At 39.0% G+C, this 248935-nt stretch overlaps 9 protein-coding genes, 6 long non-coding RNA genes and 1 pseudogene across 27 annotated transcripts; 9 read left to right on the top strand and 7 right to left on the bottom strand.

Moving 5' to 3' along the window:
* The first annotated feature begins 13487 nt into the window (after positions 1-13487).
* On the top strand, positions 13488-15207 carry LOC143902776 (uncharacterized). Its single transcript, XM_077415956.1, has one exon. It carries the CDS (start codon positions 13583-13585, stop codon positions 14870-14872), a length of 1290 nt encoding a protein of 429 aa, XP_077272082.1. The 5' UTR covers positions 13488-13582; the 3' UTR covers positions 14873-15207.
* A 47-nt stretch (positions 15208-15254) lies between these two features.
* LOC143902845 (uncharacterized) lies at positions 15255-17857 on the top strand. The gene is made up of 2 exons (XM_077416026.1): positions 15255-16994; positions 17059-17857. The coding sequence occupies exon 1, from the start codon at positions 15298-15300 to the stop codon at positions 16753-16755; it is 1458 nt and encodes a 485-aa protein (XP_077272152.1). The 5' UTR covers positions 15255-15297; the 3' UTR covers positions 16756-16994; positions 17059-17857.
* Positions 17858-20943: 3086 nt separating this feature from the next.
* On the top strand, positions 20944-61159 carry LOC143902856 (uncharacterized). 3 transcript variants are annotated; one of them, XR_013258516.1, is made up of 4 exons: positions 52423-56752; positions 57558-57992; positions 59115-59376; positions 59666-61159. It is a non-coding gene; the product is annotated as an uncharacterized LOC143902856 (long non-coding RNA). The 3 variants fall into 3 exon arrangements; XR_013258515.1 differs by lacking the exon at positions 52423-56752 and adding an exon at positions 20944-21204 and having other exon boundaries at positions 57558-59376; positions 59666-61158; XR_013258514.1 differs by having other exon boundaries at positions 52419-56752; positions 57558-59376; positions 59666-61157.
* On the bottom strand, positions 22193-28332 carry LOC143902843 (uncharacterized). 2 transcript variants are annotated; one of them, XR_013258505.1, is made up of 5 exons: positions 27029-28332; positions 26744-26918; positions 26562-26666; positions 23020-23114; positions 22193-22948 (listed from the first exon to the last, which is right to left on the bottom strand). It is a non-coding gene; the product is annotated as an uncharacterized LOC143902843 (long non-coding RNA). The 2 variants fall into 2 exon arrangements; XR_013258506.1 differs by having other exon boundaries at positions 26562-26662.
* A 10443-nt stretch (positions 61160-71602) lies between the features above and the next one.
* LOC143902849 (UDP-glucosyltransferase 2-like) lies at positions 71603-224648 on the top strand. Of its 4 annotated transcripts, none has more exons than XM_077416030.1 (6): positions 71603-71902; positions 72113-72349; positions 141664-142080; positions 159391-159613; positions 177485-177704; positions 224154-224648. In XM_077416030.1, exons 1-6 carry the CDS (start codon positions 71675-71677, stop codon positions 224446-224448), a joined length of 1620 nt encoding a protein of 539 aa, XP_077272156.1. In that variant the 5' UTR covers positions 71603-71674; the 3' UTR covers positions 224449-224648. The 4 variants fall into 4 exon arrangements, with proteins under 4 accessions (XP_077272156.1, XP_077272158.1, XP_077272157.1 ...); XM_077416032.1 differs by having other exon boundaries at positions 213494-224245; XM_077416031.1 differs by lacking the exon at positions 224154-224648 and adding an exon at positions 184889-185445.
* LOC143902855 (uncharacterized) lies at positions 72356-77457 on the top strand. Of its 2 annotated transcripts, none has more exons than XR_013258513.1 (3): positions 72356-74550; positions 74633-74950; positions 75171-77457. It is a non-coding gene; the product is annotated as an uncharacterized LOC143902855 (long non-coding RNA). The 2 variants fall into 2 exon arrangements; XR_013258512.1 differs by having other exon boundaries at positions 74633-75101.
* LOC143902803 (uncharacterized) lies at positions 95724-99642 on the bottom strand. The gene is made up of 3 exons (XR_013258478.1): positions 98603-99642; positions 96852-96941; positions 95724-96745 (listed from the first exon to the last, which is right to left on the bottom strand). It is a non-coding gene; the product is annotated as an uncharacterized LOC143902803 (long non-coding RNA).
* On the bottom strand, positions 105721-108130 carry LOC143902802 (uncharacterized; annotated as a pseudogene).
* Positions 115420-117432, top strand: LOC143902819 (uncharacterized). Its single transcript, XM_077415999.1, has 2 exons — positions 115420-117217; positions 117295-117432. Exon 1 carries the CDS (start codon positions 116139-116141, stop codon positions 117144-117146), a length of 1008 nt encoding a protein of 335 aa, XP_077272125.1. The 5' UTR covers positions 115420-116138; the 3' UTR covers positions 117147-117217; positions 117295-117432.
* Positions 121310-123547, bottom strand: LOC143902818 (uncharacterized). The gene has a single exon (XM_077415998.1). It carries the CDS (start codon positions 122501-122503, stop codon positions 121310-121312), a length of 1194 nt encoding a protein of 397 aa, XP_077272124.1. The 5' UTR covers positions 122504-123547.
* Positions 123556-124197, top strand: LOC143902820 (uncharacterized). The gene has a single exon (XM_077416000.1). The coding sequence runs from the start codon at positions 123571-123573 to the stop codon at positions 124183-124185; it is 615 nt and encodes a 204-aa protein (XP_077272126.1). The 5' UTR covers positions 123556-123570; the 3' UTR covers positions 124186-124197.
* LOC143902850 (uncharacterized) lies at positions 163160-177475 on the bottom strand. Of its 4 annotated transcripts, XR_013258509.1 has the most exons (6): positions 175935-177450; positions 175641-175838; positions 175248-175418; positions 174562-174769; positions 173084-173414; positions 171033-172722 (listed from the first exon to the last, which is right to left on the bottom strand). XR_013258509.1 is itself a non-coding variant. In XM_077416035.1 (5 exons), exons 1-5 carry the CDS (start codon positions 176033-176035, stop codon positions 163453-163455), a joined length of 726 nt encoding a protein of 241 aa, XP_077272161.1. In that variant the 5' UTR covers positions 176036-177475; the 3' UTR covers positions 163160-163452. The 4 variants fall into 4 exon arrangements, 2 of the variants coding, with proteins under 2 accessions (XP_077272161.1, XP_077272160.1); XM_077416035.1 differs by lacking the exons at positions 171033-172722; positions 173084-173414 and adding an exon at positions 163160-163500 and having other exon boundaries at positions 175935-177475; XR_013258508.1 differs by having other exon boundaries at positions 173084-174769.
* On the bottom strand, positions 186335-187977 carry LOC143902853 (uncharacterized). 2 transcript variants are annotated; one of them, XM_077416038.1, is made up of 4 exons: positions 187546-187977; positions 186693-186939; positions 186525-186601; positions 186335-186451 (listed from the first exon to the last, which is right to left on the bottom strand). In XM_077416038.1, the coding sequence occupies exons 1-2, from the start codon at positions 187781-187783 to the stop codon at positions 186869-186871; spliced, it is 309 nt and encodes a 102-aa protein (XP_077272164.1). In that variant the 5' UTR covers positions 187784-187977; the 3' UTR covers positions 186335-186451; positions 186525-186601; positions 186693-186868. The 2 variants fall into 2 exon arrangements, with proteins under 2 accessions (XP_077272164.1, XP_077272163.1); XM_077416037.1 differs by having other exon boundaries at positions 186335-186601.
* Positions 188965-194875, top strand: LOC143902852 (uncharacterized). 2 transcript variants are annotated; one of them, XR_013258510.1, is made up of 5 exons: positions 188965-189462; positions 191103-191308; positions 191917-192161; positions 192253-192329; positions 192403-194875. XR_013258510.1 is itself a non-coding variant. In XM_077416036.1 (4 exons), the coding sequence occupies exons 1-3, from the start codon at positions 189425-189427 to the stop codon at positions 192141-192143; spliced, it is 471 nt and encodes a 156-aa protein (XP_077272162.1). In that variant the 5' UTR covers positions 188972-189424; the 3' UTR covers positions 192144-192161; positions 192253-194875. The 2 variants fall into 2 exon arrangements, 1 of the variants encoding a protein (XP_077272162.1); XM_077416036.1 differs by having other exon boundaries at positions 188972-189462; positions 192253-194875.
* On the bottom strand, positions 196098-197826 carry LOC143902857 (uncharacterized). Its single transcript, XR_013258517.1, has 2 exons — positions 196462-197826; positions 196098-196375 (listed from the first exon to the last, which is right to left on the bottom strand). It is a non-coding gene; the product is annotated as an uncharacterized LOC143902857 (long non-coding RNA).
* Positions 206645-207858, top strand: LOC143902854 (uncharacterized). The gene is made up of 3 exons (XR_013258511.1): positions 206645-206788; positions 207261-207347; positions 207560-207858. It is a non-coding gene; the product is annotated as an uncharacterized LOC143902854 (long non-coding RNA).
* Positions 224649-248935: the final 24287 nt, after the last annotated feature.

Genomic DNA, 248935 nt, shown 5'->3' with positions numbered 1-248935 from the left:
ANTNTGNTTTTNTTNTNTTGCAGATNTTTACATTATTTTCATTCGAGNGAGAAATTGTAAGNNCACGGATTANACTGCCGAGAGATAAACAACTGTGCCATCCGACTACCGAGCGAGGACGACAAGTGGCTGAGATTCAAGAATCACAGCAGGAAGGAACGAGTTCCATATGTCGTATACGCCGACCTGGAATGTACCCTCGAGAAAACGGATGCGGATCCGACAACGTCCACATACACGTCTCAACATCATCGGGTATTTAGCATAGGATATTACGTGCGGTGCTCGTACGACGACTCGTTATCCGCGTATCGGTTTCGTCGCGATAAGGATTGCGTCGCGTGGTTCGCCGAGGAACTAAGACGTTTAGCACACGACGTAAAGAACATCTTGTCCGATAATATACCCATGGCGGATTTTACGCGAGACGAGTGGAAAAAATTTAACAGCGCAACGCACTGTCACGTGTGCGAAAAACCGTTCGAGCCAGACGACGTGCGCGTACGCGATCACTGTCATTTGACCGGTCGTTATAGAGGTCCCGCGCATTTGAATTGTAACTTAAATTATAAAAATTCTCACTTCATTCTCATAGTATTTCATAATTTATCGGGTTACGACGCGCATTTTATTATCAAGGAAATAGCTACAGCCTACGAAGGACGCGTAGACTTACTTCCAATCACGAAGGAAAAATACATTTAATTTACGAAAAACGTCAAAAGCACTGAGGATAAAAACTGCCAAAATTGCATCAAATTAAGATTCATCGACTCGTACAAATTTCTTAGCACGAGTCTCGAAAAATTAGCATCCTTCCTCGATAAAGATAAGTTAAAAATTATACGTTCAAAATTTTCCGCGTTATCCGACCAAGATTTCGAATTATTGACGCGAAAAGGTGTCTTTCCGTACGAGTACATTGACTGCGTCGAAAAGTTGGAGGATGCGTGTTTACCATCGCGCGACTCGTTTTACAGTTCATTGACAGGCGACACCGTATCCGAGAGCGATTACGCGCACGCCGTCAACGTCTGGCAGCGGTTCTCCATTCGAACGCTCGGTGACTACAGCGATCTGTATCTAAAGATCGATGTCTTGCTGTTGGCCGATATCTTTGAAAATTTTCGCGATAGCTGCGTCGCGAGTTATGGACTCGATCCGGCGTATTATTACACTCTACCGGGGTTTACGTGGGACGCTATGTTGAAGCATACGGGTATCAATTTCGAACTGCTCACGGACATTGACATGGTCATGTTCATCGAACGCGGTATACGCGGTGGTCTGAGTCAATGTTCCGGCAGATACGCGTTGGCCAATAACAGGTACATGCAATCTTACGATACATTGAAACCATCGTCATACCTGATGAATTTTGACGTAAACAACTTGCCTTATGCAGACTTTCGATGGGTCGAAGACGTCTCGAATTTTGAGTTTAGCGCGATCGCTTTGGATTCGCCCACGGGTTACATTCTCGAAGTCGATCTAGAGTATCCGCAGAATAAACACGACGCGCACGCTGACCTACCGTTCTGTCCGACGCGCGATAAACCACCCGGCAAACGGCAGGACAAACTTCTCGCCACGCTGTACGATAAGAAACGTTATGTCATACACTACCGCAACCTACAGCAATGCACGCGCCACGGTCTTCGCGTCACAAAAATTCATCGCGTATTGCAATTCGCTCAATCTCCATGGCTTTACAATTACATCAAACTCAATACAAAATTTAGAACACTGGCCAAAAACGATTTCGAGAAAAATCTGTATAAATTGATGAACAACGCGGTTTTCGGGAAAACGATGGAGAACGATGGAGTCGTCGTACGAGCACCGCACGTAATATCCTATGCTAAATACCCGATGATGTTGAGACGTGTATGTGGACGTTGTCGGATCCGCATCCGTTTTCTCGAGGGTACATTCCAGGTCGGCGTATACGACATATGGAACTCGTTCCTTCCTGCTGTGATTCTTGAATCTCAGCCACTTGTCGTCCTCGCTCGGTAGTCGGATGGCACAGTTGTTTATCTCTCGGCAGTCTACTCCGTGGGCTTCCAATTTCTCGCTCGAATGAAAATAATGTAAACATCTGCAAAAAAGAAAAAACACAATTTTGAAAATTATTAAATAAAAAATAAAATATTTTATAATTTTATTAAAAGGAGTATAAGTACTCACCGATCGCAAATGTATTTTCGACCATTGTACCTGCTCAATTGCGAGCTCACGAGGCGGGATAGATTTTTTATCCACGCAAAATGTCCCACGTCGTCTCGCGGGTCCTGCACGTACAACAGATTTACGTGCTTTTCTTTCTTACGGTCGGTGAACCGTATCGGGAGAACGGTTGACGTCTTCTCTCCTTCGATGGCATACACATTGATGGATATATTGTTGTGATTTTCAAAATTTTTAATCTGTTTCAAAGTCATTGGAAACTCAATGCCTTGTAAATTTAATATATTTTTGTAATCAGGGTACGAGGATTCCCGTTCTGAATGTCTTTCGGCTGAATGTAAAGCAGCCACCACTGACCACGCGAAGCACGCATTGTCCATCGATTGCACGTTGATCACCGCTTTTTTCGATTTAATTTTTTGCGGTAAATTGATGTAACATCCCGCGCGCAAAAGATTGTACTTGTTCACGTTCACTGTCAAATTGAGTATACGCGACAACGCCTATCTGCTATCGCGTTCCTGAAACTCTTCAAGACGCGATAAAGTAGGCTCGATAACGTGTCGCTCGTACCACTCGCAGATCGGACGCATGAAAGAGTTCACGGTTTCCCGTGCTGACACTTTTGTTCGCACGTTTGTCACCCGACACAAACTCGCCGTCGAACACGGTGTTTATCTTTACACTTGCGTGTCTTTGCACGACGTTCCGCACACGATCGAGCACGATGACTTCGGCGTCTTCGAGAAATTTTCGCGGTTCGATGTAATTGATATTTATCACCGCACCGGTCAATACACGCCATTCGAACGCGGCATCGATCTCTCGCCAAACGAGTCTTTCCGCGTTTTCGTTACCGCTACTACTGCCCGCCGCGTGCTCACCACCGATATGTACGAACCGTCTCTGTAATAGAGTCTTCGCACCATCGAGTCGCGCGATTCTTGCCACTAAAGATGACCTGTTTCCGACAGTCTGAGAGCCGTCTGAGACCCGCGGACGTTTGGAACGACAGTCTTCTTCGAGCTGCTCAATAAACTTCTCACATCGCTGTTCCCATGCGAGATATTCGTCCAAGGTAGCGATTTGGTTGGATCCTTCCACCAGGTCGCGTTCCGTTTTATCGAGATGTTCCATGTTTTTGTTATTTAATACTGTCTTTTTTTTTTAAATCACGTCACATTCTTCGATGGAGCACTTGCCCATCTCCTTTATCGTGAAAAATATTCTTCTGTATTGAATACTTGACACAAAAAACTTCACCCTCGAATATGAACGTTCGCGTCGCGAAAACTAGCCGAAGACTGATCCACAAGATGTGGATCCATAATCATCCTGGCGACAAAGGATGCTATGCGTTCGTATAAATATCGTTAGACATATTTTGTTTATACATTCCAGCAGCCGGATATCGGCGCTCGCATTTTGTAATATGTCGCGCCATAACCGAATACCGCCGCGACGGTTAAATCGTAATCGGCAGCGGCTCTTCCTAGAAAAAAACATGAAGAGGACTCCGCAACGGTTAAATCGTCATCGGTGACAAATTTTATCAATTGTTTACCTCGGCTATTTTATCTTCAAACCGTCGTCGGGCCATCGACGCTCGCTTTTGTAGTGAGACGCCGTAACCGAATGGTGGCTCGCATGTTCTAGAAGGGTGAGATCATTGCGGAGTCAAGTGTCTAACTCGCTGTTTTGTTTATATTCGCCGATAAAATTCCAGCAGCCGAACGGCGCCTTTGTAATACCCCCGCGCCGATAAAGTGACGACCCCCCCCCCGCGGACCACCCTCCGCGGTACCTCTTGTCAATACGAGATATGTTTATTAATATTTAATAAACATGTCCCGACACGCTCGCCGAACCCCCCAGCTCTCCCGCACCTACGAGTCGTCGTCTCCCTCTCGCTCCCCCTCGCCAACGAGTCGTCATCCCCCCGCTCCCCCTCCCCCTCGCCAACGAGTCGTCCCTCTTTCCCCCCGCTCCCCCTCGCCAACGAGTGGCTCCCCCCCTCCCGCCCCACTCCCCCCTCGCCATCGAGCCCTCTTCCCCCCGCCCCGCTCCCCCCTCGGAGCTCCCGGGGTAGATCTCTTATTGATATATCTACTAAGATATTTAAATACAAAGTTTACATGTGTATTTTTTAATGGTCACAAAGAATTACAGAGGTGTAACAGTACAAAATACAAATAATTTATTAAAATATTTAATCCAACGAGAGAATACAATTTGTATTTAAATATAAAGTTTATATATGTATTTTTCAATAGAGTAAAATATTTAATCACAAAGAATTACAGAGGTAACAGTACAAAATAAAAATATTTTATTAAAATACATAAATTTTTCTTGTAAAAAACTTGGCGCTGTTAGACCTCGAAATTTTAAATAAGTAAATAAACTTATTCTATACTTAATTATAAGCTGCATTATCCGCCGTCCGCGTCGTCACGCACACCCATATCATTCACTCCCACATCCACGCTGATAATCATTTAATATTACTCTCATCGCATTCTTCTCTGAATTATTTTTATTTATTGTTGTCCTTATTTATTTAAAATTTTGTGGTCTAACAGCGCCAAGTTTTTTTACAAGAAAAATTTATGTATTTTAATAAAATATTTTTATTTTGTACTGTTACCTCTGTAATTCTTTGTGACCATTAAAAAATACACATGTAAACTTTGTATTTAAATATCTTGTATTCCCTTGTTAAATTTAAATAAAATTTTTTAATCTTATAAAATTGTTATCATACATTCTTTTCTAATTGACACAATGTAAAGATTTTTCAAAGTATGGCAACAATTATTTTTTGAGGCAATATACATGTTCTCTCTGTAAATGGCGCTCTAATTTAAAGAGATATCATTTCTTTTTTGTAATGGTAATAGATCACTTGAAGCGCGACTCTTCTTTTTGATAAAGTAACATAATTTTGTGACGTGTATCACTTGGGTTATAATTTTTCGGAAATAAAGAAACTACTGCTTAGATTTTTTCGAGATTTTTCGAGTTATAAAGATCTACCACTTGTTACTTAGGTTTTTTTGAGGTATAATACTACCACTTTCTTTTTTTTTTAGGTAACATTAAATTAACGACGTTAAATAGTGAGCAATACCTATATCATCTATTGACTCGTCACATAATTAATACACATTCCTGAGTTCACGAGCATGTTCCCGCATGGCCATAAAGGTCAGCTGTGGACCAATCTTAATTTGTAGCAACAATGATATGAGGAGAGAAAACGACGATCAAGAAAACTTACGAATTCCGTGATAACTTTTCGCGTATGACAGATTCTTCGTTGCGACATGTTACATGCGGGAACATGCTCGTGAACTCAGGAATCTGTATTAATTATGTGACGAGTCAATAGATGATATAGGTATTGCTCACTATTTAACGTCGTTAATTTAATATTTATCTCGATTCATTTATATTGTTTGTTTTTTCTCGCTGTTCCTGTTTCAGTTCGCACTTGAAAAGGGCTCGAATCTTGAGCCGAAACGTCGTGCATTTTTGTACATATTGCGCCAGTTAATCGAGAAATAAATTGAATTTACTGAATGCTAAAATACTATTTTCTAGTACATACATTGACTGAAGAGCAATATAAGCATTTAATCAATCTATCATGCATGTTGACAATACAGAATCATCGTTTCTTCAATAAACACATTAATTTTACTAATGGATGTTGATGATACTATTCCATAAAGTTCAACATTATTGTCTGCACTATTAAAATCATGTATGACAATGATGTATGACAATATCATCGTCGCTCTATTAAAAATTTCCGTGCTTATTCAAGAAGCAATAATTCTGTACTATCAATATGTCTAATAAAAAATTGATTAAATGTTTATGTTGCTATTAAGTTTATATATGTGTCAGAGAAAATAGTATTTTATTACATATAAATACTGCATTACATGCGTCACAAATATTTTACTTAAAAAGCTTAATAATATACAATTCCTATCTGCAATACCATATTTACGAATGCATTTATATGTATAATAAAGCAAACTATGGATTTTTTGGCCCTTTAAATTCATATTTTATATGTAATTAGATACATCACAATTTAAGTAAGTGTTATTTAGTGCATCTAAATTTATTAATATAACATTATGCATCGGTGCTTTCAGAGAGATGTGATTAGAACACTGATTTTTAATTTTAAGATTATTTGCTATTTACTGGATTTTAATAGGATATTGTACAATTCTAGCGCAATGCTTTGAATTAAGATTGTTAAATATCTATTTTATACTTGAAGAAGCTGAAGACATATCCTATGCGTCCGTAGTAATTTGTAGGGTAAGCTATCAAATGTTTTTAGGTATCAAAAGAAAATTCACTTACAATGTACGAGAGTCTGTTAGGCGGGAGTTTATGATTATCAAGAGACACGGTAGTGTCTCGCGCCAAGTACACGCGGAGCGAGACCGACCGTGACTCTTTTACGCGACGCGACCAGTTGCGAGTACTCGAGATGTTGAGATCTCGATAACGAGTGAACGGATCAAGTTCTAAGTAGGCTTGATCGATAGCTTGGCGTCCAATTAGGGGGGGGTTTCTCTTATAATATTCCGCTCCGTGCCCTACGAGCGGAGATATTGCGACGCAAAGTCCAAATGTGAAAATTTTTTATTAAGATACTTCTTCTTCTTCTTCTTCTACTTCTAACGCCGACGTTTTATATGATGACGTCATAATCAGAAACGTTACTTTCACTTTTTCGACACTGGCGGCTAGCGGCGTTAGTATCGCAGTGCAGTGCAGTGCAGACAGTGCGTTCGTTTAGAGCGCTGTCAGTCAGTTCATCTGATCAGTTAACTTACCTCGATCGATCGAGAGACACGGTAATACGCGCGGAGCGAGACCAACCGTGTGACTCTTTATTACGCGACGCGACGATTAATTCAAGGTAATTGTTTTATGTAATTATCTTATATATTGAGTCAACGGAAAAGAAGATTCTCTACACTTGGCAGAAAGTGCCGCTAAAGAATTTTTAAGTCGATTTTTATGAATCAAGCACAGTATATACAGTAGCGCAACTCTCTGTCGGCGCCTTTGATGTTAGTGTTGTCCAAAATGGAGTGAGCATGCGCGAAATAAGTAAGCGCCCACTAGCACCAACTGAACGGCCACGTTCAGGCAGACACAACTGTTAAGTGTCGTCTTATCGACACGCTACGCTGATTCGTTGGATCTAAAAGTATAAGAGCCAATCACGTGCCAATCACAACGTCTTTCTCTAAATTTCTTTCTCAATTGCTCTTCCTTTCTCCGCTCTCACTCCACTTTTACATGAAATTAATCTGAATTTAATAAAAATAATGAAGATAAATATTTATTATGTAAGTGTTTATTGTGTTTCCCCGCAGGGCTTACAAGGCGTTTTTTACTGAGGAACGTACCCAAACCTCTTACATAGTTTTATCCCCTCTTGATCATTTACGACCTCACAAAACTTTTACTCCCCTCCCCGTATTCCCTTTCTCTCCTCTTCCTCTTCTTCCGCTTCCTCTGCGACTCGTCTTTCCGCCTTCCTTCTTCCCGTCCTGCTCCTCCCTATTTGGTCCATTTTCTGTACCTCCCCTCCTTCTTTTCGTCGGATTCCATGAGCAGCTTCTCCTCCATCTCTTTTGAAATTTCTTCCTCCTCCGACCTTCCTACTTTCCTACGCACGTCTCTCTTCCCTTCTACTCTCTTCTCTCTCTCTACTCTCTCTCTATCTCTCCTTTCCACCAACTTATCTTCGTGGATCTTTACCCCAACCCTATTACCCACCTTTTTCTTTGCTTCCAACACCCGCCACTTCTCCTCCTCATCTCCCAGTTTGACCAAGATCGTCAACCACGCACCTCTCTGCCCCAGAACTACCACATCCCTTGTCGTCACCTTCACCTTCAGTCCTTCTGTGAAGAGCTCCTTCACCTTGTCCCAGTTTGATTTCTTCCCTCCCCACTTCTTCTTCTCAACCCTTATGATGACGTTCTTTCTTCTTAGTCTCTCCTCGCTCCCTTCGTCCACCCCCACCCACCATTTCTTCTCTCTCTCTCCTCACTCTCCTCGCTGTCCGCCCTCTTCTTTTTGCCTCTACCTTGCTCCAATCTCTCAACTTTTCTCTCCAATCTCCTTATTTTCTTCTCCATCTTCTCCATTCTCTCGTCCTTTTTTCTATCGTCCTCCTTCTTCTCCTTCACCAACTTTCTTACCTTCTCCTCCACCATCCTTTCCACTGCCTCTGCTATTACTCTCCCCTCTCGCTCCATCCTGGATCTGAAAGCGTGAGCCTATTACTTACTTCTCCCTTCCTCTATCCTCCTCTCTCCCTGCTCCTTCTCTCCTTCCCTCTCTCCTCTTTCCTCCTTGCCTTTTCCTTCTTCCAGTTCCTCTACCTTCTCTTTCTTTCTCCTTCTATCCTCCTCTAGCTCTATCATCCATTCCTCCCCTCCCCCTTTTTCATCCAATACCCATCCCACCGCTTCCTGCCAGCTACCGTTTCCTGATTTCCAACTCCTACATTCTTCCCATATATGCTTCCATGATTCCTCCCCATACTCACACACCCTACATTTCTTCTTCTCCTCCCCTTCCCAATATCTGTTCTCTTTCACCTCATTCTTTAATCTAAACCTTGCTACCCTTCTCCATCTACTCTCTCCCCATTCCTTCTTCAAATATTCCGGAATACCCCCTCTTTTTATCCACTTGTACTATTTATTATTCTTTGACTTCTCGATCTTCTCCCATCTCTCTCTCCTCTGCCTCTCCTTATCTCCCCCAACCAGCTTACAAAACCAATCATCTCCGTCTTCTCTCAACCTTTCCAATTCTTCGAACTCCACTCCTCTTTCTTCGAAGAACTTCCCTCTCTCTCTCTTTCCCAACTCGAGCCTGCTTTCCCTTCCCTTTCCCTTCGTTTCATCTCTTCCCAACACCGCCTCGCCAATTTGCTTCTTCTACCCTCCTCTAACTTTTTCTCAAATATCCATGCTCTCATCCTTGCTCTCCCTCTTATCTTCTCCCTTTGCAACTCTTTCCTAACAAGGTACCACGGTGTTCTCCCGTCCACTCCTAAGACCCATCTAATATACCTTTCTTCCATCCTTTCCATCTCTTCTCTTTCTCTCCATTCCAATATTTCTGCTCCATATCCCATCACCGTCTACACCAGCCTATCAAACAACCACAGTCTTTTTCCCCAGTTTTTCCCAAACCGTCTCTCCCCCATACCTTTCCCATCACCGCCGCCGCTTTCCTAATCCTTTCCTTTACCTGCGCTTCCTGTCCTCCGTTCTTTTGAAACACATAACCCAGGTATCTAAATTCCTTTACCTCTCCTAATTCCTTCCTTTCCCATCTCTATCTTTTTTTACTGTCCCTCCCTCCTCCATTCCTAAACCTCATTATTTTCGTTTTCTCCACATATAACTCCAGCCTCTTCTTCCGTAAGTACTCCTCTAATCTTTCCAACATACTCCTCAATTGCTCCTCGTTCTCTGCGATTAGCACTACATCGTCAGCATATGCCAGCGTATATACCCTCTTACCTCCTAACATTATTTTTCCCTATTTTACCCTGCCCATTTCCTTCTCCATATCCGCTAGTAACACGTTAAACAATAACGGGCTTAGCGGGCACCCCTGTCTTACCCCCTCCCCGTCCAGAATGCCTCTCCTATATCGTTACCTACCCTTACTCTACTTCTCGTCTCCCTCAGCAACTCCTCCGTCCTTTTCACCAGCCCTTCCCTTATTCCTCTTTCCCTCATTGCTTTTACTAGCACCCCCCTGTCTACCGAGTCAAATGCCGCCATAAGGTCTACGAAACATGCTATTAACTTTCCCCCTTTCTTCTCCAGCCTTCTATTCACGAAGTAGTTTAAAACATAGATATTATCCACAATTCCCATTCCCCTTCTGAAGCCCGTCTGATTATGTGGTATAATTCCCTTCTCCTCGAGCTTCTCTCTCAACCTTTCCGCAATAATGGCCGTGTACACCTTGTACAGCGACGACATTATTGTCACCCCTCTGTACTCCTCCACCTTTTTTCCTTCCCCTTTCTTTACGATTGGGACGATTAATCCCTTTCTCCAATTCTCCGGCCAACCTCCCCCTTCCATATTCTGTTTATATATCTCCATGCCCAAGTCTCCAACTCCTTCCCCCCATATTTTTACACCTCACCTGGTATCCCATCCCTTCCCATTGCTTTTCCATCCTTTAACTTTCTTATTGTCTTCCTCATTTCTTCTATGCTTATCTCCTCTTCCTCCTCTCCTTCCTTTTTTTCCCTCCTCCCGTCCTCTCCCATTCTCACCCTCCCCTCTACTCCACCTAACAGCTGCATGAAGTATTACTTCCATTCTTCCTCCTCAATCCCTTCCTGGATTCCTCTCCACTTTCTTCTCTCCCTATTTACTATCTCCCATACCTCCGACTCTCTCCTTGCTTCCATCGCCCTTCTCTCCCATCTCAGATTCTCCTCCTCCTTCCTCTTACACAGCTCCTTAAACTCCTTCCTCCTTTCTCTATATGTATTGCCCTCTACCCTACCTTTCCACCATTTCCTCAGTTTTTTTCTCGTTTCCTTCTTTGCTTTTCTGCATTCTTCGTCCCACCACCCCACCTTCTTATTCCTGCTTCCCTTCACCTCCTTTTCCACTCCTATTATTGCCTCTACTATTCTTGTTTCCATTTCGTCCCACTCCTTATTTATCTCTTCCTCTTTCTCTTCTATTTCCCCTATTCTTTCTTCGAACATTTTTACTCCTTCTTCATTCCACACTCCCTTGTTTCTTTTCTTCCACTTTCCCCCTTTGTCCTCCTCCATGCTCCCCCATACCGCCATTTCCAAGGGATGATGGTCTGAGTCCACTCTATCTCCCACCGTCATGCTCTCGATTTTCTCCCTTTTCTCTCCATCCCTTATCACATAGTCTATCACTGTCTCCCCTCTTCCTCCCGTAAATGTAAATTCCCCCTCCTCATCCCCTCTCACATTCCCATTGAATATCTCCCACCCTCTCTCCTCTACACATTTCACCAGCAACCTCCCCTCTCTATCCATTTTTTTATCTTTTGATTTTCTTCCTCCTTTCCTCAGCCCTCTCCCCTCCTCCTCCTCTACTCTCCCTCCTTCCTGCCCTGTCCTTGCATTAAAATCTCCTCCAATTATCGTAAATCTTCCTTCCTTTTTCTCTTCCATAAAATGCCCTAGTTCCTGTAAGGTCTCCTCCATTCTCTCCTTCTTTGCATACACCCCTATAATCTTCCAGTTCTCGCCAACTATCCTAACCTTTCCCACTATCATTCCCTCCTTGTCAATTTCCATTTCCGTTCCCTTCTCTTTTAACCCCTTTGTTATTCCCAACACACACACACACACGCACGCACGCACGCACGCACGCACGCACGCACGCACGCACGCACGCACGCACGCACGCACGCACGCACGCACGCACGCACGCACGCACGCACGCACGCACGCACGCACGCACGCACGCACGCACGCACGCACGCACGCACGCACGCACGCACGCACGCACGCACGCACGCACGCACGCACGCACGCACGCACGCACGCACGCACGCACGCACGCACGCACGCACGCACGCACGCACGCACGCACGCACGCACGCACGCACGCACGCACGCACGCACGCACGCACGCACGCACGCACGCACGCACGCACGCACGCACGCACGCACGCACGCACGCACGCACGCACGCACGCACGCACGCACGCACGCACGCACGCACGCACGCACGCACGCACGCACGCACGCACGCACGCACGCACGCACGCACGCACGCACGCACGCACGCACGCACGCACGCACGCACGCACGCACGCACGCACGCACGCACGCACGCACGCACGCACGCACGCACGCACGCACGCACGCACGCACGCACGCACGCACGCACGCACGCACGCACGCACGCACGCACGCACGCACGCACGCACGCACGCACGCACGCACGCACGCACGCACGCACGCACGCACGCACGCACGCACGCACGCACGCACGCACGCACGCACGCACGCACGCACGCACGCACGCACGCACGCACGCACGCACGCACGCACGCACGCACGCACGCACGCACGCACGCACGCACGCACGCACGCACGCACGCACGCACGCACGCACGCACGCACGCACGCACGCACGCACGCACGCACGCACGCACGCACGCACGCACGCACGCACGCACGCACGCACGCACGCACGCACGCACGCACGCACGCACGCACGCACGCACGCACGCACGCACGCACGCACGCACGCACGCACGCACGCACGCACGCACGCACGCACGCACGCACGCACGCACGCACGCACGCACGCACGCACGCACGCACGCACGCACGCACGCACGCACGCACGCACGCACGCACGCACGCACGCACGCACGCACGCACGCACGCACGCACGCACGCACGCACGCACGCACGCACGCACGCACGCACGCACGCACGCACGCACGCACGCACGCACGCACGCACGCACGCACGCACGCACGCACGCACGCACGCACGCACGCACGCACGCACGCACGCACGCACGCACGCACGCACGCACGCACGCACGCACGCACGCACGCACGCACGCACGCACGCACGCACGCACGCACGCACGCACGCACGCACGCACGCACGCACGCACGCACGCACGCACGCACGCACGCACGCACGCACGCACGCACACACAATGTATAATATATTTAATATATAATATATTGTAAAATGTGACATATTTTATAAAAATAAATAAATGTATACATTTAATCTAAAAAGTGTTATATATTAATTTAAAATGTTTACATAATTTCTTTGTGTGTATACTATGTGTGTATACTTTTATGTGAGAAAATTAATCTATATATATTATATGTGTGTTATATATATATATATATATATACTTATTTTACATTTATTCCTGACTTATTTTATATAATATATATTTATATATAACATATATATACTATTATTATTAGTATAATATTTCATATATTATTATTTATATTCTTATGCTTATATTCTTCAGCAGAAGCAGACGTGTGAAACATCGCTCCGTAAAAGTGTTAATTTTTGGGTGGTTTAGAAGTGAGGGAGAGTGTTAAAAAGTTGTGTAACGAAGATCTTCATAGACCAGGGGTAGCCATGAGTGTTATCTAGGCGGAATATGTTGATACATAGACACGAGAACTGCATTTCGTACAGAGGTCATCGAAGCCTGCTCGTACGACAGGTAGACATCGGCGACGAACACAAAACGCTGACGTGTGAAAGTGACGTGTTATAGTGACGAGTCAAATAACTGTCTCTGCCGATATTAGCAGAATGAACGAGGAATACGCCGAGTATCGATGCTCGGCATGTAAGAAGGCGATTAAGAGCAGAGCCGTTAAATGTAAAATTTGCCCAAAGCTTTTTTACCATCCGGGATGTGTAAATAAGCATAAAATTATCGATAGAAACCAAGAGTACGTGCCGTGTAAAGGCCCATATGAGGAATTCGTAATTGATAGTGAGAAGGTGCCGGCGGCAGGGAGAGACAGGACATCATCTACAGGATCTACAGGATCTACAGGATCTACAGGAGCGTTCACAACATCGAGCAGTGGAAGTAAAGGATCAAGCATGGATATAAAAGTAGACTGGATTATAAGAACTGTCAAAGAAATAAAAGATGAAACGCTGCGTAAAAATGAAATTAAAATAATGATTAAGGAGGTAGTTCATGAAGAATTAAGTAATGTTAAACAAGAGCTGGAAAACTTGAAGAAAATAATACAGGGAATAGAGTATGGATCGAAGGCAGGAACGCAAAGAAGCTACAGTGAAGCGGTTAAAGAAAAGAAGAAAGAAAGTCTTATAATTGTTAAGCCAAAAGTGCAACAGGAGAGTGAAGACACAAAAAAAGTGATTAAGGAAAAGGTAGATATAAAGAATATGGCAATGAGAATAACGAAGTTAAAAAAAGGAAGCAAAGGAGTAGTAATCATGGGATGTGAAACTGGAGAGGAGGCAAAAAAGCTGAAAGAGACAGTTCAGGCTAAACTGGGAGAGAATTATAAAGTAACGGAGTCATCTAAGTCAAAACCAAAGGTGAAAGTTATTAATATAAATATAGAAGAGATGAACTTAGATGATAATAAACTTATAAGTACGATAAAGAAGCAAAATAAAATAGATACAGTAAATATGCGAATTGTGAAGAGAATGGTCAAAGTAAAGAATGATCAAAGAAGAGGAAATGAAGAAGGATCAATAATAGTGGAAGTAGATGAAGAAACACATGAGATGATATTGCAGAAAGCAAAATTAAATGTAGGATGGAAAAAATGTCCTGCATTTGATCACATCAGTGTCAAAAGATGTTTCAAGTGCTGGGGATATTTTCATATCGCGAAAAATTGTAAGAGAGAAGAAACATGCTACAAATGCGCGGGGAATCATAACTCGCGTGTTTGTACAGCGACGGAGAAAAAGTGTGTGAACTGTATGTTCAAAAATCGAACATACAATTTGAAGATAAATGACGACCATGAAGCTATTAGCCGGGAATGTCCGACCTTTATAAGGGCGTTACAGGAAGAGAAGAGGAGAGCAGGCTGGGAAGAAGAATAGCAACGACAGAAGAAAGAAGAAATTTTACTGTATACAAATGCGCAGAGCTTGACAGCGCATAAGGATGAGATTCAACATCGGATTATGAAGAAAATATATCCTGCGTTCTTAGCATTTTCGGAGACCAGATTGACCGAGGATATTGAAGACAGTGAAGTGAACGTTTCTGGTTATAGTATAACTAGATGTAATGCTGAGAATAGAAATACAGGAGGCGTTGTTCTATATGTAAGGAATGATATTGTTTACGAGACAGTGTTAGTAAGAAAATTAGAATCGAATTGTTGGTGTGTCGCGGTAGAAGTAAAAGATAAATTATATAAAGGAGTGATGGTGGTAATATATCACTCACCTAGCGCATCGCACGCGGATTTATAAGATTTTTCGAGGATATAGTAGAGGAGTTAATAATAAAGGGAGAATGCATGGTAATAGGAGATTTTAATATAGATCTTAGGACGGACTCGTTTTATGCGAAGAAACTGCAAACGACAATGTTAAGTCTGGGTATGAAGCAGTATGTAAATGAACCGACGAGAATCACGAAAGACAGTCAAACAATTATAGATCTAATCTTTGCTAATAATAATAAAACAGTGCAAGTAATTCATGAGCCTAAAATTACGGACCATGCGTGGCTGGAAGTTGAGTTGAGTGTGAATAAAAGTGAAAGTAAATATAGAGAATTTAGCGCTAGGAATTACAAAGAGTTTGATGAAGAAAAATTTGTTATGTTAGTAAAAAATAAATTACAGGAAAGTCAGGGTTGGCAGTGTGTATGTATGGGTGTGAGTGAGAGAGCAGAAAAATTTGTCAATAGTATAGTAGACGCGTTAGATATAATGGCACCGAAGAGAAAATCTAGAATTCCGAAAGTGTGGGAAGGGAAAAAATGGTTCTCAGATGAAATAAGAGAAGCTGCGGATAGGAGGGATGAGGCATTTAGGCAAGCAATGTATGCCAATACAGAACAAAGCTGGTTGCAATTTAAAGTTAATAGAAATGCAGTAGTAAAATTAATTAGGATGAAAAAGAAAGAATATTATGAAAATATGATAGATTTTAATAAGGAAAATCCTACGACTATGTGGAAAACTTTAAAAGAAATTATTAGAGGCGAGCCAGTATATGCAAAAAAAATAGAAGATATAGATTTTGAAATATTAGATAACATAGATTATAGTACAACAAGGTGCAATATAGCGGATAAATTTAACTTATATTATATACAGAGTATTAATAGTATAATAAAATCTATAATCGAGGATAAGCCTACAGGCGCAGGTAAAAGAATTATTTATGCTATAGAAAATATGGAAACTATGGAAAATTTTGAGAATATCACGATAGAACAGCTAGAGAAAATTGTTAAGGGACTGCCACAAAAGAAAGGTACGGAAGAGGGAATAACTAGCGATATATTAAAAGCAACGTTTTGCGTAATAAAAGAGGAATTTGTTGATATAATAAATAACTCTCTGAGAGATGGTTGCTGTCCAGAAAGTTGGAAAACGTCTACAATAATACCGATTCCAAAAGTAGATAAAGCCAAGAAGGCGAGTGAATTTAGGCCTATTAATGTGTTACCTATATTTGAGAAAGTGCTAGAATTAGTAGTAAAAGAGCAAATTGAATTATATTTAGAAAATAATAGTATTATAACTGAACATCAATCGGGCTTTAGAAAACACTATTCATGTGAAACAGCGATACAAACTGTTATAGACGAATGGAAACTGATAGTTAGTGAAGGGAGAATGGTGGGGGTAATTTTCATGGATCTGAAGCGAGCGTTTGAAACAGTAGATAGGGAAAGATTACTAGGAAATTATATCAATATGGAATCAGAGGTAAAGTTCTTGAATGGTTTAATTCATATCTAACGAATAGAACTCAGAAGGTGAGATTTAATAATAAATGGTCAAAATTAATGGCAACGGAATATGGAGTTCCACAGGGATCTGTATTGGGACCTTTGTTATTTATACTTTACATAAATGATATAATCAAAGTCTGTCCAGAAGAGTGTAAGATAAAAATGTTTGCCGATGATACTTTAATATATGTAGAGGGAGAAAGTAGCGCAGAACTAGAAAGGAAAATGAATTCGATGTTTGTTATAGTAGAGAGAGAGAGAGAGAGAGAGAAAGAGAGAGAGAGAGAGAGAGAGAGAGAGAGAGAGAGAGAGAGAAAAGTGGATGAATATAAATAAGTTAAAAATGAATGCAGGGAAAACGAAATATATGATAATTAGAAGTGTAAGAAAAGAGCTAAGAGGTAATATTATGTTGACATGCTTAGATGGAACTGAGATAGAGCGTGTCGAAATGATGAAATACCTAGGTATAATGATTGACGATAGGCTTAGATTTAGAGATCACTGTGATTATATGCTAAAGAAAATAGGAAAAAAAAACGAGTTTTCTTAATAGAATAGGTAGTTATATATCGGCTTATACCAGATGCACGATATATAAGACAATCATAGCTCCTCATTTTGAGTATTGTGCAACGTTACTAATTGACATGAGTGAAACGGAGCTAACCAGGCTGCAAAAAGCGCAAAATCGAGCTATGAGAGTCATACTGCAATGCAATAGATATACCAAAGTGGAGCATATGCTGCAAGCGCTGCAGTTTATGTCCATAAGACAGAGGCTATATTATAATGTGTGTACATTTATCTTTAAAGCGGTGAACAACATGTTACCGGAACAATTAAAAGACCGTCTAGAATTAGTGGGAAAGAACACTGATAGGCAAACCAGACAAACCGGCGATATAGCAATAGTGTTTCGTAGGACGAGAAATGCGCAAAAAAAAATTTTCTATGAAGGAGTAAAAATGTATAACGCACTACCAGCCGAAATTAAAAGATGCGAAGAACTAAAAATGTTCAAACGTGTGCTAAAAGAGTACGTTCTGTTATATGTATAAATATGTAGTATGTAAAAATAGCTGAGAAAGCTAATAAAGGTCATTCATTCATTCCCCTATTCTTTCTTTGAACATCATTACTCCTTCCTCATTCCACACTCCCCTGTTTTTTTTCTTCCACTTTCCCCCTCTGTCCTCCTCCATGCTCCCCCATACCGTCATTTCCAAGGGATGATGGTCTGAGTCTACTCTATCCCCCACCGTCATGCTCTCGATTTTCTCCCTTTCTCTCCATCCCCTATCACATAGTCTATCACTGTCTTCCCTCTTTCTCCCGTAAATGTAAATTTCCCCTCCTCATCCCCTCTCACATTCCCATTGAATATCTCCCACCCTCTCTTCCTCTACACATTTCACCAGCAACCTCCCCTCTCTATCCATCTTTTATCTTTTGATTTTCTTCCTCCCTCCTTAGCCCTCTCCCCCTCCTCCTCCTCTACTCTCCCCCCTTCCTGCCCCGTCCTTGCATTTGAAATCTTCTCCAATTATCGTAAATCTTCTTTCCTCTTTCTCTTCCATAAAATGCCCTAGTTCCTGTAAGTCTCCTCCATTCCCTCCTTCTTTGCATTACACCCCTATAATCTTCCCAGTTCTCGTCATTTATCCTAACCGTTCCCATATCATTCCCTCCTTGTCAAATTCCATTTCCGTTCCCTTCTCTTTTAACCCCCTTTCTTATTCCCATTATCATCCCTTCTATTGCTCTTCCTTTTTGTTCTTCTTCCCGCCATTTGCACTCCCCATTTCATATCCTGTGGCATCCTCCCTTTTATTCTTTCCCAGCCCTTTTCTTCTATCCAGGTCTCTACCAAGACTATCACATCTTCTTTCTTTAGCCCCTCCCAAACCTCCTATCTTTGTTTTCCAAACCAGCTACGTTCCAGAATACTATCCTCCACACTGACCTCCTTCTTCCCTCCACCTTTCTTCTGACCTCCTTCTTTGCCTTCTCTGCTATCATTCCTTTCTCCTCTTCCCCTATTATCTCCCCCATCCCCATTCCTTCTTCTCTCTCTCCTGCCTTGCCTCCCTCCTCTTCCTTCTCTCCTCCGCTCTCCTTTCTTACCTTTTCCCTTTCATACTTTAGCACCTCCTCCTCATATCCCATCTTCACCATATATTTTCCAACCTTATTCTGCCTGCTTTTATCCACGCCCTCCTTTCCTCTCTTTCCTCTCTTCTCGCTATCTCTCTCAGTTTCCAATTCATCCTTCTTTCCTCCCACGACAGGTCCTCCGTTATTCTCTCTTTTCTGCCCACCAGTCTCCTCTTTTTTTCCATCACTTCCCATTTTTGCTCTTAATTCTCTAACTTCAGCAACACCATTTCCCTTCCTTATCCACATCCCCCCCTATTTTTCTTTACTTCTAATGCTTTTACTTTGGCTCCTATTCCCTCCAATAGCTTTTCAACCTCTTGTCTTCTCCCTCCTTCTTTTACTTCTAATCCCCTTATCACTACATTCCTTCTTCACTCTTCCTTCTCCTTCCTTATCAACCTTCTCTCCAACTCTTTCATCCTCCCCACCATCTCCTCCTCTCCTTTTCCTACCTCTCCTTTCTCTCCTCCTTTCTCTCACTTGCTTTTTCCTCCAAACTTTTTAACCTTTCCTCTACCTTTTCCTCTAGTTTTCTTACTCTTTCCTCTAGCTTTTTCTTTTGTTTCTTCACATTTCTTCTCTTCTCTTCAATTCCTCCTTTAGTCCCCTAATTTCGTCTTTTATACCATTCCTTATCTCCTCTTTATCTATTTTTCTTTCCTCCTCTTTGCACCTCCATTTTCCTTAAAATCTTCTTCAACAGCTCCTTTGTCTCCATGCTTTCTTTACACTTCTCACCTTTTTTAATCTTCGCTGGTGGTGACCTATTCACTTTCCTTGTTTCGTTAAACCTATCCAACAGTTCCTTTTCTGCTCTAGCCGTCGCTTCTTCCTCTATATCTTTCCTTTTCCTTTTCTGTATGAGATCCAGGACAGACCCTAAGCTATCCGTTCTTTCTCTCTGTCTTGCAAGCCCCTCCGCCTTTGTTGGCCTGCCTCTCGCTTTTTTCTCCCCTTCGCCTTCTCTCTCTTTCCTTTATTTCCCTGCTGTTCACTTTCTATTCCTATTTCCTCCCCTAACTCCATTTGCCGCTCTTACCTATGCCTATCCCTCTTACTCTTTATTCTATCTAATTCACTTCTCCCTATATCCTATACTCTATGCCCTGCCTCGCTTGTCCTACCTTGTCTCTAATCTCCCGTTGAGTCGTCCCTCTACTCCCACCAACGTTCATGCCCCACCGCGCGTTGAGCACGCGGCTCCAGTCGCCTACTGCGTCACCCCTCTACTCCCGCTATCTTTGTGCCCAACCCGCCTATGTGAAGGCCTTCACACATAAAAACGCGTAAGAACGTAAAACGTAAGCGTAAGAAAATCGACCAATCCCAATCAAGTATTGTGCTGTCCGTAACCACAGTAGGGGAAAATACTTGATTGGGATTGATCAATTTTTTTATGCTTACGTTTTACGTCCTTACGGCATTTTATGTGTGAAAGCCTTGACTCTCCACTTTTCTACCCTTCGTTCCTTTCTACCCGCTACTCCACCACTCACCCCTCCTCCTCCTTGCTCCCTTACCTCCACACCTCCTCGCTCTGTCCCTCTCTCCCTCCTTTGCCTCCTTCAACTCTCACTTTTCTATCCTTTCCTTACGCACACCCTCACACCTGTCACCTCTGATGTTCCGGAAACGGAAGTCCCCGATAAATATTTATTATGTATCTATTAAAAATAAGGAAAAAATTCAAAAATGAGAAAAAATAAAATTATATAAATGTGATTGCAGATTGAATAATATAAATGTGTTTGGCGCACCGCCGTGTATCATAGTGTAAATAGTAGCTAATTATAGGATCGATTTCGTGTTGTCGCTTCACATTATTAATTGTACGGTTCTTGTATTGATTAGTTATACCGGGTTTAATTATCGCGCCTATTAGCGAAACGTCGGTGGATCGCGATTAGTACACTTGTCGATATTCGCGCGACTCACCCGACTCGTGCTGCCCGCCCACGGGTGGCATCCCCAATTATGAGAAGAATTCGGTACTCGCTCGCGCCGTACTTCACAAGTGCGCGAGCCGGAGAACGCCGAAAAGAGGGACTCATCAGTCGAACGTCGTGAAGCTCACACGTTACCATTTTGCATGTGCAAACTTGGAGTGCTCGGTCGCCCATCGCAGACTACGAAGGCCTAATCGCTTGATACCCTGCCTATCTGTGCCTGCTTGCTATACCTGCCTGTCCGTGCCCGCTTGCTATACCGGACTGTTGCATGCTTTCGCCTTGCACGCCAGAGATCTCGCCAACAGGAGGACGACGTCGACACCCAGGAGGCGCCGGGCAACGACACGGTGAGTCGCTTCGCATTTTTTTTATATTCGCTTGCTTGCTTCGCTTTATTCACTTTCGCGAGGGCACGGGCCTTCTGGTCCTTCGAGAAAATTTGTTGACCAATCGCAAATCCGGGGAGCGCCTCATACCCCCCGTGCAAAATGTATTGAGGTAAATTATTAGAAAATATAATGTTATATAACATATATTGAACAACCGAAAAGCAAAATATAATATTTTATACATTATTTTTATAAGAAAACAATTATAATTATAACATATTTAATTTAAGATAGTTTTATTACATTAAATGAAATAAACGAATGATTTTTAATTATGCATCCAAAATAAAAATAAGATACACTATATTAATGCTTAATTTAAAATGCAATAAATGAAATTTTAATTTTTAATACGACGATATGTTTCCGGATAGCACGGAGGATTGAAAAGAAATTCTTTTTAAATTTTTAATTTAAAAAATTTTTAAAGTACTTTTTCTGTATATCATTTCTGTCCCAAAAGAACTCTTAAAAGTTCAAAAGAAATTCTTTTTTATGTCACCAATTCTGAGTTCTTCTTCAGATACAAAAAAATCACTTTTCTACTCCATAAAAATTCGTAATATATTCGAAATTATGTTAGGTAGTATTCTAATAAAGCTCTATCTAAGCGCTATTTCGAATGCATTGCAATTTCTTATAGAATATAAAAATAATTCCTTTGTATTTGAAGGATAAGAAATGTATATACTAATCCATTTTATGTTCTCTCTGATGCAGAAACTGTTTTCGGATAGATTATGAAAGATTCTTTCTTATCCGATGTTACAGACAGAATATTAGGATTATAAACACTGAAATTAGAAATATAAATATAGGAAAATATAAAATAGAAGTATCCATGACTCCTATATCGATTAATGCTTATATTACTAAATTGGTATACAGATTTAAAATATTGTATCATTAATTGTTATAACAAACAATTCGTATAATATAAAGCGACATATTTATCGTACATATACAGACATGCAAAATAAAATTTTATATGCAAAATAATCAATGTATACCTAATATGATATATTATAAAAATATATAAGTGTCCCCGAAAGAGTGGTCGAGTATTGTTACTTCGGAGAAGCAGCGACGATCGTTGTATTTCGGAATTCGGACGCGCTTCCGCGCGTTCCGTTAATGCTTCATCGAATGAGAGTCTATATGTACTTCGATAGATATGCATCAATCAATTGGCAGTAAATGGCTTATATAAAATGTGTCTGGATAGAATAATGGACATATGTATTATATTATCTCGATGATTCCCATACGCCGGATTGAGCATTGCGTTTATAAATTTATAAAATTTCTCCTAAGAGCCGTTCTGATCCGAGTAAGCAAAAGTCCACATACAAAAATCCACATACGAAATTGCAACACCATGGATTTAATAGCACTTTGATATTCTTATTTAAGATAGCAGATACAATGAAAGAATCTATGGATAGATTTGAATATATTCTGTCTAGTCTTAGAAGCTAGTGTCGATAGGTTTCCGTTTAACGATGCTAAACTGGTAATAATTTCTGCTCCGGTGTCAGTCTTTAAGGATAATACAATCAACCTGTCTTGTATTTAAATGTAAATAAGGTACACTGAATTTTCTCGATTTCGTCGGCACTGCTATATTTTGCGAATCCATATCCGTAGTTTCATTCTTCTCTGTAGGTACTTGCACGTCGTCATCAATAAAACACGATAATACCTAGAACATTGATATAATTTAGAACTGTTGAAAATATATACGAATATGTTATACATTCTTTGTTGAGTTACCTTATTCCGTATGTTATAAAGTTGATTGAGCCGGGATAAAGAGAAATATACTTCCGTCGGTCGTCCTATTTCAATGAAAAACTGGCGGTTTTTGCCTAGAATCATTTCAGATTTTATTGTCGCAAAAGAAGGTGGAATACCCGTGTCTAAATGTGGATCTCCATACTTTGTTTCTATCATATAAATTTTAAAATCCTTTTTGCTCGGTATTGCGTTTAGATTTTGTGCATCGCCGAGCACTAGCTGTTATTGTTATATCGAAACGAGATATCTATAAATTCCGCAACAATATATTATTTAAAGAGAATAATAAATTTCTTTCGCCAGTATATAGAATAACAATTAAAGTAATTTAAATCGACCTGACTGGCAATATATATAACGTCTTTCCGATATGAACATTGAAAAACTGTGAGCCAACTTGGTTTGTCGGATTCACACAGCACTTTTTTCAGATCGATATCGAGACATTATTAATTTCGACCATAGTTTTGGTCCGTTGATGTAATTTCTAAATTAAATAGTTTTTAATTTTATTGCGAAAAATATTACCCCAGCCAGGGTTTGAACCTGGAACCTCCCGTATACCGTGCGGGTGTCGTGCCAATTCGACCACTGGGGCTGTGGTAATATTTATCGCAATAACAACTGTAAGATGGAGCACCGATTACTAGGTCGACGGTGTATAATAAACAGAATAATAAATTTCTTTCGCCAGTATATAGAATAACAATTAAAGTAATTTAAATCGACCTGACTGGCAATATATATAACGTCTTTCCGATATGAACATTGAAAAACTGTGAGCCAACTTGGTTTGTCGGATTCACACAGCACTTTTTCAGATCGATATCGAGACATTATTAATTTCGACCATAGTTTTGGTCCGTTGATGTAATTTCTAAATTAAATAGTTTTTAATTTTATTGCGAAAAATATTACCCCAGCCAGGGTTTGAAACTGGAACCTGCCGTATACCGTGCGGGTGTCGTGCCAATTCGACCACTGGGGCTGTGGTAATATTTATCGCAATAACAACTGTAAGATGGAGCACCGATTACTAGGTCGACGGTGTATAATAAACAGAATAATAAATTTCTTTCGCCAGTATATAGAATAACAATTAAAGTAATTTAAATCGACCTGACTGGCAATATATATAACGTCTTTCCGATATGAACATTGAAAAACTGTGAGCCAACTTGGTTTGTCGGATTCACACAGCACTTTTTTCAGATCGATATCGAGACATTATTAATTTCGACCATAGTTTTGGTCCGTTGATGTAATTTCTAAATTAAATAGTTTTTAATTTTATTGCGAAAAATATTACCCCAGCCAGGGTTTGAAACTGGAACCTCCCGTATACCGTGCGGGTGTCGTGCCAATTCGACCACTGGGGCTGTGGTAATATTTATCGCAATAACAACTGTAAGATGGAGCACCGATTACTAGGTCGACGGTGTATAATAAACAGAATAATAAATTTCTTTCGCCAGTATATAGAATAACAATTAAAGTAATTTAAATCGACCTGACTGGCAATATATATAACGTCTTTCCGATATGAACATTGAAAAACTGTGAGCCAACTTGGTTTGTCGGATTCACACAGCACTTTTTTCAGATCGATATCGAGACATTATTAATTTCGACCATAGTTTTGGTCCGTTGATGTAATTTCTAAATTAAATAGTTTTTAATTTTATTGCGAAAAAATATTACCCCAGCCAGGGTTTGAACCTGGAACCTCCCGTATACCGTGCGGGTGTCGTGCCAATTTGACCACTGGGGCTGTGGTAATATTTATCGCAATAACAACTGTAAGATGGAGCACCGATTACTAGGTATCATATCGGAAAGACGTTATATATATTGCCAGTCAGGTCGATTTAAATTACTTTAATTGTTATTCTATATACTGGCGAAAGAAATTTATTATTCTGTTTATTATACACCGTCGACCTAGTAATCGGTGCTCCATCTTACAGTTGTTATTGCGATAAATATTACCACAGCCCCAGTGGTCGAATTGGCACGACACCCGCACGGTATACGGGAGGTTCCAGGTTCAAACCCTGGCTGGGGTAATATTTTTCGCAATAAAATTAAAAACTATTTAATTTAGAAATTACATCAACGGACCAAAACTATGGTCGAAATTAATAATGTCTCGATATCGATCTGAAAAAAGTGCTGTGTGAATCCGACAAACCAAGTTGGCTCACAGTTTTTCAATGTTCATATCGGAAAGACGTTATATATATTGCCAGTCAGGTCGATTTAAATTACTTTAATTGTTATTCTATATACTGGCGAAAGAAATTTATTATTCTGTTTATTATACACCGTCGACCTAGTAATCGGTGCTCCATCTTACAGTTGTTATTGCGATAAATATTACCACAGCCCCAGTGGTCGAATTGGCACGACACCCGCACGGTATACGGGAGGTTCCAGGTTCAAACCCTGGCTGGGGTAATATTTTTCGCAATAAAATTAAAAACTATTTAATTTAGAAATAACATCAACGGACCAAAACTATGGTCGAAATTAATAATGTCTCGATATCGATCTGAAAAAAGTGCTGTGTGAATCCGACAAACCAAGTTGGCTCACAGTTTTTCAATGTTCATATCGGAAAGACGTTATATATATTGCCAGTCAGGTCGATTTAAATTATATTAATTAAAATAAAATATTTGATAATATGCCACATTAAGGTAGGCGTCTCACTACGTGCTAGTCATGTGACTGTTTGTAGGTTTTCACGTTCAGAAATATATTTCAGGCAATTTTTGCTAAGGGAAAAATAATTTTATGAATTATGGTGTAAAATTTCATACGTGCCAAAGTATGTTACTTTTTCCAAATTATGTGATTTTTCTCATTTGACTCCGTTTTGATCGGCTGATCATGCGAGTCGTCGAGAAAGGTTACAAGTGAGGTTACATCTCCTTTTCGATTGAATTTTGACAATTACTGAGAAAGGGTTTCAAAACGCATGACAGGGGTGTCAATTACTGTCCAATTCCGCTAAGAAAGACGAGCCTCATAACCTGCAACTACAGTGATTAGCCAGCGGCTTGCCAAGTCTTCCCAACCTTACCTCGACCAAAAAATGTCTGCTCGATTACCGCATTTTCACTAAAATAAACTAAAAAATTAGCAGCGAAATCTCCGGTAAACTATATATTTTATGGTTGCATCGGATTCTTTGGAATCTAATGTACAAAAAGCAATGTTTCTTTCTCACTTCATCTAATCGAAAAATGCGAAAAATATGTGATTGAAACCGTGATAGAGCCTCCTTTTTCTGGCCGTCTGTATGAAGTAATGCAAACGTTGTGATTTTCGAGATCGATTTTCTAGAGTAAATAGTCGGTAAGGAGCCACAGAAAAAATCGACTGCAAAGCTGATCATATAATTTGATATAAAATCCAAAATCGAAAACTTTATCTAATACATGCCCTGACGAGACGACTACCTTAATATTAAATGACGTATTAATTTTTTGTAAGTAAGATGATATAATACGTACTTGTATCTTTTTAGATAAATATGTTGCTGAGAGAATATGTTATCTTTCCGCAATTTACTAAAAAGTCAAACGGTGGAAGTATTATAGTTTCAACCATGAGCCTTCCTTACAAGAAAAAAAAATCATTACTTTTAATATAAATTCTGAATTAACTCATAAAACGCTGTTATATGATAACTTACAATCTGTATTGTATTGTGGAATGCATGCTGGACATTTCAAAATCGACACCACTATCTTTTGTGAAGTCGATATCTGAATTATCTGACGTCTGTTTCAGCCAGAAATTTGCATTTTAATAAGTATTTCAGAAATGTAACCGTTCTTAGACAACGTAGAATCAAGCAGCAATTTTTTCTAGATATTAGAGTATCACAGAGTTAGTTTCACAAGATAAATAGATAAACGATATTCTTAATTTAAGTTTGACTGATTTTAAGTACAATGATTATGAATAATTATCCTACCTTCTGAGGTTTGTAACCACTTTATACTCCTAAACTTTTTTCACTTTCATCACAAACGTAGTTATTCAGAGTTTTTCAAACACTTCGAACAGCTCTCAATAGCATTCAGTGGGTAATTGAGCTAATTCTCTCCAAATTTTTGTTCCAATACAGATAGGCATTTACTTAACTGACCATTTAAATTCTGAGAGGGAGCAGAGCAGAACGAAGAAAGGAAGAGCAATTGAGAAAGAAGTTCAGAGAACGACATTCAGATAGTGTTAGTGGGCGCTTACTTATTTCGCGCACGCGCACTCCATTTTAGACAACAAGAAATCAGGAGAGTTGCGCTACTGTATATACTGTGCTTGAAGTTTGTACACGATATTACAGTGGGTGCGTTCCTTTTGGGCGCTTACGCGCTGTAAGCATCGTTCTATTTTCGTTTGATATTCGATGTTCAACGAATGTTGAATGATGCTTACAGCAGCTTACAGCGCGTGAGCGCCCAAAAGGAACGCAGCCAGTATAATACGTATTTTTATATAGATGTGTAGCTCTGACTACCGCTTAATGTGCTACCCGTAAATAATTTATCTCAACATCTTGAGTACTCGCAACTTCTAAAGAGTCACGATTGGTCTCGCTCCGCGCATACTCTTGATATAAATACATAATACGATGATAGATTTTTAACCTTGCGTAATGCTGTAGTTTTTTAGTGTATTATTGTTTTAACAATCTCGAACATATACATAAACTTTCGTATTTTATTTCCAAACGTGACCGAGTCCAAACGGCACCGTGTCCGATCGATACCGTGCCCGATCGGCACCGTATCCGAACGGCACCGTGTTCGATCGCCACCGTGTCCGATCGGCACCGTGTGCAATCGCCACTGTGTGCAATCGGCACCGTGTGCAATCGACACCGTGTGCAATCAACACCGTGTGCAATCGCCACCGTGTGCAATCGGCACCGTATGCAATCGGCACCGTGTGCAATCGGGACCGTGTGCAATCGGCACCGTGTGCAATCGACACCGTGTCCAAATGCAACTAAATGTGTCCGATAGTAACCATGTCCCATTGACACCGTGTCCGAATGCAACTAAATGTGTCCGATAGTAATTGTGTCCGATCGGGATTGTGTCCAATCGGCAACGTGTCCAAACGGCACCGTGTTCGTACGGCACCGTGTCCGATCGGCACCGTGTCTTAATGCAACTAAATGTGTCCGATAGTAACTGTGTCCGATCGGGATTGTGTCCGATCGGCACCGTGTCCGAACGGCACCGTGTCCGATCGGCACCGTGTTTGAACGGCACCGTGTCCAATCGACACCGTGTCTGATAGTAACTGTGTCCAATCGGAACCGTGTCCGATCGGGAATGTGTCCGATCGGGAAATATTGTCGTGTCCGATTTGAAATGTGCGCAATCGGGACTCACTCTTGCCGGTGAGGTAGTCGTAACGTATTCTGAGGTAAGAGAAATAATTATATTTCTTATTTGAGAAACACAATTTAACAAAAATTGTAATAAGAATATTAGCAAAGAAGTTGTGTATACTGAAGTGTAATTTGAATGAAACTGGTCAAATTATTATCTAGATTTTATCTGTATTTGATGATTCTCGAACTAGGATTTATCATTTCTTTTTGTGCTGCATGGATATTTCCATTCTATTCAGAATAATGTAACAAATACTGTTCTAAATAACAAAACTTTGTTAGATCAAGGATTAAATTGTTAGATCAAGGAAAATCTGTAATTTTGTTTTTATTAAATACTAGCTGGTTACCCGGAGGACATATGTAGTAAAACACACAAATAGTTTCTCTCTCTCTCTCTTTTCCTTCTCTTCTTATCTCCCTCTATTCCTCTACTCCTCTCTCCCTCTCCCTCCCTTTTTCTCTCTTTTTCTCTCTCTCCCTCTTTCCTTCCCTCCCTGTTTTTATATACAATTCTTTGAGATTCGGTCACTTGGAACCGGTTTCCAAAAAGATCGGCAACAAAAAATAGTACACTTTATAGCATTCCTCGGGAAATTTTGTCCTTACTTCATGAATAATTCTTTGAGATTCAATCAACAATTATTTTCCAAAAAATTGAAAAAATTAAAAAAACTGGTTTCCAAAACAATCGGTAACAAAAACTGTACACATCATGGCGCTCCACGTAAAATTTTACCCTTACTTCATATATAATTCTTTGCGATTTGGTCAATTAATTCCCAAAAAATTGGAAAAATTTCTGATACCGATTTCCAAAAAAAATTGGTAACAAATAATTATACACATCATGGCAATCCCCGAAAAATTCTACCCTTACTTCATATACAATTCTTTGAGATTCGGTCAATTATTTCCCGAAACATTGAAAGAATTAAAAAAACCGGTTTCCAGAAAATCAGTAACGAAAAATTATACACTTTAAGGCACTCCCGGGAAATTCTACCCCTATTTTATATACTTTTGGTAAAAATTTGGTCGAATAGTTCAAGAGTGTATAAAAGACATACATACATACATACATACATACATACATACATACATACATACATTCATTTTTATATATATAGATAATACTAGCATGCCCCGCCGGGCTTCGCCCCGGAGAACTGTGCATTAAGACACGCAAATAGTCTCTCTCTCTCTCTCTCTCTCTCTCTCTCTCTCTCTCTCTCTCTCTCGTCAGAATCATCGCACTCTCATTCGCTTACCGACTCGGCTAAGCTATGGAGAAAACTCGCGCGACTGGGTCTGGTAAAGCAGACACAAGTTTCTCTACTACACTTTTTTACACCTGATCAGCTAAATGTATACTTTGCGTAAGTCTCTAGGGCTCAACTGCCATGCTCACGGGCTAAATGTGTCGCCGCCATGGCCCAGATTCCTCGACCAACATTACGACCGCAATTTAAATTCTCTGCCGTGCTTCCGTGTGATGTGTATAGGCTTCTGATAACTGCACCTCTGCACTCGTATGCGTCAAATTTGGACGGCATTCCGTTGTTTATTCTACGTATTGCTTGGCCAGTGATTTCTTGAGTGCTTACGGCGCTGCTCAACCGATCGTTGGAGACTTCCACGTTCCCGTTAAAATAGAAGCGGGCACTAGTTCGCCCACATTCAAAAATTCGAAACTTACAATCTCCGTCTGACACGAGACCAATAGCAAATTTGCCTGAATTGTCGAAGATTTTCGAGAAAATTGTTGCCCTGCAGATCACAGTATTTAGACGAATTCGATCTGTTAAATCCCAGACAGTCTTCTTACCGTTTGGGTCACAACACTCAGTCTGCTCTCCTGAGGGTCTGTGACGATATCAGGCGCGCGATTGATAATGGACATATAACCATAATGATACTCTTCGATTTCAGCAAGGCATTCGACACTGTCCAACATCCTCTGCTTTACATAAAGCTGAAAGAGGTTGGGTTCTCTGACGAGGCTATAATGTGGTTCTTTTCTTACCTTACTGGCCAATCTCAGGCTGTGGTGGATGATGTTGGAAACATGTCAGAGTGGCTGTTCACATCATCTGGAGTACCACAGGGCTCAGTACTCGGTCCTCCGTTGTTTTCCTTATATATCAACGATATAGCGCGTGCTTTGCTATACACCTGTCATATGTTTTTGCTGATAACGTTCAGGCTTATCTCTTATGTCCACCGACCGACATAAATCGTAGTCTCGAATTGATTACTAGGGATGCCAGGGCCATTTTTGACTATGCTGGTGTAAACGGTCTAAAGCTCAATCCGAACAAATTTAAGATCATTATATTTGGTAGTCGAGCTCACATTTGAACCAACGATCTAAACCTCTTACAGCCTGTGGTCGTAGACAACACGCCGATAGCTCTGCTGCGTGAAGTCAGGGACCTTGGTGTCATACTAACGTCAGATTTTTCCTGGAAGAAGCATGTCATCCACGTCTCTCAAAAGGTCTATCACGCACTGTATAGTCTCAAATTCAACAAAAATTATCTCTTGATCGCGTTTAAGATAAAATTAGTTGTTACCCTAATATTGCCTCACATTGATTATTGCTGTCTAGTTTATCATAGCATGACCGATGAGTTAAATATTAAATTACAAAGAATAGTAAATTGCAGTGTTCGATTCATATATAATCTCAGGCGTGATGAGCACATAACACCGTACAGGCGTAAATTGGGATGGCTTCGTGTCGAAAATAGGAGACTCTACTTCATGGGCTGCCAGATGTATCGGATCCTCCATATGCGATCACTTTCTTACCTTCGTGAGCTTTTCACCGTACCTGACCCACTGCTGAGGAGATCCAAGCGTCTGGCCGCCTCTACTCAGGCCTTCCACATTCCTGCCCATCAAACAGTAACATACAAGAACTCATTTCATATCTCCGCAATTTATTTCTGGCACTCGCTCCCTGACAGCATAACATCTGCATCGTCGTTAGTATCATTTAAGAGTCTTCTTCGATCATATTTGCTGACATCTGAATCTGACTGAACGTATCTACTTGCTGTTCTCTTCTTATCTTTATATCGAGGTCAGTCTAGATGTTAAGTAGTCGGTTGGTGGACTGACTCTGAGTACGTTAGCCGTAAGTAGTTTGCTGTAATATTGGGTCAGTTATATAAGTGCGTTAGTCTTAAGTTGTTTATTTGTACAGTTGTACAGCTGTAAGTAGTTTACTGTTATAGTGCGTTAGTTATACAAGGGCGTTAGTCTTAAGTTGTTTATTTGTACAGTTGTACAGCTGTAAGTAGTTTACTGTTATAATGCGTTAGTTATATAAGTGCGTTAGTCTTAAGTTGTTTATTTGTACAGTTCTACACATTTTGGTTGCTTTATATCGTATTGGGAAATGTTATCTCAATCGATTTATTAATTTCTTTTATGTTATACCATGTTGAGCAAATCTTATGTTACTTTGGCTTCCTACGTTATAAGCTTGTGGCGGTCTAATTCAATATTGAGTGAGAGCACTTGTATCTCATCTTGTTATATCTTTATTGTATATGTATATTACTTTATGTATATTATTTTTTGCCCTTTAACCTTCGCTTGGGCATAATAAATCTCATCTATCTATCTATCTCTCTCTCCCTCTCCCTCTCCCTCTTCCTCTCACTCTTCCTCTCCCTCTTCCTCTCCCTCTTCCTCTCTCTCTCTCTCTCTCTCTCTCTCTCTCTCTCTCTCTCTCTCTCTCTCTCTCTCTCTCTTTCTCTTTCTCTCCCGCTCTGGAAAATTTCGTAACCAATTTCCAAAAAGATACCAATTCTCAAAAAGATCGGTAACGAAAAACTATACAGTTTATAGCAATTCCCCGGAAAATTCTACCCTTACTTCATATATAATTTTTTGCGATTCGGTCAATTAATTCTCGAAAAATTTGAAAAATTTCTGATACCGGCTTCCAAAAAAATCGGTAACGAAAAATTATACATTTTATAACATTCCCCGGAAAATTCTACCTTCGTTTCATATACAATTCTTTGAGATTCGGTCAATTATTTTCCAAAAATTAAAAAAAATTAGAAAAACCGGTTTCCAGAAAATCGGTAACAAAAAACTATACACATTATGACACTTCCCGGGAAATCCTACTCCTGTTTTACATATATTTTTTTGAAATTCGGTCAATTATTTTCCGAAAAAATGAAAAAATGTCGAATACCGGTTCCCAAAAAAATCGGTAATAAAAAATTATACATTCTATAACACTCCCTGGAAAATTCTACCCCTACTTCATATACAATACTTTCAAAACCAGTCGAATAGTTTAAGAGTGTTTTTTGTAACCAATTTCCAAAAAGATACCGATTCCCAAAAAGATCGGTAACAAAAAACTATACAGTTTATAACACTCCCGGGAAAATTCTACCCCTACTTCATATATAATTTTTTGCGATTTGGTCAATTAATTCCCGAAAAATTTGAAAAATTTCTGATACCGGCTTCCAAAAAAATCGGTAACGAAAAATTATACCCTTTATAACATTCCCCGGAAAATTCTACCCTCGTTTCATATACAATTCTTTAAGATTCGGTCAATTATTTTCCAAAAATTAAAAAAAATTAGAAAAACCGGTTTCCAGAAAATCGGTAACAAAAAATTATACACATTATGACACTCCCCGGGAAATTCTACTCCTGTTTCATATATATTTCTTTGAAATTCGGTTAATTATTTTCCGAAAAAATGAAAAAATGTCGAATACCGGTTTCTAAAAAAATCGGTAACGAAAAATTATACATTCTATCTCCCCGGAAAATTCTACCCTTATTTTATATACTTTTGATAAAAATTTGGTCGAATAGTTCAAGAGTGTATAAAGGACATACATACATACATACATACATTCATTTTTATATATATAGATTAATATAATATAATTTCTTGTATATTTTCAAAATTATTAAAGTTTTTGCATATACGTTTATTTCTCATACAATACGCATATATACATATGATTAACCCAGACTGCATGCGTGTGTAAAGGACATGCTAAAGACGTTTTTTAGATGTAGGTGCTGGTATAGGAATTAATATAAAAAATATATTCAAAATATGCTATATTTTCAACATCTTTTTATATTTGAATAAAGATCGATCACATATGTGATATAATGTAATTTCTATTTATAAATAAATTAATAATTAATTTCTATAAGAATTAGTTGAAACAGAGTATAAAATTATATTCTATTTATAACAATGTTTAATACTAAGAAAAATGTCGTATGAATCTTATTATTTGAATACAATAGGTAACTTCGGTATTTACGCCGCGCGAGGATTTATGCCGCAAAAGTCAGAAAAAATAAAAGAATAAAGATACTTGCTCGAAATCACACTGTTATGTGCCTCTATGCCATATTAGCATTGTATTGTAATTTCAGTTCTTTACTGTTAATATTAACGAACCGTCGTAAGAGAGAGAGTTAAATCGATTTCTCACCGTAGTAAGTAACGCGATCATATATTACGACTACGTAAAATGATTGTTGTAAGGAATGTAAAAGGTTTAATGGTTATCTTATGATACATAAGTGCGTAGAGGGATAGTAAAGGGTGGAATACAGTAAAATACAAGTGCATAGCTCTTGTGTTCTTTGTTTAGCTTGATATCCTGTATATTTCTCCTGTTTGGGATATACGGCATTTTTAGCATGCGAGATTTATGCCACAGTACAGACACTTTATAAAAATCGAAATCTCCTATGTGTTCTTTTTCTTGGATCGTATACCAATAACCTTTAATGCATCTATTGTTTTTCTATTTTTTTTTAAATTTTTTAGTTTTTTTTAGTTTATCATTTTTACATCTTAATAAACTTTTTACACACATTTTATAACTTATTATGACATTTTATTGTCTTATTTATAAACATTATTTGTAATTTTTTATAAAGCGTATATTTTACCCATGAATGTTATATATCCCATCCCTATAGGATATATGGCAAAATGCAAAGGTTTCTAAAAGTTTTTTTTGTTAAAACCGAATAAGTAACATTTTCTTCACCAGTCAATAATTAATACAATTAAGAATTTAGATGACTATAATCTGGCAATGATTATAATCGTGGTAACCGCTTTAAAAATAAATAGGGTATATTATATAAGATAATATAAGATAATTAGAGGATATGCCGTTAGCTCTCGGCGGGTGAACAGGTGGGAAAGTTGGAGGAGGCGGAAAGGGTGCTGTAGACGTGGGTGTGTGAAGGGGTGGAGAGCAGGAGTAAAGGAAAAGGTGAAGAAGGTAGAGAAAAAGCGGAGGCATTGGAAGTGAGGGCGGATTCGAGGAAATGCGGTCGGAAATCGAGAAGGAAGAAGAGTGCTGAGAGTGAGGTTAGGATGACGTTGAGGAAGTGGGGGAGGACACCAGAGACGGAAGAGGTGAGAGGCGGCGGAAGGAAGAGGATACGTGGGACCCGCTGGTTGGCTGTCGGCGAGAAGGAAGTGCGGGGGAGGCATCAATCAGAGCCGGCGCGAGGAGTCGACGGCTCCGAAAGAGTACGTTGGCACCACCGCGGGGCGGTAGGACGCGATACGCTGGAGTGCGCTGCGGGCAGAGCAGGCCGGTAAGGAAGAGAGAGGTGATATCGGCAACGGAGGAGATGGCGCAAGAGACGAACGGTTTAAGGAGATGCTAAAGCACCGGAAATAAGTTGGCGCTGCAAGTTCATATTTTTTAATTTACTATAGCTCAAACGATTGCTCCCTAATTGCTCCCTCAGAATCAAAGATTGCTCCCCTTTTAAGATTATTATTTTTTGAGATATTTAATAAAAACGAAAAATTTTTTATTTTTATTGAAAAGCATATTTATAATAACTCTATGCAACTTTATAGGGCATAGAACGATTGCTCCTTCATTGCTCCTTATTGCTCCATCATAATTTTAATGATTTATTGCATTTTTATTGAAAAAATAACAAATTAATCATTTTAGTATCGGCCGCTTATTGTAACTATGGCTCGGCAGCGCATGCGCATGCTACCATAACTATGCGCATGCGCGATGGTATCTGTTAGAGCTTTTACGGATACCATAGCGCATGCGCGTATGGCTTCTGCTTTCTGCTCATGGCTCCTGCAATTTTATGTGCTTCCATCTTAACTATTTCTCGCTTCGCTCTATTGGGATTTTTAATCGCTCCATTCGTATAATTAATTTTGTATGATATTTTAGCAGAGAACTGTTTATTTTCTTGGAAAAATACATTTCTCACAGTCTTCTGCAAGTATATCCAACATAAAACGATTGCTCCTTAATTGCCCACCTGTCAGCATTGTGCATGAGCCCTTATTGACGTTAGGCTTAGTTTCCACGCGTCGCGTCATCTGTCGTTAAAGCCTCTTGCACAATGCCAGGCAACAGGCAATAGGAACAGGGAATAGAAATCAGAAATCATGTATAAATGCAAAATAAACAGTGACACAATCAATAGACACAGAGTTTCAGTCACGTTGGAAATTCTGTGCCTATTGCCTGTTGCCAACCAATCATAGCATTCGAACTTTTTAGGTTGTAATTAACGATTTTTTTAGTTATTTCCTGTTCCTATTGCCTGTTGTCTGGCATTGTGCAAGTGGCTTAACCAATCTAAACATCCCATTACAAATAATGTAATAAAATAAGATGTTTTGATTGGTCGCGTTAGGCCCGGTCTACAATGGATGTCGAAAGTCGGAGTCGTAAAAAATTGACCAATCACAATCTATTATTCTCCTTGCGGTCGAAAAATAATGAATGGTCAATTGATTGGTCAATTTCTTACGACTCTGACTTCCGACATCCATTGTAGACCGGGCCTTATCCGTTGCGACCAATCAAAACATCTCATTTTGATCCCGTCACAAGTAATGTAATAAAATGGGATGTGTTGATTGGTTAACTTGTGATGACGCGACGCGTGACGCGCTCAGTGAAAACTCGGCCTTAGTGCCCATCTACAATGACTACGACTACAATAGGTGTTTTAAGCCCTAAGGGTGCCTCCCCATGCAAGACAGAATCGCGGAAAACGGAATCTCGGAATCATTCTGATTGGTTAATCCCATAAGACTATTGGTTAGTCGCGTCATCACAAGTTAACCAATCAACACATCCCATATTATTACATTACTTGTGACGGGATCAAAATGGGATGTTTTGATTGGTCGCGACGAATAAGGCCCGGTCTACAATGGATGTCGGAAGTCGGAGTCGTAAGAAATTGACCAATCAATTGACCATTCATTATTTTTCGACCGCAAGGAGAATAATAGATTGTGATTGGTCAATTTCTTACAACTCCGACTTCCGACATTCATTGTAGACCGGGCCTAACGCGACCAATCAAAACATCTTATTTTATTACATTATTTGTAATGGGATGTTTAGATTGGTTAAGCCCCTTGCACAATGCCAGACAACAGGCAATAGGAACAGGAAATAACTAAAAAAAATCGTTATTTACAACCTAAAAAGTTCGAATGCTATGATTGGTTGGCAACAGGCAATAGGCACAAAATTTCCAACGTGACTGAAACTCTGTGTCTATTGTGTCACTGTTTATTTTGCATTTATACATGATTTCTGATTTCTATTCCCTGTTCCTATTGCCTGTTGCCTGGCATTGTGCAAGAGGCTTTAACGACAGATGACGCGACGCGTGGAAACTAAGCCTAACGTCAATAAGGGCTCATGCACAATGCTGACAGGTGGGCAATTAAGAAGCAATCGTTTTATGTTGGATATACTTGCAGAAGACTGTGAGAAATGTATTTTTCCAAGAAAATAAACAGTTCTCTGCTAAAATATCATACAAAATTAATTATACGAATGGAGCGATTAAAAATCCCAATAGAGCGAAGCGAGAAATAGTTAAGATGGAAGCACATAAAATTGTAGGAGCCATGAGCAGAAAGCAGAAGCCATATGCGCATGCGCTATGGTATCCGTAAAAGCTCTAACAGATACCATCGCGCATGCGCATAGTTATGGTAGCATGCGCATGCGCTGTCGAGCCATAGTTACAATAAGCGGCCAATACTGAAATGATTAATTTGTTATTTTTTCAATAAACATGCAATAAATCATTAAAATTATGATGGAGCAATAAGGAGCAATAAAGGAGCAATCGTTCTATGCCCTATAAAGTTGCATATAGTTATTATAAATATGTTTTTCAATAAAAATTAAAAATTTTTCGTTTTTATTAAATATCTCAAAAAATAATAATCTTAAAAGGGGAGCAATCGTCGATTCTGAGGGAGCAATTAGGGAGCAATCGTTTGAGCTATAGTAAATTAAAAAATATGAACTTGCAGCGCCAACTTATTTCCGGTTGCTAAAGCTAAGGCCGAACTTCCTCGACGTCGGTAATGTCAACTCTGTCAACTAAAAGCAAAGGCCGAACTGATATTGGAGACCTCGCGTGGTGACAACGCGAAACTCCGGTTTCAGTGTTACCAACTAATTTCAGGTTCTATGAAGTGGTGTATGTCCGTACACGTACACACACCACTGAATTGCTCACACGGATGCACGGTGGAGAGACATATGCTATAGACGCGGCAACGCCGCGCGGCGTTGCCGCGTCTTGGATTCTTTAGCAATACGGCCTGAACCTGAAAATGCTTTCTGGCCGTCCGCGTAGCAGAAGGCAGTAACGTATCAAGGCTGATAAGCACCCGCTTTTTATAAATTACATATATTCTTATGCACACATGCGTATATATATATAATATCTATCTAATTATTATGTGTATGTTTATAATTGTCTGATGACAAATAATAACAGTAGCACAATTGAGAATGTGAATTAGTATACATAGTATATATTGACGCGGGTACTTATTAGACTTGGCAATTTACTGCATCTCTTGCACCTCAAATAATTTTTTTCTTGTAATGTAAATGAATGATGTAAAACTATTTCAAAGGATCTATCGATCCATTCTTGATGGGGTAAAACAATAACTTCTATAACACAACCCGCGAAAAACGATTGTATTAAAACCGTATTAAAAGCTTATATGAATTTATTAAGAATCTTATTAGAATCGAATATGCAAATCAATTATAATTTAAATATGTCATATTTAAATCAAATTAAAGTACCCCATCTTATTTAATCTATATATGGATTAAACTGGACCTTGCTTTGTTAAAATATGCAAAATCAGCCGCACAGACCAAAAAAAAATGCAGAGTTAATATGGTTTTAATTTGCCAAATGTGGATTAAATATGGTAATAAATTCAAAATTAATTTGTTAAATATAATCATATATAAGTCAAATATAATCATATAAGTCAAATATAATTATATAAGTCAAATATAATCATATAAGTCAAATATAATCATATAAGTCATATAAGTCAAATTTGTCATATATAAATGTTATTTGATCTTATTAGAATTTTATATAATTTTGTTTTAAATTTAAAGTTATACCAATTTAAACTTAAACAAGATTATATAAAATTTTATTTTTTAAGCGTGCTACTTTATTATAAGAGTACACGATATAACTGATACAAAAATTGTGTCGTTCCGAGACAGTGTCGTGTCTTCTTGATACCGTTATCTTATAACACTCTTTGTCAAATTTTAATTACGAGAAACAGATCACATTGAATGCCATCTATCGGATACTTTGAGATGCAATATTCTGATCTGATCATATATAATCTTATATGACTATATTTTTTTTTTTTAATTTGAATCAAATATTTTACATGTTAAGTTCGACAAATAAAGAAACAAATTTTACCGCAAATATTATTTAAACATTATTTAAACAAAATTACGTTTTAATAAGAATCAAATTAAAACCAAAAGGCCTAGCGGAATAAGCATGTGAAATTGGCCCTTGATCATACAGAGCTGACATTAATGTCACAAGTTAGTACCAATATGACAAAACTTTCCACCAAATATTATTTTAAAAAATCCACTTTTTTATAAGTTATGCAGGGAGAAAGTAAAATAAAGAAATGTATTTTTCTCGAAAACCACTTGACCGATCTTGATGAAAAAAATATATGTTATGTAGACTAATAAAACTAATTAACAAAAAAATGTCCAAAATGTTTGTCAAAAAAAAGACCAAAAAAAATATTTGAACTTTTTAATATTCTTTTAGGGTGATATTTTTGAGGTATTTCTTTGAAATTTTTACGAAAATTTCTCTTAAAGTGTCCACTATAACATATATTTTTTTCAATTTTTTTTAAATGGTGGAACATAGTTAAAAATACGAACATTGTAAGCGTCGCGTCACTCCGGCGCACCAGTGCAGTGCCATTCCGCGTTGCGGGTGTTCGATGTAACTTATTTACTAGCACATATGTACGTCTGCAATTAGCTTATAATATGTATGCTTTTTAATTTTTATAGTTTCCAGAGTTTACTACGTGGAGGTTGCAGTACGGTTTTAAACTTCTTATTGGGGGCATTTTAACGTGAGTTCCCTCGCCTCTCACTATATTTCCGTAAAATCGGGGTGCTTTTTTAACGTGAGTCCTCTCGCCTTTCACTACGTTTCCGTAAAATCAGGGTGCTTTTTTATCGTGAGTCCCTTCGCCTCTCACTACGTTTCCGTAAAATCGGGGTGCTTTTTGAATGTAAGACCTCTCGCTTCTCATTACGCCTTACACCTACGATTTTATTTAATCTTCTTCACTATCACTGTCTATTACTGGAATGTTATTTGTTTTTTTAAACAGATCGCTCAGTATTTCTGCTGGTTTCAAAATTTTCGCTAAATATCTTGCATGAAATAGATAATATATAATTGCAGCAATATGACAGCAGCATCCAATTGTTCGTAGCCCATTAGCGATCTGTTTAAGAAAACAAATAACATTCCAGTAATAGACAGTGATAGTGAAGAAGATTAAATAAATCGTAGGTGTAGGGTGTAATGAGAGACGAGGGGTCTTACATTCAAAAAGCACCCCGATTTTACGGAAACATAGTGAGAGGCAAAGAGACTCACGTTAAAAAAGCACCCTGATTTTACGGAAACGTAGTGAAAAGCGAGGGGACTCACGTTAAAAAAACACCCCGATTTTACGGAAACGTAGTGAGAGGCGAAGGGACTCACGTTAAAAAAGCACCCTGATTTTACGGAAACGTAGTGAAAGGCGAGGGGACTCCGTTAAAAAAGCACCCCAATAAGGAGTTTAAAACCGTGTGCAACCTCCACGTGATAAACTCTAAAAACTATAAAAATTAAAAAGTATACATATTATAGGCTAATTGCAGACGTACATATGTGCTAGTAAAGTTACATCGAACACCCGCAACGCGGAATGGCACTGCACTGTGCGCCGGAGTGACGCGACGCTTACGATTTTCGTATTTTTAACTATGTTCCACCATTTAAAAAAAATTGAAAAAAATATATGTTATAGTGGACATTTTAAGAGAAATTTTCGTAAAAATAATTTCAAAGGAGTACCTCGAAAATATCACCCTAAAAAAAAATATTTAAAAATTCAAATATTTTTTTTTGGTCTTTTTTTTGGCAAACATTTTAGACATTTTTTTTGTTAATTAGTTTTATTAGTTTACATAACATATATTTTTTTCATCAAGATCGGTCAAGTGGTTTTCGAGAAAAATATATTTCTTTATTTTACTTTCTCCCTGCATAACTTCTAAAAAAATGAATTTTTTTAAATAATATTTGGTGGAAAGTTTTATCATATTGGTACTAACTTGTGACATTAATGTCAGCTTTGTATAATCAAGGGCCGATTTCACATGCTTACTCCGCTAGGCCCTTCGGGTTAAAGTCGCAATTGAATCGAGTAAAAGTCGCATACAGAACACATTAACTTTTTATTAAAGTCTTATATATAAATATTCTGCATCATGTATGGTTCTGGATCATATATAATCCACATAAGTTACCTTATTAAATACAAATTAAAACCATATTTGATTCGAAGTGTTATATGATCCACATAAGTGATCTAATTAAATTTTAATTAAAGCCCTATTTTATTGTGGATCATATTTAATCTACATAACTGATTTTAATAAGTGCAAATTAAAACTGTATTTAAACAAATATAATTTTAATATAAAATCTGGAATTAATTTGAATTTTACCCAAATTTAATATGATTTAATATGATTTTAGTTATATTCATATTAGATCGTTTTTCGCGGGAAATGCAATAAATATTAAATTTATATAGTATTGATTTATTACACTCAGTCTCTTAGCATCAGAGTAGAGGGTAACGCAGCTGATGAACAGTATAGATAACAAACTGAATAAAAATCTTAATTATTATAACATAATGATATTAAGAATTAAGATTTTTATTCAGTTTGTTAATTATCTATAACTGCATAACGTGTGCAGTTTACGCCGAAGCGGCTGTTTTAACGCGAGCGATATGTTTCGTCGACGGATGATTAGCTAATTATGATTGTATACAGAATACTGGATATTTGCGTAAAGTATCGTTGCCTCGCGAATAAAGTCGAAGGACCGTCGAGAAGAGGAAACTCGCGGTGCTTTCATTTCCCTTCCGAGTGCGCTTTTCAATCTTTTATCCGTTTTCGCCCTCGTCTTCGTTTCCATTGTTAGTATGCGACAGCCGTTACTGCACTCCATGAAGAGTATCATTGCTTTGTCGAATAATACATAAGCAAAAGAGATGTTTTTCCTTGTGCTTAGAAATCCAAACAGATTTGATTTCGAGAATCATAAAGAAATTGTATTGTGTTACTTTCTTTCCATCGCGGCGAGTACCTAATCGTTTTTATACATTTATAGTTTACAAGTATACAGAGTACTTGAAAAGAAAGAAAAAAGGTGATCGTCGCGTTTTTTTTTCACAGAGACGGGCAAACGTGTAACTGTGTTCACGTTGCCCGACTAAATCAAACTCGGATGCTACTAAGTATTTAGTTTTTATCCATCGGGACTTTAGGGTGCCGCGAATGCTGATATCAAGAATAATTATAATTTATCTTAGTGGAATACGTACATCTTTTCGGCTTAGAAACGAAGACGATGACGATCAAACGAACGCTTCCGTTCTTGTCCCAAAATTGTTTTCGTTTTCTTTTGTAGCGAACGTTTCGAGGAATTTGCTTACGACGGTTCGTTAGCGGTAATTAACGATTATACGGAGCCGTCATATTTTCCACAACGCGTCGGGAAAAAATTGAATGATTTCTATATGTATTCAGAGAATGTTGATTCATCATATTATTCTTCCAAACTTGCTTTCTCCTTTTAAAAATTTACACCAAGAGAAACTTTTGTTACATATTACTTTATTTTGATTTTTTTTAACATCTTTATTTTTTAAAAAAGAAACGAAAACCGTAGAAGAAAATTATTAAACTTATCTTTATCGTGTTGGAAATTCATTCAATTTTATCGCTACGTGTCTCAACTTCTCTTGTTAAAAACAAAAACTAATTTATAGCTTTATGATTTTACATATAATTGTTAAATTTCAGTTTTGTCAGATGCGATTTGTGCGAGCTTATTTCGTGGAGCAAATATTTTGTTGCGTTTTTTAGAAAATGTTCATCCGATCATTAGCGAAGCGACGCGATCCATTTATATTCGATCACGAGGGACTGCGCAAATTTTCGCATTATTTGCGGATTTTATAACTTTATTGACAAGTATAAGATCTAAGATCTTTCGCATAACTGATTTACGATTAAACTTGCGCTTTATTGAGGCTCAGATGTACACCCGTCTGTATCACGTCAATAAAAATCTGGCTGCAAAACGTGTATGAATTCATTCGTTTAGCAAAGGATGCGCGTTGACCTTAGAAGTGCACGTTGGAATTTCATCCGGAGGGAAAAAACTTTGTCGCATTTTTTTAATCTTTCTGATTCTTAAAATACATTCTTCGAGTATATTTTTTTTGTGCAATGCTCATAATATTATTTGATTTTTGTAGATTAATTTTCTTTTCATGTAATATATTTTGGCAACTATGCCGTCTATAGAAAGAAATCTGTCGGACCTGTGCTAACTCGGACCACGTGCGTTTCTGACGTTTAAATATTAGTGAAATTCGGTTAGAGAGAGTGATTAAATTCTCTTAGAAAACAAAAAAATGACCTGTCTCGTTTTTTGATAGAAATTCGATAGAGATGCTAAATATTAATTTATTAGGTGCGTTCGGGAAGACGCTATTAGTGCTATTTGCTTATTTTATCCTTGTTTTACACCTGATGAAGCGATAAAGATAGAATGATGCAATAGCGCTAATAGCGCGCTTCCCGAACACAGCCATTGTGTTTTAAATTCGACGTTCGCTTTTCGCGTGAGACTAGCTGGCATCGGCTTCCTATTTCGCTAAACGGGCCTTTTTCAGTAGGATACGTTTCTTTCATTATAATATAGAGAGGAGAAGAAGCTATAGGGATAGATACACATACATTTTGTACGACAATATCGGGGGTCTATCGTTTGTATAATACGATTATTTTTTCTCTGGGCCCGGAGCCTCGTCCACGATGACGATATCGCGGACACGGGATGTCTCCAGGATCGTGCTCCGATTACTTTGTACTAAGAATAATTTTGCATAAATTTATTTTGTGCCTTTTATATCACATGTATTTTTCAAGCAAAGTTTATTTGTAGAATTTACGCGATGGAAGATATATAATATAAGGCGTACCGCGCCAAATCGGACACCATTTGGGTTTTGCATCTCCGATTTTTTTGAAAATTTTTTATGTTATAGTATTAGTTGAAAAAAACCTTCATGATTTTTTTCAAATTTTTTGTCGAACCGTTTTCAAAATATCGATTTTTGAAAAATTACGTTACTTTTTTTTTAAACGCCCATAATTTTACGAAAAATGGGCCCGAAAAATGGGACGTTTTTTTCAAATTTTTTTTTTAACACACTTAATAAAAAATATCAAAAAATATTTTCAAACTGTGTTTCTATAAGATTTTCAAAGGACCCCGCACAAAAACCTATGGAAATAGGTTCTCGGCGAATTTGTCTGAAACTTTGGGAAAATGTTGTTCATGTCATCTTGATCAAAAGTTCTCAAGGCAACAACTCTCTTTAAAGCAGAATTTTTGCTCCAAGAGACCTCAAAGATATGGATATTTTATCACGCGATCACAGATGATTTCACCCATTCAGCTTTCAGAATAATGATTGTGTGTGTTTGTGTGTGTATTGCATAACCCATAAAACCTAATAACCTAATGTATTGATGAATAACAGTAATAACAGTATGAACCGTCGGGATTAGCGTTATCCAATGTGCACCGTAAGAAGGTTGCGCGATCGGATTTTGCACATTATTATGGCCCTGAAAAGGACCGATTTTGTTCTCAGGTTTCATGGGTTATGCAATACACACACACAATCATTATTCTAAAAGCTGAATGATAAAATATGCGCAATTCTTCTCTAACAAAGATTATATTCAGAGCAAAGAATCATTAGACAAGCGATATATTAGAGCTAAGACAATAACAGGAACGCAGAAATATCATTGTGTAATTCCAGACGGAGAAGGCACTTTAAGATTTAAACAATTTTCATCATCTGTTGAATCTCGAATTTTTAAAATATTTAAACGTGTAAAAAAATAAACGCTACTTAATAAAAAAAAATTTATCAAGCATAAATAATAAACGCTTTAATTTCACTGTATTTTTTTCTGAAATCAATTTGTAAACTATTTAGTAAGTAATCACTATGTCTTAGATAATTATTAATAGTAGTTCCTGTGTAAATTATTTTTTCTTTTCAGATATTTTTCAGCACGGATAAATAAAAGATGGAAATTTAAAAAATCGAAAAAAAAAATAGATCCCGTTATTATCTCATTATAAATTTAGGCTTAAAAGTTGTGAAATCGATGATAGTTTTTTACAAAAAATTTTGGAGAAAATCGATCAGTACGTGTTTTTGGTAAATCAAAAATTTGTGTCAAAAATTTCAAAATCTTATAGAAATACAGTTAAAAAAAATTAACAAAAAATTTTTTGGGAAAAAAAAAAACGTTTCATTTGGCCCATGTTTTGTAAATTTATGGGCGTTTAAAAAAAAATAACGTAATTTTTCAAAAATCGATATTTTGAAAACGGTTTGACAAAAAAATTTGAAAAAAATCATGGAGGCCTCTTTCAACCAATACTATAACATAAAAAATTTTCAGGGCGGCGGTGTGGTCTAGTGGTAGAGCGCCAGACTCGTAATCTGAGGAACCAGGTTCGAGTCCACTAGAGCCATGTAACATGGAAAAGTTTTTTTCCGAAAAAACCGCGCCTCTCCGTGCAAGATGCAGAAAAAACTGGGCTCCGTCTTTCGGAAGAGACGTTAAACCGTTGGTCCAAAGGAGGAAACAGTAAGGTAGTGGATGAATTGGAGGTTAGGGTTGGGTACGTCCCATCAAAACGCCCTTTAAGGCCCCTTGGGGTATATAAAGTAAAATTCTTTATCCTTTTTTTTTTAACATAAAAAATTTTCAAAAAAATCGAAGATGCAAAACCCAAATGGTGTCCGATTTGGCGTGGAACGCCCCATATAAACACATGGTGTGTGTGAGTCTGTTACTATGTTTACGCGACCGTTACTTCTACTGTAGTAATTTACGATAATTCCTTTGCGTAAACGGGATTTTGTAGTAACTTACGATAATTTACTCCGCGTAAACGAGTGATATATCGTAAGTTACTACAGAAGTAACGCTCGCGTTAACGTAGTGTGTGTGTGTGTGTGCGTGCGTGCGTGCGTGCGTGCGTGCGTGCGTGCGTGCGTGCGTGCGTGCGTGCGTGCGTGCGTGCGTGCGTGCGTGCGTGCGTGCGTGCGTGCGTGCGTGCGTGCGTGCGTGCGTGCGTGCGTGCGTGCGTGCGTGCGTGCGTGCGTGCGTGCGTGCGTGCGTGCGTGCGTGCGTGCGTGCGTGCGTGCGTGCGTGCGTGCGTGCGTGCGTGCGTGCGTGCGTGCGTGCGTGCGTGCGTGCGTGCGTGCGTGCGTGCGTGCGTGCGTGCGTGCGTGCGTGCGTGCGTGCGTGCGTGCGTGCGTGCGTGCGTGCGTGCGTGCGTGCGTGCGTGCGTGCGTGCGTGCGTGCGTGCGTGCGTGCGTGCGTGCGTGCGTGCGTGCGTGCGTGCGTGCGTGCGTGTGTGCGTGCGTGCGTGCGTGCGTGCGTGCGTGCGTGCGTGCGTGCGTGCGTGCGTGCGTGCGTGCGTGCGTGCGTGCGTGCGTGCGTGCGTGCGTGCGTGCGTGCGTGCGTGCGTGCGTGCGTGCGTGCGTGCGTGCGTGCGTGCGTGCGTGCGTGCGTGCGTGCGTGCGTGCGTGCGTGCGTGCGTGCGTGGGTGCGTGCGTGCGTGCGTGCGTGCGTGCGTGCGTGCGTGCGTGCGTGCGTGCGTGGGTGGGTGTGGGTGGGTGTGGGTGGGTGTGGGTGGGTGTGTGTGAGTGTGTGTGAGTGTGTGTGAGTGTGTGTGAGTGTGTGTGAGTGTGTGTGTGTGTGTGTGTGTGTGTGTGTGTGTGTGTGTGTGTGTGTGTGTGTGTGTGTGCATCTTCCATCGCATAAATTCTGCAAATGCACTTTACTTGAAAAATACATATGATATAAAGGCACAAAATAAAAATTTATGCAGAATTATTCTTATTGTTAGTACAAAGTAATAGGAGCATGATCCTGGAGAAGTCCCATGTCCGTGACATCGTCATCGTGGACGGGGCCTGGGGCCCACAAAAAAAAATAAAAATAATATATTTATGTGCGTATGCGTATCGTGCTCGTGCGATTGCGTGTGCGTGTGTATGAATATATATGTTCAATTGCATTACGGTTTTATATGTAATATTATTTACTTTCGAGACAGTAACAATAAAAAAAAAACATATATTTCATTTATATATGTATTTTCGTTTACATTTCTCCACATTTTATCAACGAAATAATAAACAAAGTTTTTTGTCCTAAATAACATTACCGTTTTTCTTTCTTCAAATATACCCTAGAATTCCAAAAAATCCTGATTTTACCATACTAAGTGTATACGCTACCCAGTGTACTAAGAGAGAGAGGGACAGCAATGAGAGAGGGAAAGAGGGAGAGGGAGATAGATAGATAGATAGATATAGTTTAATATGCCCGAGCTACTGCTAAAGGGCAAAAAGTAAAATACAAAAATCGAAATACAGAACAATAATAATAACAATAATAATAATAATGCCAAGGATACACAGGCTCACTCTCAGCCTACATGCAACGCAAACATTCAACAAGAACTTATAACTAGCGCAACTTAAAAACTAATTTAAGACTAAATGTAACGAAGACAAAAATATAGAGGGAACATGGCATGGGTTACCCGTAAGCGAAGTGATCACTCGAATTCGGATGAAAATAAGAATAGACGCAGAAGACCTTTGAATGATGCTAAGGAAGATGCTGATGTAATACTGCTAGGAAGTGAGTGCCAAAAATATATGGCGGAAAGCTGGAATGAATTTCTGTATGTGACAGTTCTATGAGCAGGAATATGGAAAGATGAAGTGAAGGAAGCAGCCAAGCGATCGGACCTTCTAAGAGAAGGATCAGGAGAAGTAAACAGTTCACGTAAATATGTAGGAGAAGACAAATGCAAAATACGATACATCTGGCATCCCAGAAAATATAAGCGTCTATTCCTAACAGAAAGCCAACCTAACTGACGCCTGTAAGGCGTAATATGTTCGTCACGTTTTAAATTAAAAATGAAACGAACACAGCAGTTAGTTAGTCGCTGCAATTTAGTATCCAACCCATCGCTCAGGCCATGATACACTAGGCAACAGTAGTCTATGTGGGGCATAATCAGAGTAGAGACAAGTTTGATTCTAAGATTGGTGGAAAGAGAACCCTTGTTAAACTTGAGATTATGCAACACATGATGGACCCTTTGTGAAATCAATGAGATATGTCGCGCCCAAGAGAGATCGGAAGTAAACACAACCCCAAGATTTCTCACCTCATGCACAAATGGAAGAGGCGTATTGTTAACAAGGATAGGTGGTAAATTACTAAGATTAATTGCATTGACATACGCTTGACTTCCAAATATAATGACTTTGGATTTAGCCGGGTTGAGTTTAAGTCCATTCTTATTAACATAGTTAAAAAGAGCTTGGGCATCCTTAGAAATTAATTCTAGAGCGCTGAGGATATCAGCAGGTGAGCAAAGGCGATAGATTTGTATATCATCTGCAAAAATCATATGAGATGCATAACGCAAAACTTTGTATATGTCGTTGATGAACAAAGAAAAAAGCAGAGGACCAAGAACGGAGCCTTGAGGGACTCCAGACGAAGTAAATAACCATTCAGAGAGATTACCCGCATCGTCAATAACAGCTTGAGAACGGCCAGTTAAGTAGGAGAAAATCCAGTTAAGAACAGCATCAGAAAAGCCTATCTCTTTAAGTTTAACAAGCAATAGAAGATGGGGAACCATGTCAAATGCCTTACTGAAATCGAACAGTATCATGATGGTTATGAATCCATCATCAATCCCCCGCTTGATATCATTACAAACGCGCAAAAGTACCGACTGAGTGTTAAACCCTAAGCGGTATGCAGACTGTCTTGGATTGAGTATGTCATGTTTATTAAGGCAGCCTAATATTTGCATAGCAACAATCTTCTCCATAAGTTTAGACAGTTCGGGTAGATTCGCAATGGGTCTTGTGTCTGACGGGGATAGTGGTGTACGAACCTTAGAAAGCGGACGTATATATGCCTTCTTCCACTCAGATGGAAACAACGAAGTATCAAGCGAGCGATTAAATATGGACAGGAAGAGGTCTCTCAGACATAAGTTTAAGGACTTCACAAGGTGAGATAGACGAGAAAACAAATTCAGGACGATCAGAAGGACGAGAGATTGAAGCAATGGCTGAGATAAAGTTAAAATGAGTGCAAACAGGCTGAACATTTGTAACAGACACGTAGTATGAGCCCAACTGGTCGGGCGAGAAGAAATGTAGAGGAGAAGTGAGAGTCGGTTTTGCAAGTCCCAGCCGAGCAAGCTCCCTCCAAAGTTTAGCAGGGTCTGTAATGCCAATGAGAGAACTGTAGTAAAATTTACTCTTAGCACGCCTAATGTCTATATTAAGTTGGTTACGGAAAAGTCTATATGTGGCATAGCCTAAGAGACTTTTGGCACGTTTAGCTCGCCTATACAACCGATCACGAATTTGTAACCGAGCAGTCAATTCCGGAGTGAGCCAAAGTACAGGGGGCCTCTTAATTGATAGGACGCAAGCGGGGGCAAAGATATCAAGAGCTCCCAACAAGTTGCTGGACAAGACTCCACACATTCCATCCACATCAGCATCCCCAGACAACCCGTCCAATTGAGCCCGTACCGTGCCGTCGATAGAACGAAGATGATCACAGAACTCAGAGCCATCAATGCCCCCTGAGAGAGAGAGAGAGAGAGAGAGAGAGAGAGAGAGAGAGAGAGATTGATTGATTGATTTGTTTAATATGCCCAAACACAGTTATAGGGCAAAATTACAGAATAGCAAAACTTAGAATTCGACATAATATTAGAAGTTACAGTCTGTAGATAATACAAAGACAAGATGGCAATTATGTCGCAATTCCACTATATATCTTAAATGTAGCTAACTAAATAGAAACACCAGAGTAAAAGCAAAAACTAACTATGTACATCTTAAAACTAAATGGAAACGCATAGACAAAAGTATAAGCATAATTATGTATAACTTAAAACTAAATAAACGTACACAATACATAACAAATGATAATTTGTGTAACGCAACAAACTAGAAGCATTTGACTAGATAATACGAACATTGCACTGAGCGATTCATACAGAAGGATAAAAGTATCAGACAAATTCTGATGTAAATAAAAACAAACGGAGAAGGCTCTTGAAGGATGCAAGAGACGATGCTGAAGTAATGTTATCAGGAAGAGTATGCCAAAACCGTATTGAGGACAGGCGAAAGGAGTGCATGTACGTCGTAGTTCTGCAAGACGGGACGTGAAATACTTGTGATGACGTTGCTAGGCGCTCGGATCGTCTCAGCGCTGGATCAGAAGGCACGAAAAGCTCATTTAGGTAAGATGGAGAATTTAAGAAAAGGATACGATACGTTAGACACCCAAGAAAAAACAACCGTCTATTCTCAACTGAGAGCCAACCCAGTCTACGTCTATACGGCGTGATATGATTGTCCCATTTAAGATCGAAAATAAAACGAATGCAGCAGTTTACCAATCTCTGCAGTTTGGCATTCAGCTCATTGCTCAGGCCATGATAGACGAGACAACAGTAGTCGATGTGAGGGATTATCAGGGTAGTAACTAATTTGGCTCTCAATTCAGTTGAAAGGGAGTTTCTATTAAATTTTAGTTTGTGCAGCGCATAATGGACCTTTTGCAAAACATGTAACACATGCTTTTTCCAAGACATAGTCGATGTAAAATTAACGCCTAAATTCCTGACTTCACTCACAAAAGGAAGAGGTACTTGGTTTACTGTAATAGGCGGTAACAGACTGAGATCGATATTTCTAATGTGAGCTTGACTTCCAAAGATAAGCACTTTTGATTTGGCAGGATTTAGTTTGAGTCCGTTAGTTTGAGCATAGTTAAAAATAGCATTCGCATCTCTAGAGATTAGTTCTAATCCTTGACAAATATTGGCGGGTGAGCACTTAAGATAAATTTGAATGTCATCAGCAAACAACATATAAAGTGCATACAGCAAGACACTTCCAATGTCGTTGATGAAGAGAGAGAACAAAAGCGGGCCCAGAACAGAGCCTTGAGGAACACCTGATGACGTAGCTAGCCACTCTGAGAAGTTACCAGCATCGTCAACCACAGCTTGAAAACGGCCAGTTAAATAAGAAAATATCCAGGTCAGAACGGCATCAGAAAAACCGATCTCCTTAAGCTTAATGAGTAAGCGAAAATGGGAGACAGTATCAAACGCCTTGCTAAAATCGAAAAGGATCATGATTGTAATAAGCCCATTCTCGATTCCCTCCTTAATGTCATCACATACCCGTAATAATGCTGACTGAGTGTTGTAACCAGGTCGATATGCAGACTGTCTGGGATTGATGAGATCATGTTCTATAAGGTAATCTGTAATTTGCAAAGCCACAATCCTTTCAAGTAATTTTGACAGTTCGGGTAGATTGGCTATTGGTCTCGTATCAGACGGGGACAGAGGTATACGAATCTTCGAAAGTGGGCGAATGAGCGCACGCTTCCACTGAGACGGAAAGGAAGAAGATCTAAGCGAGTGATTGAATAAAACAGTGAGACACTACGAAATCATGGGCCATGCAATGCGCAAAATAAAAAGCGGTATACCATCCGAGCCCGACGCATATGAATGGAGTGGTTAATGAGCCTAAGAATCGTACATGGCGATATGGTGGAGAAAACAAATTCAGGACGTAGAGATGTGCGAGTAACTAGAGCAATGGCAGAAGTGAAATCGGCATACAAGCAAGGCGACTGAGCATTTGAAATCGACACATAAAAAGAATTGAGTTGATCAGGTGTAAAATACTGTAGAGGTGAAACTGAGGCTGATTTTACAAGACCCAGTCGAGCAAGTTTTTTCCAAAGTTTTGCTGGATCGTTGATGTTTTTGATAGAGTTGAGTTGATACTCACTTTTGGCCCGTTTAATATCTGTGTTAAGCTGATTACGAAAAAGCCTGTAGGTGGCGTAGCCAAGCAAGCTCTTGGAACGTTTTGCTTGCTTATATAGCCGATTTCTAATGCGGATCCGAGCCTTAAGTTCATCTGTGAGCCACCGTAAGGGAGGCTTCCTGATAGTAAATGTACGCTCGGGAGCAAATACATCAAGTGTTCCAAGTAAGGCTTCGGATAGCATTGAACAAAGCTTATCAACTCCAGAGACTCTAGTCGGGTCATCGAGGCCAACAGAACTACGATTAGCTATAGTCTGCATGCATGTTTGTACCTCAGCACTATCCATGCAGGATTGAAGATGATCTCGGAACTCATCACCATCAATGGTCCGGTAACTGCGTCTTGATATTGTACGCTCAAAAGTTAAGTTCGTGCTAAGTGAAAGCGACAATTCTAATAGATCGTGACAGGCTATAAACGGATACTCGGATTTAGTAAACGCCAGGATTTTTTCATTGTCGTCTACTGCAAGAACATCTAGCCAAGAGTCAGCAGTAGCTGTGTGATACGTTGCATCAGAATGTATGATATGCATAGAAAGGCTTGACATTAGTTCCCGCAAGTAGGTTGCTTCAAAGCTGTTCGTCAAAAGATTGCAGTTTAAATCGCCGCCTACGACAATATTTTTATACAAATGAGAGACTTTTGTAAGGGAATGAGTAAAGTCATGAAACAGAGCTCCCTTAGGTCTCCTGTAGACCGACGCGAACAACACCGTTTCATCACTAAGCAAACGAATCTCAATTATAATATATTCCGGATCGTTGATATCAACTCCCTTAGAGGTCGCAATGAGCTTAACCTTAAGTGATTTATGTATGTAACAAGCAATACCTCCACCCATTCGCCCAACTCGATCATGTCGAATCAAAAAATAGTCATTCAAGGCAACAAGCTCATCCGAAATACCCTCGTGAAGCCATGTTTCGGATACCGAAATGACATGACATAGATTGGAACTGAAGTGAAGTCTGACAAGCTCAATGTGACCACGAAGAGAGTTTGCATTGAACTGGGCAATGCAGAATTTAGATGTATCCCGATTAAAGCTATTCTGAGGACGAGGCAGGCATGGTCAGTTAAGCTTACTAAGATCAGCATAAGAATTTATATGGACAACAGGCATACCGTCCGAGTGTCGTACGCAAATCCGACCATCCCTGACCCATACATATTTACATGACCGCTCTTTAGCAACCCGCTTTGTTTGTTGCAACAATTCATAAATCTCTTTGGAGAGTAGTTCATTTACATTGATTACACGATCAGAATCGTTACCGCAAACCTCCCTCTGCCTAAGAATACCCTTAGCACGTTTTTTCGAGATAATGACTTCACGAACAGCGCTAGAGGTGACAGTGATAATAAGAGAGCTGTTAGCGGCAGCAGTTTTCGGTTGATCCCGAGCAGATTCAGGGAGAGGCTTGCGAACGGTTCTAACATTAAGAACATGTGGCAGAGCTACGGAAGCATCAAGAGCAACGAGCACGTTTTGAGCAAGCTCAGACGGAGGGACAGAAGGCACCTCCGGCAGACCCGACACAATAAGTTCGTTCGCTTCATTGGTTTGTTGGACTGACCGAGCAGTTTGTAGGTTCAGCAATTCATTTCTAAGAACAGTATTCTCCTGTTCTAGGCTAGCAATACGCAGAGAATTGCTAGCAACCATCTCTGAAATTGCATTCAGTTGATCAAGTTTACCCGTTATTTCATCGTTAGTCCTCTGCTGACTTTCAATAAAGGCAGGAAGCCTTGAATCAGACTTTTTTAACTGTTCGATCAATCCACGTAAAAGCTCGTTAGTATTCGCTTGCGCATTGCTCTGAGTACCAGGGAGCGAGACATTATCGACTGCAGGCGATGAAGAAGCCGGAAAATTAAAGGCATGTGCACCTTGTTCCTCCCTCGGCGTGATAGGCATAGCAAGTCGAGATTTACAACAGGCGCCCGCGGCTTTAGTTACAATATACGCCTTAACGCAACCCGGATGAAATGCCTTACCGCACTCACCACACGAGACCAATTGACCAACAACCGACTTGCTGCACCTAGCACACGCACGCTGCATGAGTAATTGCAGCAAATTCACTCACTGTATAATAGTCAAATGTCCCTTGCAAAGTACAGCAAATATCACTGTATAATAGTCGAATGTCTCTTGCAAAGTACAGCAAATATCACTCAGCAGTTTCAGGTGTAAATTGAACACGGAAATAAGCAGATTGGCACGACTGCGTCGGCACGGCTGAGGTTGGCACATAAAATCCAGCCAATGGGCAGACAGAAGTGGGTATCACACGCCCGCCAACCGAAAGCACATCAACGGAAAAGAGTAGATTGGCACGACTGCATCTGCACGGCTAAGATTGGTACATAAGATCAGCCAATGAGCAGACAGAAGTGGGTATCACACGCACGCCAACCAAAAGCAGACGAACGGAAACGGCGCGACAGCCAGCGCATGCGCATCAGATCCACGACGTCCGACAAGCACGATGAACTCAGCAATCCATGAAATAGGTTAGAAAAACCATAGAACTTGTCACATAAAATATAAGCATCTAGGTGTCAAGTTGGCAAAAAATTGAATGATAGCTCACGAAATGAAGCAAAGCTCATCAATGCCTGCAACAAAAATTGCCCGAAGGCAGCCAGCAGCAGAGATATGCTGTATCTTGGTGAGAACGACAAACAGACGTGCACCTTATACTCACCGAGAGAGAGAGAGAGAGAGAGAGAGAGAGAGAGAGAGAGAGAGAGAGAGAGAGAGAGAGAGAGAGAGAGAGAGAGAGAGAGAGAGAGAGAGAAAGAGGAATAAATGGGTGCATGCAAATTACATACATAGAGAAAGAAATAATAATACGAGAGATATCTGTCCTTGTCTAACGAGGCATCTGTACGACATATCTGTCAAAGCTCGTTCTTTGAAACGACTTCATAGATCGCAAAATCCTTTTACAGGAGTAAAGTTTAGGTACTAATAAAGGGTGGGATTGTAAAATAATTAGTAATAATTAAAAAAAATGTAAAATTGCCTAACGAGATATCTGTACCACATGGGCCCGATTCTCTAACGAGAAACATATGCGCAAACACTGCTCTAACAGAAAGGCTGCAAATTGATTTGCTCTCTGTCGCACAGTTTTTAGCCAATAAGCTTGCAGTTTTTCTGTTAGAGCAGATTTACGCATACGTTTGTAGATAGAAAATCGGGCCCCATATCTTTCAAAGCTCGTTCTTTGAAACGGCTTCATAGATCGCAAAATCCTTTTACAGGAGTAAAGTTTAGGTACTAATGAAGGGTGGGATTGTAAAATAATTAGTAATAATTGAAAAAAATGTAAAAATGCCTAACGCGATATCTGTACCACATATCTTTCAAAGCTCGTTCTCTGAAACGGCTTCATAGATCGCAAAATCCTTTTACAGGAGTGAAGTTTAGGTACTAATGAAGGGTGGGATTGTAAAATAATTAGTAATAATTGAAAAAAATGTAAAAATGTCTGACGCGATATCTGTACCACATATCTTTCAAAGCTCGTTCTTTGAAACGGCTTCATAGATCGCAAAATCCTTTTACAGGAGTAAAGTTTAGGTACTAATGAAGGGTGGGATTGTAAAATAATTAGTAATAATTGAAAAAAAATGTAAAAATGCCTAACGAGATATCTGTATCATATATCTGTCCTGGTTCGATTGCTGTGTAGTAGAAACCAGACAATGTAGCCAACCCCGAAACTGCCCACAGCTGCGTGCGCCATCTCGCCATCTCTCGCAAGATCCGTGAACTACTGCTGTGACATAATTGCTGCTCTGCGTAAATATTTTTGTGAAAAATATACACGATCGTTTCAAAGCTCTCATTTTTATTCCAGGCTTTCAATCTCAATTTCAAAGGTACGTTATTGTTTGTGCACGTCTTCTGAAGGGTGGGAAAGTTTAATTTCGTACATATTACGTATACAACTGTTTATATCAGAATATAAGGTTTTGAGGTGACAGCATTTTAAAATTTTTTTCAATTATTACTAATTATTTGACAATCCCACCCTTCATTAGTACCTCTACTTTACTCCTGTAAAAGGATTTTGCGATCTGTAAAGCCGTTTCAAAATGAGAGCTTTGAAATGAATTGTCGGTAATTTGGACGGCTTTAGCATCCCCTTAAGGCGAGCGCACAAGAGCTCAGCACGACGGCCAATGAAATGGAGCGGGTGAAATCGATGAATCAAGAGGATGAGTCGATCGAGGAGGTGAACGGCCAACGTCCGTAGAACGCATGCAGGTAGTGCAGGTAGCAGTATGGCCGATGGCGAAGAGAACGTATGACGGAGAAAGGTATCGACGGCGGAGGAGATGGAGTAAGAGGCGACCGACGAAGGTAGAGGCGGGTGCACAATATGGATCGATAAATCGATAAGTCGAGCAGGTCGATGTGGTCGATGCGGGAAGGTGAAAGGACAGCACGTGGCAGATGGTTATGGCGGATGGAAGGGCAAAGGTGACAAAGGCGAGAGTGGACAGGAAAAAGAGTAAAGGCTATTCTACAATTGCGTAAGCGTAAGGTTGTAGGAGTAGGAGTAGTAGTAGTCGTGAATGTTGTACAACGGTTCAGTCTACAATAAAGTAACGATACGTTGTAAACTTGATTACAGCAACCAATCAGAGTGCAGTGGAAAGTACAGAGGTCAAGGCACTTCCGATACTCGTCCAGCACAAACTTTTCATTTGTTGATCTTTGTGTGAAATGCATCGTTTTTTCCATAATAACTCGTTGCTTCTCACCAGCCCAATCAATTCTCTACACGATAATAAGTTTAAAAAAGTTTCATCTTCCTCGTACTGAGCACTTTCCTCGTATTCCATGATGAACACGTACTAAAAACACTACAATAGAAAAAAAGAATACTTTCGGATGCCGAGAAAGAATGTTATAACTTGACTCTTGAAATCTTTATAGCGGTCTTCGGTTCGGATCACGTGTATTTACTGTTTCGACAAAAACAATTATAGCAGCGCGCGGCGTGATGACGCGTAACAGCACTCTGATTGGTTGGCTCTTACGTTCACATCTGGCGTAGTCGTGAAAGATGAAGTTCAACCATCTTCCACAACACGCTTTACAACCGCAGTACCGCTCTACAACCACGCCGTACAACACTCTTACAACCATTTACGACCACGCTTACGCAATTGTAGAATAGCCTTAAGAGAGCGACAAGGGTAGCGAGGAAAAGAGCGGACGCACACACGCACACACACACACGCAAGCACGAGGGGCGAGAGGAGAGGGAGAAAGAGGTTGGAAAGCAAGTTTTAAGGAGATTTTGTTTGCAGGGAGAGGAGGAATCGAGTGGAGGGAGCCGGGTGTGTGAACGGAGAGCGAAGGGAAAAAAGGAGGAGCAGGGAGGAGGGCAGAGGAGGAGAGCCAGGGAGGTGCAGAGAGAGGAGGCGAGAGAGGAAGAGACAAAGAGAGAGAGGGGCGAGGAGAGGGGACGTAGAGAGGGAGGAGAAGGGAAGCGCGAAGAAGGGGGGACGGAGGACGGAGAGAAAAGATGGAGGAGTCCCAGGGGATGTTGAGGGTGTGGGGCAGAATAGCGGACGAGTTAGAGAGGATAAGAAGAGAGCCGGAGAGAAGGGAAGGGAAGGTGGAAAGAGGGGAGAGCACAGTGGTGAGAGGGCAAATGAAAAGGAGGGAAGGAGACGAGGAGAGAAGCGAGACGGAAGAGAACAGGAGCGGCGAAGAGGGACAGTGGATGGAGGTGATGGGAGGTGAGACTGCAGGGGGGGATTGGGGTGGACGAGGTCCTTTTGATGGAAGAGAGGAGGGCAAGGGGGAGGATGCTGGAGAAGGCGAAGGAAGAGAGGGACAAAGAAAGAAGAACGAGGGTGGAAAACAGGAGATTGTAGGTGGATGGAAGGGAGATAGAATGGAAGGAGGATGAGGAAAATGGGAGGAGGTCTAAGTGGGATTGGATAACGTGGATGGCTAGGCTGGGGAATGAAGAGGAGAAGGGGAGGGTTCTAGAGGCAAGAAGGAAAGCGAGAAATAGGGTAAGGGTAAAGATAGTTGAGGACAGATCGGTGGAGGCGAGAATAAGAGAGAGAGCGGAGTGGGAAGGGAGATTAGGAGAGAGAGTGGAGGAGAGGAGGAGGGCAGGAGTGAGAGGAGGGCGGAGGAGGAGGAGATCACGAGAGAGTTGGAGGAAAAACTCCGCAGGAGCGTGAAAGAGGATCAACAGACCCAGGGCAGAAAGTAGACAGGAAGGAAGAACTGAGACAGGACGAGGTGGAGGGAGACGAACGAAGACGTGAAAGAAGAGGAGAGGGTTAAGGGAAGGGAAAAAGATTAAATGTGAGGTCGCACATGGCCAGGGAATGAACGAAGGGAAATTCTTGTATAAGAGGTTTGGGTACGTTCCTCAGAAAAAAACGCCTTGTACCCTACGGGGACATGCAATAAACTGATACATACATACATACATATAAGATAATTAGTTTTTGTTTCATTAAATTCATCTGATTATCTCACTGTAATGTCTGAATAATTTTTTTTCTCTTTAATTGTTTTCTCAATCCTAAGGCAATTTTAGTTTTTAATTATTACAATTATAATCTCTTTATAATAAGACAGCAATTTTTATTAAAATAAGAAATTTGCCTTTTGTTTAAAAATGATGTAGGCGACAGAACTGTTGACTGAAAATGTTCATCACATTAGTTCCATAGAGACATGTTCAGCTAATGAAATGTTTGTATCAATGTGAGGTTTCCATCATAATAGTTGAGATTTATCATTTATTCTATAACACATTTGATATATATATATATATTTATTATAATATATTTATTATAATATATTATAATGTATTTATTACATTTTTTTATGTTTAGTTCATAAAAATGTAAGAGCAGTCTGGACACATGGTGGTCTTCTGAGTACGCAGGAAGCCATTTGGAAAGATGTACCAATGATTGTAATGCCTTTCTTCATGGATCAAAAATCCAATGCAAGAATATTAGTAACTAAAGGCGTTGGCATATATATATATATATATATATATATATATATATATATATATATATACTTGGAAATTGAAACTTTGTCCACGCAGTCTATATTACACGCAGTTGAAGAAGTACTTTACAATGAAAGGTATCATATTTCGATCATGTTTTAATACTTATTATTTAAGCAGTAAATTAGCAATATTAGTTACATTTTAAATAATATCTGAACTCTAATGCTTAATACAGTATAATCGATTTACTAATTTCTGTAAATACTGTTGCTTATAAAATAATAAATTATATAAAGTTTAGCTTTTGTGCTGTTTACGTGTTCTGTCATATTTTAGCTTTTCTTTTAATTAAGATGCGTTCTTTAATTCAGATAAAATTTTTGTATTTATTACATTATTAACAGTAAACATTTTTTGGTACAGTTATACGAAAAACATGAAACAATTATCCAGCGAATTCCGAGGTCGGCCAATACCGCCATTAGATTTAGCTGTTTGAAGTATTGAATACACAGCCCGCTATCCAAATGGAACTTTAGCAACGCCGCTGAGGTCTCAGAGCTGGGTAGAACAAAATCTGATTGATGTCTACGCATTTTTGTTCCTTAATTTCTTTATAATATTGTTAAGTATATTCTTTGTAATGAAGCTATTGATTAGTTTATATTGTAATTATATATACACTGCATCTAACTTAAGCAAAAATAAATAAGCGTAAGTCGTATTAAAAAGTATTAACCCGAATAAGTAACATTTGCTTCGCCAGTGAGAATAATAAATACAATTAAGCATTGTTATTGACTGTAACTGGCAATGATTTACACCGTTGACTGAAAAATCGGCGTTCCATCTTACATTGTTATTGCGATGAATATTGCCACATGCTTCGGTGGTCGAATTGGTACGACGCTCGCACGGAATGAGGGAGGTTCCAGGTTCGAACCCTGGCTGAGGTAATATTTTTCGCAATAAATTTTATTATTTAATCAAGACGCTTATATTATAAGCATCTAAAATTACATCAATTTAAAAATGACCAAGAATCGTTGGTCGAAAAATGGGGTGACGATTCGTCACGACGAGTATAATCGCTGCTACGATTATAATCATTGCCAGTTACAGTCAATAACAATGCTTAAAAAGTATTAACTTTGCGTGCTGTATATAATGTTAATGTAAAGAAATGAATATAACACGTAAATATCGAAAATGTTGTATTAATTACATTGATATTGTAATTAATAATAAATTTTGTTATAATAAGAAAATTTTTCGCTCGTTTGAAGCAAGGCTATAATGAGAAGTAAGACCATTATACGAGCATTAATAGACGTTACAGAAAATTTATATCTAATTCTTATATGTATTATTGTAACACACAACTATTCACTGTGTTCTGATCACAGCCGGACTTAATACACAGTTATCATTAGAACGTTAAAAAACCTTTCCATCCCCCCCCCCCACAATTAAATCGACACAATTTAATTATTAAAAAACTGTAAAGAATTTATTGCGAAAAATATCACCTTAGCTAGGGTTCGAACCTGGAACTTCCATCATTCCGTGTAGGGCGTCGTACCAATTCGACCACCGAAATTTTGTTATACTAAATTATAAAATAAATGAAGATCATGGTAAATATTAAAAACTATTTAATAAAATATTTTTGATGTATAAAAGCTCTTTTCTGACAGTAAATAGTAAACAAGCGCAAGTCGTAGAAGTATTAACAGACTTTGCGTGCGACATTGATATTGTAATTAACAATCAAGTGACGCGGTAGCGTCGCGACACCAAGTATTATACATAAAAAGAGATCTAGCAGACGACTAACAGAACGCGGCCAAGCTTATTCGGAGTTTTTTGAGCCAATCAATTTTTCGAATCAAATATCTCAAGAAAAAAAAACTTCGATTAAAAATCTGATGACACAGTGATCGTTTTTACGACAGTAAAGAGCACATGATTTATAACTAGACAGAACTTTAATACAGTGCATATGAATACAAAAATGTTCATAAATGTCTATAAATGTGTAGGTATAATAAATTGGCTAACATATAAGAGATCATACTTCTCGGAAAGACTGCTTGCGCTCTTTTGACCTACTCGTTATTTCGTACCTGTATACATGTGTTTGTTTTCTACCCCCCTTTTTCACGCTCTACATTCGTGACTTGACAACGGGAATATCATAACGCCTGCTTTCAAATTGAGATTACTTTATCTAACACACAGTTTTCTAATATAACGTTGATACAAGCTTTCGATTTCGACCAGTCTGATTAAGATTGGTGCAGTCAATACTGAGATTTCGAAATTTTACATGTTAAAAATGTGAATTTTTCTCGAGATCTCAGTATTCTCAGCAAGAAGTTCAGATTACAGTCACACGGACACGTATAGAACGCCGTTTTACTTTTTAATAGCATAAATAATATTCTACATAATATAAAAGTTTCAAAAAATAATGTCTTGAGAAAAATAGCTATTCGTACTAATGAATTAAATTTATGTCAAACATAATAAAAATTGGATAAATTAAAATTATGTCAGAACATAATAAAAATTCGGAATTATTTTTATGTCCTGACATAATTTTAATTTCACGAATTAAAATTATGTCTGGACATATATAAAATATAATTTAATTTCAAATTTTTATCACGTTCCGACATAATTTTAATACATCCAATTTTTATTATGTTTGACATAATTTTAATTTGATGAATTAAAATTATGTCGAGACATAATAAAAATTGAATGAATTAAAATTATGTCGATGCGTAAAAATAATTCCGAATTTTTATGATGTGTCGACATAATTTTAATTCATTCAATTTTTATAATGTCTCGACATAATTTTAATTCATTCAATTTTTATGATGTTTCTCAATTTTTATGACATCTCAACATAATTTTAATTCATTCAATTTTTATGATGTCTCGACATAATTTTAATTCATTCAATTTTTATGATGTTGACATCATTTTAATTCATATAATTTTTATGATGGCGACATAATTTTAATTCATACAATTTTTATGATGTCTCGACAAAATTTTAATTCATTCAATTTTTATGATGTCTAAATTTTTATAATGTCCAAATTTTTATGATGTCTGAATTTTTATGATGTCTGAATTTTTATGATGTCTCAATTTTTATGATGTCTGAATTTTTATGATGTCTGAATTTTTATGATGTCTGAACTTTTATGATGTCTCAATTTTTATGATGTCTCAATTTTTATGATGTCGCGACATAATTTTAATTCCGGAGCTGGTGATTTTCATCCCACAATATTGGCAACATTGTGTAAGTAGCGTCAACAGTTCTCACAGCTTGAATTCGATGTCTACGTGTCCCAGGTTGCCGATGACGACGTCTAGATAATGCGCTTCGTAGTTTTCGGTGTCTAGGTGTATTAATACCTTGAATTCGATGTCCACGTGTCCCAGGTTGCCGATGACGAGATCCACATAGTGCGCTCCGTAGTTTTTGGTGTCTACGTGTATTAATACCTTGAATTCGATGTCCACGTGTCCCAGGTTGCCGATGACGAGGTCCAGATAGCGCGCTCCGTAGTTTTCGGTGTCCAGGTGTATTCATACTTTGAATTCGATGTCTACGTGTCCCAGGTTGCCGATGACGACGTTTAGATAATGCGCTTCGTTGTTTTCGGTGTCTAGGTGTATTAATACCTTGAATTCGATGTCTACGTGTCCCAGGTTGCCGATGACGACGTCTAGATAATGCGCTTTGTAGTTTTCGGTGTCTAGGTGTATTAATACCTTGAATTCGATGTCTACGTGTCCCAGGTTGTCGACGACGAGGTCCAGATAGTGCGCTCCGTAGTTTTCGGTGTTTAGGTGTATTAATACCTTTAATTTGATGTTTACGTGTCCCAGGTTGCCGACGACGAGGTCCAGATAGTGCGCTCCGTAGTTTTCGGTGTTTAGGTGTATTAATACTTTGAATTCGATGTCTACATGTCCCAGATTGCCGATGACGACGTCCAGATAATGCGGTCCGTAGTTTTCGGTGTCTAAGTGTATTAATACCTTGAATTCGATGTCTACGTGTCCCAGGTTGCCGACGACGAGGTCCAGATAGTGCCACATAGACACCAAAAACTACGGAGCGCACTATCTGAATCTCGTCGTCGGGAACTTGGGACACATAGACATCAAATTCAAGGTATCAATACACCTAGACACCGAAAACTACGAAGCGCATTATCTGGACGTTGTCATCGGCAACCTGGAACACGTAGACATCGAATTCAAGGTATTAATACACCTAGACACCGAAAACTACGGAGCGCACTATCTGGACCTCGTCGTCGGCAACCTGGGACACGTAGACATCAAATTAAAGATATTAATACACCTAGACACCGAAAACTACGGAGCTCATTATCTGGACGCCGTCATCGGCAACCTGGGACACGTAGACATCGAATTCAAGGTATTAATACACCTAGACACCGAAAACTACGAAGCGCATTATCTAGACGTCGTCATCGGCAACCTGGGACACGTAGACATCGAATTCAAGCTGTGAGAACTGTCGACGCTACTTACACAATGCTGCCAATATTGTGGGATGAAAATCACCAGCTCCGAAATTAAAATTATGTCGCGACATCATAAAAATTAAGACATCATAAAAATTCAGACATCATAAAAATTGAGACATCATAAAAATTGAGACATCATAAAAATTCAGACATCATAAAAATTCAGACATCATAAAAATTGAGACATCATAAAAATTGAGACATCATAAAAATTGAGACATCATAAAAATTGAGACATCATAAAAATTCAGACATCATAAAAATTTGGACATCATAAAAATTGAGACATCATAAAAATTGAATGAATTAAAATTTTGTCGAGACATCATAAAAATTATATGAATTAAAATGATGTCGACATCATAAAAATTGAATGAATTAAAATTATGTCGAGACATCATAAAAATTGAATGAATTAAAATTATGTCGAGATGTCATAAAAATTGAAACATCATAAAAATTGAATGAATTAAAATTATGTCGAGATGTCATAAAAATTGAAACATCATAAAAATTGAATGAATTAAAATTATGTCGAGACATCATAAAAATTGAATGAATTAAAATTATGTCGACACATCATAAAAATTCGGAATTATTTTTACGTATCGACATAATTTTAATTCATACAATTCTTATGATGTCGACATAATTTTAATTCATACAATTTTTATTATGTCTCGACATAATTTTAATTCATTCAATTTTTATTATGTCTCGACATAATTTTAATTCATTCAATTTTTATGATGTCGACATCATTTTAATTCATCTAATTTTTATGATGTCCAGACATAATTTTAATTCGTGAAATTAAAATTATGTTAGGACATAAAAATAATTCCGAATTTTTATTATGTCCCGACATAATTTTAATTTATGCAATTTTTATTATGTTTGACATAAATTTAATTCATTAGTAAAAATCGCTATTTTTCTCAAGACAATTATTTTTTGAAACTTTTATATTGTATAGATTATTATTTATGCTATTGAAAAGTAAAACGGTGTGCCATGCAATTTTTATTATGTATATCAAATTTTAATTCGATGAATTAAAATTATGTCGTGACATCATAAAAATTGGTTGAATTAAAATGATATCGACACGTAAAAATAATTCCGAATTTTTATGATGTCTTGACATAATTTTAATTCATTGTAATTTTTCATAAAACTATTATTTTTTGATCTTTTATATTGAATGGAATATTTATTATGCTATTAAAAAGTAAAACGGCTTGCATTAAAAAGTAAAACGGCTTGCCGTACAATTTTTATTATGTTCCGATATAATTTTAATTGGATGAATTACTATGATGTCGGAACATAATAAAAATTCGGAATTATTTTTATGTCCCGACATAATTTTAATTCGTCCAATTTTTATTATGTTCGACATAATTTAAAATCATTAGTAAGAATCGCTATTTTTCTTAGAACAATTATTTTTGGACACTTCTATATTGTGTAGAATATTATTGATGCCATTAAAAAGTAAAACGGCGTGCCATAGACACGCGTTTACACTCACACAAAGTCAGTTTGTCCCTCAAAATCAGTGCACTCAGTGCAACCTCAGTGCGACGCTGAGTAGTTATCTCGTTTGTGCGTTATATGCATAATTTAATTGTGTCGCGTACGCATATACAGTGCGTACCAAAAGTTCTGGAACGGCCAATTATATCTTAGAAAGTGTTGATTTATTGGAAAAATGTTTGAGATAAAAGTTGGAGAGTTTAAAAGGGGCCAACAGATGATTTTATTGTTATTAGATTTTGGCTTCAGGGTCTGTGTTGGGCCCAAGTTAAATTTTTTAAATAGATACTCCCATTTTGTATTGTATTACCTTTTTCTAATTAATTTAAACAAATACACGCCAAAAAATTGGTGAATTTAAACGAAAATATAAAGAGAATAAAAAAAAGAGGCCGAATCAGTCTAAAAAAATCCAATAATGACGAAAAAAAGACTGAGAAAAGATTCATTTTCAACTACAATTTTTTTTAACGTTTTTTAAGAATAATTTTTTAAGTTACTAACCTTTTTTTTATTAAACTTATAAACTTAAAAAACAAGTAAAAGTGTGCAAGTAGAAACCTGCACATTGCTTCCGCATAGTTTTTAAGTGTGCAAGTAGAAACCTTTGCTCACAAAGCTTCCTCTATTTGTTTTGGCTTCCTCATAGAGAAAACTTTGTGAGCAAAGGTTTCTACTTGCAAAAACCCCTTTACCGATCATCGCCAAATTCAATACCGATCTTCCTTGAATGATGCTCTATTGATTAAAAAAAAAAAAAAAAAAAAAAAAAAACAGCCCGATATCTCAATATTTGCGGAAGTTAGAGCAACTAGTACTTGCATCTCGTCTTTAACTTAAATATAAGACCCGACTATGAATACCGGCATTAAAGAACTATATAAAATAGAAATAGAGAAGACTGAAAAATATAACAAAATTAAAAATAAACCGATATCTTGAAATTTACAGAAGTTAAAGCTATTACAAACATTTTTCTAAAAATTAGGGACCTTTGATCACGTATAAAGCTGAGTCTAATCAACCAAATCTTAAAGAATTATATATGAAATATAGGGGTAAAAAAGACTGAAAAATATAATAAAATTAGAAATAGATCGATATCTCCAAATTTGCGGAAATTAAAGCATAAACAAACATTTCTGCAAAAATTCAAAATTTTATTAAAAAACAACCCCTTGATTATTAGCAATTTTTATTAATTCTATTATATTCTTCAGTCTTTTCTACCCCTATTTCATATACAATTCGTTAAGATTTGGTTGATCAGTTCTGGGGTTATAGAAATTTTGGTAAATTTGGCACAGACATACACACATACACACATACACACATACATACACACATACCGACATTTTTTAAAACAGATAACAATCAAAGAAAAAGGTGCAAATTATAAACTTGCACATTGCTTCCTCATTATTACAGGAAGCTTATTTTATTTAATGTATAAATTTAATGTATATGAGGAAGCTTTTATTTTATTTAATGTATAATTATTAGTATTTATTTTTTTTGGCTTCCTCATAGAAGAAGCTTTGTGAGCAAAGGGTTCTACTTGCACACTTAAAAACTATAAAATGCTGTATGTGTGTATGTGTGTACATATGTGCCAAATTTACCAAAATGTCTATAACTCTGGAACTAATTAACCGAATTTAAGTTTTAAATATATGAAATAGGGGTAGAAAAAAGACTGAAAAATATAATAAAATTAGAAATAGATCGATATCTCCAAATTTGCGGAAGTTAGAGCAACCACGGACATTTCTAAAAAAATTCAAAATTTTTTTTAAAAATAACCCCTTTACCGATCATCACTAAATTCAATACCAACCTTCCTTGAATGATATTCTATCGATTAAAAAAAAAAACAGCCCGATATCTCAATATTTGCGAAAGTTAGAGCAACCACGGACATAAATCTGTACATACACACATACATACATACGGACATTTTTTTTAATGCGATATTTTGACCTTTTACAACAATATGAACATATTGGCATAAAAAACTCCAAAACCGATCTCTTCTTTGGTTTCTTCTACCCTTATTTCATATATAAATAATTTAAAGACCATCGGCAAAAAATGCCCGTTTTCGGTACCTCGATTTTTGAAACTTTTTTTATGCCAAATGGTTACTTATGATGACCCAATAATCCCTGCAAAATTTTAAGAGGAGCATACGCCCCGTTTAAGAAATATAGGGGGTCAAAGTTGACCATTTCCAATCAAAAAATATAGCAGCTTCACATTTATACTCCAATAATAATGTCCAAAAAATTCAGCCGAAATGATTCTTTTAAGATTTTTGGCTGCTGATTACGAATCTGAAGTCAGATTTTAAAAATTCAAAATGGCGGATCCAATATGGCGGACTGATTTTTCTTAAATTCATCGGATTCACTTGAAACTCGTTACTCGGGGGTTTTGGGAGTCGCTGATTGCGAATCTGAAGTCAGATTTTAAAAATTCAAAATGGCGGATCTAATATGGCGGACTGATTTTTCTTAAATTCATCGGATTCACTTGAAACTCGTTACTCGGGGGTTTTGGGGGTCGCTGATTACGAATCTGAAGTCAGATTTTAAAAATTCAAAATGGCGGATCCAATATATCCAACAAAGGCAAGATGTAATAATCCAACCAACGAAGGCAAGATGTAATGCATAATCCAGCCAGCAAAGGCAAGATGTAATCGACAATCCAGCCAGCAAAGGCAAGTTGTAATAATCCAACCAACGAAGGCAAGATGTAATGCATAATCCAGCCAGCAAAGGCAAGATGTAATCGACAATCCAGCCAGCAAAGGCAAGTTGTAATAATCCAACCAACGAAGGCAAGATGTAATGCATAATCCAGCCAGCAAAGGCAAGATGTAATGGACTGATGCAATGGACTGATATAAAAAATGTAATAGCGGATCGTAACAAGGCACGCGTGCACGCGGGACGTCTCTCTCTCTCTTTCTGAGGGCGAATAGAACGGAACCGGATCTAATGAAATTAGATGGCGTATGCGTTGCCGTCTCGAGCGCTGTCGTTCCGAGCGCTGCTATCGTGCAGACCGTCCAGGGCGGCCACCTCAACACAATGGAATGTTAATGAAATGATGATCTGCTGATCGTCTTTTGTTTTCAGGGTTTCGTAACTCTAGGCCGAACTGTTTAAAACGAGACTCAGTCCGCTCGATGCTCACCGCTCCTAGGTAGAATATAGGTCCAATGTAAGGAAAAATAGGTCCATTGTAGGACAAAATAAGTTTTATGTAGATTTAATGTAGTGACAAAGAAGATTTAGTGTTGGTTAAAAGTTAGTTCACCGTTAGATTCGTGATCAGCGACCCCAAAAACCCCCGAGTAACGAGTTTCAAGTAAATCCGATGAATTTTGAAAAAATCAGTCCGCCATATTGGATCCGCCATTTTGAATTTCTCTAAACTGACTTCAATTTCGTAATCAGCGACCCCAAAAACCCTCGAGTAACGAGTTTCAAGTAAATCCGATGAATTTAAGAAAAATTCGTCCGCCATATTGAATCCGCCATTTTGAATTTTTAAAATCTGACTTCAGATTTGTAATCAGCAGCCAAAAATCTTAAAAGAACCATTTCGGCTGAATTTTTTGGACATTATTATTGGAGTATAAATGTGAAGCTGCTATATTTTTTGATTGGAAATGATCAACTTTGACCCCCTATATTTCTTAAACGGGGCGTATGCTCCTCTTAAAATTTTGCAGGGATTATTGGGTCATCATAAGTAACCATTTGGCATAAAAAAAGTTTCAAAAATCAAGGTACCGAAAACGGGCATTTTTTGCAGGGGGCTTACCGATGCTCGGATGACTAGATCCAACTTTATACGCAAACAAAAATCCGTAAACGATTTCACGAAAACAAAGCTTCCTCTATGAGGAAGCAATAACGATTTTTCGACGTTTTAGAACATTCTGAACACATTGGCAAAAGCAACTAAACAAAAATTTTTTTTACGAAAACAAAGCTTTTTTTATGAGGAAGCAATATATATTTTTTTATATTAATATAACTTTAATATAACTTTTTTTATAATACGTACTACATACTTTATACTTTATACTTATAATTACTTTATAATATACTTTATATAACAGTAATACTTTCAGTGCAGTATAAAAAACCAAATATTAGAGAGAAGATAAGCTTTAATTTCAACTACAATTTCAACGTTTTTTACAAATAATTTTTTTAATTACTTTAAACTTTTTTTTATTAAACTTATAAACTTAAAAAAGTATATATTATTTTTTTGTGATATATTAATATAACTTTATGATACGCACTACTTTATACTTATATATAATAACTTTATAATATATTTTATATAACTGTAATACTTTCAGTGCAGTATAAAAAACCAAATATTACTTTAAGTAAATGTATTAATTAATATCTAATAATATATTACAAATAATAAAGTAATATTTATAAAAATATTTTTGCATATTTAATATATTCTATCATACTCTATACATAATTATATACACAATCATATATATTTATGTATGATTAAACATAATTATATATATATGATTATATCTACTCGTTACAATGCGTGACACATATATGAATAAATGTGATAATATTTTAATGGTCACATATGAATAGATATGACCGTCTATATGACTTTGTATGAGTATGCATGGTCAGACCTGGTCAATTTTCGGATCTGATCATATAAACAATAATATATGATCATATATAATTAGTCAAAATTATTTTTTCTCGGGATGTTTTAGACAAAAGTTGGAGGGTTTAAAGAAGACCAAATGATAAAAATATACTACACTTATCCTGAATGACTTTTTTAAGGCCAGGTCAATGTGATCGATGTTTTTTTAAATGGAACACCCCCATATTGTACTAGTACATTGTTTGAAAGGGCATAAAATGAGAAAAATTTTGGTGCAAGCTAGAGGTCAATACGTTGACCTGTTCGGGTGTTATTTAGAGTCAAAAATTGGCTTTTTCAAAATATGACTATAAATAACTTCCGAACAGTTCAACGTATCAACCTCTGATTTGCGTCAAAAATTTTTCTTTTTGTATGCCCTTTTAAATACTACATTATATACTACAATATTCCATTTGAAGTTTTTGAGTTAAAGTACTCTGGGGCACTGTAAAATTTTAAACTGTGACGTAATAAAACAGTTTGGATATCATATTTGGTTTTAGAGCGCCTCAAAATACACAAGAATACTATATGGTCTAATCTTCGGTTCAAACATGACAATTTTTTTTGTATGCCTGTGTACCCAAGGAGTGCCAATGCGCGTATAATGAGCTTTGAATGTACATTAAATTTTGCATTAAAGGCGGGTATTTGTTCCGCATTATATGCGCATTTGATGCATATATATATTATGGAAGCGCATATCAAAAAGTGCACGTAGGCTCCATTGATCGAGTAACCCAATCGGACAACTAGTAAACTCTGTATTATATGTTGGAATTTATCTTCGTGCTCAACTTTTAAGCATTGCTGTGAGCATATTCCAGTACAGCTATCACAAAAGAAAAGAATATTCTTATTTAGAGAGAATATCTTTATTTTTGACATGATAAATGTCATTTACTTAAAATACAATTTATTTAAAATTCAATTTATATAAAATTTAAAAACTTAAATAAAATGTTTTATAATGAGTCAGAAGCTACTTATTTCAATATTTTATAAAACCTGTCATTTATAAATTAAATACTCAATTTGCATTGATTACGATTTCAGTGCGCGCATTTTGAACACACAATTAATGTGGTTTTGAAGCCAATGCAATTGTACGCGCATTAAAAGCACGTTATACGCGCTTTGGCACTCCTTGGGTACTGTATTACGTAATGACCAATCATGTATCACGTAACCAACTAATTGAATGATTATTCTGCATGCGAGTGTCGTCATTCAATTTCAACGATGATAGTAGTAGAGAGTAAATAGATACTCTGTACTATCTACAATACCTACGTATACATTTACATATATATTTTATTAACGATTTATTTATGCATCTTTTTCTCTTCTTATTTTTATGATTGTACAGCTAAGTTGTCGAGAAAATCACAATATTACCTAAAGTAATGTTAAGAGACACGGTAGTGTCAAGCCAAGTATATGCGAAGCAAAATCGCACCACGGCGTGGATCATTTACGCGACGATAATAATATCTCGAAGCGAGGAGAGGGGGAATACTACACTAGGCATTGCAGTCACATTCAGTCTCAGGATCTGATTGAGAGACCACGCGAGAAGATTTGCGCAACAATGTTAAGTCGTGTCATTTTTCTTGTTTGTTGTATTTTAATGGGTGATCTCGTGACAGAGTCGAAACCATTGTCGATTTTATTGATAGAGACTCTTCCATCGACTAGCCACCACGTCTGGACGGAGCATTTGGTTAAAGGACTGCTTCGCAAAGGCCATCATGTACATGTAGTGAGCATACATGAAACTAAGGTCAAAGGAAAACTCGCGCAGAATTTAACATACGCCGTAAGTAGATATTAAATGAGACTCGAAGACATTCTGAGAGATATAAATTGATTATTTGCAAATCATAAAACAAATGAGAAAAACACAACTTTTCTATTTTAAAATGTTTTTTTCTATTTTACCTAAGATCAATGTGCATTCGGAGATGTTAATTTGTCACATTTTCATATGTCTTCTTCTGTATAGCGTAAGGGTACTTATTATTTTCAGGTTTTTGATGGTCTAATGGATACTTATGATGAATCTAATAATTATGACCCAGTTGAATGGGAGAAGTATAGCGTATTTTATACGGCATATTTTGTATATCAGTGGGGTATTCACGCATGTGACACAATGATAAAAACTAAAACAGCGAGAGATCTTTTGAAAGCAACTAAAACAATCGAGTTTGACGTAATAGTGCAAGACATTACTTTAACTCAATGTTTCTACGGATTATGGGAGGTAAAGCAGCAATCAACTTTAGTATTGTTAAGGCTATTTTGAAACTGCATGCGACTTAGCGAAGTTGCCTTTTAAATCAAGTGCGTTTGCGTAGTAAATTGAAAGTGTCTATATAGTTATTGCTCGTATTAAGTGCTAACGTTCACAATCGCTTCTTATTATTTGTTTAAAACGATGTTGAAATGTGATTTTATTAGAACTCTTCTGATACAGAAAATGTGAAAAAATACGTGAAATATTTCGTGGAATTCTCTGTACAGATAGGGTAATAATCGGGAATTATTAAAACTACTTATATAACTGTTATTTATATGAGTAGACAGACCGAAATGACTAAAACATTAAGGGAGACCGGGGCTATTCGTGACACATTTTTGTATCGAATTTTTTTTCTCGCTTTGTATAAATGTTAAAAAAATTTTATTAGTGCAATGTAATCGTCCATCTCTCTAGTTTAAAAGAAAAAAAATATAGGTTTTTCTCTCACGAGTCTCGAAATAAATCAAGAAATGTATCGCTGTGTCATGTGTCACGAATTGCCCCAGGGCCGCACAGTGGGGAATTTCGGCTAAAACGTGGTCATGAGTCGGGAAATCATCAGAATTGCATAAAAATCGGTAAGTATATGTTTTCGAGGTCGCTGATTATGAATATGGTATATGTAATTTTTCAAAAACAAAATAGCGGCCTTAATATTTTAGATTATATTAATAGTTTACCCTTATGCAAAAAATACACTCAACTTTTGGTGTTAACCGTTAAAAAAACATTAAAAAACCCTTAAAGTTGGGTGTGATTTCGGACCGCCAATTGAAGGTTAACCATCATTTGAAGGTTAACTTTCAATTGGCGGTCCGAAATCACACCTAACTTTTAAGGGTTTTTCTTTGGATGATGGTTAACCTTCAAGTGATGGTTAACCTTCAAGTGATAGTTAACCTTCAATTACTTATATAGCACAGGAGCCTTTCAGAGATATTTAAAAAATGTTTCATCTGATGGAGTTGAAACATGTCATAAATATTTCAAAATGTTTCTGCAACATCTCTGAGACAACTCTGGAATAGCAAAATGTCCGCGATTCTTATACTTGAAACTTTTCTGAAAGTGTGTCGAAAGATTTCCGAAATATATTGTCGTATTTTTTTTATTCGGGCGGTCACTCATCCAATAAGTAGTAACCGCACTCAACGTTGCTTGACTTCCATGATCGAACGGGCTAGTGACAATCTTCTGATTCTGATGCTTAATTCCTTTTAGCTCGTACTGTATACAACAACAATTGATATATTATAAATATTAATATAAAAGATTCATATATTATTACATAATATAATATAATATTAATAATTAATATCTGAGAAAAGCAAAAAGTCCTACATATATGAAGGGTGTGGTTACATCCCTTAGAACCGTTTTAGGGCTGCAATTAAAAATGTCTAAATTCGTTTATTTACTTCTATACGTGTATAAAGTTTCATTGAAAATTCAATTGAAAGGTTTGCAAAATTATATTTTATGAAATGTTTCCGAAATAACTTAATTAAAAGTTTTTAACTTTATTGCGTGAGAAAGGTTTTAGAAACAGCTCAACTGCGAAAGTGTTGATCTGTTGATATTTCGAATGAGGTTAATAATATGAGACTTAACTGTCTGTTAGCGTGTCACTTAGACGATCGCTCGAGAGTCACTTACTGTAAGGCGGAGGACCCACCTACACGCACACGAAGTACCACGTGCACAAGAAGTAGGACGAATAGGGCCCCTTAAGGAGGCTCTTACCCGGCTGCTCTAATCAATGTAGCAACCGAAAAATTATCATTAATAATTGGTTATAAAATTATCGGAAAATTAAATAAAAAAATAAATAATGATTTTTACATAGTGTAAGAGTAAGTTATATGTTCTATTAGTGGAAATATTAAAATTTATACAATAAGTCAGTTGACTACGTCAGTGCTAAAGAGCAGAACATGCGCGTGTCACAACGTCGTCTGTAGCAGTCTGCAGCTAAGTGAGGTGTAGCCGTGTAGCGTTGTAGCGAATGATGCGATGAAGAGATGGAGCCAAAAGAAAGATATAACGTGAGAATGCTGAGAGGGAAAATGAAAGGAAAATTCGCGAAAATAAAGGTTGTCAATGCGCGAGAGAATAATTATGCCGCTACCATACAGCGCAGAGAAAAGACATGTGCAAGTGAGGTTAGAAAGAATAATTAACATTGTTTACTTTTTGATTTTCAAGGTTTGATTGGCAAATAATTGAAACTTATTGTTTATATAGGTACAAAACAATTCTCCGGAATGTTTGCATGCAGAGGATTCATTAGGGTAATTGACAAAATATGTGATATATTTACTCTGCAAGAAAGCTGTGAAAAATAATATTTTTCTAAGAAATTATGATAAGTATAGTTGATGTGTTTATGTATAACTATATATATTTCTAAATAAATATATATATAATATTTACTTGTTTACTCTTAATTAATAAAATGAATAAAAGATGTTTAAAAAACGCATTTTACTTATTTACGTGTAATACAACATTTGAAACTTCGCGCGATTTTGACACTCGGAAGATCATTCGTCCTAACCTCTCGTACGTCATATTAAAACTACAATATCTTTTATAACTAATCGTCAACACCAAGTTTTCTTCTTATCATTAGAAAGATTATTATTTTAACTACAATTCCTTAGTTTTTTGTTTACCTGGCTCGCAAACTTGCCAAGAAAATACATCACTTCCGGTAAAAATTTTAGTGTTTACCATATGCCCTGTGTGAAAAATGCGAATTTCAATACTGATATTTTTACAGTTTTTATCGTCAACCTATGCTCAAGTTTTGGGCATCGGTCCGTTGTGGTTCACTTTACAACATATATTAATTTCATAAAGATCTGTCATATTATGATCGAGGTAAGAGCCTCCTTAAGGTGGTCCTTTCGCGGACCCAGTTTGTCAAGTAACAGTCCGTCATGAGGTAATTGAAAACAAACATAGTGACAAACATTACACAACATCCCAATAATTATAATAATATAACATGATTTTACACGCACGATTTAATCGTATTGAATTATTTATTAATTAAAAAAATATCACAATAATAGTGGGGTTGGACTCGATTTAGGTTAGGTCAGGCATGACAGTACAAGTAAAGCAATATGCGATTGGATCCACTACTTATTTAACCTCATATATCAGAGCAAAACATTCGGCAAGCCCTTATTTTCAAGGTATGTACGAAATTCGGAAACTTCAGGGAATATTTTAAGACATGAATAATGTATTCATCTGATCGCTAAATACATGTATTATACGTTGAAAACCTCGGCCATGGCGATTTGCATCATTCTATCTTTCTCGTTCATTAGATGTAAACAAGGATAGAATGACAATGGCACGCTCCGCGAACGCACATTTAGAATGACTTATTTCTTGTAAAGTGTCGGTAACCTCACTTGATTTTGCGTACACATGTCTTTTATTACTGTATATTTAACATATATCAAATTTAGGTACTTATCTAATACTTGTTCTCACGAAAGGACCACCTTAATATTACTCTATGTGACATACAGATGTCGCCACGATACCGTCCTGAATATTTCTTGACAGAAAGATTCATAATTATTTTATGCGAAACGATTCAGAGATAACTCAACTAAAAGTTTTGAAAAATTATCTTCATGTGAAAGGTTTCGAAAACATTTCTATTGCAACATTTTATATGGCATATTGCAGAATTCTTTCAAAGATGTTGCACATGAAATGTGAAAGGTTGAAATGTTTTTGAAACCTTTCTGGAAGCTTTCTGCAACAATCTGTGCTGTATGGGTAATGGTTAACCTTCAATTAATGGTTAATCCTTAAAAATAACGGTATAAACCCTAAAAATATGAAACCTCAAATGCAAGTGACAAAGAAAATAAACCCCATATTTAAATGTTCTTAATTTGCTTTCGCCGATAATACAACCCGCAAAAGAGAACATCACCACACACTATGCAAAGTTTATATATATCTATATATATAAAGGAAGATGTCTTGACTGACTGACTGACTGGTTCATCAACTGACTGACTGACTCATCAACGCCCAGTCCAAACCCCTGAATCGAATTTTTACCAAAATTATATGAAATAGGGGTAGAATTTTTCGGGGAGTGCCATTATGTGTATAGTTTTTTGTTACCGATTTTCTGGAAACCGGTTTTTTTAATTTTTTTAATTTTTTGGGAAATACTTCACCAAATCTTAAAAAAATTTATATAAAATAGGGGTAGAGTTTCCCGGGGAGTGCCATAAAGTGTATAATATTTCGTTACCGATTTTTTTGGAAACCAAAATCAAAGTTTTTTGAATTTTTCGGGAATTAATTGATCGAATTTTAAAGAATTGTATATAAAACAGGGGTAGAATTTCTCGGCGAGTGTTATAAACTGTATAGTTTTTGGTTACCGATCTTTTTGGAAACTGGTATTTTTTTGGAAATCGGTTACGAAATTTTTTCAATTTTTTAGGATATAATTGAGTGAATCTTAAAAAATTGTATATAAAACAAGGATAGAATTTTTCGGAGAGTGCTATAAACTGTATAGTTTTTCGTTACCAATTTTGTGAAAACCGGTTTTTTAAAATTTTTTAATTTTTAGAGAAATAATTGATCGAATCTTAAAGAATTGTATATAAAACAGGGGGTAGAATTTCCCGGGGAGTTCTATAAAATTTTTTGTTACCGATCTTATTGGAAACTGGTATCAGAAGTTTTTCAAATTTTTCGGGAAATTAAATATATATATAGATAGATTGCAAACTTAGGATAAGAGCAAGCCAAAAATTTTGAAATGGAGCAAGCCAAAAATATTCTGAAAACCAACGAAAAAAGCCTTGAAAAGTGATTGCGGTAATAAAAATACAGGATGTATATTTGTTGTCTTTTTAAAAATAATATTTTAAAAATTATTGAGTTGATAGAAAGCGAAAACATAAGGAAAAAGATCAAGATGTCCAACATTAATTCCAGAAAAAAATATTTCAAAAAATTTAATATTTACACCAGAGTTAAGAAGAAAAAAATTTAATGTTAAAATGTACGATATTTAAAATTTATCAAAAATTGAATAAATAAAATTTTATTTTATAAATATATCTTTTCTTAAAAGACTTTTTAATTCAATGTCTCGAATTTAATGAAGCAATGTATTCACTTAATATAAATGGAAAGAATTGATAACTCATTCTTCTGTTTTATGCGTGGCAGGCTTCAAATATATTTATCATCTTGCAAGGTTTGCCTCAAACACAGAAAATTTCAAAAACTTAACGTAGTCATTGCTAAAGAAAGAGAAAGAGAAAGAGAGAGAGAGAAAGAGAGAGAGAGAGAGATAAATGTCGTTTATTAGCTGCAGTAGCTACATCAAAAACATTACAAAAAAAATATATATATGTACATAATACAAATACAATTAACTACATACTATCACTAACATATCTATAATTTCATTCCTACTACATATTTGTTTCTCTCTCTTTCGCTATAATATACCTTGTCAACTTCTTTCTAAAACTTTGAATTTTTTTCATCACTCTTTATCTCTGTGGGTAACGCATTATACATTTTTAACCCTTCATACATTAACATTTTTTGCTCCTCACTAGTCTTACATCTACCTATATATATATTACCCACTTGTCTAGTACCAACTCCTCCTTCGTGTTGCACTACTTCTATTTTTCTCCGCAAATATTTCGGACACAAACCTTTCATAATTTTATACACAATTACACAAACATTATATTTTATTCTTTCCTTAATTGACATGAAATGCAACGCTTCCAACATATCAACAATTTTTACTCTTCTATTACACCTCAGAATAATTCTCATACCTTGATTCTGCAAATGTTGCACATTTGTTTTACTAATGCCCACCAAGATTGACCCACAATAATCAAACAACGGAGCAATTATTGCTTTATATACCACACATCTCATATACGCTGATATATCCACACTAATTCTTTGCATAACGCCTAACCTCGCTCCTACTTTTCTACTTATATAATCAACATGCTTCGAGAAATTTAGGTTCTTATCAATTATTATTCCTAAATATTTAATTTCCGTCACTACTTCTAGCTCCTTACCTTTTAGATTAACTTTTAAATTTTCCTCATTAACTTTCTTTCTAACTCCTCTTATACTAACATAACCTTGGTTTTCTCCACATTTACACATAATTTATTTAATTTTACCCATTCGTCAATTTTTTTCATTTGTTCATTTAACTTATCATTAATTTCCTCAATTGAATATTCTGTTGTGTATATTATTGCATCATCCGCAAACAATCTTATTACACAATTATCACCAACAATCTTCACAATATCATTAATATATATATTAAAAACAATAACGGTCCCAAAACTGACCCCTGCGGAACCCCTAAATCTACGTTAATAGCATCCGATAATATCCCATTAAACTTCACTCTTTGACTTCTATTTTCCAAATAACTTTTAAACCATTTCAACACTACTCCATTTATCCCATACCGTTTTAATTTCTTAATCAAAATTTTCCTATCAACTACTTCAAAAGCTCTTTTTAAGTCCAAAAACATTACACCTATTATTTTTCCTTCCCCTATATTTCTTTTTCATTCCGATAGAACCCATTGTAATGCAGTTTCACACGATTGCATTATTCTAAAACCCGATGTACATTCTGTAAACAACTCATTTTTTTTCAAAATATTCTATTAATTTTCTCTGCACTATTATCTCCAAAACTTTCTCATATACCGGCAATTTATTTATAGGTTTAAATTCTTCAATTTTATTCGTTCCTCGTACCTTAGGTATTGGAACCACACACACACACACACACACACACACACACAATCGCTTCTTTCCATTCATTTAGAAACACTCCTGTCTCTAATGATCTATTAAATACGTAACAGCCCAAGCAGCATTTTTTTGGACGTTGTCTAAACGTTAAAATTACGACGTGCTTTTTTTATCACTTTCCCAACGTCAAATTCGAAACAGTTTAAGTCCTATTACCCGACGTTAAGATATTTAACGTTCGCCTGACGTTATACTCTGCACTACACTTTTCGAGCGACTTCAATACGTAATTCCCAACGTAAACCAACGTTTTGTTATCAAACGTTGTAAAACGCTAACGTTGTGAAACGTCGCCTGTGGTCATTTCTGACTGACGTTAAGAAATCGCGAGAAATGGTAACAAATTCTGCCTAAAAAAATGTAGAGCAGATTACTGCTGCGTCAAGCGGGCATCGTCGACGGCAATTCGCGGCGTCGTGCGTGAACTATGAGGACTATGCGACGAATGTTGACGATCCACGGCCGAACCGGTCCATTTCATCTCACGCGGTTATCGTCGCGTCGTCGGGAAACAACGCGCGCGCGTCGCGCGGTTCACAGCTCGAGAGCGCGTTTGCTCGGCTGCACGGCTGCCATAACCATGCTCTAGATCACCATATAGATGATATTGCATAGGTCGGATTTGGTTAAGATATACGACTCATTCGCAAATCTAGTATATAATTTTCAACTAATTAATACTTTATCGACATGTTAAGTTAGTTTGGCGACCTTGTTAAGACTTTTAGTCAATATAGGTACAATTTTGCCTACAGTGGTATACTACTTAGTTTGGAAAAGTCGGAAAAAGTTAATTATTTTATACGAAAAGACAAATTTTAGTAGAATTTATCGCACCTTTTACTACGTAAAGTTTGATATAGTGTGGAACGCTGACTTCGCCATTTTCATTCCTCAAAGAGGAAGGCAAATAATCCGCCATTTTTAAGTATATTTAGATTTAAATTTTTTAACGCACTTTATTAACAATTTAAAGCATTTATATAATATCTGTTGTTAAAGTTTTGACAACATATTTATCTTAAAAGTAATTTTAATGAAAAAAAATTAAAATCTACACTTTGGAAAATTTTAGTTATTTATTAGAATATTTAGTAAATTGGAATATTTTAGAAAGGATTCGTCTAATTTTGACCTATCATTTCCACATTTATCAATAAAGTGGGTTTTGTTATACAATTTCAGTGCTGGGTTCGTGTATTTATGGCAAAATTACAATAGTATCAAAGACTGCGCAAACTATATTTTTCCTATAAAGCCATTTTATTTGTGCCAAATTGATAAGTACGTATTATGATACATTTATTACACCAATGCCGTCATATGGTTTGAATGGAAGCACGAAAACTACACCTAAAATGTACGTTGTGAAAAAATAACCTCAGGTCTAGCAGAGTGTACAAAATCAAAGTTTACATACCAACGTTAAAACTGGTGGAAAAAATGTAACCTCAATTTAACTTATATAAGTCGGATTCCAACGTTGGTACAACCTAAATTTGATTCCCCAAATTAGTGCAAAACAGGGTTGAAACGACGTAGCAAAAACGTTGGATACCAACGTTAAGTGTGTTTATCTTAACGTCGGGCGGACGTCAAAATGCTGCTTGGGAGATTTTTTCAGCTGCTACTTCAACTACACTTTTCATTACCTCTACATTTATACCTTCTTCTGTACCTGCTTTATTCACCAATTTCCTGTCACTATATCTTTTGTTCTCTATATCATCTTCCACCAGATCCGTACTACCTAATCTCCTAATACTATCGACCAAATATCTATTAAATATATCCGCCATTTCCCCACAACTTTATAAATTATTCTATTTTCAAATTGTATTTCTTTATATATATTCTATATTATTTCTTTTACCCCTTTTATCATTTCCTTTAACACACTCCACATACTCTTAGGACTCTTCTTATTCTTATCAAGATGTTCTTCTAAATAACCTCTTTTTGCCTTCCTACACATATCAACAGTTTTGTTCCTCAACTGTCTAAATACTTTCCAATCCTCCTCATTTTTACTTGTACGTGCTACTTTATATGCCTCATCCCTTTGCTTTATCATCAGTTGTATATCCTCACAAAACCAACTCTTTCCTTGCCATTTCTGTCTTAATACTACTGTCTTCAATGGTGCCAATGAATCAAGACATCTAATAATCTTTTTAACCATCAAATTTGCCAATATATTAACATTATCGCCTTCAATCACATCCAAACCAATCCTTATCATTTATTTAAATTTCTCCCTATCCATTCGTTTATAGTCTCTATATATAATCACTTTATTTTCGTCCACACACACACACACACACACACACACACACACACTGGCTCTTTTAAGTTCCAATATATTATTATTGCAGAATGATCCGTTATTTTGGGTTCATGCCATACATCAACTTCCATTTCCACATTACTAAAAACCAAATCAATGTTTCAGAATTCTGTACAATTCTTGTTGCCTCTTTTACCAATTGTCTTAATCCTAACAAATTCATTACACACTCTAACTAATCTATTTTTAATATAATTATTTACACTCATATCTATATTAAAATCACCCAACATCATAACATTATCATTCTGCATTACATTTATACCTATTTCCTCCAAAAAATTTATAAAATTACCATCTTTACTGTTCGGTGAATGATATATTAGCATAATTACTCCTGTATAATCTTTATCTTTAATTTTTACTAATATTGACCACCAATTTCCTTCACACCTTTCAATCGCTGTTACATCAAATCTAATTTCTTCCCTAATATATAACAACACTCCGCCTGTTCTACTCGATTCGGAATCACCTCGCACACATACATATCATCCATTAATGTGTAATTCCTGTTCCTCTATCTGTTGTGTTACATGAGTTTCCGTAAATCCTATCACGCTAGGTTTATACTTTCTTATCAATTCATTTTCTATTTCATCTTTATGTTTCAAAAATCCCTGCGCATTCAAACAAATTATTTTACTTCTACTCTTATTTACATTAGTCGCTTGCTATATACTATTACATTGAATTCTTTCTCGTTGCTTCTCCACTTCTTTTTTAAAACATGGACAATTACTATCATACGCCAAATGGTCAGAATTTAAATTTTTAATCTTGTGACTCTTAAAACAACCTGACTTCGAAGCGCGGATCTAGCTCGCGGCGGGTCGGGGTTCGAAGGAGGTGCGGAGAAGCAGACGGGTGGCGAGGTTAGCGAAATGAAGTCGTGCCTCGGTTAATTGACAGTAGTAACGTTTATTATTTTACAATATACCCTCGCTACATTTGCAAGGAGTCGGCACGCGTGTACCGCTCAGGCGGGGTTCGCTCGCGTGTGTCCGCGCGGTTTTCGACGGTTGGGCGTGCGCGTGAGACGTCGTTGGTTCGGCCGCGGGTGGCGCGGGAAAGCCCGCGGTATGTGTGGGGCGGAGCCGGCGCTTTTCGTTTGTCGCGTGGGCCTGATCGCGTGGTGGTAGGTATCGGTCCGGGTGGTGCCGATTTCCCGGTCGGCGTGGCCCGGAGCGCGGAAAAATGGCGCGAGGCGCGGCGGCGATACGAATCGAGAAGCGTGGGTAACGCGGTTGAAGCGGGTCGTCGGCCGAGACACATTCGGCGAAGACAGAGAATGCCGGAGGCGCTCTATCCTCTTGTCCGGACAGGTTTCGGGTGATTCGGATGACTGCGCAAAGCTGGTCGTTTAGCCGAGACACTCTCGGCGAAGACGGAGAATGCCAGAGGCGCTCCACCTTACGTTCGGACTGGCTTAGTGCAGGAATCCAGGAAGCTTTGGCTAACAGAAAGGAGCTGGTCCTTTGCCGAGACTCACTCGGCGAAGACAGAGAATGCCAGAGGCGCTCTACCTTCTGTTCGGACTGGCTTGGTGCGGGAATTCAGGATCGGTGTTGTCGGAACGACGGGTGATCGGGAATCGCGCTTTGTGCCAGCGTCGCTGCGTGGTGGGGGTAGCGACGGCGATCGAGAGCGCCGGGACGGTGCGGCGGAACGATCGGTGGCTACGGCGTCCCGACGCGGCGATCGCGTTCGGCGGTGTTCGGCCACCTTCGGCACCGCTCGGCGCGGTGAGGCGGTTGCCGCGTTCAGCCCGTTCGCGGACTTCCTAATATTACTTATAAAAAATATGGGCACACTGTGCCCGGTCTTCACCCCGCGGGTGGTCGGCGGGGTGGCTTCGGCGAGGTGTTTGCGCCGGAACGATGCATTTTTGGGGGTGCATTGTTACACTCTTAATTTTTTCTTCACAATTTACACATTTCTTAGTTCCACTTTTACATTCCTTAGTCGCATGCTGATTAGCACAATTTCCGCACGTTTCTTTTTTTGTACAATCCTTCGCAAAATGATAATAACCACAACATTTATAACACCTTAGAATCCTTATATAATCTTGTACTTTACACATGCTCCATCCTATTTTTAACTTCTCCATTCGCAAAAATTTCTCTCTTGTTTCAGTATTTACCTCCGCTATTATCATCATCTTTTTGAACTTTGTTTTCGCCACTTTCCGTATTATCTTTCTCTCAATGGTGTTCTTTTGCATTCCGTTTTGTTCTTCTATCTTCTCCCAAAAACTCTTCTCATTTTCACAATCTTCGTTGTCAACGTCGAATATCTTCACCTTCGGCTTCCTTTCTTTGGTATTTGTATTTCATATTCTTTTCCCAAGTCCTTCACAACTTCTTGCTTCAGCTTTTCCGCTTGTACTCTATTTTCACATCCAACTACAACTGCTCCTCTTGTTACTTTTTTCATTTTTGTAATTCCAACTCCTAATTTCGTGATATCAATTTTTCTAACATCTCTTTTTGTATCCTTACTTGATTTGATCTCTTCTCCATCCTTAGGTTTAATGACCAGTACTGATTCTCTCTGATTTCCTTTCACAGCTCCACTATAACTCTTTTTTATCTCTCCTACTTCCATACCTGTATTCACCACTTTATGTAATTCATCTTTCACTGCGTTATTAAGGTTTCCTAACATCTTCCTCATTTCCTCCATCTCTCTCCTCCAACTATCTGTCTCCTCTCTAACTATTTTTTCCATTTCCTTCTTCAAAATGCCTACCTCAAATTTGACTATATCTGTTATCATCTTTCTCATTTCATTTTTGCTGACTATTTCATCCCTGATTTTGTGCACCAACCAATCTATCATCTTCTCCATACTGGATCCTCCTTGTTGCTTTTCTTCCGTCTGCGATACTGATTTCATCGCCAAACTAGATTCACCGCTATTATTATCTTTTACAGTAAATACTTCGTACTTTCCAGTACAATTAACAAGTTCATTATCCGCATTATATAACTTATGCAGTTTGTGACAACTTGGATGAAATTTTTTGTCACAAGGTATACATTTAAACAACTGCGTTTTTATTTCCTTTCTACATTGCCTACATATACAGTAACTCGCCGACTCACTCATTACTCATTACCATATAATAACAGCTCTTCCTTATCTACCTTTAAAGTTTTATCTGTCGCCACTGTTATATTGTCACAGTGTCGCCAATCACTTTTGCTGAAAGCAGATCGGCAAGACAGGCACATGCGCAGCAAAGGTTAGCATATGAAAACCAACCAATAGGCAGTCAGTCCATATACACATGCGCACCGGCTCTAAGGCAGATCGTCAGAGATAGCACGGACGACAAGCGCATGCGCACTAAAAATCTGCTCCGTCCAACAGGCACGATGATACAGCAGCCCAAAAGTTAGGTTAGATTTACCAAAAAACTTGCCACCAGTATATCAGCAAAAAAGTGAACACCAGGCAGGAAATTAAATTATCATTCATAAATTACAATCAAAATCCATATATACCTGTAACAAAATTTTCCCGGATGCAGCTTGCGGCAGAGATATGCTAAACAAGAGCAGGAACGACAAACAGACGTGCACGCTGTACTTACTCAAGAGAAAGAGAGAGAGAGAGAGAGATTGATTGATTGATTGATTGATTGATTGATTGATTGATTGATTAGTTTAATATGCCCAAACATCGGCTATAGGGCAAAATACAGAAAATCGAAAAACATAAAATGCAACATAATATTAGAAGCTGCAGCCGGTAGATAATAGAAAGAAAAGCTGGCAATCATATTGCAATTCCACTGTATAACTATATAACTTAAACATAACTAAATGCTAACAATGTACATCTAAAAACTAAAAAGAAACGCATAGACAAAAGCATAATGCTAACTTGTGTACAACTTAAAACTAGATGAAAGTACGCAATGAAAGCAAGAGAGAGAGAGAGAGAGAGAGAGAGAGAGAGAGAGAGAGAGAGAGAGAGCATATGCTATGGGGCAAATTTATAACATAGCCATAAAACATTCATTGTGGGTAACCATAAGTAACAAGCTACTTATGATTTTGCGCAAGAATACAAATAAAAGCAAAATTAAGCGAAAGTTGATATGACTCGATGGTTTTAGTATTCAAGCCCATCTATTTATTACTTAACTATTAGACGCATGTATTGCAAAGTAACGGTAATATAATATTTTACACTATTTACATAATACTTAAAACTACGATATGCTCTCAATCAAATTATGTCGGTACAGGCTCAGATTCAGATTCAAAAAGAAATGATTGAAGAAGGCTCTTGAAGGATGTAAACGAAGGTGCCGTTGTAATACTAGATGGTAATGACTGCCAGAAATATATGGACAAGATATGGAAAGAATTCTTATAAGTGACAGTTCTATGAGCCGGCAGGTAAAATGCTTGTGAAGAGGTGGCATGTCTTTCCGATCTCCTGAGCGATAGATCAAGCGGGGTAAAGAGCTCACGCAGATATAATGGAGAACGCATGTGGATGATTCTATACATCATGCAGCCGAGGAAGTAAAGCCTTCTATTTTCAACTAGGAGCCAGCCTAGTTTCCGCCTATACGGACTAATATGCACGTTACGCCTGAGATTAAAGCTAAATCGTATACTGCAATTTACAAGTCTTTGAAGTCTAGTGTTTTGCTCTTTGGTTAAACCATGATATACTAAACAGCAGTAATCAATATGAGGCAAGACCAAGGTGACTACAAGCTTTACTCTCAATGCAGTAGAAAGACTATTCTTATTAAACTTAATTTTATATAACGCATTGTGAGCTTTGCGCGAGACAAGCGAAATATGCCTCTTCCAAGAGAGATCAGATGTGACGATCACCCCCAAATTCTTCACTTCATTCACGAATGGCAAGGGCACATTGTCGACAATGACAGGCGGTAGATTATCAAGGTTTATATTGCTGACATGTGCTCTGCTACCAAATATCATGACGTTGGATTTTGACGGATTAAGTTTAAGACCATTTGATCGAGCATAATCGAAGATAGCGTTGGCATCTTTGGAGATAAGTTCGATACCTTGAAGAATGCAAGCCGGTGGACATCTGTAATAAATCTGAATGTCGTCTGCAAATATCATATGATCCGAGAAAGAGAGAGAGAGAGAGAGAGAGAGAGAGAGAGAGAGAGAGAGAGAGAGAGAGAGAGAGAGAGAGAGAAAGGGGGGGAGAGAGAGAGACAAAGAGAGAGAAGGAGAAAACTGTAAAGTATCTTTTACGTTAATTTTGTGTTTGCAGTTAATCAGGTAATTAGTTAGTTTCTAATAAAGAAGGAGAGTCAATAGTATCGGTTAAGATTTATTGACCTTTTTCCTGCAGTTAAATGTAGTTGATAGCTAAATTTAAGAAAAAAATAATTTAATTTTTAAAAATGCTTTGTCACTTTTAATTAAGTCGGGATGGCAATCAATTTTTTAAATGTTAATGAGAAGATGATGATTTTCAATTATGCCCCACGATAGCTTAGGGAACAATTACAATAGCTCCAGCGAGATCTCGATAAAATGTCGAAACCCTTTACTTATGGTGGTTTATGCGAGTTGGTGGCGGCTGGGCAACTTTTCGGGTTTGTTTTTGAGGTTTACCGTAATGGTGAGCTCTATGAGAGTTTTGGTGAAGAAAGTAACCCTGTTTATTAGGAAAATACGTGTCATACAAGATATTTCTAAGGGACATTTTGATGCGTACGAGCAACGTGAACTTGAGGAAGAGAACAACAAACCGTCCTTCTCTCAGCCTGACTCCAACTCAGATCTCTCAAAGCCTACATTTATACCAGTTTCTAATAAGGCTCATGGAAAACGTCGTACAAGATATACCAATGCGAAAAGGAGGAAGCAACTAAAAAATGCGTCAAGAAAATAAGCACAGAATAATTCTGAGGTGCATAAAGCAGCAGTGGCTAGGTACCAAAGAACTAACGTCGAGGTGCATAGGACAGCGATGGCCAGGTACCAACAAAATAGTCCTGAGGTGCACAGAAAGGCAGAGTCTCGATATGAAAAAAGTAATCCTGGAAGAAGAGTAGAAAGGCGAGTACTTCCGTGGATGGTTAAAGCTCACTCAGGTATGGCATATGATCCAGACGTGGCTTATGAGACAGAGAGCACTATAGCTTTGGGAACCATGAGTCTCAAGTGCAAATATTGCAATGCTCTTAAATGGGAGGAAGAGTCTCCTGGGATGTGTTGCAGTGCTGGAAAGCTGCAGCTTGCACCCTTAGAACCTCTGCCCGAGCCTCTATATAGTTTGGTAATGGGCAGATACCCCAGAGCACGTTCACTTTATGAACAATATTAGAAAGTACAATGGCTGCTTTAGTATGACATCATTTGGCGGTAAACAGGTCAGGTTCTACAAGATGGCTTTATACCGACCTTTAAAGTTCAGGGGCAGGTATATCACTTGGTAGGAAGTCTGCTGCCATTACCTGAACAGGAAGCTTAATTTCTTCAAATTTATTTTGTGGGAGAGGATGACAGGGAAATGCGTTTAAAATGCAGCAATTTTTCAGATGTCAAACAGGGATTAGTCAAAGAATTTCAGAGAATGCTACATGACGTCAACAGCTACATAAAGGACCTGAAAACCACTTTAGATAAGGTATCTCCAAATTGCAAAAAGTTTGAAGTTGTATGCATGCAGACAAAAAACCAGATGACGCTCATAGAGGTCGCTTTAACGCACCAATAGCAAATGAGGTAGCTCTGGTGATTGTGGGTCAGCAATTCAACAAGCGAGACATCGTGCTGCAGAGCCACGATAACAAACTGTGGCGCATCAGCGAGGTCCACCGGTCGTACGACGCCTTGCAGTACTCGCTCATGTTTTGCCATGGCGAGGATGGATACTCGATTGCTATTCCTCAGCGAGACCCTCAGACCAAGTTGCAACTTAAGAATTTAGTTTCCGCAGCGAGCTTCTACTCATATCGAATTATGATCAGGGAAGGGGAAGTCAACCACTTGGTGTATTTCCGTTCTCTTTTTAGTCAGTTTCTGGTTGACATGTACGCCAAAATAGAGACAGAAAGGTTGAACTATATTAGGAACAATCAGGCGCAGCTTAGAGCAGAAAGCTACATTCACCTGAGGGATGCCTTGGGAAGGCAGGATGCTGACGTTTCTCAGCTGGGTAAAATGGTGGTGCTTCCGTCATTTTTCACTGGAGGACATCGCTACATGCATGAGCGGACACAAAACGCAATAACATACGTCCGCTACCACGGCTGTCCTGATCTGTTTGTCACTTTTACCAGTAATCCAAAGTGGAAGGATATAACAGATGCATTATTGCCTGGGCAAAAAACTCACGATTGACACGACATTATAGCTAGGGTATTTTATCTTAAGGTGAAGAAAATGATGGCTCTACTGATTAAGGGTAGTTTGTTTGGAAAAGTGTGTTGCTACATGTACTCTGTTAAGTGGCAAAAGCAAGGTCTGCCTCACATACACATATTGCTGTGGCTAGAGCAGCGCATCTTCTCTGATATGATCGACAAAGTTATCTGTGCGGAAATACCTGATCCTTTAAAAGACTCTCTTCTACACAATATTGTTAAAGCCAACATAATTCATGGTCCATGCGGGGGCTTAAACCACAATTTGCCTTGCATGAAAAAAGGCAGCTGCAGCAAGAGGTATCCGCGAATATTTCAAAATGACACTCAGACAGGAGGCGATGGATACCCACAGTATCGGAGGTCTCCAGCTGATGGTGGCTACACCGTAGAAATCAATGGAATAGAAGTGGACAATCGTTGGGTGGTGCCATACAACCCTATATTGTTACGTATTTTCAATGCTCATATCAATGTGGAATTATGCAATTCTGTAAAGTCTATTAAGTACATTTGCAAGTACGTGAACAAGGGAAGTAACCAGGCGGTATTTGCCCTGAAGAGTGAGAAGAATGAGGTGAAGATGTACGAGAGTGGGCGGTACATAAGTAGCTCAGAGGCGGTTTGGAGAATCTTGGCGTTTCCAATACATGAGAAGTACCCCTCTGTCTTCCATCTCAATGTTTACCTTGAAAATGGTCAGCGTGTGTACTTCAACTCTATAAATTTAATTGAGAGGATTAATAACCCACCTCAGACAACACTATTGACTTTTTTTGAACTTTGCAAAACTGACAAATTTGCAAAAACTCTCCTGTACTATGAGGTTTCTTCATACTATGTGTGGAAAAATAATAAGTTCGAGAGAAGAAAGAGGGAAAAATATGTGGATGGCTGGTCAGGAATAAAGAAGGACCACGCATTGGGAAGAGTGTATACCATTCATCCAAACAACACTGAGTGTTATTATCTGCGTTTGTTGCTACATGAGATTCGAGGTCTAACGTCTTTTTTAGATCTGAGGACTGTGAATGGTGTCCTCTGTCCCACATTCCAGTCTACATGCAAAGCATTAGATTTATTGGAAGATGATAAGCAATGGGACAATACCTTAGAGGAAGCTGCATTATGTGATTCACCTTTAAAGCTGAGAGAGCTTTTTACAGTGATGTTGGCATTCTGCCAATTTCCCGAACCTCTGAGTCTTTGGGAAAAGTACAAAGACAGCTTCTCAAAGGATATTATGCGACAGGTAGAGAGAGAGTTGAAAGGTAGTGCGTAGAACATGATAGATGAGGTGTACAACAGATGCCTGGTAATGATTGAGGACGCAGTGACGGTTTTGGGAGGACAGGAGTTGGAACAGTATGGCCTGCCTCAGCCAAAAAGGTTTGGAAGGGTATTGGGGAACAGAGACTATTTGAGGGAGACAAACTACGATGTAAATGCCTTGGAAGAAGTGGTATCAAATAATGAGGGTTTATTGACAGATGAGCAACTCGCTGTCTATCGGCAGGTTCTTAATAGCGTAGAGTCAGGAAATGGTCAGGTATTTTTTTTAGATACTCCAGGTGGTACTGGGAAAACCGTCCTCATCAACTTACTTCTGGCGAGGGTAAGGAGAGAACGTGGAATTGCCTTGGCTGTTGCATCGTCAGGTATCGCTTCTACGTTGTTGGAGGGAGGGAGGACCGCTCACGCTGCTTTTAAGCTTCCTCTGAATTTAATTCAAACAGAAACACCACTGTGCAATATTTTAAAACAAAGTAACATGGCTAAAGTACTACGGGATTGTAAGCTCATTGTTTGGGATGAAAGCACCATGGCACATAAAGGGGATTTTGAGACATTGAGCACAACCTCAAAGATATTAGGGGTAACGATGGAGTAATGGGGGGAGTGACCGTGCTGCTTGCTGGAGATTTCAGATAGACTTTGCCAGTAGTGCCAAGGGGAACTCGAGCAGACAAAGTCAAGGCGTGTGTAAAAAAATCACATTTGTGGTCCCTTGTCCCTTATTAGGAAAATCTCTATTAGGAAGAACATGAGGGTACACTTGAAAGGTGATGTTTTTGCAGGACAATTTTCAAAACTACTATTAAAAATTGGTGATGGAGAGTATCCTGAGACGGAAGGAAAGGTAATTATACCTGCAAGTCTAGGTTTAGTAGTAAAAACCCTAGAGAGCCTTATTAATAAGATATACTCTGATATTGCGGATATCAAAGAAAAATCTATGGATTGGCTTTGTGAGCGTGCCATTCTGACCCCTAGAAATGATAAAGCTGGTGTCATTAATGACATTCTTCTTAAATCATTCGAGGAAGGAGAAATAAATTACAGATCTGTGGACTTGGTGGTAGATACGGATGACGCAGTCAACTACGCAGTAGAGTTCCTTAACACAATGAACCCTCCTGGTTTACTAGCCCATAAGCTTTTCCTTAAAGTGGGGGCACCAGTGATGTTGTTGAGAAATTTGAATCCGCCAAAACTGCAATGGCACAAGGCTTCAAGTGAAGGCTCTACACAGAAATGTCATCGAGGCCACAGTATTCACCGGCTGTGCACGGGAAGAGACAGTGTTTATACCACGCATACCACTAATATTATCAGAGTATCTTTTTGAGTTCAAGAGGTTGCAGTTCCCTATCAAAGTTTGTTTTGCGATGACTATCAACAAGTCCCAGGGGCAGTCGTTAAAAGTAGCAGGAATTGATTTAAGTGAGGACTGTTTCTCACATGGGCAGTTCTATGTGGCTTGTTCAAGAGTGAGCTCACCAAACAGTTTTGTGATACTAGCGCCTGAGGGGAGAACCACTAATGTGGTATACAAAGAAGTTCTAAAATAGAAAAAAAGGTCGTAGATATTTTTGGAGAAAATTTTTAAAAAGAAATTATGATAAAAAATATAATGTTCGCAGGAGAGAGAAAAACATGTATGTGAAAAACATTATGCCTGTTTGAGAAAACAAATAAGGAGAAAAACATGTGTGAAAAAGGTTTATATAATTTTGCTCATTTTGATGGAAAAAAAATGACATAATCTCAAAAAATTAAACAAAAAGAATGATATTTTGTCGTACTAAGTGATTTATCAACGTAAAGGACAAACAATTGAACCAAATTTTTTAAAATATTGCGACGCTTTTTTCCCCGGTCTCGCAATCCGGTGGAGGGCTATCGTGGATTGGCAGCACGCGCAACTAATTCTGACACCAAATGATTGGGCGCCAGGTGCGACGGATCGCACCACCGTACACTATTATATCTAACGCGATATTTCCGACAATACCTCAGGGCGTAGTTCTCTTTCAGGGAATTCGGAGAGAGGCGTCACGCAATCAATTACACAAAATAATAATAATAGAATAACATATGATATATTTAGTTAGATATAAGGCACTTGCAACAGAATCTCAATCAAAGTAGGTGTTGGTATAATTGGTCTGAGCATCTCGCATTCAGAATCAGACCGCGCGGTAACGAGACATTATTGGCGGCGCAGTGTCGAAAGGAATCTTCGATAATATGTACTTCAGAGTGCGCGATGATGGTAGTTGAGCAGATATTTGTAAACACGGAGACTTTGTTTATAAATAAATAAAGCCAAAGCTTTATCTTGCTCTGTCCACCGTCTTCCCGCAGGATGACGACCTGCATTACGTAGTTGCGATTGAATGAAATCTGTGGTAACTTTGTTTTCAGTTTTGTTTCTATGCAGTAAAATATATTGTTATCTGACATCTTTTTTAATTGTTTTAAAGCATTCCTTTCGTCACTTAATTTCTTTTTTATTTTACACAGTTCTACCAAAGTTTTACGATGAATCGAGTACATGATTCTTTCTCGTAGTGTCATCGTCTTTGACGTAACTCCTGCTTGCGTTAAAAATCCGCATTTTTTTTGTAGGTTTTGTAGAAACACTAGGTGATTGCAACTCATTTGAAGAAATGGTTTGTCCATGTGTACAATCTTCATTGTCACAGGTGCAAATAGGCCTGTTTTTGCAATTGTCTGTATTACCTAAATTTGATTCTAAACTATTTCTAAATTGACTATCGTTACCATCATGAACATTTTGAAACATGCCATTGTCATAAAAATTAGCAGTAGTTTCATCAAAAACAGTATCAGTATTCACCAAAGTACCACACATATTTATGTTAACCTCATTGTGATGTAAATCGTTATTTAAATTGTTATTTATAAATCGATATTTAAATCTTTATTTAAATTTGTATTTAAATCGTTATTTGAATCAATATTTAAATCTTTATTTAAATCTGTATTTAAATCGTTATTTGAATCGATATTGAAATCTTTATTTAAATCGTTATTTACATCGATATTTAAATCTTTATTTAAATCGTTATTTAAATCAGAATTTGAATCGTTATTCAAATCGTTATTTAAATCAGAATTTAAATTGTTATTCAAATTGATACAAACGGCAGAAGATGTTTCAGTCATTATTGACTTGCAGTCAAAAGCAGCAACTTCTGTTGTGACTAAATTGTTTGACATATCAATGTGTTTCGGTATGGCATTTGGGTTCAACAGGTGTTTTGTACAGTTAACAAAATCTTCTTTCTAAAAATGATCTTCGCAAATGCGCATATTCCGGCAATTAATAGTGATATCGATGCCACAAATCATTTTCCATTTTGTAGAGATGTCAGAATTTTTTGGAAAGCTATAAAAATGTTTATTTATGACTGTATTGGCTTCACCTTTCGACCAATAATAGCTGTTGGCACAATTGGGAAATTTGCAAGAATATTTCTTTCGCGAAGGCATCGTATACAACAGTTTATCAATTGATATTAACCCCAAAAGAAAGTGCAAAGTAAATGAAATTAGAACTAAAAGAAGTTGATTACAAATGAAATCACATACATTTATAAGTTATGTATAACATGTAATAATACATGTAATAATACATTGTGTATAATGAAACATTTATTATACACAATGTATCATTACATGTATTATTACATGTTATACATGTAATAGATAGATTTATTTAATTTCAGCTATACAAAGCCATGAAATGGACTTGGTTTACAAATATACCTTAAACACACTCATACCAACTTTTTTAACTTAACGCGTGACACTGTTAATTCCTTATTCCATACTTTTTTAATTTCTTCTAGAAAAACCACCCCTTAAACCCTACACGCCTAAACCCATTATTTGCATGTTAAACTCACAACCTAAACTCATGCAGTAATACTTGATCTAGTCCGCTTCGGCAGTATCAAGCCAAGAAACGAACATTATTCACCTATACACACACACATACCTTCTTACCGCCACGCGCAACAACTAATATTCCCTATATTTCTTTTATTTCTAAATTCTTCCCAAATCTCCTTTAGACTCATATCTCGCTTTGTCTCTAAAATAACATTCCTTACATCCTAAAACTTATAAAACTTGAATTCTAAATCAATGCATATTTTCTATAAACTTTATAATCCAAAACCAGATCATATCGGTAAAGACGTTATATTGCCAGTTACGGTCGATTTAAATTCCTTTAATTGTTATTCTATCCACTGGCAAAATAAAATTTATTATTCTGTTATTATACACCGTCGACCTGAAGTATCGGTGCTCCATCTTATAGTTGTTATTGCGATAAATATTACCACAGCCCCAGTGGTCAAATTGGCACGACACCTGCACGGTATACGGGAGGTTCCAGGTTCAAACCCTGGCTGGGGTAATATTTTTTGCAATAAAATTAAAAAAAAAAAAAAAAAAAAAAAAAAAAAAAAAAACTATTTAATTTAAAAATTACATCAACTGACCAAAACCATGGTCAAAATTAATAATGTCTCGATATTGATCTGAAAAAAGTACTGTGTGAATCCGACAAACCAAGTTGGCTCACAGTTTTTCAATGTTCATATCGGTAAAGACGTTATATATTGCCAGTTACGGTCGATTTAAATTCCTTTAACATATAATAAACTTGACTAATAATAAATCTCTTGCTACTTAACTAATGCTATCCTATGTCCCCAGCTTTTCCAAACTCATCACTTCTCCCTATATGCACTTACCCCTCCTCTTCTTTTTCTTCCAATATATTATCTTCTTAATCTTCCTGATCTTTTGAATTCATTCCTAATTTAACTCGAATCACTTCTGTATCCTCGGATCGCTCCATTCCTCTTCCTTATTTGCCAAATTCCTCGACACTGCTCCTCCTTCACTCCTAGTAAATTGCCTCCCAGCTCTTCTTCTCTCGTTCCCACCGAAGCAACATTTATTTCCTCCTCGCATGCGCGTTCTCTAGTTATCTTCCCATGCCTCCTATCTACCGTTGCATAATTAATATACCTGGATTCGCCTCCGTGTCATCCAAAGATTCTAATATTTCCAGAAAACTGCTGCGTCCTTTAAACTGTAACGTTCATACCTCCTAATTTTTTTTCCTTCCGCATTTCCTCTTCTTCTTCTTCTTCTTCCTTTCCATATCTCACCAAGCCTTGCGTGTCTTTTTAACTAATTTTTTTATTTCCATCTTTTTTTACCTTTCCTTTCCTACAACGCAGACAAGTTTCGCCAATCCTTGTTCCAGGAATATGACAATAGCTTTCCTATACTTTTCTTCTTTTCATCTCATCTCTTCTTCATCGTTGGCTTAACCTTTCCTCAGCTATGCTTATCTTCTTTTACTTTCCATTTCCTAGAACACCTCTAGGCCAGCCCATCCTTGTGTCCTAGCTTTATTTCACCTTTCTTCTTTCCATCTTCATTGACCCGGAACTCGAGATTTTCGACTGCTTTTTCTTCTTCCTTCTTCGATAATCCTCTTCACATTTAATCCTCCCTTGTTTCGTATAGCCTCTTCTATAACAGCGCTTTTTTCACCTACCTCTTGTCCTCTCCTCTGTTTTCTATCCTTTATCTCTTCTACCTTTTATTTTTATTCTTGATCCTATATTTCCTAGTCTAAAATTTGTTTCAATTTTAGATTTACACGTGTTCTGAGTTCAACCTGTCATCTTTTCAACTATTTTAATTCTTAACCTATACTTAATTTACGGCCGAAGGTTCCTTAGCTAATCATTTATCATACAATTTTCTTTACAATCATCGATCGAAACCTTCCCTATTTTACCTACATTACCTTTAACGCCTTTTCCGCCTAACTGATTCGTCACCATAACCTCTTCCTACCACGTTCGCTAAACACTTTTATACTACTTTTCTCTACTTGCATCCTACTATCTTTTTTCATTCTTATCGCATCCCCTACTTACACCCTATCTTTCCATTATCCCTACTTGCCACATACTAATCGCACAACGCACTTTCACCGCTACCATTCACACACGCGCCATCTAACCAAGTCCGTTATACATGTAATAATACATGTAACATAGCAGTATTATTACATGCTAACATAGCCACTGGCTAATGTTAGACAAACTGCACCGGTACGGACTCCGCCACCAGCATACATAATGTATAACATGTAATAATGCACAAGGTAAAATTATCTTGCAAATAACCTAAATTGTCCACGCATCACGCATAAGGAACCATATAATCGTCGAATCCTACCTACGCGAGTATATTACATATCACATACTTTTCTTTACGACTAGATTGCACATTTTGTCTTCTCGCTTATCTGTGCATTACTGGTGAGCCTCCCGTTATTTCCTCTTGTTCCTCAAATTCCTCCGAGCAAATGTATCGCCTTTAGTACCAACAGCAGTCTGTAACGATACAATTACATGCACACGTTAAATATTGTCAATTTAAAAAATTATAGATTAAATTAAAAAAGTAAAAAATTAGGCAAATTTAACAAAAAAAATTTACCTTCGACATCACACTGTTGTGCCACTGTACGGATGAGGCAAAAGTGTCCTCCCTTCCTGTGACAGTTGGTACTTTCACCTTTTCGTTCATCTGAAATATATGCATTTCATTAATTGATACAGTTTCAGATTGTATATAAAACAAATGTGAACAGTAAACAAGTCAGTATATGGTTATATATATATATATATATATATATATAACCATATACTGACTTCTTTACTGTTCACATTTGTTATATATATATATATGTAGGTCCAAAGGTATGTTCCGGGACTGTTTACGTTTTTTGAAATGTACAGTCCTGGAATATAACGCATATATATGTAATCAGATTCAAAAAACTGTCCCGAAAATTGCCGTAGGACATCAATTTTTTCCAGGACAGTCCTGGAAACTGCCAAATGTCCCGGAATATACCGATATCAAAAATAAAAGTCCCGGAACATACTTCCGGACCTATATATATTATATATATATAACAAAGTCGGGTTAGTTACATCATTTATAATTAAAAAACGGCTGGACAAATTTTGAAAGTAGTGTATATAAAGTAGGGGTAGAATTTCCCGGGGAGTGCTATAGGCTGTATAGTTTTTCGTTACCGATATTCTGGAAACCGGTTTTTCTAATTTCTTCAATTTTTCGGGAAATAGGGAGGGAGAGGGGGGGAGAGAAAGAGGGAGAAAGAGACAAAATTTTCCAGAGAGGGAGAGATGGAGAGAAAGAAAGAGAAAGAGAGAGAGAGAGAGAGAGAGAGAAAGGAGGAGAGGGAGAGGGAGAGTGAGAGGGAGAGGGAGAGGGAGAGGGAGAGGGAGAGGGAGAGGGAGAGGGAGAGGGAGAGGAAGAGGGAGCAGAAGAAAGAGAGTGGGAGGAAGGGAGGGAGGGAGGTTAGGCGGTACGAAGTTCGCCGGGTCTGCTATCATATATGTATAGAAAGGAATGTACGGCCATCAAGACCCACTCGCCGATCAATAACCGTTCGTGCTCAGTTTGCTTATCTTACCTCAAATGATTAATAGGAATTTCCTATTATAGAATCTTAAGTGCTTAATAGGAATTTCCGCGAGAAAGGGAAATCGTGGAGTTCGCATGACGTAACACAATCATCAAGATATTACAAGCTTTTTTTTTTACGGGAAGAAAATCCGCACCGATACCCCCTCCCCCGGGGCGGGGAGGGCAGTTATGTGGGACTCCAACCCATTATAAACTCCCCGGTTGTCCCTCTCGGCATGTTTTACCTGACGGTGGGGGGGGGGGCAGCGGGAAACGCACTGATTCGTCCGCCACTCCCCCCCCCGTGCATTGAAGATATCACAAGCTAAATATTGAAAAAGTTACCAAGTTTTCCTTGAAAAAATATCTCAAAAAGTATTAAGCAAATAAAACAATTTTCGAAACAAAAGTTGTTCAAATTAATTAATAGAGAAAGATGGTACAATAAAAAATAGGGGTTTTCATTTAAAATATTTGACTTAGGCTCTATTGGGCTCAATACAGGCCCTGGATCCCAAATCCAATAAGATCGTCTATTGGCCCCCTTCGAACCTTTTAACTTTTATCTGAAACACTTTTCCAATAAACCAAGTCGTCAATTGACACTTAACGAAGATTAACACAACATTTAAACGACACCCAACCATAAAAGGATTATGACGACACTGATTAAATCGACATAGAACATAAAAGGTTAACACCCTGTTAACACCAAACCAACATCCAACGATGAGGATCAATTCCCAACCTACACTAAACATTAAGGATTGTTCGCGAAATCGCTGATTAATCCCGACGATGGAAGCGGGATGAGAAGGACGCGCGTGGAAGGTGTTCACTAATTATTCACTTTATTTCTTGTGTAACTCAGACCACAGTCTGAGCCGTCTTTAATATGAGAAGAGATATATACAGTCTGACCTGAGAGTGGTGGGCAGTCTTTCGGATTTCACTAAGCATAAGAAGTCTTTGTATAAGAAGTCTTTGTGTATCGTTCGTGAGTGGGCGAGGCAGTTATATTAATTGCCGTCCTCTTCGATGAATCGCCCGTGAGCCGGTGAGACACGTGGCGGTCGGCACTCGCGCACATGTGAGCCTGAGTCGTCGTGTTGATGTATCCTGAGTAGAGCTGGATGTGTGGTCGCTTTACATGTTAATGCAGTATCTCAGCAGCTGTAATCACTGCGGTGAGCACTTCAATGTGTATAGTCACAATCAAGATGCACAGAGCACACATCGTGCGTCTGATCACTGCGCGGCCATTTGCACAAATGCCTCGATCGCGAGGAAGACGGTGGCGATGAGCGCGCCCGTGCGGGCGCAAGCTGCTGCGGTGATCGAGCGTCGTTACCCGATCGATGCTGCCATCTGATCGGACGGCGCAACGTTAAGGGAATCTCGAACAAGGATTAATATCCCCAACCTACACTTATCATTGAGAATAAACTCCTAATATACACTCATTATTGAGGATTAAACCCACAACTTACCTAAACCTTAATGGTCAACACTCAATCTACACCTAGTGTTGACAGTTAACTTTGATGACAAACACTAAACTTAACTCTCAAACAGTTAACAAACAAACAGTTAACTCTCAAATTTGGGCGTAAGATTAGTGTTAACACTCAAATTTGGGTGTTAACCATCAAAGTTGAGTGTACTTTTTCATAAAGAGCGCGACAAAATTTCAGCAGTGTCACAGCCCCGGTCTCCCCTACTCTATAGAAGAAATCAATCATTTTTATTAGCACTTAGTACGAAAAGGATACATATTAAAATACATACCAGGGAAAGAAACCTCTTATTTGTTGTTATTGTTCATATTTGTTCATATTAGTTTATATTAGTAGATATATGATTATATATGATCATATAAAAAATGAAAAATATAATCTTAAACAATATTATGTGGTCAAATATATGAGAGTATATAATTATATATAGATATATGAGCATATATGATTATATACCCGGGGAAAAAAGACCTCTTATTTATTCATATAGATATATGTTATGGGCAAAGTCCGTATGCTAGCATTGCACAACGCGACTGGGCAAAGTAGTTTATTAGCGGACATTGCGCATGCCTGGCAATTGATGTGGGCAAAGTTAACACTGTCCATCTAGCGATGGCAATGTCAGCAACTATTATACTAATATAAGCTCTTATCAGGACAAAATTCATGATCGTTTCTTATATGAGCATATAAGACATTATAAGAGATTTTTCTTTCCCGGGTATTAAAATAAATATTGTTAAAAGGATCCAAGAAAATGGCTGTAGTATTTTGGATATAGTATTTTAATTAAGGCTTAATAAAGGCAATAAGAGCCAGGCGAGTCGTTAGTCGCTAAAATTTCTTATCCGATACATAAAAATTAATTAACGAGAGCGAACGTTTCGACCCTATTTTGGGGTCCTCCTCAGCGCATTATAAAGTGATTCAACATACAATTTCGTCGTAACAATACGTAAAACCTCTACGCCGTAAGCATAAAGTCATCGTTAGGGCAGACATGCACTCCAACACCTTCCTAAGCATCTTCGCACAGATTCTTGGTTCGGACGCCAGAAATTTCGACCTGGTGTACTGTTTTTTATCATTGTGGTTCGTTACCGATATCTGTGTGCATTCGGAGTAACATCCACCTTCAAGATGTGCATACAGAAAGCATAAAATTATAGAATAAACATTACTTACAATTAAAGTCAAAATAGTCAGCTCGCAATACTCGTCAATCGGTTAAAACGTATGATGGGCGGAGAGGTACAAGTTTCTCCGTAGGACGTTTTTGCAGACAATGACTCGTTAATACGTACATTTTATCAACATAGAGAGAGAAACGGTAGGTCGCGCGTACCAACTATCTGTTGTTAAATTTTTACGAGTCCCTCGATAACATTTATGTATGTGAAGCGACAAGTTTTCAAACACGCTCACGCTTCGCACAAACAGCAGAGCTTTCACGACGTAAACGAAAACGAATACAAATATTTTTTTTAATGGATTACACGACGAGACGCTAATATACATAAGTAAAGAGACGCGAATATATTTAACTTAAAATAACGATCGAGACACGAAAGTTCTAGAAGAATCAAGACGCGATACTTAAATCGACTAAACGCTAACGCATGCGAGACGAGACTGACGACGTGGCGCCAACGTACATATTAAGCACGAAACAAAAATAACGTAGAGCCGAAAAATACAGAACGCACTCTACAGCGCGCCCATCGCGACATCTGAACCGATGCGCTCAGTGCGAAACCATATATACGTAACACTCCCACTGGTTGAGGACTTCTGCGCTTCGAGTTCCAGTTGCAGTCCCTTTCGGTTAAGTAGAAATGACTGCTTCGGTAACGCCTTGGTTAGGATATCCGCTAACTGCTCAGACGATGGCACGTATACGATGTCGATCTCGCCGCTCTCGTGAACTTCTCGAATGAAGTGAAAGCGAACAGCGATATGCTTCGTTCGCTTATGGAACTCTGGGTTCCGAATCAACTTAATACTGCCTTGATTATCAAGGTACATCTTGGTCGCGCTGCTGAGCCTGACTCCCACTGATTTGAGAAGCCGTCGTAGCCAAATTGCCTCCTTTGATGCCCCACATGCAGCCACGTACTCGGCCTCGGTTGTTGACAGAGCGACCATGGGTTGCATCTCGCTCGACCACGACACAGCGCCCCCGGCCAGTGTCGCCACGTAACCACTTCTTGACCGTCGCATATCCGGATCGGCAGCATAGTCAGAATCCGAGTAAATTTTAAGGCCTTCTGTGTTCGATCCATTGTAGACAATATTATATTCTGCTGTGTCCCTCAGGTAGCAGATTATCTTCTTAACAGCAGTCCAATGCGCCTGACCTGGATCTGCTGAGTAGCGGCTAACCACTGACACCGCATACATGACGTCCGGACGGCTAACACATGCAGCGAACATCAACATACCAACCGCCTCGCGATACGGCACTTTTAACATCTTCTGTCGTTCATCTTCGGTCCCTGGTGCCATTGAGTGATCGAGCTGCAGCCCATGTTGTGCCGGTGTTGACGCCCCCCTTGCATTGAGCAGTCTAAATTTCTCGGCCACACGAGTTATATAACCGCGCTGACCGACGCGGATCTCCCGTTTTTCACGATTACGGCGGATCTCAAGACCGACGAAATAATCGACTTTTTCTAATGTCACCTCAAACTCTAACCTGAGCACCCGAATTACTTTGTCCAATGCAACCTGCGAGCTCGACAGCAACAATCCGTCGTCGACGTACAACCCGAGTATGACTAACTGTCCGTCCACAATGCCAATGAAAACGCAGCGATCAGCGTCACTTGCCACAAACCCGTACGAATCTAGAAACCTTTTGAATCGTTTGTTCCACTGTCGCGGGCTTTGTTTCAGGCCATAAAGCGATTTCACGAGTTTGACCACTTGACCACTTCCAGGGACTCCCTCAGGCAATGTCATAAAGATGTCCTCGTCAAGCTCCCCATACAGGAACGCAGTTCGGACGTCAAACTGCCGCATGTCCCAATCATTGATTGCTGCCAATGCAAGTAACACACGCACCGAGTCATATCGCACGACCGGTGCAAACGTTTCCGAAAAATCGACACCCTCGCGCTGGCTGTAACCGCGAGCAACCAGTCGAGCCTTGTACTTTATGATGTCGCCATTCTTGTCCAGCTTATACTTAAACACCCATCTCGCTGAAATTGGTCTGCGCCCTGGCGGTAGATCACTCTCGATCCACGTCCCGTTCTTGCGATGAGCTTCAAGTTCTAAGTCCCGCGCATCACGCCACTTAAACCAGTCTGACCGTCGCTCAGCCTCAGCCATTGAGGTCGGCTCAATCAGTTCACATATATGCGCTTGATAACGCTCAGGCTCTTTCAGTCTGGAGCGGTCACGAAGCTGGCGCGACCCCAGCCTTCTATTATTGTCCGTAGGTTTGTCGGTTTTATCTTCGTCTGATGCACTCGACTCCGCGTGCGATTCCATCGCATCTTCGTATGATGTACTCGACTCCGCCTGTAAATCCACCTCATCTTCGTTTGATGCACTCGACTCTGTCTGCAATTCGGTGTCATCCTCCGTAGGCACAGCTTCTGGTCGTGGAGCCCATCTGGATACCACCTCATCTTCATGTGGCTGATCATCCTCGTCAAATATGACATCTCGGGAGACTGTGATTTTCTTAGTTTTCATGTCGAGTAAGCGATAATTGGATGATTCGCTTTCGTAACCAACTAGCACGCGCCGAACACTCCTTGGTTGCCACTTTGTACGTTGTCCTTTGATCTTCTCGTATGCAATCGCACCGAATGGGCACACATGCTCAAGTTTCGGAGCATAACCAAACCACTGCTCGTACGGTGATGAGTCTGGATATTTAGCTGACGGCATCCGGTTACGCAAGTATGCCGAACACAAGACCGACTCCGCCCACAACTCCTCGGGCAGGTTCTTCGCAAGTCGCATCGTCCGACCATCCTCAACGAGCGTTCGGTTTTCGCGCTCTGCGGCGCCGTTCTGTTCTGGCGTGTATGGAGCCGAGAACTGATGATCCATCCCCTTTGCATTGCAGAAATCACGGAACTTGCTGTTGCGATATTCCAGTCCATTATCGCTACGTAGTATCTTGATGCGAGTACCATGCATCGTCTCAATGCGATTGTACACATTGACAAACTTGTCGAATACCTCGTCTTTACTCTTTAGAAAGAACACAAAGCGGAAACCAGTTGCATAATTCTTGAAGGTGACAAGGTAGCGATGACCGCCGTATGAGGCCACTGGCATTGGCCCGCACACGTCACTTGAGATAAACTCGCCTTTTTGGAACGCCTTTAGATCAGCGTCGTTAAACGGCTTCTTCGCGTGTTTACCGTATACGCAGCTCTCGCACACGAATTCGTAGTCTGTGGGAATCTTCAGCTCCGGAATCGCTCCCGTCCTGACCATTCGTCGCATCGTTGATAGACCCACGTGACCCAGACGCTCATGCCAACGTCGTACACTAACCGCCACATTTGCCTCTTGTACCTGTTGACGACGCACACGTAATCCGAACAAATTCGACGGAAGTTGATCAGCAACCAGTTTAGTCTCACCATTTTTCTTAAATAGTAGCTTCTGTCCATCGTAACAGGCTGTTACACCCTGTCGTCCGGCGGCACCAACACTGAACAGCGACTTTGACAGCGATGGCACATACAGTACATCGAGGAAATTTGCCGGCTCCCACCGGCCGTCAACCAGGCATTCGACCGCCACCGTACCACGACCCACAGCCTCGACATGCGAATTATTGGCAACATTTAGAGTCATTAAGCAGTCGACCATATCAGCAAACCATGACTTGTCATTCGTCATGTGACACGTAGCACCGCTGTCAGCAATCCAATCACTGTCGACAGCTACCCTCGAGCCAACGGTAAAACAATTGTCACTGCCCCCGGCAGCCGGTTTCTCACCATCACCATCTTGTTTCTTGACACCGCCATCTTGCTTCTTGTCACCGCCATCTTGCTTCTTGCCGTTACTGTCCTGCTTCTTATCGCCTGATCGACATTCCCGTGCATAATGTCCGACACGTTGACACCTGTAACACTTGACAGCCTTTTTGCCTTTCTTCGACTTCCCGGAAGTCTTAGCCGGATCCACCACTGCTCGCTGTGTCTTGCTTTTGACCGCCAACGCTTGATCACTCGATTCAGCGTTAGCCATGCGGGCCTCGCCCTGCAACAGCATTCGTCGCAGCGCATCACGGGACTGCGTCGCCACCACGTCCCAGGCGATAACCACTGGTGTGTACCGTTCCGGCAAATCATCGAGTAATTTCGCGTAGTAGTTCTCGTCACTGATTTCTTCGCCAGCGTCAACGCATGCTTGTGCCATGTTATCCACATGCGCGATATGTTGCGCCATCGACCGACCATCGTATGAATACCTGTGATACACCTTGAGTGCATTCGTACGCGATGTCGGATTCTTTCGATCGTAAACTCGGCACAGATTTCCCCACATGTCCGCCGCTGATCTTGCTGCACTGACGTATTCACGCTGGTTAGCATCCACAGCCGATAAGATTGCCAATTTAGCCGCCGCATCCTTTGTTTTGAATCTTGCGACGGCGGCCTGGTCGGCACCGGCCGCCCCATCGGCACCGGCCGCCCCAGGTTCAATCTTGTACGTGCCGTCGACCACCTGCATCAAATCGTGCACTTCCAAGTAGGCCGACATCTGGAGACGCCACATGGGGAAGTTGTCGGCGCCCGACAGCTTCTCGAACAGAGGCATTTGCATAGTCGACATGATGTAATCCTTATGCGCAGTGGAAGCGTGCTGGGCCCATAACCTGAAGCGACAAGTTTTCAAACACGCTCACGCTTCGCACAAACAGCAGAGCTTTCACGACGTAAACGAAAACGAATACAAATACTTTTTTTTAATGGATTACACGACGAGACGCTAATATACATAAGTAAAGAGACGCGAATATATTTAACTTAAAATAACGATCGAGACACGAAAGTTCTAGAAGAATCAAGACGCGATACTTAAATCGACTAAACGCTAACGCATGCGAGACGAGACTGACGACGTGGCGCCAACGTACATATTAAGCACGAAACAAAAATAACGTAGAGCCGAAAAATACAGAACGCACTCTACAGCGCGCCCATCGCGACATCTGAACCGATGCGCTCAGTGCGAAACCATATATACGCAACAGTATGTCTCTGGTAAATTCTCAGTATCGGTCTGCAAATTCAACCCATCTTTCTGTCGTTTGATGTAGATCATTTCGGAAATTAAACGTTTATTTAGGGACGGTTCTTGGTCTAAGATTTTTACATCCCTCCAATCGAAGTCGTGATTGTATTCCAATCTATGATGAGTAATAACCGAATGGCCACCAGCATTCCTTCTAATATGAGAATCATGTTCTTTAATTCTCGTTGACAATTGTCTCCCCGTCTGACCGACATACGACGCCTCACAATTCTTGCAATTAATTTTGTGTACACAACTTTCCTATGGGACACATTAGGGAGAACATCCTTATGTACTTTGATGTATCTATTTAATTTATTTAGACTGAAATATGCGAGTTTAACATTTAAATCTTTCGTTAAGTTAGTGTATTTGTCGGTCAACCGGGGAACATATGGCATCGTGAAAAACGGTATTTTATCAACCATGATCTCGTCCTCTGTCTTCTCTGTATTCACAAAAAGAAATTTCAATCGTTCTTGCATTACCTTAAAAATAAATTCAAGTGGATAGCAGTTTTTTAACAAGATTTGGATGACTAATTTAAGGTTTTTCTCATGAAATTTCGGATGAGACAATTTAAATGCTCTGTCAATTAGGCCGATGGCGGTGCCTCTTTTTTGACATAGTAGATGTTGTGACAAGAAGTTTAAGTACCTCCCGGAAAAGGTCGGTTTATGGAACCAATCGAATTGCAATAGATTTCCTGTACGAATCATGGTGATCTCTAAGAAGTTCAACCTGCCATCCACACTGGTTTCTATAGTGAATTGTAATCTGGGATGAAAAGAATTAAATACTTCTAATGTGTGAGTACCTGCGGCGGAAGGAATTGCCATTGCGACATCGTCGACATATCGCATATAGAAAGACGGGGTAAAGCTTAATGTCATCAACGCTTTGCTCTCAAGGTCTTGCATAACTAAGTCTGCCACTATGGGAGACAACGGGGAACCCATTGGTGATCCGAAAGTCTGCTAATAAATTACCCCATTAAAAACAAAGAATGTTGATTCTAAAACCAATCTAATAGCCTGAAGAAATTTAGATTCTGGGATCTTATAATTTTCTGCGATGTATCTCCATCTAATTATGATGCTATCAATGACCATCTCAATGGGTACATTAGTGAAAAGGGAGACAACATCAAGAGATATCAAAGTGTAATCTTCCCCAATGTGTACCTCGGAAAGTTTTTTGATTACTTTGATGCTGTTCGCAATATGGCTATTCCCTTTTAGGAAACATGCATGCATGATCTTGTGGAGAAATGCCGCTAAATTAGATAAAGGACTGTCCACCGACGAGACAATTACTCTAAAGGGACAATTATTTTTATGGATCTTGGGAAGTCCGTAAGCTCTTGGCAATGTCCCGTCACTATACAATATAGTGATCTATATAGAGAATCTGAGATAAATTCCGATTTTCTCCATTTAGTTAACAATTCCCGAACCCGAGTTGTTAATTTTTTCGTGGGATCTCTAGTAACTATTTTGTATGTATCTCTATCCCCTAATAATTCTTCCATTTTGGCTATGTATTTATCTTTGTCAAAAGCTACGGTAACGTTCCCTTTGTCGGCTCTCGTTAGAATCAAGTTTGAATTATCTTCAAGGAACTTCTTCGTGGTGATGGACAGGTGTTTGATCATATTGTTAAGAGTATTATTTGGTACTGTGTAGTTCCTAAGATTATTCACTATGTTAGAAAACCTATTTCTGAGCGTAGGGTGTGTTCTAGCGGGAAACTTTTTAACATTATTCTCGATACCTTTGATGAATTCCACCGTTACTTTCTCTTTGTTAACACCAGGAAGGCTGAAATTTTCACCCAACTGTAGCAACCCTTGAATATCTTCAGGAATATGTGTGGATGACAGGTTGACAATCCACTTTTTATTGAGTTGCGTCAATGTGGGTTTAAAAGTAGTAAAAGATTCTGGATCTACACAGATAGAAATTTCCTGGTTGGAGTGGCTCCCCAAGGAGGCGCACGAAAAAGTCAGATTCTTATTGTCCGGCAAAACATTGCAAAAATATCTAATGGGTCTAATGCTCCTCGGTTGGTTGTGCTCCTGATACAGATAGTCAAACTTTTCAAATTCTCGAAAAAGGAATGTAGTGACCACTCTTGTCTGTGAAAGAAAGAATTGCAGACGGACGCCGGAATGCAACGGTACATCGATCCAGATAATTTATAAATTTGCAAACGTGCAAACCGAGAACTACAATACATATCTCTAAGTTCAATTTGTAACAATTGCTTGAAAAACCGTGATTTCCCGCGAAAAACGATTGTATTAAAACCGTATTAAAAGCTTATATGAATTTAATAAGAATCTTATTGGAATCGAATATGCAAATCAATTATAATTTAAATATGTCATATTTAAATCAAATTAAAGTACCCCAATCTTATTTAATCTATATATATGGATTAAACTGGACCTTGCTCTGTTAAAATATGCAAAATCAGCCGCACAGACCTAAGGAAATGCAGAGTTAATATGGTTTTAATTTGTCAAATGTGGATTAAATGTGGTAATAAATTCAAAATTAATTTGTCAAATATAATCATATAAGTCAAATTTGTCATATAAGTCAAATATAATCATATAAGTCAAATTTGTCATATATGTATAAATGTTATTTGATCTTATTAGAATTTTATATAATTTTGTTTTAAATTTAAAGTTATACCAATTTAAATTTAAACAAGATTATATAAAATTTTATTTTTTAAGCTTGCTACTTTATTATAAGAGTGGACTTCACGATATAACTGATACAAAAATTGTGTCGTTCCGAGACAGTGTCGTGTCTCCTTGATACCGTTATCTTATAACACTCTTTGTCAAATTTTTTAATTACGAGAAACAGATCACATCGAATGCCATCTATCGGATACTTTGAGATGCAATATTCTGATCTGATCATATATAATCTTATATGACTACATTATTATTTTTTTATTTGAATCAAATATTTTACATGTTAAGTTCGACAAATAAAGAAACAAATTTTACCGCAAATATTATTTAAACATTATTTAAACAAAATTACGTTATAATAAGAATCAAATTAAAACCAAAGGGCCTAGCGGAGTAAGCATGTGAAATCGGCCCTTGATCATACAGAGCTGACATTAATGTCTCAAGTTAGTACCAATATGATAAAACTTTCCACCAAACATTATTTTAAAAAATCCACTTTTTTAGAAGTTATGCAGGGAGAAAGTAAAATAAAGAAATGTATTTTTCTCGAAAACCACTTGACCAATCTTGATGAAAAAAATATATGTTATGTAGACTAATAAAACTAATTAACAAAAAAAATGTCCAAAATGTTTGCCAAAAAAGACCAAAAAAAATATTTGAATTTTTTAATATTTTTTTTAAGGTGATATTTTTGAGGTACCCTTTTGAAATTTTTACGAAAATTTCTCTTAAAGTGTCCACTATAACATATATTTTTTTTAATTTTTTTTAAATGGTGAAACATAGTTAAAAATACGAAAATTGTAAGCGTTGCGTCACTCCGGCGCACAGTGCAGTGCCATTCCGCGTTACGGGTGTTCGATGTAACTTTACTAGCACATATGTACGTCTGCAATTAGCCTATAATATGTATATTTTTTAATTTTTATAGTTTCCAGAGTTTACCACGTGGAGGTTGCAGTGCGGTTTTAAACTCCTTATTGGGGTGCTTTTTTAACGTGAGTCCCCTCGCCTCTCACTATATTTCCGTAAAATCGGGGTGCTTTTTTAACGTGAGTCCCCTCGCCTTTCACTACGTTTCCGTAAAATCAGGGTGCTTTTTTAACGTGAGTCCCTTCGTCTCTCACTACGTTTCCGTAAAATCGGGGTGCTTTTTGAATGTAAGACCCCTCGCTTCTCATTACACCTTACACCTACAATTTATTTAATCTTCTTCACTATCACACTGTCTATTACTGGAATGTTATTTGTTTTCTTAAACAGATCGCTCAGTATTTCTGCTGATTTCAAAATTTTCGCTAAATATCTTGCATGAGATAGATAATATATAATTGCAGCAATATGACAGCAGCATCCAATTGTTCGTAGCCCATTAGCGATCTGTTTAAGAAAACAAATAACAGTCCAGTAATAGACAATGATAGTGAAGAAGATTAAATAAATCGTAGGTGTAGGGTGTAATGAGAGACGAGAGGTCTTACATTCAAAAAGCACCCCAATTTTACGGAAACGTAGTGAAAAGCAAAGGGACTCACGTTAAAAAAGCACCCTGATTTTACGGAAACGTAGTGAAAGGCGAGGAGACTCACGTTAAAAAAGCACCCCGATTTTACGGAAACGTAGTGAGAGGCGAAGAGACTGACGTTAAAAAAGCACCCTGATTTTACGGAAACGTAGTGAAAGGCGAGGGGACTCACGTTAAAAAAGCACCCCAATAAGGAGTTTAAAACCGTACTGCAACCTCCACGTGGTAAACTCTGGAAACTATAAAAATTAAAAAGTATACATATTATAGGCTAATTCCAGACGTACATATGTGCTAGTAAAGTTACATCGAACACCCGCAACGCGGAATGGCACTGCACTGTGCGCCGGAGTGACGCGACGCTTACGATTTTCGTATTTTTAACTATGTTCCACCATTTAAAAAATATATGTTATAGTGGACACTTTAAGAGAAATTTTCGTAAAAATTTCAAAGAGGTACCTCAAAAATATCACTCTAAAAAAAAAATATTTAAAAATTCAAATATTTTTTTTGGTCTTTTTTTTGGCAAACATTTTGGACATTTTTTTGTTAATTAGTTTTATTAGTCTATATAACATATATTTTTTTCATCAAGATCGGTCAAGTGGTTTTCGAGAAAAATATATTTCTTTATTTTACTTTCTCCCTGCATAACTTCTAAAAAAATGAATTTTTTAAAATAATATATGGTGGAAAGTTTTATCATATTTGTACTAACTTGTGACATTAATGTCAGCTCTGTATGATCAAGGGCCGATTTCACATGCTTACTCCGCTAGGCCCTTTGGGTTAAAGCCGCAATTGAATCGAGTAAAAGTCGCATACAGAACACATTAACTTTTTATTAAAGTCTTATATATAAATATTCTGCATCATGTATGGTTCTGGATCATATATAATCCACATAAGTTATCTTATTAAATACAAATTAAAACCATATTTGATTCGAAGTGTTATATGATCCACATAAGTGATCTAATTAAATTTTAATTAAAGCCCTATTTTATTGTGGATCATATTTAATCTACATAACTGATTTTAATAAGTGCAAATTAAAACTGTATTTAAACAAATATAATTTTAATATAAAATCTGGATTTAATTTGAATTTTACCCAAATTAAATATGATTTAATATGATTTTAGTTAAATTCATATTAGATCGTTTTTTGCGGGTTACAGTGTCTAAATTTTCCTATTGATCTATAATTGAACAGTGTATTCAAAATTTAATAAAATATTCCCGATGTGTGGCGGTATGATATTGTGTTTCAAACATTTACGTAAGAACTCGATTTTTAGTTCGCATCTGATGAACGCTTTTTGTTGTTGATCCATTGTTTATATAAACCGACGGCGTGAAGGCCATAATAATATTTAATATTTGTTTACGGCGTAGAGGTTTTACGTATTGTTACGACAAATTTGTATGTTGAATCACTTTATAATGCGCTGAGGAGGACCCCAAAATAGGGTCGAAACGTTCGCTTTCGTTAATTAATTTTTATGTATCGGATAATAAATTTTAGCGACTAACGACTCGTCTGGCTCTTATTGCCTTTATTAAGCCTTAATTTTAATTTTTGAGCTTAGACTTAGTTATATATAGTATTTTAATATATATATATATATATATATATATATATATAATATATTTTTTAATATAGTATTTAATAATCTAATGTTACGTTTGCGGAGATTCTCTCTTGCAAACTCGGCAGTTTTTTGTTGCTTATTTTTATAAATAATTGAGAACCCTATTATTGCATTAACACTAACTTTCGAACGTAAAACAATACACGGAAATAATAATCATTACATATCTCCGCGCAAACCAATAATTTATTTTTATGTAAGTATATTATTTGTGTGGTTAAAGTTTGGAGCGTTCAGGGAGAAAAAATGAAAAATCTGTTTTAATTTAAAAAATTATAAAAAAAGAATATATTAATAAAGCAATAAAATTATACAGCAAAAACAATTAAAAAAGGCCAAATTTCGAGCAATAATAGGTGTTGAAATTTATATATTCAAATTACAAATTACAAACACAAATTGGTTTACGTTTCGGCCATACTTGGCCGTATCCTCTCTAGTCAAAGGTAGCAATGATATCTCTAAAAGTCTCGTGAGTCGAAAGGCTCAAAACAATGTGACACACTACTAGGCGGCCGGTCCCCTTCACCGGGGACCCGGTCGTCGCACGAGCCCGGTTTGCCGTACGGCGCCTCTGCCCGTCTCTCGTCGGGATCTCACCGCTTACGACGGCACGGCGTCTAACGGTCGAACATGATGAGTTCCGCGAGTTCGATGTCGAGACTCGAAATCGTCTGTAGACGACTTAGGTTTCGCGATTCAGTTATTACAGTTCTTTTGATGCATATGTATAAGATAAACAATGATAAAATTCTACTTTTTATTCCTGTACATACATTTACGTTATTAAATGATCTTTTATTCTTGTCAATTTAGTGAAGTATCTGTGTAAATAACGATTATCTGTAATGAGTTATATTACCTAATCTTTTTTAATTGTTTTTGCTGTATGCTTCATCGAGCGTAATTTTTTCGTTATTTGTTAATATACGCTGGCCTGACAATGCGTGCGAATGTCCTTCCATATAGATTTTATATTTATAATTTTGATTTTATTAGTCGTAACTTTGGTGAACGGACTTCTTTTGTTTTAAAGGATTGAATAGATTTAAACTACAAAATTATTAGGAACAAAGCTAAATTACAATTTTTATTACGCTGTAGAAATCACCATGTCTTTCCATCGCATCTTATACATATGTTCAGGAATAATTTGCGAGTATCTCACTACAAATCCGTGCGAAGAATCGAGTGGTTAGTGCACATTCTTAGAACGGACAGTTTAAAAATCGAGATATTTGATTCTCACAGATGTTTGGATGACCTTAAAAGAAAGTTACTATCCTGTTTCCTTTATAATTGTTTACCTATATAAATATTTGGCAACCGATTATTTCACATCACGCTAGAGAGCGTTTGAAAATTTTAAATATAAATTAACATCCTTACACGAAAAGAAACTCGAGTGGTTGTTAGAATCTGAGAAAATTAAATTTTGTTATAAAATTAAACCTATTGAATTCTCGTGCAATAATGCAGAGAATTTGTCTCATGTTAATATTCCCACCGAAATCTCATTGTTGTTACAGCTCGGTGATAATTTTAGTTTACCGTTTTTTATTAATAAGAAGAAAGCCATACATGAGTTTATTAAAGATATGGAAAGTAATGGAAGAGTAAACATACGATTGACAACCAAATTAGAATTCGTAACGTGGCGATACCTCAGTTTTCCAGATTCTTACAAAAAAGACCACACACTACACCGATCGATCGTCGTCTCATTGCAAGGTATAATTCCACGATTCAATTCCAAAGAAACAACCGGGATGTTATCTTTACAAGGGCTGATAAAGGTAATGTCACTGTAGCATTAAACCAGAATGAGTACATTCAAAAAATGAAAATAATGGCTAGTGACAAAGATACTTATGAAGTGATTAAAAGAAATCCGTCAGCCAGAATTGAAAGAGAATTAAACGCGCTTATTAAAGAATGGTTACTGAAAAAATATATCTTCAAGAAAGAATATCTCTTCCTGCACTCCAGCGATTCTATACTTCCCAAAGCTTATAGTCTTCCAAAAATTCATAAAAAGAATGTTCCTTTTAGAATAATAGTCTCATCGGTTAACACGGCCTTTTATAATTTTGCATCGTATTTGCAGAAAATTCTAGCTGACAGTATACCAAAACCTAAGAGTCACGTAAACAATAGTTTTGAATTGTGCACTGACCTATCGAAGATAAGATTGCAGAAGTCTGAGATTCTCGTTTCTTTGGACGTCGTGTCCTTATTCACTAACGTTCCTTCCGAGTTGGTTGTGGAGGGCATAAAAAAAGAGGTGAAAGTATATAAAAACCAAGACGAGGTTAACTCGTGCGGAGTTTATCACTGCTGTAAAATTTGTTTTGACTTCTACCTTTTTCACATTTAACAATGTCATCTACAAGCAGACGTTTGGTTCTCCAATGGGCTCCCCTTTGTCTCCGACAGTGGCTGACATTGTCATGGAGGATTTGGAAGAAAGGGTTCTGGGCGCATTGGATATCCGACCGTCGTTTTATAGACGCTATGTGGATGATATTGTTATGAAGATTTCTAAGAATAGCGTTCAAGATGTTTTGGATTACTTTAATAATTATCACGACAGACTTAAATTCACAATTGAGTACAAAGTTAACCGCCAACTTAGCATTCTGGATTTATTGTTAATTGTTAAAAATGACACATTTATAACAGATTGGTTTCATAAAGAAACTTTTTCTGGGAGGCTATTGTCCTTCTATTCGAATCATCCTATTCAACACAAAATAGGAACTATTTATAGTATGGTTGACCGAACAATTATATTGTCTCATCCTAGTTTTTACAACAAAAACTTAATATTTGTCATTAATGTATTGCTTGGAAATGGGTATCCCATCGATTTATTATTCTCGCATATCAATAAAAGACTGAGAAAACTTCAATCTATAAAGAACAATAATATAGACGATGATTCTGAACGTTCGCAAAAAGTGGAAAGTTTTATTGTTATGCCTTATTTAAAAGATACTTCTGAAATTATCACCTCAGCGGTCATTAAATCAGAAAATTCCGTGGGATACCGTATTCTAAACAAATTAAACAGCATCATAAAAGTCCAAAAAAATAAGAGCGCTCAATCGTCGAAGAATAATGTTATTTATAAAATCTGTTATAAGAATTGTGATGCCTCTTACGTCGGTCAAAACAAAGAGACAACTACGTACTAAAATAAAAGAACATCAAGCTAATATTAGATTAGATGCGTCCAAGCATTCGGTAGTTTCAAAGCACATTACCAAATTTAATCATGCTTTCGACTGGGACAATGTGGAGGTCTTAGAGGTGGAGCATTATTATAAAAAAAGATTGACTGCAGAAATGATACACATCAAAAGAGCAGCCTAACGGCATAAATTCTAACAAGGACACAGAATTATTAAACGAGGCTTATTTTGATATGTTGAGGCTGTTGTCATAAATAAACATACTAATAACAATTATTACTGGTTGCTCTGCCCTTGCGATGTGGATGGTTTCTTAGTCGTCTGCGATCTTTAGCTACGAACACCCGCTCCTGTTTGACGATGGAAAGAATTCGCTTGCGTTCCGTTGCTCTGCCCTTACAATGTAGTAGGTATACAATGAGGATTCTACCCCCGGGTGGTGCTCGAGGGTGGTGAGGGGCGGGGGGGGTACCGCACGCGGGGGTACCGCGGGGGGGGGGTACCGCGTCTTCGGCCGCCGCGGGGTGAGGGGGGGGGTACGCGTCTTCAGGCGCCGCGGGTGAGGGGGGGGGGTACCGCGTTTTCGGGCACCGCGGGGTGAGGGGGGTAACGCGTTTTCGAGCGCCGCGGGGTGAGGGGAGGGGGTACCGCGTTTTCCGGCGCGGCGGGGACGGGCGGACCGCATTTTCCGGCGGTTTACCGCGTTTTCCAGCGCCGCGAGAGTCCGCGTTTCGGGCACCGCGGGGGAGGGGTCGGCCGCGTCGGTTAGCGTCACACGGCGCGCTCCCGCTCGCGTCAGCTCTCCCCCGTTCGCGCGCGTCTTCTCGTTCGCGCGTTCTCTCTCCCGCCCGCATCATCTATCTCCATTCACCTCTTCTTACCTATCCTCTCTCACTTGCATCATCATATCTCACTTGCCGTCTCCACCATTCGCCTATCTATTCGCGTATTATTTGTCTCCCGCTCGCGGTCATTCCTCTTCGTAGCTCGTATTCATGTCCTCTCTCAACAGTATCTTAATTCTTGAATAATTCTCATTAATTTATTTAAATAACACGTGCAAAACTGCAAATTTTGCAAACAGCGCCGATGTATGGCTGATGGCTGCTGCAATGCTACGGATCAATTCATCATAAGTCAATGACATGGTACCTTTTTTCAAGAACATGTCGCAACACGTCTCGCGATGATTTCATCGAACACGTGCAAAACTGCAAATCTTGCAATTTTTCGGTTAGCGCAAATGTACGGATGCTGAGATCACGGTGATATGTTACAAATCAAACGATGCATCATTAGTGAGATATAAAATGACAAATCTGGGGGTACGCTCAGTAGTCGAGAATTGAAAGTCGTGAGTACAACAAATTGTGTTAGAAAGAGGAACGTGTAATAACATATGGAGCAAGAGTTGTTGGAGCAATCCACCCTATTAAATTCGCGGGAAGAATTTACCGCGTGGGAGCAACGATGTGACGAATTTATCGAATCGTTGGAAGAACAAGGCCGAATTAAACGACCGCGATTATCGATCAGTCTCAAACAGTCATTGATCGCTCGTATTGCCCGAATCGAAGGTCTGAAAGACTCGGTACGTCAACGTTTCGTGCATGTGGGTGCAGGATACAGTGCGAGTGAGACAGGACTCAGATGGCGCGAGATAGATACGGCTTTTGAAAGTCGTATACTGACTGGTGCGGTAATAAATTCCAAACACATCGAACCTCGTCAATTTCTCGAAGATGCGAGAGAAATTGTACTCGATCGTGTGCGGAACGTCATGCAACGACAAGACAATGTAAAGATTAATACAATGTTTAATGGTGAATTTGCTGCGGGTGACAAACGCGCGAATAAAAGTATCGCTACGAGAAACTGTGAACTATTTCGTACGTCCGATCTGCAAGAATGGTACGTGTCGCGCGTTATCGAGCCTACTCTAGCATCGCTGGAGGAATTCCAGGAACGTGATAGCGGATGGGCGTTGTCGCGTATACACAATTTGACTGTTAACGTAAATAATTATAATCCATTGCACGCGGGGTGTTTTGTGGAAATAACGCTAGAAATTAAAATGAAGAGAGCGGTGATAAACGTGCGATCAAGGGGCAATGCATGTTTCGCATGGTCAGTGACGGCTGCTCTGCATCCAGCCGAGAGACATGCAGAACGGGATTCATCGTATCCTCATTACACGTCGGTGCTAAATCTCCAAGACATTGAATTTCCAATGACGTTGAATCAAATTAAAAAGTTTGCAAATCACAACGATATATCAATCAACGTGTACAGCATCGAGAAAAACAAGGAACTTGCAATCCAGCCAATACGGCTCACCGACCGAAAGATGGACAGACATGTAAATTTGCTGTACGTGCATGACGACAACGTGGGACATTTTGCGTGAATCAAGAACCTATCCCGCCTCGTGAGCTCGCAAGTGAACAAGAATAGGAACAAAAAATACTTTTGCGATCGGTGAGTATACATCCTAATAAAAATAAAAATAATTTTTACGAGAAAGATGTATAAAAAAAATTTTTTATTATTTACAGATGTTTGCACTACTTTTACACAAGCGAGAAATTGGAAGCCCACACCGTCGACTGTCGGCAGATGAACGACTGCGCGATCAAGTTACCGAGCAATAACGACAAGCGGTTGGCCTTTAAAAATTATAACAGGAAGGAACGAGTTCCATTTATCATATACGCCGACCTGGAATGTACCCTGGAGAAGATGGAAGCGGATCCGGAAACGTCGGGGTACACGTATATCAATATCATCGCGTATTTAGCATAGGGTACTACGTGCGTTGCTCGTACGACGAGTCGTTGTCAATGTATCGGTTTCGTCGCGATAAGGATTGCGTCTCGTGGTTCGCCGAGGAGCTAAGACGTTTAGCTCACGACGTAAAGACTATTTTGTCCACTAATGTACCCATGGTGGATTTTACGCGAGACGAGTGGGAAAAATTTAACAGCGCGACGCACTGTCACGTGTGCGAGAAACCGTTCGAGCCAGACGACGTGCGAGTACGCGATCATTGTCATCTGACGGGTCGATACAGAGGTCCCGCGCATTCAAATTGCAACTTAAATTACAAAGATTCACATTGCATACCCGTAGTTTTTCACAATTTATCGGGCTACGACGCGCATTTTATTATCACAGAAATAGCTACAGCGTACGAAGGACGTGTAGACTTACTTCCAATCACAAAAGAAAAATACATTTCGTTTACGAAAAATGTTCAAAGCACCGAAGATAAAGATAAGAAAAATTGGGTCAAATTGCGATTTATCGATTCATACAAGTTTCTCACCGCTAGTCTCGACAAATTGGCATCTTATCTCAGCAAGGATAAACTGCGAATATTACAACGCGAATTTTGTAAATTATCCGCAGAAAATTTTGATTTGCTGACACGAAAAGGCGTATTTCCGTACGAGTACATTGACTGCGTCAAAAAGTTGGAGGACTCGTGCTTACCACCGCGCGACTCGTTTTACAGTTCATTGACAGGTGACACCGTATCCGAGAGCGATTACGCGCACGCCGTCAAAGTCTGGCAGCGGTTCTCCATTCGAACGCTCGGTGACTACAGCGATTTATATCTCAAAACCGATGTCTTGCTGTTGGCCGATATCTTTGAAAATTTTCGCGATAGCTGCGTCGCGAGTTATGGACTCGATTCCGCGTATTATTACACTCTACCGGGTTTTACGTAGGACGCTATGTTGAAGCATACGCGTATCAATTTCGAATTGCTCACCGACATTGACATGGTCATGTTTATCGAACGCGGTATACGCGGTGGCCTGAGTCAATGTTCAAACAGATACGCGCGGGCCAACAAGTACACGCAGTCGTACGATCCATCGAAACCGTCGTCGTACCTGATGTATTTCGATGTAAACAACTTGTACGGCTCGACAATGTGTCAACCATTGCCTTACGCAGATTTTCAATGGGTCGACGACGTAACCGATTTTAATGTTATGGATATCGCGTTGGATTCCTCGATAGGCTATATTCTCGAAGTCGACTTGGAGTATCCGCAACATCTTCACGACGCGCACACTGACATACCGTTCTGTCCGACGCGCGATAAACCACCCGGTAAGCGGCAGGACAAACTCCTCGCAACATTATACGATAAGAAACGTTATGTCATACATTATCGCAACCTGCAGCAGTGCATGCGCCACGGTCTCCGTATAGCAAAGATTCACCGCGCATTGAAATTCGCGCAATCTCCATGGCTTCGCAATTACATAGAACTTAATACGAAATTTAGAACATTGGCCAAGAATGATTTCGAGAAAAATTTATACAAATTGATGAACAACGCTGTGTTTGGCAAAACCATGGAGAACGTGCGCAATCACGTTGACGTGCGACTCGTGACTCATTGGGAGGGTAGATACGGCGCGGAGGCACTGATCGCGAAACCAAATTTTCACAGTCGAAGCGTCTTTTCGGAGAATCTAGTAGCAATAGAAATGCGAAAACTCGAGATGAAGTTCGACAAACCAATCTACGTGGGTATGTGAATCCTCGATATATCCAAGACATGTTTGTATGAATTTCATCACGAGTACATGTTACCGTTGTATCGCGACAAGTGTAAAGTCATGTACACTGATACGGACAGTCTCATTTATGACATTGAGTGCGACGATGTGTACGATACCATGAAGCGTGACATTCATAGATTTGACACTAGCGATTACGCGATCGATAATGCGTATGGTATCCCACTCGCCAATAAAAAAGTTCCGGGTTTGATGAAAGACGAAAATAACGGTGCGATAATGACCGAATTCGTCGGGCTTAGAGCAAAGATGCCTTGCGAGTGGACGGTAAGAAAGATACGAAGAAGGTTAAAGGTGTCAAGAGTAACGTCGTAGCGCGTACTATAAAGTTCGACGATTACACGCGGTGTCTGCGCGACGAAATTGAAATGACGCGACAGCAGGTATGCATAAGGTCCAAACTACACGAGGTATACACCGTGTCTGAAACAAAAATAGCTCTAAGTCCGTACGACGATAAGCGATACATTATACCCGGTTCTACCGAGACGCTGCCATGGGGGCATTATAAAGTACCATTGTAAATATATATAACATTGTAAATACATTCGGATATTTATGAAAATTAATGACTCATTTGTATGTATAATATGTTTTTATTTTGTAATAAATTTTTACAATACATTATTCTTGTGTATCCATGAATTGTGTGAATTATCAAATCCTAACCACTTTACATAAACCTCATCCCCCCTTTTGCGCAAAACTTTTTCAACGAGATACACGTCGGGATTAGCAACGCGATGTAACTCGTATTCGTAGAAGCCACCGGCGACGGATTTTCCGCAGGAATCTTCCAACAGATACGTCACGGGATTAGTTTTCTGCACTTTGACGATTCTAAATACTTCCGTGGTCCAATTTGGCGTGTATCCTTTTTCGAAGATTGTCTTGAATTTACTCACACGTACCGAGTCGCCCACTTTAAATCGCGCGGGAGCAGCGATCTTTACGTGACTGTACACCGTTGTTAGGAGCTTGTCGGCGATCGCGGGGGTAACATCGATGGGCCGCATGCCGATAGTTCGATGCTTTCGCGCGTTGTAATCCGATACGAGACCCGACAGCGAGTCGATCCATTTGTAATTTCCATTGCGCGTAAACATTTTCCACATGTCATTCTTGAGCGTGCGATTAAATCGTTCGACGACCGATGCCTTCATTACGGAATAGGTCGAATAGTGATTGATATTATGTTTCTTCAAGAGTTTCTGCACGTTTGCGTTGTAAAATTCTTTCCCCTTGTCAGTCTGCAGATTTTTCGGACATCTTCCACCGTCTCGAATTATTTTTGCAATCGCCGTAGTAACCTCGGTTCCGCTCTTGGCCTTGAGCGGTACGGCCCATGCGTGCTTGCTCAGCACGTCGATAATGGTGAGTATGTAGTGGTGGCCTCTGTTGAATCGCGTGTATGGACGCATCTCGACCACATCCGCCTGCCACAGGTCATCGTATCCGCGCACTATGACGCGTCTTCGCGAAAAATTTCTTCTCGCAGGAGCGTGTAATTCTTCCACCAGCCGCCGTTTTTCAGCTGATTGCTTCTTACTAGCCATGACGATGACGCGCAACTGACGCAGAGATCAGATGTACGTTCTTATCTATTCGCGATGATTTACAATTACATCTTGAATCATCTTTTGAAGTTCGTTTAGGGTAATTTGCATGTTATTCTGGAATGCGACCATCATTCTCTCGATTTCATCCTGTCGATCTTTTAAAATTTGCACGCTCTGCTGCACGTAGCGTTTATTGGCGGCATCGCCATCATCTACAGGCGGCGCTATCCGTCGAATCTTGCGCGATTTCGCGTCAAAGTCGGTGGCGACCACGCAAAGAGCGTTATCGCGCACGTAACTTCTGATTAATCCGCTCCATTGATAGTACGGTTCCGCACCGCCTCTTCCGAGCGATATACCAAACTTGTTGATCGGCATTTCGATGATGATTGAATGACTCGTCGACGCGCGGTTTAATTTATAATAAGTCCAGCTTCGCGAAATTCCTCGATAATCGACAGGATCTCGTTATCGTGACCGTTGTGACCCGCTAGGCGCGAAGCTTCGAGCAATCGGAGACGGTCTACAAGCTCGTTGGGGTCGTCCCAATGAACATACTCGATCTTGTTGTCGTTTAATGTCATGACACGTGGTATACCTTTTTTACCCGAAATCGGCGATGCAATTATATTTCTGTACTTGTTGTCGTTTAATGTCATGGCACGCGGTATACCTTTTCCAGCATTTTTACCCGAAATCAACGGTGCGATTATATTTCTGTACTTGTATCCCCTGTTGCCATTTAATCGAGCGTGAGCATCGTGATTGCGTTTATGAGCATTCGTCATCAACAGAATGCTCTTGTATTTTTGCATGTCATCCTCCGTGTAGATCTCGTCATTGGGAATTTTCTTAAAGATTAACTCGTAAAGACCGCGTGTGCCTGCGTATCGTATGTCGTCAATAATTACGTTGTCCGCGTTGTCCACGTCAAAACGCTTATTACCGAGCATCATTCCATCGTTACTGAAATAAACGCCGTACACGGTGTCTATACCGCTTTCTTGATCGCCGCTCAGAACAGCCACGACGTACTTTTGGCTCAATGGACCCAAGTGATCTCTCAATGTTTCTCGATCCTCAGATGTTTGCAACTGCTGTCGAACAGACGTCACGAGTGAGTCATCAGTGGTTTCGAAAACATCCTCGTTTGCGAGTGATTCGAGCACTGTGGGTTGTACGGAAGAGGTTATCGGCGGTTCATTCGGTGGAGCAACTTTTGATCGTTTCGATTTACGCGGTTGTAAAATTTTAGTTATTTCGCTCAAATTAGATGGCACATTTATCGACCGTTTCAACGTAACCGGAGTTGAAGCCATTACAGAGTCGTTAAACGAGGCGTTTGGTCGTTTTCGTTTGACCTTTGGCTCTTCGTCTTCCCACGTCGTTTCATTCTCAATCTTTGACACGTCAGATTCTTTGCCAACGGTGTTTTCGGCAATCTGTCTTAGAGGCTCGATGATAGGCTTAAAGTGTCTCTCCAACGCGATATCTTCCTCCATTTTGCCTGTTTTCAAGGCGTGATACTTTTTGCGAATCAAATCGCTCGTTTTCGCAATTTGATTTGCTATCCTCTCGCGCTCTCTAATCTCCTCGCCGTTGTCCATGTTGCGATAACGTTGCTCAATCGACGCGTCGACAACAACTAACCGCGTTACGGTATTGCAAAGTCGTTAAATCCTTTTCTGTATCGACCATTCGAAATCGCGCTGTCCTTGTCTGAATCCATACTTTTGTCGCCAACACGTATCACACAATTTACAGAAATCTTCGTAAGACATATCTGTGTTGACGTGATTGTTGTATACGTGTTTCAGATTGGTACCATCCTGTTTAAACATAATCAATAAATTCGCGTTGTCGCGTATAAGATGCTTCGGTATCTTTGCATACGTCTGACAAAGATAGAAGGAATCAACGTCCGCGTGCCGGCCCATTGCAAAGTATTTTCTTATCGTATCCTGCTTGTCGCACGCCACGTCATCAAAGATAAAAATAGAATTCGGGAGCGCCTCGCTCGGCGGAATGACGTCACTGTTATTCGAGAATGTAAAGTAACCAATCTCTTCTATCGGTGTTAATATATTCTCCAATTTTGATATTTCGGTTGTTGCAACGATTTCGAGTACACGTACACGTTCTCGAAACGCACACAGTGCGGAGTTTCCAGCAAGCTTATCAAGACGTTTGTCTTGCCGCAATTCGACGGACCGCAGATGATACCGCGTATAGAAATCGGTAGCACGTCTCCATGTTTGCGCACCTCTTTCGTTAACTGCATCCTATCGTCAAAGTTTGTCACTTTGATCGTCCGCGATTGTAGTACAAACCGCATTTTATCTCCCCTCCACAACGAATGAAAAACAGTATCGAGAAAGCAGACCTATTTATAGAGGCGCGTAGAGCTGATATGCTCAGTCGTTAAAATGTTTCTGCTCATGTCGGATAACAGCGATATTTACGATTTAACCGCCGAGCAGTTGAAGTATATACCAAAGGTCATTCTACTAGGAGAGTTTTATAATTACATAGATTATTTGTGGGATAAGCTGCCCGAACATATCAAGACAGATTCGGAGGTTCAGCAATATCGTCGCTGTTTGATACATTATAATTTGCTGTGTCAGCAAACGCACATCGACGGTCCGCCGCCGCTGATAAAAAACTGCGGCGAATGCCGCCGAAGATAGGTCGAGGTCTGTTGAATCGCGCGATAAACGCGCTTCCGATTGAATTACACATTCCCGGCTATCAATTTTGCGGTCCGGGAACTCATTTAGAAACACGATTGGCAAGAGGTGATCGAGGTATTAATCCATTGGACGCAGCGTGTCGCAAACACGACATAGCCTACTCGCGTAGCAACGATCTCACAGAACGACACGTGGCCGACAATATACTCGCCGCGAAAGCGCGAAAACGTGTCACCGCGAAAGATTCGACTCTTGGAGAGAGAGCTGCAGCTACAGCCGTCTGGGCAGCCATGAAGGCTAAGACGAAACTCGGTATGGGTTTGAAAACGAAGAAAAAGAAGAAAAACAAGCGAATACTTCCGGTAGCGAAACGCGGTGGTATCCTGCCGATCCTACTGTTGTTGGGGGTTCTCGGTTCGTTGGTCGGCGGAGCGGCGGAAGTTGCAAAGGCCGTGAACGATAACAAAGCCGCGCGGCGTCAGCTGGAAGAGATGCAACGTCACAATCGCGCCATGGAACGTCACGGACTTTATCTCGCTCCATACAAACGCGGACAGGGGGTCTCGAGAAAAAAAAAAACGTCGAAGAAAAGCTAAAAATTCCCAAGGGTGTAACTACCAACGTACAACTGCAACAATTGGCAAAACGTATGCGCGTTCCATATTTTAGAGGTATTTTTATGCGCGACTCGTTACCGATCGGCGATGTACGTCGAAACGAGAGCGGTATTGTGAATTTGGATAATGCTGAGGGACCGGGTACTCACTGGGTGGCGTACGCGAAAAGGGGAGGTTGTGCCATATATTTTGACAGTTTTGGCAATCTTCGACCGCCGAGAGAATTGGCGCAGTATCTGAAGAACAGTGTGATAGAGTACAATCGCACTCCTTATCAGCGATACGATCAGAGCAATTGTGGACAACTGTGTCTGCGCTTTCTACGGTTGGTTGATAATCAATTTAAAGACCGGCGTTGCGCTGTTTGATCTCAGTATTCATTCAAACATGTCACTGACATTTACGCTCACCGGCAAGAGCAGCATCCTCGCGGTAAGCTACTTTCCCGCCGTGGATTTGAGCGATGGCAATTACGAGCTCGGTCTGACAGATTTTGAAACCTATCACACGATACCGAATGTAAATTCGTCGAACAATAAATTCTACTATGACGACGATGACAAGGAGATTACCGTTCCCGAAGGATCGTACGAACTGCGTGATATAGACGTGTATCTGAGACGCGCCCTTTTATGGGACCAATCCGATAATGTCTCGACAAACGAAGATGGAGAGCACCCATTGATTATTATTCGGGCTAATAACAATACGATGAAGAGCGAGATCAAATGTGCTTATCGGATAAATTTCACAAAACCAAACAACATTGGATCGCTGCTGAGATTTTCAACGAATCGCGTGCTGGAGCCGCGACAATGGTACGAATCGAATGTTCCTATAAATATCATCAACGTAAACATCATTCGCATAGAGTGCAACGTGACCGCGGGTGCGTACAGCAACGACAAGTACGTGCACACGATACACGAGTTTTCACCGAGTGTGCCTCCAGGATATAAGATATCGGAAACGCCGGCACGAATCATTTACCTTCCGATCATTGTACGGAGCATTTCGGACTTGACGCTTCGCGTCGTGGATCAGGACGGTCGATTGATTGATTTTCGCGGAGAAGAGATTATCGTTAGATTGCATGCACGAAGACGACAGCGGTAACGTGAGATGCTCGTACTGAACGAAGCTGAGCAGGTGCAACAGACGAGAAACAAAATTAGAGAGACAATTCGATCGCCAAAGAAGAAACTCACTGCGTCGAACGTTGAATTTTTGAAATCATTGGGTTTCGTCGTACGAAATGGCTAATATCTTAAACATTGTAGGTGAACCAATCTTTGACGATAGCGTCGTCAAGATTGAGACACACACGTACAATCCGTACGCCAACACAACGTTTGGACATAACGATGAGATAAAAATACCCATACAACAGCAGGATTTATACACGTTGCCGTGTGAAAGCTTTCTCTACGTTGAAGGAAGATTGACGATAAAAAAAAGGAATGACGAGTCTCAGGCAACGCTTGCAAATAATTGTGCGGCGTTCATGTTTGATGAAATTCGATACGAGCTCAACGGTGTGGAGATGGATCGCAACAGAAACGTTGGAATAACCAGTACCATCAAGAACTACGTATCGCTATCGTATAACGATTCTCAAATCTTGCGGAATGCTGGATGGGACGTTACATCGAGCATACCTGAAGGATACTTCAACTTTTGCGTACCGCTCAAGATGTTGCTAGGCTTTTGCGAGGATTACAAACGCGTCGTTGTTAACGCTCGTCACGAATTAATTTTGATACGAGCGCGTAGCGATAACAATTGCATTGTAGGAAATCCGGCGACGGAGCCGGAAATTGAATTGTTTAAAGTACAGTGGAGAATGCCTCACGTCACATTAAACGAGGTCAATAAGCTATCCATGCTACGGGCTTTGGAAAGCGGACGATATCTTAGTGTTAGTTTCCGTTCGTGGGATCTGTACGAGTACCCAATGTTGCAGAGCACGACCAAGCATTCGTGGGCCGTCAAAACGGCGACTCAGCTGGAGGAGCCGCGGTACGTTATCTTTGCGCTGCAGACCGGCCGCAAGAATATCATGTCGCAAGATGTTAGCGTATTCGATGACTGTAACTTGACCAATGTGAAACTTTATCTAAACTCTGAATTTTATCCGTACGATGACTTGAATCTAGATTTTGGCAAAAATCGATACGCCGTCCTTTTCGATATGTACGCGCGTTTTCGTAAAGCTTATTACGGATACGACAGCTTCGATACGCTTTGCAGCGTGTATACATTCCTAACGGAAGGACCTTTTGTCGTCATTGATTGCTTGCGACAAAACGAATCTGTCAAGAGCGCCACCGTGGATGTGCGAATAGAATTTGACTGTAAAGAGAATGTACCGGCAAATACTACAGCCTATTGTCTCATCTTGCATGATCGTGTAATCAAATACTGTCCGTTGTCGAACGTAGTGCGCAAAATCATGTAAATTGCGATATCAGCAGATATTGCGATATAAGAGATACATATGTAGCGCGATAAGATACAGATTGCTTTGTCGTTTCGTTATGATCGTACCAACGTTTGTCGATCTGCAAGGATTCACCGTCGGGATGAAATTTGTCGTAAAGGAGGTGGCGGTGCTGAGAAACGGGACCGTTTTGGCGCATTATATTTTTACATGCCCCATGCCGTGGAGTCTCCTCACGAAATCCGATAAGTCATGCGCTTCCTGGTTGATAGCAAATCACCATGGACTTCGATGGCAGGATGGAAACGTGCCGTACAGCATGGCGAAACACCTAATTACATCAGCCGTGGTTGGAGAGGGTGACGAGACGTCGACTCTTGTGTACGTCAAGGGATGTCAGAAACGAGAATGGCTGGTGGATCTGCTTGAGAATTATGCGAAAAAAAACCTAAACATTGAGACTTTGGACGTAGATTACGTAGATATCGAATCTTTAAACAATCTAGATATTACTAATACTATACGATGCGGAAAACATGTTAAGAATTGCGCACTACAAAATGTATTGAAAATATTTAACTGGTGGTCGCAACGCCAGAAAGAATTCTGATTTTTTTAAAATAAACTATATATGTATATGTATCAATGTTACGTTTTATTTCCTTTTACCACATAGTTGTTTTAAAGATGTTTTAAGTGCATGATAATTGTTTTAAAGATGTTTTAGTTGTTTGATAGTTGTTTTTAACGATGTTTTAGTTGTTTGATAGTTGTTTTTAAAGATGTTTTAGTAACGTTTGATAGTTGTTTTAAAGATGCTTTAGTTGTTTGATAGTTGTTTTAAAGATGTTTTAGTTGTTTGTTAGTTGTTTTAGTTGTTTGATAGTTGTTTTTAAAGATGTTTTAGTTGTTTGATAGTTGTTTTTAAAGATGTTTTAGTTGTTTTAAAGATGTTTTAGTTGTTTGATAGTTGTTTTAGTTGTTTTTAAAGATGTTTTAGTTGTTTGATAGTTGTTTTTAACGATGTTTTAGTTGTTTAATAGTTGTTTTTAAAGATGTTTTAGTTGTTTTTAAAGATGTTTTAGTTGTTTTATTTGTAACTATTTTACGGCGGAAATGTATCATCGACAGATGTAATGCGGCAAATATCTTGCGTAAAGTTTATGATGAAAATTCGATTATTGATTGCGAACTGTTGGCTTACGCTTTAGATACTATTGTGTATAATGCGCTACATGACAAATAAAAATGTATATAATATAGTAAAAAATTTAAATTATTTTTTCTTTTCGTTTACCGTTTCTCCTATTCCATGTCATTAGAATTACGCTGCGATATTGTCCTCAGATTTATTTAAATAAATTAATGAGAATTATTCGAGAATTAAGATACTGTTGAGAAAGGACATGAATACGAGCTACGAAGAGGAATGACCGCGAGCGGGAGACAAATAATACGCGAATAGATAGGCGAATGGTGGAGACGGCAAGTGAGATATGATGATGCAAGTGAGAGAGGATAGGTAAGAAGAGGTGAATGGAAATAGATGATGCGGGCGGGAGAGAGAACGCGCGAACGAGAAGACGCGCGCGAACGGGGAAGAGCTGACGCGAGCGGGAGCGCGCCGTGTGACGCGGACCGACGCGGCCGACCCCTCCCCCGCGGTGCCCGAAACGCGGACTCTCGCGGCGCTGGAAAACGCGGTAAACCGCCGGAAAATGCGGTCCGCCAGCCCCCACCGCGCCGGAAAAACGCGGTACCCCCCTGCCCCCGCCGCGCCGGAAAACGTGGTACCTTCTCCCCTCACCCCGCGGCGCTCGAAAACGCGGTACCCCCCTCACCCCGCGGCGCCCGAAAACCCGGTACCCCCCCTCACCCGCGGCGCCCGAAGACGCGGTACCCCTCCCCGCGGCGCCCGAAGACGCGGTACCCCCCCCCTTCCCCCCGCGGCGCCCGTAGACGCGGTACCCCCCCCCCCTCACCCCGCGGCGGCCGAAGACGCGGTACCCCCCGTGCGGTACCCCCCCGCCCCTCACCCCCCCCTCGAGCACCGCCCGGGGGTAGAATCCTCATTGCATACCTACTAATGGGAATGTTTTCTCGGTCGTCTGCGATCTTTAACTACGAACACTTGCTCCTAATTGACGATGGAAAGAATTCTCTTGCGTTCCTGTGGTACCGACCGCTTATGTAAGTCCACCTTTACGAGTCAAACTCAATTATTAAATTCGCGTGTTCCTATAGATTTTCAAAATTTGATTTAGTTGCCACTAAGAGGGTCTGGCGACAATGGCTTTTGTTCGCACCAACCTCATGGACGCACATAAGCATTGCAATGTAATGGACTACCGATTTAGCGTTAAATTTGACTAACATTCGACAATAAATCGAGTGTGTGAAGTTGGCCCCCCCAAATGATCCAAATATAGTTCTGTTTAGAGTTCTGAATTCTTTCGGACAATAGGAAGAGTTCCTGATAAGTTTTAAAAAGAGTTCTGGCGATTAAAATAACGAAAACACCTTTTGAAAAAAGGGGGGCCAACTTCACGATTTTTTAAATCAAATTTTGAGATTGAATAGTTCTGAATGGTCTAAACGCTTCATTTTGCGATTATCTAGAGTTCCTAATACACAAAAAATTTTTTTGGTTAATTAAAAAACAAAAAAAAATTTTGAAAATTTGATTTTAAAATCGAGTAGTTCTGAATGCCTTAAACGTTTTATTTTGCAATTACCTAGAGTTCCTGATATATAAAAAAATTTTTAGTTTAATTAATAACAATTTTTTGGCAAAAGAAAATTTTTAATCATCTCTCGTTTAAATATCGATTATCTTGCAAATCGTTAGCTTAATCGCTTTGAACCATAAAACTTTTCGTCACAACTCGTCGAAAAATGTCCAAAAGTCCTATCAGAACTATTCGGTACTCCAAAAAAATTTTCAAAACCGGGGACTTAGAAAACTTTCAATCATCTCTCGATCAAATTTCGGTTATCTTGCAAACCGTTGGCCTAATCGCTCTGAGCCATAAGACTTTTCGTCACAACTCGTCGAGAAATGTCCAAAAGTCCCATCAGAACTATTTGGAACTCTAAAAAAATTTTCGACCTCGGGACTTGAAAAACTTTCAATGTCTGTAAAGTTGGTCCGTTTTTTTCAAAATTCGGAAAAATTTGTTGGAGTTCTGGATTCTCCAGCAAGAGTTCTAGAGTTCTCTATGAATTTTAGAAAAAGTTCCGTTAATTAAAATGACAAAAACACAATTTAAAAAATGGGGAGTTAACTTTACGGCGCCTCATTTTTAAAAAAATAAATTTTTTATAGTAGTTCCGGATAGATTTCGATGAGTTCTAAAGTTCCCAATAGATTTTATAGCGCTACGACCAATAATTCAAAAGTTACAGCCCTTTAAAGTGCCCTATTTCGAAAGATTTCTAAGTCCCTAAGGGTAAATTTTTTTTTCAAAAATTGGCAGTTCCCGCGGGAGTTCTTGTCGCCCCCCGAAGAGTTCTATCAAAAACTATCAGGATCCGAAGCGCTGCGACCAATATTTCAAAAGTTACAGCCCCTCAAAGTACCGCAACTAAAAAATATTGTAATTTTTTTTTAGGGGGGGGGAAATCCGCAGTTCTCGCTGGAGTTCTGGTGGCCCCCCGAGAAGTTCTATCGAAAACTATTAGGTTTCAAAACGATTCGACCAATATTTCAAAAGTTACAGCCCTTCAAAGTACCGCAACTAAAATTAAAAAATTATTTTACCGGAGTTCTCGCTGGAGTTCTGGTGGCCCCCCCGAGAAGTTCTATCGAAAACTATAAGGGTCTGAAACGCTCCGACCAATATTTCAAAAGTTACAGCCCTTCAAAGTACCGCAACTAAAATTAAAAAATTATTTTACCGGAGTTCTCGCTGGAGTTCTGGTGGCCCCCCGAGGAGTTCTATCGAAAACTATAAGGGTCTGAAACGCTCCGACCAATATTTCAAAAGTTACAGCCCCTCAAAGTACCGCAACTCGAAAATACTCTAAATCCCGAGAAGAACTCTAGAACTCTTGCTGGAGAATCCAGAACTCTAACTTTTTCCGAATTTTGAAAAAAGTGGACCAACTTTACAGACATTGAAAGTTTTTCAAGTCCCAAGGTCGAAAATTTTTTTAGAGTTCCGAATAGTTCTGATGGGACTTTTGGGCATTTCTCGACGAGTTGTGACAAAAAGTCTTATGGCTCAGAGCGATTAGGCCAACGGTTTGCAAAATAACCGAAATTTGATCGAGAGATGATTGAAAGTTTTCTAAATCCCGGGGTTGAAAATTTTTTTGGAGTACCAAATAGTTCTGATAGGACTTTTGGACATTTTTCGACGAGTTGTGACAAAAAGTCTCATGGTTCAAAGCGATTAGGCTAACGATTTGCAAGATAATCGATATTTGAACGAGAGATGATTGAAAATTTTCTTTTGCCAAAAAATTGTTATTAATTAAACTAAAAATTTTTTTATGTATCAAGAACTCTAGGTAATTGCAAAATAAAACGTTTAAGGCATTCAGAACTACTTGATTTTAAAATCAAATTTTCAAAATTTTTTTTTGTTTTTTAATTAATTAAAAAAATTTTTTGTGTATCAGGAATTCTAGATAATCGCAAAATGAAGCGTTTAGACCATTCAAAACTATTCAATCTCAAAATTTGATTTAAAAAATCGTGAAGTTGGCCCCCCTTTTTTCAAAAGGTGTTTTCGTTATTTTAATCGCCAGAACTCTTTTTAAAACTTATCAGGAACTCTTCCTATTGTCCAAAAAAATTCAGAACTCTAAACAGAACTATATTTGGATCATTTGGGGGGGCCAACTTCACACACTCAATAAATCGTAGCGCCGGATCGTATCCGAGTCCTTTATTTGTAATTTGACGTTATTTATGAAATTGCGGTTCTGAGGAAGGCCAAGTATGGCCGAAACGTAAACCAATTTGTTTGTAATTTGTAATTTGAATATATAAATTTTAACACCTATTATTGCTCAAAATTTGACCTTTTTTAATTGTTTTTGCTGTATGCTTCATCGAGCGTAATTTTTTCGTTATTTAATAAAATTATAACTAAAATATTTTAATTTAAAATTGGTTTAAAAATGGTATAATGTCTGAAAAGAAAAACGCTGGAACTCTCGTTAGGTTAAGTGGACTGTATTCTCATAATGTATAAACTCGGTAAGAACTTCGTTAAACATATCGGATTACCATAGCAAAATGACGAAACACTTATGATATTCAGACAAGTAATGTGAATATAGGTTAGATCAATGCGTATAAATATATTTATAGTAATAAGTGATTATTATCGAGTGTTATAGAGGAGTAATGTTCCTTCAAACAACGTTTAAAAGTATAGTCTTTTAATGAACTAAACATAAATGAATACTGGATTTTAAGAATAGTCTTATATATAAGGTGGACTAGAAATGCGCTATTTACGCATTAATCCTCGTAAAACATAATGGTATTTATACATAGCTATCCGAGAGAACTTATATTTACAAGGCGATAATATGCTTATGTACTTAAAAGTACTCTTTCTAGTACGATCGTATATTGAATTAAGGTAAAATCTGGTGCACCGAATTACTATGAGATTAATTGTTTAGGATTAATTATCTAAGAAGTTAACATTTTAACGCCTCAAGGACTTCTTAATGGTAATATAAACAACGCAAGAAATGTTAAAGATGACTCGTTATTTAAACGCTTTCAGAAGGCAAGATGATTTTCTCGGTCACCACAGTTCTGCAACCAAAGATCGAGAATGACTGTAACGATATTACAGTCGTCGTAAAGCTCAGTCGAATAATCTCTGAATGTAATTCAGAATACGGTGACTTACCTCGCAAAGTAACAACGACTCGTGTTACAGTAGCATATTACATGCGTAATATCCTTTAATCACGTAATTGGCCGGCAAGGAATGGACAATCACGTAGTTTGGTAATGGCCGTTGTATTGTTAATGGCCGTCGTAGAGAAAGTCCTTTCTTCCTTCCTTTCTTCCTTCGTTTATTTACAAGAGATCCCCTCTTGTGGTATGTAATGTTCCGTGTATTTGATGGATTCTCATCTCTTGGTTGTACGACTCAAGAACATTTACAATCAGTATATATTCGCAGTATCGTTACAAGATATTTCGGAAGCTTCACTCGAAACGTTTTATCGTGAAGGAGACTCGACGACTTCTGTCTCTGCCAGACGCCGTCTACCAGCGGCGGTAGCGCGTTGTAATCTCGTGTTATGCGCAGTGATTAGTGCGCATCGGTCTTCTAGCCGTGCGGCGGCGGTGGGCCGTTCTACGGCCCGGCGTAGGGCACGGCCCTTAGCTTCTCTTTTACTCTCTCTCTCTATCTCTCTCTTGTGTGTGCTTCTAGCGCGCGTGTGTGGGTGTATGTGTATGCGGATGTAGGTGTGTTTACGGAGTCGGGAGCTCTGTTCTACGAGCTAATTCTTTCTTTCTTAAACAAAATTAATAAAAGAGAATAAAAAATATAAGATGTTGCAAAATAAATTTTTCACAAAAATGGTGATTTGTGTTTTGTGCCAAAATGTACAAGTGTGAGGACAATTTTTTTAAAATTTATTACAATAGAAGAAAAAAGATAATTTGTTAACAGTTGAAGTGCTTTGTTTAGTCCGAAGAGTCCAAGCGTACTTGTATATGTAAGAAATATTCTTAATTCTTCTTGTGCTTTGTGCGAAAATGTACATGTATGAAAATAATTTTTAAGCTCCACTACTAACACCATTAAAAGCACCATTTAAAAAAATAGTTTATTAAGAGTTGAGGCCTAGATTGCTTTAATGCGCAGTATTTGCGCCTATTTGAAATATATATAAGAAAAAATTGTTTCCTCAACTTGTGCAAAATATATATAAATGCGGGGACAACTCATCAATAGAGTTGAGAAGTTACGCGTTATTTGTAAAGACATTATACCGGTACTTTTATAAACAAGAAATTTTTAAATAAGAACAGTAAGTTTGGAAGTGTGATGAATATTTGTATATAAAAAACACATATCTATATAGGAGAACCCGGGGCATAATATAGGACATGGTCGATATCTTCTTTTACAGAAATGCTGCCATGTAAATAAAATGTTTCAAAATTATTACTCTTAAATGTTTCTAACGGTGTGTTGTTATCAGTTTTAATATTATTTTTAGCTAAAAGATGCTACAAATTGTTTAATGCGTTCGCTGTGCTCTTCGCGATTCAGTTATTACAGTTCTTTTGATGCATATGCATAAGATAAACAATGATAAAATTCTACTTTTTATTCCTGTACATACATTTACGTTATTAAATGATCTTTTCTTGTCAATTTAGTGAAGTATCTGTGTAAATAACGATTATCTGTAATGAGTTATATTACTTAAAGTAAACTTATACATTTTTTGAGCATAACGATGCATTAGTCCGTAAAGCATAATGACCTTGTGTTCTTAAAATTTTTTATTTTTTTCATACGCTATCAGTAAATACCTATGTTATGTTGCGCAATATTGATGCCAAAGATTATTATACCATCACATTTTTTTATTTTGATTTAATTTATATTTTAATAAGAAAAATGTATAGTGTAATAAGAGAAGTGTTATTAAATAAACAATTATATTATTAAATAAAAGGGTAATAATACACTTCTACATATATTGCGTGTTCTAATAAATCACTTTTAAGAGATTTTGAACATTAATAAACAAGTTTTATGAGGTATTTCCGCATAAAATGCATAATAAAGAAAACTCACGCTTTCAATATAAAATAACAATTTGATCCTTTCAAACTTTTCTTTTGCAGTAAAACTTGTATTATTTTATAGTGGATATTTCAAAGAATATTTTGGTGCAAGACCAAGTTCATTTATTTATATTTAATATGTTGTAAACTTATTTAAACCTTAGCGTTCCCATTATGCCCCGGGTTCCTCTACCATATGCTGACTTCTTAAATGTGCACACAGTGTCGGAAAAGTACGTGTTAGTAGGTGGCTGCGCGTAGAGATGTCGCAGTGTAGAGTGAAGTAACATGGCGGGCGAAGAGAAGACACGTTTGTTCGCGCTCGTCATAAGAAATTTATATTTTGTTCAAGCAAAGTATATCAAGCATAAAATTGTTACGTAATTCCCGCACCCATCACAACCCGGGTGCGTACAAGTGGTCCTTCGAGCCGGATTCCGGTATAATCGGCCGGATGCGGCATAGCAACGTAACGTGCGTCGAACCGGCAGTGGAAAACGCACACAAGTATTTGCCAGCAACGCTGTCGAAATTATCCAGCAGAGGTAGTTCAGCAGGCAAGTACTGAAAGCATCGTGAGTCTCGGTTATTGCGATAGCCAATCGACTGCATCAAGAAGCATTGACGCCTGAAACAACGGCAAGCACGAGAGAATAGTCAGGCTGTCTCTCTCTCTCTCTCTCTCTCTCTCTCTCTCTCTCTCTTTCTCTCTCGTGTGGCGGGCCCAGCAACGAAGGGCGCCAACGGATACTCACTGGTGCGCAAGGCCGAGCCTGAGGAAGCGGATTCGCGCGCTTGCAGACGACACAGAGGGCGTTTGCACGGCGGCGATCTCACCAGACACTCACTCGTGCGCAAGGCCGAGCCTGAGACAGCGGATTCGCGCGCTTGCAAGCAGCACAGGGCGCTTGCACTGCGGCGATCTCACCATCACGTAGCCACGTGATACGACACACGAGCCCACCGGTATTCTGCGAGGATCGAGGTTAGGATCGACGAGGGTCAGCCATGCTGTTACTACGAGTCGAGCACCATCTACTACGTTTACACGAGCGTTACTTCTGTATTAACTTACGATAATTTACCCGTTTACGCGGAGTAAATTATCGTAAGTTACTACAAAATCCCGTTTACGCAAAGGAAAATCCCGTTTACGCGAACGAATTATCGTAAGTTACTACAGAAGTAACGCTCGCGTAAAAGTAGCGATCGTTCCACAGACAGCTCTACGACTTGGCAACGAGGATCACAGCAGCATCCGAGCATGCGCTAAGCGTATCGAGTATAGCAATCTAAGCATAACCTGTAAGTCCGTTCCGTTACTAAAGATCGTGTCAAGTTAACGTAGCTTCACGATGGCAAACGAGCTAACCTCTCTTAGGCGTGCGCAAGGTACGTTTAAGTCCCGTCTTACGGGTTTCGAGACATTTCTTGAAGGCTTTCGCGCGTCGGGCAATCCAATCAAGACTCTTGAAGTAAGAATCGAATTTATACAAAGCTTATGGCCCAATTTTAACGACACTCAGAATAAAATCGAGGATTTGGACGACGCGGATGAAGAACGGTATATCATACACGAACGGTATTATTCTTTAATCGGTCGAGCACGAGCTCTTGTCAATCTTGAGTGAGCACAGCATCAACAAATCAATCACGCGGGTAATCAGCAGCACAACAATGCCCACCTCAACGAAGGTGCCGGCCACACGCAGGATCTCACGGTTAAATTGCCGACAATGAGTCTTCCGGTATTTGACGGGAATCCTGAGCAATGGCTCCAATTTCGCGACAGTTTAATCGAAACAAACGTTAACCTATCAGATATTCAACGCATGTATTATCTGTGGTCGTCATTGAAAGGGCGTGCCGCGGAGGTCATTCAAGCACTCGAGTCTTCCGCAGCGAATTACGAAATTGCCTGGACGCTCTTGAAAAAGAAGTTCGAGGATAAAACCACGATCGCAAGTCGTCACTTACAGTTACTACTCGACATTCCCGTGATACAGAAGGAATCTGGGGGGCAGCTACGAAAAACATTAGACAGTATGTTGCGACATATTCGTGCTATTGAGCAGCTCGGGGCTAATACCTGGGACGCAGTAGTAATTCATCTTTTAACCTCAAAGTTAGACAGCATGACGCCACGCGAATGGCGTGTGCATGCAAAGGAACGGGAAAATCTCACAGTCGGCACTTTGACAGATTTTCTCGAGGATCGATGCCTCATTTTCGAACCGGAGAATATATAGCCAGAGGCGAATAAAACACAATCAGCAGCGCGATTGGAAGGGCGAGCGTCGTCACAACCGAATAAAACAACACAATCGAATTCTTTCGCGAATACAAGCGATGAGAAACAAGCGTCTCGCAAATGTGCGTATTGTAAAGAAGAATCGCATCTCATTTATTCATGCTACAAGTTCCGCGATTTAAGCGTACCGAAAAGACAAAGCGTAGTAAACGAGCTTAAACTTTGCCGTAATTGCTTGCGAAGCAATCATATCGCGGCAAATTGTATGTCGATTCATTGCAGAAAGTGCGAGGGTAAACATAACACGTTGTTACACCCTAACGATCAATCAGTAGAAGCGAACAATCAATCGAATAGTAGCAGCAATTCAGACACTAGCAAGGGTGTCGCTTTAACGTCAACAAGCATTCCAGAGCATTTCTCTCCTTACCGAGTCATATTGTCAACCGCAAGGGTTTGGATTCATGATAGGAGCGGAGCACGAGTCGAATGTAGAGTACTTTTAGACTCGGGTTTTCAGTTCAACTTTATAACGCGTGAGCGTTAGAGCTCCACGCATCAGCGGGTGCTGTTATACAATCTAAGCATACTGCGTATAAAACTAAGCGTCAATTTTTGATTATTGAACAAATAACCGAGAACCTGCCCATAGCAGAAGTCGAAATCGGTCATCTCAAAATCCCTCCTAATATAAATCTTGTTGACAGCACGTTTCACCTTCCAGGTAGGGTTGACGTGATATTAGAAGCAAGCATATTTTGGGATCTTCTTTGCATTGGCCAGATAAAACTGGGCCGCAATCAGCCAGTTCTCCAGAAGACGCATCTTGGATGGATAGCCGCTGGTGACATTACTCTAGTCACTCAATCGCCTACATCAATCAATTACATTACAGCAGACGCGGCACTTCAAAAGCAGGTCGAAAGGTTTTGGACGATAGAAGAGATCGACCGGGCGCCGGTGCGATCAAAGAGCGACGATTCGTGCAAACTCCACTTTCTGCAGACCTACAAACGGGACACAAGTGGACGGTTTATAGTCAGTCTACCATTCAGAGGGGACCCTAGCGAGTTGGGCAAATCCCGTAGTACCGCGGTGAAGCGATTCTACAAAATCAAACAGAAGCTAGAACGCGATCCTGAGCTCAAGGCAGCTTACGTCAAGTTTATGCAGGATTACGAATCATTGGGTCACATGACCGTCGTAAACGATACAACAAGTAACACCTCGCCGGTGTATTACATCCCACATAATGCCGTAGTTACCCAAGTTAACGGGCAGAATAAGCTTCGGGTAGTCTTCAACGCTTCTGCCAAGACAACTTCAGGAAAGTCTCTTAATGACATTTTGCAAGTCGGACCCACGAGCCAGCCAACGTTATTTGTAATCGTGCTGCGATTCCGACCAATTCGTACTAACAGCTGACATCGTGAAGATGTACAGACAAGTCGAGATTATCGAGAAGCAGAGAAATTTGCAGCGAATCGTGTGGAGACCAGCCAGCAGTTTACCATTACTGGATTACTCACTAAATACAGTTACATATGGCAAAACAGCCTCAGCATTCTTAGCAATTCGATCTATGCAGCAAGCAGCTCATGATGCGAAACAATCTCATCCGATTGCGAGTAAAGTCATATTGGAGGATTTCTGCGTTGATGATCTCCTCACCGGCGACGATGACATAAACGCACTTCGATCCTTGAAGACAGATCTCATTAAAATATTGGGATCAGCAGGCTTCACGTTGGCCAAATGGAACTCTAACAAACCGACTCTCCTCTCATCCAGTGTAGACAAGATTCCGCAACTATTAAACATCGGGGACGAAGTGAAAACTCTCGGTCTTTCGTGGGCTTCCCGCAAGGACACACTACAATATCGAGTGACCTTCAAAAACACAAAAGGTCGCGTCACAAAGCGCAAAGTACTATCGGTCGCGTCTCAGATCTTCGATCTATTGGGATTAGTGGGACCAGTCACTATAACTGCAAAGATCTTGCTCCAACGCATGTGGCAGTTAAATCTTACATGGGACGAATCACTTCCTAGCAGCCTACATTCTGAGTGGCTCAACTATCTCGAACAACTTCCTGCAATCAACGACATTTCTATCTCGCGCGTGGTTGTCTGAGGAAACCCCGTGCGCATTGAACTTCATGGGTTCTTCGATGCATCGGAAGCAGCCTATGGGGCTTGCGTATACTTACGATCGATCGATACTCAAGGAAGGATTACAATTCGGCTCTTATGCGCAAAGTCAAAGGTCGCGCCATTGAAAACAATCTGTGTTCCTCGACTGGAACTCCTCGCAGCTCTTCTGCTAGCAAAACTGGTTAAGCTAGTAATGGATACGCTATCATTAAGCATTCAAGCTCGCTTTTATTGGTGCGATTCAGAAATTGTTCTAGCATGGATATGGCGAACCTTATCAACGCAAAACTTTCGTTGCCAATTGGATCACGGAGATCCATCAATTAACAGAAAAGGACATGTGGCATCATGTAAAATCAGAGGACAATCCAGCGGACGTTATCTCCCGAGGAATGAACCCAAGTCAACTGAAGCATCTCCGTCTCTGGTGGAAAGGACCTGAGTGGTTGTGCGATCCTGCGGAGCATCATCACAAAACGATTCCCCCGGTAATCGGCGAGATTCCGAAAACCAAAGCATCCAGCACCACGTTCACGCAAATTTTCGAAGATAACGATATACTCAGTCGGTTTTCATCTCTTTCTAGACTGAAGCGAGTTATTGCATATTGCTTACGTTGGAAAGAACCAATCAAATCAAGTACTACGCGACAGATACGAACATTGAGCGTCAACGAACTGGATCAAGCGATGCGGCTGATCATTAAGTTGGTACAAGCACATTGTTTTCCACGTGAAATCCACGATCTAAATATCGAGCAACGTGTTCGACATGACAGTCGTTTACTGACACTGCATCCCTTTCTGGACGAGGAAGGAATCATCCGAGTAGGAGGACGATTGAGGAACGCACAAATCGAGTATTTGCGTCAGCACCCAATTGTCTTGCCTTCTAATCATCACGTCACCCATCTTATCATTCGCGATGAGCACTGTAGAAATTTGCATCTCGGTGCACAGGCTTTACTTTCTACATTACAAGAATCTTATTGAATCTTATCTGCTAGGTCAACTATCAGAAAGATTTTGCATAAATGTATTATTTGCTTCAGAGCCAGACCGTATGCTGCACGACACCTTATGGGTGAGTTACCGGCACATCGCGTAACGTATACTCGCGCGTTTGTGAACGTAGGCGTTGATTACGGCGGCCCGTTCAACTTAAAACTTTCGCGTAACAAAACTTGTAAAGCGTACGTCTGTGTTTTTGTGTGTATGTCTACCAAAGCAATACATATCGAATAAGTTTCCGATCTAAGCACTCCGGCATTTCTTAATGCACTTAAGCGATTTATTGCGCGGCGCGGCAAGTGTGCACGTATTTATTCCGACAACGGTAGTAATTTCAAGGGCGCTAAAAACGAGTTAACGGCGTTTTACGATCTAATCACGAGATCACGACGTCCGATCATCAAAAGGTTATCAAGCGACATTGTTCAGATCACGCCATACAGTGGCATTTCATTCCTCCATACTCTCCCCATATGGGCGGCTTGTGGGAGGCCGGTATAAAATCTATCAAAGCGCATATGCGGCACGTACTCGGCGAAGCTTTATTAACGTTTGAGGAGATGTACACTATTCTTACTCAAATAGAGTCGGTATTGAACTCGCGACCGCTTACTCCGATTTTGAGCGATCCAACGGATCTGCGTGCGTTAACCCCAGGACATTTCCTGATCGGTGAACCTCTTAACGCCATTCCACAGCAGAACTTTGTTGAAATTAATTCCAATCGTCTTACGCGTTTCCAATATCTCACTAAATTAGTTCAAACGTTTCGGACTCGTTGGTCAGCAGAACTTTGTTGAAATTAATTCCAATCGTCTTACGCGTTTCCAATATCTCACTAAATTAGTTCAAACGTTTCGGACTCGTTGGTCCACAGAATATTTGTCTAATCTCCAACAGAGATTCAAATGGAATTGCGAAGATCAAGTTTCCCCGATCAAGGTAGGCACATTGGTGCTATTGCGAGATGATAATGCACCCTCAATGCAATGGGCATTAGGGCGTGTAACTGAATGCCACGAAGGCAGTGATGGAAAAGTCAGAGTCGTAAGTGTAAAAACTGCGAAAGGCATAATGCAACGTACTGTAGCAAAACTCTGTATTTTACCTATTGTTTGTATTTACGCGTAGCAATAAGATTAGCATAAGTCCTGAGAGTACAAATACTTGTAATATCTCGTTGAAAACCAGGTCTTTCAAGGCGGGCGATATGTTAGTAGGTGGCTGCGCGTAGAGATGTCGCAGTGTAGAGTGAAGTAAGATGGCGGGCGAAGAGAAGACACGTTTGTTCGCGCTCGTCATATAAAATTTATATTTTGTTCAAGTATAACGAAATAAAGCATATCAAGCATAAAATTGTTACGTAATTCCCGCACCCATCACAACCCTGGTGCGTACAGTACGTTTTATTCATTAAACTTTTTTGTTAATAACACTTTTTATAATAAACATAATGAACGACGGCTAAAACTTTTTGAAGGTTACTCAGAGGGCCATCTTTTGACAGTATATGTTCAAGTCAAGTTCATTGGAGGTGGGTCTCCTAAACAGTTTTTCCGGTTTTTTGTTATAATTTTATTGTTTTATATATAAATCTATTTTTTTTACAATTTTTTTTATTACACGAAAAATTTTTGATTTTTGCTGTAAGATCTGCTCAGATTTTAACAAAATAATTATTATTTTTGCATTATCTGCTAATAAAAGTGACAATTCTTTTCTGCAAAATGGTACTTAAATTATATTATTTTGTTTATTACAAAATAATATCTGTTTTAATTTTAACTTTTCCCATTGTCTGTAAGTATTGTTCTTTCAGGATGCTAAAGGTAAGCCACCCATAGTAGGCTATATTCCACTTGGTGCTACTCCTTGGCTCAAGGATTATATCGGTGGTCCAAGTTATCCGACCGTTCGACCTTACACACATGCAGCCATTGCAAAACCTGAAGGTTTATGGTTGAGAACGTGGAATACTTTATATTACATTGTGGATGATCTCATACGACATTACTATTTCTTCCCTATTGTTCAACGACTTACTGAGGAATATGTAGGCCATGCTATCAGACCATTACACGAGATAGAAAAAGAAAGAATTAATATTGTACTAATTAATACTCACGCTGCGTTCGAGCCTGCGATACCATTGCCGCCAAATACCCTGGAGATTGCAGGATTGAATGCTCAGGCCGTGCAACCAATTGCCGGCGAGGTAGTCGTAACGTATTCTGAGGTAACAGAAATTATATTTCTTTACTTGAAAAACACAATTTAAACAATAATTTCAATAAAAATATTAGTAAATAATAAATTTTTTTTAAATTGAAAAAAACCTTAAAAAGTAATAAATAATACTTTTAAGAATCTTTTTCAATTTTTTGAAATTGGTGCAAAATTAATAATACTTTTAAGAATTTTTTTTAATTTTTGAAGTCAGCGCCAAATTAATTTAGTAATTACTAGTATAATTACTTAATAATTATTTAGTATAATTACTAAATTAATTTGGCGCCGACTTCAAAAATTAAAAGAAATTCTTAAAAGTATTATTAATTTTGCACCGATTTCAAAAAATTGAAAGTAATTCTTAAAAGTATGATTTAATACTTTTTAAAGTTTTTTTTAATTTATAAAAAATTTTTTAAATACTTTTTAGAGTTTTTTTTGAAGTCGGTTCTATTTTTAAAAACATTTTTTATTTTATACTTTTTTAGTGCTTCATTAAATAAATAAAAAATAATAATTTATTAGTTGCTTATAATTATTATCGCATATTTCCTTACTGCTCCGTACCCTGATTTTTTTTTATATCTGAAGAAGGACTCAGAATTGATGACATAAAAATAAATTTTTTTTGAACTCTCAAGAATCATTTTAGAGAATCAATACGGAAAAAGAATTAATTTCATAAATCAAGAATTTAAAAAAAATTTTTTTTTGCTATTTGGGTTGTATATGTTACGCCCAAACACCAAAATCGCTCAGTGAGCAAAAAAAACATCCACAACGCGTTGTTGACGGTGTTGATCGTCAACAACGCGTTATAGGGGGGTTTTTTCGGTCGCTCCCGGGTGGGAGCTATTAGTGTCTTGCACCATCGGTGATTGACACATGGCCTCTTAATCTAGTTTAAACACTTTGTACTTTGCACTTTGTATAACAATACTATTTTACACTTAACCTATCTGGAATTTTTGCTCGTACTATATTATATAATTCTCTTAATCGACTTTTTTAATAAATTGAAATATTATATTCAAAACTTTCCAATTTTTCCGTTTAATTAATTTAACTATATCAATCTCTTTTCCAAAAATCCGATTGCTCTCAAATCCTTATCCATCTTTATTCTCGGTTCATCGTAGAAACTGCACTGTAGAATTACGTGATTCAAATCTTCCCTCTCGTATCCACAGTCACATCTCTCACTTTCAACGTATCCCTTTTTTTTCAACGAAGAACCCAGATTGTAGTGGTGTGCTCTCACTCTATTTATCCAAGTTATAAAATATCTTTCTTTACCCAACTTCGAAAACCATGGTTTTGTGGCTCGACGCTCATAGAAATTCGTAAAGTAGAAAATACCCTTGTACGCAGCTTCTGCTACGATCGAGTTCTGCGTTGCATCCCACGTAGCTCCTTTAATACTAGTCATCATATCACCTACCGGCACAACTATAGAAGGATCCGCTTCCTCAGTAGCAGCCTCCTTGGCTGTTGCATCCGCCAACTCATTACCGAGTATTCCCTTATGAGCGGGAATCCATACAAGTATAACTCTTTTTTCATGTTTATAGCAAAGCTCATACAATATTCGTCTAGCTTCAATAATATATTGATTCCTATGTACATTTAATGTATTATTCCGGATACTCATCAACACCGACCTGCAGTCCGACAGAATAATCATATCTCTTGCTCTCTTCTCGTTCTGGCCGAGCATCAGTCTCAACGCAGCCATCACCGCGAAGGCTTCCGCGGTGTACGACAAACACATAAAAGGCAGACTGATTTTATATGCAATCTCCTGATCACATATAATCACGGAGGCGCCAGTAGATCTTTTGTTTTCGTCTTGGGATCCATCTGTGAAGATTATTTCTGGCGATTCCAAATCATATTGTTTAGTAATTTCCCTGATCAAAATTTCATCTGAAAATTTTTTGAATTTCCTTTTCAAACCGATATCGAAAACAACTAAGGACACGAATGTATGTTCTTCATAATTTCCCTGGAAGACCTCTAACTGCCGTGATGGGCCCAACCAGTCTCTTCTCTTCAAGGAAGACTTCCAAACTTCCGACATGAGGGAAAATCTGTATGTAGGAAAGAGAAACCGCGCATAACTCTCACAATCACAGGAGCGCTGTAGTTTCTGACATAAGCCGTTTTGATTGTACACCATAGTCTTGTTGACGAAGTTGCTGCCAAGCATAAAAGCCCGGTCTCGAAGAGATCTCACCTTTGCTTCTGCCACAATTACGTTGTTCGGGGTACTATTCCTGTATCCCAGTGCAGTACGTATACCCATAAATTGAGCTCGTTCTAACTTAAGTGAATACAAGGCATCTCTGGGATAGTATATAAATAACCCGTAATCCATAACAGATCTAACAAGACTCTTATACAGCATGAGAGCTGTATTAGTCTCCATACCAGTAGAAACATGACAAAAATATCTCATAATAGAATTGGCTCTGTTTACTTTTCCTCTTATTTCCTGTGTTTGACGATGAAAAGTTAAACCGCTATCAAGCCAGATGCTAAGGAATTTAGCCTCACCTCTATTATATACCTTAGATCCTTGTATGTTGATAAACACGTTCTTATCCACGTATCCGCTTCTGGAAAATTCCACCAGTACTGTCTTCCTCGGTTCGAGGTCCAATCCAATCATCGTGAGTCTTTCAGCGATAGTGTTAACGGCACGCTCCAACAAATCTCTGTTCCTCCTTCTGCTAATCCCAGAAACGTATAGACCAATATCATCGGCGAACTCAACTGCCTCCACTCCCTCTGGTAACTCCGCACATAAACCCTGCGTGAATAGAGAATACATGATAGGGCTAAGAACCGCGCCCTGCGGGAGACCTCCGTAAACTAAGCGATCCACATTTTCCTGAGAATTAATGGTAAATCTCACTCTTCTGCAGTATAACCATTTACTGATGAATCTAACAATGTTTACCGGGCAATGAAACGCAACCAGCTTATCCATCATGATCCTGTAATTCACACTGTCATATGCAGCGGAAACATCTAAAAAGGCTGCCAAGGTATATTCTTTTGAGCAGATAGAAGCCCGTATATCCGCCGTAATTTGCGCCAGGTTATCAGCGCAGGATTTACCTCGTCTAAATCCGCTCTGTGATTTGCTAAATTTTTCCTCGTTTTTCGCCCACCACATTAGTCTCTCATTAATGAGTCTCTCCATCAATTTACCTACACATGATGACAGTGATATAGGTCGTACCTTCTCTCGTCCTGGTTTATCAATAAATATGACCTGGTACAATTGCCAATCCTCCGGAATGATTCCCGTTCGCCATATGGAATTATACAGGTGTAACAGGGCCTCCCTACCTGTATCCGGCAGTAATCGAAGCATCTTGTATTCTACGCCGTCCATCCCCGGCGCAGAGTCTCTTCTAGCCATGGATATGGCCCTATCCAGTTCCGCCCTCGAGAAGGGGACATCCAACTCACTGGTGACTCTCCTGAAGTTGTCATAAGGCTTGTGAGCAGCAATAGGGGGGGACAAACTGTCCGTTGTTCTCCTAATTTCCGTTTCCCTGTCATTCGACTGCCAATTATTCCAGGAAACATTATTCCTGGCCTTCTTAAATATACGTATAGTCCTCCAAACATACCCAGGGTCTGTGAATCTATTAATTCCTTGACAAAATTCCTTAAAATTTTCTTTCTTCTTCTCATTGAGAGTCTTTTTAACCAACGCACAACATCTTTTGTATTCAACCCAAGAGTGAATAGTTTTATGTTTCTTAAAAGCAGAAAGGGCAGATTTCCTGTTTCTAATTATCTCGTCATATTGCGCATCCCACCATCTATGGGATCTCTTGTTTGTATTTTGCTTCTTATTTACCTCGGATGTTGATTTTCTTCCAGAAGCTCTAGCAATACCATTCTTAAGAATATCTATAAATGTCTTATAATAAGAATCAATATTAAGATCAAGATTTTCCGTATTTGTTACTGAGAATGTTTCAAATTCACCAGTTATCAACTCACAATATCTCTCCCAATCCGTTCTTTTAGTGGAAACACGATTGGTTAGCTTCCTGTAGATTCGTGTGTGTCGATCGATTCGAAAAATCAATGGAAAGTGATCGCTACCCCAGTTATCTTCCTCCTGACTGCATTCCATCTCGTCAATTATGCCCATCGAACAAAACAAAAGATCCAGATTGGAGTCACGCTGGCCACTATAGCCCAGACGTGACTTCGTATCAACATTCACACACAGTAAATCCTTCTCATGCATAATATCTAACAGAATATCCCCGTTCTCGTTAGTTGAATCGCAATTCCAGAGGGTGTTGTGTGCGTTGAAATCTCCCAGGATAATCACATCGTCCTCGTCATTCCTAATAGAGTTAAACACTGCTCGAAAATCCTGTCGAGCTATAGCCTTTCTCGGGTGTCTGTAAACAGCCACCAGATTAAAGTTATGATTTAAATTCTTAGTTTTAATAATAATTACGTCGTACCCAAACGGAAGAACCGCGATGGGGACAACTTTAAAATCTATGTGTGTACGGATTGAGATTGAAACTCCACCGCTATTTAGTGGGTTATCGCTATTCAATGTTCTAAATCCTGGGAAATAAACTTGACTGCGTGGTGATCGTTTCGTTTCCGTAAGGACCACTATATCGTAGTCCATGACTCTCTTAGTTAGCTTTTGCTTACGGCCTTTAAAACCCTGGCAATTCCATAATAATAAATTGAATTATTCCGTATCGTGGGAAAGCAAAGTTTCCCCCTCTCTAAGCATCTGTGTATCATATTCCATACCGACAGTCTCTCTAGATTGCTGAGAACCTCTTTCAGATATTACACGTACCTCTATTCTCTTAAGTGCCTCGAACAATAAATTTTTCACCTGAGGGTCTCTCTGTAACAGTAACAAGATTCCCTCGACAGTATCCCTGGCATTCGAAATCTCCGCGTCACTTGTCCCATCTTCCTTTCTCTCGCAGGATGTCGCCTCTTTGCAACTTCCTTCCTCTGATGCGTCACTGTGGCTGGCCCTAAGCGCCACACCTCTTCTATCTTTAGTAATTTCCTCTTCTCGGAAGTTAAATTGTTTATAATATGAGCGGAAGGGATTCTTCCTCCTTTTGTCCGTATGAGAAACTTCGCGGGGATATTCTACCCTGTAGTCGTTTTTTGATTCTTCACGGGGATATTCTACCCTGTAGTCATTTTTTGATTTAGGGGTTTCTACCTCGTTCCGGGAGTTAGCTTTGGCTTTTGCGGAGTATGTCATGCCTCCTTTGGTTTCCGGTAGGGTGGGCCATGCCCCCGGGTTCACGTATATATCATGGCTGGGCAGCACAGAGGCTTTCTTGCCTTCCACTAATTTTCGTGCTTTGTAAAATGATATATTATTGTGTGCTTTCACAACATTAATATTCTTATTTTTATTAAAAATAGGGCATCCTCTAAACGTGGATCTATGAGAGCCATCACAATTACAACACTTAACCGGTTTCGTGCATTGACCATGGGCCTTATCGCCACATATAATGCATTTCGTCTCGCTCTTACATGCATTCTTTGTGTGTCCAAATCTGAAACAATTATAGCATTGTCTAACTTGCATAATGTAAGGCCGAACTCTCAGGCCAACCATATTGTTATATATTCTCAATCCTCTCAGTTTATTATCTCTAAAAGTAATGATAATATTGTCAGTCTCTGCCAAAGAGGCCGTCTTATTTGTAGCGTCCCACTTACGTCTGTACATTCGTTCCAAACTAACTATATTTGTCCTATCGCTAATAGCTGCCCACAAATCTGGGATCGTAGAGGGCCAATCTGTTATTACACCTTTACATAAAATTTGGTGTTTTTCTATATTAGCAGTTATCTTTTTAATCTTAAGATTCTCTATTTTTTCCAGCGCAGAATTTGCCGATAATCTATTTTCAAAATCTGCTTCGGCCGAAAAATGATTTAACATAACAACGTTTATTGGACGGATCTTTAATTCAGTTAGAATCATCCATATCTTAATATGATTCCTACCTTTTTTCGTTAGTGTTTGCTCTGGGGGGAGCCGGAGGGTCAATGATACCTTACCCTCTTGATCGTCAGCGAATCTAGTTTGGATATGCTCCACTTCATTCACAGGTGTTGCACTCTCAATCAACTCCGATCCACGTACCCTGAATATCTTTCTTTCCACCGTTGTCTGTCTGTTAGGCCTCTCCGCTTCTCCAGTATTCATAGATGGCACTTGTGAGTTGAGCACACCCGTATCACGTGCACAGTCGGGCGGTGCCTCGTGGTCACTCGTGAACGCACTCGAACTTTCTGGAACTTGACTAGTCAAGACTTTATTGCCCCTTTTCCTTCTGTCGTCCGACACATCCTCCGAATTATTTGCGTCGCCCGTCTTTTGCCTCTTAGCACCTCCACGGACTCCTCGACGCACCTCTTCTCTTGCTTCTCTCTCCTTTGATCTTACGGCGTTCACTCCCTCGACGAATCTGTTGAAGACCCTCTCCGACACGCCGGGATTGACTAGATCGTTGGTCGCTTTATCCGAATCTGCGGGCAGATGCCCGACTTCCTCTCTCTCTTCGTCCGAGATCTCCATTTCCATTCGTCTCTTATTAACCGAGAAGAAAGAGAACAAACAGAATTCACTTGCTCCCCCTCCGAGAGGGGAGCCTACAGATTACTAGAACTACTTTATTCCCTCCCAAAGATTCCGGCCCGAATATCACCGAAAACCTAATTTCAAACTCGCATTGACTCAAACTATCCTTATGCGCAACTACGACTATTCCAAAATAGGTTAAGTGCCAGCTCGCGCTAACACGTCCGTCTCGTACGGCCGCTCAACCGGAACTCCTCCAACAACGCGTTATACAACCTACATAGGTTAGTAACGCGCTTTAAACAGTTAAATACTTCTAAAGCGCGTCACTCACACACACACGCGCGGGAAGTGCAAGGGGGGGGCCTTCGGCACCCTCCGCCGGTAGGCAACGTGGACCTCGCTTTATAACTTAAAGTACATGCAAGTTATCGACGCAGAACGCGTCGTGGACGTTTCTCAAATGCACACATTGCGTTGTGGACGATCAGCACCGTCCACAACACGTTGTGGATGTTTTTTCGCTCACTGAGCGATTTCGGTGTTGGGCGTAACATATATAACATATCTGCTTTCAAATGAGGCATAGATATCCGACATATATGCAGAATCAGATATCATATCTGAGATAAAATTATCATATATGGCTTTATATAATCTTGGAGATGTCTCTGAGATATTCTCATGATATCTTGCGCAATCAGATATTCCGTCATTCAGATATCTTCTAGATATCTTGGTGATATATTTTGCTGTGTGGGATACATACTCGCTGAATACAGCACCTCCTTTTTGAAGTCGGTTAATTACTAAAATGGAATTTCAACAAAAATCTGGTTTATTATGTTTTATTATGTATTATATAACATGTATTATAGAGTGTTTAAAGAAATGTAGTACCAAATTTAAGAGTATGTAGTACTCGTAAAAACAAATAAAAAAGTGTTAATAAATATTACTCCAAAAATTATTTATTTTTGAGTTATAAAACATTTGATGTATTCTCGGTTTGTTTTACGAGTATGCATTCAATAACGTATTTACACGCGACCGCTTGTATACTCCTTTACGAGCTTCTAAGGTTGACGAATAATATACATTGTCGAATTTTTGGAAAATATTCCTCTTTTACGTAGGCAACAAATGTAGTTCGAATCATGCACGGTGGTATCCCTGCGCATTTTCTCATAATTGCTTGTTAGACAACATTTAAGCAATTAGCCCAGTAAAATGACAAAATTTGGAGGAAATAATACTGACTGAGCTGAAACTTTGTAAACAGGCTTGTTTTAGGGTACTATTTAACATATTAAAAGTCCCCACGTGTAGACGCTACGTTGCGGGCAGGGGAAGGTCCAAAAGGTCCAAAAAATCAGTTTTTCGCAAATAACTCGATCGGAAAATATCAACTTTACGGAAATTTATGTAGATATCAAAATTGTAGCTTACAAAATTCCGCACAATTTTGTTTTTTATTCAAGTCTGTACGACCAAATAGAGCAGAGATAGAATTTTTTTAAACACTAGTAGTTTTGCGACGCAACGAAAACGCGTACGGGCGTCGCGCATTTTTTGCTAATATCTCGAAAATAAACTCTCGAATCGAAAAATGTTTTAAATAAAAGTTGTAGAGAATCTAATTACAAACAATTTCGTGTGTTTTATTCATTTCTGTACAGTAAAAAATCGAGGAATAATGAATTTTTAAATAATTTATAATTGCCACATAGAAAAAATACGATGGAAATTAGTTGTTAGTCTTCTTTTTCTTCTTCATTTGCACTATTTGAATAGTCTTCATCCGATTCGGAATCGCTCATTTTGTCAAATACGAACATATTTAGGCAGCCATTCTGTTTGCAATTAGCACGGAGGTCAGAACATCTTAAGCTCATCTTTCATTTCAAGCTCGATGAAAGAGTAGAAATTTTCGAAAGATCAGAAAAATTACTTTTTACCATCAAAAACGCTTATGTCAAGCTAAAAATTACACCATAACTCAGAATGTCATCAAATCCCGATAATACTGGCACATAAAGACGCGTTTACAGTAGAAAAGGCAAGTTTCTACGACAGATTTAAATTAGCTGTTTCGACTAGCGAACTTATTCCGGAAAAGGTGAAGAAAAAAGGGATTCAGATGCACACTTTTATCGTGCTCGTAACGTTCTCAATGTATTTCGCGCCGAGCGCTTCTTCCTTGGTACACTGTAGCCAACTTAAAACTAGGGACAAAATCTAGTGAGGATCTTTGTCCAATGAGATCCTTGCAGAGATCCAACATCCTGCCCCCCTTGGAAAGCGGAAGGTTTACAACACAATAGTTAAATAATAATACATGAAAAAGCGGATCTTATTAAGAATATCGCATATATAAAAGAAAACGAATGTCGTATGGTCGCATACATAAAGACGCATGTTTTGCGAGTAATAGATACATAAATAAAATTCTTCCTTAACATAAACCGTAGATAATGCTTAGCTTACATGACCAGAAAATAATACTAAACTTATATAACTATAGTAATAGCTCGACTTATTCATATGACTTTATTCTCTTCGATAGGTAAGATACATATTTTAGATAAAGCTCGTTTTGTCATTCCTCGACTTGTGCGTATCGTGACTACCCTAGTCAGATTATCAGGCCCTGGATGTACAGTTACTATCCGACCTAGAGGCCATGACATTGGAGTAGTATTTTCATTCTTGATAAGCACCATTGTGCCCTCCTTTATATTTGTCGTATTGGAAAACTTCTACTTGACGCGTTGCTGGAGTTGAGCCACGTACTCTTTGGACCATCGTGTCCAGAAATTTTGCTTAATTTGAGTAAGCAACTAATATCTCGTTAAACGATTTGTAGGCAACTGATTTACGTCATACTCCGGAATTACGTTAAGTGGTTCACCTATAAGAAAATGGCTGAAAAGGAAACGCCTATTAGAAATGGGCGTAAGAGGCCTTGAGTTTAGACATGCTTCTATTTGCGTCAAGATCATGTATAATTCCTCAAAACTTAATATAGTTGTACCAATAATTTTTCGCATATGATTTTTCGCTAGCTTAACTGAGGATTCCCACACTCCACCCATGTGTGGGGCGTAAGGGGGAATAAATTTCCACTCTATAAACTACTCCGCTAAGAAGTCGTGTATTTGTGTCTGCGTAGACTGTTTGAGTAAATAATCTTTTAACTCCATTAAGTGATTGTTAGCACCTGTGAAGGTGGTACCATTGTCTGAATATAAAATAGAGCATTTTCCTCTACGAACAATAAAGCGTTTTATCGCGTTGAGAAATGATGTTGTGGTTATATAAGTCGGGTACCAATTCAAGGTGTATTGCCTTAGTCGACAAACATACAAACAAGCACAAATACGTTTTACCGGTTTTATTTCGCGAGATTTTTATGTTAAAGGGACCGGCGTAATCTACTCCAGTGTTTAAAAATGGTCTGGCTGGTGTCACGCGGACTGAAGGCAAACTTTCCATTAGCTGAGTTGCTATTATAGGTTTCGTGCGAAAGCAAACAATACAGTTTCTTAAAGTACGATGTACTGTGTTTCTGCCATTCAATGGCCAATACTTATCGCGCATGGTGGCTAAAATTAATTGAGATCCTGCGTGCAAGTTTTTATAATGAATGTCCCTTACTATTAGATTTGTAAGATGACTTTTGTTCGGTAAGATAATCGGATGCTTTTGAGCATATTTTATCGGTACGCGATGGAGCCTTCCCCCCACACAAATGAGCCCATCCGAATCTAAGAAGGGATGCAATGTTATTAATTTACTTTTAGAATCTAATCGCGACTGTTTATGAAGGTCGTGTAAATCTTGCGGAAATTCATTTGCTTGGCATATTTTAATAATCGCGCAGTTATTGCTGTGTTAATTTTGTTAACTGTTAAATCTCCGTCTATTTTTACGGCATTTTTTGAAGCATTATCCTTGAAGCGTAAGCAGTATGCTATTACACGTTTTAATCTTGTGAAAGATGAAAATCTTTCTATAATTGTGGGATCATGCTAGTGTTATCTGGGAATATAGTAATGTCTTTCATCTATATGGATATTTAATGCTTGATCGGCCTTTTCACCTAAACGGACCAAGAGAACGGCGCTACATAATTCTAGCTTGGCTAAAGATATCTTCTTCATGGGTGCTACGTCACCCACGAATTCTATACGTGATTTAACACATAACAGTCTTGCTGTATATATGGAACCAAATGAAATGCTGCGAATATAAAGACAAGCGCCATAGGCCCTTTCGGACGCATCGCAGAATCCATGTAATTCTATTTTGATTGGATTGTCACCGATTACTCTTCTAGGAATACTGATAGACTCTAGACAGGAGATGTTTGATTTCCATTGTGTCCATAATGTGTGTATTTCGTCGCTTACGGGGTCGTCCCAACCGCTTTTTAGTTGCCACAAGCGCTGCATAATTATCTTGGCCTTTACCACTATTGGTCCTAACCAACCGAGGGGGTCGTAAATTTGTGCGATGTTCGCTAATATGTGACGCTTTGTGATTTTTTGCTGACTTTCTAATTTTAGTCTATAATAAAATGTATCTGAAACTGTATTCCACCATAGTCCATTTTTGTTGCTTCACCTAGCATGACTGTGGATTCACTACTGGGTTGATCGCTAATTTCTGGAACGTTGGATTTCCATTTCCTAAGCTCGAACTTTGCACTAGCCAGTACTCTTCTATGTTAGATTTTTTTAATTCTCACTTTCTTCAAGACCACTTATCAATCTTAGGCAAAATTATATGAATCAACAAGGTACCCCAGCTTTCCACCGGCTGACCCAACTTCGTTAATGTTTGTGTGCATTGCGACACGATATCTATTAAAGATCTAAGATCTATATAAGATTCTCTGTTAATAATCGGCAGATCAATTAGATTTTGAATAAGATATTGAACTATGAATCTTTTATTCTTATATCTTTGCTTTAGCAAGTGCCATGCTATCTCATAATTATCATTACTTATTTCCAAAGCTGTTACTACCTTTGCAGCTTTGCCGCTTAATGCACTTCTTAAATAATGCAATTTTTGAAGTGAAGATAGATCAACATGAGATGCAATGAGGGATTCAAATAAATCTCGAAACGGTATCCACCGTTCGTAGGTACCATCAAATTTAGGAAGATCTATGTTGGGCAACTTAACGATAGATCGAACTGCTAGCGGATTAGGTGGCATATCTGGTTGTACATTGACTGCTGGAACAGGTTGATTTCCCACTGTGAGATTTCGAGCTTTACTAATTAGTTCATGATAAGAATCCTCGAATTCAGTTTGCTGTACTAATTGATCGTCTGAGTCGTCCAAATCTTCAATTTCATTTTGAATCACATCATATTCAGTCCACAATGCTTCAGCCTTTTCTATTCTGCTGGCTAATTCCGCACGCTTATGTGGTTCTGTTTCAATTGCTGTGAGAAAAGTTCTAAAAGCAGTGAGTTTTGCCTTTACTCTACCTCTTTTCATAATTAACTGCGGTAATTCGGCCATGGTATTCTATTTTAATTGTCATCGCTACTACGCTATTATTTACTTACAAATATTGACCCGTTGTCTTATTTGTTGCACGTAATTATTATAAATTATGAATACTGACCTTCGGGGTATTTTAATTGCTTAACCTTACGAGCTGGCGAAGTCTGCGATGCGAAATCCAGCGGTGGTCGAATCACCAGGAAGGTGGGCTGTACGTCGTCTTCTTGACGATGGAGGACAGCGGCTGGTCGCCACTCAGATTGGCGGAAACGGCGGTATCTCGCCTGAGAGCGAGAGAGAGAGAGAGGCCGGCTGTGCGTCGTCTTCTCGACGATGGAGGACAGCGGCACGTTGCCACTCAGATTGGCGGGAACGGCGGTGTCTCGCCTGAGAGCGAGAGAGAGAGGCCGGCTGTGCGTCGTCTTCTCGACGATGGAGGACAGCGGCACGTTGCCACTCAGATTGACGGGAACGGTGGTGTCTCGCCTGAGAGCGAGAGAAAGAGGCCGGCTGTGCGTCGTCTTCTCGACGATGGAGGACAGCGGCTGGTCGCCACTCAGATTGGCGGGAACGGCGGTGTCTTGCCTGAGAGCGAGAGAGAGAGGCCGGCTGTGCGTCGTCTTCTCGACGTTGGAGAACAGCGGCCGCTCGCTTTTCCTTTACTGGAAGCGGCTTTAAATTCACACTCTCAGATATTGACATTTGCTGTTTTTACTTTTTCCTTCAATCCGGCTCGAAGGACCAATGTTTCGACTAGCGAACTTATTCCGGAAAAGGTGAAGAAAAAAGGAAAGAGTGTGCATCTGAATCCCTTTCTTCTTCACCTTTTCCGGAATAAGTTCGCTAGTCGAAACATTGGTCCTTCGAGCCGGATTGAAGAAAGAAGTAAAAACAGCAAGAAATCAAGTGTCAATATCCGAGAGTGTGAATCGTGCTCGTAACGTTCTCAATGTATTTCGCGCCGAGCGCTTCTTCCTTGGTACACTGTAGCCAACTTAAAACTAGGGACAAAATCTAGTGAGGATCTTTGTCCAATGAGATCCTTGCAGAGATCCAACATTAGCAAAAAGTCTAGTGTCAAGTTTGCTCCAATGTGGAGTTAGCCCCGGTCTTCCCTATTTAAAATGTTATTGTTGTTAAAAAAAAATTGGACATTCTACAGAGGACAATTATGGCTCAGAGGCAGGTGGAAGAAGTGGGAAGAAATTAAGTATTCTTATTTAATTAATAATTATCTCATATTTTTTTTCTCATTTGTACTACTTTTAGCTTTAATCTGCTTTGATCATTAAGCTTCGTTAACTTGTTCGTGAGTTATGATTTTTTAAATAAAACGAGTCGTAACGTGTTTGCCGCCCCGCGCGCCGCATACCGGCTTCGGACTCTTCTCAATCTTTAGTACCTACGTTACAGTACTATTGGTCCTAAAAATATCGGCCTAGTACAAAACGATTCAGAAAAACCCCAAGAATAACTTCTGACACTTCAATAAGTACAGAAAAATTGTTAAGGACACGTTTTTTCATCATTTCAGGCAACTCATAGTGATGATCTGCTACATACGTAAACTTATCTGTCTTTTGAAACGCCAGTTTCCCATCACGATGCATTCAAAATTACATGCCATAAACTCTATTTTATAGGAAATTTTGTCAGCTTTAATTTCGGTCTCTTGAAGTTTTTTCGTAAAGTTAATAGAAACAGAGATATTTACAAAAAAAAAGGAATAATAATGCAATTTTTCCACAATTTATCAAAAATACAGCAATATTCATGAACTTTTTTTTAAATAAAACATACTTTGCGAAGGACTTATACTACTCCAGCACATTCATATATATATATGAAGTAATGAAAACAAGGTAAAATAAATTTTTGAAAAATTATTATCCCTATATTTTTGGACTAAAATGTTAATATAACAAAAATTGATTTTTTTCTTCAATATTTAAACGCCTGCAAATCATAAACGTTTCAATGAAAAAAAGTCTACGACGTCTCATTTTAAAGATCATTAAAATATCTTCAAAAAAAAATACATAACATTACTGATGCCTCCAACCAATTAGAAAAAGTTATTTTCTAAAATGCACTGAAAAATTACATTTTTTTATGTTTTTTGCTCTTAACTTCAAGCTATCTTTACCAAAATAAATTTATGCATACATCAACCTGTTCAAAATTTTATTCTCTTTAACTTTTATTATACATACTATATATGTACAACCTATACTTTCAGAGTTAATACTGATTTTTACATGCAAAACATCCATTATCAACATAAAATAAAATTGTCTTTTAATTAATAACTCGGCGAATTTAGACTGTACAGAAATGAATAAAAAACGAAATTGTTCGTAATTAGATTCTCTACAACTTTTTTTTAACCATTTTTTGATTCGAAAGTCCATTTTCGAGATATTAGCAAAAAATGCGCGACGGGCGTACGCATTTTCGTTGCGTCGCAAAACTACCAATGTTTAAAAAAATTTTATCTCTGCTCCATTTGGTCGTACAAACTTGAGTAAAAAATTAAATTGTGCAGAATTTTGTAAGCTACAATTTTGATATCTACATAAATTTCCGTAAAGTTGATATTTTCCGAGTTATTTGCAAAAAACTGATTTTTTAGACCTTTTGGACCCTCTCCTGCCCGCAACGTAGCGTCTACACGTGGGGACTTTTAATATGTTAAATAATACCCTAAAACAAGCCTGTTTACAAAGTTTCAGTCCAGTCAGTATTATTTCCTCCAAATTTTGTCATTTTATTGGGCTAAATCGTTTTCAAAAAAAGTGGATAGGACGTAGCGATCCAGTTGTATGGTCACTCTTCGCTCACCGAATTTAAATCAGTTAGATTTTTATTTATAAGGGTATTTATAGAACATGGTGTGCATCACATCAGTTGACACATTAGATGAACTGATATACAACAAATTAAAAATTCTTTTCAAATACGAAATAAACCTAGAATTTTTGAACGTATTCGATTTCTAATGACAAAATGCCGAATTGTGTTGAAATGAACGGAGAGCACATCAAATGTTTGCTGTAGAAAATGCTTTATAACTCAGAAATAAATGGTTTTTGGAATAAATAAGGTTAATAAGACATTTCGGTTTGTTCGCGAGTACTACATACTCCAAAAATTTAGTATCACTTTTTTCAACACCCTGTATATTATGTATTCAAAGATTCTCGAACTAGGACTTATCATTTCTTCTTGTGTTACACAGATTGTTCCGTTCTATTATATTATATTATAACAAATACTGTTCTAATCAGCAACAATCTGAATAAATAATTAAATCAAGAATAGATATAATTTTGTTCTTATTAAATCGATAATTTGTTATATAGTTTCAAATTTATATAACAATTTTTGCACAAGCGTTTATTTCTTATATAATATAATGTTATACATATATAAAAAATAAACGATTGCAAAAATTGTTATTTTGAAACATATATATAATTAACCCAGACGGTGCCTGGGTTGGTTATATGTATATAAGACGTTGTAAAGACATTTTTTAAACATGGATGCTGTGTAGAAATTAATAATAGGGAATTTGCATAAAAAAATTTACATTTTTTTTGTTTGTAATTTAAATATACATTATTATAAATTTATTTACAACAAAATTTTAAATTTTAATCAATAAATAGGTATTCAAAAATGAAATTAAATTTTAATAATATTTGAAATTTTCTGTGCTGTGAGAAAACAATTTTGATTGGCTGACAAGTGCATGACGTCACATTGCAATAGTCTCAACTCATCTCCGTCTGCTAGGCTGCGTTTGGAAACGTCACCCAAGTGCACACGAGTATACTCCCTTTTCTTTCTATCTCAGCGAGTTATAGGTTATGTCAGCGTCAAACGGGAAGATTCTATTTGTATTCTCACGTTTTTATCTTGAGGTACATAAAAAACAGTTTACCTGGTGTTTTAATAACAGTACTTTTACATAAAGGTACAAAACACGCTTTATGTGTCTTTGCTTTACTCATTTTCTAAAATAAATGATTGTTTCAATGGTTAAAAGTATTACTTTACTGCGGTGTGACACGTCACACGGCGTTCGGGAAGACTCGGTCGTTTCCGGACCGTTTTCGGCATTTCAAATAATGCAATATTTTATTATTTATTTTCTCGGTTATTTTGCGTTAAAAAATTACGAAAAAAAAGACAATTAAAAGAACATACAAATTATTTAATGCAATTTAAAAAAAAATCACGCAAATTCCCTATTAGAAAACATATTAAATATGCTACATTTTTAATATCTACATTCTATAAATAAAAAAATTGCAATCCTATGTAATATAATTTATATTATTGTTACGCCCGTGCTGGACACTGAGTAGAGAAGTCGCGGAAAGCTGTGAAGCGCGCTCCTTGACAACGGGAGTTTGTTGATGGATTTATTGATTTTCTGTCTGGCGGATTTTTGGAATCCGCACGCGTTCTGTTTTACGAGCTTGGAATAAAACGCATTTCTTAAGTTCTTTTGAGTTTTCTTTCCTTTTGCGAGTTTCGCAAAATACGTGCGCGAGTGTGGAGTGCGCGATAGTGTTACGGCGGCGAGCTTACTCGACGAGCGTAACATTATTAATTAATTATTAATTTTTATAATAATCAGTGAATTATAAGCAGAAAATAAATATTTCACGGAATATTGCTAAATTTAGAAATGTAAATGTATTTCTTATAATAATATTCTATTTATAACAACAACTTCTCTAAAAAAATTCTGCATAAATCTTATTTAAACAAATTTGATAATATAATTTCTGCTTAGATATAATCCGTTTAAAATGTATCAGTTACTTATGATTATATATCGTCATTAAGACACATATTTTTGTATATTATCGAAATATTAAAGCCTCCGTACAATGAAAAATATAATTAAAGAACAAGGAACAGATATTAGCGATTAGAAACAAAAAATCAGAAATGAAGCTGGTGTAGCATTAATACACGGCTTCCGATAGGTTAAAAATCTATTGCCTGTGTTATTCCCAGTTTCTGTTGTTTTTATTTTTTATCGTGCATCTAACTTTATTCTTGATTCTTTAGTCCTAATCGCTAATATCTGTTCTTTGTTCCTTATATTTTTTATTGTGCGGAGGCCTCTAGTTCATGTTTATCATTATTTTGAAGGATGTGCGCATATTTCTTGACGGAGCAAAGAATGGAGCCATCGTAATATCGTTAGGAACGAATGTGAAATGGAAACATCTCAATTTAGATACGGTTAAAACCGTTATACTGGCTCTGTCAAAACTAAAACAACGAGTGCTGTGGAAGCTAGATATTGAAGTGCCATTTGAGATGCCCGAAAATGTAATGGTTGTGAAATGGATGCCTCAAAGCGAAGTTTTATGTACGTTTTCTAGTTTCTATGAATGTACGAGAAACATGAGTTGTATATTTCTACGTAACATTAGTTTAATTAGCTATTGCTAATAAATTGTTATTTTCCTTCCTCATGGCTTTTGATTCTAATTGATTGTATATCGTTACGATCCTATTTCTCTTATTATTACTCATAGAGAAAGCTTTGTTTTCATAAAAACTTCGTATATGGACCTTTGATCCTATATAAAACTAGGTCTAATCAACCAAATGTTAAAGAAATATATATGAAATAGGGGTAGAAAAGACCAAAGAAGAAATTATTTTTTTAGTTTTTGATGCCAATGTGTTCCTTATGTTCAAAAACGTTAGAAAATTGTAATTTTAAAAAATGTCCGTATGTATGTATGTATGTATGTGCCAAATTTACCAAAATTTTTATAACTCAAAAACTAATTAACTTGCAAATTTTGAAGAACTATATATAAAATATAGGGGTAAAAAAAACTGAAAAATATAATAGAATTAATAAAAATTGCTAATAATAAAGAGGTTACCGATTTCTATTTAAAAAAACAACCAAATTTACCGAAATTTCTATAACTCAAGTACTAATTAACTAAATTTTAAAGAATTATATATATGAAATATAGGGGTAGAAAAAACTGAAAAATATAATAGAATTAATAAAAATTGCTAATAATAAATTACGGGGATTACGGGATTAGGGGATTACCGATTTCTGCTTAAAAAGTGTATCGGATTAATATAAGTTTTTGAGAAAGCTTTATGAGCAAAATAAAATGTTGATTAAGCAATGTGCAAATTTATAATTTGCATACTTAAAAATTGTGAGGAAATAATGTTCAAATTTATGATTTGCATAGTTAAAAATTATGAGGAAGCAATGTGTAAGTTTCTACTTGCCTACTCAAAAACTATGAAGAAGCAATGTGCAGGTTTTTATTTGCACACTTAAAAACTATGAGGAAGCAAAGTGCAGGTTTCTACTTGCACACTTAAAAACTTTGAGGAAGCAATGTGCAAGTTTCTACTTGCACACTTTTTTTTAAGTAACGTACGGTAATGGTAACGAGTTACTTTTGAGAATCAGTAACTTATAGTAACGGTATATAACCGTTATTTTTTTTATTCGTAACGAGTAACGTTTACTTTCCTATCTCTGCTCAGAATCATGTCCTTGACAACATATGTTAAAGGTCGAGATCATTGAAGGTGCTTTCCCTTATCATTTTTTTTTAGTATTTTATGTTATCTTATAATTTTTTTGCACTTATTATGAAACAATTTTAATTTTTAGTTATTACAATTATATGTCACTAGCTGGTTACCCGGGCTTCGCCCCGGAGAACATATGTAATAAGACACGCGAATAGTCTCTCTCTCTCTCTCTCTCTCTCTCTCTCTCTCTTTCTCTCTCTCTCTCTCTCTCTCTCTCTCTCTCTCTAAAATGCTATAAATTGAAAATAATTACTTTTTTATCAACTAAAAGTCAATTCCGTCGTATACAATTCTTTGAGATTCATTCAATTATTTCCTAAAAAATTGGAAAAATTTCGTAACCGATTTTCATAAAGATATCGGTTCCCAAAAAGATCGGTAACGAAAAACTATATACTTTATAGCACTTCCCGGAAAAATTCTACTCTTGTTTTATGTACAATTCTTTGATATTTGGTCATTCGGAACCGGTTTTCAAAAAAAACGGTAACAAAAAATAGTACACTTTATAGCACTCCCCAGGAAATTCTACCCTTACTTCATATGTAATTCTTCAAGATTCAATCAATGAATTCCCGAAAAATTGGAAAAATTAAAAAAACCGGCTTCTAAAAAAATCGGTAACAAAAAATTATACATTTTATAACACTTCCCGAAAAATTCTACCCCTGTTTGATCTATAATTCTTTGAGATTCGGTCAATTTATTCCCAAAAAATTAAAAGAATTAGAAAAACCGGTTTTCAGAAAATCGGTAACAATAAACTATATACATAGTGGCACTCCCCGGAAAATTCTACCCTTATTTCATATACTTTTAATAAAAATTCGGTTCAGGTGTTTGAGCTGGGCGTTGATGAGTCAGTCAGTGAGTCAGTCAGGACATCTTCCTTTATATGTATAGTGTGACGACGACGACGATGTCCTCACGGTCTCGCCGGCCGTGGAGGAGCGCGCCGTCGCTTTCTTCACTAGATCTCCTTAGAATTCGCGATATTCCTCTCCAAAACCCCGATGGTAGCTCGACTGAGTATTTTTAAGATGTAATGTTGGGCGCCAGGTGCGGTTTCTCGCACCACGATACACGAGATCGCAGTATTCTCAGGTGTGGGCTTCTTTGATTAACCGCAGTTGGAATAGGAGAGGGAGCGTAGCGCAATCACACTCAGATAACAAAGAACATAAAATTATATTTCAGTTGAGGCAGATAACATGAGGAGGATAACGTGTTCCACGGCGAACAAGCAGAATTCGAGTACGCGCCACGTGTCACCCCACGAGCGCGATACTCATTCTGTCGCTGAACTGCACGGCAATCCCGATCGAATTCGTACAAGAGTATTCCCCGACATAAGTTGCAGCAAATTCTACCCGGACGGTCAAACGCGAAATACTCGAAACGTCTACGTCTAACAATTAAACAATTAACGCAATTTCCTTACGGTCTGCCGCGACAACGCTGGGGATCTTCTCTCCCCTCGAGACGCACGAATGGCTTCACCCGTAGACTCGACACAACCGTGGGCCATTAATCCCGATGAAACGCACGGATAGCTAATTACAAATGGCACAAACTTAACCGGCAACGATAACTACGAAACCCTCTCACGCGCGAGAGCCCCTTCTCAAAACTACGGCACGGTTAAGCCAACGGCGATCATAAAATTCCACGCGACGAAATTGCCCGCAACAAAAGTACACGCAACGAAATTACACGAAACGAAATCACACGAAACGAAACCACAAGTACGCTGACTGTCGGCGGCCGTACGTTCGCATCCCCGAGACGGGCACTCGCGATCACTTTGTCGCGCGGGCCCTCCCGAGGTATGGTACTCGGTATTCTTCAATTACGGCTGATTTCATACATTACCGCGGCACAACGCGACTCCCGGGAGGGTCTAGGTATTACCGCAATCTTACTTCAAGAAAGGCTGAGCCACAGTATACAGTAGCGCAACTCTCTGTCGGCACTTTTGATGTTGGTGAAGCCAGATTCACAGTACGCATGCGCAAGTTGAGCCAGTTTATACGGTAACGCCATCTGAATATCTCTCTCACTTATTCTTTCCTTCTGTCTATATGTTGTCTTTCTAATTTATTATTACATCAGAGAAATCGGATTTTTGGATTATAAATAAGCATGTTGGTAGTAACAGTTTAAAAGTTAAAAGTTAAATAATGAAGTTAAAAGTTAATAACTTTTTTAACTCAACTTAATTAATTTTAAATAAATTTATTTTTAACTTCAAGTTATTTTCTAATTATTTTTAAAGCATATAAAACCTAACTTATTAACTTTTTGTTTTAGTTAAAAATGTAAAAATATTTACAAAATATTATTTAAAATTGCTAATAAAAAACAAAATTAATATGTGTATTTCAATAAAATACAAAGTTTATAACATATATACTTACGTTTTTTATTTTCTAAGATCGTATTTCAATTATTATTGCGAAAAAAAGTAACACATTTAGTTTAAATAATATAAAAATTTAAAGTTTTACAATCATTACAGTATAATAAATTTAACGTATGTTACATGTAAAGCATAAATTAATATGGACGCTCAATATACCTAAATCGTTAATATATATCTACTTACACTTTGGCAAAAATGACTATTCAGCTTTTATTTTGTTTCCCCACAGTCCCACCAATGATATGACAAATCTGAATAAAAAAAAAATAATAATATATCTTATGAAAAATATTCTTATTTCTATCTTACCGCTATATATTACAATAAGCGTTTTTTATTTCCATATATCTTACCTCCACTGTGATATTAAAAATAATCTTACATCTATCTTATCGCTACACGTGTACAAATTACAAATTATTTATGATAAAAACTGTATCATGTAAGAAAGAAACCAAAATTAAAGATGTAAAATATTCCACATTTTTCTATTGCTTTGACCAACCCCTTTACGTGCCTTATTATGTTGTATTAGTGCGTAATAAATGCGCATGCGAAAAAATAATTTAACAAGAAAAATTGAGGGAAAGTTGGGACATGGAGTTTCAAAGTTGATATCTTTTACTAAAGAAAGTAAATAAGCACCAATATTTTTTTTATAACAATTACTTTCAAAATTTTTAATAAATATTTCATCTAATTTATGTATGTATGAACAAAATTGATTACTTGGAATATTCAAAGATCCAAAAAGTTCTCCATTCTCAGTTCCATAATCACGAAATAAACAATATAAAGTAGTGTTATCTAAAACTTGAGTAGTTTCATTTATATAATCTGTACATGCTTCACACGAATGTATTGCTAAACATCTTTTTATTAAATAGCCGCAAACGTATTTAAATGCATTTTGTTCTGGCAGGTCCATAGAACGATAATCGTGTGTTGGAACATCTAAAATTTTACATGAAGTAGGTGATGTATTTGTAACGATGCACCCCCACACATGCATCATTCCCGGCGAAGAACTGCCGGATGCCGCCCGACGATCTCCGTCGGGCGAGGAAAGGGCGCGGTGCGCCCACCTTATTTTTTAAACGAAGGAACCGCGATCGTGTGCGCGGCACCCCGCCGCACCGACATCTTCCCGGGTCTCCGACAGACACCGAGGGGAGCCGAACGCCGCCGAGCGCGAGCACGCTTACCGCCACGCCGATCCCGCTCCGCTCCGCCGGCGGCGCGGCTCACGCGGGAATCGGCCTCCCCTCCCTAGCGTACCACCCGGGCGAGTATAAAATACCGGCGCCGCGACAGATCGACACTCGCAATCCGAGCTTAGCTACCTGTGCTCCGCTACCCTCGGAGACGAGTACCTTTCCGCTTCCTAGGCCAGCTCACGAAACGGGGTACAGCGTTCTGTGCCTCGCTCGAGAGTTCTCGAGCGCTGACCGCCTTCCTACCCGGGACACCCCGTCTGCCACGGTAACCAGGGGTCGAGCGTGCTCGGCCTCTCGACAAGAGTTCTTGCCGCCGGAACAGTCGGACCTCCTCGTCAACCGATCGACCAGCCTAGCCCCTGGCCGTTCGTTTCCCTTACCTCCGCGCCGCATAATTAACACCGGATCATATCGCGAGAAAAGAAACCGCGCCGGATAACACACACGCGCCCGCACCGCAATTCTCGCGCCGCGGGCCGACCAGCCATTGGCCGGCCTCAAGGCCCGTTCGCACGCGTACCGCATCGCGCCGGTGCGGACCACCTGACTCGCGTCCGCCGCATAAACCGAATGCGCTCCCGACATTTGTAACTATCGCGACCGTCTTATAGAATACAATCCGCCCGCGTCCGCCGCATAAACCGAATGCGCTCCCGAAATTTGTAATTATCGCGACCGTCTTATAGAATATAATCCGCCCGCGTCCGCCGCATACACCGAATGCGTTGTAATTCTCGCGGCCGTCTCATAGCATATAATCCGCCCGCGTCCGCCGCATAAATCAGATGCGCTCCCGAAATTTGTAATTATCGCGACCGTCTTATAGAATATAATCCGCTCGCGTCCGCCGCATACACCGAATGCGTTGTACTTATCGCGGCTGTCTTATAGCATATAATCCGCCCGCGTCCGCCGCATAAACCGAATGCGTTTCCGTACTCTGTAATTGAACCACTGTAATAAACCACGTTTCGTATCAAAACTGCCTTCTGTCTCTGGGCCTACCATCGAACTCCTGGTCCGGCGAGCTAGTCCGCGTTCGATAAAAACAGCCAAAAGGCAGGCCGTTACATGGCGCCCGAACAGGGACCGTTTTGATCGTTCCGAGAGACAGAAGACCAGGATACGCAATGGCCAAAGCGTGGATATATAAACTACCGAAAAACGAGCTAATCGAAGAACTCACGCGACGCGAACTCGACGCCGGCGGCACGATGGACGAGCTACGGCAACGCCTGAGTGCTCATGCGATCATCCCGAGATGACGCGAACCGACGCCGCGGGGGGCAACGAGACGAAAACGGTGCCTCCGATCGTCATACAGCCGCCGGGATCGCTCCTCGCGCCGACAACGACCGGCCCGCCGTCGGCTCCGGCAACCCCGTACGAAGTTTTTTTTCCGGCGGCAAGCGATCGCCCGGCCGGATTCCCCGGTCAAGTCGTGGATCAAATAAGAAAATGGGGGTGCCATTTTGATGGCAAAGATCCCGTCGCGTTTCTCAAGCGGCTAGAGGAACTTAAAGACGCGTACCAAATTTCCGGCGCGCAAATACTGGCGGGGCTTCCGGAGCTACTTAAGGGCGACGCGCTTCTTTGGTACCGAAATAACCGGCACACATGGCAGGGCTGGGAGGACTTCCACGCCGATTTCCGCGAGTATTACCTCCCGCGACGATACCGCGCTCAACTCATTCGCGAAATACAGACGCGAATGCAGCGACCAGACGAACCGTACCGCAAATTTGCCACCGAAATGCTCACCATGATGCGCCGAGCGACCGGATTCACAGAGGAAGACCGGCTCGACGCGCTCTACGATAATATGCACCCGCGGTACCAGCTCTACATCCGACGCGATTCCGTCACCCGGACGCGCGAGATCCTGCGCCAGGCGGAAGAGTTCGAGCGCATCGAAGAGCGGACTCGCGCGCGACAGCCTGCCGCCCCGCAACCCGCGCTCGCCGCTACCGCATACGACCGACACGAGTGTTGCTGGCGCTGTAAACAGCGCGGGCACACCCGTTTTGATTGCCGCCGGCCACCCAAACGGTTTTGCTCACAATGTGGGCGGGACGGCGTGTTTACGCGTGATTGTCACCCGCCGTCGGGAAATGCCACGCGGGCCGAAGAAGAGGCGGCCGCCCCCCGGTCCTCCGCATAACGTACAAACCGCGTCCGCACCTGAGCGTCCGCGTAGCGGGCCAAACATTCGACGCTCTCTTAGACACCGGGTTCGAAGCCTCCTTCGTGAACGCGAGCACCGCGGGAACGTTGGCGGCAAACTTCCCAATCACGACAATTACCGGGCGGGTATATCTCGCCGATGGGACGCGCGCAGACATCCCGGGTCTAATTACGTTCCCCGTGACCGTACAAGGACGCATGTTTTGGCACCGGTTCCAAATCATGCCCAAGCTAGACTGCGACATGTTGATAGGCGTAGACCTGTGGGGCAAAATGGACTTCGCCATCCTGCCCCCGCCGCCGCCCAGCACCGACACGATAGCAGCCACCGTCGGGGGCGTTCACGAGGAGGACACGGCGACCGAGGAGAACCGCCTCCGCCGTTTTCTGGCAGACGAACTCGCGCAGTTCGAAGGGGTGCAGGGCCCCACGGACCGCGGGGAACACATAATCCGCGTAAAAACCGACCGCCCGGTTAAGCAGAGGTATCGACCGCGGAACCCTGCGATGCAGGCGATCATAGACGCAGAAGTCGAAAAAATGCTGCAGGACGGCATCATCGAGCCGTCGCACAGCGCCTGGAGCTCGCCGATCGTGATCGTACGAAAGAAAGACGGCAAACCGCGTTTTTGCATTGATTTTCGCTGGGTTAACGAGCTTACCGAAAAAGACGCGTATCCACTACCGCAAATCACCGCGACGCTAGATAGATTACGGGGGGCTCGGTACCTGTCAACCCTCGATCTAAAAAACGGGTACTGGCAGGTGCCCCTCGCGCCGGAGAGCCGACCCGTAACCGCATTTACGGTCCCCGGCAAAAGGCTGATGCAATTCCGGGTTATGCCATTCGGCTTGCATTCGGGCCCCGGCGAATTTTCAGCGCTTGCTCGACTCAATTCTCGGCCCCGAATTATGGCCGCACGTGTTCGTATACTTGGACGACATCGTGATCGCCACTGAAACGTTCGAGGAGCACCTACGCGTTATGCGCGAAGTTTTCCGCCGACTCCGGGCCGCGAAGCTAAGGATTAACCCGGAAAAATGCCGTTTCTGTACCGACCGTATAAAGTATCTCGGCCACATCGTCGACCGCGACGGCATCCGCACCGACCCAGACAAGGTTAGCGCCGTCGCGAACTGGCCCGTGCCCCAGAGCGTACGACACATCCGACAATTTTTAGGACTCGCGAGCTGGTACCGCCGGTTCATCAAAGACTTCGCCACCCTCGCCGCGCCGCTCACCGCGCTGACACGCAAGCAGGCCCGATGGGCCTGGGGGGAGGCCGAGCAAAACGCGTTCGACACACTCAAACGCACGCTGACCACCGCGCCGGTCCTTGCCTGTCCGGACTTTACGCGGCAATTTCACCTCCAGACGGACGCCAGCACCACGGGTCTGGGAGCCGTACTCACGCAGTACTTTCCGGAGGGCGAGCGTGTCATCGCGTACGCTAGCCGCACATTGAATCACGCCGAGCGAAACTATAGCGCTACCGAACTGGAGTGTCTGGCAGTCGTATGGGGAATTAGGCGGATGCGCGATTACCTCGAGGGGTACCGGTTCACGGTGATCACGGATCACCAATCGTTAAAGTGGCTACAGAAACTAGAGTCGCCGTCCGGCCGATTGGGACGTTGGTCCTTTGAATTGCAGCAGTACGACTTCGACGTTAAATACCGCAAAGGGACACTGAACAAGGTGGCGGACGCGCTGTCGAGGCAATCCGAGCTCCTCAGCGTCACCGCCCCGAAGTGCCCATGGTATACGCGCATGTGGCATGCAGCCGAAACCGCGCCCCACGAGGCGCCCGATTTCCGAATAGACCAGGGCCGACTGTGGAAGCACGTGCTCCACAGTCTCGATTTTAAAGATACACCGGCAGACGAACAGTGGAAAGAGTGCGTGCCGAAGGATCAACGCCCCGAGATTCTCGCGCGGTACCACGACGCCCCGACCGCCGGCCACTTGGGGATCGCCAAAACAATCGCGCGGATCGCGCAACGATTTTACTGGCCCGGCATGTTCCGCGATATCGCACGGTACGTCCGCGAATGCGCGACCTGTCTCGCACATAAGGTGGCGCAGGAAAAACCAGCCGGCCAGCTGCACCCGACCGCCCTCGAACGACCATGGCAACAGGTCACCATCGACCTCGTCGGTCCGTTGCCACGATCCGCCGCCGGGCACATATGGTTGCTCAATATGCAAGACCGTTTTACGAAATGGGTCGAGCTCCGCCCGCTACGACGCGCCACCGCGCCCGCGATCGTAAAGCATATTACCGAAACCATCATCCTCCGACACGGCTGTCCGGAGGAGATTCTTTCGGACAATGGTACGCAACTAAAGTCAAAACAACTCGCGCAACTACTAAACGAGTGCGGTATCCGACAACGTTTCACGCCGGCATACGCACCCCACTGCAACCCCGTAGAAAGAACTAATCGCGTCATTAAAACAATGATAGCGCAGTACGCCAAGAAACATAAAACGTGGGACGAGCACCTGCCAGAACTCCAGTTCGCATATAACACCGCAACGCACGACGCGACCGGTTACACACCCGCGTTTTTAAATCACGGCCGCGAACTACGCCGCCCCGGGGAAAATGGCCTACCGTCCGCGGCCGGTCCGGCCACACCGGTGCACCGTCGTTTGAACGAGGCGTACGAGCTCGTGCGCGTTCAATTAGCCCGCGCCTTCCAACGCCAGGAGAAACATTACAATCTCCGCCGCCGGGATTGGCGACCGCGAATCGGGGAGTGGGTGTGGAAGCGCGACCGACCCCTGTCTAACAAAGAAGCCGCATTCAACGCGAAGCTCGCTCCAAAATTTATCGGTCCACTCGAAGTTCGTCGCATCATCTCGCCAGTAATAGTCGACCTCCGTAGCCGCCAGGAAAAATGGTACCGTCACGTGCATGTACAGGATCTCAAACGCGCGCCCACCGATACGACACCCGTCGTACACGATCCCGACCTGGAAGGGGAGCCCGCCGACGAAACCGCCGTCGCGACCGTACATTACGAACCCACGCCGACGACGCGCGCTGAAACTGTTAGCGCCGACAAAAATATTATTGTCAGGGACCGTGAATATTATTGTCAACGGGTACGATCACCGTGGAATATTATTGTCACGCCGAACAAAATAAAGATGGTACGACCTTCCCCCCCGGATAAGTCAGGAAACCTGGCGACGATAGGAAGCGAGCGAACAACGCGGCCACCGACCCGTCAGATCGACTGTCACCATGACGGAAGACACAGCGACGGAGCAAGCTACGGAGCGGAATATCCTGCGAGAGATCGAGGAGATCCTGGGAGAGGACCCCGAGCCGTACGATCCCGCCAACCCCGGGATCGGGCACGGGTGGGCCACACTATACCGCGGCGATCCCGAGCCCACGCCGCCACCAACGCCGGAGAGACCCGCACCTCCACGGACGTGGCCTCGCATCGGCACCATCGTGCAGAGGTCCGACGCAGCCAACCGAGCGAAGCAAGCGTGGCTGACCACGCCGCCGCCACCGCTACCCCGGCGACTGCAGCCGCGAAATACGGCACCGCTAAGGCCACGACCAGCTCTCAACCCGGCCCGAGTGATGGGCCCGCTGCCACCGCCGCCGATACCGATCATCGTCGCGCCCGGGATTACCGTGGACGTGCCACATTTCGCACGCCACGTCTCCCGCGAATACAAAGCCCGACTCGGGAACAGGCGCTGGCACATACGATTCAATGGAGATGGGTCCGTTCGATGGATTAAGGAGAAATCCCAGAGCACCACGGGGTAGGTCCAGCCAAGGTCAGCCGACTACCCCGACCGGCCATCAACACATGCCTCAAAGTTCAGGCATACTAAGGGGGGGGTGATGTAACGATGCACCCCCACACATGCATCATTCCCGGCGAAGAACTGCCGGATGCCGCCCGACGATCTCCGTCGGGCGAGGAAAGGGCGCGGTGCGCCCACCTTATTTTTTAAACGAAGGAACCGCGATCGTGTGCGCGGCACCCCGCCGCACCGACATCTTCCCGGGTCTCCGACAGACACCGAGGGGAGCCGAACGCCGCCGAGCGCGAGCACGCTTACCGCCACGCCGATCCCGCTCCGCTCCGCCGGCGGCGCGGCTCACGCGGGAATCGGCCTCCCCTCCCTAGCGTACCACCCGGGCGAGTATAAAATACCGGCGCCGCGACAGATCGACACTCGCAATCCGAGCTTAGCTACCTGTGCTCCGCTACCCTCGGAGACGAGTACCTTTCCGCTTCCTAGGCCAGCTCACGAAACGGGGTACAGCGTTCTGTGCCTCGCTCGAGAGTTCTCGAGCGCTGACCGCCTTCCTACCCGGGACACCCCGTCTGCCACGGTAACCAGGGGTCGAGCGTGCTCGGCCTCTCGACAAGAGTTCTTGCCGCCGGAACAGTCGGACCTCCTCGTCAACCGATCGACCAGCCTAGCCCCTGGCCGTTCGTTTCCCTTACCTCCGCGCCGCATAATTAACACCGGATCATATCGCGAGAAAAGAAACCGCGCCGGATAACACACACGCGCCCGCACCGCGATTCTCGCGCCGCGGGCCGACCAGCCATTGGCCGGCCTCAAGGCCCGTTCGCACGCGTACCGCATCGCGCCGGTGCGGACCACCTGACTCGCGTCCGCCGCATAAACCGAATGCGCTCCCGACATTTGTAACTATCGCGACCGTCTTATAGAATACAATCCGCCCGCGTCCGCCGCATAAACCGAATGCGCTCCCGAAATTTGTAATTATCGCGACCGTCTTATAGAATATAATCCGCCCGCGTCCGCCGCATACACCGAATGCGTTGTAATTCTCGCGGCCGTCTCATAGCATATAATCCGCCCGCGTCCGCCGCATAAATCAGATGCGCTCCCGAAATTTGTAATTATCGCGACCGTCTTATAGAATATAATCCGCTCGCGTCCGCCGCATACACCGAATGCGTTGTACTTATCGCGGCTGTCTTATAGCATATAATCCGCCCGCGTCCGCCGCATAAACCGAATGCGTTTCCGTACTCTGTAATTGAACCACTGTAATAAACCACGTTTCGTATCAAAACTGCCTTCTGTCTCTGGGCCTACCATCGAACTCCTGGTCCGGCGAGCTAGTCCGCGTTCGATAAAAACAGCCAAAAGGCAGGCCGTTACATATTAAAGTCGGATTCTGTAGAGTGAAGATTTGATGTTTTCATAAGATTTAACATTTCATCGGAATCTGGAGCACAATTTTTCGTATCACAATGTTGTAATAATTTAATACTAAATAGATTTTTAAAAGCGCGTGAAAACTGTATAGGAGTTGGATTTACAGAATTACCACCTTGTTGCCGAACAGAACCAAAAAAATTTTCGAGACAATCTGTATTTATTTTACGAGTTTGTAGATATAGAAAATTAAAAGTCTTCAATATATCCCATAATTGTATAATACCATTAATAGTGATTTGCCAGCATTCAAAGCATTTAATCTTTACAATTTTACCCTTATTATTAATAGCTGTAATATTTTTTAAGACATTCAACGTTTTTTGTAAAAATTTCAATTGTTTTGTGCTTCCGATAAAAACTTCTCTATATTTTTTTGGACTGATCATAAAAGATGAATTTAATATATCAAACAATTTATCGAAACGATCAATAAATTCTACTGTCCCAATTGCTTCAGATGGAAGATAACCTACAGACATTAACGTGCACATACCGGCAGCTACATGATTACTTAAAACTTGTACGGCGTACTTAACTTTCATTTTCGAAAAATTATTGGGTTCAATATGAATGGGAGATAATTTAGGAGCTGCCTTAAGGGGTTAGTCTACTCGAGAGAGCCAAAAACAGGCGAATTTTCAAGAATTAATTTCAGACGAAGTATCGGTGATAAATGAATGTTTTTTTTTATTTGCTTTGTTAAAGTTTCGAGAACATGTCCAAATTTTTATGCGTTGAAAAATTTTAAGATGGCGATGAGGCACTCCTTCGCGCGCAACCATGTTTTTTAGAGGTGGTCAAACGGTGTACATGGTTTCTGGAATGTGGATGGTCTGAAACAAAAAAAAATATAGTCATAAACTATATTGTATTGTCTACGGAATGACGAAGCGTTTTTTCTCTCCTTGTTTTTGGCGCCAAGAAAAAAATTCCTGAATTATTTGCTGCATTTTTGGACTCAAATTACGTGTTATTATTATTAATAATTATTGAACAAAATATTATATTGATAAAATCGTTCGTCATTCCGTAACTACTATTCCATAGAATATGTGTACCAAATTTGAAGTCGATTCATCGATTAGAACTCGAGATATCGTGTACACCGTTTTGAAAAACATAGTTTTGAGAAAAACGCGTTTAAAGTTTCGGTAATAGTTTTTTGAGTGAAAAATTGCATTTTAAGCGTCTTACCGTTAATCAGCCATTCCTGCGTCATACAGTAAACCTTCCACCTCGTAAAAATTCTCTTCGAGAGCCGATTGTGCTATTCTTCTATTAATTCTTTCTTGTTTGGAGGTCTCGAACGACCGCTTGTCAGCAATCGCAATTCGCAGCTCATCCGCTTTATCGCACATTTCGACGGCATTTGGCCTAATTTGTAAGTTCAGGACGTCCATCATTTGTAGAATACTCTCGTACCCGTGATTAAAAATGCTTGCTGCAAAATACGATGCCACTTCCACGGTTTTCACGCCACTAAACACTCGTTTCAGAGCAAAATGATGCAATACTGGCGTGCTGTCTGTTGAAAATACTTCTGACTGACTATAAAGTATTTTTAACAACATCTGTTGGTGTCGTTAGTGTATTAGAGAAATTCAAAATTGAATGGTAAATCGTTATGTTGTACCCGTCGAACAGGTAACGATTTGCAGCAGATAGGCGTTTCGGAGCACTCCGGAGCGCTTGGGTAGGAGCTCGAAATTTCAATGAAAACGAGTTCTGGCAGGTATAAGACTTTTTGTCCCTTATTCTAGAGGGTTCAAAGGATTTTTTAAGCCAATAAAAAAAAAATCGATTTTTTGACCATTTTCGAGTAGACTAACCCCTTAATCCATTGTTTAGTATCTTTTGAATAAAATTGAACAATATAAGACCATGATTTAAATTTATCATTAAATTTTAAATTATACTTTAATAAATTATTACGCGTTGCTTTGATTAAATGGGGAGTATCAAAAATATATAATATTTTGTTCATTAACAACAAACATTGAATTTTTAGTTGATATTCCTAATTCGCGAGATAATTGCAAGAAGTTGTAACCCATGTCCGTAATTAACGCATGCACAGTAGCACCACATTCTTTTAATTTTCTTATTGCATCAAAAATAATAGTTTTTATTGTATCGCTTGTACAAGTAGTCGCTACAAAACAATAACAAAGTGGGACTTTCCAGTTGCCTGCTATACTTCGTGCTATAATAACAAATGCATTCTTTGCAGATATTGGTAATTTATTATCACCAACATCTTGGAATCCTATTATTTCGTCTCGTGAAACATCGTAAAATAAATGAGATTTTAAACTCATTTCATCTATGCACAGTACACAATGTCGCTCGATAAGTGCGGTAATGAATTTAATTTTATTTTTAAAGCCTCAAAGACTTTTATATTAAGACCAGGAAGAATATTCCAATTATATGTGAAAGATTGTAAAGTACGTACGGAAGGTAATGTAAAGATTTTTCTTAATTCTTTATAATTTCGCGGACTTAAAAAGTACATTGATAAAGCAAATTTTTTAAAATCATTATTGTATCGTATACCACGTTTGTCTCTTGTTTGCGCGTCTACTTGTACTGACAGTAACATACTAAAATTTGTCCGGTAACCACTTATTTCCTAATGTTCTTAAAGTTTCTAATTCTTTATTCTTTTGTACCTTATCTTCTCCATATGGTGATTCTTTAGTGGTGATACTTTTTTCCACTTTCTTTCGAAGACGTCGCAGTTTTTGCTGGAGATCTTTGTTTTTTAATCTCATTTTCTCTATGGTTTTGCACAACCGTTTCTTTGTAGGGCTGTCCTTTTTCTTGGATGTCATCGTTGCTTTCGATATCATTGTTTTGACAGGTATACTGGATGTGCTTCTAAATTAACACAAAAATCATTAAAAATAAAAAAAATAAAATAATTGAACAAAAAAGTATGCATAAAGTTATATTTTAATTCTAAAACAAAGAACAATAAGTATATAAAAACACAATAAGTAATAATAAAAAAGTAATTTTAAAAATAATATAGGCATGTAAGACAATGAAAGATATATGAATTTTTGTTGGCCTACATCTACGTATACTATATTACTATAATACTCTCCTAACAAAGAATACTTATATTATGGTAAAATGTAAAAGTAGTATATATAAGCAGTTAGATAAGTAGTTTGCACTTGTTGTCTATTTTTCTCTTAATAGTTTTTTAATAACTTGATAATAATTTGATAATAATTATTATACTAAATGTACATTTTTATTTTACTAAATTTTTTATAAATTTATATATAATATTTATAAATAGAAAAGTATAGAAATGGAATAATATATAGCAATACATGTAAAAACTTACGGTTTCATAATTTCAACATCCATTGTAATTTCCTCTTTTATGTTGTCAGTATCCATTTCAATTTCCTCTTCTATGTTGTTTCCTTTTTCTTTTTCTATAACAGAATTTGCTTGCTCTTGTATATCTTCCGTTATTGTGTCCTTTTCTGCTTCTGCATCCATTTCTATTTCACTGCAAAAAGATTTTAAGTTACATAATTTACTATATCAATACAAAATCAATAATACATGATGTTTGAAAATAATATTTTTAAGATGTTATTATATATGTTCTTATTTTGAACATGTGTGCTGACTGGATATGTTTGTATGAAATATATATTACATTTTAAAACAACCAAAAAGAAACTGCAATGAAATTGATAGCAATCTAAAACATAATTATATAACCTACATTGTTTTAAAGCATGATGCTAAATCTTCTCCAAATCCTGTGGGTATGGCATCAGGATGAAGAAGAATTCTTCTTTTATTAATCCTAAACCATTTCTCCTCAAAATGCAAAGAGCATAATCGGCAATTTCTATACGAATATTCAAGTCCTTTTTCTTTTAAATCTAGTCTTCCACTTGCTTGTACCCATTGCAACCATCTGTTATTACAATGTATTAAACATTATAAATTTATGTAAAAAAATATAACGTAATTAAAAAAACTAAAAATACTGTTATAAAATAAAATGAAAAACCTGTCATGTTCTTTTGGAAATCTAAATGCATGTCTTCCTTCCAATTGAAGATTTCCAGGACATCCTGTTATTGAACAGGTTTTAGTTTTTTTTGCACTCATTTTCTTACTACTTCTGTTTTCTTTTGCATCTGAAACAGAGCTAAGATCAAAGTGTTTTCTGCAAGAGAATTGAAAATCTGAACAATATAATATATGTACAGATCTACAATTCTCTTTAAGGATAAATGTCACTTTCTTTCTTGCTTTCCCTTCACTTCACTTCACATCACTTCACATCACTTCACTTCACATCACTTCACTTCACATCACTTCACTTCACTTTATTTCACTCCTCTTTAAATATCTAAATTATCTAAAATATCAATTGAACGACATAACCACATATACTGTGACAACCGATGTGGTAAGCTATTGCCGCCAATTTCTAAACATTTGAATGGTCATGAGAAAGAGCGAAAATGGAAAGAGTAAGTAAGAGAGAGATTCAGATGGCGTTACCGTATAAACTGGCTCAACTTGCGCATGCGCGCTGCGTTTTTGGCATCATCTGACGAAGAGAGTTGCGCTACTGTATACTGTGGCTGAGCAGTGGCCTTACAAATTCTTCCTGTTCCGGCAGCTCGTCTCTCGGCTCGCAGAGGGCTGGATGTTGCCGGGATGGCGGCTCGCACGACAGTGGCGTTCCCTCGGTCCGGCGGGAGGGCGGGACCACGCTGGGCCCGCGCGCGCCCGCGCGCGCCGGTTTCCCTAGCCTGGTCGGTGCTGCGCCCTGGCCTGCCAGCGATCCCTCCAGGCGACCGCCGTGCCGCACTAGGGCGCCCTTTGTCACTGCTCCCATCTGCCGGCGGTAGGTTTAAAGTCCGCCTACGTGAGACCGGCTGTCCTGGCCGCGACTCATTGTCCGGTTCCTCGATGACCAGGCTGGCCGGGCCTTGGCTCGTCGACCGGGGGCGGTACACCGGAGGTGGCCCCGTTCCTTGACGGGTACCTTCGTCGGGGCGTCCCCCTCTTCGGGTCCTCCGTACTCGGGCTGCAGTGCTCTCGCGCCGCTGGTGACGCCTTGACAGGCCAGCTGATTTTTCGGCTGTGGGCTCCAGCGTGACCCGCCCATCGACCATCCGCCCTCGGAAGCCCCTGGTTGTCCAGCCGTAAGTCCCTCGATGCGGCATACGCCGTTACAACGTCGTGACCCTGGCCATCTGCTCCGCACTTCCTCGACCTGTAACGATCGTAAGAGATCTTAATCCTAACCTAAATGTTCGCTCTCCGCCCGCCTCGGGCGGAGGCACCATCCCTGACGCCTCTCTCGGCCGAGCTCCCATCTGGGGTGAGGGACGTGACATTTAATTGTCACGTCACAATAGATACAATAAGAACAATTCGCTTTTTGTTAAAAAATGAGGTACAAGCAATAAAATTATTGATTAAAAAGTTTATCACATTAGTTTAATCGGGACATGTATAGCTAATAATATGTGTGTATCTGTGTAAGATTTTTATAGTTGAGAGTTAATACTTATATTTAATAATATATCTTTATGTGTTTAGCTCATAAAAATGTAAGAGCAGTCTGGACACATGGTGGTCTTCTGAGTACGCAGGAAGCTATTTGGAAAGGTATACCAATGATCGTAATGCCTTTCATTGTAGATCAAAAATCCAACGCAAGAATATTAGTAGCTAAAGGTGTTGGCATACAGTTGGACATTAAAACTTTGTCCACGCAATCCATATTACGCGCAGCTGAAAAAGTACTTTACAATGAAAGGTATCATATTTTGATCATGTTTTAATAATTATTATTTAAGCAGTAAATATTAACAATATAGCTACATTTCAGATAATGTTTAAACTCTAATGTTTAAGGTGGTTCTAGCATTTAGGTCAAATGTAGATAGCCCGGAAAATATGATATTAAATAAAAGGTTCACGTTCCTAGAGTGTGTCTGAAAAATTTCGAATTTTTTTATCGCTTGGTTCCGGAGATATATGTTTGTAAACTTTGCCAATTTTACATGATGATAATAGGGAAAGAAGGGTCAGATCGCACATTTATGGAATACGTTCATACTTCTCGAGTAGATGAACGAATAAAAAATTGTCTAATCGATCCAATAAACATTTCTAAAGATACTGACGCGACACTAAATTGATTGACCGTACCGTATATAAATAAAGCGAAACTTTCGACAAACTTTCGGCAACTTTCGACGTTTCGACACGACACGAGAGTCACGTGGCCGTCTTGAGTGGCTGCTTGGCAACGTCGCACGCGTCAGCTGACGCACAAGTCGCGTGTCCTACCATTCTCCCACCGTTGAATGGAGGGGGGGTTTTTTCAGTAATTTCCTCGGTTGAGGAAATGAGGTGCCTTATACTCAAATATAATTGGCACAAGCTGTGTAGACTCGAAAATTAAAAAAGTCACTGAAGACAGGAGTTAAACAACTTTACCAATTTTTTTAAAAAATTGGAAAATAATATATAACACTTCCGATTGTTTAGACTTAAAGATATGTATTAAATCTATGTTAGCTAGATAATTCGCTTTTCTCAGGTCTTGGTCCATAATAATTCTAAAATATTTTCGGCAGATTAATAAAACATGGTATAGATCCTCTCTTTCGTATCCGCATTCACATCTCTCATGTTCTATATATCTGTTTCTTTTTAACGAGGAACCTAAGTTAAAGTAATTGGCTCTTAACGTCACAAAATATATCTCGGAGTTTATCCGAAACCAGAGTTTGGTAGAAAGTCTGTCATAAAAATGTTCAAAATAAAACGCTCCCTTGAACGCAGAATCGCGCACGATAGATGTCTGTGTAGTCTCCCATGCTTCTTTCTTATCAAGGGTCCTGAAGTCCCCCACCGGCACTTCAATAGACGGATCGGCTTCCTCGAGGGATGCCTTCTTTGCCAGCTCATCCGCGAGCTCGTTACCGGCGATACCCACGTGTGCAGGAATCCATACCAATATCACTCTTTTACCCAAAGATCTCTCGAGTTCAAATAAGTATCGTCTAGCCTCCGTGACATATCGGTTTTTATGAACGTTGATATGATTATTGTAAATAGATTGCAGGACCGATTTGCAATCTGACATAATGATGATATCTTTCCTCCTGTGCACATGCTGAAGAATCATGAGTTGTAAGGCAGATTTAACAGCAAAAGCTTCCGCTGTGTATGACAAGCATGAATCGGCAGGCTCATTTTATATGCTTTTTCCTGATCGGATATAACCAGACTTGTCTCGTTGTATGAGCCATCCGTATAAATGATATCCGGGGAAGCGGACAGATGCCTCTCCATAATGTCATTGATCAAAGCTTTGTCCGGAAAGCGTTCCTGCTTCCTCGCAATACCAGTTTTTAGATCAACGGTCGGTTTAAAGGTATGGGCGCCGTAGGGTCCTTGAAAGACTTCAGGAAGTCTCTGGGGACCAATCCCGGTTCTAAACCTTAGTTTCTTCCAAATCTTCGATAGCATCGAGAGTTTATAGGTCGGTTGACGATAGCGGCGGTAGTTCTCCCGGTCCAATGTGCGTTGCAATTTAGAGCAGAGGCCATTGTTGTTGTAAGCAATGGCCTTTGTAACAAAGTTCCTACCCAGCATGATCGCAAGATCCTTGAGTAGCATGACCTTAGCTTTGGCAATCAGGACATTATTTTAAAATTTTGCTAATCTCTCGATCGCACTCAAATAAGTATCCGGAAAACCTTCCGTGTCCGTTTGCAAATTCAAACCATTTGCCTGCCCCTTTATGTATATCATCTCCGAAATCAATCGTTTGTAATAATAGGGTTCCCTGTCTAGTATTTTAACATTGTTCCAATCAAAATTGTGATTTAATTCTAATTGATGCTTCGTTATGACAGACTGATTCGGTGCGTTCTAATTAATATGATTCTGATGCTCCTTGATTCTTGTTTGCATTTGCCTATTCGTTTGGCCCACATAAGAAGCATCACAATCATTGCAATTGATTTTATATACTACATTACACTTTTTGGATCGCGGGAGGCTATCTTTGTGAGGTTTGATGAATGCACGCATCTTGTTTGAGCTGTTATAAGATAGTCTCACTTTCAAATCCCTTGTGACGTTCTTAAATTTTTCTGTTATTGTAGGGATGAGAGGTATGGTAAAAAAAGAAACAACCTCTTCATCATCCTGTCTCACATTCACATTAGAGCCTCTGTTAAACAATAGCTTAAGACGTTCAAGTAATATTTTAAAAATAAATCCCAATGGATAGCAATTATTAAGTAAGATTTCAATGACCAGTCTGAAATTTTTTGCGTGCAGGGAAAGATGAGATAACAAAAATGCCCTGTCTATTAAGCTTTTAGATGTACAGTGTAATAAATAAGATATTATATACATCAAACATTTGTTAATTTCTTTATTTATTACCTACACCTCTAATACAGTACAAACAATATAAATTATAATAAGATTTATATATATATTGCGTATATTACTGTTCGAGATCCGTCGAACTTTCCTACGCGAAACATCGGCTCAAAAACATTATTATATTTAACATCGAGAAATACCGATGTTTATGTGGTTCGAGCTCTGTCGAACTTGTTCGAAACATGCGTTCCCCGCGATTCCCGCGCCCTCGAAACCCATCGATCGTGATCACGCGTTACGAGAGTGCTCCCTTATTTGTCGAAGCACGGAAACGGCTGTTGTGACGCGTGATGTGACCATACGGACGAATAGCGATTCAGCTCTCATCGCTCGTTTGTTCCTGAAAAACAACCCTCTTGAGTAAACGGCGAACTCGCTCGCCGGACAGTCAGTCGTTGCTGAGGATTCCTAGCCTCAAGTCGTGGGCCAGAACTCATAGCCGAAAGTCGTCGCGTATCAATCCTTGTCTAAAGACAGCACGGCTCTCTCCATCTTAAATCGCTGCTTGAATCGCTACTCGCTCGTTTCGTCTTAAAGTGCGGATCAAAGTTACTTATATTTTTTTATTAAGTGTGCTACTTAGCGAGAGGTTCGAAAACTTCCGGTCGTGCTCCGCTCGCGATCGTTCTTCTGCTGCGCGCTCAATATTTCCTTTTGACGCGTACAAGATCTCCGCTCCGCGAGAGGCTTCGATGCGAGAAGCTGAGACAAGATTTCCGTTCGCGATACCTGGCAGAAAAGTACGAACGACTCAGAAGATTTCCGAATCCGCGGCGCACGATCCGTTGTTCCCCCTCGCGTCTTTTCCGTTTTTGAAATAAAGACTATATATTTCTTTGTGCAATCTGTGTTCCGAGTGCTTTAATCCTCATTCCTCCCGCGAATTTACGACTCGCGTCATCCACGCTTCTCGCTCAACTCTGAGCGGAATCCAGATTCAGGGCGACCGTCGGAAAGCGACGCCCAAACAATTACAATAAGCTATTAAAAGTACTTCATAAATGAATATATATATATATATATATATATATATATATATATATATATATATATACGCGTAGCGTATTTTAGCTGGACCGAAAGAAAGGTGCCAATATTTTTGTATACATAGGTTTACATTGATCCATACACGTATACATAATGCAAATAATTCGTATGTATACGATATTATCAAAGTTATCGCAAAAAATAAATGCTGTATTTCTACAGTGTTTTAAAGGTACCGCGTTTTTTTATGTATCGTATATTAACGGTACCGATATGTATACATGCATACGATTTATATATTTATAATATAAGTACATAATTCGTATATTTTAATGACAATAAGATAGCGGAGATAAAAATTATATTATTGCTAAACGCACACCATATTTTGTAAAATATGAATAATTACTAATATATACAGTTGGCCGGAAATGAACATCCGGTTAAAAAATTTCTATATGAAATTATCACGTCTACGTATCTCATGTCGCCGATGACGGGACTTAAGGCCGGTTTTCACACGCAATGATTGGTGGCGCCAGGCCGCGCCAGTCGACTAATGTCAGTAAAAATGCAAATGTAAACACTTGATGCAAACTGGCGCTAGTAATGTGGCGTTTACTGGCGGTTATTGGCCAAAGCATATAACCTCAAAATTTGAGGTTATATGGTTGTTGTCATTTACTGTCTGTTTAATAAATGTTAAATATTTTCCATATTATACGCCAATCACTGTGTAAACACTTGTGAGTTTGCCAGTTGGTTCTGGCGCCAATGAATGCCAGTCAGTTGGCGCCACCAATCATTGCGTGTGAAAACCGGCCTTTAGACGCTCCGTAGTTTTCGGTGTCTAGATGTATAAATACTTTGAATTCGATGTCTACGTGTCCTAGGTCGCCGATGACGTAGTCCAGATAATGCGCTCCGTAGTTTTCGGTGTCTAGATATATTAATATGTTGAATCAGCGACCTGGGACACGTAGAAATCGAATTTGAAGTATTAATACATCTAGATATTAAAAACTACAGCCCAGGTTCCGTCATCGGCGACCTGGGATATATAGACGTCAAATTCAAAGTATTGATACATCTAGACACCGAAAACTATGGAGCGCCAAGATCTCGTCATCGGTGACCTGTGATACATAAACGTCGAATTCAGAATATTAATACATCACGGTCTACTTAATACTATAAATGCTTTGAAATATTCTTTGATTAATAAATTAGTAAAATTCTTTCTTTTGATTGGTCAATCGAACGCTTCAAAGCATTTGTAGCATCAAGTGGACCGCAGTTTTTATCATGCAAGAAAAAGAGAAAATATAAACTGTGCAAGATTAGCTAAAAAGAACAGATCTAAAGGATAAATTCCAATTCACGTATGAAGCGTCATTAAATATCCTTGTTTAACAATCGGTGAACAACAAAGATAAACGATGCGTTATGCGCATCATGCGTGAAACGGAATGTACCCATTAGGTCTGTTCTTTTTAGCTGAATTTTTTGCACGGTTCATCTTTCTTCTTTTTCTTTTCACTTGGGGTGAAGAAGGGAAAAGATGAACTGGGTTACAAAAATGAAACGCATACATTTTGTTTCACGCATGATGCGCATAACGCATCATTTATCCTTACTGTTCTGAATACCTTATAGATAATAAATTTATTTACGTACATTTACGTAGTTGTCTGCATTATAATGGGTGCATCCACAAGCATGACCGCTCACTGAGCCGCTAAATAACAATTAAGTGTGATTGGTTGGATCCAAAGGTAAGAGCCAATTACATTCAATTGCTACTTAGCGGCTCAATGAGCGGGTGCACTCCTGGATGCACCCATTCATGCGACACGCGTACGTACAGGTTAATACGTATTTGCGTATGTCATGAGCGTTCATGCGTACTATGCATGCCCGAATTGCCCGAGCACACGTATGCGTGGGCATGCGTGGGTGTACATACTCACGAGCAAGCGTGCTGTACGCTGTACGCGTAATGTATATTATATAAATAGGTATATTCTCTCTTTAGGACTATTCTTTTTAGCTTTTTTTGCACGGTTTATCTTTCCTTTTTTTCTTCTCTCGTTGGCGAGAAGAAGAAAAGAACAAATAAGAAGAAAAGAATATATCAGATGAAGTTAAACTGATTATAATTGTCAGTTACAGTTGTCTGGAATAAATTCTTCTTGGAGCATTAATTAGACAAATCAATATTTCAATAAGTATCATGTATTTCGATATTTCTTCATAAGATAAGAATGCAGTTTAGTGACATTCCTAGTAATGTTCAGTACAACAGATCTTTCTCATTACAGTTAAGCATCCAATTTCCATATTTTGGGTACTAATAGCATATCATGGTGTTTAGTGCAAAATCAGCCTCACTGCTGTGCAAGGAGCAATTTACAATGCAAATGACTGTTTCCGCGTTTCTTAAAATTATTTGACGTTTACTACTTTCTAAAATGGTTTGTAAACATGTGAGATATGATAAAAGTTATTGTATATTTAAAATTTAATATTTTATGCTATTTATTGGCATTATTCAACACCAATTTCAGATATAATAGAACTGAGAGCGACATATTCTATGCATATGTAATAGTTTGGAGAGCAGACCTGTTATCAAGCACCAAAAAAGAATTTATTAACAAAACACGAGATTTTTTAAAGTGAGATAAAAGAATTCATATTCTTTTTTGATGCTTGGTAACAGGTGTACTCTCCAAACTATTATATATCCATGGAATATGTCGCTCCCAGTTCTATTATATCTGAAATAAATGTTGAATAATTTCAATATATAAACAACATAAAATATTAAATTTCAAATATACCATAACAGTTATCATATTTCGCATGAGTATATAAACCATGTCACAAAGTATTAAACGTCAAATAACTTTAAGAAACGCGGAAACAGCCATTTGCGTTGTAAATTACTCCTTTCACTGACGGGGATTTTGCAAACACCATGGTATGTTATTGTACCACAGATATGGAAATTGGATGCAAAAATAAGAAAGATCTATTGTATTGGAATATTGCTAGGACTAGTTACTAGACTGCTTCTATATCCTATAAAGAAGTATCGAAAAACACGATACAGATATAATGATTTATCTATAAACTTATGCTCAAGAAGAATTTATTTCAGACGACAATTAAAATCAATTTAACTTTCTCCGATATATTCTTTTCTTTTATCTTTTCTTATATGTTCTTTTCTTCTTTTCGTCAAGATGAAAAGAAAAAGAGGAAAGATGAACCGTCCAATAAATTCAGCTAAAAAGAACAGGCTTAAAGGGCACATACATTACGTTTCACGCATGATGCATATAACGACATGCATATAAGACAATGTATAGTTAAGTATTTATCTCTTTGGATTGTTTCTTTTATATTATATATCCGCTTCATTTTATGTATACATTTTTGGTACAAGAAAAAGAGATACTATATTACAAAACATGTATATAAACATTGGCTTTGAAACAGGATGATTTCTAAAACCAATATGACAATTGAATTGCACAGGAAAACGGTATTAAGACTGGACCACAGCACTCGCCAACAAGTCCTGAAGGTTTAGCAAGATCTGGTGGACAAGAAAACACACAGAGTCGTAGTGGGTGCTGCTAGGAGTTGGGGCTTATCTGTCCACCGCTACATTCTTCTCCAATCTGAATTGACTTTACACTCCTGGGGCGCGATTCTTGAATTCATTCGCAAGAGAAACGTATGCGAAAATTCTGCTCTTATAGAAACGTTGCAGGATGGTTAAAAATTATGCGATAGCCAATCGACCTGCAATTTTCCTGTAAGAATAACCTTTGCGCATACGTTTCTCTTGCGAATGAATTCAAGAATCGAGCTCATACATTTTAATCAACATATTTACAACTTAATTTACGCATATCGCGACATGAGGTAACAAGTGACAATTGGTATATTTATTAATTAAAATAAATTTAACATTTTGTGGGATTACTGTCAGACATTTACTTGCGCAATATTTTTATACATCTGGTGCTATAGAACAGTAGAAAAAGCTTATACAAGTAATTTTTAAATAAAACTTAATTTAAAAAATAGACATTGGTTCTCTATCATTTACTCATAAATATCCTATACATGTACATATGTATAAACAGATTTTTAATCTCTATAAATGACAGTACTTTTATAACACTTTTATAAAAAAAAAAAACAGACTTTTATCGACCTTACTTCAATACTTTTAATACTTAAAGAAATACGTGTTTTGAATATAATATAAAACTCTTAAAATTTAATACTGCTTTTAGAAACTAAAATAATCTTACCTTATAACTATTTTGTCAAATTTTCAGACTTTTTGCTTTTATTACGTTATATATAAATTAATAAACAGTTCTCTCTTCTATATAGACAAGTGAATGTCAGTATACTTGGTTATATGCTTAGTTAAACAAACAAAAAATGTCGAAGATATATCAAGTTATTAAGAACGTTTCTTTTGTAACCCTCCTTAAGGTTCCTAAATACTGCTAAAACTACATATATTCAAATTATCAAAATAAAGATGATAGTATGCATTAGTATATTTTGATGTAAATTGCAAGAAAAACATACATATACATAGGTTGTGTTCAGGATTTACACAGCCATTCCTGAAAATCTATAGTTCACATTACGATGCTATAGATTTTCAGTATTGGCAGTATATATCGGAATAGGGCTTTTTGCTTTTGACGTCATAATTTTAATATACCTGCAGAAGTACTAAAGAGCCTTTACACATTGCATTACGAGTTACAAAAGACCCTTCAAAGATAATACTTTGAAACCATTACTTCTTTTAGAAATCTTATACTTTTGAACAACTTGGCTTAACCGCAAAGAGCCAAGTAAATCGAGTGAAAACATCTATGACAAGCAGAACGTGCTTGAATCCATTTGAAGACCACGAGCGTAAACGACACGAGCGTTAACGACATACAACATGAGCGTAAACGACACGAGCGTTAACGACAAGAAATGACGACACACGACGCTATATAAATGATTTAGCAACGATTTTCTTACAATAAGTAATAATCTCCATCTTGATACTTTTATCTGTAAGGAAGTTCTTTGTAAATCCTTTATAAAGTTAAACACTTTTATCGACTTCTTTCAAATACTTTCATACTTTTGCTCTTGTCGATGTAGAGGCTTGTTGGTTATCATGGTTACAAAGTATTGCTATTTTTTGAATTAGTTATAGTTCTGAAATAAATGTTAAAAAATTATTATAACATAAGTGTTAAATAACCACCAAATTAATAATTATTAAGAAAACAATTATTATTTTACTTACTGCCGATGTTCTAAGGAATCATTCTGTGTTTACACTTTTATTTGCTTTGTAACTACGTTTTTTGTTATGTACCCACATTTTAATCATAGGCACTCTTCGTTGTCCTAATAAGTCGGAATGCTTTTTAATAAGTTTTCCAATTTCATTGAATGTGGGTAATTTGTTGTCAGTGGAATTTATGTCATGACCGAAAGCATCGAGAACGATACGTTTTTCATCTGGTGGCCATTGCGATTGCAACTAGATACTGAAAATAGAATATTAAAATATTTACTAATTTATATAATTGTCTCTAAAAATTTACATATAATATTTAATCGACATTTTATAAAATATTTTAAGATTTATACATACAGAGTAAGTAACGAGAAGTTTTGAATTCAAAATATACATTTATTGTAGATTAGGTCATCCAGAACAAAAATTTCTCTATCATTTTGCAAACCACGCAAATTTTTGAGTTATTAATTAAAGAAACCTCTATACATGGCAATTTTTAATAATTCAAAATTTTGCATGGTTTGCAAAATGGTAAAAGACTGTTTTGTTCAGTATGACCAAATCTACATGTACATCGACAGACATTTATGAATATATGACCGGTATTGATAGTTCGATGTTATATTTAAGACCGTCTTAATTTCATCCTCAGATACTGTAAGAGCTGTTTTATTGGCTACATAGCATCTGAAGATAAACTTAAGACGGTCTTAAATATAAGATTGAATTATGAATGTGCCTTTTATCTCAAAGAATCTATATAACCTCAAATTCTAAATTAGATCCACCCATTGACCATTAAGGTACAAATAAAAAAATTTTAATTTAATTCATTTGTATAAGAATAAAGTACCTTGTTGAAAATCCCGGATGGTTCTTCTGGATGCAACTCCCTCATTAATTTCGTCATCATAAGTTTTCGTGGTCGTCTTCGTTGTAATTTCCATATCTGAGAGTTTAGAGTCAGAATCATTACTGTCACTTTCATCCATATTAACTTTTTGTGCTGCTTCGAGATGTTGAGATATGTCTAAGATTTCTTTTTCTATAACAGGTTGTCTGTAGTAGAGATAAATGAATTTTATCGGCATGGCTCATAAAATTTGCAAGGAATTGAAATTTAATTTTTTGATAGATTATAATAAATATATATTGATGTTATATGCTTCTGTAATTGAATTCCACGAATAGTATCTGGATTTTCTACGCCACTTTTTACTGCATATTGCCGTAATAAGTCACACGCCAAAAGATATTTATGATTATCTTTCTTAAGCGAAGGAAGACCAAATAGATACGAATTTTTTGAAAAAAATTTCGCAGCTTTTCTATGCTTTAAAATCATTTTGATGCAGCCCTGGGGGTCTATTACGTATTTTTTCACGAGGTAAAAATGCGAAAAGTGAGAAAATTTACTAGAGTGTATACGATTTCATTGGTCGAAATCTGGTAAATCTGTTCACTTTTTGCATTTTTACCTCGTGAAAAGATACGTAACGCCCGTATCACTCTAGCGATTGGCGATTGCGTCTACGTTTGCGTTTACGTCTCTTGATCAATCAGAAAGTAGCTGCTGGTGATTGCGATTCGCGATTTCCGTTCTGATTGGTCAAAAGACGTAGACGCAAACGTAAATGCAATCGCCAATCGCTAGTGTGACGGGCCCCCTGTTCTACAATACGTCGTGCTGTCAAATTTCGGAACGCAGCCGATGGTCCAATGAGGAAATATCGCTTTCGAAAAAGAAATTTTCTCATTGGACCATCGGTTGCGTTCCGAAATCCGACTACGACATAGGGTGCGTTCGGGAAGACGTTATTAGTACTATTTGCTTATTCTATCCTTGTTTTACACCTGATGAGCGATAAAGATGGAATGACGCAATAACGCTAATAGCGCGCTTCTGAACGCAGCCATACTACTGATTGGTCGCGTTCAGCAGACACAACTGTTGAGTTTGTCTCATCAATACTCTGCGTTGATTGGTTGGTTCTAAAAGTAAGAGCCAATCACGTTTGACCGCTACTCCGCGGCTTGGTCTGCTGAACGCGGCTATTGTAGAACTGGTCTTAGGACCAATCTATATTTTTTTAGTATACTGAAGGTAAAATATAACATGTTAAATATACTGAAGATAAACCTACAATTTTGAAAGATTGAAATAAACTTAGTCAAAGCATAACATAAGTCCAAGATGAAAATTTCATTTGTAGAAGAATTTCTCTTTGTAGAAGAATAATGAACTGTGATTGGTCAATTCTTACGACTCACAACTTACAACAGTTATTGTAGACTGGCCCTTAATGATATCGCAAAAAAGCCGGTAGGATTAGGTTAAGTTTCTTTCTGTTAACTACTTACACGTTTACGTGTACATACTGACGTGTACTAAAGCTAGTGTTGTTTAGTGCTATTGTTGTATTTGCTTTTGTCGTTTCCTCTGTATTGTCAATATGATTTGCCGAGACTTTTATGTTGCGTGTGTGCAATAGAGAGGCATGCCAAATGCTTCATAAAGTGGAAAGTTGCACTAATCCTTATTGTAATAGAAGTAATACATGCAAAAAGGTGCATCTTACAAGCGATGAGCTCATTGAAATCAACAATTGTACACGACCTTTTCGGCAAGAAATTTACTTGGAAATGAAGCGTTTAGCTTACATTTTAAGAGAAACATATCCGAAAAACTGTAGATCGCAAATCTGTTCAATGATTATGTTGGGAGAGTGCCTATGGCCATCCTTGGCTTGCGGGACATCTCAAAGAAAGAGTAAGTCTTTATAATTATTAAATTTTTAATTAAATATGTTAATTATTAAAATATAATTATTTTAAAATACTTTCGGCTTTTAGCAACTGTACCAGCGTGCAACAATTGTTATGTTTTATTAACAAAGAATAACATAAAGGCTTTGAAATGTAATAACGTATATTGCTCATATTGCATTGACCGCCTCCCAATAGAAGTAAAAGGTCCACTTCCTCTATTTTGCTGTAAAATATGCTCCAAATGAACGACATTTTTTTTGTACGTTTTAAGAAACACATTTATACAACATAATTTTTTTACTGTTTTTGCGACATATTATTACTTCAAAATTGAAATAACTTTGGTCATTGCTGCTTGCAGAATGTTTTACTCTGCGTTCCGTAACGCGCATATGCGCGTATTTATCTATAGTATACGTAACGTTTACTATAGAAAATGCGCGCATATGCGCGTTACGGAACATGGCCTTGTAATAAACACATTGTATATAAATGAAATTTTCATCTTGGACTTATGTTATGCTTTGACTAAGTTTATTTCAATCTTTCAAAATTGTAGGTTTATCTTCAGTATATTTAACATGTTATATTTTACCTTCAGTATACTAAAAAAAATATAGATCGGTCCTAAGGCCAGTTCTACAATAGCCGCGTTCAGCAGACCAAGCCGCGGAGTAGCGGTCAAACGTAATTGGCTCTTACTTTTAGAACCAACCAATCAACGCAGAGTATTGATGAGACAAACTCAACAGTTGTGTCTGCTGAACGCGACCAATCAGTAGTATGGCTGCGTTCAGAAGCGCGCGATTAGCGTTATTGCGTCATTCCATCTTTATCGCTCATCAGGTGTAAAACAAGGATAAAATAAGCAAATAGTACTAATAACGTCTTCCCGAACGCACCCTATGTCGTAGTCGGATTTCGGAACGCAAAAGATGGTCCAATGAGAAAATTTCTTTTTCGAAAGCGAATTTTCCTCATTGGACCATCGGCTGCGTTCCGAAATTCGACAGCACGACGCATTGTAGAACAGGGGGCCCGTCACACTAGCGATTGACGATTGCATTTACGTTTGCGTCTACGTTTTTTGACCAATCAGAACGGAAATCGCGAATCGCAATCACCAGCAGCTACTTTCTGATTGATCAAGAGACGTAAACGCAAACGTAGACGCAATCGCCAATCGCTAGAGTGATACGGGCGTTACGTATCTTTTCACGAGGTAAAAATGCAAAAAGTGAACAAATTTACCAGATTTCGACCAATGAAATCGTATATACTCTAGTAAATTTTCTCACTTTTTGCATTTTTACCTCGTGAAAAAATACGTAATAGACCCCCCGTGCTGCATCGAAATGATTTTAAAGCATAGAAAAGCTGCGAAAGTTTTTTCAAAAAATTCGTATCTATTTGGTCTTCCTTCGCTTAAGAAAGATAATCATAAATATCTTTTGGCGTGTGACTTATTACGGCAATATGCAGTAAAAAGTGGCGTAGAAAATCCAGATACTATTCGTGGAATTCAATTACAGAAGCATATAACATCAATATATATTCATTATAATCTATCAAAAAATTAAATTTCAATTGCTTGCAAATTTTATGAGCCATGCCAATAAAATTCATTTATCTCTACTACAGACAACCTGTTATAGAAAAAGAAATCTTAGACATATCTCAACATCTCGAAGCAGCACAAAAAGTTAATATGGATGAAAGTGACAGTAATGATTCTGACTCTAAACTCTCAGATATGGAAATTACAACGAAGACGACCACGAAAACTTATGATGACGAAATTAATGAGGGAGTTGCATCCAGAAGAACCATCCGGGATTTTCAACAAGGTACTTTATTCTTATACAAATGAATTAAATTAAAATTTTTTTATTTGTACTTTAATGGTCAGTGGGTGGATCTAATTTAGAATTTGAAGTTATATAGATTCTTTGAGATAAAAGGCACATTCATAATTAAATCTTATATTTAAGACCGTCTTAAGTTTATCTTCAGATGCTATATGTAGCCAATAAAACAGCTCTTACAGTATCTGAGGATGAAATTAAGACGGTCTTAAATATAACATCGAACTATCAATACCGGTCATATATTCATAAATTTCTGTCGATGTACATGTAGATTTGGTCATACTGAACAAAACAGTCTTTTACCATTTTGCAAACCATGCAAAATTTTGAATTATTAAAAATTGCCATGTATAGAGGTTTCTTTAATTAATAACTCAAAAATTTGCGTGGTTTGCAAAATGATAGAGAAATTTTTGTTCTGGATGACCTAATCTACAATAAATGTATATTTTGAATTCAAAACTTCTCGTTACTTACTCTGTATGTATAAATCTTAAAATATTTTATAAAATGTCGATTAAATATTATATGTAAATTTTTAGAGACAATTATATAAATTAGTAAATATTTTAATATTCTATTTTCAGTATCTAGTCGCAATCGATGGCCACCAGATGAAAAACGTATCGTTCTCGATGCTTTCGGTCATGACATAAATTCCACTGACAACAAATTACCCACATTCAATGAAATTGGAAAACTTATTAAAAAGCATTCCGACTTATTAGGACAACGAAGCGTGCCTATGATTAAAATGTGGGTACATAACAAAAAACGTAGTTACAAAGCAAATAAAAGTGTAAACACAGAATGATTCCTTAGAACATCGGCAGTAAGTAAAATAATAATTGTTTTCTTAATAATTATTAATTTGGTGGTTATTTAACACTTATGTTATAATAATTTTTTAACATTTATTTCAGAACTATAACTAATTCAAAAAATAACAATACTTTGTAACCATGATAACCAACAAGCCTCTACATCGACAAGAGCAAAAGTATGAAAGTATTTGAAAGAAGTCGATAAAAGTGTTTAACTTTATAAAGGATTTACAAAGAACTTCCTTACAGATAAAAGTATCAAGATGGAGATTATTACTTATTGTAAGAAAATCGTTGCTAAATCATTTAGCGTCGTGTGTCGTCATTTCTTGTCGTTAACGCTCGTGTCGTTTACGCTCATGTTGTATACTTTCGTTTTACGTTCGTGTCGTATACTGTCGTTTTACGCTCGTATCGTTTACGCTCGTGGTCTTCAAATGGATTCAAGCACGTTCTGCTTGTCATAGATGTTTTTACTTGATTTACTTGGCTCTTTGCGGTTAAGCCAAGTTGTTCAAAAGTATAAGATTTCTAAAAGAAGTAATGGTTTCAAAGTATTATCTTTGAAGAGTCTTTTGTAACTCGTAATGCAATGTGTAAAGGCTCTTGAGTACTTCTGCAGGTATATTCAAATTATGACGTCAAAAGCAAAAAGCCCTATTCCGATATATACTGCCAATACTGAAAATCTATAGCATCGTAATGTGAACTATAGATTTTCAGGAATGGCTGTGTAAATCCTGAACACAACCTATGTATATGTATGTTTTTCTTGCAATTTATATCAAAATGTACTAATGCATACTATCATCTTTATTTTGATAATTTGAATATATGTAGTTTTAGCAGTATTTAGGAACCTTAAGAAGGGTTACAAAAGAAACGTTCTTAATAACTTGATATATCTTCGACATTTTTTGTTTGTTTAACTAAGCATATAACCAAGTATACTGTCATTCATTTGTCTATATAAAAGCGAGAACTGTTTATTAATTTATGAATAACGTAATAAAAGCAAAAAGTCTGAAAATTTGACAAAATAGTTATAAGGTAAGATTATTTTAGTTTCTAAAAGCAGTATTAAATTTTAAGAGTTTTATATTATATTCAAAACACGTATTTCTTTAAGTATTAAAAGTATTGAAGTAAGGTCGATAAAAGTCTGTTCTTTTTTTATAAAAGTGTTATAAAAGTACTGTCATTTATAGAGATTAAAAATCTGTTTATACATACATGTATAGGATATTTATGAGTAAATGATAGAGAACCAATGTCTATTTTTTAAATTAAGTTTTATTTAAAAATTACTTGTACAAGCTTTTTCTACTGTTCTATAGCACCAGATGTATAAAAATATTGCGCAAGTAAATGTCTGACAGTAATCCCACAAAATGTTAAATTTATTTTAATTAATAAATATACCAATTGTCACTTGTTACCTCATGTCGCGATATGCGTAAATTAAGTTGTAAATATGTTGATTAAAATGTATGAGCTCGATTCTTGAATTCATTCGCAAGAGAAACGTATGCGCAAAGGTTATTCTTACAGGAAAGTTGCAGGTCGATTGGCTATCGCATAATTTTTAACCATCCTGCAACGTTTCTATAAGAGCAGAATTTTCGCATACGTTTCTCTTGCGAATGAATTCAAGAATCGCGCCCCAGGAGTGTAAAGTCAATTCAGATCGGAGAAGAATGTAGCGGTGGACAGATAAGCCCCAACTCCTAGCAGCACCCACTACCCTGTGTGTTTTCTTGTCCACCAGATCTTGCTAAACCTTCAGGACTTGTTGCCCAAGCAGCATTTTGACGTCCGCCCGACGTTAAGATAAACACACTTAACGTTGGTATCCAACGTTTTCGCTACGTCGTTTCAACCCTCTTTTGCACTAATTTGGGGAATCAAATTTAGGTTGTACCAACGTTGGAATCCGACTTATATAAGTTAAATTAAGGTTACATTTTTTTCACAAGTTTTAACGTTGGTATGTAAACTTTGATTTTGTACACTCTGCTAGACCTGAGGTTATTTTTTCACAACGTACATTTTAGGTGTAGTTTTCGTGCTTCCATTCAAACCATATGACGGCATTGGTGTAATAAATGTATCATAATACGTACTTATCAATTTGGCACAAATAAAATGGCTTTATAGGAAAAATATAGTTTGCGCAGTCTTTGATACTATTGTAATTTTGCCATAAATACACGAACCCAGCACTGAAATTGTATAACAAAACTCACTTTATTGATAAATGTGGAAATGATAAGTCAAAATTAGACGAATCCTTTCTAAAATATTCCAATTTACTAAATATTCTAATAAATAACTAAAATTTTCCAAAGTGTAGATTTTAATTTTTTTTCATCAAAATTACTTTTAAGATAAATATGTTGTCAAAACCTTAACAACAGATATTATATAAATGCTTTTAATTGTTAATAAAGTGCGTTAAAAAATATAAATCTAAATATACTGGAAAATGGCGGATTATTTGCCTTCCTCTTTGAGGAATGAAAATGGCGAAGTCAACGTTCCACACTATATCAAACTTTACGTAGTAAAAGGTGCGATAAATTCTACTAAAATTTGTCTTCTCGTATAAAATAATTAACTTTTTCAGACTTTTCCAAACTAAGTAGTATACCACTGTAGGCAAAATTGTACCTATATTGACTAAAAGTCTTAACAAGGTCGCCAAACTGACTTAACATGTCGATAAAGTATCAATTAGTTAAAAATTCTATACTAGATTTGCGAATGAGTCGTATATCTTAACCAAATCCGACCTATGCAATACCATCTATATGGTGATCTAGAGCATGGTTATGGCAGCCGTGCAGCCGAGCGAACGCGCTCTCGAGCTGTGAATCGCGCGGCGCGCGCGCGTTGTTTCCCGACGACGCGACGATAACCGCGTGAGATGAGATAGACCGGTTCGGCCGTGGATCGTCAACATTCGTCGCATAGTCCTCGTAGCTCACGCACGACGCCGCGAATTGCCGTCGACGATGCCCGCTTGATGCAGCAGTAATCTGCTGTACATTCATTTAGGCAGAATTTGTTACAATTTCTCGCGATTTCTTAACGTCAGTCAGAAATGACCACAGGCGACGTTTTACAACGTTAGCGTTTTACAACGTTTGATAACAAAACGTTGGTTTACGTTGGGAATTACGTATTGAAGTCGCTCGAAAAGTGTAGTGCAGAGAATAACGTCAGGCGAACGTTAAATATCTTAACGTAGGGTAATAGGACTTAAACTGTTTCGAATTTGACGTTGGGAAAGTGATAAAAAAAGCACGTCGTAATTTTAACGTTTAGACAACGTCCAAAAAACGTTAGTAATTATAAGTTACATTTTATAACTTTCTTGAACCGCTTACAACGTTGTGATTAGTAGAAAAGTAGTCCTTAGTCGGAAAGTTAACCGAAAAATGCTGCTTGGGTGGCGAGTACTGTGGTTCAGTCTTAATACCGTTTTCCTGTACAATTCAATTGTCATATTGGTTTTAGAAATCATCCTGTTTCAAAGCCAATGTTTATATACATGTTTTGTAATATAGTATCTCTCTTTCTTGTACCAAAAATGTATACATAAAATAAAGCGGATATATAATATAAAAGAAACAATCCAAAGAGATAAATACTTAACTATACATTGTCTTATATGCATGTCGTTATATGCATCATGCGTGAAACGTAATGTATGTGCCCTTTAGGGCTGTTCTTTTTAGTTGAATTTATTGGACGGTTCATCTTTTCTCTTTTTCTTTTCACGTTGACGGAAAGAAGAAAAGAACATATAAGAAAAGAAAAAAAGAAAAGAATATATCAGAAAAAGTTAAATAGATTTTAATTGTCATCTGGAATAAATTCTTCTTAGAGCATAAATTTATAGATAAATCACTACTTCTGTATCGTGTTTTTCGATATGGAAATTGGATGCGTAACTGAAATAAGAAAGATCTGTTGTATATTGAAATATTGCTAAAAATGTCACTAAACTGCATTCTTATCTTATGAAGAAATATCGAAATACATGATACTTGCCGAAATAGTGATTTATCTAATTAATGCTCCAAGCAGAATTTATTCCAGATGACAATAATTATAATCAGTTTCACTTTATCTGATATATTATTTTCCCCTTATTTGTTCTTCTCTTTTCTTCTTCTCGCCAACGTGAAAAAGAAGAGAAATTGTCTAAGAAATTCAGCTAAAGGAGAAAGAAAACAGGCCTAAATGGTACATTTCATTTCCCGTGAAATGGCATTTTTCGGTTTAATATTTCATTTTTCGTACGATATCGGCTGTAGATAGAAGACTTTTGTTGGAGGTTAGGCTCCAGATGGATCCAGTCCAGTAACGTCTTCAACCCCGCCTTTGGGTTAAGCCGTGATCAGACTACAGATTCAGATTAAGATTGGATTGAAATTTGACCAATTAGAGCAAAGTTTACTAAACTTGAAGTTGGTTTTCTTTATTCTGATTGATTGAATTTCAATCCAATCTCAATCCCAATCCGTAGTCTGATCACGGCTTTACATAGTGTAAAGTCTGTACTAGACTGTACCTGAGAGGTTATGCGCCTGCTAAATCGATTCTGTCGGTTTATATTGCATGATAAAAGCTGCGGTCCACTTGATGCTACAAATGCTTCGAAGCGTTCGATTGATTAATCAGAAAAAAGAATTTTTCTAATTAATGTATTAATACTTTGAATTCGATGTCAACGTGTGCCAGGTCGCCGATGACAAGACCTAGACGCTCCGTACTTTCGGCGTCTAGATGTATCAATACTTGGAATTTGACGTCTATATATTCCAGGTCGCCGATTCAAAATATTAATATATCTAGACACCGAAAACTACGGAGCGCACTCTCTGGACTACGTCATCAGTGATCTGAGACACGTAGACATCGAATTCAAAGATATGGAACACCTAGAAACCAAAAACTACGGAGCGCACAGCTTAGGTTTCGTTATCGGCGACCTGGGACACGTAGATATCGAATTCAAAGTATTAATACAGTTAGACACCGAAAACTACGGAGCGCACTATCTGTACTTCGTCATCGGCGACCTTGGACACGTAGACATTGAATTCAAAATATTAATATATCTAGACACCTAAAATTACGGAGCGCACCATCTGGACCTCATTATCGGCAACCTGGGACACGTAGATATCAAATTCGAAGAATTGAAACACCTGGACGCCAAAAACTACTGAGCGCACTGCTTGAATCCCATCATCGGCGACCTGGGATACGTAGACATATTATATATTTTTAGAAATATTATACATTTTTTTTGTTTTTAATTAGTGGAGCCTTTTAATTAATAATTCCAAATAATTCCAATCTGAATTGTTGGTCATTACGCTAGCGTTTGTGCTGTGGTCCTGATAAAATACGGTGCATCAAAAAAATTACTAAAATATTAGGACCGTATATTAGAAGGACATGAAATTTTGTGTGGTGCTGATAAAATACGATGTATTCACATTAGTTTTATCGGGACGGTCCCGATATAATACGGAACATAAAAAGTATTATAAGGACCGACCAGCTAAGAGCCAATGGTCCTGCTAAAATACGTTTCAATCCAAAAATGGTCCTACTAAACTACGCTGCAAGTATATATATATATATATATATATATATATATATAATTTAATAAATAATTAAATATAAATAAGTAATAAAATACTAATTGTGTGTAAGTATAAAATATAAATATATATAAATAATTAATATAATATAATATAATTAATAAATATATATATATATATTTATATAATATAATATAATAATATATACAGGGTGTCAGAAATAAAAGTATATTAGTATATCTACCCAGCCGAATGACTGGGGTAGATTGGGTCAAACTGAAAAGAAAAGTCTCGTACCATTTTGCAAAATTCGCAATAGTTAACGAGTTATTAAATAAAACGTCTGAGCGAATGCGCGCACAAGGAGCGATAGAGGCGGGCCTCGGCGGCTGGCTGGGATGGCACGGTGCCCGGCGCGCGGCGAGCGGTGGGGGTCGAGAGACGAGCGGCGAGCGGGGCGCGGCGCGGCGCGGCGAACGTCGAGCGACAGATGTTATACACTGCGACGAAAAAGTATTAGAGCCAGCCCATACTAAACTTACGATAATTCCTTCGCGTAAACGGGATTTTCCTTCGCGTAAACGGGATTTTGTAGTAACTTACAATAATTTACTCCGCGTAAACGTAGTAACAGTAGGTAGCACACGTATTGGCTATTGCATAGGCATTGCCGTAACGTCTTACGCCTTAGATAATATTAATTAGTTTAGCATGAATTATGTGTAATATAAAAACATTTAATTTAAGTAAATTTAATTATTTTGCATGTCAAAGTTTACGAGGTTTACCACAAGCCTTACTTTAACTTTTGTTTATGTTATAATAACTTTAATGGTGCGTGTCCACCTGCGAGTAAAACTCTCGAGATGAGTAGCTCTCGAGATTGATTCTCGCAAATAGACATATTCCTAAAGAGTACCTAACGGAGAATGAATCGCAGCTCTCGGCGAGCGAACTTTTCAAGACCTACTCGCAAATCGACATGACGTTATTTTACTCTCGGAGATCAGCTCGCCAAGCTCGAACGCTGTTCGTATTTTGAGAGCTACATGATGACACAAAGGAACTTATTGAATAATGCGGAAATCATGAACCATTGTAGAATACTACTGTGACAGAAATAAAAGTTTTTTTAATTTATATGTTTTGCGAATAAAGTGCGAAAAATTCATAATTTAAAGAATTAAATAATAATATTTTTAATACATTCTCTTATTACTTGGTTAATAATTAGTTACACTTAATTTTACATACTTTGCACGTTTTAGTTACAGCGTTAAAATTAAATACATTTTTACATCGCGAATTAAATACATAAAAAAAAAATATTTAATATTTACATGTAAAAATCTAACATCAAGGTATTTCGCAAACAGAAAACTAAATAATAATATCGCACTATGTATTCCATTTCACAATTTGTAAGTCTGTAGAAACTTTTAATTGTTGGGAGTTTTCAATCTTAAGCTCTCTAATTTAGAGCAGATCCGACACCTGCGATCAATCCATTGCTTGACCCAGAAGGTCTTTTTGTTGTTATTTAACACCCTTTTTCTTTTTAAAATAGTACAATGTCAGAAAAATTACTCTCAAATGGACAGTGTCAGAATAACTCTCGAGAGCTACTCTGGAGAGTTTTACTCGCAGGTGGACACGCGCCTTAAAACTCTCGAGAATATCTCTCAAAAGTTATTTTGACACTGTCCATTTGAGAATAATTTTTCTGACATTGTATTCTCACGAGCATCTCGCGGGAATCCGGAGAGTATTCTTTCGGAGAGTTCTCTCAAAACCGTATCCACTTACGTATTTTTTTAGTTGATGTCTGAGAGTGGTGACATTATAATGTCGCGTAAACGAAAGAACTTGCGGTTGCTATAGTGGCTAGCATTATTGTAAAAAAAAAAGGGTGTTAAATAACAACAAAAAGACCTTCTGGGTCAAGCAATGGATTGATCGCAGGTGTCGGATCTGCTCTAAATTAGAGAGCTTAAGATTGAAGACTCCCAACAATTAAAAGTTTTTACAGACTTACAAATTGTGAAATGGAATACATAGTGCAATATTATTATTTAGTTTTCTGTTTGCGAAATACCTTGATGTTAGATTTTTACATGTAAATATTAAATATTTTTTTTTTTTATGTACTTAATTCGCGATGTAAAAATGTATTTAATTTTAACGCTGTAACTAAAACGTGCAAAGTATGTAAAATTAAGTGTAACTAATTATTGACCAAGTAATAAGAGAATGTATTAAAAATATTATTATTTAATTCTTTAAATTATGAATTTTTCGCACTTTATTCGCAAAACATAAAAATTAAAAAAAACTTTTATTTCTGTCACAGTAGTATTCTACAATGGTTCATGATTTCCGCATTATTCAATAAGTTCCTTTGTGTCATCATGTAGCTCTCAAAATACGAACAGCGTTCGAGCTTGGCGAGCTGATCTCCAAAAGTAAAATAACGTCGTGTCAATTTGCGAGTAGGTCTTGAAAAGTTCGCTCGCCGAGAGCTGCGATTCATTCTCCGTTAGGTACTCTTTAGGAATATGTCTATTTGCGAGAATCAATCTCGAGAGCTACTCATCTCGAGAGTTTTACTCGCAGGTGGACACGCACCATTAAAGTTATTATAACATAAACAAAAGTTAAAGTAAGGCTTGTGGTAAACCTCGTAAACTTTGACATGCAAAATAATTAAATTTACTAAAATTAAATGTTTTTATTACACATAATTCAAGCTAAACTAATTAATATTATCTAAGGCGTAAGACGTTACGGCAATGCCTATGCAATAGCCAATACGTGTGCTACCTACTGTTACTACGTTTACGCGAGCGCGTTACTTCTGTAGTAACTTACGATAATTCACTCGTTTACGCGGAGTAAATTATTGTAAGTTACTACAAAATCCCGTTTACGCGAAGGAAAATCCCGTTTACGCGAAGGAATTATCGTAAGTTTAGTATGGGCTGGCTCTAATACTTTTTCGTCGCAGTGTATAACATCTGTCGCTCGACGTTCGCCGCGCCGCGCCGCGCCCCGCTCGCCGCTCGTCTCGCGACCCCCACCGCTCGCCGCGCGCCGGGCACCGTACCAGCCCAGCCAGCCGCCGAGGCCCACCTCTATCGCTCCTTGTGCGCGCATTCGCTCAGACGTTTTAATTAATAACTTGTTAACTATTGCGAATTTTGCAAAATGGTATACGACTTTTCTCTTCAGTTTGACCCAATCTACCCCAGTCATTCGGCTGGATACTTTTATTTCTGACACCCTGTATAATATTTATATAGATAGATAGATAGATAGATAGATAGATATTTATTTTCAAGCTTATAGCTAAGAAAACGAACTTGGTTTACAATAAACCTTAAGCACTCATCCATCCACACCATATAAACTACAAAACCTCCGCTATTAACAGACTTCATTCGCTCGCGTTCGTTTATGTTCTAACCTGTCTCCGCTTCCTCTCTTTCTTTTTCCAAAGTTTTTTTAGTATCCTCCCTTTTACTGTTCCTAATTCATCGTTACATAATGTATCTAGTCTTTCCTTATAGCTCTTACCCAAATTTACAAACCAATCGCTAATCACCGTGCATTTACCTACATAATGTTCCAGATTATCCCTACCCAGCTTACAAAATCTACAACTTTTTACATCCTCCCCCAACCAATATTTATTTGCTTTCTCCATATTACCGCACCTCAATCCTATCAACGCTCTAATACCATCACCCGACATTGTCTCTAGTCCATATTTACATTTAATAAATATCTTGGTTTATTACACGCTATACCCAGTTCCTTGTATCTTATATTGTACCGCGCATTTCTAATTTTACTGTCGATAATTTGTTCTTGTAAATCTTGTTCTCTTTCTCTTATTACCCTGAGCATGTTCAATACCCTCCTTTCTTGCAGTTCTTATCGCTTCAAGACCCCACCCCAAATTATTAAAATAACTTTCCCTTTCACTACTGAATAGATCTTTCTTCCCACTGCTCAAAATATTCTCCGTTTTATCTTTTTCTTCTCAACATGCCGCTATTAGCCTATTCGAACTACTTTCTCTGCTCCTCTTTTCATACTTCATGGCTCTTAATCCCCAATCAATTTTTAATTTCTTTAGGCCCAACTTTCTCAAGATCATATATCGCGGCGTACAAAATTCTATTCTAAAAATCCATCTGATGTAGTCCAGCCAGACCTTTTCTAAATCATTTTTCTCCATCCACCCCCATACTTCCACCCCATATTCCATAATACTTTTGACCAGATAATTAAACAATGTCCGTCTCCTCTTAAAATCATCTTTACATATCCTTTCACCGAGGCCCCATACCTTATTTGCTGCTAATCTTCTTTTCCTGCCCATTTCTTTTATATGATCCGTGTAATTTCCTTTTCTATTAAACGTGAACCCCAAATACTTAAAAGTTTTCACCTCCTCTATTCTTTCCTTACCCAATTTCCAATTTCTACCTAACTTGCCACCACTATTAAAAATCATGACTTTTGTTTTTTCTGTACTTAGTTCTAGCTTCTTATTCTTCAAAAATATTTTCAGTGTATCCATCATATCATCCAGTGCCTCTTTATTCTTGGCCAGTAGAACCATGTCGTCGGCATAAGCTAACGACCATACCCTGTACATGCCCAATACAATACCACCTATATTTCGCTTCTCTAACGCCTCGTCTAAATCCGCAATATAAAGACTGAACAGATCTGGACTCAGAACACAACCCTGCCTCACACCAATCTTTGTGATGAAGTTTCTCGTAATCCCCTTGTTTGTCCTGACTGATGTCTCTGTTTCTTTATACAGCCCCTCAATCCTGTTTAACAAGCTGCTGCCGACCCTTTTTTGTTCCAGTATTTTCCATAATTTTTCCCTCTCCACCTTGTCGAAAGCGGCTTTCAAGTCGATAAAAAGAGCAAACACCCCTTGTCATCTCCACATTCCTTTACTTTCTCTCTCTGTACAATGTAGTTCAGAATAAAGATGTTGTCCATCTTCCCTTCCTGAAGCCCGCCTGACTTTCAGGCAGCATTCCTTTCGCTTCTATAACTTCCTTTAATCTATTTCTCAGAATTTCGGCATACACTTTATATGCTGAGCACAGCAGTGAAATTCCTCTGTAGTTTTCTGCCTTTTCTTTATCTTCTCTCTTATACAGCGGTACCACTATGCTCATTTTCCACTCCGATGGAATAGTTCCTTCCTTCCATATCTGCTTTATTAAGTCTACCAGACAACCCTTCACTGCTGAACCACAAAACTTTAAAGCTTCCATCGGGATTCCGTCTATTCCAGCTGCTTTGCCTAATTTCATCCTTTTTACTGCGTCCGCTATCTCCTCCTTCTTTAACTCTCTCTCCTCTTTTTGCTCGTACCTTTCGTGTTTCTCACCTCGTATTTCCATAGCAGTTGTACCGTCCCTTTCTTCACCTATCTTTCTCTCAGTTCCGTTCTCCTTCATTGTTATCTCCTTCTCCGTGCCTCCCAATAACTTCATAAAATGCTTTTTCCACTTTTCTCCTTGAATATTGTTCTCCGTCCATTCCTTCTTCTTTCTTCGCCTATTTATAAACCTCCAAATATCTTTTTCATTCTTCAAATTTCTCAACTCCTCCTCTTCTTCCGCTCTTTTGTCTTTCCTTCTCCTCTCTAACAACTCCCTAAAGTCTCTCCTTCCTTCCATAAAGTCTTCTTTTCTGCCTTTCTCCTTTTTCCATCTTTCTTGTACTTTCTTTTAACCTCCCTTTTTTTCCTCGTGCAACTCCTGCTTCACTAGTCCTTATGACCTATTTCTTTCCTCCTCGATTTTTTAACTTCCTTATAAATCAGTGCACTATGTATGAGCTCTTTTATTCTTCTCCATTTCTTTTCTATCGACCACGACTTTTGCCACTCCACGCTCCCTGGCTCCGTCGTTCTCTCGAAATATAGTCTTCTCGCTTCCTTATCCCAATTTATTATTTTTTTCACGGTATTTAGTTCCTCGTCTTCTTCTTCTCCTTCTTCTGCAACTTGTCTTCCAGTCCCCTCCATTTTCATTGCCAAGGGTAAGTGACCTGAGTCCACCCTGTCGTTTACCTTAAATTCTAACACTTTGTCATGTATGTATTTGTTTACAATAATATAATCAATTACCGAACTCCCTCTCGCACCTACATAAGTAAATTCGCCTTCCCAGTCCCCCATTGTTCTACTGTTTAGTATATACCAGCCTCCATCATATCCGTAAACTGCCTACCTCCATTACATACTACTTTATCCTTGCTTTTCCTTTCCACATCACAGTCCGCCAGTCTGTCCCTTCCAAACTCCCCTATCCTTATGTTAAAATCGCCTCCTATGATTATTCCGCCAATCGCCCTACCTTTTTTCTTTTCCCTCCCCGCATTTAGGTTCACCCACTCGTGAGACCCTGGTAATTTGTCCTTAATCTTATCCCAACCTTTCTCCTTTAGCCATGTCTCGCATAAACCTACAAAATCATTTCTTATTATATAATTCCAAAAATCTTTGTCCTGTCTCTCTAAACCGGCTACATTCCAGAACAAAACCCTTCTACTTCTGTTATTCTCTCTCTCCAGTCTTCCATTGTCCTTTTTACGCTCTTCATCATCTAGCATTTTCCTCGACTTATCCTTTAATTGGCTGCCCTTCAGAAATTTTTCTTTTCTATAAGCGCGTTCTCCTTTTCATTCCACACATACTTCCTTCCTTGTACTTCTAATTTCTTTTATCCTATTTTTACCCGTTTTCCATCCATCTTTTCTTTCCGCGCGCGGTCTCTTATCAATCTTTGCACCTCTCTTTCCTCGAACGACAGATCGTGATCAATGAAATTTTTTCTGCTTCCTAGCTTACTCTTTGATTTCATTACAATTTCCTTCGAATCCCAGCAGTCTATTTCCACAACAATTACCTCCTTTTCTTCCTTACCTGATGTTTGCATATTCTTCACCTTCTTCTTAACTCCAAACTCCTTTTCCAGAAATGTCTCTGCTGTTTCCCTTATACATCTACTGTCTTCCTTTTGCAATCCTAGAGAATTACAAATTTGTTTCTTCTTTTCCTCTTATCTCTTATGCTTCTTTCGCTCTTCTTTACTAACTCTGTTACTCTTCCTACAATCTCTTCAATTTTGGCCCCCTTTTCGCCCACGACTATGTCTTCCTTTGATTGTTCCATCTTCCGCAGCCTAACCTCTAACTTATTCATTCTGTCCTCCAACTTTTTTCTTTTATGGTCCAACCTTCTTTTAATTTGCTCATTCTCTCTTTTATCCCTTTTATCTCCATCTTCATATCCTTCAACTCCGCATTTATTTTTCTCAAGATTGCCATCATCGAACCGTCTGTTTCATTCTTCTTCAGCACCATCCTATCTCCGTCTCCTTCTCTCTCCTCATCCTCGCGTCCGGTTCCTACTATTCGCTTATCCAAGCCTGGTGGCGTTCTTATCGTCTTGTTATCTCTCTTAAAGATGTCATTTCCATTCTGTTCTTCCTCCTTTCTTTTCCTCTTAGCTTTCTCCAATTTACATGCCATATCTTTTTCACAAAATCTAATATGCTGGTCGAATTCGCTCTTTCCCTCATTCTCAGTTCTATCTTTGAAAGTCTTTCTCTTCCTCTTTTCTTTTCTTTTGGAGCAACATGAGCTTTTTTATCCGTTATTTTCCTTTCTGACTTATCTACAATCTTATCTGCGCATCCATTCACATCCGCTATCAATTCGCTCTCGTCCATCTCGCTCGCCAATTCGCTGTACATCTCTATGCTCAATCTATCACGCCAATGAACTCGCTCAGCGAACGCCGCGCTGATTGGTTGGTTCTTATAAGAACCAATCACGTTCAACTATTCCCGAGCAGTTTAGCTTGCCGAACGCGCCCAGTGCCGCCACCTGCACTGTCTACGCAACGCAAATTTCGCTCTCTTTTGGAACGCACACGCAGCTCCTTCCCCCCTTCGCACCCTAACCTCGTGCTCTCACCTTTATCTTTAACACTCTTTTACTATAATATTCCTGGGATTTCAACTTCCGTTATTATCCTATCCTGATTCTCTATTATTCCTTCTACCTATCCAACTCTTTAACGCCCGCCACGTTTTCTATTACTGCCTACACTCTCATTCGCTCTCGCCGCCCCTCATCCACACGTACACACCACACTCGCTCCTCTAACCAAGTCCATATAATATTTATATATTGCTTTATATAAATATCCCACACAGCACATAATATTGCAGAAATGTTGCAGTAATATTGCAATATAGTGGAAATATTACGTATTACAATGAAATATTTCAGAAATATTACTGTGATGTATTACACGTTTTTAAATAATATTAAAATATTACAGTAATATTGCTGCAATATATTGTTGAAATATAATACTTTAAGTAGCAAAATAATGTCAATAGACATTTTAATGACATCTTATTGACGTCATTAAGACGTTATTAAGGTATCACACAATCATACGTATTGCACAGATAATATATACCAGTTAAAGAATTTTGGACTGAAAGAAAGAAAAATCTAAATAAAAAAATGTGATTAAATCAAAAGAAACTGACTTGTACTTTTGGGGAATAAAAGTGATTAAGATAAATTTTATAATTGGTGGTATTTAATTTTATAAACTTGTTATTTATTTTGTAATAATAAAAGGTAATTATATATACAATTAATTTTTAATTAAGAGCCAGTAAGTAAATTGATAATAAAATAAATGGATAAAATTTAAAATTTATATTTTTTATATAATCAATACTAAACTTTTCAAATTACGAGTTTGTCACACGGATAAACAGAACGTTTCTGAGTGCGTAAGTGGAAGAACGCTAGTGTGTGTGGCTATATGCGCTTGGTCGCAGCACCGACCCCCACCATTCCCGATCTTCTCTCGCTGTCTCTTGCATGGCTCCGTGGGATCACGCAATCACGTGTACGACACTGCACAGAAACAATCGTGTTAATTTCAGGTAATTTTTCTTTATTTAATAAATATTGTTTACACAAATATTTTTAAAAGTATTTTTGTATAATTATTACTAATATGTACATTGTATATATATATTTGGCGATTTGTCTTTAAATCCAAAAATAAGGATTACGTGGCATAATGGTCTGCAAAAACCACGTTAATATCATAAAAACCATTTCAATGATCATCTTAAAATATATATATTTGCCTTTATAACCTTATTGAACGAGTCTCTAATGAAATTATTTATTAAAGGATTCATACTTAAATCTTGAAGTTAACTTAACCTCAAAATTTTTAACAGTTTAATCCAACTGGAGCCCTTATTTGGAGATACGTGACAGAAATATGCCAATCCCAAATCTCCTAAAAAGCAGTTTAATCATTAATTAAATGATTTAACCATAATTATTTAACCATTTACATAATTTAATAATAATTATTGTTCTTATGCTATATATATGTTACAGTATTGCTTTCCATCAGTGGATGTTCATGCAGTCCAGAGCAGCACCAAGCAGTTTGATAAAAAAGCAAAAGATTTATTTATTAAATATGTAAGTAAGAAAAAGTTAAATTTGATATAAACCATACTTTCCAATTTTAATCGTCAATACTGAAAATCCAAAGTATACGTGTAACATCAACTACAGATTTTCAGTATATAGATACTGAATATGACAATACAGATTCATACTTAACCTACTTTTATGTTTAAAATATATAATTAGATGTAAATAATAATTACTGTTTTTGTATTATGTTGCAGTGTTACGTTGCTTTCCATCAGTGGAAGTTCACGCAGAGCAGCACCAAGCAGTTTGATTTTTATCAAACTCTTCTGAGCGACAGCTTCATTTTTATTATATACATAAGTAAGAAAAATTTAAACTTGGTATAAACTGCGTTCCAATATTTTAATATCCAGTACTGAAAATCTAAAGTGTATGTATAACATTAACCATAGATTTTTAGTATAGACAGTGAATATCGGAACACGTCATACTTAACCCCGTACTCTTATGTTTTAATATGTAATTATGTATGAAATAAACAGGGTGATTTTTATTTCGTGTGCCAATCATTTCCGCTATAATTATCTCAGAAAGTATTAATTTATTGGAAAAATGTTTCAGATAAAAGTTGGAAAGTTCAAGGAGGACCAATAGACAATTTTATTAGATTTTGAACCCGGGACCTGTGTTAAGCTTAATAGGATTCAAGTCAAATTATTTAAATAGAAACCCCCTTTTTATGGTATCATCTTTTTCTACTAATTAATATGAACAACTTTTATCTGAAACATTTTTTTATTTGCCTTATAATTTTTTAGATATTCAAGAAAAACTTGGTATTTTTTTCAATATTTAGCTTACAAGGTGGTTCTTTCGCGGACCCAGCTAGTCAAGTAACAGTCCATCATGAAGTAAGGTAAATGCACCTATTTGCGTCCATGCACCTATTTGCGTCCGAATCTGATTATAAAATAATAAAATCAATTAATATCCACACTTATTGATTCATGAAGAATATTTATTCCACTCTATAGACAATATTCTATAATTGCGTTTATTTTAAAATGTGTTTCATTGAAATTAAAAAAATATAACACGGTTTCAATGTTCATAGTGCGCGCCGTGAGTGACCATCTGTGTATACGCGTGCGCTGAGGGCAAATTCTTAGTAAATCGGACGGTGAAAGTGACTGTCATTTTTGTCGTTGTTGCGGATCCTGAGAAATAATTACGAGGTAAATCCAAGTGTTTTAAGCAATCCAGCTCCACAAGCTACTCAAAACGTGTGATTTCATCACACGAAAGGTCAGTAAATTATTAATTTCACACAATAGTAGCAAAGCAGCGCAACAACATCCTAATGTTCATGCGTGCGTCTGGTTGCTTCGAATATTCAAAGTAATTGAATCGTCAGTATATTCATGCTAAAAATTGTCGTGAATGATGCGAAAAATATAACTTTTTTGATGTGCACTGTTTTTTTCTGCGGCACAACCTATAAAGTAATATAAGTTTTATCAGAATATTTCAAGTCCACCATAACCTCTGAAGAGCGGACGCAAATGGGGGCCCTACATATTCTGTTTCTATTTGCGACCGAAAACATTCAATACATATTCGTTTTATCCATGACTATGACGGACGCAAAATAGTGCAGTCAAATCGTCTTACTAGTTTGCGTCCTGACGCAAAGGGGGCAACGCAATGGACGCGAATACGTTCGAAAACTAATCAGGCGGACGCAACGACGTACAATGATACCTTCGCGTAATTTTAGAATTTTCCGGTGCAATATGTAGCAATTTGTCAAAACAAAAGCTTTTTCCATAAAGAAATATATATTTTTCAATCAGTAATGATTTTTAATCAAATTGGATTAGATTATACTCGTTTATTGGTCTTTTATTCTGCTATAACCCTTACATGGACGCAAATAGGTGCATTTACCTTAATTGAAAACAAACATAGTGACAAACATTACACAACATCCCAATAATTATAATAATATAACATGATTTTACACGCACGATTTAATTGTATTTAATTATTTACTAATTAAAAAAATATCACAATAGTAGTGCGGTTGGACTCGATTTAGGTTAGGTCAGGCATGACAGTACGAGTAAAGCAATATGCGATTGGATCCACTACTTATTTAACCTCATATATCAGAGCAAAACATTCGGCAAGCCCTTATTTTCAAGGTATGTACGAAATCCGAAAACTTCAGGGAATATTTTAAGACATGAATAATGTATTATCATGTATTATTCGTTGAAAACCTCGGCCGTGGCGATTTGCATCATTATATCTTTCTCGTTCATTAGATGTAAACAAGGATAGAATGACAATGGCACGCTCCGCGAACGCACATTTAGAATGGACTTACTTCTTGTAAAGTGTCGGTAACCTTACTTGATTTTTTGTACACATGTCCCTTATTACTGTATATTTAACATATATCAAATTTAGGTACTTATCTAATACTTGTTCTCACGAAAGGACCACCTTACAATAGATGTTTGTCAATAAATGTTCGTCGGAGTGAAAAGTGGTACAGGACTTTTTTACTTGATTTGGTTTCAAGAATATACTGTTGCAATAGTATTCTAATTTCTTTAAATAATTGTGTACACATGAAAGCTTCAAGAAAATGTATACACAAATATTTAATGAAATTAGAGTATTATTGCAATAGCATATTCTTGAGACCATATCAAGTCAAAAAGTCTTGTATATTATATGTAACAATACTATTACAAATAATTCAATAAAATTTAATAAAAATTATTAAAATGTTATTCTAGCAAATTGCTAGGAATTATATATTCCTAGGTATAATATATTATACAAATATCACGCAAATATTATAGTAATATTACCGTAATATTATTGATATATTACTGATATATTACTGATATATTAGATATATTATTGATATATATATCAGTAATATTACTGATATATATCAGTAATATTACTGCAATATTTCTGATATATTTCATTGTAATATTGCAATGGAAAAAAAATATTGCTGCAATATTTCTGCAATATTATGTGTGCTGTGTGGAATATTAAACAAATATTTTAAAAGTAAAACAGCGGAAAAAAATGTTAACTATTTTATACAAAAGTTGTGCGCAGGGTCTGCAATTTTATTTCGACGCCCCTGCAAGAAGAGAGACAAACATAGGCCTCCCATATAGTACCTATCTTTCTACAGCGGGCGCGCGTTTACCCACAGAACATATATAATGAGAAGATCAAGCTCCGTGTTAAACGGAGGCAACACAAAATTGATAGTAGCGCTCAAAGTGGCTTGGCATGGTACTAGATAGTACTATATATATATATATATATATATATATATATATATATATATACATATGCCCTATATTTCATATTTCTAGACCTGGCTTATTTTAGCTAAACTTCTTGTACAGTCCATCTTTCTTTCTTTTCTTTTTACGTTGAAGAGAAAAAGAGAAAAAATGAAAATTACTAAAACGTAAATTACGATATCATAAGTTAGGTGCAGTTGAAAATAAAATACAAAGTTAATAAATATATAATAATATTTATTAAAGATTGACATGAATCGTAGATTCGAGGTGACATACCGATAACATATATTTGTCTAAATATGATTCGCACATATCGAGAATTCTTATAAGTATAACTGATAAATAAAACGAAAAAATAAAATTTTTTTTCTATAAAATAATATGATGAAAATAAACAGAAAATATGTGTTGCTCTGTTTTTGTTTGATATGCAACAATCTTATAATCTAAACGGTTTACCGCTTATATACTATATAAGCCACGCTATATGATAACATTAATTTTTAAAGATAAAAATACACGATAAAATAATATATATTAAAAGAAAATAAAATTTGCTTTGTGTCTTATTATTATATTAGATATCCTGGTAATAACTATGGTAAGAAACCAAAAGCACAAATCTGATTATTTGAAATAAAATACTAAAGTATTAATAATGTAGAGTTTTCTACTGGGAAAACTTGTAATAAAATATTGAAATCGAAAATGTGGTCATTTCGCTGAATCAAATTTTTTCGATTAAAGAAAAAGAGGCAGTAAGAGCCGGCGCGGGAAATAGGGCGCAAGTTACATATATTTCTTATCGTCAATACATAAAAAATAAAATAAAAAATTTGCGAACGTTTCGACCATTTTTTGTGGTCATCTTCAGCGCAATAAATTAGAAACGTGTAAATTAGAAACTATATTGTAACGCGGTCATTGGGCTATTGTATACTCGCACGTTGCACGTTCCTTTTTCCATGCGGTCGTTTTACCGCGCCGGCTCTTACTGCCTCTTTTCCTTTAATCGATTTAATCACGAGAGCCTTATAATTTTTAAATTCAAATTTTTTCATTTTCTTATGTCCGGAACTTAGAGTTTGTGATTGTACTTTACGGTCCTTAACATATTTAAATATTAAAAATGTTATAGCCTTATCAATAATCAAGCTATCACAGTGATGTACATCACAGAAATTACTAGTGTAATTGGAAAAGAATACAGCTTTAAAAGCCGATTCTAAATGGAACATATGCCCATTCTGATCTAAAAAAATGGTACAACCTATTATGCAAATTTTCGACTAGTGTAAGTACCCGATCGCTTGCATACGTTAAAGAGTCATTTTCTCCATGTTCTTTAAAAGATGTAAACAAGTGATGTTGACATTGCGTCAAAAACAAATCATCTCGGCAATTTGAACAATGTTCGTCTGGCAAATGCAATTTTTTAACGAGATAGCCGGATATGTATGAAAGGGCAAAACAGTCCTGAACATCTAACTGTTCGAAATTGATCCATTCAAGAGTTCGTGTCTCGATGTTCCTGAATAGTTCAGTTTCTTCGGGCGGTACATTTTCGGAGTTACTTTTTAAAAAACATCGAAAATTCTCCAAATTTTTAGAATTTTCTTCTTCGCAGTTTGCAAATTTGGATACTGGCGCAACCAAATTGTTCAAAACAACTGTTTTTAAAGCAGCAATTAATGAATTGGTGGCAGGTGGGGTTGGAATTTGATACACCATGTTGTCGTATCTCGCAAAACAAATTTTCAAGTGGATCCTGATTGAGATTTCGTAAATTTAAATATTCAAAACCAAGATTTTTAAGCTGTTTCTATAAATATATAACACTGCGATTTGTAATAACCCAGCCTTTCGTGAACTGATATTGTGTAGTGACATCTTTTTCAGTCTTTAAATTTATTAATTTCCAATCAGTAATTTCGGACAACAACTTGCTCCACAATTCCAAATAAGGCAAGTCATTTGTTAAAACGCGTCTATAGTTTTTGCCATCTTTCGCACGCTTGGTCCAACCATTTAACGAATCAAAAAAATTATCAATTAATTCGGCAAATTCTGCTGTTTCTAACGATTCGACAGGTAACGCTCCACTGATAGTGAATGCTTCAATTGATGAAGCGATAAAATGACTTAATTGTCGTGCAGCAATATTGATCTTCATTTTGACGAAGTTATCCTGAAATTTGAAATTTCTTGGATGCAATTTAATAAGTGTTTTATAATTTTTTGTTTGATCTAAATCAAAAACCTATCAAATGTATTGAAATTTTGCCGTCTTATTAGGCCTAAATCTAATTTTACATTGTAGTAGAGCGTTTCGGGTACATTTCAATAAGTGAAGAACATCAAAAATTGTCACTATTGTCTCGTTATTGACTACAAATGTATAGGGAGTACAATAAGTACAATGTATTTGTTCTTTGAAAATGCAAATATTATGACAAATTACAAAAAAGTAGCATTATTATTAATCTATCCATTTTACAAATATGAGTCGCAGTAAAAAAACAATAGCAATTCGTAAAATTAAATGGTGTTATTGTATTAGGCAGAAAAGAAGTTGATGTTGTAACAAAAAATTATTGAATATGTAGCATTTGGATAATTTATTATTCTATCAACTTAAATTTGAGAACAAAAGTTGAAATGCAATACAGCCACCTAAATAAAGATTATGACATGCGTTATTTCTACATTACGGGTAACGTGATTTTTTGAATTTGTTGTTCAAACAAATTTTCAGCAACAAATTCACCGATGTTCAAGCATTTGATTATTGAAATGAATTTTTGGATTACTCAGATGTAATTTAAAGTCAAAACCATGTTTCAGATCGCTGGCGCCTATTTGTTACTGTTCGAGATTTCGTTAACGTTGCGCCGTCCGATCAGATGGCAGCATCGATCGGGTAACGACGCTCGATCACCGCGGCAGCTCGCGCCCGCACGGACACGCTCATCGAATCATCGCCAACGTCTTCCTCGCTTTGGTGAAAATGGCCGCGCGGTGACTAGACGCATAACGTGTGCTCTGTACGGTTTGATCATTGACTTCGGTTAATTGTGCACATCGCAGGTTTCACGCTGTTTTAGATCGTATCATAAACTGTGAAATAGACCGCTCATCAACTCTGGTGCCTCAACACGACGACTCAAGCTCACACGAGCGCGAGTGACGACCGTCACGTATCTCACCGGCTCACGGGCGACTCACCACACGAGGAGGGCAATTGATATAATTGTCGCTCGCCTGCAACGATCGTACAAAGACTTCTCTTTTATACACCGCTCATCAATTCTCAGGTCAGACTGTAACAATTTCGATGCATTAAAGACGGCTCAGACTATGGTCTAAGTTACACAAAATAAAGTGCATAATTAGTTAACACCTTCCACGCGCGTCCTTCTCATCCTGCTCCCATCGTCGGGATTAATCAGCAATTTTGCGATTATTTGGTCCTTCGAGCCGGATGCGTGGAACTTAAAGTGTAGCTCGGACACATATCATGTGAACAGGGCATGCCTTTCACGACATGCCACGTGGACATTATCGCGCGCTTCCACGAGTGAAGTACAGACATTCTCACGCGCGCTCGCGAGTGTTACCAAAACATGCTCACGCGCTCCCGCGAGTGAAAGTAGACTTTTTTACGTGCTCAATACATGACATTGTAGACTCTCGATTTGCGTAGTGTTGCTCTACCGTGTTTCTCGAACGTTCTCGCCTTGTGCAGTAGTTCTCACACGTGTCTCGACATTTCTCAGGTCTCTCGTCGGGCGCAGCTCATTGACGTCTCATCATGCCGGATCCCGCCAAAGACCGCAACGGACGGCAAGACCCCGCCATTGCTCGAGCTGCCGGACGACAAGCGCACTTCAGATCGCCAGGCCTCACCGGTGCGCTTGTCTGCGGAACTCACGTTAAAGGTGCAGACACAAATGAACCGCATCGCGACAGTGCGGAAAATCGGCGAGACGTTGCCATCGACTCCAGATGACACGTCAGTGGATGAAATCCTGCAGATCTCGATCCAGCTCGAGGAAGTGCACAAAGCATTCCTCGAGGAACACGCCTATTTCGAGGTCTCATAGCCGGCGGCGCTCATCTCTCACGAGTACTTCTCAAAAAACGCCTTTGCCGTGGAGGCGGAAAAGTGTATGACGGCTCGTCGCGCTCTGACAAAGCTCAAGGGCGCATTGGCGGAAAATATCGCTCCAACGGCAGCTCCTGTAGCGGCGCAGCCCTCACAATCACAGCAGAGATTACCGGACATCAGCATCCCGTCCTTCAAGGGCGTGTACGAGGTATGGCCTACGTATCGCGATCTCTTCAAGGCGGTTATTTATGACAGCTAACGGCTCACAGACGTGGAGAAACTCTACTATCTGCGGCTCTTACTGGAAGGCCCACCTGCTCAGCTCATTTCCGGTTTGCCTCTCACCGGCGACTCGTTCAAACCATCCTGGGAAATGCTCGTCGATCGCTACGAGAACAAACGTCTGCTCATTCAATCTTACCTGGACCAGCTCTTTGCCAGCTCAACACCGGTGCAGAAGAACGCCGCGGCACTGGACAAGCTGCTCAATACGTTTAAGGAGGGCATCAAGGGCCTCCGATCCTTAGGCGTCTCGCAGGATCTGGGCGACTGCGTCCTGGTTGTACCAATTGTCTAGGCAGCTGGATCGCCAAACCAAAGAGCAGTGGGAGACATCGTTGGACGCCGCGCGCGAATATCCGCGATTCGAGAAACTCGAGCAATTTCTCACTTCGCGAGCACGAGCACTCAAGATGATCGAGTCAACGGCCAGCTCAGGAAGCTCGGCAGGGGCTGCGTCAACAACACGGCGCTCCTCGACGGCTCATCATGCGGCAGCTCAACCGGCACGCACCAATACATCAGACGGCTCAACGGAGTACCCGTGCGACTGCTGTAACGGCACGCACTTCGTGTTGATGTGCCTTAAGTTCAGGGAACTCTCACCGGGCGATCGACAGAAGCTAGTCATCTCACGGAGGCTGTGCTTCAACTGCCTCGGCCGTCACAACGTTCGCTCATGCAAGAGCTCACGGGGGTGCAAGAAGTGCACTCATCGACATCATACGATGCTGCATGAGGCACACCAGACCGACTCATCATCGAAGCCAACCACCAGCTCAGCCTCAGTACCCCAATAGGACATCGGTGCAATCGTCGCTCACTCATCTTTGGCTCGCTCATCACACTCAACATTACTCGCCACGGCCCTGGCTCAGATCAGCTCATCGGTTAATACTCAGCACGTACGGCTTCTCATTGATACAGGTTCAGAACTTACTTTTGTCTCTGAAGCACTCATTCGTCAGCTCAACATTCCTCGTCATCATTCTGTCATTCTCATCACCGGAATTGGTGGCGGAAAGTCCACGCAAACTCGAGGAGTTGCATTACTCAAGCTCCGCTCACTTCGCTCAAGATCAGACATCATTATTCAAGCTCACATTCTGCAGACGTTAACAAACATTCTGCCATTATTCAACGCTGCACCACAGGAATGGCCGCATCTCACCAAGTTAACCTTGGCTGATCCAGATTTTCTGACACCACGGCCAGTGGATATTATCATTGGGGCTGACTCTTATGGGCAGATCATCAAGCCCAACATCATCAAACAAGATACATAGATGCCAATTGCGCAGCTCTCAATTTTCGGATGGCTCGTTCTCGGACCTGTCGACACATCATCATCGGCATTTGCTACAGTGCATCATGCATCGGTTCAGGAGAGGGAAGATGTTCTCGACGAGTTACTGTCGAGATTTTGGACACAGAAAGAAGTGCCTGCGAGCAACAATCTTGAGCTTATTCCTGACGAACAAAAATGTGAAGAACATTTCAAGAGTACTGTCTCACGAAATTCAACAGGTCGATACACAGTTCGACTTCCACTAAAATTATTACCTGATACTCTCGGCGACTCGTATCTCACCGCGCATCGATGTTTGAAAAGCTTACAAAGAAGATTCTCCCGAGATGACAACTATCGACGTCTGTATCACCAATTCATGACAGAATATCGAGATCTCAATCACATGAAGAAGGCTTCACCCGTTTCCAGTCAGCACACGCAATATTATTTGCCACATCACGGAGTGCTCAAACCAGACAGCGCAACCACGAAATTACGTGTGGTATTTAATGGCTCGAGCGCATCTACATTTGGCCGCTCCCTTAATGATATCATGCACACGGGAGCCAAGTTGCATTTAGACGTCACCGATGTCTTGCTCTGGATTCGACAATTTCGACATCTAGTTGCCACGGACATCACCAAGATGTATAGACAGATCAACGTGCATGAAGATGACTGGAACTTACAACGGATTCTATGGAGCGATGAACGGCTCAATGAAATGGCATATTATCTAACCACGGTCACGTATGATACCAAGGCTGCCCCGTTCTTGGCAGTACGAACGCTGCTACAACTGGTGGAGGACGAAGGCCACAATTTTCCCCTTGCAGTGCCGTCCATTTTTCAAGGTCGATACGTCGACGACAGTTTTGGAGGCGCTGACACGGTCCAACAGCTAATTCAAATTGCATTGCAACTGAAGAACTTGTGCATGGCGGGCGGTTTTCCATTGGCCAAGTGGCACGCGACTCATCCAGACGTGTTCACTGCGGTTCAAGCAGAGAAAGACCAGGGCTCACAAATCACATTTGACGATTGCGTAACCAAAATACTCGGATTACGATGGCTTCCTCAAGAAGATTCATTCGCATTCTCAACAAGGATCTCGTTGCATACCGCTCATCTCACCAAACGCCTCGTTTTATCTGAAGTGGCTCAGATATTCGATCCACTAGGTTTTGCATCACCAGTCGTGATCAAGGCGAAGATGCTCTTGTAGGAGCTTTGGCTTCATAAGCTCCAATGGGATGAACCACTGCCATCCCAGCTCTCATCACGGTGGCTCATCATCAGAAAGGAACTCACCAGCTTGCGCAAGATCTCAATACCTCGGTGGTATAACACATGGAGTACATCGTCAGTGGAATTTCACGGCTTTTCTGATGCTTCTCAACTGGCAATGGCTGCAGTCGTATTTATCACCATCCACGGCTCAAATGGCGCCACGATCTCATTGGTGTGCTCCAAAACCAAGGTAGCACCGCTCAAACGGCTCACCATCCCGAGACTTGAACTCACCGCAGCACTGCTGCTCTCAAGGCATGCAATACGTTCAAGCCACCTTGAAGTTGAACGTCACAGCAACTCACCTGTGGACGGACTCTGTTGTGACACTCACGTGGATCAAATCTCATGCATCGCGCTGGAAGGATTTCGTGAGAAACCGAGTTTCTCAAATTCAAGAGCAATGTGCGAACGCACATTGAAAATACGTACCAGGAACGTCCAACCCAGCCGACTGCGCATCACGAGGATTAAGTACTGCTCAACTCTAAAGCCACTCATTATGGTGGACGGGACCACCGTGGATACTCACCCCTGAAGCTTGGCCATCTCAACCCGCGCTTTCGGACGAGTTGAGCGCGCATGAGGCTCGTCCTGGCATTACGTTACATGCGGCCGCATCTCAACCGGACTATCACTGGGACCTGATATATCGGTACTCAACTCTCAACAAGTTATTGAAAATAACAGCTCTTTGTTTCAGATTCATATCGCTTCTGGGAAGGCGCCGACGCACGCCACTGGACTTACACTCAGCTTTCGAGGAGGCCAGATTGTTCTGGATTAAGGCTACTCAAGCGGCATACTTCACGCACGAGATCAAGATGCTCACGGCCAACTTGAGACTACCAACTGCTCACGCATTCAGTCGATAGACTGCGTATATAGACGCTCAAGGGATCATCCGAGTTGGCGGCCGCCTTAACCAATCAGCACTAGCTCAAGACAACAAGCATCAGGCGATTTTGCTTCGCCAATCACGGCTCTCGACCCTGATCATTGCACACGCCTATCTGCGTACCTTGCATGGAGGAACACAGCTAACATTGGCTCATGCCAGGAAAAATTACTGGATCATCGGCGGACGGGCTCCGGTGAAGTCTCATATTTTACGGTGTGTCGTGTGTGCTCGGCAGAGGGGGATCCGTGTTCATCAACTGATGGGCTAACTACCTCTCTCTCGGGTTACGCCGTCACGTCCGTTTACTCATACAGGAGTTGACTATGCCGAACCGCTCACCATCAAAACATGGAAAGGACGAGGTGCGAAAACATATAAGGGATGGATCTGTGTGTTCGTCTGCTTTTCCACCTCCGCAATTCACCTCAAAGTAGTCAGTGACTACTCATCAGAAGGATTCATCGCAGCCTTCCGAAGATTCTCAGCAAGAAGGGGAATTGCTCAGACCATATACTCGGACTGCGGGACAACATTCATTAGAGCAGACGCCGCGCTCAAGAAAATGTTCATCCAGAGTTCACAAGAACATCAACGAATCGCTCAAATTCTACAACAGTATTGCACCAGATGGGAGTTCAACCCACCAGGCGCTTCACACATGGGGGGCAAGTGGGAGGCGGTGGTGAAATCCGTCAAGTTTCATCTGAAACGTACTATCGGAGAGACTCTACTCACGACGGAAGAACTCACAACGTTGCTTACGCAATTCGAGGCCATTTTCAACTCACGGCCCTTAGAACCGCTGAGTGACGACCCGGAAGACGTCTCAGCGCTCACACCAGGTCATTTCCTCATTGGAGGTCCACTCACTACCATACCCGAGCCATCTCTGATTGACCTAGCAACCTCACGACTATCTCGATGGCAGCTCATCCAGCAGCGTGTTCAACATTTTTGGGCACAATGGTCGGCTCATTATTTGCAACGCCAGCAGGCGATATCCAAGTGGCATCATCCTAACAACAACATCAAGGTGGGGTCCATCCTGCTGCTCACCGACGAACGCTCTCCACATTGCAAATGGCCACTCGCCAGAGTAACAGCTTTGCACCCCGGCAAAGATGGACTCACCAGGGTGGTTACCCTCAAGACGGCCACCACGACACTCACTCGGCCAAGTGCCAAGCTTGCGATTCTACCCATCGCAACCGAATGAAGGATCAAGAGTAAGGAATCATCAACAAGGTTGCTGATGGCGGGCGGAATGTTCGAGATTCCGTTAACGTTGCGCCGTCCGATCAGATGGCAGCATCGATCGGGTAACGACGTTCGATCACCGCGGCAGCTCGCGCCCGCACGGGCGCGCTCATCGCCAACGTCTTCCTCGCTTTGGTGAAAATGGCCGCGCGGTGACTAGACGCATAACGTGTGCTCTGTACAGTTTGATCATTGACTTCAGTTAATCGTGCACATCGCAGTGCTCACGCTGTTTTAGATCGTATCATAAACTGTGAAATAGACCGCTCATTAACTCTGGTGCGTCAACACGACGACTCAAGCTCACACGAGCGCGAGTGCCGACCGCCACGTGTCTCACCGGCTCACGGGCGACTCACCACACGAGGAGGGCAATTGATATAATTGTCGTTTGCCTGCAACGATCATACAAAGACTTCTCTTTTATACACCGCTCATCGATTCTCAGGTCAGACTGTAACAATTTCGATGCATTAAAGACGGCTCAGACTATGGTCTGAGTTACACAAAATAATGTGCATAATTAGTTAACACCTTCCACGCGCGTCCTTCTCATCCCGCTCCCATTGTCGGGATTAATCAGCAATTTCGCGAACAGTTACAGACGACTATTTTTTTTATTATAAACAAAAGAAACGTAGAAAAATTGTTTCCGAAAATAAATTTTCCAAATCAATATTCATAAACTACATGAATTGACAAAGATTCCCTGAAAATTTCATGCCTCTATCATTAAAACTCGAAAACTTATGGAATTTTGAACAATTAAAAAAAAAACAATTTTTTAATCGAAAATATTGAAAATCGCTGGTAGCGTCCTCTAAAACTTGTTCGATTTTGCTCAGTTTTTGAAGAAAATTCTTTTTTTAGGTAAGCTTGGATATTTTGGAGTGATTCGCGAAAAATAAAAAAAAAGAGTTTTTTTCAATCACCCTAGTGTCACATAAATGTTGTACATAATTATTTTTTATTATATTATGTAAATATAACTTACATAAAATAACTGCACCGTTGAAACCATTCTATTGACATGGCAAAAACGTTTTTTTTCCACAAAAAGATTTCTTTCCATGTCAGATTTGACCTTTCTACATATTTTATGATAAAGATAACTGAAATTAAATAGAATTAGAGAATTATTTGAAAACAGTCATATTATTGACACTGGTCAATGTATGTAAAGTACAGTTAAATATAATGTTTACTTACTTAAAGAAGCAAGGAGCCGTCGAACACGAACGTTCAAGTTATGTGGCATGACAACGACACGCACACCGACTGCAAGACGATCACGGTCGACTCCGACAAGACGGCGCAGGATTGCGTGAGCAAGGCAATGTTATTGTGAGATCTTCAAGCTTCTTCAGGACTAAAGATAGCTGAAATTAAATAGAATTAGAGAATTAGTTGAAAACAGTCATATTATTGACACTGGTCAATGTATGCAAAGTACAGTTAAATATAATGTTTACTTACTTAAAGAAGCAAGGAGCCGTCAACACGAACGTTTAAGTTATGTGCCATGACAACGACACGCACACCGACTGCAAGACGATCACGGTCGACTCCGACAAGACGGCGCAGGATTGCGTGAGCAAAGCAATGTTATTGTGGGATCTTCAAGCTTTTTCAGGACCTTTTCAGCTTTGGGCCCGAACGTTCCCGGACGAGCCGCCGTATCCATTGATAGGCAGAACGACCATTCGCGTGAAGATGTCGCGTCAACGACACATGCTATCGACAGAGGAGGTTTCGATCTGGTGCACATCAACAATAGCGGCGTCGATTTATGTCATTTCATCCTCAGAGTGATGAAAACACCCACGAAAAAGAAAATTGGTCGAAAATAACCGGTCTATTGCGTCGCTCACTATCGTTGAATCCGCATTTCTTCCATAGTGGGGGGTGGGGGCCTTACCCTCCACCATCCGTTTTGCACTGTGGAACGAAATATTGTTGTGAGCCATGGTAATATTAATGTTTTTTGTTTTTTCAAATAGGGGGCAACCTCTAAACGTTGATTTATGTTGACCCCCGCAGTTACAGCAACGTGTCTCCTTGTCACATTGACCATGAGACTCCTCTCCACAGACAATGCAGCGAGTTTTGCTCTTACATGCCAATTTAGTATGTCCAAACCTGAAGCAGTTGAAACATTGACGAACCTGGGGCACATATGAACGGACCCTAAGGTTAACTCCATTGGAGAAAATGACCAGATCTCGAACACATTTATCCTTAAAAGATATGGCAATATTGTCCGTGGCAGTCAGCACAGTCATTTTATTGACTGGGTCCCACCTCCTCCGATACATACGCTCTAAGCTCAGTATCTTAGATCTTTCTCGGATAGCCGACCACAGTTCAGGAATTGATGAAGGCCAATCTGAAATCACGCTTCTGCAGACAATGGAGCGTTGCTCTAGATTAGCCTTAAGCTTTATAGGATCCTTAAGCCCATCTATCCTATCGAGAGCAGAATTAGTATCTATAATACAAAGTTTTTAAAAATAGACTCCGCTGAGAAATGGTTGACCACATAGTGACCGAAGAGAGACAGATCTGAAAATCGTTTAGAATCATCCATATTTTTATTAGATTCTTACCTTTTTTTGTTGTGGTCTGATCAGGGGGAAGACGCAAGGTTATATTCGCTTTACCTTTATAGTCGTCGTCGAATCTTACATATCTTCGAATTTCAGGCGAGGCGTCATTGTTTTGATCACGAGCCTTTAGGGTGGATCCACATACAATATAAGCTTCCTTGACTATGTCATCAGGTACATACATTATTTACGTTATAATCACGTGAGTCGGCAGGCACATTCGTGTTTGTCACATCAGCAACATGTGCTTCATGCGTGTTAATCAGAGGAGGTGGGAGGGAGGCGCTTCTTCATTAGCGGACTCTACATTGCACAATGACCCATTATTATTTTCCCAAGCTGGATCATGAGAATTCTCGATATTGTCATTTTCGTCGACATCCATGTTGTCGTGGGGAGCACACGATTGTCCGTATCCGGGTTGATGTTGCGGCGTTTTGAGAGTTCCTCGTCCCTTTGTTTCTTAGCGGATTTTTGTCTACGATTTTTCGTTTCTTGCCAATTCGTTTCCAATGGGACGTTCCCTGTGAACCTATCAAAATCTTCCTCGGATATATTTGTTCTCAGTCTCTTTTTTGGAGCATGTCGAGAGTCGTTGGCCGGGCAGAGGCCATCACGTGTCAGCTGCGTGTCGTCCTGCGTAGATGCCATACGCTGTTTCAGCTAAAGCGGAATTAATTACTGCTCCCCTTCTGAGAGGGGAGCAACTGAAAAGGAGACAATTAAATATACCCTCCCGAGAAAGATAAGGATTATAGCCCTCCGTGACTTTAAACTATTTCGCCACGAAACTGATAAGACAGAAAACAAGCAAAGTAAAGCAAGCGCGCTATCACACACGTCCGTCTCGTGTCACGGCTCGAGCCGAACTCCCACCGTTGAATAGAGGTTATAACATATCTTTTTTGGCAGTTGTATAAATATATTTACTATCGTGGAATTCTAGAAATTGTGACGTATATTTTTTCTATTTTAGTATATTTTATTCTTTACCGGCGTGATCATATTTATGGTTATATCACCAACTTTCGTCAAATTTGTGACTTTGCTCTGATATTTTCAGTAAGTTTATAGCAACGGTTAAATGAGAAAAAACTTTAAGGAATAATTAATTTTAATGTATGCTAATTTTTACGTACTAAATCATTCATATTTGTCACTATAGTAACAATAGTTGTTTTTGTTACTTCAAATTACTGCGAGAACCACCTTAACCCTTAGTTACCTTACGTTTTTATACCCCGATATTACCTCACCAGGGTCTGAGAGACCCCTGCCGTTTTCTTTAGCTTGTACCTTTAAGACAAATGTACCAATTTGAAGTCTTTTTTTTTAATCGAAGCGTTTTTTAAAGATTTACAAGACTGTGCAAGTTAGATTATTCCAAGTTAAAAAATGTAAAAGTTATTTAAAAAAAAAGAAAGACGTGTTTTTCTGGAAAAAGCGAAAAAGATTGCTTTTTTTCAAGTTGACGTAGTACTGACTAAAAAAAGATACAAGGGTTTTATGAACGTTTTAAAGACCCTGCACGTTTTAACAATGTGCAGGGTCTCTTAGACCCAGGTGAGGTAACTGAGGGTTAATATACAAAGTATAATTGATTTACAAATTCCTGTAAAAACAATTGCTTATAAGATAATAAATTATAAAATTTGGCTTTTCTGTTTATGTGTCTTGTAATATATTTGGCTTCTCCTTTAATTAAGATGTGTTCCTTTATTAAAACGTAATTTTTTTATTACATCATTAATAGTCAAACTTTTTTTGTACAGTTATACGAAAAACATGAAACGATTATCCAGCGAATTCCGGGATCGGCCAATACCGCCATTAGATTTAGCTATTTGGGGCATTGAATACACCGTTCGCCATCCAAATGGAACTTTAGTGACGCCGCTGAGATCTCAGAGCTGGGTGGAACAAAATCTGATTGATGTTTACGCATTTTTGTTTCTTAGTTTCTTCATAATATTGTTAAGTATATTCTTTGTAATAAAGCTATTGATTAATTTTTATTATAATTATATGTACATTGCATCTAATTTACGCAAGAGTAAACAAGCGTAAGTCGTAGAAACATTAACAAACTTTGCGTGCAGTTGCTGCATGTTAATGTAAAGAAGTGAATATAACTTGAATATAGAAAATGTCATAATATAATTGCATTGATATTGTAATTAATATTAAGTTATGTTATACTAAATTGTAAAATAAAAATGATATCATGGTAAATATTAAAAAACATTTAATAAAATATTTTTCATGTATGTATAAAGAAGCTTCTTTCTGACAGTAAATAAAATAACACACTACTGTTTAGCAAAATATTTATTGAAACATTTACGCAGATATAAATATTTTTCAGAATTCTTTGAATGTAAGGGGACATATACAGTAGCGGCGGAAAGTATTTTGACAAGCACAATTTATAGAAAATAAATGTTTATTTCTGAAACAAAGTTATAATATGTGTCCAAAAGCAACAATGCCTCTTAGTAGAAATGAAAAAAAAAATATAACATTTATAAACGAAAACTACGTTTTTTTTTGCATTTTTTAAACAAATGTGGAAAGAAAGTATTTTGACAACACCATTATCTGTTGAAATTTTTAAACAAAGCCTGTAATTAACCATCAAAAATTAATTTGACTGCATCAGAAGCTTTAATATTTAGTGGCAAAGCCCTTAGATTTAATCACAGCCGCACATCTTGCCGGCATAGAGTCAATAAGTTTGGTGATCACACTTAATGGTATTTCCTTCTATTCTTCTGCAAGACAGGCCATCAAATCTTGTTTTCTGGAGAATTTTCTTTTTCTAATCCGTCTATCTAACTCTTCCCATAAATGTTCTATTGGATTTAGATCGGGACTTTGACTTGGCCACTCTAGAACTTTAATCTTCTTAGATGTAAAGAACTCTTTTACATGTGCAGAGGTATGTTTTGGATCGTTATCCTGCTGAAAAATCCAGTTTCTGACAAGGTTATGCTTAGCATAAGGGAGCATGTAATTCTGCAGTATTTCACAGTAACAAAATCGGTCCATGATGCTCTTCACTTCGACTACCGGACCGACTCCTGAATAAGAGAAGCAGCCCCAAACCATGACATGGCCACCACCGTGCTTAACAGTCGGTACTTGATACTTGGGGTCATCTCTTTTGTTTGGAGGTCGTCTAACATACCTTATGCCATCAGATGAGAACATATTGAACTTATTTTCGTCGTTCCACAGTACACGAGCCCACTCCTTACTAGTCCAGTTCTTGTGTTTTTGGGCAAATTTGAGACGCGCCTTTCTGTTCTTCGCGGATATTATAAATGGCTTTTTGGAAGGACGTCTGCCAAACAAATTTGCGTTGCGAAGGTATTGTTTTACAGTGGTTAAACTGATGTTAAGACTGTGATTCTCATTTAAATCTCTCTTAATGTCAACTGCTGTCAGACGTGGGTTAGCGACACTCATGCGGCGGATAATTCTAGATACCCTGTCAGTAAGTTTTGGCGGTCGACCCGATCTTTGTTTGTTGCTAACCGAGCCTGTGGACTGCTGTTTACGGTTCCAAACCGAAATTATTTGTCTGCTCAGATTAAAATTCCTCGCTACTTGAGCTTGAGATTGTCCATTTTTCAATGCTGCAATAACAGCCAATTTTATGTCGTTGGAGTATTCCTTTTGTTTTGGCATAGCTCCTGAACGTAAACAAAACATAAAATAAGCAAAAACCGTGAATAAAGTAACTTACGTGAGCCCCTGCGTGTCGCTCTTAAACGAAACCCACTGTGTCAAAATACTTTTCGACTTACAGATTAAAGATAATAGCGGCACCTCGGAAATGAAACATCGACCCGATCAAAACTGATGTTGTCGCCGCTGCAGACTGCGGAAAAGTGTTTACTAACAACAATTTCTACTACGCAGCGCGTACGGTGTGCGCTCTACCGGCAATAAACGCTTTGTCAAAATACTTTTCGCCGCTACTGTATGTCCGTTTGTTTAAACAATTAAGTATGATCATTGATACGAAACGAAAAATATATATTCTTGCAAAAAACCACCCACGCCGTTTAAAAATCAGTTTAGTTATAGGAAGTCAAGAAATTCCATTCTAAAATAAAATTCTATCATGCGTTAAATTTTTGTTTTCTAATGTCAATAGGTTTTTCATAAGTGCAAGAGATGTGGAGGAGATGCAAAGGTCAAGTTAGACCTTTCCAAGAAGAATTCGTTTTTGAAATGGAATTGTATGATTCTTTTTTTACATAATATAATTCTTCTAGTTATTCTGCATGTACAGGGTGTCCTTCGAGAAATTAGGTACTAAAATTATTTAGCTTTTATTCTATAACTCATACGGGTATCGACAAAAATAAAACTGCGTTGAATAGAAGACATTTGGCAATTTTATTTTAGTATACTATGATGAAAAATTTTTACTTAATTTTATTTGATTTTGTAGAAAATAGCAAAAATCAGACATTCTAAAGATTATACATTGGCAATGGAAAAAAAGGCCAACAATCGAGCAAAACAGTATGTCAAATCAACAGTTTATTTAATAATATATACAAGTGACGGTGCGTTTCGAATACACAGTGTCTTCTTCAGCCGACTCTGTCATTAGTATTTAAGACACAAAGGAGCTAACATCGACCGTGAGAGCGCGAAACATCGGACCACGACTTAATTTTGCAACTGTAAGTCCTTACGGTGATTAATTTAAACAACCGCCTCGACAACCGCACAAGCTTTCTCCCGTTTTTCTTATATAATGTATGTAGTTGTTCAGGGACAACATCGAAATCGACTTCAAGAGGATACAATCTTTGTACCGGACGCACTAATTGACCAGACGCAGTAGTTAAGCGCACTACTCTAATGACTCCGTCTTTTCCCGGAAAAGTCTCCATCACTCGGCCTAGAGGCCAATCCAATCGCTTAGTACAATTATTTCCTATCAATAAAATCGCAATCAAGTACTCCGATCTCGCGGATCTCTTGTAAGAACATATTAAAAGTGATAAGATTGAGAACTCTAGGATCTTCGGATAAATACGTCAAAGGTCTCGCATAAATAATTGATTCGCAATCGCATAAGACAGTCGACATCTCTTCATACTCTAAGCACGCTTTCCCTAGTATTTTACGCAAAATTCGTTTCAAGATTTGAATTAGACGCTCCCACCAACCTCCCCACCAAGGGGCGCTTGGTGGATTAAATTTCCACTCAATTTTCTGCACATGACAAAGTTCTGTGACTTTATTCCAGTCACTGCGCTTCAATAAATTACTACAACCCTCAAAATTGGTCCCATTGTCACTGTAATACGTTACTCGGCCGACCTCTTCGGACTACGAACCTGCGAAAAGCTTCCATTTTATCAGTCGACAAAGAAGTCACAAGCTCGAAATGCACAGCACGATATACAGCGCACGTAAAAATACAGATCCACGCTTTCATGTTCCTCTTCAGATACACGGGCCCCGCGAAATCAATTCCCGTTACTTCAAATACCCGAGCATCACGTACGCGGTTCATAGGCAAAGGAGCCTGCGTAGCATCTAAACATCTAGCGCACTGTCGTGTACAGATTACACATTTTTTTACAACAGATCTCGCAACTTTACGTGGATTATCCAGTATTCTTTCCGTAAGTGACTAAGTATTGCATTGACATTGCTATGTTCCAAACGCTTATGAGTTTCAGTTATTAATAATCTAGTTATGGGATTCTCGCCTAGAGCAAAATTACTGGATAACGGAACAAATAAACATCATCACGTTGCAGTATCTTAGATTTCATACGTATCAATTCGTCAGCCATAACAGCATTCATTGTTCTAAGTTTTACATTGTTAATTCCATCAAATGAATCTCTCTGTGAAATTTGTAAAACCGTCTTTTCCGCATTTTTTCGTTCATCAAAAGTTAAACTCCCACCATGTCTTTCCCAGTCGGGCCATCTAGTATAACTGATAAATCGATTAAACCATGCAATCGCGCCTATCATTGTGTTGAACTTTGAAACTCTCGGAACATAAAAGGGTTCAACTTTTACATCATGACTAACATTAGACATTACCGAAATAATCTCAGTCTCATTTATCGGAGTTTTTAATACTGCGGTTTTATGGATCTCACTTTTAATCTCGTCTTCTTGGTAGGTGACATTCGACATAGGCCACTCTGATGAATCTCTTTTAAGCCAGCTTGGCCCGTCCCACCAGTTAACTTTTATGAGAGTGCTCAAATCACACCCACGCGATGGCAGATCTGCGGGATTTTGATCTCCAGGAACATGTCTCCATGAATCAATTTTCGAAAAACTTCTTATTTCTTTAACTCGATTTTCAACAAAGGGTGCCCAAGGACAATTTTTTTGAATCCAATATAAGACTGTACTAGAATCACACCAATACTTTTCTATCTTCCATCCTCAGTGAATTTAGGTTAGAGTCGGCTAATCTCGTGCCCGTACAAGCGGCCAGTAACTCGAGTCTAGGAGTTGTAACTGGTGAAACTGGAGCCACCCTAGCTTTAGCTGCAACCAAAGTAACATTTACATGAGAGTCGTACTCTATGCGGGCATACATCACAGTTGCATACGCTTTTTTACTTGCATCGCAAAATACATGGAAGGTAACATTAACTCCTGGATCTGAAGAGCAAAAGGCCCATCGAGGAAAATGTAACTAGTGACGATAGACTTTTCAGCCATTTTTTAAACTCATTTTGAATTTCCTCGCTCAATTCCTCATCCCACTTCACTTTTGAGATCCAAGTTTTCTGCAATAAAAGTTTAGGACATATCATAACAGGGCAAACAAATTCCATAGAGTCAAAAATGCGATGAGCGAACGATAAAATAATGCGTTTCGTAATTTTCTCATTTAATGCCGATTCAACGGGAGGCACTACCACATGTAAAGAATCACAGCGCTTATTCCAAATCATTCCCAACTGAAATATCCTCTGCTCCTGTCATTGCACTGGTATGCTCCCACCCTTTAAGGTTAAACGCTCCCTGGAGCATAGCGTAACTCGCGTCATGCATAAATCCGTCAACTTCTTTCATCGTACTCAAACTAGTCACACAGTTATCCACGTAAAAACTTTCCATTAATTTACGGATATTGTCCATCGCATTTACCATACTTGACTTATGTTTCTCGTCTGACATTAATTTTCTCAAGTGAAAGTCAATTACTGCTCCGAGAAGAAAAGGGCTACAAGTTACACCGAAAATTACTCGAACATGTCTATAAGTAATTATTCTCCCGAGCTCATCATACCATAAAAACCTGAGATAATCACGATCATTTTTGTTCAAACATATTTGCAAAAAGGTTTTTTCAATTCCAGCGATAATACCAAATTTTTTTTCTGAAACGCAAAAGTATTGACGAAATTAATTCAATCAAGTTAGGCCTTTTTTTCAAACATTCATTTAACGATGGAGAGTCTTTGCCCTTGGCTGACGCATACAGGCCTGAGCGGTGTGGAACTGCCTTCCTTGACGACTCCTCGATGTGGAAGATAGTGACCTTTTATTTCCGTTTCGTCGGCAGGCACCAACTCAATGATTCCCTTCTCTCGCCAATCTTTGAGAACTTGATCATAGTCAGCATACATTCCCGAAGCTTTGAGCCTCTTCGTGGTTGTAACGAGTCTCTTCTCCGCAAGGTCATGGTTGTTCGGCAGAGCTTGGGTGCGATTCAATCCAAGGCAGACATACTTCATACCGTCCTTCATCGTTGGTTATGACGGTCTCGACAAAACGTTCTCAAACTTGTGCATTGTAGTCCTTTCAAGATTTTTCGACAACCGGATCATTAATGCTGTTACGTACGGAAATTTTATATTTCCGACGACGCACGTTAAAAGTCTTGAACGCTTAGACGACGCACGCTAGGCTCGGAATTCTGAGGAAACGGCCAGGGTTAGTGTAAATGTTTAGATTATCTTATCGGAGTCCGTTGAAGGGCTGGGGGCTAGATGGGCCCAAAACTACGCTTCTAGAATGTTCTAGAAGCTTCTAGAATACCTTCATCTTTAAGACGCGTAGGAAAAAGGCGGGAATCTCGCGCGGGAAATTCCGGTCTTTTTCGGGTATAAATAGGGCGGAAAAACGCCGCGAAAAGCAGATAAGTTTTAACTTCGGTCTTGACTAGACATAGTTCTCAGACTCTCTCCTAACTCTTATTCGATTTCCTACGTTCCACTATACGCTAAATTCGAGCATTCGCGCTCAATTCTGGGACTTAGTCCCTGTACTCTCGTACCTTATAAGACCGCGCTTCACGCACAAGTTGTACTGAGATTTATAGAATAAAGGTAAGATAAGTTTAAAAAGGAATAAGTTAAAAATCTGGAATCTTATTTCGTATTTTTAATCAATAAATCGATCACTTTTAAAATTTGACTCGCAGTTGCCGCCGACAAAGCGTGGCGATCTGTGCTGGGGCGCTGACGAAGAGTGTGGCGATCCAATACTTTCGCTGCCGAAAGCGTGGCAATTACGGGGTTGATTCTTGGGGGTCGTAATAATCACTGTGACTTCTGGGATTCCGACTCGCAGTTTTCGCCGACAAAGCATGGCGATCTGTGCTGGGGCGCTGACGAAGAGTGTGGCGATCCAATACTTTCGCTGCTGAAAGCGTGGCAATTACGGGGTTGATTCTTGGGGGTCGTAATAATCACTGTGACTTCTGGGATTCCGACTCGCAGTTTCCGCCGACAAAGCGTGGCGATCTGTGCTGGGGCGCTGACGAAGAGTGTGGCGATCCAGTACTTTTGCTGCCGAAAGCGTGGCGATTACGGAGTTGGTTTCCAGAAAAAGACAATAATCTCGACAAATTCCCAAAAGTGAATTTGATCTCTACGCTAACGATCTGAGCGCTGACGAAGAGTGTGGCAAGCAGAGGGTGTGGCGGATTGGTTTTGAGCGCTGCCGAAGAGTATGGCGAGCTTAAAATTCATTTTCGTAAACGCGGCTGAATGACGAAGAAAGGAGGTAGGCGCGTTCGTATTAAATGAATCAGATTCCAGATCAAGCAAGCAGTCATTTCTAATCAAGATCCTCTCCCCTTCCTCCAACAATTGCAACAATTAGAAAACGCACCCCCTTTAAACCTATTCCTGTCGATTTCGACGTTGATTATCCTAATTATAACCAAATAAATAAAGCTGATCCTTGTTACCATACGTATAAACTCAGATATCTTTTTGGTCCCGAATAATAAATTTAATAATAATATCCTTCACACGACTTGTCCAAATTCCTGGTAAATTGCTTAAATGCATTGACCAAAAAAACGGACGAATTATTACATGCAGTCAGAACGTGACATAAATTTGGTGACAGCGGTGGGATACTAACAGTTGTGTGGAAAAGTAATAAAAAGAAAAAATCATGACGACGCGCACGCCACATAAAGATCAAACAGAGGGAGGAAATGCAGGCACAAATGAGGAAATCAACGAGCTGCGGAAGTTCATAGGCCATAACCACGGTTTTACATACAGGTCTCTCAACTCGTATAATGGGGATGGTTCGCTTGGCGAAGCCGAAAAGTATGAGGTCGCTGCAATCGAGGGATGTGCTGTGCGAGCGAGCGAGAGAGCAATAGTAGCGCATAGCGCATACGTATTATATTGTAATCTAAGAATCCACAATTTTCATATAATACATTTACAATAAAAATAAATTATATATAATTTTAAATTATATAAATACATATATACAATTTCTACAATATAATTATGATATACATATATATATTATATATATATCGCAATTATATTGTAGAAATTGTATATATGTATTTATATAATTTAAAATTTAATAATATATATTGTAAATTGATAAAAATATATTGTAAATATATTTTTATCGTTTTTTGCGTACAAAAATAATTTCGTGCAGACCAAGACAAATTTTATAGAAACTAACTGCCTATATACCTTAAAATTCCACGTGTCGATCGTGAATGCTTTTAAAGCCTGTTTTGCATTTGGGTACAATGCACGGTTTTGTCATTACGTCAAATTATAGAACGCGTGCACTGTGACGAACTATTTAACGCAATGACAACACAGGTTACGTATTTCAAATCGCGTGTCAAATCGACATCCCTCGATAGCAGCGACACCACAATAAATGACTTCGATATTGGAGTCACCCCCACCACTGAAATTCTATCGAGTTGAGAGACCTGTATGTAAGACCGTGGCCATAACAAACAATTGGTTCAACAATTACAGCAGACAATAGCAAATCAATCGACCACACCTAGTCGACCACAAAATCCAGGAATGGTAATTAACGAAGGAACAATAGGTAACTATTTACATTTTTCAATTAAAGATGCCTTAGAGGCCGTGTCGAGTTACGATGGAAGAAATATTCCGTTCGTATATTTTGTCGAGGGTTGCGAGGAAGCACTCAGCATGTTTAAATTATACCGTCACAAGAAATAAACCTGGTTCGCGCAGTACGTAATAAATTAAAAGGTGATGCGCATAGATCTATTCTCGGGAAAACATTTAACAGCATGCAAGAATTGGTAGAATTCTTAAGGACAAAATACGGTCCTAGAGAAACAGTTTATGAAGCCCAAGGACGGTTAGCTTACTTATGCCAAAAGAAAGACGAAAATGTAGTTACATATGCGAATCGCGTTCGAGAATTAGGAAAGCGTATACTCGATGCTCAGAAAAAAGAAACAGGATTATTAAGCCCCGAATTCCAAAATTCAATCGAGAAACTTTTAAAAATGAGTTTCTTACTCGGATTAAATGAAGAAATTGTAATATCAAAAGAAAGTACGTTCGAGGAAATCGAGAGCCGCGCGATAGAAGCCGAAAAAGAGTTAGAAACAATAAACATGATAAGACGTATTATGCTCGTGGAAAGCGCGCCCGCCGAAAAGAAGGCCCCGACATGCCTTGTAGAAGCCGAGACCGTCGTTTGTCAGTACTGTCATAAAAAAGGGCACACAGCAGATAAATGCTAGCAGATCAATAAACCCCGAGGAAATAACGAAAATCGAAATGGATCCGGTTAATCGCGAAATAATGTTAACAGCAACAATAACTATAATAACCGTAGACAGCTATCGTTCTCGGGTGCTCAGAATCCGAATAATCAAAATTTTAATAACCAGAATCCAAATAATCAAAATTTTAACAACCAGAATCCGAATAATCAAAATTTCAACAAAATTTTAATCAAAATTCTAACAACCGAAATTTTAACAACCAAAACTTAAACAGTCAAAATTTTAATAATCAAGGTTTCAACAATCAAAATGCAACGGTAACGTGTAGATATTGCAAGAAACCCGGTCATACATTAGAAGAGTGTCGTAGACGCGCGTATAATAACGGTCTTCGCCAGAACTCACAACCTCAGGGAAACGAGCAAATTCCCGCGAGGACAAGGGCAGCCCCGGGAAACACGCAGACTCGCCTCACTCGAATAATAGCAGGAGAACCAGAGTCGGTTACCGAGCAGTAAACAAACTCAAATAGAAGACGTTCCGTCAGTAAAATTAACAGGCCCAAATTTTACAGAAAATTTAAAATTTTTAGTAGACAGTGGATCAGGGCCGAATATTGTTAAAAGGAATTCCGTTACTTCCGATACCATAGTGGATAAAAATGAAATCTTAAGACTTAGTGGAATTACGACGCACCATGTGACCACCTTAGGGCTGACACAGGTAGATATCTTAGGATGTCCAGTCAATTTTCATATAGTCGAAAACGATTTTCCAATTCCGCAAAATGGGATTTTGGGTTCGGATTTCTTTAAACAATTTTGAGCAAAAGTTAATTATGAGCAAAATCAATTAGAATGGAATAACGTTAGTATACCTTTTGAAGAAAAAGAAGAAATCTTCACTATTCTTGCGAGAGCAATTTCGTACATGCGTGTTAATATCGCAAATCCAGAGTTGAAAGAAGGATATGTACCGTGGTTAAGCGTAACGAAAGGTGTTTACTTAGGAAACGCCTTAGTTAAAGTACAAGATGCGAAAGCATATCTGCAAGTAATAAATACTAACGATGAAGAAGAAAGAGTGTTTATTCCTACAATTAAAATATATGAGTTTGAGACGGATGAAAATCGTAATTCAGATTTGAATCCTAATCCAAATCCTAATTCTAACTCGAATTCCAATTCAAATTCAAATTCTAACTCAAACTCGAATTCGAATTCTAACTCCAATTCTAACTCTAATTCAAATTCTAAATCAAATTCGAATTCCAATTCTAATTCCAATTCCAATTCAAATTCTCACTCAAACTCGAATTCGAATTCTAACTCTAATTCTAACTCTAATTCAAATTTTAAATCAAATTCGAATTATAATTCTAATTCCAATTCTAATTCAAATTCCAATTCAATTCAATTCCTAAATCCAAAAAGTCTACAAAATCAAGTTCGAGATCATGTTTGTATATGAAACAAAATGATAGAAAAAATAAAATAATGCAATTGCTAAGATTAACGCATTTGAATGCTGAAGAACGATCGCATCTAGTATTAGTTGAATATTTGAAACAATATGTAAATAAATTTACAGAATGGGACGAATTATTAGAATTTGCAGCTTTTTCATATAATACAAGTACTCACGAATCAACTGGATGTACTCCATACGAGTTGGTATTTGGAAAATTAGCCAGACAACCATCCAGCGAAATAACAGACGAAATAAAAGGAAAAACATACGATGATTATTTATATCAATTAATGACAAATATTCATGAATTACAAGAATTAGCTCGGGAATGTCTAATCGCATAAAAAATAAAGTCTAAATATTATTATGATAGAAAAATAAATCCTCAAGCATTTCAAGTAAATGATCAAGTTTTTCTTTTAAATGAGCCAAAAAAAGGAAAATTAGGCGATCAATATTCAGGGCCACATATTATAACAGACATTTTACCTAACGGTAATGTCAAAGTTTTTGTCAAAAGAAAACTAAGAATTGTTTATGCTAACAAAATTCGTAAAACGAAACATTAAGAGATTGAACATGTACCGCGAAACATTTTCAATCTCAGATTTACTAATGATATCTTTTATATTGTATTTAAAACAGATGCGGGCACTAATCTGCCTAACTGTCATCGGAATTCTCTCCGTACGAGAAACCTTCGGAATACTCGGATATGATTGTGGAACAACGAACTCTAATATAACGACCGTATCACTATTAGATATAGGAGAATGCAATATACCACTAATGGAACCGCATGTAGAAGGGATAAGTATTCAGTTATTGCAATTGTCAAAATACGAATCAACCAATGTAATTCAATGTAAAGTTTCTATTTCACGAACGATTCACTATTGCGGAATGCATTCTCATGTAGCAACTGTAAGTAATGCGCATGCAGAATATATAGTCGACACAACGTTAGATCAATGCGAGATCAATGTAAAAATATGCACAGAACGGGCATACTAAGCCTAAGCGTAAATAGGTAATCCACGTATTAAAAGTAAATCAGACAACATCGTAACCCATCACTTTTGCGGGGTCTGCATCGACAGATGAAAAATGTTCAGGAGTAGAATATTTAGATTCTTATGGTACGTGGCAAGATGTGGTTGTACAAGGAATAGTAACAGTTAGCTTAAGTACTCATCAAGCAGTAATTAGTATTGAAACGAATCAAATCCATTTAAGAACGGGAACTGTTTGTCAATATGTAGACGGTAATAGCATAGATATTGAAGGAAGATATACTTATTGGGAAACTATACTTAATGATTATTGTAAATTCAGTCATTACGACGTATTGTACAAAGGAAAGGCAAAGAAAATGGTTAGTGAAACGAATGATAAACTACAAATACTATATTCCATGTCGACACAAAATGTCACATTCGCACTTACGCGAATCGGCGAAGAGGTTCTTTGCGGATACACCTTAATTAAAACAGAACACCCAAAACTTGTAATTTTAGAAATAAATAAAGAAGATTCTTTTGCACGTAAAAGACCATTAGCTATTGAAAACATAGATATTTTTGCCTACGTAAATTCAAAATTCGTTTATGTAGAACGACACATTCGCACACAAATGAATCGCTTATACACAGACGTATTAAAACAACGCAGCAATTTGGAACGGCAGGTGATGAAAAACGCGCTTAGCCTTGCGATGCATGCTCCCGACGACTTCGCGTACCAAATCATGAAAAGCCCAGGATACATGGCCGTGATTTCTGGAGAAGTAGTGCACATAACGAAATGCACCCCAGTGGAAGTAAAAATACGCCAAACCAGAGAATGTTACCAACAATTGCCTGTATCGAAGGGAAATGAAACATATTTCTTGACGTCCCGAACGCACATACTCTTTAGAACAGGAATGCAAATCTCGTGCAGCAGGATACTTCCTACAATGTACCAGCTAAACGACAGATGGTACCGCATTACACCGAACGTAGAATACAGCAAAGCGCCCATGACAATGGAACCGATGATCAAGCCTACCTGGCATTACAGCGATCCAGGATCCCTGGCTGCGAGCGGCATTTACACCAATCAGGACCTCGAAAAACTGAGGAATCACATAATGTTTCCCGCCGAAAAGGTCGGAATACTGAACACCGTAGCACGAGGCGTAAAAGGGGAACCGATTATAACACAAGGAATATCACTCTCTTACCTCTTGGATGAGGACTCCTTGCAGAAAATCACAGAGAACGCCTGGAGGAAAATCTGGCGAGCGTTCTTAATTTTTGACAATGCAACCGCAGGATTAATCGGAATGTACTTCTTCGCAAGGACGGCAGAGCTGATAATTGACACAATCATACACGGTTACGCACTACACACTATATACGGATGGTCAATACATCTAGTCGGAGCACTGTGGGACTCGGTGACCAATTTACTACTACATCTGGCGCGAGGGACATCGAAGGATGACAAAAAACAGGGAAGAGAGGCAGGAGCACCCCCGCTCCCGATCGAACAAGAAAAAACTGCAGCGGACACCGAGCACGCACATGTCGCACATGTACACGAACACGAACACACACACGCACATACTCAACTTTTACGATCTCCTTCATATCATATTGCTATGCAAGGCAATGTGGAAAATGCAACGAAATCTAGTGTCCGCAACGGAGCTCACAAAACGTATCCACAGCTATAAAAAAAATTTTTTTTCTCACGTTTCATTCCCTCTCGAGAAAAACTGAAGTAATAAAAATAAGTTAGGAATAAATGTAAAATCCAAAAACTCGAGTGTTGATCAGTACGATCTTGACTCTCGAAGAGCGTACAAGTCGTACGTATAACTATATCAATCGTTGTTCGTTACTTATATAAATTCAGGTAAACAACTATATTATACACACATATACACTAGAATAAGTTTGATTATAGGATTATTAGTATCATGTGCTCGTTATTTAGATCAAAGTGCCCAACCAGTCGAGGTTGCCGGATCTCGAAACTATATGTGGTGAAAAGCTGCCACAATTAATAGTCGTGCCGCCTCGAGCGCAACACGAGGGGGCGCCGGGACTTAGAGAACTGTCGCTCGAGATGATAGGGAATCTCATGAGAGGACGGTCCAGGCTCCAAAGGGCTCTTCTTCGACGACCGGGCCGTCTCAGCCAAGCTGACCAAGGCGTGTTCCATGACGCAGAGGCAGCATCGCGGTATCGAGCATTATCGGGCCAAAACCAAGCCTTGTTTAAAGAGCTCAAAGGACCTCCTCAAGAATTTCCTCAGGGAGGTCGAGAGGGACCCTTCCCAGTCAACGTTCCTGATGTCCCCCCGGCTGCGAGAGGACGTGCCAGATTTTTGTACGAACTGGCGAATCGAGGGCGACCCCTCGCCAATTCCCCAGCTGTACCAGAAGGGCGAGCCAAAATCATGGCTGAAATCATCATGCGAATAAAGATGGCTGGTCGAGGACATGGTGCTCCCATTCAGCGCAAGTAAAAAAAAAAAAAATTGATAAAGTGGACTTAATTAGTAATAAATTTTTTTTTATTTATTTTTCTTTTTGTGTGTTTAGGTTGTACTTTCATATACTTCATATACATAATTTTCCTTTTTTTTTTCTATAAATTTTTTTTTAGTCTACACATATATGTAATTTTTTCTTATTATTATTATTACTTCTTCTGTATCATTGTTCGGTCAAATATATGGTACTTATACACAAACCCACCACGCTTCTTTTTAATTATAAGCGCACAATTACCCTTTCTTTAAAGAAATATATATAACATAAAATAAGCCTCGAACCGATACCTAATAAACGGCGACGCGTTATACAACATAAACGAACAACATTAGTTGCATTATACACGTTTTCTCATATATTGCATTGTCATACACAAATTCAACTTCTACTACCGTCTATCGTAAAATAAGACAATAGAAATAAGCGCGAAATATTAATGCGAGCGAAATTAATCCAAAGCGTAGCATAAGTACATTATATAATACTATTTTATATTCATACGTGGCAACATAATAACGTACCACGTATGACTTAAGGGGGAAGGTGTTACACTCTTAAGCATGTACCGCGTAGTACCTCCAAATTCGAGGTACAAACTAAATGGAAATTACATTTCGAGTTACATGCTACTAGGAGATACTTTTCCCGGTACAGTAGCACGAGGTACAGAATACACGAGGTACTGATAAGGAGGAGGTACCGATTGGAGGTACCGCACTTATGAATTCAAGGTACAATTTTTTAGTAGTATAAATCCTTAAACTCCATTAGGAGCATAGGGCCTCCACGAAGCTGCGCCACCGTGTCCTGTTGGAAGCCAAGTGTTTTACTTGGTTCCAGGAATAATTTTGTCCTTTGGCTTCACTCAGCACAGTCCTTCTCCAAGATTGCTTGGGTCGTCCACGGCTCCTTGTCCCCTGAGGATTCCATTCCAGGGAGTGCCTATTTATATCGCTAACAGGCTTACGTAGCGTGTGGCCAATCCATTTCCACTTCCTTTTCCTAATTTCCCGTTCCAGTTCAGGCTGATTTGCGCGGATGTATAGCTCTCTATTTGATATTGTTTGCGGCCAAAATATGCGCAAAATACGTCGCAGGCATCTGTTCACAAACGTTTGCAGGGATCTCGTTATGCTGGCAGTAATCTTCCATGTTTCGCATCCGTAAAGCAACACCGACTTCACATTTGAGTTGCATATGCGAAGCTTTGTTCCAATCGAGTACACGGAGGAGGCCCATACATTTCCGAGAACCAAGTACGCTTGACGAGCCTTTTTGATTCTGCTGGCTACATCAGACTCGGCTCCGCCCGTGCACGTCACCACACTGCCAAGATAGCAGAATTCGTCAACCTCTTCAATCGTCTCTCTCCCGAGCACAAAGCTCGTTCGAACCTTAGTGCCCAGACGCATACTCTTGGTTTTACGAATATTAATACGCAGTCCTGCCTCCAGCGCCAGGTCAGCAAGCTCACTCAGCTTCTCCTGCATGTCCCGAAATGTATGAGCCAGAAGACAGATGTCATCTGCGTAGTCTAAATCTTCCAAACGTTTCTGAAAACTCCAGAGTACCCCTCTGGGTGCCCTCTCTAAACTCTTCAGGATGTGATCTACAACGAGAATGAACAAGAAGGGCGATAGTACACATCCCTGCTTTACACCTGCATTTATCGCGATGCTCTCTCCGAGCACCCCACCATGAGCCACGCAGCATGAAGCATCCCTGTAAAGTGCCTTGATAACTCTTACTATTTTGTCGGGTACCCCGTAATCTTTTAGTACTTTCCACAGGAATGCGTGATTTAAGCTGTCGAATGCTCTTGTAAAATCGACAAACACCAGGTATAGTGGCGAGTTCCACTCCTGCGACTGCTCGATCAGTATGCGCAAGGTGTTGATTTGGTCTATGCATGACCTATTTGGTCGGAAGCCCGCTTGCTCCCCACGCAGATGCGGCTCTAGAGCTGTAGATACTCTTTTAAAGATAATGAACGCCATAAGCTTATTTATCGACGTAAGCAATGTTATTCCTCTCCAGTTATCACAGAGACTAAGGCTGCCCTTCTTTGGGAGTTTTATAATTATACCCTTCTTCCAGTCCGAGGGCAGCTCTTCTTGATTCCATGCCATTGCTACAATGGGTTGCAGAAGCTTCGCAGTGGTTGAACTGTCCGCAGAGAGGAACTCGGGTGGAACCCCATCTATTCCTGGAGCTTTACCACCTTTGAGACTTTGGATGGCAGTCCTGATCTCCGCATATGAAGGAGGATCAATTTTTATCTTTAATTCGCCACCTTCAGGTGCTCTTGCATCATTATCCATCTGCTTTTCTGTTTGCTCTGCTGCGGGGACCGCAGCCTGGACAAGAACTTCTGTAAAATATTCTGTCCAGCGTTCCAGCTGGTCGTCCTTAGATGTTAGGAGAGCTCCATCTTTCGCTTTTAGAGGAGGAGAGTTTGCAAATCTCCTTCCAGACAGCTTTTTAGTTATGTAATAAAGTAACTTTGTGTTGTTGCTCTCAGCTGCTTGTTGCGCTAGGGCCGCCAGGTCGTTGATCCACGCCCGTTTGTCCCTTCTCACGCTTCTCTTAACCTCCTTGTTTAATTGCGCGTGCTTCTTTCCAAGATCAATTCTCGCTCCTAGTGACTGCGCTGTATTGAGTAGGGCTTTAACAGATTTTCTCTCATCTATTATATTCCACGACTCTTGAGAAATCCACTCCTCTCTAGAGTTTCGTCTGTAGTCCACAGTTGCTTCACCTGCGCTGATAAATGCGGTCTTTAGTAGCTTCCAGCTGTCATCGAGATCCCTTGGGGCGGCATGCTGTATTTCACTTGTCAACGCAATTAGGCTTTGCACAAAGTTCCTTTTGACCTCCTTTTGCTTCAGGCTATCCACCAGGAATCTCCTTGGCGCCTTACTAGTAAGTTTGGGTTTGACTGCAGCAAGCTTGACTTTGACAACGCCTACCACAAGGTGATGATCGCTTGCCATATCTGCACCACGCCGGACTTTTACGTCTAGGAGGGATCTTCTCCATTTCCTGCTTACCATTATGTGGTCGATCTGGTTCTGTGTGCGTTGGTCTGGCGACGTCCAAGTATTCTTATGTATTTCCCGGTGGGGAAACACAGTTCCGCCAATAACAAAATCAAAACTCGCACACGCTTCTATTAGTCGTTCACCGTTGTCGTTCCTGCTGCCCGTGCCATGTCGCCCATCACCAGTTCCAAGCCTGCGTTGTCTGCACCTACCTTTGCATTTAGGTCTCCCATAACTATGCAAAGGTCCGCCTTCCTAATTCTGCGTAGACATCCGTAAAGTGCGTCGTAGAAATTATCTTTATCTTCGGGCTCTGCTACTTCCGTTGGGGCATAACACTGAACAATGGATACGTTCCGTGCTCGACCTCTAAGGCGGGCTAGGATGATGCGGTCAGTGATCGGCCGCCACTCGATGAGGCTCTTCCTCATATTCCCGCTCAGTATTATCCCAACACCTCCAGTTCTGGGTTCGCCACCAGGCTTACCAGAGTATATAAATAATCTACCATCGTTAGTCGTCATTTCACCGCTATCTGGCCACCTCGTCTCGCACAGTCCTAAGATATCCAGCCTATAGGTCTCCATTTCCCTGCAAACCTGAGCCAAGCGGGAGGCCTCCAGTAAAGTTCGAATGTTCCATGTTCCGAATCTAGTCCGAGTTTTCATTCCAAAGGTCGTCAACTGTCGTTCCGTCCGGCTATGCTTCGTGTTGGTTTCTGTAATAGGTGTGGGTTTAAGATGAGCGGGTTATTAGCCCACTGCACCCGATCTCGCTGGCGGGGCTGCCACCTTACACTGGCTGAGAACAGCAGGTTTTCTGTCAGGGTTTTCCTTCCCTTAGTCGAAATGGTCCCGTTTTAAGGCGCCGGACACTCGCCTTCACCCTCCTCCGTTAGCTACAGCCAGGCTTCACCCAGGGGACACGCGACATTCACTAGGTGGAGTGTGAAGTCTTCGTGGACGTGGAGGTAGGATTTGCTGGTATTGCCAAAACAGCTCGGGCATTACTCCACATTTATTATGGTTGCATATTCGACATCTGCAAACCACGTAGAGACCCTATACCAACCTTGACCCCCGTACAATTTTTTAGGAGGTACAATTTTAGGAGGTACAGTTTTTTAGAGGGCTTCCCGTATGTACCCCGTACATACGTACCTCGTACGTACATATGTACTTCGTACAAATGTACCTCATACATATGTACCTCGTACAAATGTATACCTCCTACATACGTACCTCGTATACGTAGCCAACCATGGCATAATTGCGACATTTGTTGAACGAAAGACATTCGCGAATAGCAGCGGGAAATATTATATCATATATCCAATTCAAAATTTTATTACTCTTTTTAAACTGAATTTGTTTCTTAAAATGATTTTTGAAAAACTATATATTTGCGCTGGTTATGACTATGTGTAGACTATATATAACACTTACATTAAATTAAGAAGTAGTCTACCACGTAAAGCAGTTAGCTTACGATCCAGAGGTCCCGAGTCCCGAGTTCGAATCCCACCAAGGTAAGTGATTTTTTAAATACGAGAAAGTAGCTAAGAATAATATACTTCTGGCCACAGGTAGAAATCCGGGGGTCGGGGGGGGGGCGCGTTCCCCGCGGGGGGAACGCCATAAGAGATGGGCGAGGGGGGTCCGGGAGGAGCAGCTAATGGGGGGACGAAAAGTGGGAGAAAATTCACTTCTGGCCTCAGGGTACTCTGGAGGGAAACGGGGAAGGGGGGGTACCGCGTTACCGACGGTGCGCGAGGAGAGAGCGTCGTCGATCGCGGCGAGGCGCGTACTGTCGCGTCGCCCGCTTTTCTCAGTCCTAACGGGCCGGACGTGGTTTTCCGGCCGCCCGTTTCCCAAACGGCGAAAATCGCAAGTCGTCTTCCCGCGAGGGGGAGCGTCGATCGCGCGCTTCTTCGTCTCAACGGGCCGGACGCGGTTTTCCGATGTATCGAGAGAGACAGAGAGAGACGATACCGCTCTCTTCGTTCACCCGAACCGTACGTTTCGCGAATAATATTCTTTTATCGCGCGTCCGAACTCGTTCAAGGTCGCTGTCGGCGTCACATCCTCCTTTTGTTTTTTCTCGAGCGACGCGGCGAGCGGTTCTTTTTTTTTCGAAATAGGAGCGAACGTGTTCAAGGTCGTTCTATTTTTTAGACGTGTCGCGTGGGGCGGAGGGTGAGCGTGTGAAAACACGTTCGAACGTGTTCAAGGTCGTTCTTTTCGCGGGATCTCGATTACCTTTCTTTGTTCTTCATCGTTTCGGTTCGAAGGTTGTTTCAATCCGTCTCTTTACGCATCGCGGATGACGCAATCGCGGGGATCGTGTGGTAAGCGGAGTCGGGGATCGCAGATCGCATTGAACAATATCGTTTGCCACTTTGAATGCGATAGTGCGCAGACATAAAAGAACCAGAACTGAAGTAGTGGGACATTAAATCCATGATTATGCTCCCAATTATCAACATCATCACAGTCACGTTCAAAGGTTTTTTCAACATCATAGATGATTAGGATTATTGAGAACGGTCAGGGTACATATACATACGTATCGAATTGTTCATCACCACCAATTCGAAGTATTTCCCAATACCTATGAATCTTAATGTATGTTGCTTCACAATCATAAGCTGTTCACAAAATTTAGACGCCCAATATCGATAGTCAACAATAGGTCTAATATGATACGGCACAGACGTCAGCACGGCGAGCTGCACGTGATTCTTCCTCGCTAACGCACTCGTTCCGCAGCCGTCGATACACTTTTCGTCTACGTTAGAATCCCACTTATAAGGAGAATCGGTATTGATAACGACTCTTTGTCTACGAAGCGTTGACTGGTTCCGCTTATAACCGAGTTCGCGATCGCGAAGAAAACTGCACCGGCGATATTCGTTGCACATCTGTCAATTTCACTCCTTGATCTTCTTCACGTAAACCATCGGTGATATCTGTTGTAATACATTCCATTATTAAATCACAGTATATACAGTAGCGCAACTCTCGGTCGGCACCTTTGATGTTAGTGTTGGCCAAAATGGAGTGCGCATGCGCGAAATAAAGCAGTATTCTGTCTCACTTCTCTCTTCGTCATCTCTTTCTTTCCTACTCGTTAGCCCATATTGAGGTTAGTTTAACGCAGTTGGCGCGAGATACAACTATATCTGTTTCCAGCAAACACAGAATACATCTTTGATAGCAAATTGTCGCCAAAATGGCATTAAATTTGGAATTTGATGCCATCTTGGCGACAATTTGCTATCAAAGGTGTATTCTGTGTTTGCTGGGTTAGTTTCAATAAAAATTATGCAGAATTATTGTTAACGATGTACAATGTTAACAATGCGCGCAAAAAAAATGAAAGAAATTAAAAAAAAAATATTGAAAAATATTACATAAATAATAGATGAATTGTTAATGATGCAAAATAATGAAATATAAATACTAATATATGAAATATTATACTAATAATAATAGTATATATATGTTATATATAAATATATATTATATAAAATAAGTCAGGAATAAATGTAAAATAAGTATATAACACATAATATATATAGAATAATTTTCTCACATAAAAGTATACACACATAGTATACACACAAAGAAAAATTATGTAAACATTTTAAATTAATATATAACACTTTTTAAATGTATACATTTATTTATTTTTATAAAACATGTCACATTTTACAATATATTATATATTAAATATATATTATAGATTTTTTTTTGTAGTAATAAACACAATTTTTTAATGATACGATAATATGTAGTTATAATATATATTAATAAAATTTTTACATTTTATATAAATACTTAAATAAATTTTTACAAATAATGGAATACATATTATTGAAAATTTTACTGATAATGCTAAGCTATTGCACAAAAAAATTGCATGGCTTATTAATATTAAAAACTAAATATATAATTTGCGCATTGTAATACTAATAATAATACACAAACTTTTTCAGTTTCTTTTCACCAACCTCTCTCATCTATTCGTATCTCAGCTACTCGATCCACCTCGATACAAATCGAAAAGAGAGACAGACAAAAAGCAAAAATAATATAATATAATAATAGTAATAATGAATATAAATATAAGAATATATAATTACATAAATACTTATAAAAACAAGGCTAGATACAGATATAAAAAGTGAAGATCAAAAAAGTTTTTTTTATAAATGTAGAATATTTATAAGTTTTCTATTTTTCCTCTTACTTTCTTTCTTCTTACATGATTTGTTATGTTCTGATAATGTATAATAAATACGCATACGCAAAAATAATTTGATAAGAAATATTTTAGGAAAATGCGGACACGGCGGTTCAAAAATTATATTTTGCACAAGCTGAAATAAGTAACTGCCAATATTTTTCTGAAAACAATTTTTTTCAAAATTTGTCACAAATATTTCTTCTAATTTATGTATATATAAACAGAAATCATCGCTTGCTACATTTAAGTTTCCGAACATGTTTGTTTCATTGTTTTCATAAGCTCGAAATGAAGAATATAACGTTGTATCATCAAAAGTAGCCTTGCTTTTATTTACATAGTCTATACATGTATCACATGAATGTATTTCTAAACATTTCCTTGTTAGGTACCCACATACATATTTAAATGCATTTTCTTCTGGCAGATCCATTGTATAATAATCATGATTTGGGATGTCTAAAATTATACGCGTTGAAGATGGAACAGATTCAGATACGGTAGATGAAGTAGAATTTGGTGTCCCAATTAGACTTAACATATCATCTCATCTGGAGCACAATTTTGCGTATCTGGATGTTTCAGAAATGTTATACTGAACAGTTTTTTGAAAGCGCGTGAAAATTGTATAGGTGTTGGATTTAAAGAATTACCACCTTGTTGTCTAATCGAACCAAAAAAATTTTCGAGACAATCTTGATTAATCCTACGTGTTTTCAAGTATGGAAAATTGTAACATTTTAATTTTTCCCAAAGTTTTATTATACTTTTAATCGTTATCTGCCAGCATTCAAAACATCTTACTTTTACATTAGTACCCTTTTTATCAATGACTTTAATACTTTTCAAAAAGCATATCATTTCTTCTAAAAACTGTTGTTGTATTTTGCTTCCGGTAAAAACTTTACCATATTTTTTAGGGCTACTTGCAGTAAAAGAATTCAAAATATCAAATAATTTATCGAAATGGTCTATTAAATCAATGGTTCCAACTGCTTCACTTGGAAGTAAACCGTGAGACATTTGTGTACACATGCCTGCAGCGCAACGATTGCTAAATACTTGGCAAACAAGTTTCACTTTCATTCTTTGAAAACCATTGGGTTCAATATGGCATTTCGTTAATTTAGGTGCCAATTTTATCCATTGTTTACTATCTTTCATATAAAATTGAACAATGTGAGTCCATGATGCTATTTTATTATTAAACTGAAAATCATGCTTTAGGAGATTATTACGTGTTGCTTTTAATAAATGAGGAGTATCAAAAATGTAAAGTACTTCTTCCTCCTCAACTAAAAAGATTGAGTTTTTTGTCGAAATTCCTAGCTCGCGAGATAAATGGATAAAATTAGATCTCATATCTGTTATTAATGCATGTACTGTTGCACCACTCATTCTTAATTTTATTATTGTTTCAAATATTATACTTTTTAAATCATGATTCCGACATGTACTTTCGACAAAACAATAACATAAAGGAAGTTTCCAATTTCCTGCAATGCTACGTGCCATTATAACAAAAACGTTTTTTGCAGGTACAGATGATTTTTCCTTTCCATTATCCTCAAACCCAATAATTTCATCTCGCGATACATTATAAAATAAATGAGATTTTAAACTCATCTCATCCGCGCATAAAATACAATGTCTATCCATCGGAGGCAATGACTTTAATTTTAATGCTAAAGTATCAAAAACTTTATTATTTAAACCAGGTGCAATATTCCACGTTTGAGTCAATGATTGTAAACAACGTATTGAGGGTAATGGAATTGATTTCTTCAATTCTCTATAGTTTCGCGGACTTAAAAAATATAAACATAATGCGAATTTTTTAAATTCAGGATCGTACCTTCTACCACGACTACGTTTTACTTGCGCATCAATTTGTACCGACAACAATCTCGCAAACCTTACAGGTAATAACTTACTTCCTAATGTACGCAGAGTCTCAAACTGATCCGCATCCTCCGCATTTGCTGCTTTTTTTTTGGAGTTAGGCACTTTACCTTTTCTTAACCGTCTAATCGTTTCTCGCAGACTTTTAACTTGCGCTTTCAACTTCTTATTCTTCAATCTCAGTTTCGTCTTTCGAGGAGAATTGTCGGAAGACATATTTGCTTGCTGGGTCTTCGTACATGTGCCAGATGTGCTCCTGCGCACACAAAATATTTACATTTCTTACAGATTGCAAAAACAGATGATAAATTAATACAGTAAAGCCCGTATCAGACTACGGATTGGGATTGAGATTGGATTGAAATTTAATCAATCAGAACAGATCTCAAGTTTACTAAACTTGAGATCTGTTCTGATTGATTAAATTTTAATCCAATCTCAATCCCAATCCGTAGTCTGATACGGGCTAAAGAGATATATAGATTGAAGTAAAATAAATAAAACTTACGGTCCAGCAATTTCAGCATCATTATTCATTACACGTTCAGGTTCAGGTAATTGCAAGTTACTGCAAAAGGTATAATTAAAAGAATGTTATTTTTATTACAATATTCAAATATTTTCCAAACATTGAAAAAAAATTATTATATATATTGTTTTTGGTAAGTGTTTATAAAAATAATTACTGGTATTTTATTATTACCTGTTATTTTCTTCTCTGCTTGTTGATGGAGTTGCAATCTGTACATCCAGATCCATCTCAAACGTTCCAACGTTGAAACATGTATTGCTACAAAAAAATCGAGTTAAATGAGCTATTACAATTTTGGTTTTAATATTTGTATATAAAATGTGTGGTAATTGTGACGATTATTAAACATGAAATTATATTTCACGTCGGACAAAATTCACTTGTAAAAATAACTTCAAATAATCAATCGAATATTTGAAGATAGAAATGATACGTAAAATCGATATTATTCAATGTTATTAGAAGATCAACGCGCGTAATCCATTTCCATATATCTAAACCGATCGATTTTAGTTTTCAAACTCAACACGTGCATATTTCGTACATCATATAAGAAAACTTTTCTAAGAAAAAAAGGCTATTGTCCTAGGTCCTTCTCTCCGTCCACCATAAAAAGAATTTATAGTGGAGGGGACAAGAGGCCACAAAAGCCCGCTAGGATTCTGTAAAATTTCAGTCTGCTTCAGTCTGCTAGTAGCAACCAAATGCAGAAGTTGTATATACTGGTGACGATCACGTGTTTGTTTAAGCCAAGCGTTTCGTTTCGAGAGCGTTCGCGATGATCTGCAAAATGAACGAATTGTGGCGATGCTT

This window comes from Temnothorax americanus, unplaced genomic scaffold, assembly GCF_048541705.1.
Source record: "Temnothorax americanus isolate GAGA-0224 unplaced genomic scaffold, ASM4854170v1 Scaffold40, whole genome shotgun sequence".
NCBI lineage: Eukaryota > Metazoa > Arthropoda > Insecta > Hymenoptera > Formicidae > Temnothorax > Temnothorax americanus.
Note: the sequence above shows the minus strand (reverse complement) of the source record. Positions and strands in the feature narration are given on the sequence as shown.

Excerpts from the sequence above, each read along its gene's own strand:
- LOC143902776 (XM_077415956.1), top strand. The coding sequence starts at position 13,583 with ATGAACGAGGAATACGCCGAGTATCGATGCTCGGCATGTAAGAAGGCG.
- LOC143902845 (XM_077416026.1), top strand. The coding sequence starts at position 15,298 with ATGGTAATAGGAGATTTTAATATAGATCTTAGGACGGACTCGTTTTAT.
- LOC143902849 (XM_077416030.1), top strand. The coding sequence starts at position 71,675 with ATGTTAAGTCGTGTCATTTTTCTTGTTTGTTGTATTTTAATGGGTGAT. Across the intron at positions 142,081-159,390 it reads TAGTCGTAACGTATTCTGAG|GATGTGCGCATATTTCTTGA; the intron begins GTAACAGAAATT and ends ATTATTTTGAAG. Across the intron at positions 159,614-177,484 it reads GCCTCAAAGCGAAGTTTTAT|CTCATAAAAATGTAAGAGCA; the intron begins GTACGTTTTCTA and ends TTATGTGTTTAG.
- LOC143902819 (XM_077415999.1), top strand. The coding sequence starts at position 116,139 with ATGGAGCAAGAGTTGTTGGAGCAATCCACCCTATTAAATTCGCGGGAA.
- LOC143902818 (XM_077415998.1), bottom strand. The coding sequence starts at position 122,503 with ATGGACAACGGCGAGGAGATTAGAGAGCGCGAGAGGATAGCAAATCAA.
- LOC143902820 (XM_077416000.1), top strand. The coding sequence starts at position 123,571 with ATGCCGCCGAAGATAGGTCGAGGTCTGTTGAATCGCGCGATAAACGCG.
- LOC143902850 (XM_077416034.1), bottom strand. The coding sequence starts at position 176,035 with ATGAGTGCAAAAAAAACTAAAACCTGTTCAATAACAGGATGTCCTGGA. Across the intron at positions 175,419-175,640 it reads GCATCATGCTTTAAAACAAT|TGAAATAGAAATGGATGCAG; the intron begins GTAGGTTATATA and ends ATCTTTTTGCAG. Across the intron at positions 174,770-175,247 it reads GATGTTGAAATTATGAAACC|AAGCACATCCAGTATACCTG; the intron begins GTAAGTTTTTAC and ends GTGTTAATTTAG.
- LOC143902853 (XM_077416037.1), bottom strand. The coding sequence starts at position 187,783 with ATGCCGATAAAATTCATTTATCTCTACTACAGACAACCTGTTATAGAA. Across the intron at positions 186,940-187,545 it reads CATCCGGGATTTTCAACAAG|TATCTAGTTGCAATCGCAAT; the intron begins GTACTTTATTCT and ends TTCTATTTTCAG.
- LOC143902852 (XM_077416036.1), top strand. The coding sequence starts at position 189,425 with ATGGCCATCCTTGGCTTGCGGGACATCTCAAAGAAAGA. Across the intron at positions 189,463-191,102 it reads CGGGACATCTCAAAGAAAGA|ACAACCTGTTATAGAAAAAG; the intron begins GTAAGTCTTTAT and ends TCTCTACTACAG. Across the intron at positions 191,309-191,916 it reads CATCCGGGATTTTCAACAAG|TATCTAGTCGCAATCGATGG; the intron begins GTACTTTATTCT and ends TTCTATTTTCAG.